Raw genomic sequence first — 288,358 nt, forward strand, 5'->3', positions numbered from 1 at the left:
CATCTCATTGACAAAACCACTGCTTATTACTCAAAAACAAAAGGCAAGATGGGGCTGATAAGCATGAGGTGATGATGATGATGATGATGATTAGGTCAGTTAGAGTTAGTAGGTTACTGTATACTGTAGATCGTGAGGTCCTGCTTTTGTGCGTGCACAGACAAAACCTCTAGAAAAATATCTTGGGGATTATTTTTTTCTTTAGGACTGTATATTGTCTTATTTAGTCAACAAGTATGACGTACCAACCCAGTGACAAGGAATGGTAAGGTTTTGTACATTGTGATGTTTTACAAAATACACCTGTTATCAAGCAATTTTTAGCCTTTCTTAATCAAATTCATTTTGACCTATCTATCTATCTATCTATCTATCTATCTATCTATCTATCTATCTATCTATCTATCTATCTGAGTTAATAGGTTACTGTATACAGCAATGTTATGTACACCATAATACATCTTTTAATCTACCAGTTTAAAAAGATGCATTTTTTTGTATCAAGAGAATTTGTATCTTTCCTAACCTAAACAAATCTTCACTGTCTCTGCCGTGTAATCTCATTCTTCATCTCATTAACAAAACTACTGCCTATAACTCCAAAACAAAAGGCAAGATGGGGCTGATGATGGTTGAGTTGATGATTAGGACAGTTAGAATTAGTAGGCCACTGTATACAGTAGTTGGTGTGGTCTTGATCTTGTGCTTCTACAAACAAACCTCTACAAATATCCTAGGGACTTGTTTTATTCTTTACTACAGTATATTGTCTTATTCAGTCTTATTAACTGATATGTACTAATCTACTGAAGTCCTTCGACTTCAAAGCTACTATTAAAACCCTAAATTCATACACATTAGTATTTCAAAATGGGCACTCGTACCTTTGATTATGCAAAAGGACCAAAACATCATTATAGAATTAAGATACTCTCAATTAAATTCAGTGTAACTACAAATGGCAATCTTATGCACTCTCAGAACAATGTACCCTTCTTTCTTTATTGCTTGCAGGGCCTCATTTTTGTCTACTTTTAAAATGTATCTTTTATCTAGAAATGTATACCTTTGAAAATATTTAGGTTATACAACTATGAAGGACAAGGAAGGGTAATGTTTTGTACACTATGATCCATTTTTAATGCCACTGGTTGGAAAAGATGCAATTTCCTTATATCAAGAGATTTTTCTTTGCCCTTCTTAACCAAACATATTTTGATCATGTAGTAGACCAATGACAGAAGAAAACTAAGCGTATCTTTTCATACCTGGTTAGTGGTTAATTTAAATGTTGTTTACCTAGGCACAATGAATAGGGTTTGTTTAAAAAATTACAACAAATGTATACCCACACACATTGGCTATTTTATCAGCTACAACTCCATAAAGATGCACTTTGTAATTACAGTCTGCAGTGCATTTGTTGCTATGCACAATTTGGCAGTTTTTCTTTTATCCCATGTTACACCATCAGTGGAATTGGATCACCTTTGGGCGACTAAGATAATAATGTCGAACAATCGTAGTTTAGTAGGGATGCCGAACTACTAGAGGCGGACTACACAGACTACTGTGTGTTGTGTTGTGTTGTTATATGAGTGCATAGAACATCAGAAGTGATAGGTGCAAATGTGTTGCTGTGGTTTGCAAACATCTCAGTGTCACTGTTGGGCTAAGAGCAGCCTGCCAACCAGGAAATAGTTTACAGAGAAAAATACCTTTTAGACAGAAACTGTCCTCAGATAAAGGGCAACTCAGAGATAAACCTAAATTTTTTTAATGTACACCTATAAAGCAGTATAAAAAGGTACAGATGTCTAATAAAGAGTCTAGAAGTATAATAAGTGTATACAGCATTTATGTACGGCTGTAGCTGCTGATACACTTGTACAAGCACCACATACTATATTAATCTATCATTATATCCAATTGGTCTATTTGATTAGCATGTTATTGTTAAAGTGTGTGTGTTTAATGGGTGGGGGGTTTGGGCGGGAGGGGTGTTTTCTGACCGTCCAAAGCAACAGATGGGCCACAGTAAGTAATTAAGTACCTACAAAGTTCACCTATACTGTAGGTGTACCTAATAAACTTCCAACTGAGTGCATGTGGCTCTTCAGGTATATGTGGTAGCTGTGATGGTCCCAATAAGATCTCTTTAAGGAATTGTAAATGACCAGATACATTCATAAAATTATGTTGTTATTATATTTTATGTGAATTTTTATTGGCTGTACTGAGGTGTCACTGCCATGCCCATCTGATGATAAATAAAAGTAATTAGCAATATACTTATTGCTACAGTGAATGTCATAAGTATTCGGACAGTCCCACATTGTTTAAAATTTTGTAATGAGTCGCGGCTCCGAAAATTCGGGGGTTCTCATTAGGAACCTAACTAACAGCCAGTTACGGATCATCTTAAAATTCGCAGGAATCCGCAGTGGGACCGAATGTTCAGGAACGTTAGGAATAACAATTTAAACGATGTATTTGGTCAAACACTGTACGCTACTATGTTCATAATGTGACAATGTCTAGATGTATATAGGGGCTGTGAGATGCAAAAATGTACGGATTTTAAGACTATACGTCTTAGAACGTAACCCCTGTGAGTTCGGGGGGACCACTGTATATACCACCAAATTGCATTTGAAATGACAGGTGACTGTAGTGTAGAGACTTTCAGCTAGAACTCAAGGGGTTTAACAAAAATTTAGCATTTATTCGTTCATGAATTACAGCCATTTATATTATATTACCTCAAAAAAAAGTAATTGGACAATTCATTGATAGCTCGGTTATTGACAAAGAGATATAAAGATATAAAAAGGTCAGGGGTTTATTCTAAGTGCTGTATTAGCATTTTGTCCTGTTCATGGGAACTATGACTATGTTGTCCAAATAGGTGTTCATGTCAGTAAAAAATATCATAATTTGGAAGATCAAACAAGATAAATCTATTAGGGAGAAATTTTAGAAGTTGCCAAATCAACTATTTGGTACATTTTTAAAAAGCATGCATTACTAAACACTAAACAGGCCTGAAACATTGTTGAAGCAACTACAGTGGATAATTATTGAACTATTTCAGTAATTAAAAAAAAAAACACTTAATTTGATGATATTCATGGGTTCCAGACTTCATGCAGATTTGCATGGGCTGCAAAGCATTTCGATCCAATTATTAAAAATAATTCATTCCAATTACCTTTGAGCCTTTGAAAATTGAGGGTCTATATAAAACAACTGCCCTATTTTTTCTTAAACCTTTTCACAATTTTTTTTTATTTCTAAGCTTTGTACTTGAATTAATGCCTTAAATTCTACAATTCTAATCTTAATTCCAAATGCATTTTTGTGGTACATAGAGATGAAAATCCATGGCACTGTCCAAATACTTATGGACCTGGCTATATAACATATATTATGAAGTGATTGCTAATAATGACAATCTCGGCTCTATGAAGACATGTTTTAACAGGGCTAGAGTAAAAATACTTAAGTGGACTTCACAGAAGCTCAACCCCACTAAACACCTCGCAGTTAAAATGGTATGACAACTGCATTCCAGGCCCCTTACCTGACACTACTGCCTGACCTTACTACTGCATCTGTGACTGAATAGAAAAAATCCAACAGCCACATTCTATATTATAGTGTATATAGTGTTATTACTAAGTTCTAGTAGTATTATACATGCATCTTTCGGCTTCTCCCGTTAGGGGTCACCACAGCGGATCATCCGCATGTTTGATTTGGCATGTTTTATGCTGGATGCTCTTCCTAACGCAACCCTCCCCATTTATCCAGGCTTGGGACCGGCACTATGAGTGGCTGGGGTTGGTTCCCTGACCTTTTATTTTGAGCCACCTTTTTGGTTTAGTTGAAGTGAACTTTATTGTCATTTATCCAGGCAGCAATGTGCAAAGCAGAACTTTAATTTTAATTAAGTTTAATTTAAATTAATAATTTATCTTCCAAATAAATCTCACAAATTAAAATAAAATTGCAAAATCAAACAAAGCCACTGTGTGTTACACAAGCCAGTGTGCTCTCATTGCCAGTCCTAAACCTGGATAAATAGGAGGGTTGCATCACGAAGGGCATCTGGTATAAAACTCTTTCAAATCAAGTATGTGAACAATATTGATTATTTTCTATGGGGACTCTTGATGGGAGGAACCAAAAGAACATCATAACCAGCTTGAAATGGTCAATTGAGGGCTCAGTTTATTACATACAGTATATCGGGTTGGTGTTGACGGCTTTCCCAAAAGCTTCTATATAAAGTATTGTGCATTTAAGAGAAAAAATAAACCAAGAATCTTTATTGGTGAGAGATATTAGTAAAAAGCCAAAAACTGTTGATTTGTAAAGTTTTATTTCCTAAAATACAAATCAAATTGCTCAACACAACAGCCTTTTTAACATGCCAGAATGAAACAAAGCTGTAAAAAGTAGAAGCATTAGTATTCCATGGAATATTAAAATTAAATGAAATATTTTTAGATAAATTTAAACCAAATATTTACAGCTGAGCTCCGTCTCAAAGAGGTTAAAAATTTATCATTTCACTTTAACAAAAGCCGGTTCTCAAAGTTTCTGGAATTTATTCTAGTTCACTTTGGACTGAAAATGCAGCCAGCAGTGCTAGAAAGTCACCCACAGGCAGGTTCCCAAATAGATAGTTTGTATCTTTCTCACACTCCTAAATGTGCAAACATTATGCACAAGTTTACTAATGAAATAAACACACTTTTTATATACAGTACATAGTTTAAATATCTCTCATCACTCACAAACGAGTTTAATTCCACTTGAGGGGAGGTCAATAGCTAAATGTTAATTTATGTCAATTAATGTCAATGTCAATAATGTCAATAGCTAAATAAAAAATAAAATTAAATAAAACAACCAAACCAAAATAAAGCCAATTATAATGCTTCTATTCGCCACAGCATGTTCTTTTTAACGGTGAACTAGCATCAGCACTAAGTAACTAAATGATAAGTGATATCACTTAATTACATACTTACTTACTTACCAATAAGTTGCTCAACTCAAGCTGCTTTGTGCCGTATACTTCTGATTGTGCTGTGCACCAAAGAATGACTTCCTGACTGGGTTTTCTCGGTTCTCTGTTTTCCTCCCACTACTAAACATATGACAGTAGGTGAATTGGCGAAGCTAAATTGGCACTAGTATATAAGCACTATCAGTGATTATATGTGAATAAATGAAATTTCTTGTGATAACCCAGCCATTAGGTTTGCACAAGCCAGTGCACTCTTAGTGCCGGTCCCAAGCCTGCGTAAATAGGGGGGTTGTGTTAGGAAGGGCATCCAACGTAAAACATGTGCAAAATCAGACATGCGGATTACGAAAGAGAAATTTATACCGGATTGGTCGAGGCCCGGGTAACCAACGGCCGCCACAGGTATCGTTAGCCAACAAGGTACCGGTGGAAATTGGGCTACTGTTGGCCGAAGCAGGAGAAGGAGAGAAGGAAGGATGTGCAGAGATGGCAGTGTAGGAGAGTGGTGGTTTTGTTGGTACTTTAAATGTTGGTCTATGACTGGTAAAGGGAGAGAGGTAGCTGATATGATGGAGAGGAGAAAGGTAGATATGTTGTGTGTTCAGAAGACTAAGTGGAACGGGAGTAAGGCCAGGAATATTGGATGTGGGTTTAAACTGTTCTATCATGGTGTGGATGGAAAGAGAAATGGTGCAGGGGCGATTCTGAAGGAAGAGTACAGTAAGAGTGTTGTGGAGGTGAAGAGAGTTTCTGATAGAGTGATGAACGTGAAGCTGGAAGTTGAAGGGGTGATGATAAATGTCATCAGTGCTTATGCTCCACAAGTGGGTTGTGAGATGGAGGAGAAGGAAAAATTCTGGAGTGAGTTAGATGAAGTGGTAGAAGGGGTACCTAGAAATGAAAGATTGGTGATTGGGGCAGACTTTAATGGGCATGTAGGTGAAGGGAACAGAGGTGATGAGGAGGTGATGGGTAGGTATGGCTTTAAGGAGAGGAATGTGGAAGGGCAGATGGTGGTAGATTTTGCTGAAAGGATGGAAATGGCAGTGGTAAACACTTATTTTAAGAAGAAGGAGGATCATGTATAAGAGTGGAGAAAGGTGCACACAGATGGACTATGTTCTATGTAGGAGATGCAACCTGAAGGAGATTGGAGACTATAAGGTGTTGGCAGGGTATAGTGTATCTAGACAGCATCGGATAGTGGTCTGTAGGATGGTTTTGGAGGTGAAGAAGAAGAGGAGGAGAGTAAAGACTGAAAGAAGAATAAGATGGTGGAAACTGAAGGAGGAAGTCTGTAGTGTGAGATTCAGGGAAGAGGTCAGACAGGGGCTCGGTGGTGGTGATGAGTTGCTGGTACCGATCTTTAAGAATAAGGGAGATGTGCAGACCTGCAGTAACTACAGGGGAATAAAACTGATCAGTCAAACCATAAAGTTATGGGAAAGAGTAGTGAAAGCCAGGCTGAGAGAAGAGGTGACCATCTGTGAGCAACAGTATGGTTTTATGCCAAGGAAGAGCATTATTTGCTTTGAGAATGTTGATGGAGAAGTATAAAGAAGGTCAGAAGGAGTTGCATTGTGTGTTTGTGGATTTAGAGAAAGCGTACGACAGGGTGCCGAGAGAGGAATTGTGGTACTGTATGAGGAAGTCAGGTGTGTCAGAGAAGTATGTGAGGGTGGTGTAGGACATGTATGAGGACAGTGTGACAGCAGTGAGGTGTGCAGTAGGAACGACAGACTGGTTCAAGGTGGAGGTTAGACTACATCAAGGATCGGCTCTGAGCCCTTTTCTGTTTGCAGTGGTGATGGACAGCTTGACAGACGAGGTCAGACAGGGGTCTCCATGGACTATGATGTTTGCGGATGATATTGTTATTTATGGTGAGATGAGGGGCAGGTTGGGAAGAGCCTGGAGAGGTGGAGGTATGCAATGGAGAGAAAGGGAATGAAAGTCAGTAAGAATAAGACAGAGTACATGTGTGTGAATGAGAGGGGGGGGCAGTGGAGTGGTGTGGTTGCAGGAAGAAGAGGTGGAGAAGGTGGAGAAGGTCAGGTACCTGCGGTCAACGGTGCAAAGTAATGAAGAGTGTGTTAGAGAAGTGAAGAAGAGTGTAGGCAGGGTGAAGTGGGTGGAGAAGAGTGGCAGGAGTGATTTGTAATAGAGGGGGTATCTGCAAGAGTGAAAGGGAAAGTTTATAGGACTGTGGTGAGACCTGCGATGTTGTATGGTTTAGAGACAGTGGCATTGAGTAATAGACAGGAAAGGGAGCTGGAGGTAGCAGAGCTAAAGATGTTGAGGTTTTTGTTGTGAGTGACGAGGATAGCAAGATTGAGATGGTTTGGACATGTGCAGAGGAGGGACATGGGGTATATCAGTAGGAGAATGCTGAGGATTGAGCCACCAGGAAGGAGGAAAAGAGGAAGGCCAAGGAGGAGGTTTATGGATTTGGTGAGGGAAGACATGCAGGTAGTTGGGTTGAAAGAGGCAGATGTAGAGGACAGGGGTGTATAGAGACTGATGATCCTCTGTGGCGACCCCTAATGGGAGAAGCTGAAAGAAGAAGAAGATATTAACAATTATTATGCAAGCTGCAAGCTAGCCTGGTCAACAGATAACTCTGTTGAGGTATGAGATAACATATATATGAACACATAGGTACAAGTACAGTAAACACTGGGTGTTAATTAAGCTGGTAATGTATTGTTTGCTCAGTCTCCCTGCTGTAACAACAAAATACTATTTAATTTTGACAGTCAATAAAAATACAGTCACCTCCTCTTGAAGGTTACCAGCTAACTTTCATTTTTAATCGACACAGGATGAAAATGATTTGTGGATTATGCTAACCAAAACCTGTGTAGGATTTGACATTTCAATGCACAACAACCTGTAGCTAAATAAGTGAATTAGACTAGCCTGACAACCATTAATATCTGTAGGTAATGCTTAGGATAGTGTGTAAAGGGCATTTCTGGCAGATATAGTAATGTATAGTTAAAAACATGTATTAACATGAGTTAGCTAGCTAGTTAGCAAACCAAACAAGCTATTGAATGTTAGCTATCCAGCTAATGTTACCTTTCTTTATATACTTTATCGTTGATAATCAAGGTGGTGTTAATTACAGGGTAACTCATTTGATTTAAGATCAGAACAGGATAGAAAGTAGAAAAGAAAAGTTTCAAATGAGTTAAATTGCGTTTTATTTGTATAGAGCTTTTTAACTATTTATATTATTCCAACGCAACTTTAGAGTGATAAATAAGTTATAATATTAGAATTTATTTCTTAGTGTCTATAAGTTTAGTGCCTGTAAGTTTATTCCTAATGAGTGATTCACTGGTAACAGTGACAAGGAAAAAACTCCCTGAGATAGTATGAGGAAGAAACCTTGAGAGGAACCAAACTCAAAAGGAAACCCATCCTCATCTGGGTGGCACCGAATTATAGTTTTATTATTGTTTGGGTGAGCTGTTCGGTTAACTGTTCATGGCAACTATGTTTATGTTAATTACAGTCTTCAGTTCTTCAGTTTCTCTTCATGGATCTTTAGGAGTGATCTTCAAATGAAGAGAGCTCTGAACAGGGGTAGGGCATCAGCATGGATCCAGAAAGAATAGAAAGACAGGATAACTGGTACTTTAGGAGCATGATTAGTTGTGTCAGTATTGCAAAGTAATTTGTAAATCAATTACATGAGTACTATCAAAAATCAATTATGAACTCTTACTTGGGTAATTTCCTGGAATTATTGTTACAGAAGCAGTATTTTTATTCGTCACTCTTATCGCACCTGGATATAAGTAATGGTGGTAAATTAAGGCTGTTAAAAATTGAGAACATAATATCGCTTTTGTGGAGTTCTCAGTAATCCTGAGATGTGCCTGTAGTCCTGGATCTGTACAGTGCATCAAAAAGCCAGAGTTTAGTAGATACTCTGTGTGCTGACTAGGATTGAAGAGTACAGAGACTACTGAAGCAAATGGTTAATGTGGAGCAAAGATGGACTGGATTTGTTTACTTCAGGAGAAAATAAATTCTTAGGAAGGGGAAGGCATAAGAAAATCAGGAAGGATAAGTAAGATTGTGGAGCAGGGACTAAGCTTATGGTGGATTAAAACGTGTAAAGGGAAGGTTTTTTGGGTTGGATAGCAGGAGGATAGCGAACTAAAAGGTCAAAGGATTCAGATATGTGAGCAGGAGGGTGATGGAAATTGAAACAGCCTACCTTTGGAAATCAGGTTTGGGTTTCTTCCTGTTCTTTATGCCTGCTTAGAGATTTTTTAATGCTGACAGAGAAGACGCTTCTAAAAATTTGCCTTTTACACTTATTGTAGCTGTATCGTGTTTCTTCCTCTTCCTATTGTTGTATATCTTCTCATTTATACAAAGCATTTCATGGTTTGCAGGATGTGAAATTTATGTATTCGACTTTAATCATGTCAACTCAGCCTCTAGCAGGATCAGCTGAGATCAGATATTACGTAGGCTTTGTGTACTTTATGTATAATTTGTGTATATTATGTATGGACTTTTTAAAGTCCATACATTTTATGTTTCCGTACACTGTCTTAATTACATTTTATATCCTGTTTAAAATAATTGCTACGTGATTTATTTGTGTTTTTATTTATTCTTTTAGATTTTCCCTAAATATTTAGTGGCTTTACCTTTTAACCTTGCTTGAACTTGAATCACTCTCACAAGCTTCCCATAATATTTTTTTTAGAATGTTTGCTAATTCTTTTGGGTAGAACTGGTGTTAATCAGGTCTTCTTGCTCGGGTACTCGTATTTTTTTTTTTCGTATTTTTTTTTTTTTCCCAGTTCTATGAGAATCAGGTCAGGGCTTTGTGATGGTCACTGCAATGCTTTTTCTCTGTTCTTTTAAAACCATTTTGTTACTAAGTTGGAATTCTTGGGATCATTGTCCTGCTGAAAGACCCAGCTATGATTGAGTTTCTGACATAAGTCTTATAATTAACTCTGTTATGATTAAAGTAGATGCCCTAACTGACCTTTGTAAAAAATATATGGTAACATAAAATGTGTGGAGTCTGAGTATATTATGTCTAGGTGTATGTAAAATATCATACAAACTAGTTCACTGTAAACACAGGAAAATACAGAAGAACACCTGTAGAAATATTAGTACTGTCTCCATTGTAGCAACCAAAATTAAGACTTTCACACATCATGTTAATGACGCTGGTCTTTTAAATCATATCTGAAAACTTGTATTGACTTTGGGACTGCAGTGCTGATGGTTTTAATTCTGGGCTCAAACAGATTCCCCATGAACTGCTCTGATGTTAATATCCATGATCTCCATTATCCATTAATATCCAATATCCTGATCTCTGTTGAATTGATTGAGCCAACCAACATTGTGCACATTTGAAGAGCTTTATGCAGAAGTTTATGAATGATATTTGTTCCCTCTTCATGTGGAGAATCAAGCACCCTGGTTTAATCATAACCTTTTAGAACATGTCAGAAGATTCTTATTTAGAAACCACCATCCATTCAGGTTCTCATTCCTAGTTACAGTACAACTCTTCCCATCCCATTTCCTAACTCACATCTAATGTTTTTAAATGTTCAATGTTTTTGGACCAAGAAAAAAAAGGCTTCTGGAAAAATGAAGAAATGCCTGGGAATTTTTTATAATGTATTTAAGAACATCATAGATTATAACCAGTGTTTTAATGAAAGAATCCCCTGCTAGGACACAGAGAATTCGCCTTGCAACGTAAATCTCTTGTTTTTAAGGAACCTCCATACATTTCCTACAGACGGGTTAAACACATCCTAGACCTTCTTATTCGAAGTGAATTCAGTCGTCTGCATTATTTCTGCATGCCGCTGTTCAAAATGTTGCATATGCAAATGTCTTTTCACAGGCCCTAAAGGACTATTTTTTTCACCCATCACTTCTCATGCATCACTGTTTCTTGTCTCTCCTATAATATGTGCAATCAGCTGTATATTAGAGAAACTAAGAGGAGGAGGATTTTTTCCCCTCATTTCTCTGTCTGTGTTGGTAGTTGCTGTTATGGAAGCAAAGAAGTGAAGTAACTTAGAAAAAAAAAAACAGCACAATCGCACTCTCAGAAATTTGGAAATCTGTGGAATGAATGTCATGTCTTGACAACAACTATTACATCATCAACTATTTCAATATCAGCTGCTTCCACCTCCTACAGCATTAGAAGCACTTTGCTTGCACAGCTGATGAAGGAATTTTGTTCAAAATTCCTAATTAAATTTTCTGTCTGTCTGTCTGTCTGTCTGTCTGTCTGTCTGTCTGTCTGTCTGTCTGTCTGTCTATCTATCTATCTATCTATCTATCTATCTATCTATCAATGATGATTCTTCCTTTTCTTCCTCTTCTTTAGGCTGCTCTTGTTAGGGGTCAAAACAGCAGATCATCTGTCTCCATAACCACTTTTCCTCCTGCCTGGTGGCTCCATCCTCTAACCTTTTCTCTTAAACATCCTACCTACACAGTCCTTCTAATAAACTCATTTCTAATCCTGTCCATCCCAATGAAAATCTCAGCATCTTCAACTCTGCCACCTCCAGCTTCGCTTCCTGTTTTTCAGTCAATGCCACTGTTTCTAAACCCTACAACAGTCCTACAACAGTACACTTTCCCTTTCACTCTTGAGATACCCTCCTTTTACAAATCACTCCTGCCACCCTTCTCCACCCACTCCACCCTGCCTGCACTCTTTTCTTCACTTCTCTTACACACGCTCTATTACTTCACTCAGCTGACCCCAGGTATTTAAACCACCTCAACTCCTTGCAAACACACCACTGCTCTTCCTCTCATTCACACACATGTACTCTGTCTTGCTCCTACTGACTTTCTTCTATTAAGGATGATTATAAATACACATAATTAAGACAGATAACATATTTTAAATGGATTCAAACAGATATGCTGTTTTTTTTATGCAGTCCAGGATCCTGCTGGAATAAACAGGTTGCATAAGCAAGAGGTTTGCTTGGTTATTTAAGTTATTGTAGCCTTTCTGTCAGCTCGAACCAGTCTGCACATTCATTTTTCACTTCTCTCATTAACCAGGTGTTTCAGCCTGCAGAGTTGATGCTTGCTAAAATTTTTTTTTTACAATATTCCGTGTAAACCATAAAACTAGTGTGTGTGAAATTCCCAGAAATCAACAGTTTGTGAAATACTCAAAACCTGTCTGCCTGTCTGGCAGCTGCAGCCATGCTGTGGACAAACCCATTTTCTCTATTTTGTTAGATATTTATATTAGAGTTGTCAAAATTAATAAGGCATTAATGCAAATGAATTTTAATGGCATTAATTATATTAATGCACGATTAATGCAGCTTTACTGATTCGTTTTACTGATGTGCCAAATTTAAATCAAGCAAAACCGCCATGATGCACACATCCAGCAATTAAAATCGTCCGTGTGGAAACATAGCAAAAGTTCTGTTTGGTGTCCTGAAGAGTTACGTCATTTAAAACAATGAATTACTTTCAAATATTTACAAGAACATTTTGTCTTCATGCTTTATGTTGAGTACGGTTTCACCAATAATTAACATACATTTGCATAAAGCGTCCATATTTATCCTTGCCCACGTTGATTATAGTATTGAAAACATTAAAAGTACTTATATAAGGTACATTTAAAAAAGAAAAAAAAAATTACGATTGAGTTAACTCATAAAAATCAACTAAATATTTTAATTAATTTACAACCATAATATATATATATATATATATATATATATATATATATATATATATATATATATATATATTTTTTTTTTTTTTTTTTTTTTTCTTGGTTATACAGGTTTTAGCCTGTAGCCTATATATCTCTATCTATCTATCTATCTATCTATCTATCTATCTATCTATCTATCTATCTATCTATCTATCTGTCTGTCTGTCTGTCTGTCTGTCTGTCTGTCTGTCTGTCTGTCTGTCTGTCTGTCTATCTATCTATCTATCTATCTATCTATAGAGAGAGAGAGAGAGAGAGAGAGAGAGAGAGAGAGAGAGAAAACAAAATTCAAGGTTCGGTACATACCTCAGTCTTTGAGTCACGGTTTGGTTCAATTTAAATAGTGAAAACAAAAAGTTAGATTATTGCTGGCTTTACCACACCAAAAATGTATTGTACATCTATTTTGCACAATTCAAAATCAAATAACAATGCATGAATGGATTCACAACAATATTATTCAGTTATTATTCAATAATGATGTTGTCTCTTTTGAGCTGTAATGATTAACAGCTAACCAGCTACATTATCAGCATGGTCGGGGATTGAATCGTTTCTTATTAATTATGTTATGATCATTAAAAATGCCCTAAACTTAACTAAATTAATCCTACATCTCAAATCCTGTTTTTTTGCTAGAAACTAATTAACACACATATGTTCAAGAAACTTTTTAACATTTGAATACATGCCAGTACCCAGTATTACAGGGGTGTTTAAAAAGAATGAACCGATATCATGACATACTGCTTCAGTTCTCAAGCATCGTCATGGAATGAGTCAGTGACCATTTGAAAGAGGAGTTACCCAAGTTTTGAATGGCTGCCACAGGGGCGATGTAGTCACGTCATTCTTCCGGAAACGTTCATATGTTATATTGCGTATTCAAATCGGTTCATTCTTTTTGAATAACCCTGTATTATAATTTTTTTTGACTGAAACTAGCCAATGTTTTATTACAGAACTCTAATGTCATGAATTCAGGTTTCTTTGAAATACACATTCAGTGGACGCTTTTGGTCCTAGAATTGCAAGATTTGTGTGACAGACATACAAATAAAAAATACATAACCCTTAAATCATATATATATATATATATATATATATATATATATATATATATATATATATATATATATATATATATATAAATTTTTTTTTTTTGTTTAGTTTACAACATTTATTATAATAATACGGGGTAATTGTTTTTACTGCATTGAAACTCTTTGAACAAGGACAGCTCAAGCCTGGATCCAGCTTGGATTAAATGTTTATATCTCTGGCATGTTTACTTTGCTGTAAGGGTCCTTTGTTTGAAAGGATCTTGGTCTGACACCCTCACTTCCATCCTAATTAAATCTTACTGTGAGGACTGTATTGATGGTCACACCTTTGTTAAGCATTATCACACTGGATGTTTGAGATGGTATTTTCTACAACAGGATTTAATATAAAACGTGGAACCTCAGGTTGTCTTCTTTAAATATTAACCAGAACGTTAAAACGTTAAAAATTATGAGCATTTTACAGTATGTGGAAAGTGTGTCTCATACAATGCTGTGTAATCTATATATTGCCGATGTTCTATATGAGGCTTGATTCATAATTTGTTTTACAAACAACACCCAATTTTGTAATGTAGAAGACCTAAAATTGTAATGTGAACGTTCAATCAACTGAGTTGAAAATGTGCCATTTATACAAGGGCAAAAGAAACATGTAGACTTTGGAAAATATGAAGACAGGATACATATTCTAACATGCAATACATTTTTTAATGTATAGATAGATAGATAGATAGATAGATAGATAGATGATAGATAGATAGATAGATAGATAGATAGATAGATACAACTTTATTGGCATTGTACAGGTACACAGCAACGAAATGCAGCTTGGCATCTACCAGAAGTGCAAAATGTAGCAGTCGTGCAAAAGTGCAGATAAATATCTAGCATATTTACAGTGCGGATAACTATCTGGCATATTTACAGCAGTGGTATATATATGAAGTATATACAGTGAATAAATATAAAGGCTATTTCAGTGCAGAGATGTGTGGACATTCAGAAGTACAGTGATAAATATAAAGGTGTACAGTAATTAAGAAAAATGTGCAGAAATGAAAGGTCACAGATCACAAGATTATGGCATTAAGGAGTAGCAAGCTGAATAAACAGTCTACTATATATAAAAAAAAAATATATATATATAAATATATACACATACATTATATACACAGATTAATGTGAAATGTTGGGCAGAATGTACAGTAATTATAAATATACATACAGATATAAAAAGTGTATATTATATGTATATATTATATGTTAATAGCATAGCAAGCAGTGGTGCAAAAGTGGTGGAAATGTTCAAATCTTGAAGCATTTCCCATGGACTGTCTTACTAGTGTGGTTAGTTCTGAATGCAGCTGGGGTTCAAGTAGAACCTTGTCTGTAAACAAAATAAAATAAAAAAAACATGAATTTCCAGAGAACCTGTGAACAAACTGTGATCTTTTTTTTTTCTTTACCCAGAGTGTAGGGTCACAAGTGCAAAAGTCTGCTCTTGCCATCCTCAGATCGGATGAGCAGTTAACTTAAGTGGTCCTTGATCTCTGACTGATTCAAGAAGACCCCATGTGGCGCTTCAACAAATTCATTGGTGAGAGAGAGCTGGTGTATTCTTTACCGAGGTGGATGGTTTTGACGGGTGTGTTGGCACTCTCTAGTGTGGGCTTCAGAAACAGACTTTGATGGCTGCCTCACTCTGCAGCCCCCTCCTGGGTGAATTGGGTAAACGCACCTGCTTCACCCTAGTGGCCATTTTGGGGAATTTCCATTCCAAGCTATGATAGAGAAGGGAAAATTCATTCATTCATTTTGACACGAAATCCACACCAACATGAGGAGAACATCCAGATTTCAGCTTGTTATTCACGTTCCATTCATATTCCTCACACAGGTAAAGAAAAAGGGAGGCAGCGAAAAGAAAGTGATAAAGAAGAAATGCAGGAAAGAGAAGGAGTTGACACAGTTAAAAAGCATTGCAAGAGGTGAATGTATCTGTGTGTCTGTGTGTGATTGGCTGACTGGGGATTTCTAGGTTAGTGCTCTAGGCTCAGAATGCTCAGAGACAGTGAAAGATAGAGAGTGTGAGAGAGGAAGAGGGCAGCACATCATGGCTCTTATAGGCTACAGAGATCTTTAAAACCCACCTCTATTTGCAGTCAACTCACCTAAGTACAGGAATCGGTTTTCCCGAGTGCACTGGGACACCACTGGAAACAAGCCTCTGTCTGCCTGTTAGTTATTATAATTACATGATGATGACTCTGAGTCGGACTCAACGACTCCCTGGTTTCCTTGTTGTGCCAAATCTCTTTGGCGTGTCCCTTAGGCCAAGCAATGGATAGAGCAGGCACACCAGGAGAGCCATGCCTCATTAAGTTAAAAAAAGAAAGGGGATTACATGTTAATTGTCTCAGTGTGGAAAAGAGCAGCCTAATTTAGCAGAGGGGAGAAGGGTCAATTTTCCAGTTTCACCTGATGCCGCGTTTTCTGTTAATGAGTGAAGTGGAGCCTTAGCACGAGAACATCATCAATCACAGCAGGATGCTGCTGGCATTTGGAGTCAGTATTTCATTTCTGGCTCATTCTCTCCCTTCATCTCGTAGCCTGTCTTTCTGTACTCTTCAGTGTCTCCCCTGCACTCATTTATCTCAGCTAATGAGCTGCGAGTCAGGATGTCAGTAGCAGTAGCAGTGACAGTAGCAGCAAACAACACTGTGGTTAAAGCAGACCTTACACAGCATGAGCCAAATACTGACACTTCTTGGCTGTGTACAACATTAAGGGTAATTTATTCGTTCTGATTAATTGTTGCCATTGGAAACACTATGGAAGCTTAGTTTGACAAGGATTCAGCTGCCTAAACACATTGAGCTCGTCAAACTGGTAGGAGTTTTGCTGTTATATAAAAAGTGCTGATAGAGAGGAGACATGTTCTTAATTATTGCTACTAATAAGTCAATCTGCAAGTCTCAAATATTTACTGATTAAATTAGCCATCTATCAAGAAAGCTGCAAAACAACTAACCGAAGGTGGTCTCCCAGTGTGACACGCTTGGCTTGTGTTCTGTCAGCTGAAACGCTAAACATATTACATTAGAACCAGAAGCTTGAAAGGTATTTATCTACTATTTCTTGATGATTATGTAACGCATACAGTATCGCACAAACACGAGGACACCAAAGGCAGTGCAAGATAACAATGGTGCTCACACAAAATACTGACACAATTTTACATTTCTTTTTATACTTACTTTTGTCGCCAGTTATTTTTCCTTTGAGAAGATATACCAAAAGGGTTGCTGAAATGTGAAGGGTGTACTCACTTTTGTGAGATACTGGAAGCCTATTTAATGCATTTTTTTTACCTTCTTATACCATTTCAATAATAGTTTATTTTTTTCTTTTTTAGAAATAAATGTTTTAAATCTAAATCTAATGCATAATATTAGTTGAATTAGTTGCAAAGATCCAGTAGCAGAGAGCATGTTGGTTTAGTGGTTAGCACATTTGCTTCTGGGGTTGAAGTGTAAAATCCTTTCCGTGTGTGTGTTTGTGTGTTCGGTTTGCATGTTCATCCTGCGCTTCAAGGGATTCCTCCAGGTACTCTAGCACACCCTAAAATGTGTGAGTATTTGCCATTGTGCCCTGCAATAAGTTGGTTCCCAAACAAGGTGTCATTTTGTGCCCTGAATTCTCAGGGATAGTCTTCAGGCTCCTCATGACCATATGTATATCATCGTTTTTCTTTTTTTTTTTTTTCTTTCTCGCTTTTCACCCACAATTCCAACTAGATAACTAGGTTTAAGTTGTTGTGTGGAATTTTATGGCTTGCTCACAACGTTTGGCTGTGCAATTGTACTCCAGCCAGGCCAATTTGTCATTTTTAATTGTTTATCAGTGTCTGTTTGGTGACACATGCATGCTCCTTTTGTTTACGTGCAAGAATCTAGGTAAAAGGCAGAAACACACCAAAATTGGACAGGAAATGACTAGAACAAAGTCCTGTGGACAGATGAGTTTATATTTGACATTTCTGCCTCTAAAAGAAGAACTTAGGTAAAATGAAGAGCAGGAGAGATGATGTTAGCAGACTAGCACACCCATAGTCAAACATGGAGGTGTAAGCTTAATGGGTTTGGGTTTGCATGGAAAAAAATACTGAACCAACATGGCTACTATTCGATACTTCAACACTATGCAATTTCATCTAGACTACGGTTGTTTGGAATCAACTTGACCATTCAACAAGATCCGAAGCATACGCCCTATAAACATTATTTAGAGAGCAAACAGTCGGCTGGATTGTTATCTATCATGGAATGACCTGCCCAGTCACCACACCCAAAATCCTATCACCTAACTGCTCTGGGATGTTTCAGAAAGAAATATCCAATTATCAAAAAAAGCCTTTGGCAAAATTTACAACAATAAAATCCCCTAGAGAGGCTTCAAGTCTGTCCAGCTGTTCCTGGAGAATAAATGAATGTTCGTGGCCTACTTCTGCCAAAGCTACATACATCCTCCACTGTGACAACTTTGAAGGGTTCCTCAGAGGAATACAATATTTCCTATTCTATATGCACTTCAACAGACACGAGTGAGTATGTGAATGAATATCCATGATGGTGTGTAGACTTTGACCACTCCTGCGTTCTACCGTAAGAAAGATTACAAATTCACCTCAAACCTGACCTGGACACTCTGCTGCTACTATAGCCAGCGAGTAATGAGAGGAAATACACATTTTATGCCTATAGGGGGAGTGGTAGCTTAGTGGTTAAGGTGCTGGGTTACTGACCAGAAGGTCAGGGGGCTCAAGCCTGGTATGGTCAAGTTGCTACTCTTGTGCTAAAGGGGTGCTGTATCATGGTTGACCCCAGCTTCTGCTGGGATATGTGAAGAAAGATTTTCACTGTGCTGTAGTGTATATATGAGAAATAAAGGCTATTCTATTTAAGATTTTGTCCACAAGGAGGCAGTAGACGCCATGATTTGATTTAGCAAATGCCTTTCAGGCCTAGATAAGGCAAGATTTCATATATATAATGTACACTTTAAGGGAAACACAGTGTAAGATTGAGAACCTGTCACATTTGTTCACTTTCAGGATTTTTCAAGCGAAATGTAGATTTTGGGGAAAACAGGAATGCACGTCATGTGACATTTAGATCAAACGCACTAGCATTCTCTCTCTCTCTCTTTCTGTCTCTCTCATCTTTCTGAGATGGATGTCCCGGCAGGCAGGCTGGAACAGTGAGCGCCCCAGGCCTGATGGAAATGGAGAGATAATATGTTTAGCATCAGATCTTATGGGAAGGAAGAGCTACATCAGGGCGATTCGATTAGACGTTTCCTAAACAATCCCATTGATCAGGGTCATTATCTTAACTCAGATTTATGTTAACCAACAGGAAGCCATTATGTCTATCGGTGGTGTGTGCCGAGCGAGATACGGCGCTGTCTCGTATCCTATTTCTTGATGACAAAGAAGACAGCGTGTGCTATAAGGACATTTTATTCAGCTCAACCCTGTAAGATCTTTTGGCAGCAACCTTTTCTGGAAATGAGCAGAACATGAACATGTAAAATGAAGGAAAGTCCTTCAAACAATGTAATGTGAACCACAATTAGGGCAAAAGTGTAGAATATAACAATTAATAAATGTTTTAATAAAAAAAAAAAAATCTAAATCTAATTTCTAAATTCTGCAGCTTTTCAATACATCTTAACCCAAAAGTAGGATATAATAAAGTAGGGCATGTATCATATTAAAAGTGAGATTCTGTGATCTTTAAGATACAAGAACATTTTTATTTTTAATATAAGATTTGGTATTTCCTTCTCTTCATACTCTAGCTGGCACATAAATTAGTGTTGTTACCTCAGAGCTCCAGGGTGCTCAGTTTACCGTAATTCTGAAGATGGGTGACTGTCTGAGCTGTTGTGAGTTGTTTCTACAGGTTCTTCTTGTGTCAGCAAGGTTTCCGGTTTCCTGACACCTCCTAAAAACACGCCAGTAAACAAGTGTGTGAATGTGTGTGAGCCCCTATGATGGAATGGTGGCCTGTCCAGAGTGAATTCTCCCCCTACTCCCAAGTCTTCCCCTAATAGGATCCAGATCCACCACCACCCTGACCATGATAAAGCTGTTACTGAAATTGAGTGAGTTCTCCGGATGTTCCCGGAAGCTGTCAATAAGATATCTGCTCTTAAAATGATCACCAGCCTTTGTGGCTGCCACGGGCTGTGTAAACAAGAGAAAGACAAATGGTCGGCAACATTCAACGAGTAGACAATGAGGCGTCTATAGTTGCCTGTCAATCAGGTTCCCTGCACTTTACAAATCGCCTCCTCTTGTATTCGGAACTTGTATCCTAGCTTGCTGTTTTGTGACCGTGGCAATAAATGGGGAAAACTGGAAGAATGAGTCAGGAAATTGCAGTTTCATAATGCAGACATAAGACTACATTTTATTGCTTCTGTATCTGTTTTATTTCGTTATGAATAACATAAATGTGTTGCATAGAGAAAAAGTAGGTTTGTTAAAAATCATACCAATGTAACATACATTTTTATTTTAGTGTTTAATTATACAATTTACTGCTAGAAATCTATTTGAATCAACTTATTTTTTTATTTATTTTTTGTGTGTCCTGTTTTTATTTGCCAGCATTATAATTATTGCAGAGTATAATTTCACTTCATTTATCAGTTGGTGGTAATGCTTGTATTTGTAAGGTATCGAAATAAGCAGATGGCAACAGGCCATAGCTGACACAGTACACAGTAGCATTATATATACAGTGGCGATCAAAATTAGAGAACAATTTATAAACAATTGAACAATTCTGAAATAATGTCATCTTCACTGCTCAACAGTTGAAGGATTTTTTGTCCTGTCTATACCATGCTACCAGAACACCTTTTCCACAAAATAACTAAGGCATTTAAAAAAAAAAAATTATTTTGCAGAAAACACACTGATCAAAATTAGAGAACAACAATGACTGTAGCATGGAAAAAGATTACAACAAAATTTTCTGAAGGTTACAACAGTCAGCAATTAGTAGGAAGTGTACAGGCCTCTGCTCTGAATGACTTCAGCACATCTGTGGCCACAGGACAGCACTAGTCTCTCACACTGCTCTGGTGTGATTTTGGTACACTCTTCTTCCAGTCTCCTCCACAGTTTGGTGACTGTAGTGGGTTTCTTGGCCATATCTTTGTCACCAAGGATTTTCCAGAGGTTCTCTATTGGGTTGCGATCAGGACTCTGGGAAGGCCATGTCATTATTTCAATGTTTTAAGGAACTGCTTTACCCGTTTTGCTGTGTGACATGGAGCATTGTCCTGCATGAACACTGCGGGCTGATTGGGTGATGAACGCAGGGAAGGAACCATATGTTGTTGAAGAAGGTTCTGATAAACATTTGCATTCACTCTCTAATGTAGCTGTATAAGAGGCAAAACTCCTGCTGCAGAAAACATGCCCCAAACCATGACACTTCCTCCTCCACTTTTCACTGACTTCTTTACACACTTTGGGTTCAGTCTTTCTCCAGTTTGTCGCCGGAAATAATGTTTCCCATCGGACCCAAATAAATTAAACTTGCTTTTATCACTGAAGTGAACTTTGGACCAGTTCTCCTCTGTCCACACAACATACTCCTCAGCAAAGCTTAGTCTATCTTTTGATTCTTTCTGCTAATGAGAGGTTTGGTCACTGCAGAGTGGGCTTAAACGTCGAGACACTGTATGACGAGACAGATCCTTACCCTGTTCAGCACTGAACTGGTGAGCAATTCCAGCTGCAGTGTGGAAACGATTGTCCAACGATTGGACAAAAACTCCTTCAACTGTTGAGCAGTGAAGATGACATTATCATCTTAAGCAGACATTACATTATTAGAAATAGTGACAGCTTATAAACAATGGCAGGTGAGGCACCAAATACCCTATATGGACATGTGCTTTCTGAACATCCCATTCCACATTTATTCCCCATTTGTTGTTTTAATAACCTCCACTCTTCTGGAAAGATTTTCCACTAGATTTTGGAGTGTGCCTGTGGAGATTTGAGCTCATTCAGCAATGTTGTTATTTTATCACCCTCATTTGCATGTCCATGCATTTTAAATCCTTTTCAAACAACCATTTCCTATTTTGATTGACCACCAACAAAACAAAAGCTACTTGATAGGTATAAACAAATCTTTCACTGATTTTCTTGCCTTTCTAGAAGTTCTGCAATCATGAAGCAGCACATTCACTGCTCTATTTAGCTTTTCTAGTTATTATTGCACCTAGTGGTCAAAATGGATCCTACACCAAACATTAAACATCACCCATGTTCAAGGGAAGAGCAGGAAACAGGATTATTAAAACTAGGCTAGATTAAACGTTTATTGCCAGGATTGTGTTTTATAACAAATATTTGGAAAAAAGACAACATATATGTATACACAATAATTTTTATTGTAAGATATAGAGAAAGGAGAAATATTGAGGGTATAATGTCTATATATAAAGAATGATTGTGTGCCACAGTGATCGTGTTTCCTTCTCAAACCCTATGAAAAAAGAAATAAAATATGTCTTTCTTTTCCAAATGCCTGGACCTTTCAAAGCTACTTTCAGATCCTTTGTGTGGTATTGGGTTGGAAATTTTGCCAAAACCTGCCAGCCCTGGTTAATGATACTAGTTCTCTTGTGTGCTCCTTGTACAGTGTGACGTGTGATGGCAAAAGTACCCTACTGAACCAAAGACTTGAAGTTATGAATGTAGAACCTCTCAAAATGTGCTGCTAAACTGGATGCTGAGCGACATGACTCCCCCCAAAGGGTTTACCACAATACACTAATACTGGTAAAGGTACAGGAACAAGACCCTTTGTTTTTCCACAGCAAGTGGGCAGGCTGAATCATGTTTAACTGCAAAGGAATCCCCTAACACACACACACACAATACTGATGAATATCAGCAGTACTTGAGTCAGATGCAGATGTGGGATCCTACATCCTGTGATCATTGTAGTCTAGGCCCACTTACTCACAAAATACACACACACACACACACACACACACACACACACACACACACACACTGTTGACATGGATAAGAGCAACTCCCAAATACTATAAATGTAAATATACTGCGGTAGTCATTATGTATCAATAAATAATTAACTAGATTAGTAGATCTAGACTAGTAAATTATTTACTATAAACTACAAAAATTGAATCTTATGTTCCCTGCTGTGCAAGAGATTAGCAAGATCATAGCAGCTTTGGTTGCTAGCCTCCAGCTCTCCAGCTAGCACTAGCTAATTTCCTTGCCACAGTCGCCACGGCTTGCTCATCAGGGACAAATGCACACCATTCACCATCACTGTTGATTTGTGTAAAGCTGCTTTGAGACAATGTCTGTTGTGAAAAGCGCTATACAAATAAACTTGACTTGACTTGACTTGACTTGACTAATAATATTACTAATGCTTAGTGGGATAGGGAGTGTCTTACAGCTCCAGAGTCCCTGGTTCAATCCTGAGCTTGGGACACTATATGTCTTTAACAGACAGACTCCCAAACATGTACCAGTAGGTGGATTGGCTTATAACTTCTGCTAGATAAGAATGAGCAAGTAAGTGTCTCTGTGTGTTCACACTACCCTGCGATCATCCATTGGTATTGCTACCCTAATCCCAATGTTTCTAGAATGCCCTATATCCCTGGATAAAGCTCTTACTGATAATGAGTAACTGATCATGTGGAATCTTCTGAACGCTGAACTATTAATACATGCAACAGAAATTAGTCATTTGTCAAGCCAGTAAGGTATTCGGAAGTTGCTTCATGAACTGTTCAGAAACACACGCAAGAAAATTCACCTTGTATTTCAAAATCCGTGTACCAGAAATGCTACGTATCTCAGCCTGCGGTTAGCACAGCTGAGGGTAATAAGGTCATCCCCTTCTGTTCAGTCTGCTCTCCTGACACTCTTATAGATGTCTGATGCTCTAGGCAGCATGCTGTTCTGCCATTTTTCATCAGTGTGTTCTAGACATGAAAAAAGCTTCACGGAGGCATAAAACATTTTAAGATAATGGGGAAAAGAAATACACATCGCCAGACAATGAGACAAAGGAACAAAAGACGGAATTCCAAAACACCAGTTGAACTTTACATCAGAAGTTTTTCAGGCAGATTAATAGTCCATTAAATCTCAAAATTATTACGCACCAATTAATTCCATGCACTAACTGGATTGTGCAGGAATGTGTCAGATATTGTACTGTGTAATGAAATCATTCAACTGCTGAACTGTAACTGGAAGAGAATGTCAGATAAACACAGATTAACATGCTCATTTTGGAGTCATATTCAAGCATCAGATTCAGTCACTGCTATACACTCATGCCCCGTAGATGGCAATATTGTAAAAGCGAGAAATCATACTCACTTACATGCACATAAATATGTATCGCTGTGTCTGAAGATTTTTTTTATCTGCACAAGGATAAATAGATTGGATTTTTATTTCTTTTTTGCTGATTAAACTTTTGTGCTCTTGACTTTTGAAAGGAAAACAATAAGTTGAATGCAGTTTCTTTCTGTGACTGATAGACATTTCTTTTTGGAGAGAAACAGCATGACAAAGACTAAGTGAATAAAAGGGCTGAGTGGGTGAGAGAGAAAGAGTGCAGTGATATCTGATCACAGAAAGACAGTTATCAGGCAAGTCTGGGCCTTCTGTCTTTCATTTCCCTCCCCCATTTTCATATTACCTGCCTCTTCTCCATGTCACAGTCATGCTTTCATCTTTGCATGGGGTCAGGGGTCGTGCTGTAATCCTGATTTGGATGTATGTTCCTGTGGTCTCTGCAGAGTGTGTGTGTGTGTGTGTGTGTGTGTGTGTGTGTGTGTGTGTGTGTGTGAGTATGAACAGTAGATCTCAAGGCAGTATCTGTGGTTTGCTGGCACCCTACATCTCCTTTTTCAGCCTTGCAGCACTTGAGTCTTCGGCCACTCAGCAAAAATGGCTGACTGAAAAATGTCACCTTGTGCAAATTCTGACGAATCACAGTGACTCGGATTCCCAGGGCTATGGGGCAGCCTTGATCAAGACCAGGAAGTACAGGAATACAGAAACGATCTGGTCTGATCTGTTTCCTTCTATATCCCTTCATAATGTCCCAGGCTTTTCCCATGGTTTTTGAGTATAATGAATGTGATATATTCATATCCTGCCCAAGTGCTATTGTTAATGCTGGCCCCATTTATTATTTATTTTGCAGAACTCACAGACATTTTAGATCCCTGTGTAGGAGGCCGATCTGAAACTGACTTTTTAAGGATCAATAAAGTGTAATTGTAACTAAACCTTTATTGTGTCCCTTTAGCTCTAATGTAACAGTCTACTCCTCATCTTTTCTGATGATCATTTACATGAAGGGAGTAGGCCTTTTAGAAATAAACCCTTTTATTACCTTACAGCAGCAATCACAACTGAGTTCATTTAGCTGTTACCCTGTTTATATGGCTATTTCATCTGAATGGGGTTTACGCCAAAACTTGAGAGCATACCATATATTTCTATAAATATTGTCAACTTGTGTCTATATACAGTAGCTATATGTGTTAAATTATATATATATATAATGTTATATATTTATGACATTGATACATATACTATGGACTTTGCTATTAACTATTAACAGTCTACTATCATTTTCTGTATGAGTAAACATTTACATTTTACCAGTATGCACTGCTGCACAGGAAAACTCCCATGACAGATGAGGGTCTGGTGATTTTATTACACACACACACTTGGGCATAAGTCCAGGGTCCCCTGAGATGAAAAAAAGATGAAAACACATGTTGAATATTACTCAACACAACGGATGGCCGGGGTCTCCTACAGTAGCCAAGAGGAAATCCGGCTGAGTGGCACAATGCAGAGCTAACAGGCCAGGAGTGTTTTTAAAAACCCAAGGAAAATGTCTGCCCATCCTATTTCCTGTAGTGAAAAGCTCTATATAACCTCTTTTAATACCGCTGTTTTTTTTCCTTAAAGCTTTGAAAGTGTGGAGCTCATGGCAGTGGACTACCTCAGCTTCTACATTATCTAATTATTCTTATTTTCCAGATGGAAGAAGAGAGCCTAGGGAAATTTTTTAAATGGACCCCTTTTGACATTTGGTCATAACTTCAATAACAGAAGTGAGAAAAGCATGAATGAATCCGACAAGTCAGCTGCTTTGAGACAATGTTCATTGTTAAAAGCGCTATACAAATAAAAAATGAATTGAATTTTCGTAATTTATTTTAATACTGAAACTACATTCACAATTAATTGGATGTGTACAGATAAACGAAGCCTGTTGTACTATGGGCCTGCAATATATTACAGATTACTGTGCAATCTGATTACATTACTGTATTATAAAAAGCTATTGTGGCTTCAGCATAGTGTTTTATGCCAAACTAACTAGAGACATCACTAGAGTTGAGTCGCCAATGAATATGACCAAGAATCGTTGTGAAATGGCATTCTGTTGGCATTGATAAACTTGAGATCAGTGTGTACACTTGTGGCAGTAAATACGATAGGAACAGACCTAAAGTATTTTTTTTCCCTAGACAGTAGACAGCTAGCTGTAGCCCAGAGTATTGATGGGCACCTTCAAAGACAAATTAATCGACAGATGTCAAATAATCTCTACAAAAACCTTTCAGGAAATCCTAAATCTATATGGATGCCATCTTGTTAGCACACTATCATGATTTGCACAGGTTTTTAAATAAATGTGTGTGGTGTCATCCTGAAAAAAGTGTATTACTTGTCAGGGAGTGAAAGAGTATAGGAATAGTGTGTAAAGTCTTAATCATTTAGTGTTCTTGGAAAAATTTCTAATTTTGCCATCACATTTCAAAATTGTCTAGAGTGTGTTTAGTATAGTAAAAGTTCAAGTGCTAGCAAATGTTTAATAGATGACTTTCATAGCCTATTTTAAATAAAACAACAGAACTGCTAGTTGTATTCTTACACTAGATGGTTAGTTAACTTGATAGCAATATCCCAATAAACTACAGAGCAGCAGTATGGATTGCTGAATTAGTTTATTATATTAACCATCAAAATGAATATGAATACAACCTCATTTTAAGATTTCAATGACGTTAATCATAGCATGGTTGTTGGACTGGTTTGAGTATATCAGAAGCTTTTTTCCCCTTAATTCTGTTTGATGTGAACATGAACATGAACATGAATTAAATGCATAGTTTTATGCCTTGTGCTCAAGCTACATGATTGACTGATTGAATATAGGCACGAATGAGCAAATAAATAAATCAATTATTACAATGCAGGAATCAATCATAAAGGAAATGAAAAAATCTGTCTGGGGCCACAAGCGTTTTTATCACTCTATATCTCAAAGTGCCAGAATGAACCTTTTTATTGCAGCAACTATATCTCTGAAACATTCGCATAATTTGTGCCATGGCCACTGGAGACTTGCCACTACCACTTTTTTGTAAAGAAAAAAATCTTATATAAGAGCTTGCAACATAAACTAATGAAAAACCATTTCAAGAAATATTAGTTTTGCCCTATTCATGCTGAGGGTGTTGTGTGTAATAAAACATCTTCTCTGTGATAAAAATCTCACATTCAAACACCTATAAATGAACAGCATGAGCAAATTTCTCTCAGGTTTCTTTGCTTGATTTTTCTTTTCTTGTTTGTGGTTATATGGCAACACGCCACAATCTATTTGCAGAAAGCTACAGTCACAATATTGTAGCAAATGTGAATAAAGCTGTCATTATAATGCCCAATTTAATCAGCCTATGGGCTTGCACTCTTTGCTTTTTTCTTTTGTTTCTTTCTTTTACAAAAATGCTCCCAGTTCAACACACTATGGCTGATGTAAACCATAGCAACACAAGTAAAAAATAATTCCAAAGCATCAACCATCGAGGGAGTGGCAGAGTTATTTAGAAAAAAGCTACGGCTCTTATACAATAGCTAATGCTGTTTTGTACAGATAAGTTAAAAAGGCTTAAAAAAACTTTCAGTACTGAGAGAACTGGTTTTGGATTGATCACATTGATTATATCTATCTATCTATCTATCTATCTATCTATCTATCTATCTATCTATCTATCTATCTATCTATCCATCCATCCATCCATCCATCCATCCATCCATCCATCCATCCAGCCATCCAGCCAGGCTAAACCCAGATTTACATTGTATGATTACAACTGGAGCTAGATGTTTATTAGTTGCCACGCAGTATTTCATGATCCCAATAAAATTTTGCCAGAACTCTACAAGAGACTGTGTGACTATGTGTTTCTGTGTCAGATTATATGATAAAGAGCCTCTAATGATAGACCTCCAATGAAAGAAAATTATTACATTGTGCTTACATCATGAAGAAGCACAGAAAACAGGGCTGCAAAAACATTCTCTGAAGTGAGCTTGAGTTAATAAAGATATTTATTTCCTGCTGTAAAAAAGCATACTGTATTTGTTTAAGTGACACTATTTCTTGTAGCTGTCCCATGAGTTTTGGGTAATTGTAATTATAAGCCATATATTGGCTTATTAGTGGCTTTTAGCATAATAAATTTCAGTTTCTGGTTAAAATGGCATTACCGTATTTTTCGGACTATAAGCCGCTAATTTTTTCCCACGTTTTGAACCCCGCGGCTTAAACAACGAAGCGGCTTATTTATTAATTTTTCCTGGGTTTTTCCCGGTTTCACAAACTTCAGGCCAAAAAAATGACCGACATAACATTAGACCAATGAAATTTCCGAACGGAAACGAAAAAACGCACCTCACCTGTGTTCTGAGCTGCACGTCTTCGGGAGAAAAAACGCACAACGATGCCAAAAGAAAAACTCCCAAGAGAAATAGTTGTAAAAGGAAGGAGGAAGACAGTGAACAATGACTTTCTTGGTCGGCTACTGTTTAGATACAAGCCGTTGTAACGCGTTAAGTCTGGGTCAAGGGAGAGCTCGCTAACTCCAGTTGCAACAAAAATCACATATAAGCACAGACAGGTTTCCAAAACTTGTGCTTTTTTATTTTTCTTGGCAAAAGCGTTGTGGGTTAGTCAAAGACACTTATAAATGAGCAGCAGAAAATAATAAGGACATATTTCTCGGTCTTGCACACATGCAGTAATACCAAAAAAATGCGGCGGCAGGCTATTCCCAAAATGCCACTCTGCTCTTAAAGGAGCCACAACATATTTCACCTGTTACACCGTGTAACAGACACTGTCTTTCGTTAAAGCCTGTGTAAAGTTTATTAGTTTCAGTGTAGGCTTATAGACAGGTGCGGCTTATTTTTGTTAAAAATAAAAATATTTGTCAAATTCAGTGGGTGCGGCTTATACAAGGGTGCTCTTTATAGTCTGGAAATTACGGTAATATTGTCGTGGCCTCTGGCTCTCAGTGACTGAAGGGGTTATGATTAGGATAAGCAGTGTTTAATATTTGATGAGTTCCTGTCATGCTTGTTCGTTATAACTATGTTCTCTTTGTTTTTAATCCTTATTTGTCTTCACCCATGATCTGCCATTAGCCATTTTTTTATTGAGATCACCTGCTTTGTGTCTAGTTCCTGAATCTGTAATGATACTGTATTGAACTCCTGTTATTTTACTGTGTTTGCAAAGTCTTGTTGTCCCCCTGCTGAGCCTTTTTTTTCCTGTGTTGCTAGTTACTTCCAGGTTTTAACCCTTGCCTGTGTTTCATTTCTGAATACGTTTTCTCCTCATCTCCTGCTTTCTACCTGTTTCTGACCCCTGCAATGCGTTTTGACATTTTGGATATCGATGTGACTTTTTGAATATAATGTTTTTTTACTTTCATCCTTCCTAACACGTATGCTTACACAGTTTTTAATTTGTATTTTTATTTATGATGTGTAATTTTTTTTTAAATGTGGGCACAAAATCAGGCTTGAAATTGTACACTGTAAACCTGGCTTAAGTCTCGATTTACTTGAATTTGTTACTATAGATTTACATCTAAACGATGCACATGTTGCTTTTTTGTAAAAGTAATTTACATTTCAAATTAGCCACCAGCTCCGGCCATGACATCCAGCCTTAGCAGCAAACAAAAATGGAGATGAGACAAACCTTTGAAGCTTTGCAAATCACCACACCACTCGCCAACCACAACGCCTACAGTACAGAACCAGTACAGTGTTACATTCTCGAGCATGCTCTCTGTAAATCCCAGATTTTTCAGTTTTGCCATGACTTTTAAGTGCACCATGAAGTTAAAGAAATAAATGACATAAGGACAAATGAATGGAGCCCAAGCCAACGCTTTCCATCAAGCCTCTGAGTAACAAGCCAGGTTTTGAAGTGGTTCTGGGATGTGTTCTGGGCCGTCAAGCAGACATTTTTATACCGCAATCTTCCAGAATTTCTCAGCACTCTAGTTCCATTAGACTAAACCCCACAGAAATCACCAGTGCCAGGATTGCTCACAAGTGGAGCGACCTCACTCCCTTTCCCACTATCCTTATTAATCATCACAAGCTTAGCCAAATGTTACACTCTTTGTGTCTCACAAGTTCCCAGAGTTCATTTAGATGTTTAAAGATCTAAAGAGATTTTAAAGGTAATCAAGTGTAAAGTGTTGAGTTGATTTTGACCTGGGAGCTGAGTTTTCATCATGTTTTGATTGCTGCTAAAGAAATGAGAAGAGATTTGGCTGTGCTTGGAAAGTATGGTGCAGAATGTGTGGTAGAGTGTAGGCGGAGAAACAGAGAGAAGGAAAAAGAGAGAGATTAAGGTGACAGGCATGAAAAAGGAGCTCTCTCTGAACCAAATAACACCCACATCCCACCCATTCTCTGCACTTCACAGAAATACCACAGATGAAACGATATGAAAAAAAGAAAAATTAATATGCATCTAATCTATTCATATTCTAATAAACTGGTTATAATTCCCAGTGAAATGTGAAGCAAAGAGAACAAAGAAATGATCAGTGGTTGTATTGAATAATAGAATGCCTCAGCTTCAAGAAATATGAAGATCTCTGCAAACTTCTAAGATGCTTTAATCTGATTTAATTTTCTTTCATGGCTTTCTCTGATCTGACACCAATTCCATGTTTCTGTCTCAAAAGGGTGCAGGATTTCTCCAGGCTATGGTTCCAACCATCCAAACTTTTCCATGCCACAGACCGCCCCCACTGTCTGACCGCCTTCCTTTTGGCCTTAAGGAACAATGCATCATTCAGCGCGTGCACGCTAGTCTTCCCTGGTCAGGGAAGCACTGTTTTGTCTGGAAAATCTGGAAAGTGCACATAGGAGATTTAGACGTTGGTGGATCTTGGAGGGTTTTTATTCTCCACTGTATCTGTGGCCACTGATATGCACCTGCATATATTCCAAAAGAGGAGAATTTGTTCACCCCAATTTCACAGATACTATTCTTGTAATCGAGTCAAAGTACAAATCCTAAGCTTATATATGACTCCGGCTAAAGTTCATAAATATGTTCTTTTAAATGCACTTTTTGTTTTAAAAGCATAATTATTGGTGTATATTGTAAAATAATAATTTATGCTTATGTTCAATTATCCTGCACATTATAGCTTTTCAATAAAAGACTTTTCTATTGTAAACGCACACAGTAAGCATACGGTTACTCCACAGATACTCTTACAAGAACTGTGTGGTGACAATTGTGGTCTTGTGGCAGGTTATTTATTTATTTTATTATGCAATTTAGGTATATTTACAGAGTAACAAGGAAACTAAATTTTCATTTCGAAATCCAGTAGAGTAAAAAGTACACATAAGGTTAAGTAAAATAAAAAAGCTTCCCGAAAGGAAAATACTAGAGATACATTAACTAGCGAAAAATACTACAATGACTTTATTACATACATGATCTGCCATCCTTTTCTCTGCATGATCCGTATAACAAAACCGCTCAGTGTATTGTGCTCATGCATTTTGGGTGGAAGCCAGACAGTAGCAGAAGCATGATCCAACATGAACCGGTCCTGCCGTTCCAATAATGTTAACAGGCCAATGAAATACAATTACTTTATGCCTGTTTCACTGAAATTTCTTAAATTAATATGCTGGCAATAAAGGAAAATTACATCTTACTTTATAAAACTAGATCGATCTTTCTTTATGTCCTGTTGCGGTAGACCTCTACATTTTATTGGTTGCCATTTTAATATCCCTAGGCTCAGAGTATAGCCAGCTGGCTATAGCTTTGAATCAGAACAGGAAAAAAATGCATTATTGTGTCTGTTTCTTACTATAGCATGGGTATAGCCAATTACATGTGATCAAACAAAAAAGGGAGGCGTCCGTTGTACATCTGGTGCAGTTAAATACAGACAGTGACGAACATAATTATAGCACTGTTATATCATTTGCAGTGCATATGCACACTTTCTTATGTTGACCACCCATGAATAATATGGAACTGGTATAATTATTTTAAGTTTCAGAAACCATGCCAGCTACGGTATGTGTTTAAGTATAGTGCTGTTTATTATTGGAACATTTTCTGCTCTGAAATTAAAGAATTTGCACTTAGTTGTGAACCATATTTTGGACCACTTGAGTCATTTCTTTTTTTTGTTGTCATCAAACTTTTGTGTAAATGCACACATTTCAAACTATGTATAATGTGTACAGTATATGTTTACAAGTACCCTCTTTGTTTACAGGTCTCTTATTTTGCACATTGCACTGTATAACATATACAAAAGGTATGCTGTCTGCGCTATTTTGTGTATCTGTCCTGCGCTGTCCTGCTTTGCATTGTCTGTTGCATTGTCTTTCGTTTTGCACTGTTTGCACACGATACACTTTATGCGGCTAGGACGCTTACTTACAGTCTTCAGTTCTGTGTTCGATTATGTAACTCTATGTTGTTTGATGTAGCTCTACAGGATGTTGTTTATGTTGCACCAGGGTCCTGGAGAAATGTTCTTTCATTTCACTGTGCACTACTGTACGTGAATGACAATAAAAGCTTCTTGACTTGAAATGGTATACATGAGCTTGTGACTAGGAAGTGGTAGCTCAGTAGTTAAAATGTTGGATTTCTGATTGGAAGGTTGTGAGGTCAAAGACCAGCGACACCAAGCTGCCGGTGTGGATTTTTGATCCCTAAATCTGGCCCTTAAACTGCTCAGGTGTATAAATAAGATAACTGTAAGCCACTCTGGATAAAGGTGTCTGCCAAATACTTTAAATGTAAATTTTACACTGTGATAAAGCTGCATCTTTGCCAGTAGAAATATCTTAAATATAGTACAATTTCTCTCTTATTCTAATACACCATTAAAAAATATTCTACTATTAAAACCATTTCTAGCCATTTTGTACTGATTTTACTTTTGACATAATTGTGTGTTATTTGTAGAAACTCATTATAAATATTTATTTCTTGAAATAAACAAAAGTATATGCCAATAGAGTAAGAAAACTACAAGCTTAAAATAAGTAACAATGTCCAGAAATAGATCTTATCTTTATCTTATGTTGGGCTTATTGTAACCTTAAAGTAGGAAATACCTAATAAATTAGTTTACATTAAAGGCTTTTTTTTCTGCAGTGTAGGATGTTTTGCAGTATATCCACTGTATTCATTGACATGTATTTGAGTTAACAGTGCAGGTATTCTGGCTACATATCTCAGATGCATTACAAAACCCCTTATAAACTTCAAGAGATTTCGGTTAGAATGAATCGCCTATGTTTCCATTTTCTTTTAATGATTGCACGTGTAATGAGGAAGTCAAAGTTGACGACTTGTTTTGAAACGGTATGGCCCGTCGTAGAAGTACATATGTTTCTCTGACTGATAACACGTTTAGCATTAGTGCTCCTTTATGTAGCTGAGGTTACGTTAAAAAGTTTTTACCCACAGTTAAAACGGTACATTCAAAGGACGGCGAGAGCGCGAAGTGTAAAATGTAGAACAGAATGAGTTGATGTTATCATACCAGGTCAGCTTCTTTTTTATTTATATTGCCTGTGTAGCAGAGGCTTTTACATTTCTGAGACCACATTTTAGCATTATTCATTCTCATTATGCTGATCTGGGCATCCTTGTATTCTGAACCAGTATTCTGTACTTTACGCCTAAACGCTTTCAGTTACTAGAAGTGACACTCTGAGGGGGGAAAAAAAAGTGCTGCTATTTTGATGACCTTCCTCAGCTAATTGAGAACACATCAAGCCTGAGAGACAGAAACCTTAATAGCTTTGTTTCACTCTTTCATCTCACACACAGCTTTTCTAAATCAACTCTTCTGCATATAGTAGCATTTAACTTAGCAATGCTGATGTAGTGAGGCTGCTCTAGGACTTTCATGTCGCATAGCCATGGCCGTCTTTATTTCAAAGATCGTTCCTCTGGCTGCTTTGTTGAGAACTTCTTTCTACTTAATGAAAGCCAGAACTCACCCCCCTCTCTTTTTTTCAGCTTCACTCAGTTTACATGCCTTTGTAGTTCAACAGAGATTGATCTTTCTTTTTTATTAAAATAGACATGCTAATGCTAATTAACACAGGACTAAATCATTTGAAGTATATGTTCCATCAGGAAAGCCATGTAATGTGTAGTGAAGTTATACGTTCTCAATTTCAGATTGCAGACTGTGTGGTTGTTTGCATGTCAGCTATTGGATATAGGACTCGTGTGACTTGTTGAAATTTAAATGAACAATCACTGGTTTTTTGCTACATTTTGGTTTTCACTACTTTATTTATACAGTTGATTTTGACAGTATCCTATTGGGAAGTAGTAGCTCAGTGGGTTAGATGTTGGATTTTTGATTGGAAGTTTATGGGTTCAATTCCCATAAGCATTACCAAGCTGCCACTCTTGGCACTCTTTGAGCCAGACCCTTAACCCATAACTGCTCAGTTGTATAAAAATTTGATCATTGTAAGAGCCTCTGAAAAAGGGCATAAACCAAATGATATGAATGTAGCTGCAGGAAAAAATTAACAATGTAATATTTCATGACTTCATTGGTGAACCATGAGCAATTAATTATAGTCCAGGCTGGACCCTTAAACCATGTATAATTACTAGCAGAGCAACAATAACCAGTGTTTGCCAATCAGAAATGTATATCTTTCCAACATAAATCTACAAAATCTATTTTCAGTTAATCAGTACTTTCTGAAATTCCTTGTGTCAACACAACACAAATTAAACTCATTTGAAATTGCTGATTTACTTCGAATTTTTATTCTTGTTCTCTCATTTATTTATCTTTAGGTGATGGACCACTACTATGACCTTTTTAAGTGATACAATTTAAAATGAGTTGTTTCTTTAATGATGGAAAACTATATAGACCCTGTGGAATATAAGCAAGCACCACACTAGAATGCTCCCTCCACCATGCTTTACAGCAAAATGGTCATTTCAAGTGCTTTTCAATATTTTCTTTGCAACTGTATTAACCCCAGTGAGGGAGCTGGCTGATCATCTACCTTGTATTAATCAGCACCTGCTATAAAGCTTATATACCTGATATCTAACCAATAAATTACTAATGCATCGTGTCTCTGACAAAACTGACCTGAGAAACTAATCATCCAAATTTTACACACTCATACTGAGGTTTGTTTGACCTTTTAAGAACGTCAATTAATTCTGATTAGTGTTCTAGATGTCTGCCATAATTAAGACCGGATTTGGAGGGTGGGGCCAAGCAAGTGTCAAGTTTCATAACAAAGACAGGGGCCATGTTAGAAAATGCTGGAATAAAGCATGGCTTCCTTTTAAGGCCAACAAAGACAGATCATTACCCTCTCTACACTCCACCCATCCCTCGTCTTCACAAGACACTATTTTCCCTGAAAACCTTCTTCTTGCTTCTGATTTAGAAAGGATTATATATACGAAGCTTATGATGCAAAAGCCTGCAGTTGGCACATCCTGCAAACATCAATACCGTTTCCTCTTGCCTGGAGGAAGGACAGAAGGAAATGGAGGCTAAAGCCTAGTTAAAGTCCTGATTAGTATAAGCCCTGTCTAGAGTTAGTGGTTTATATTGGTCAGACGTTTGTTGGATCTGGAGCCTATTATAGGAACAGCAGGAATGAGGTGGAAATACGGCCTGGATTGAACCCCAGCCCCTCGCAGGGTGCCGTGCACATACAGATTCATACCTAGGAGCAATTTAGCATAGCCAAGCCACCTACTGGTATGTGTTTGGAAGGTGGGAAAAAAAACTGGATGAAACCCATATGGACATGGGGACAAAATGAAAAGAACGCTGACAGTAAGCTGATCGCGGAATCGAATCGGGTATCCTGGAGGTGTGAGACAGCAAGGCTACCCGCTGCACCACTAAATATTGGCATCGTTTCTGCTATTCCTTTTCACAGAATTTTTAAAAGTCATATTTCTTGCTCTGGGTGATTTATATAAGTTTTATACCAGCTATGTTTTTTATATGAGCACTTTCACAAGCTCTGGACAGAATACTGAATCACTGTAGGCATTTTTCAGTAACTTAACACACATTAACGCCCTGTGATGATCAGTGGTAAAGATTTCTGCACTGGCAAACTCTTCTCTGGAGGATAAAGGTGCAGAAAGGAGGGGAGAGACAGAAATGTATGTAATCTGCATGTGTATGTGTGTACTTGCCTCCAAACTAGCTGCACCTCAGATTAAATGTAGTAGAGCTTTTCTTTTCACCTGGATTGTTTCTCATCTTCAGCAGCTTCCTCTTTGACAACTCATAAGCTTTATCAGAGCAACACACACTTTTCCGATCCTTTATATAGCCCTGTTGCCATGGCTGTCGCTCTGGATACGAAGCCGAGGGTGTAAGAATGAGCAACGGCAATATAAGAAAGAGTAGGAGCAAGCATCTGAGAAAAAAAAAATGTCTTTACAGTACATGCACATGCATAATTTGTATTTGAGGGGAAATTTTGTCTTCCCCTTAAATGCAAATTTGATGTTTGTACCATGACTTCTGATCATGGCCTCAGGAAACTCTATTTTCTTTATTCGGTGAATGCAGCAGGGTAGTGGTCAGCCTCCTTTCTTAGGGCCTGTAGGCTGTATATTTGTGTTTGTTTGCTAGGCCTTTGTTTACCCTGCTTTACCCGCACATACATGCCTGCCATAGCGTAGCAGCCTTTCCAACCGCAATGAAAACGAAACACTCTAAGAAGACAAAAGAGAAACATTATAGATCTAAAACGTTTCCTAGTGTAGTGATAGAGGGGGAAAGAGAAGCACATCACTTATAGCACTTAGTGTACAGGATAGATGAAGGTACTGGACACCTTCCAGATGTTTGATAGAATGCTGAATGGTCATAGAGGGAGGAAGTAATCTTCTCTAATCAAACCACTGCTATTTTTTGGGGGCTATGTCTGCCAAAGTCTAATTTACCAAGCAGACACATTTACAGACACATATTGGTTGGGAAGATCCAAATCCCAGCACCACCAAGCTGCCACTCCTGGGCCCTTAACCCTCAACAGCTAAGCTATGTACTATATATAAATGAGACAATTGTAAGCCACTCTGGATAATGGATAAAAAAATACTTTTGAGATTGATAAATTAAATTTTTTTAGCAACACAGTCAAAATTATTGTTGGAAAATCTTGCTAAGTTTTATTGAGTCATAAAATATTACCATGTATCATCTTCCAGTATGCAAATGAGTACATCTTCATTTTACCCCTTTTGCTAGGGGATAGGGGTGGGCATGAATCAGATTCATTAGCACTTTTAAAAATAACTATCATCTAAAAAAAAACATTTTAATGAGGGTAAAAGTGTAGGTGTAAGTGTGCAAGTGTGTCTAAATGTATATCTATATGAATAGCCATGCGAAACAAATGTACTGTTTTACAGTTTATAACAAATTCAATAAATATTATTCTTTTAAAATAGCATGGAATTGGACCATACGTTTAACCATATAGCACGACTATAAATCATCTAGATTTTTTTGAAGCTTTTTTTTTTTTTGGGTAAAGTTTGAGAAACTTGTTTATCTAAATTTCCCCAGAGCTTGTGGTTTTCACCCCCATTACACTGATCCCTATCTGCCTTATCATGTTTTATGTGAGAAAATGTTTTTAAGCCATGTCAGCGAATTATTACTATTATTATTGTTTCATTTAATCGTTTAATATATCTTGTTATAAATATTGCATGCATATACATGCTAATAAAACTCATAAAATGTAATAACCAATTTAAAAAACGTAGCACTTTTGAAAGAAACCTTGACCAAAGCTGAGAATTCCGTCCTCAGCAGTTATATAATTAGCATTAATGCAGTAACTGGTTAACCTTTGCTGAATGCTACGTGATGTATTTAGCTGTCCTTACTGATCTCACAACACATCGTTATATATGCGTCACCTCACTTTTAAAAATACAGATCTCATTTCCATGACGACTGAATGGAAGTAGTGATCATAATGCACTTGTGTTATAAGCCACATGTACTCACACGTGATGGATATGCAAAAAAACATGGGGGCAGCTGACTTTGTTGTCAGTAAGCTGACTTTGCTGAAGCTTAAATTAGTAAACTAAAGTGCAAATGTAATGAGGCAGAACAAGATGCTAAAAAAACCAAGGCATCTGATTTTGAAACCTGTTGGTCCATAACTCACAAAATTCAACTCTGTGTGTGTTTCTGACTGTATTATGAAGTAGTTTGGATAATTAGTTATACTATTAGCAATAGGTCTATCATCTCAAGGTCTAGATTTATGGTCTGTACATTCTGAGAATTTTTCCTTCCCTGTTTTCTTGCCAGATAAACTGTATTATCTCATGTTTTACGAATGAATCACTGGCTAAGTTCAGCCTAACTCTTGGGCAGGTTTATTTACATGCCACTATTTGCTTTTTGGAGTCATTGTTTCTAATTCACACTACATTTACATGCATTGTGTTCGGCAGACGCTCGTGGTGTGAACCAGGTGTGAACTAGGAACACACTTTGGGTGGGATATCAGGCATCATGCGGACATATTCACACATTCATTCACATCTTCTGGCTATTTCTGCAAGGCAACCTTGTACAGAAACTTGTAACTCTGAAGTTTGAAGGTTAAACTGCTACCTACTACACAACCCACTTTATTTAGTAGCCATGAAATATTCAATGACTACAGTAAAATTAATAGATAAGGAGTGAATACTGTTAGCGTGGACCTACTGGCAGATTCTGTATAAAATGTATTAGCAGAAAGAAATATTCAGTAGGACAAGGCAAAGTAATGTCATGCTGCCCGAAAGTTTGGGTGTGTTATCAGGTAGGATGTGTAGATTTAGATTCAACAAGAGGAATTACTTTTTGAAAAGCATGTACTGGTTCCAGCGGATACGGAATGATGTGTTTTAAACTGCTTAAACTGTGCTGAAAGGACATCATTTACTTCGAAAAGCTCTATCTGCATTGTTTGCATACTCAGAACATACTCGGAGTGGTTCCCAAACAGGCAAATAGCCTCAAACTTCCTGTCAGATGTTTTAAAAGCACCATAACACCCCTGTTAAACACTGGCTTAGTCAATTCAGCTAGGCATGACTCATCCCAATGTCAGCAATACTGATTATCATCACATATCAGCACATAGCCACGGCCTCGGTTCTCCACTACCGACGTGGGGACAGGAAAGGCGGTTTGTAAATTGTTACATTTCAACAAGCAGATTACGACTAACCCTGAATGTTTCTAAATAGTCCAGGATGAAAATGCAACATTAATGCATACTTGTCTAAGAGCCGTGAAACTTTGTGGTTTGTCGAGATCAACACATTTACCGCAACTCTTATCCCTCACTCATTTACCGTAACATAGCAGAGTTTACCTTAGATGTCCTGCAGAATGGAAAGCCACACCAAGGAATATTTATCTTTTTATCTGTGTGGTTTTCTCTCTTTCTCTCTCTCTCTCTCTCTCTCTCTCTCTCTCTCTAATACACAATTTTTTTTATAAACCATTGCAACATGCTTGACCTATGCAAGTGAGAAAAGAGAAGGAGCATCACATGCCAGTGTTTAAGACACATAGCTTTTCTGCTGATTAGGTCTTTCGAATAGAAAGTCAGCAGTTCCTAACTATCTCAAATCAGCAGTTCTCTCTGTCCTTTCTGTCATTTTAGAACCCCACTTTTTTCTTCAGGGATTTCCTTCCTTAATCATATTTGCACTTTTGTTAAGCTTTGCAGCACTGCAACTCTCTATGAGGTCCTTGTGTATACAATAGTAAACCCAAAGCAAGCCAAGCCTCACACACTTCAGTGTCATGCTCTTTCTCTCTCCATTCTTCCTCTGATGAAAGCCATGCTCACGAGGCCCCGGAGAGCACGAATCCACTGGTGCCGTTGAGTGTGAGGGCGGTGAGCCAGAGAGGGGGCTAGTTTAATAAGTGTCGCTGTATCAGATGACCCTCCAGTCAAGTCCTATGGGGCTTCGGTTCACTGCCAGAATCGAGAATGTTACGTGCACTTAGGTAAGGCTCACTGTGCTTACTGAGGAGTCAGCTGAAATTGCTCATGAATCGATGACTAACATGTTACTAGCTTTCAAATATTCCAAATTGTTCTTTGTAAAGTCAGAGAGGCTGGAAACAAACCAAATAATCTGCCTACAGCATTTCGAAACAACCCATGACTGTGTTCAACATGGCTCTTGTTTGGATGAATCAGTGAGCTTGTGTCCAGATGCACTGCATAGCAATAAGAGTGTTGCTATATTGGCATTCCGCACACTCACACACGCATGAGAATAACCTCGAATAGACTTTTTTATTATCTGTTTTATTATCTGCAAATGATTGCACACTTTCTCTGCATCTCTTACTGCAATCATCCTGGTAAATGTAATGCTGTGAAAGCCTCAATGGCTCTAATAAAAAGCCATCATTTGATTGTACACGATTTAAAAAATCTTTTACAAAAACATTTTACAACATACATTCCAATCTTTTTTTTTTTTTTAGCCAAGGATTTTTATTTCAAGGATTTTTTTTTTTTATTTAAGGATTTTTTGAACTGAGCAGCGATTGTTATCTTCTTTATTATAACATTAAAAAGAGAATCTCACCGTTCTCACACCATGATGCATTTGACCATGAGTTTTCATTTAGTTTACATGCTCATTCTGCGTTATGCAACTGATCGACTTCTCAACTTCAGGGGTTGATTTCGAAGGGTTCTGGTTAGCATGCAAAGGTTTGGTGTTTGTGTTTGCTCCAAAAGCACTTTTCTGAGTAGGTCAACACTTTTCTAAGTAATAAAACACTGAATCCTTTTTCTGGTTGCCAGTTTACAAAAATGCATCAACTGATCTCTGTGTGTGTGTGTGTGTGTGTGTGTGTGTGTGTGTGTGTGTGTGGAGTTTGCATGTTCTTTTTGTGCTTCGGGGGTTTCATCTAAGTGCTCTGGTTTCCTCTCCCAGTACATACATGTATTGTAGACAGATTGACATTCCAGATTGTTGGCAATGTGTGTGCAGTTGTGTGCCCTGTGATGTCAGAGTGGCCATAAAAAAGAAGTGGTGTAAGAAAATGGATGGCTAGTTAGCTTTAGAAGCCTTTTAGGCTATTTCAAAGCTAACTTAAAAAACAACAAAAAAAACAACAACGAAACAAAACATTTCCACAAAGCCATAAGTAACAACAGGCATGATCTCTACATTCCCAAAGGTGACTTGATTGTTAATGTGAATTTTGGGACACATAAATATAAATAGATAGATTTACAACTGAACAGGGGAGGGTTAAGGGCCTTGAGTGGCAGCGGGATTTGAACCTGTGACCTTCACGATTGAAGTCCAATGCCTTAAACACTGAGCTACCATCCCCACAACTAGGCCAGCAGTGGTGTCCTACCTACGTATAACAATCCACCTCCTACTACCATCATTTTGATGCCACAACTATTGAAACCATTAATATTATACAGAAACACAGTAGAACAGAGGCTTGCATCATGACAGGTCATGACTGCCATTACTAAAGCAAGAAACATAATTAACACAATTCAACCAGTCTCCTTTCACTGCAGCCACAGCTAAACCATCCACATACACCATCTCTAGCAGAAGCAAAAAAAAAAAAAAAAAAAAAAAATATATATATATATATATATATATATATATATATATATATATATATATATATATATATATATATTTTATTTTATTTTTTTCCTGGGGACTTGAAATGAAGCCAAATTATGTGGTTTTTGTGCAGATTCTACAGGAAAGAAAATGCAAAAGTATAACTGGTTTATAAAAAAAACTGTTTTTAACTGTTTTGGCTGACCTTTTCTTATGATGTCCAGCTTTATTTTGAAAAGTCTGTCTTGTAAATGTCCTTGTAAGTGTATCTGCAACCAAATCAATATCTTCTCTTCTGTCAGTCATTGTGGAATGAAAAAACAGCTATTAAATCAATATAAATATACTTAGCTTGAGCAGTTTGCTACAGATGCGGTTTGTGAGCTCTGACTAGCACTTCTGACCATCCAATTAAAGGACTTGAAAAGGCCCCGGTGTCACCAACTTGAAACCAGATTGGTTAGAACAACAGTTCCAAGCAACATGTACTTTATGCTACAGGCACCCACACGGTCTATTCTAAAGACCTCGCTGCAGATTCCTTAGACCCCGGCAACAGGTGAGCATCGCATTCCACATTTTTGAGCATTGCATTCCAGATTTAGTCCCAATTTGCTCGTATAATTCCCTCCACTTGTCTGGGAAAATAGGAAAATGTCATGCTACTGCATCCAACGACACTCTATACAATTGTGTGCCTTCAGCATTGCGATAACAGTTTTGGAAAGAACCACATATGGCTTGGAAAGTCATGCGTCCCAATACTTTTGACTATATAGTGTATGATTGGATAGAAACTCTGACATAATCATACACCACTTAAAGCAGCGCAACAGAGAGAAAAGCTATTAAATGAAGAGAATAGACTATAGGGGAATATATTAATACATATTCATGGAAATATATATAAAAATATATATATATTAAAACCTAAGTATTTTGATAGTGTTTAGGCTAGCAGAGAAGGCCTTGCAGGCCGCGATGGCCCACCATCAGAAGAAACAGATCTGGTGTGTACAGATACAGCGAGGGTGGGATGCTTTAGTGCATCATCACAGTTAATCAATCTCCCCTGTGACACCCAGCATCAATCGTTTCCAGTGGAAAACGATGAACAGATTTTTCTAAAGAATCTCCATATTCATTCACAGCAACCCACAGAGAGCTTCTTTCTCACTAGTTCATTAGTCACTGAAGGAATATTAAGCATACTGTAAATCACGTGACCCTGATTGGTCGGAGAGGCACGCGTATTTGCATAACTCCTCCCATTAAGACGAGCTCCGGTCGTAGCCCCGCCCCTTGCTTGTGTGGAGGGAGGGGAGCGGAACGGGACGCAGCCCGTGCACGGCTTTTAAAGCGTACTGATTTGGGAGCGAGCTCCGTTCCACAGCCTGCATTATCGCGGATAAACCCAGGATATAAACTATTTTCTTTACTTCTATTTGGGAAGGATTTACGGAAAAATGTGGTTTGTGGATACTACGGTGGGATAAATGTGTCCGGGCTGTTGTCGACGGCTTTTTATTTAGTCGCTGGGGAAAAAAATCCGCGATTCAACTCGGGAAGCTGACATTCCCTTCTTGCCCTTGTCCTCTTCTTCCCCCCCGGTCTCACGGTGTCCTCTCCGGCTCTTCCTCTGCTCGTGCCGCAGTAAGTCTGGAGTTCATGGAAGAACCAGAAAAAAAAACGCTCAATGTAACAGGCATAAGTCGTGAACGCGCACTCGGTTTCGCGACCGCGCACGCACGCTCTCACGCACAGATGTTGTTCAGCGTTGTTTTGTTTGTGTGCTTATTTGTTATATAAAGTGCTTTGTATAGAACACTAAAGCGCAAACACAGTAGAAGTTTTATATGCTTAAATAGTAATACTTTCTCGGGTTAAATAGCTAAAAGAAAGCCGAAATGGGGAAAGTTCTTTGTGCGTTTACAGTCAGTCGCGTATGTATATGAAGTATATATTGTAATGTCGGGTTTGTTCAGGATCCGAACCGCTCAAAGAATTTATTTGTGATTTAAAAAAAAGTTTGGCTTAGGAACGCAGTTTATTAAATCCGTAAAGAAAAACTATTTTTTTTAGAATGGCTTGGTACTAAACCGCTACAATACTGTGTTCTGAAATACGTTGTCCACGTTTTAATAGGCGCCTGACTGTGTTAGACATGTTCTTTAATAGTATTAGCGTGTGGTTTCGGATTTGGCCGGTGTCCTGTGTGTGTTATTGCTGAAGCCGAAGCTGCAAGTCACTTCCCTGAACAGCTTTTCCCTGTGTTACAGTGAGGAGGAGGAAATGGCAACCGCACTCGGTGGCCGGAGCGTGGGCGCGCGCGCCCCCAATCCCAGGAAAGGGCGCATTTTGGGGATCATCGACGCCATTCAGGACGCCGTAGGACCCCCGAAACAGGCCGCGGCCGACCGGCGAGCTGTAGAGAAAACATGGAAACTCATGGACAAAGTGGTAAAAAAAAAAACAAACAAAACAAAAAAGGACAAAATTAAAAGTGTTTGGCTTGTGCTTCCGGCTCCAGTCGTGATGACGCAATCGCAGCCCCCCCCAATAAACCCAAAAGTAGTTGACACACTCGGCAGTTTGGATCATGGTTTTGTTCTAGTGAGGGTCAAAAAGCCCAAAGATATAATTTGAAGCAGTACAAATCCTAAAAAAAGATTCTCCATACCGCTTTCCATAAAAATCCCTTCTTTTTTTTTTACTCCATGAATTGTGAAACGATCCAATCTGGCAACCCAGGACCTCTCAGAAGAGGTCTGCGGATGGCGTTTAAAAGTCTATCAATAAACACATGATTTCTTAAAGTCGGATTCTCACGCGCAAGTCTCGAGAGCCTGGACATGTTTTGGAATCTAAAGGCAAAATATATGGCATGTTTTTGAAAAACTATTGATTGAGTTGTTCCTGTAATCTCCAGTAATCTACACAGTGCTCGAAATCTTCATACACAGAAAATATGATTATGATTTTTTTAAAAATATCATCCAGAAATTCTCATATTTAAATATATTTGTTCAGATAGACTTTACTGATAACCTCAACAATGTTGGTACTATATTTTTTGGACATTGTGGTCACCCGGATGAGTCTGTTTCCTTCCTAATGCCATCTCAGGGAGTTTTTCCTTGCCCGTCACCACCGGTTTTGTGTATAGACTAATTTTTCTAAATGTAAAATGTATGTTTGTTTATAGAAAGCTTGTGGACAATGTCTGTTGTTAAATCAACTATAAAATACAATTGGGGAAAAACCAACAACAACAAAAAAATCACACCGTCTCATTGTGCAATAGACTTTGATAGGAACCTCAGCGAGTGAGTCTCCGAACTGCGAGCCGACCCCTGTTTTTATTTCTTAAAGAAATACATTTTGTTTTGCTACATAGTGTTTATTTCCTTAATGCATGGAGAAATTTGGGACATCCTGCAGAATGAGGACAATGATGATTTGACAAGAAATAGAAGCCAGAAAAGAGCTTCAAACCTGAATATCAAGAGTTAAAATAAATCTTGTTGGTTGATGATTGTTTATTAATTTTTAAGAAATAATGACCCCAATGTACGTTGGTTTGGTCTAGTAGTATTTTGGTCATATGCTGTTGTTTTATATTTACCTTTGATTAAAAAATAAGTACCTTATATTATGGTTAAGGTAAAAATGTGTGCATTCTCATTATGTAAACAGTGGCGTTTCTAGAGAGAAGGTGAAGGCTGTTGCGTTCCCATAGATTTTACTTAGCTTTTGTCACTCTGGGATGGACCCACAGTAGACATGGATGGGATGCAAATATACCAAGTCCCATTGTGCTTTCCTTCTAGGTGAGGCTGTGCCAGAATCCCAGGCTCCAGCTGAAGAACAGCCCCCCTTACATCCTCGACATCCTGCCGGACACGTACCAGCACCTGAGGATGATCCTGTGCAAATACGAGGAGAACCAGAAACTCGCTCAGCTCAGCGAGAACGACTACTTTAAAGTCTACATCGACAGCCTGATGAAGAAATCGAAAAGGGCAATCCGTCTCTTTAAAGAGGGCAAGGAGAGGATGTACGAGGAGCAGTCCCAGGACAGGTAGGCCCTCGGCTTCACGGCTTTGCCCCCCCACTGTTGCACATGATGCCATTCCAACCAAGTTTTGTCCTTCAGATATATTTGTTTTAGCAGTGCTGTGAGAAGACAGTGTGTATTAGTGCAGGTTTTGTTGGACTGTTCTGTGCAATTTGCACTTTGTTGTTTTTTTTTGGGGTTTTGATGCTGACAGGTTACCTGGGTGTTAGCATTGTGTTTAGCTAATACCCAACTGATCCTGTTTCTTTTTGATGATGCGTCCAGGAGGGAGGAGCTTGAACTTCTTTTGAACCGAGGCTTATTTTCATTTTGTGCACGAACCACACTCTGGTGTTTAATGCTAGCATGAAGAACTGTTAATTACCTTTAAAATCCAGGTCTGACCGATAAAGCAAAGCCACATACAAAAACAAAAGAAAAGGTAACGGCCATGAACTTGTCAGACTTGACAGGTTTCTCGCTTTTCAGATCTAAACGTGCAAGGTCAAAGGGCAATTTCATCCTGGCTCATGCTTTGCATACTCCTTGCATATTGTCCTTTTTTTTGTTTTGGCGTGAGTGACATACGGCCCAAAGGTGCAGCTGGTATTGTTGAAGGCTTTATCGATCTTTAAGATGCCCTAATTCACGCTATTGGCACGCGGCGAATTATTTTTCCAAGCCAAAGGATTCTCTATTTCATCACGAGATCTTTAACTAGGCAGAACAAAGGCATTTAGACGTTTTTCTCTCCAAAGTCTCTCCTGACCATTTCTGCAGTTTACAAAATGACAAACCGCTACCGTAGCTGAAAAGGACAATCTGGTTTCTTGGTCTGCAAATGTCATTTCCATTATTGGTAACATATCTAGAGATATTCTTCATATTGGCTTTGTCTAAAAACCATCGCAGTTCCTCAGATTGTTGCCAGGAAAAGATTTTTTTGCTCGTTGGTTCATTTCCCAGTATTTTGTCCTTGTTGACGAGAAATGTGGAAAGGAAACGTTGCTCTTGGTAGCGGTGTTTAAATTTGGTTGAATTTATAGCTCCTATCTCTTCCGCTGACCTCACAGTTTTTCTCTCAGCATGTGTGTATGTGTCTGGGGGAGCTGTGATTGAGAAAACAGACTTGCAGGAGAGGAGCTGCCCATGTGATGAAGATATGAAGGAAAAAAAGGAGGCGGTTGGTGAGAGACTGGTTGTGTGTGTGTGTTGGGGTTGAGGAAGAGGAGCATTTGCTAGCCGGAGGTCTCAGGCTGACAGGCTGTCGCGACAAACTGCTGTACTCAGTGTCTGTGACACTCTGCGTGTTCACAGCAAAGGTGAACGCTGAAGGCCTGTCACGTCTGGGGTGTGTGTGTTTGCGAGAGAATCCCCCCACAGTGGGAGATACACTTCACTGCCCTCCAGGCCTCACTGCACAAAGGGAACACCTCCCACTAGAGACAAAAGAGGCAGAAAGGACATGGACATGGTTTTTACTGTCTTTGTGTCTGAGGGCAGTTATAAAAGGTGGCAAGATATGCAAATACGGTGCAGCACTGCCACCTCCATCTTCCACGATCCCTCCTCCATGTTCTTAGCGGTCAGCTTTTTGTATCCACTCGAGTCCATCTGCCTGGTTTATAGTTCTATGTGAAGCGTTTTTTGGAGACGTTCTACTTGAATGAAACGTCCCAGTAAGAGGAAAGATGCAGCTCTGGAACGTATCAGCCTGCTGCAGAGGCCCTCACATGTGCTTTTGTAATTACGCTACACCTCCTGATCCCAACCATGTGTGTTTGTATGTTGTAAATATCATTCCTGCCATGCAGCTTTACACTCGCTTTATTTGGAGAACCAGGGGATCAACAACAGACTGCAGGAACCATTCGTAGTCCTTGCGAGGAAAATAACAGCAGTCTACATAGCTTCTTGGCATTTATGCAAACTTTTATAACATTTATTTTTAAATACTTTTTATTTAAGCACCGAAACCATGGCACCTCAGCAGTATTGTCAAATTTAAAATACAATGCCCTCGTACTTGCAGAATATCTTCTCTCTAATGCTACACTAAAGTATTGGGTTGCCATATGCGATCCTTTCCCAAGCTTTTAGCAAAAAGTTGAAGGCACACAATTGTGTAGGAGGTCATTTTTCCATTCACTTGAACTAGGAGACCCAATGCTGTTCCAGCATGAAGACACCCCTAGGTCCACGAAGATCTGTAGATCATTGGATGGAGTGGAAGATCTTGAATGGTCTGCTATAGAGTTCTGACCTCAACCGTCTTGAACACCTTTGGGATGACCGAGTTTCCCCAAATATAATTTGTTGTATTACTACATTACAACAAATTATACAAACAGAAAGCTGATTGGCTGTTTGTCTCATTTGTAGTCAAACAAATGAGACAAACAGCCAATCAGCTTTCTGTTTTCAGCTGTACCACAAAACAGTGCAAGTGTAGCGATACTTGGATTAAAAAAAAGAAGTTATGGCTCGGTTAAGTCCAGTTGCTAACTACTGATTTGTGCGTTTTGATGTTGTGATATGTCGTGAAAAAAGTCTTAAAGTCTTCAATATGACTGTCTTTAAACCTGTGGAAACCCTGGATGAATATAAACACTGACTCATGGCTGAAGGAGCACAAATCCTCACCAACACACTCAGAAATCTGGTGGAGCAGCTTCTCCAGGTGTGGATGTTATTTTAAAAGCAATAGGGGCATAAATGTGGACTAGGATGTTCCACATACAAATCTTATGATCAGGTGACCACAAACTTTTATCCCTATAATGAAATTAAAGTTTGAATAGTAGCCGAGGTTCTGTTTCCAGGCGAGACGATAAGCTTTAGACTGAAATGAGTTGGACCACTGATTGTGTGTTTTTTAAAATTAACACTTTTTTTTTTCTTGCTCTTTTCAACAAATTTCTAATGTGTGGTGAATATCTAAAGTGTAAAATGCTGATGGTGTCTGATTTAAAGTTGTTAGAGGGTTCCCCCCCTCTTAACTTCTGTCTCAGCATTTGATGCGATCAACCTCACTAAGCTGAAGGTCTGTGTTGTACAGCCTTAATCATTATTGGCTGACCTTCCAAATGTCTGGTGACGGAGATGGTCAATATGCATTAGGAACAATTGGTCTTGAAACCAAAATGCTGAACTCGTAGTTAGAGATCGATGGAAACTGGAGAATTTATTGAATAAACACTAGCTTTGAGGATTACAGGCACAGTTTGTGGGTGGTGGTTTTTTTTTTTTTTTTTTTTTTTCCCCACAAACTTTTGTTTGTCATCTTCATGCTAATCTGGGGACCCTGCAGGAAAAACATATGTCTGCTAAAATCAGGGATCTCACAGTGGCTACAAGACTTGACAGTAAATGTACTAATTAAGTTTACTGCTGCCCACATCGGCTCATTTCAGTTAATTGAATCCGATTTTTACTTTTAATCTAGCTCCACTTCGGCGCACACGGATATCACGTTTGGACTGTCAGTCGATGCTTATTAGGTCTATATTTGAATTCTGATTCTGTAAATATGCAAGTAAAAAAAGCTTGTAGACGGACTATGGGAAACAGGCTGCTTTAGTGTCGGCTTGCTGGAAATCATGCTTCAGAAATGCATAACTGTCGCAGAGGCTTTGAGGTGAGCTCGGCTAAGAGAAGCCAAATCTTCACAGCGAGCCAAAAGTTCACTAACATTTGAACTCACGCAACCAAATGATCGCGTTTGGCTTTTAAGCTAGAAAGAGCAGAACACAGGGTCTGTGTTTTATCTTTTAAAATCAATTTTTTTCAGCTAGCAGGAGACTTCGCTCTAAGATGGAGCATAGATGTACACAGAGGGTAGCTAATGGAAGAGTAGATGTGTCCAGGTTGTCTTTCAGGTCTCTGTCTGCAAGGATAGTGTTGAGAGAGGATGTGATTATCCATTCAACCACCAGGATGCCTAATGTACTCTGCCGGCTGCCATCTGTTTTTGCCAACTTTGCAATAAATTCCACCTTCTTTCAATTAACGCTGATTGGATGTGTTCTCGCTGAGGCTCAGTACATTTTCTTGACTGCTTAGTGAAAAGACTTGTGTTTTTTTTTTTTGTTGTTGTTTTTTTTGACACCATGCTCACATTTCCGTGCCAGCCTTATAGTTTGTACCTGACCACAAGTGTTTATTTAACACGCACCAAGTTTGGAAAGTAAATGATTGAACATTTTTTCAGGTACTTTTTCCAGTCACCTTCATCACAACAGCCTTTAAAGACTTAACATTAAAGCAGTTTGCAGCTGATCACAGCCTTTTTATCGGCTTGTCTGCGCGAGTAGGCGTGTGTTAAGTGAGCTCGAGGCAGACTTCAGCTCTGTCAGCACAGATAAACACAGTGCGGTGGTTGTTTAGAGCTGCCCGCCTTTCAGCCTTCTGCCATCTGCCGTGAGTAAACAGCAAAGGTTGGAGGCTTCGCAAAACCAGAGAACTTCATTGTTCTTAAGATCGTCACCCACCACCTCTCAGTGTAAAGCAACTCGAGCACAATAAGACATCGGAGGAGTTTAATTCTAGTATACGTACCGTTTTTACTGTGAAAGCTGTTGGCGTTTCTTCCCGTTGCAGTCGTGTCTGTAAAAACATATCAGGGATGAGTAATTTTTTTCAAAAGTGCATCAGAGCGAGCTTTTCTCGTAGTATTTCTCGTCTGTACAGTATCTTTTTATATTGTTTTAAAAAGCAAATTATAGTTTTCAAATCTATTGCTATAACCTCTATATTAATTCTCATTCTATAACCTCTTTATTAATGTACATTTTAAAATAGGCACTACATGATGAGTTTAATGCAACCAGAGCATTTTGAAAGTATCTGTCCAGACTAATAGATGCAAAAAAAAAAAAAAAAAATGGAATACATTTCGAAAGTATCTGTCCAGACTGATAGAAAAAATAAATTAATTAATTAAATTAAATAAATACAGACACGTTGCAGTCGTGTCTGTAAAAACATATCAGGGATAAGTAATTTTTTTCAACAGTGCATCAGAGCGAGCTTTTTACGTAGTCTTTCTCGTCTGTACAGTATCTTTTTTTATATTGTGGCGTTTTTCAAAAACGAATGATATTTTTTGATTCTATTGCTATAACATCTATTTTAATTCTCTTTCTATAACCTCTTTATTAATGTAAATTTTAAAATAGGCACTACATGATAAATTTAATGCAACCAGAGCATTTTGAAAGTATCTGTCCAGACTGATAGATAAAAATTTTTATAAAATACAATTGAATAAATAACCTTGTATACAGTAAATGTTTGTGTTTTTTTTGTTTTTTTTTTCTTCAGCAAATTGTGCACCAGAGTTGTATATCAAAATCTGCTCTATTTTAAGTGAAGCTAAATACAAGCAACAATAAAATCAGAGAAGACCTAAAAATGATTCATACTGTGTCTGATTTTATTAGAGCTCTCATTAAATCTTGAAAATGAATAATATAATAAAAAATAAAAATTACGCTTAAAAAAAAAAAAAAAAAACCCCTATTGAGGCACTTGTGGCAATCAAAAAATTTTTTCCCCCATATTTTTAAGAATTTAAGACTCTTGTAATAGTTGAGGTAGATAATTATATTACCCATTATAGCCGTTTACCAAAATTATATTCAATGAACAATTTTAGTTAATGGTCAGAAAATTCATAATAAAAGATCAGCAATAATAAATATAAATAAACGCTCTATTACTATTGGTTCATCCAGGGTTTTTTTTTCTTTATGATTTAGGCATTTTAATTTTTGTACTGTGCTGTTGTGCTAAAATATTAATGAGATCACATTTGCCTTTTGACAGTAATACTGAACCTGGACTTTGAAATGAATGTATTTAGGCAGATTTTTGCACAAACATTCTTAAAGTGACACATAATTAACCGAATTATTCCGCAAAGGCACAATTGGTGCACACCAAACCGTTTGCTTCATTATCCTTCTAAGAATTGGGATTGCACGATTGAAATTGTTTCATGTTGCCGTTATTATAGGCAAAAGCCCCAGATGTGTTTATCTCCGATATACAGAGTGAGTTCAGTACAATGTATTTGAAGCCACCTGACCGTACATGGACGTGTATAGGAATAGTTTCGCTATAATATTATTGTACATTATGACAGGATCAGATATCAATCGAGCGTACCCCACTTTTCTCTATACCGTTTTCCCTCCATGCTGTCACCGAACATCCGTTTAGAATCTTTTATTTTTTTTGCGCCCGGTCCCTTTTCTGTCTGACTCAACGCTGAGAGTGAAACGAAAGTGCAGATAGAACTGGAAAAAAAAACGGTGGATGTGAAACTTCATAAAAAAATTAATGCTACAAATAAGGCAACAATGAATTTGGTATGACTACAAACCCCGTCCCCACCACTACCTCCTGACATCGAGACACAAAGAGCCAAAAGGAGAGTGTAATACATGAACGTCAGAATGTGAGGTTTTACCTTGATTAAAACAATACTGGGGTCTATATTTGATCTGATTTATTCATTTATTAAATGCGAGTCTGTACTCTGATTCTAACCTTTTTTTTTTTTTTTTTTTTTTTTATATAAACATTTTTCCAACATTTTTCCTTTCAAAGTACACATAGATATCTGTCTAAATGTTATGCATCATGATGCTCATTGTAAAATCTTATTAAATCCCATTTTAAATGCACTGTTAAATTTCCTGCTAATTTACTCGTAGTGGTGAAATTGTTTGGGTTTTTTTGCAGGGTCTTAAAGTCTAAAAAAGTAAAAAAAAAAAATAATTTTATATTTGTTGTTCTAGATCTTAAATAATTTTAAATTCGTCTTAATTTTTGTAATTTTCATGTGACTCTACCTCTAGTGCTCGTTGAAATGCACCTGGTTGCCTGGTTTGGAGTGGAAGATCTTGAGTGGCCTGCTATAGAGCTTTAGCCTGAGCCCTACTGAAAACCTTCGGGATAAATTGGAACTGCACCCCAGGTCTCCTCACCCTACATCAGTACCTGACTTTATTGAAGGTGGCTGAATGAGCACAAATCTCCGTGAGCACACATTAAAAAACAATCCTAGAAATGCATTGCACATGGTGTGATGGTCAGGTAGGGAGGAGAGAGAGACTAATGACTAATTATGGAGCTAGCAAATGCACTTTAAGAAACATAAATAAGGTTATTAAGCGCGAGCCGTGTGTGTGTGTGTGTGTGTGTGTGTGTGTGTGTGTGTGTGTGTGTGTGTGTGTGTGTGTGTGTGTGCGCATCCAGTATTTTACAGAGGAAGCATAAACAGTTCTGAATAAAATGTTCCACGACGCCCCTGATTTCTTGACACTAAGTAGGTTACTATTTCTGATATTATCATCAGTATCGAGTCCCCAAAACATGTATTTACACTGGTAATCTAAAAGAAAAAAGTACATACCCACCCTTGAAATTGTTTTCAGGGAGCCAATCTGCTCTGATCGTTGCTTATTTGAGTTATTTACAGCCTTTAAAGTTAATGACCCCAGAAGGGATGAAAGGAAAGTATGTCCTCCCTCATCTAAGAGCCTGTGTCCCAAATGGGCCTTCTTATTCCCTTTTTTCCTTCTCTACATGCTACCCCAACCCCCCCTTACAGCTGCATCTCTCTCACACACACATATACACACACTCACACACCCCCAGCTCAGTGAAGTTCAAACAACACCGGAGCAGGGGCCCGGTGACCAGATGTTCCAGTCTATAAGGGGGCAATACCCTGTGTTATTTTTCTCTTTCTTTATCTCCGAAGGTTTTCAGTCATCCTGATCATGTTTAACGTAGTAGTCTTAGCGGCTGGGGTCGCGTTTCAGACATCAAAGCCGTTTCACCATTCACGCCACTTCTTCATTTGCAGTGAATGGTAGGAAACTCTGTTTAAACACCGTCTGTGATCAACACACAGAGCATCATGAGATGATTTGAAACCAGGGTCTGGGGCTGTGAAATGACATCAAACCTCTGGGGAAAATGTGTCAGGACTTTTTTTTTTTTTATGTGCATCACAAGTGGTGTCTCTGAGACTAGGTGTTTTCTCTATGCATAATGTTTACATGTCCTTAATAAAAAAGGGCCCTTAGTACTTCCTTAAATAGTCGACTTCTTACTGTGTTAAATAATGTTTAATGTACACAATTATCTGGCACATAAAGAATTCCCTTTCTACCCATTACTGCTCTTAGTTGTGTAAAGAAAAAAAAAATCACGCGTTCTGACTCAAGATAGAAAGTTCAAAGAAGTTCACAAAAGTTGCGTTGTGTTGTTTGGCATCTTGGAGCACAGATTCGGCTGCATTCTTGCTGGGTGGGAAGACCGACTTGGTTGTTTCTTCTTCTTGCTACGAGTTTTAAGTCAAAGTTTCCATCTAGCACCTTAATCGTTTCTTTGTTTTTGTTCTTCTACTGAAGCATTTGATGCTTAATATGAACCTGCTTCTAGAGCTCTTTACACTACTTTGGCTTTTAGGAAGGCTGTAAATTTTATGTCGATTTCACGAAGTAATACCGAGGGCCGTGAGCAAACAAGCTCAATCAAGCTGTTCGCAGTGTCGCGAGCAGTCATGCGACAGGCAAAGCGAGGGTCCGCAAAAGTGCGACCGGTCCCAAGTGATTTGATTGCAGTTAAAAACTGAATTGATTCTGAATCAGAAGCAGCCTACAGGAAGTAAAGCAATTCTGATGTGTATTCTGGTCTGCAGCATCACTGCAAATTATGTGCAAATTACAAACACACTATTTTGGAATGAAATCGATGAATCGATAGCAGTTTTCCAAAATCACATTCATATGCTCCATGAATAGAGGAACTTCACCCGCACGTTTTCATTTCGATTGTCCGGGCCTTGTGTAACATCTGTTATTGAACAAAAAGCCTGCAAACGATGAGACATTAGATATGACTGACTGGATGTTGTTTTTACTGTATGAATATCATCACGTTAGACCTCCAGATCAGGCTTGGATCGGCGTGTGAGGTTCGAGGGTTTAGCAGGTGAAAGCGTAGCTGTAGGTCTGAGTCTCTTTAGAATAGTAAAGCAAGTCGCTCCTTGCTCTCGGCCGGAGGTTAAGTGTTCTGGGAACAGAGCGAGTAAACGCAGGGAGGGGGAAAAACCCAGTTACATCCTGTTCATGTGTTTCCTTTTTACTTATACCCTCTTATTATCACCCCACACACACACACACACACACACACGTATCACTGCCTTAAATCTGCTGCGCCAATTCTCTGTCCTCTTAGGGCCACCCGGAAGCGCGCGCACCAACACACAAACACGTGCGTCCGTCTACTTTAAATCGCATATACAAAGATCTACTTGCTACTCTGTCTTTCTGACAGATATCCAAATGAGTAAACTCAGCCATTCGGTCCTGCCTTTTCCCCAAACAGCTGGGGTGTGGGAGTTTTCTCCTCAGCTGATGTCATGTGGAAAAGCTGTGGCATCAACACTCCGAACGCATGCAGTCTCTCAAACGACTCCTATGAATACACTGCGCAGCACTTTCCTAATCACAGAGTGGCTTTTATGTGCCTCTGCATTGAACACCACAACATCTGGTTTCCTTTCTTTGAGGGTCACTTGTGTTTTTAGTGCTCTCGTTTGAAATCTCAGGCGTTCTAGCAGCACGAATATGCAGTTGCAAGTCTGACATCGAAGCGCTACGTCTGTCTCCGTAAGCCTCAGTTTTACTCCAGCGGGAGCAGGTGAGGCATCAAGACCAATGAGACCATTTTGGATTGCTGAGGGGCAAAAATCAATAAGAATCTTGACAGCTAGGGATCCAAAAATAAAATGATATTTAGATATAGAAAATAGGGAAGTGGGAAAGCGGGTGTGTGTGTGTGTGTGTGTGTGTGTGTGTGTGTGTGTGTGTGTGTGTGTGTGTGTGTGTGTGTGTGTGTGTGTGTGTGTGTGTGTGTGTGTGTGTGTGTGTGTGTGTGTGTGTGTGTGTTAAATGAGTCCACCATTTCATGTCTATGCTTGTGATATAGAGTGGCAGTCCCAGTTCCTGCTGGCAGATGTGCATGTCAGAGTGGGCGTGTTTTTCATAAAGCGGGGGGGGCGTGAAGATTGTCTGGAGATGTTTTGTCCATAAGTGATGTGCCTTTGCGTCCCAGGTCCGTTGGGAGTCTGGCTGCCATGGTTGATTCATTTGTGTGTGTGTGTGCCTACTTTTTTGCCTTCAGGCTCATATGGCCCCCTCAATAACCACATGAAGCACACACATCAGTCCCAAGTGTGTAGGCTCAACCACATGCACACACGCACTCATGCACACACACACACACTCGTGAGCCTCATGAGCAAGACTTTAAGACAGGCTGTAGATTAAAAAAAGAAATAAGTCGGAAAAGAATCACGTATTCGCACCTCATCCTCATGCATTGTCCTCATTACGCTTTCGGAAGCACGTTAGCCTGCAAAGTGCACACTCAGTCTGGACTTTATCTTGTTGTGTGCTGTGGGGGAGTCTGGTGCTGATGCTTAGGAAAACCAGGGCTTTTTATTATTATAATTTTTTTGGGATCCTGCTGTAACCAAAATCTGAAATGACCTCACCTGGAAGTGACGCTAAATTCCTCAGTGAGGCTTGATGTTTTGCTTTCGTGCTGTTAACCACATGTGCGCGCACACACACACACACCACACATATTTTACGCTATCGTTTTGAGGACTTTCCATTGGTAGTACATCTTAATTGAACGCTAAAAATTTAGTACACAAATGGAAATTATTTGGCTTTTTTTTATCCTGTAAAAAATGAATTTATTTAATGAATTTTATTTTCCTCATGAAGATTGTAAGTTATTTCTATAGTTATGGGGAAATAAGACAAAAAAACAAAAACCTAACACACATGCACATGGTCCTGACCTCAGACCAAAATGCCCCTGTCTTTATTCAACTTTAAGGCAATTAACAAAAGAGAATGTCCTTGTTTCCTTTAGATTCAAAATAATCCTGTCCGAGTCTCCGAGTTTTGTCCCTAATTAGCCTGATTTTTCTTCTATGTGCCAACTAATCATTTACCTATGCTACAGTGTGGAAAAGCTCTGGTTTTCCCCTCCCTTTTTCTGATGGACAGCAAAAGAGAGAGAGAGAGAGAGAGAGAAAGAGAGAGAGAGCACATATTGATCTGGGAGCGGCACGCCATAAACAGTTTCATTACCGGAACAGAGAGAATGGCGGAAGAGATTCAGAAGGAGAGATCATCTCCATTCATTCTCTGTCCCATCAGGAAGAATCTGAAGAAAGAACGAATGTTGCTTTAGCCCTTACTGTCTGGCTACAAGGCTGGGTCAAAAAAAAACAATCTTTTAGCATATTTACCGTATTATTCTATTCAGTTTTTGGCATTGGTGTGATTTAGTAGAATCGTAGCCAATGCTGACAGTAATATTCAGAAAAGATTGTTGCTGAACCATTAAAAAAAAAATGTAAAAGAAAAATGTAAAAAAAAAAGTAAAAAAGCACCACTATCTGACATTTATATTAAGGGCATTCGGCCCAGAGCAACCTGCAATTATCTTATCTATACAAGCGAACAGTTAAGGGGTTAAGGGCCTTGCTCAAGGCCTCGGCATTGGCAGCTTGCTGGTACTGGGATTTAAACTCGTGACATTCCGATTAAAAGTGCAACAGCTTAACCACTAAGCTACCATTCGCCACTACATCGTGGTCTTTTGCATTTTAGTGTATTCATCTTGAACATTAGCATTTGAAGTTACAAGTAAGGGTAGAGGGAGAGACCATTTTTATCTATTAAAATAAGCTCAGGCATTGCACACAAGAAAACTTGTATAGTCACAACTTTCTGTGCAAAAAGTCGGCAAAAAAAAAAAAAAAACCTAAGGCTGTAATGTAGAAAGTGCATTAATTTTTAGAACTGAAATGTTGCTAAAATATTACCATATAAATATGCTGCAATGAAATTCCCCATTTGATAACTCTTATTTACTGATGGACCCTGTATGCTTTTCAGAGCAATATAATGGCAGTAAAATCAGTTTTATTCACAGCACTCATGGAAGTCAAGGAAACGTGTTCAGGGAAACCCGTGGAATCTCTTGATACCAAGAGCACTTGCTTGAGGGAGTGCTTAAAAAAGACAAAGGCCATCAGTTCGACTACTAATAATATGCAAGCAATGCAGCACTTAGGAGTGATCTAGAGGTGAATTAAAGTTCCTGAGCATTAGAACGTAGGTTAATCATCGGTTTTGACACGAGTCATTGCCCAACGTCACTCCTAATCTATAGGCTGATTTAGATCATAAAAGGTTGTTTGGGGTGAATATTAGTAGTCTGATCTTAATCTTTAAAGAACGATGAGAAACCTGATTTTCCTATTCAATTATCTCGCAAGTCACAATTTTCTACTAGCAGAACATTTGATTCATTTATTTTTATGTTGATTATTTCCCAAACTGTTACAACAGACAGACACACGATTTTTTACATTTTGTCTTTGGCTGTGGAACTGTTCAATTTCCCCCCCACTTGAATTAGGAGACACTAACCTGTTCATGCATGACAACACTCCTGTGCACAACCGAGCTCCTTAAAGATCTGCTTTATATGGGTTGGAACGGAAGATCTTGATTGGCCTGCTATAGATCTGCTATGGAACTCTGACTCCACTCCTCACCCTCCACTATTACTTGACATTATTAATGCTAATGCGAGTAGTTGGTGATTTGTCAGAAGGTGAGCTAATACTATATAAACTTACTATTATATGGAAAGAAACGTATTGGCACTAAACTTGTACACTGTTTCATACAACTCTATAACCGCTTGATCTCCGTAAAGCTGCTCTGAGACAATGTCCATTGTTAAAAGTGCTATTTGAATAATAATAATTTGAATCGAGTACGTTTAATAAAAAAAAAAATATATTGATTTGGTTCAGCAAATGTAATTACATTGGCGAGGGCCAGAATCTTGACAGCAACTCAAAAACCTGGTAATAAAACCGATTTTTACTTTTTATTTTTTTAATAAAAATAACGTAAGAACTGATGTGTGGTAACAGTTACAGTGCTTCTTGTCATCTTATAGTGTTCTCTACATTACATACTGATTTAAAATGAGTTAATGGTTTAACGGCTTAATGTTTTATTGCTCGATCGTTCTTATCTAGCTACAAGAGCCCGAGAATATTTTCGAACAATATATTCCACCTCAGTTTCTTTACCATAACATCCGTGTGTGAGGCCTCATGCATCTCATTGTGGCCGTGCTCCTACACAATCATGAGAAAAGAGCACAGCTGCTGCCGCTGTAACCGACTCCTTTTATTTCTGCTTCCTAAAGCGATCAGTGCACAATCAACCTGCTTTAACAGCATTGTGCCAGGAAACAGGATGCAGCCCTAACAAAGTTATCCGTCCCTTTGTTTACCGCTCACAGTAAATGAACGGCAGGCTCTCACCATATGTTTGCAGTAGGCCTATACGGTTTCTAATACATTGCCTCCGTCTTTATGTTGACCTGTTAAGTACAGTGGATTGACACATCCTGTCATGTGATCACGACAGTTTAGTATGGTATGCAGCGCTTGTTTTTCTTTTGCGGTGCGTTTCTGTCGTCTTGTCGCGTCTTTATAACGTGACCCGTATTAACATTCACGAATTTGGAAATGATGATGCAGTTCAGTATCCTAGCAGTGAAATGTCCACAAAAGATCCAAATATTTCTATATTTGGTCTCCACCAAGATATAAAAACGCGCTTGAGCGTGCACACAATGGTTCTGCTTGTCATGCAGAAAGTAGTTTCCTCCCAGAGTAATCGTACTCGCACTCCATTCTGAGCGCGTGCAGATTTTATCGCATGGACACTGACACTTGTACAGGAAGTAACCATGTCGCAGTGTCCTTCACACAACCATGATGATGTCACTCTGCTTCCTCGACTTCCTGAGCTCCGTCTGAGACCTTAACCTCCCTGCCCGGCCAAGCTGCCTTCTTATTTGCAGTAGGAAAAACTAATGTCTCATTAGCCTTTCTTTTCTTTTCAGTGTGATGACCTTAGTCTTTGGGACTTTATAACCTGAACTGCACAGGTTACCTGCTGCACAATTGGCCATGATCCTAGTAAATGTGTATGGGTGAATCAGTTTCAGGGAAAACCCCTTGTCCTGTCTTTCACACAGGAAGGTGTGTATTGTTGGTCAAATATTGCTAATGTGAGGGGGGTCAGGAAAAGATGATCAGCAGAATGTTAATGTATTGCACAGAATGCAAGATATATTACTGGACATATGATAACGACGGCATTAATTTAAACCGGTGGCGAACAGTAACAAAGTAAATGTAATATCACTACTGTACTTGAGTAGTTTTTCAGTTCTTTTACTGAAGTATTTCTGTTTAGGGAAACTTTTACTTTAACTTCACTGCATTTCACAATCAAATATCTTACTTTTTGCTCAACTGCATTTTATGAAATCAGTCATTCTGTATTTATCTATGAGTGGGTAGAAACTGGTCAATCACGCATCAAACCACCAATCAGGGTGGAGCATGCGCTGTATTTTGAACTCGTTTCGATTGCTGCTTGGTGGTACCTACTCAGCATGAACATTCAGTTCCGCGGCAGTTCAACAGCAAGCGGACAATTTGGAAAGTAATAAATGATGGAAGAAATTCCTGACTTCAACTTGCCACACTCGTGGCCTTTTTTGCGCAATGTATTTATTATTATTATTATTATTTTTTATTATTATTTTTAAGTTGTTGAAAATCATTGTTTTGACCCATTATCATTCTATTAATAGATTGATGTGCTATGAGTCCTTACAGAGTTACATAAACGGAGTTGATTAAGCAAGTTTTTTGACAAAAATGATAGTAGGACATTTTTGCCATAATAAATCATTGTACATTGAATAGTATATTTGATGTTACTTTTGTCCTTTTTTATTTTCATTAAAGTAAAAGGGAGCACTTACTGCATTTAACCTGGTGTCTCTCCATTAACTGAAAATTGTCTGTGTACTTCATCCACCACTGATTTAAAGAGTAGCTTGTCAATGTATGAGCATAAATAAAAAACAGTTAGTGACATGAAAAATACTACTACAAATAATCACTATAACTACTAATCATGATAACTAATAATAGTACTATTTATAGAGTCAGAGTTTGGTTCTCGATATTTGTTGCCACCAAGGTGGTCATGGGCATTATTCTCACAGCAAATTGGGCTAGCTTTGGAATAAGGTTGTGTGTGAAAGAAGAATAGAGTGGGTCTTAATCTCTGGCTAGATTAAAAAAAAAAAAGGGAAAAATATAATATGACGAAGGTACAACAAAAACAATATACACTATATAGAAAAAGATTGGGACTTGATGGATTGCAGAGCATATTGCCACTACAGCAAATCAAAAATGTGTACACACCACGGTGACTGTTTTTTAATTTATATACTGAGGAATAAAAAAAGGTCTGCATCTCTTTCCCAATGCCTGATTTTATTGGGCTACTTTCTAGTCTTTTTAAAACTTTTAGAAAATTTGGTGGTAACCTGGCAACCCTGGTACTTAAACTCCCATCCAATTAAAAAAAAATAAAATAAATGTAAAAAATTGGAAAGTGCTCTTGGATTACAACATATATAGAGTTCAACCGTGAAGGTCTTGTTTGCTTAGGCCAGTCTTTGAAATCAGACAGCAAGATTGAGCTGATAGCATGGTGTCGAATGAAAAGGCCCATACGCCTCTCTGTCAGCTGATTTCCCACGAGCTGCGAGTCTTCTGACAGCGAACAGTTTCACACGCAGAGAGTGTCCGCAACCCGAGACATCTGTTAAGGAAGTGATCGAGTGAGGGGTCATGCAGCACAGTGAGTAAAGCTGTATGAATGGCACAAGAGTTTACACGATGGGAATGAACGAGTAAAAGAGGCACATGGAATGAAGAGTTCAACGAGTGAAGCCCTAGCATTAAAGTGTTACTCAGAGAACAACCATGACGCAGTCGGGGATCACCCAGGAAGCCCTGATTACACATGCACTTCCACAAACACGCAGCTTTCTGACATCGATGACGAATTGAGGCAGCTCCTAACCCACATCCACCCCCACACTCTCTCCCCACCATCCTTCCTAAGTAGTCCTGCTGGGAAGCTTGCTCTGTGGTTTCCCTTCTTCCTCTCTCTTGTTTAGAGCCTACACTCGTTAATGGTTTACACTCCTTTTTTCACGTGCTATGGGCCAGAGCGCCAGACTCCGAAAACTTTTTGGCTGCAGGTGCGCCAGTAGTGCCATACAGGAAATTCAGCTCAGCAGAGCAGTGGTGTTTCCTGTACATCCTCCTGCTCTGAGGCTGTGGCCACCTCTCATTCGTTTGGAAGTCTGGAGTGCATGTGCTAGGCCGCGATGGAACGGAAGCGAGCATTGTTGTTTAGGCAGCAGTTCTAGTGATAATGTATCCTTTGTATGTTCCAAGCAGTGCCAGAGAGTGCATATGCTCTGTGTGGGTGGCGGCGCGTCATCTAGCCTGATTTTTGGAAAGGAAGCAGATTTCTTAGCTAGTGGGGGAACGTCTTCTTTCCTACATTCACCATTATGAAAATGTGTTCTAGCTTACTCGGATACAAAACAGATCTTTAATAGTTAGGATTTGGCAAATTAATAACGAAGTGATTAATTCATCAGCTTTACCATCAGGCAAGTGGAAACCCCTGTGTGCAAACCATACTTAAAGTTCAAAGCTAATGTAAATGGATTTGCTGTTGTCTAATCGTGCCATGAATACAAGGCGTAAATAATACTTCCTTTTCTGCTAAAGTGTTTGATGTAGCAGATAAGTTTTGCGACCTCGCCATAATGTAACCAAGCCGTGACCATTTCGCCATTGAGCTGCTGTAAAAACGTTTAAGTCTGTTGTTTTTTTTTCTTTCTTTCAGGCACTCAGGCCAATAATTTGTTAATCTCTATACTATCGTAATTGTATCACAACTTTTTCCAGCTATATGTGCTTCTTCCCAAAACTGTTACCACCAAAGTGAAGGCACACAATTGTTCAAGATCTCTTTGGCTGCAGTAGCATTAAATTTTCCCCTTAACTTGAGCTAGGAGACCCAAACTTGTTCCAGCATGACTACGCCCCATGCACAGCTCCATGACTGCATGCTTTGCTTAGTACTAAGTACGTTAATCCCCCGCTTTACAGTGGAATTGCATTTGCCACATAACTAATTTGTTTGGCTGATTTTCCCGGTCTCTCATGGATAACACGATAGATTAAAAAACGTATAGGGAATTGTTTTTATGGAATATGGAAATGTTATAATAATTTTATACAAAATTATAAAATGAAGTAAAATGTAAATACAGTACTATATACAAGGGCCAAATTGTGATTGCTAGACAGTTAGATCTCCAAAACCGAAGCCTTTTTGGGGTGTTCCCGCTCTGGAGTGGCCAAGTAAGGAAGTAAGTGGTAAATCACGACAGGGTTATGGGCCGGTGGTTAATGCTCATTGATGCACGTTGGGAGCGAAGGCTGACCAGAGTGGTCCGATCCAACAGAAGAGCTACTCTAGCTCCGATCGCTGGTTCCTACAGAAAGGTGTCTGAATACACGTCGCATTGCAGTTTGCTGCTGCGTAGCCACAGACCAATTCATATTAAGTAGGTGGTTATAACGTTAAGACACTTTATTGCCGCAATTTTTATTTTTATCTTCCCTGAGTTTGCGGTAAAAATAGTCACTGTTGCAGCATGGCATTGGAAGAGCGATACACAAAACAGATGTGGCACTGATGTTTCCAAATATGGCATCTATAGTTATATTTTGACAGTTACATTACTATGGTATACTCTACCGTTACAGGTTGAGAATAGTTTGATCATTAACATGAATGAAGTTAGCACGGTCAAGTATGACAAACCCCCTGAACTTTAGAACTGGGCTGCTTAACTTGAAGCCTGTGTAACTCCAATCATGTTTCCTTCATACTTTCTTTAGTCATTTATAGATGTAACTATAGTAACTGTAAAACTATTACAGGTATACATACCAAGCTCATTTTCTTTTTTTTTCGTACTAGAAAACATGTTTGTTTTCACGTTCTCGGGCGGATTTATGCGAGCTCGGATAAATGCCAGAGCAAATGCTGCTACACAAACATGATCGTGCACATTGTGTCGTGTTGCATTGTGTGTTTTGTTCACGCGAGCTGACGCAGTCCTGGATTTCAGGAGCTGACAGAAGGCTGTGAATATCATTTCCAGCTAATTTCCTGCAGCACTTCCTGTCTCTGCGGGAGGGAGAAAGAATTGCACTGTCTGCTCCCAGTGAATTAAGGATTATACTTGCTTTCTCTCTCTCTCTCTCTCTCTCTCTCTCTCTCTTTCTCTCTCTCTCTCTCCCTCCTCTCTAATGCATATCTGCCTGCTACTATATTATTCCAGTTTGTTGGGGTGGAAAAAGTGCAAATGTGAGAGGCCCTGGCAAAGCTGTCAAGGAAATAATGATAATAGAGCAGCGATGAAGCAATGAGCACCTTTCTATTGAAGCCTGACTTGCTGATTGACACTTTATTATTAGAGCATGTCTCATGTGTGCACTCGGGCACCGATAAGCCCAGGCACTTTGTATACATCACATATGTACGTGTGTGACAGTGCGTGCATTATTTATGCACTGATTCGAAGACATCATTTTCTTTCAATGAAGGATTTATCAGTTTTGCACCTGCCTTGTTAGAAACCCCTTTAAATTTATATGGACAAAAGTATTAGGACTCCTGACCTTTCCTGCCATATGTGGTTCTTCTCAGAACAGTTGCCACAATGCTGGAGGCACACAACTGTATGGAATGTCTTTGTATGTGGTATAGAAAAATCCCTACTTGAACTTGGAAACCCGAACCAGTTTTTAGCATGGCAGTGCCCCTGTGCATAAAGTGAGCTTCTTGAAGATATGGTTTACATGCTTTGGAGAGGAAGATCTTGAGTGGCCTGCAATAGAGCTCTGATCTCATCCTTACTGAACACCTTTGGGATGAATTGGAACGCTGACTGCACCCCAGACCTCCTCACCACACCTACATCAGTACCTGCCTTTCATAACACCCTTGTGGCTGATGAACACAAATACCCATAAGCACACTCCAATATCAAGTGGAACAGCTTTCCAGAAGAATAGACGGAATTATATGAGCAAATTGGGACTTCGATGCTCAAAAAGCATAAGGCAATATAGTGTGCCTGGATGATGATGATGATGGTGTAATCGCTACTTAAAAATACAGACAGAACCACTTCATACAATGATATAAGCATCCTCCCAAAAAATCTGGGTGTAAATCCTTAAAGGATTATAAGTTTAGTTCATTTTTCCCCAGCCCCATTAGACCGACAATTTTAGTTAAGCATGTGGAAGTCAGAAATGCAATTCATTTGCTTAATATTTATTTGCTGCAGAAAACTTCCAAAGAAAATCTATTCATCTATTTATATACATTCAAGTGTAGACCTTCCAAGCCTTTTACCTGTTCCAAATAAGCCCCCTCTGACCTTCTTTAAGATCTCATTCAAACTCTCACTCATGAGCTACACAAACTAGCAGGTGTTTTTTTTTTTTTTTTTCTTCAATTAATTTGTCTTTTCTGACCTCCCTTTTTACCTGCCCCAGGATGGAGGATAGGGGTAGCTGTATTCCGCTGTGTTCATAACAGTGTCGCTCGTGTTGAACATGATGGTATGTTGCAAAACATAAATATCAGCACATCTCTGAAGTAGACAGACGGTCTCTCACTGGAGTGTTAAGCGGAGTTGGCTGAGAGAGAAGCAGATTGTATCTGTGTGCTTTGCAGTCCTGCACCTACCACCAAAAGGGGCCAGACCACGTACCCCTCAACCCACTCGCACAAAACTGGCAACAAACAAACGCACTGCCATCTACCACCAACCAATACCGACCGCATTAATATAAAGCTCAAGTAGTGCAGAGCGAACGCTTCCCGCTTCTAGCGTTCGTTTGCTTTCCGCACGTTGAGATTTGATTTAATGAATAATTCAGCGTTGTTTGTGCATTCGGTTTAACGGTGTCATCCGTCTATATGAAGTCTAATGACAGTAATTGGAAAACGTATGCTCCCCCTGGAACAATGCTATATGAGAAAATATGAGTAATGCAGCGGTAATGGAATTGCAACGCATGTTGAAATCGAAGTCAATAGTTTTGTCTTAATTTTATATGAACGGTTTACAATAAATTCGAATGAAATTGCAACCGACACCATCATCACAAAACAGGAAATGGCCCCATAAAGCTGGAAGAAATGTAGCATTTAGTGTGTTTGAGTGGCATGAAGGTATGAAGTGTGTGTGCGTGTGTGCGCAAGTGCAATGTAAGGAAAAGTCGATTGTGGAATAAAAGATTGTGGCAGTTTTATAAGCATGCCATAACAAAAAGGGGGTGAAAGTCTATACAAACACTATTACTATTACATGATTTAAATGAAATAAGAATGCAAATTTGAAATGCCACCAACCTCTCACACGTTAGGAATTTTGCTGGTAAACATGGTCAACCAGCGTAGGCATTTCTCCACCTCAGAAGAGCTTACATTTTTTCCCTTGGTTATTAAAAGAACTACTGTAGTGACCATTTGTATTTTGACCAGTCTGAATATAAATATTTCATATCCATCCATTCGTGTGTGTGTGTGTGATATATATATATATATATATATATATATAAAAACACACAAAAAAGGCAAATGTCCTCATAAGGTAAAAACTGTCAGCTATTTCGGTGCTTGTGAGGAGGTCAGTTCCAGCTAAGCGATAAAAACAAACACCCACTAAAATCCAAATGGAATGTTAGAAATGTGCATCAGATATTGTGTGCACACTTTACTTGTGCAATAACAAGGTAGCAATGTAGCAGTAATATCATGGTCCACGTTATTTGATTTGTAGTCGAAAACCAAAATGTGAGTTATGATGCTTTTTTTATTTATTTATTTATTTATTTATTTATTTATTTTATTTATTTATTTATTATTTTTTTTCTTTCTTTTTTGGTTTATTATTATTGTTTTTGAGCGAGAAAGATTTAATTTCCTCGATTTGTTTACTCGCACAGTGTTGTAATCCGAATCCGAAACATGCGCACACACTCCTATCAATCAGTGCAGTCTAAAGATTGTCTGATGAACTAATTAGCACAGGCGTTATTACAGTGCAGAACATGGGCATTTATTACAGATTGAAAGTGGCAGCCCCTCTCTTTCTCTCTCAACATAAATATTTATTCAGTCGTTCTGATGACAAGCCCTGATAAACAGTCTGCTGAGCTGATTAGAGCTTGTCAAATGATATTCAGAGCAGAGCAAATTAGAATCAATAAATCCATGCAGTGCGAACGAAGAGATTGATTTTATACAGAGCGTCTCCACTGCATCTTTCTGTCTTTCCCTTTTTGCCGGTGTGTGTGTGTGTGCGCATGCACCCGTGCGTGAGGAAACTGTGTGTGGAGTTAATGTGGCTCTGTAGCTGCCAGGCCATGGCACTGAAGTGAAGTGGGGCTGGTGGGGGGTGCACACAAACCATTTGACACTGTGAACAGTTGCGTAATGAGAGCGAGGAGGCAGGCGAGCGGGGCGGGGGTGGGGGCGAAGCGGAGAGACAGCCAATTTATCAAATTAGACAGGGATGGAGGGACTCGTGTGTCCTCACACCTCCCCCAACTGGCCCTTTCTCCCCCCAGCTCGGGCTCCTTTGGGACGGATCTTAATCATGCTGGAAGACGGAGCGGCAGAAGTGTCCACAGTCTGCTGGAACAGGATGAGCCACATTTTAACACACACACACACACACACACACACACACACACACACACACACACACACACACACACACACACACACAAAAGGGTGGTACTTAAAATATTTATAGTGGATAATAGTTCTAATTAGAGGACATTTTTTCCCTTTAAAATCTGTTCTAGTGGAACATAGTTGTATGAGGAAAATGAGTATATGGTTATATATATATATATATATATATATATATATATATATATATATATATATATATATATATATATATATATATATAAAAATATATAAAAATATAAAATGTGTGCATTAAAATTCTTGTTGAAAGGAATCTACATTTCCTTTTCCTTTAGGTCTCTCGTTCAAAATTTTGAAAGTGCCCAATAATTTACACTGTATTGATGTTATCGCCTCTGATCTAAACTATAATATACAGTACACACAGTGCCTGTCAAAGTTTGGAGAGGCCTAGTCCTGGATGGATGGATGGATGGATGGATCTAAATCTGTGAATTTTGGACGCAGCCCCTATGGTACCATAGCGAATTAATCTAGACATTGTCACTTTAGTACAATGTGTTTTAAATATTTTTATGAAATTTGTTTGTGAAAACAGTTTAAAATGTTATTCCCAACGTTCCTAAACATTCGGTCCCGCTGCGGATTCAAGCGCATTTTAAGATAATCCGCAACTTGCTGTTAGTTAGGTTCCAAATGAGAACCCGCAAATTTTCCAAGCCGCGGTTCCGAGCCGCGAATTATCGGGGGTTGACTGTATGTATTTTTAATGACAACGACACATGCAGACTCCTTTTTGTTTATATGCACCAAACTAGGTATAAGTCAGTAACACACAAGAATTGGACAGTGTAAGGCTGTAAGTTCAGTGGACAGATGAATCCAAATTTGACATCTTTGGCTCTAACAGAAGAGCATATGTAAGGTGGAGAAGAGGAGAGCAGATGTTAGCAGACTGCCTCATACCCTCAGTGAAACATGGAGGGTGGAAGCTTAATGGTTTGGGTGAAGGGAATACTGAACCAACATGGCTACGATTCAGTACTTTAACTCCATACATTTCGGTCTGGACAGAAAATTGGAACCGACTTCACTATATAACGAGTTAATAAATTGACATTTCAGGAGTGTTTTGGTTTATTTTGAAGGTACAATTTGAAATTCCATCAATTAAGCAATACTGCATTTTTTTTTAACAATCTATCAGCCAAACAGCAAACCTGAATGTTTCACAGTTGGCTTCACTGGCATCAGATTTATGTATTTATTTATTCAGCAGACAGAAAGTCTCTCAGATAACCACTCTGTACATCTGTGATGAGCAGAAAAGCATCTCAGAAAACAGCACACGTCGTGAAGGAAGACCGCAAGGAAGGCTGAGGCTCTAAACTGGACATTTAGTAACTTGTGGGGTGGTGTTTTTTCCATGTTCGTCATATCTTTAAACTCTGGAAAACTTCCCTGGTTTTCATGGGGTTGACTGCTTTCTAAAATCTGCAGCTTTCATTTGACATAGAAAAACGAATTTAAGACTAAAGAAATGAATGAAAACAAAGCAAAAGTCTTTACATTAATAGTAAGACAAAAAGTTGGCATGTGTGTTTGTTTGTGCTCACATGGGTTAAATATACCCGCTGGTATCGTTGTCTTAATTGCTGTGATTGCTGGGCAACTTGGATTCGCACCTTTCACATCGCGAGCGCTGCAGTGAATCCGGCGAGATCTCTCCACAGACCTGTTACTGCCACGTTACAGGCCTGAGATTCTCCGTCTCCTGCTCATGTTTACAAGTTTGATGGTAATTACCAGCCAATGTTATTGTTATCTCGGTTATTCAGCTGCTTTCTCTCTATCTACAAATAGCATTTAAAGCTTAATCGGCAGACCTATTTTTTTGTAAAAATACAACAATGAGTAAATCAACCATCGGGCAGCAACTGGTTGCTCTGAAGGGATTTGCACGATAAGTTCTTTGCTGTGGATTTAAAAAAATCATTTGAATGAATTCATTTCCATACGTCGTCCAATCTGCGAATGTGTTTACGCTCTGTCACTTTTGTTGGTTCGACTTTCCGATCTAATGACACTCATTCGAGCATGTAGGGGTATCTTTGATCAGAGACTCTGTGTCAAAGAACCTCTTTGCCGCAGACCAACATAAGGAAGTGCTAGCGCAGATAAAATGGATAGAGACAGATAAGGTTGTATGTGACATCTTCTGTCTTCAAAGCCACCAGTCTGTATTTTTTTCCTCACCTTTGTTTTCTTTCCCTTTTATAAGCTCTTTATAAAAGTTGACGCCTTTTAGTTTGTAATGAGGAAAAGGCACTGTTTGGCCAAAAGCATTGGAACCTAACCATATGTGGTTCTTCCTCAAACTGTTACCACAAAGTTGGATATGTGGTAGCATTCAATTTTTCCTTTAACTACATTTCGAGACCCAAACCCGTATAGCATGACGACGCCCCTGTGCACAAATCCAGCTCCGTGAAGACACGTTGGTTGGAGTGGAAGATCCCAAACGGTCTGCTACAGAGCTCTGACCTCAACCCCAGTCAACACCTTTGGTATAAATTGGAACTCTCAGTCAGAATCCAGTGAAACATCTTCCCAGGTGTAAGCACATAGTATCTTATGGTCAGGTGACCACAAACCTTTTTATGTTGTCTGTATGATTTATTAATTAATGATCAAAAATGCTTTCTATGTTGCCTACACAATACAGTTAAATAAGTCAACATCTTTCTCTACAGAATACTGTTGCCTAATTTAGCTGTGGTTCAAGTTCCTGCTTCTTAACTTAAAACCAACAAAACCCCAAACAGGAAAAGTCATTCATTTTGTAAAGACTGACACAAGTCCAGGGTGTGCTGTTTTTCTTTATATATATATATATATATATATATATATATATATATATATATATATATATATATATATATATATATATATATATATAGCTGAAAGACTTTCTTAGATGAAAGAGCATTGTGCTGCTTTTTAAACAACCAGCTTGTTTGTAAAAACTGCGTACAATTCGCGTTGTCGTACACAGTCATGTTCATTCGTCACGCAGGTTTATTGTGTATGCAACAGTTGTTTGTCAGAATGGACCATCGGACACGCAGGAATCTGACAGTGTGATTAATTTGTCAGCGTGTTTGTCAAAATTAGGCCAGAATTAAATCTCGCTAGAGAACAATACATCTTGTTCAAGTCAGGCCTAATAATATGCTGTTGTGTGTCTGTGATAGAGATATAGACAAAGTGTTTCATCCTCCTTGCTTGGTCTTTGTTAAATGAGTGCATCAAGGTTTAGCTGGCACGGGAGGTGTGTGTGTTTGTGTGTATACGCATGCATGCATACGTTTGTGTGTGTGCGCCATGTGTCCTCCCACCACTGTAATGGAAAAGCTATTCAATTTATCTCCTCTGATCATATTCAGTGGTTTTATATTGTGTGTGTGTGTGTGTGTGTGTGTGTGTGTGTGTGTGTGAGAGTGAGAGAGTGAGAGAGAGAGAGTGAGAGAGAGAGAGAGTGTGAGAGAGAGAGAGAGAGAGAGAGAGAGAGTGAGAGAGAGAGTGAGAGAGAGAGGTGTGAGAGAGAGTGAGAGAGAGAGAGAGAGAGAGAGAGAGAGTGAGAGAGAGTGAGAGAGAGTGAGAGAGAGAGTGAGAGAGAGAGTGAGAGAGAGAGAGACTACTGCCTGTAGGGGGTACTTAGTAAACCTCATTTGTGTTGTGGCCCTGACGTGTGCTACAGCCAGTAATCAGTCTTTTTTTAGTGTGTGTGTGTTTCAGTACATCAACTGGCTCACTATGAGGTGGAACAGTCTGGCTGACACCCTTACTGGCGGCGCACACACACACAGACACACAGACAGCCAGCTTGGCTAACAGAGTGTTGGCGTCTGCCAGGTGTTTTACTGAGGAGTCCCGCCCCTGCCCTGGTGGGCCACTTCCCCCTGGGAGCATGCTAATGAAGGAGGAAACTGCACAACAGCACAGCAAACACTAATGACCTCATGTTACCTTGGAGTGATGCATATCTGTTTTTCAATTAACCTAAAAAAAAACCTACAAATGCGTATCCTGTATACTTTATAGTTATAGAGGTTAACATACTTCAGCACATTTTCCTTTTAAATGTATAGCAACTGCTCGCTAAGTTTAACAGCCTGTTAGCACTTCCAAAACATATAAGAAAGAGTCCGGACATGTTAAGACTTCTCTCTTTACCTGCTTCTGTTAGAATTTTAATTGCACACATTCCTTGAGTTGTACATCTGTTGGCTGATACTGAATAATCCCTTGTGTGACAATTCAGAGGCATGATACTGCCATGTTTTTTTAAGGTCGGTTCTGTCCTGTGGTTTTGAACACCCTCAGATATCAATGCAACACGAGCCTGTTTACTGCTTCAAACAACCTCTTGAATAACTTTGTTGCCCTCAGTGATCCTGGAATTAAAGTACTTTTAAGTTATACAATGTAAAACATCTACAATAACTATTTTTGTACCAAGACAATAGCCTCTGATGCTTGCATGGCATTAAATCTATACTACTACTACCACCATTTTTACTACTACCATGGATCCTCTGTGACCCTGACAACGTTAAACCAGTTACGGGCGACAAATGAAGGAAAAACTCATCAAGCTCATCATGTGGTAGCTCAGTGGTTATGGATTTATAAATGAAAGATTCTGAGTTCAAACCCCTGCACCACCAAGCTGCCTCCTGCCCCCCTAAACCAGGCCCCTAACCCCTCAACTGCTCAGTTGTTTAAAATAGAAGTCTTTTTGGATAACAGTGTTGGCATCCAAATAAATGTAAATATCAGTCTTTATACACGAAAAGCAATCAGCAATCTGGGATTTTGTGATGGATTTGAGGAGTGTACAAAAAAAAAAAAAGCATTGTCTAGACAAGAAATATTTCAACGGATTGGATTAGTCCTACTCGCATTTTAGGGAAGTTCTGAAACTCTGGGGGGGCTCTCATTTCAACATGCTGTGCACAAGAGAACGTTCGTAACAATCGTTTGATGGAACAATTGACTTTTCAACAATTCATTAAACAAAAGAAAATCCGCTTTATAAAGCATGAGACATAATTAGGTGTGAGGACATACACTTTGTTCCACTTTCACTTCTCATACTTCAGGTTCTGCAGGCTCAATAAAACGTGTTTTTTTTTTTTTTTTTTTTTTTTTTGAGTTGAAGTTCTGATCTAGTAATCTATTGAACTACCTGCTACTGTGTAGTGAATTTTTGGACTGAATCTGTAATACATAACCCTGTGCGAAACTGTACACACCGTCATCTCATTAGCATTTTAGAACCTAATGTCCCTGCAGATAATTTTGGATAGAAACCAAACGAAGAGGACGTCGGCGAAGCCATCTGTTCTATTAGCAAAATATGGAAATGAGTTCAGTCTTTTGCAAATCGACGGTGTGTAAGGGAATAATTTGAATTATTATGCGACCGTATGATTACTTTGGTCTGTTCCAAATGAAAAAGGAGAACAGATGAATTGGAAAATTTCCATTTCGTTCAAGTCCACTATCTGCTTGTTTTATAGGCAATTTGTGAGTAGCGGAATTTAATTTAAGGGATAAATCCGTCCGTTATTATTTTTTTCAGCAGATATACCTTGTGCTTGTTTCCTGCCACATCATCTACAGCAGTGCTGTACTTTCTCTGGCACGCAGCCACTATAATACTAGTGTTGAGATAATCTTTATGATGGCGTATGTGTACATTATTGGTGTGTCTGTGTGTGTTTTAGGCGAATGTAAGTTACATTCGGAGAGAATTGGCAGAATGATCGAGCACAGGTGTACAGGAAACAATGCGCACAGTCCGTTAGACTCTGTAAACAGGTGGCACACACACAATTTTGAGAATTGTGGGTAAAAGGATCTGTGCGCGCCCCCCCCCTGATAGTTTTGTTATTGAAAGCTGTTTTTAACACAAAATGTGATAAATGCATATAAATAGCACATACCATAGGATTGTTATAAGATCTCTGCCGTTTTTAAAGTTATTCAGAGAAAACTTGGCGTTTATATTAGCATTAATGCGTGTTAGCAGGGCCGCATATGGTTTTGTCGTTGGCTTTTTCTTTTTGTCTTTTGTACCAAATTCCACACGAAGAAACAAAATCCAATAAGAAAAACAGGTTTGGAGAGACTTTATGCTGCCAGATGTCACATGCAGCGGTGTATATGTATCATAATGGTGGGCTATGTGTCTGGATAAGAGACTATTTCTCTCTCGTTCACTCTCCCTCTGTCTCTCTCTAGGTCTTTGTGGCTAAATGGTCCAGCTATTAATCAAATCAATGGTTGCTCTCTGCTGGGACATGCAGCATATACTGCAGCGAGACTGAAACCAGAGTATCGCGCTGAATTCAGTCCAGCAGCCACACGCTTGCACAATCCAGCATCCACTCTTTTTTTTTCGTGGCTCGGAAAGTCGCCATCAGCCAGGCGGCCGCTCCTGGCTCTGCAACGGGGAGATAGAATTACGACGCATGGAAATGATTTGATTGTAATAATGACAATGTTTTACAACACATTTGAGAATGTGAGGATTTGAGCATTTTGGTGCGTAAAAGGTGTGTGTGTGTGTGTGTGTGTGTGTGTGTGTGAGAGGAATTTCAAAATCGTAGCGTTATCTTATCAAATGTGCTATTCCAGGGGTCTCCAAATGGTGGTGCACAATTTAGACATGTTCCCAGAAAAGTATACACAAAAGTTTGCGGACACCAGACCATTCGATTTTTTTTTTTTTTTTTTTAAAAACATCCCATTCCATATTTAGTCTCCATTTGCTGCTGTAATAACCTCCACTCTTCTGGGAAAATGTTCCACTAGATTTTTAGAGTGCACTTGAATGAACACAGATTTGGGCTCCTTCAGCCAGTAGTACAGTCATGTACTGATGTAGGTGAGGTGAGGAAACCTGGGGTGCAGTCAGCGTTCCAATTCATCCCAACAGTGTTCAATAGGGTTGAGGTCAGAGCTCTATAGCAGGCCACTCAAGATCTTTCACTCCAGCCCATGTAAACCTTAACTTCCTGTGCTAGTTTGTGCTTCAAACATTGTGGTAACAGTTTGAGGGAAGAACCAGGTATGGGTGGAAAATCTTGTCTCTGAGGATGCGTAGCCGAACTACAACATATGGCAGAAAAACGGGCTTTAGTTCAGCGACTCTAGTCATCGCAGCTTTTTGTACCTGAGCCAATCATGTTGCTTCTATGTTTCTCTTATTTACCCACACAAACACCACAACAGACCTGTGATGAACTTCATAAGCATCATAGTTACTCCTTTAATGGTAACTTCTGGCATAAGCAAGCGTTTTTTATATATATATGGTTGCGATGTAAATGTAATTGAATCTCCCTAGTATTAGACCATAATAAATATTCTAGTGAGTTTTTGCTATAATGATTTAGATTTTTTTTCCAGCCAAATTTTGGAAACTTTCATTTTAACAAGTGTGTTCTGTAATGTTTCACTCATCACTCAGACCTCCTTCATTCACGAGGAAACTGGTGCCAATTCCGATTTCACAGCGAGAGATTCTTTTTTTTTTTTTTTGCGCTGGCACAGTGATACTCTGCCACATGCCACACTGGCGTTTTATTCGAGGTGCACACAGATGTCATTTTGGCTTGGAGCTAACTTGTGGTTTATCTGATTAACAGCTACATACATTCATGCTTTATTGGTGTTTATACAGGGACATACTTGATGTGTCATTTGTGGATCATGTGTTGCAGGGTTGTTACTCTTCTGTAGTTTAATATTGGCAGCGTGAGCTGGAATAATTGACGTGTGTGTGTGTGTGTGTGTGTGTGTGTGTGTGTGTGTGTATAGGGGTATGTGTTTGTATGCAAACCTAGAGGCCGCTACGCGTAATTTGCCAAGAGCACACAGGAGCCACGTGGCAGCGACTAAAGACGAACCACGTCCCAGCTCTCTAACATGTCTATATATGTTTGTGTGAGAGAGAGAGAGAGAGAGAGAGCGTACTTCTGCGTTATAGAGATGAATTGATATTGGATGTTGGAGGCGAATAAAACCACGTAATTGATGGTGGGAAAATCCAGGCAGTGCAGCGTAATTTCATGAAGTCTCCATTTCCTCTGGAGATGAGAAGAGAGGACACCTTAACCCTGTACTTTGCTCTGATCAGCCATTACAGCAAAATTACCCATGTTTCAGCACAACACTCTCGTACTCCTGCCTTGACTGATGATGATAATAACAATGAATGATGGCTATTTTTGGCCGTTCCGCTGGCCGGCGCATAACAAGCAGCGAGACTCTCCGACGTCTGGCCCCTCCCCCCGAGAGCACAATTTGCCGTTTGTCATGTTTTATACAGAGTTCAAGTAGATTTCCATTATCGTGATATGCTAACGAGGACGACGATAAAACCCGATGCTACGCAAACTAGATTCATCTACTAGACCTCCCGAATCTGACTTTAATAATGGCCACAAACCTCCACAAGAACACTCCAAAATCTTCATCCCAGAAGAATGGAGGTTATTATAAAAGCAAATGGGGATAAAGGTGGAATGGGATTTTCAAAAAGCACACAAAATCTTCTCCAGGTGCGAATGGGCGTGTGCTTTGCATTTTACCTTGCGCCTATACTTCATACCTGCGTTCCTTTCTAGAATCTACCATGACCCTAAACAGAGTTTAACGAGGAGGAACAAATGGACGGTCACATGATCGCACCGGAGCAGAAGTGAGTGGTCACCTGTTGCTGAATGAGCACTGAGTCACATCCATCCCTTCACATTTCTTCCGACCACCCAGCATGCACGGTACAGATCACGAACACACACACACACACATGCAGTCTAGGCCTGCTGAGTCATGTTATACTGTGTGAGTGGTGCATCTGTTTAGGCACATGGCACAGTCTTGACCTGGGGGGGGAAGTAATTCAGAAGATTAAGATGATTTAAAGCACTGAATTGTGCTGAAATTGAATGTGTATTGACCTCCACGTAGCACTCGTGATTACCACCAACAAGAATGCCGACGGGTTTCCATGAACCGAACAAAAAAAAAAAGGGAAAGAAAATCCTGTTTGCTCAACGTTCACGCCAGACGAAATGCATGCATAATATCATTCGGAAGAAATGCGGGAGCTCCAACTAATGTTCACTTCAAATTAGGGGAAAATGTGATCCAAGTGACTTTAATCATGGAATGGGTTGCTGGTGCCAGATAGGCTAGTTTGAGTTTTTCAGAAACTGTTGCTCTCCTGGATTTTTGTTTTACTCTCAGAAGTCTAGAGTTTAAACACAGAACACATCCAATGAGATGCAGAAGATTATGGAAGGCAGAGGAGAATGGGGCGGAGAATTTAAGTCAAGCTGACAAGACTGGAGTAACTCAAATAGTTACTGCTGACAACTGTGGTGAGCAGAAAAGCATGCCAGACCAAACAGTGCAAATCCAGAATGACACGTCATTCATCAGCCAGGCATATTTTTAGGCCACCGATCAGGCATAACATTATGACCACCTGACTAATATTGTGTTGGTCCCCTCCTTTTGCTGCCAAAACTCTTAAAGCATTAACACCATTAACTTCTTCAGCAATTTGAGCTCCTTACGCTCGCCAAAATTTCCTGCTTTTTACACCAATATCTCACCCACTAAGAGGTGCCATGATGAAGAGATAATCATTGTTCTTCACTTCACCAACCATAAAGTTATATTGTTATGCCTGATCGGTGTATGTCAGTGATAATTGATGAATGAAAGGGAATATTTTTTTCTGTTATTTTGCATTAGTAATATTATTAACCCCTGATCAGTGCAATGAAATAAGGGCTAAAACGAATCCTTGAGTAATTCAAAAAGAAATTCATTCAGACCATTATACTACAGATGGAGCATTGTGTTTCCCCACGGACCATTATTACTGACGCACCGCCCAGTGCTCTGGACAGGTAAACAGAAGATGCTGCAGAACGGGGGGAGAAAAACAACGGTTTTTGATATGGCAGTTAAATGCACTGAATGGGTTTAGTTTTCAGTATGCTATTTCAGCAATAAAATGTACTTTTTCTAAAAAAAGGAAAGAAACTACTTGTTCATTTTAAGAGACCTGCCTTATTTGCTCGTCTACTTTTTATTGCGCTTTAATAAACAAAAACGACTTCTTATTCGATTAATCGACGGAATAATCGAAAGAATGTTCGACTACTAAATGAAATCCATGTATTTTTCTACTTTTCTTGTGTGGTATTTACACATGATCAAGCAGGAACTGAAGTACTTCCTTGTTTACTTTTATCTGTGTTTATTTGAGTTGGCAGTGCGTAGGTACAAGTTCCTCTGAAACAGTTCCATCTCTGACGGAATGAATTATTCACGTTAGAACTTGCGTTCATGCAGACCCTGGACTGTTGACGTGTTCAGAATTTAATGACGTCCAATACAACTGCTTCTTTTGAGATCAAATTGCAAAAGCAATGGAATTCTTCATCAGAGTGATGATTGTGTGTGTGTGTGTGTGTGTGTGTGTGTGTGTGTGTGTGTGTGTGTGTGTGTGTGTGTGTGAGTGAGAGAGCAGGAGCGTGTCTGTGTGGCAGGCAGAATATAGGGTATATGGTTGTGTACTGCATTTATTGTTTTGGTTTTGATGCAACTTCTCCTTTAGGCTTAGCAGGATTAGTGTGTGTGTGTGTGTGTGTGTGTGTGTGTGTGTTGTGTATATAATATATTATATATACACACACACCATGTCTTTTGAAGCAACCTTTGCATATTATCAGTCTATGTCAGGTTTATAGGATTATATAGTATAATATTGTGTGTGTGTGTGTGTGTGTGTGTGTGTGTGTGTGTGTGTGAGAAATGATAAAGGTTAGAGTGCTGTCATAAAAGCACTGATTCAAAAGTAATGAAATTCACGCATTAGCTTCCCTGGCGCCCCAATTTGCGTGACCGTATATTAAATAATGTGGGTTTTGTTGGATCATGCCTGTTTCCATCAGAGCTCATGCTATCTCTCCTGTACAGACCGGACAGAGGGAGGGTGAGTAAGTGTGATCGTGACTACACGATGGCCGTCATCATCGAATTTTCTTTAAGTAGATGCCTATTTGGGTTTTTTTTGTTTTTTGCGCAAAGCTAAAAGGTCTTCTTGAACCTCGTCCATCGCTTGCTTGCGTATTTTAGCAGGCTGTTCACATAAAAGCCCAAGCTGCTCAAACCTCAGAGTTTGTCTATAGACAGTTCCTCAATCTGTCTTCGAATGCTTGGCCGGATGTCCAAAGTGTTGATTCAGTGTTTGTGGGAAGCTGCATCTGGAGTACAGGATGCAAAGCTGATTGTCCTGTTTGTTAGATCAGAGTCTAAAGAGGTTTGATCTCTACACCATGTTGAGAAATGAGCATTAAGTTTAAACCGGACTAGGGGGAAAGATAGAGAGAAATGCCGTGGCGTTTAGGGCGGCGGTCCCAAACCTTTTTTGCGCCACGGACTGGATTAATGTCAGGCAATATTTTCACGGACTGGCCTTTAAGGTGTGGCGGATAAATACAACAAAATAAAATGAAACGAGCGGCATATAAACTGGTCTTTTTTTTTAAATATAATGATAAACGTGAATCCACTGTGTTGTTTTTTGTTCATTTTGCTAGCTTGGGGGGTTCAATTTGTGTTACAGGTCTGAGCAGCCCCTTTTAAGGAGGTAGCGGATGAAGGTAAGACATGTGACCGAGGCATCCTGACATGCATCATGAGTGAGTCATAGACAGATGTGACAGAGAGAATCTGGTAATTTTCCAAAATAAAACATCAGAATCAAATAATAAATAAAACAGAAATAATGTAAGTTATGTATTTTCTCTGTGCGGCCCGGTACCAATTGAGTTGCGGGTTGGGGACCACTGGTTTAGGGAACGACTGACATGATGTGTAAGGAGGGAATGTGCTCTTTTTGGTTCAGAAATAGATAAGAAGATACGAAGGCTGATATGATGCACTATACAGCTATTTACACACGATGCCTCATATGACGCTCAAAGCTAACGCACCTTTTTTTTTATTATCAGGAGAAAATATGCATCTTGTCAGAATCCAATGTCCAATAAACACATTTTGTTGGACTGTAATACTCCCTTTGAAAATGTTTTATTCTGTTGATACTTTTAAAAAGCCATAGAAACTGGTTAAGACATTAAGAAACAAATGGAAAGTCTCCATTTGCTCTTATAATAATCTCTACACTTCTGGGAAGATTTTTCCCGTTCCTTTTCAATGAAGCGTTTCCTTCTCTTTACACCTTGTTCCCAGTGAGACAAAATCCACACTGTATTCAGTGCTGTTCTTCTGATATACTGGTGTACAGTGTAGTGATGTTTTCAGGATCTTTTTGGCTTTGTTTGGATAAGTAAACAGTACATTTACATTTATGGCATTTGGCATCCACAGCGACGCCCTTATCCACAGCGACTTACAACTGAGCAGGGGAGGGTTGATTAAGGGCCCAGCAGTGGCAGCTTGGTGGTGGTGGATTTGAACTTGTGACCTTCCAATCCAAAGTCCAATGCCTTAACCACTGAGTTACCACCTCCCTCAACAGTGATACAGAGGCCAGCTGCTGTGACTCCACCACCACAAAGCAAAACAAAAATGTACAACTGAAAATATAAGGACTGTCTTTCTTAGAAATACTAATAATAAAGAAAAAAGGGTGGCTTTTTTTCTTTTCTTTTTCTTCGATTAAAGGTGAAAAAATGTCTACAGTGTTTTAGTGCCATTTGTAAATACAAAAAAAAAAGCATAGATTACGAGACTAAAGTCGTAGCACTATGAGATTGAGAAAAATCGGTTTGTGCGAAACTGTTTATGCTGTTTTGCATAAAACGGATGTGGAAGATTTGGTTAAATTCTACTTCAGGTTCCGATTGAAGTCCGCATCAACACGGAGTAATAATTAGCAAACGGACAAGGCAGCGGTTATGTAGGAAACTTAAATTAATCTGAAAAAAAAAAAATCAGACGGACTTCAAAGAAAGCCTCTTTTCTGATGTCTGAATGATGGTAACCTCCGTGTGCTATTCCACTAGGAGATATTGTTTCTCAAGAGACTATGAGAATGATGATTAAAGAAACCGACGCTGAAGGAGTTAAACACCGGCACGCTCAGCGCTTTATTCCCGTAAACTAGGATTTTTTTTTTACAGTGCCATGAAATTTGCTGCTGGAAAAAAATGAAAAATGAAAGACTTCAGATGGTTCAGATAAAGGCTTTTTATTAATACACAAGTTCATGCAACTAATCCAGAAATTCAAAAACGTGTGTATGAGGGGAAATAGAGGGAAAGTGAATGGGATAGTAGGGAGAAATTGGGATGCTCCTGGGATGCTCAGGTGCCTTTGAATTAAGGTTGTTCCACAAATTGACTTTGAATGTGTGTGTGTGCGCAAAGTATCCAACCCTCTGAGGGGCTAGTTATCTGCCATGTGCAGTGCAGCTCCTAGCAGCTTTGCGCCCCAAGCATTATAACTCTACCTAATTGAGCGTTACCTGGGTGGGTGTGGGGGGTGGGGGTGGAATAGAGGAGGGATTAAGGGGAAAGACAGAAGCGCAGACGTGCACATAGAAAGATCTAAAGAGAGAAAAACAGACGGACAATCGGAAAAGACAGCCACACAGAAACCGAGAGGAACACAGCGAGAAATATTAGGGGTTGCTGCTGAGCTGATGGTGTCATTATGAGCTATAAATGCCACAGGGACCAAAGCACTCCTAAAGTTGAGGGCTGTGGTGTTAGTGATGTAATAAATACTTTTTATATTGCCTATAACTGCCGGAGTGTGTGTGTGTGTGTGTGTGTGTGTGTGTGTGTGTGTGTGTGTGTGTGTGTGTGTGTGTGTGTGTGTGTGTGTGTGTGTGTGTGTGTGTGTGTGTGTGTGTGTGTGTGTGTGTGTGTGTGTGTGTGTGTGTGTGTCAGTCACACCCTGTTGTTATGCTTTCTTTTTCTCCTCATAGTGCTATTAAGCGAGTGTGTGAATAAGAGAGAAACATCTGCAGCTTAAGTGTGTATTGGAGCAGCTTGTGGGGAAGAGGATAGTGTTGGTTTATCGTAGATCTGGTCCCTGTGTGGGTTTTTATTATTATTATTATTGTTGTATTCTATTTTATTGGGTCCGTCACCATAAGGAACTGAAGCTGTTTTTTTCTGCTTATCACTTAATGGGCCGAAGGTTGCAGATGTACGTTTTGGAACAACAGGAACTGATTGTACTTGAGGGCGTGGCTGGAAACGCTGTTCTGTTTTAACTGGTTCCATTGGCCATACAAATTATAGTAAAGAAAATAGAATAGGCTGCAGTTTTAAACTGGATAAATAATTTATTTCTGTCCAAAAAATTTTTTTTTTTGCAGAACGGAACTAAAACCGCATGACATATTTCACATGCTGTTTATTTTTGTCGTTGCAGGATATCGTGATATCGCCGTAATCGTTTTTCTTTTATTGCGCCATAATCGTTCGAGAGAAATAAAACACTTTATGGCACCAATGCATCAAGCTAGAACAGGCATCTGTAATAGCATTAAAGTGTTTATTTTGTGAGGTTTTCATGACGATGCATTTCTCAATATCGTTGACAGAATGTAGATACTCTACATCCATCAGACACGTAAGAGAAAAACATCAGTGCCACATGATTACTAATTAGTGATGCTCCATACACTCTCTCCTTCCTTTCATTTGTGCCTGAGCTCATGACTGGGATGGGATGAAGGGGGAGTTGTTGTTTATATTGTCACTATTGAAACGCCTGACACACTAGTTTAGCTTATTAGCGCATTATTTCCACTCCTGTTTAAAGGGCATGCGTTGGCTTCGCATGACAGGTTCAAGGACAAGCTGTTCCATTCCTCATTTTGCATCCCCATCTGTGTCTCTCTTTGTGTGTGTGTGTGTGTGTGTGTGTGTGTGTGTGTGTGTGTGTGTGTGTGTGTGTGTGTGTGTGTGTGTGTGTGTGTGTGTGTGTGTGGAATACTGAACGTTGCTAACAAATTACTTTTTTTTTTTTTTTTTTTTTTAACGTCTAGACGGAACCTCACCAAGCTGTCACTCATCTTCAGTCACATGCTGGCAGAGATTAAGGCCATCTTCCCTGAAGGCCAGTTTCAGGGTGACACCTTCGCATCACCAAGGCCGACGCTGCAGAGTTTTGGAGGAGGTTTTTCAGTGAAAAGTAAGATTTAATTCCTCACTAATGTAAAATCTTTTATTTATATATATATATATATATATATATATATATATATATATATATATATATATATACATTTTTTTTATTATTTGTTTTGCATGTTGTAACCGCTTTATTTGAGCAGATCCCCATATATTTTATTCAGAAACTAAATTAGAGGCAAACACTTGTCTTGTCTTCGGATGCTGTAGCATTACATTTTCTCTTCACTTGAACCAGAAGACCCATTCCAGCATGATAATGTACCTGTACACAAAACCAGCTACATGGGTCCCCTAGTGGTCTAGTGGTTAGGATGCATCGCTCTCACCGCTGCGGCCCGGGTTCGATCCCCGGTCGGGGAACCAACCCCAGCCACTCTTAATGCCGGTCCCAAATCCGGATAAACGGGGAGGGTTGCGCTAGGAAGGGCATCCAGCGTAAAAACACGTGCCAAATCAAACATGCGGATGATCCGCTGTGGCGACCCCTAATGGGAGAAGCCGAAAGAATGTTTACGTTTTATGAAGATATTCTTTACATTGGTTTGAGTGGAAGATCTTACGTGGCCTGCTATAGAGCTCTGATCTCAAACCTATTGAACATCGATGGAATAAATTGGAATGCTGATGGATATTATGACTGCAAATGAGGATTAAATGTTTAAAGGGATGTTCAAAAATCATGGAATCTAATGGTCAGGGATTCATGACCTTTTTCCATATAGTAACATTTACGCCAGGGGTGCCGGAATCGTCGTTCGCAAAGGTAGTGTTGGTAGATCTTATGACATTGAAGAAATACATTTATTTTTGCTTTTTTGTAGTAGGTAGATCATTTTGACTTGCTCATTTTATGTGGCTCGCATGCTGAAAAAGTGTGCGCACTCCTGACTTTCAGCAACATTATGACTTGTGAAGCGAATAACACCGATTATCTCTTCATCATGGCACCTGCTAGTGGGTGGGATATTATTAGGTGGCAATTGAACATTTTGACCCTCAATGTTGATGTTTGAAGCAGGAAAAATGGGCAAGCGTAGGGATTTGAGCGAGTTTGCTGTTAATGCTGGACGGGTCAGGACTGCAGCAAAATGGGGTGGACATAGTGTTATGCCTGATTGGTGCACATTTCCAGTCATTTGTTGCCCTATCTTTTGAGATGTGACGCAAAACTGATTTGAGTATTGAGCCAATAACTGCTGTGTCTGCTCGGACATAGGGTTCCGACAACATCAAATTCAAAACTTTTTTTTTTTTTTTCACAATAGTACATTTCCTCAAGTTAAACATTTTCTATGTTATTCTGTGAATAAAATCCAGGTTTGAGATTTGCACATCATTGCATTTAGTTTTTATTTACATTTTACACGTTTTTGTTCCTAGTGTATTTATATTCCTTATATCCCTGCATTATTTTTTAGTCATCATATGCATTATAGCAGCTATACGCAGCCCTTCATATTGTAACATGCTGCGTGTCTAAAAGATTCACAGCTTGTTACTGAAAAATCCTTTGTTAAAGACTTATTTGACTTATTTGATGAAACAGCTTTAGCATTTGAGTGCAGTGAAGACTAATTTCCTAAATCTGGTCTCCACAGGAAGATTGACCATATCATGGAAAAACAAAATCTGTTAAATTTGACTTAATTTTCTCAATCATATTCGAGAATTCGCCGCACAACCAATCCAAAGCTCTCCAATTGTCCTTCACGTTGGTTGTGTTGCTGTGTTACCAAAATGTCAGATGCACCACATAGATCGGGTAACTTCTGTTATTTTATACACCGCTTCCCGCAGTGCGATGAGAAATCAAACATTCATCACCCAGCAAGAGATATTTGGAACTGTTTAGTTCCTTTACAGATCGTGGAAACTTTAGCAGAAACACGTGTTTAAAAAAAATGCGAGCACACAGTCACGCGATTAGGGCCCGACACTGTCAGGCAAGAACACTATAAACCTTACAGAGGGACACAAGATTTCCATGTAATTATGCTCAGTCAAGCAGAACGTCTGCATATGATGAAACTGAAATGTCTGAAATCTGTAGACTGGGTCTTCATTCTCCCCCCTCTGTGAGCACTGGGAGACTGAATGAGTTGAGGTTAGGAGGCCGGTCAGGCATACAGGAGTGAAGATTTTGATTCAGTGCCTGGATTTTGCATACAGCTGCAGAGATAATTGTCTGGATCAACCTGACTGTGTGTGTGTGTGTGTTGTTTTGTCTATTTGACCGTGTTTGTCTTTTATGATCTATATCAGTGTCAGCTGTTCTTCTCTTTTAAGTATGCCAAAAATGATACACATGGGCAAATGTTTGTGAACACCTGGCGATACGATTCCCATGTGCCCTTTGAATAACCCTTTTTCACATTTAATCCAAATTTTTCTCTCATAACAGACTCCATTCTTCTGGGAAGGTGTTCCACTAGATTTTAGTGTGTTTATATAGATTTGTGCTCATTCAGTGTTAGTACATTTAGGTTCTGATGTAGGGTGAGGAGGCCTGGGGTTCAGTCAGCAGTCCAATTCATCCTGAAGGTATAAAACAGGGTTAAGGTAAGAGCTCTTTAGCAGGCCACTCAAGATTTTCCACTCCAACCCATAAAAAGCAGATCTTCACAGATCGCACGCTTTGTGCACAGGGGCATTGTTATGCCGGAACAGGTTTGGGTCTCTAGTTCAAGTGAAGGGAAAATTTTAACCTGCTGCCTGTGAGGTAGATCTGAGAGCATAGAAGATGAGTCAGGCGTGTGTCTGTAGAGTGTATTCAAACTCTTTCATACACACACACACACTTTCTGCAAACTGAGTGAGTAACAGTGTGTCTTAATCAATTATGAAAAGGCAAATCTGCCAGAGGATTTTCTTTCCGTAGTTGTTTGTCATTCTGGCCTTCTTGTTTTCTTTGTCATTCTTGACTTTATTGTTCTCCTTCTTGCTTTCTTTCCCTATTTCTTTCTTTGTCTGGCTTCTGTTTTTCATATCGTCTTTCTTGCTTCATATTCCTTTGCTTGCTTTGTATATTTTCTTTGCCACTAGTGGAATTTGTTTATTTTTTTTTTAAACATTTTGGAGATTTACACAAGAGTTACAGTACAGCCCTAGTGGCGTATCAAAATAATGCACCGATTTACTTTTGCTGTATAGTAATAACGATAATGTTACTACAGAATATACACCAATCGGGTATAAATCTTTGACAACCTGCCTACTATTGTGTTGGTCCCCTTTTGCTGCCAGTTGCGAGCATTACCTTCTTCAGCTCGTTTGTTGGATCAGACCACGCGGACCAGCCTTCGCTTCCCAAATGCATCATTAAGCCTCGGCCACCCAGGACACAATCGCCGGTTCACCACTGTTCCGTCCTTTGACTACTCTTGACAGATACTGACCACTGCAGAAAGGGAAGAGCTACAGTTTTTGAAATGCACTGATCCAGTCTTCTAGCCATCACAATTTAACCATCCTCAAACTCGCTCCTTACGCTTGCCCATTTTTCCTGCTTTGAACACATCAAGTTGGAGGACAGAATGTTCACTTGATCCCACCCACTATTAGCTGCCATGATAAAGAAATGATCAGTGTTTCTCACTTTACTGGTCATAATGTTATGCCTGATCGTGTATATAAGTACATGCTGAAACTACATCTCTTCAGTGACCCCTTCCTTGCATCCTCAGATGTATCTAATAAACCCTATTAAATATCTGCTTATTTAAACCTGGTACGTTGGCACTAGTGAAAAGCGTTCAAATTCTGCTTTAGTCACCACACCACAATTTTGAGGGTTTTGATAGAGGTTTCGATTGAGTTGTCACTGAGGCTGCAACAACTAATCGATAATGAAATTCGATGTAAACGAATGCCATAATCGATTAGTTGGGCTGCTCAAGTTACAGGTTAGCATGACGGTAAGATAACAGCCACTTGCGAAATGAAGAGTACGGGTTAGTCGGCAGCAGGTATAAAAACACACTGGTGTCATGAATGAAGGCAAAACATCAGCACAGTAAGCAGAACTGTATAATCCTCATCATGTAAAAATGGTATAGTTAAATGAATGCTATTTAATGAATGCTATTTTGTAAACTATTTGTTCGTAACTTCAGGACAGTCGCACCGGATGTGTTCTGCCGTGAATCAGCTCGCTCGATTCTAAATCTAAAAGCAGCAAATACCAGCAGCAGTAAACGATCACATTTTTATCAAGTCTGTTACTTTGCTGTGTTTTTTTTATAGCATTTGCCTGCTGCAACAGTTAGTTTTCAAACGTGATTTACTGCGGCTTTACTACGTTCAAATGGTTGTTTACTATGTTTGTATATTTAATTTATTCATATATATATATATATATATATATATATATATATATATATATATATATATATATATATAAATATATAATTTAATTATACAGAATTAAATGAATTCTATTTTAGATGCTTTTACAATTTAAACTTTAATTTTTATATATACATTTTTTATTTAATTTTATACACAAAGAAACAATTCTGCATGAGTGCATCTGTTCAAATGAGAAATCCCACATGCACTCCTCAACAAGCAGCTACTATAAGCTGTAAAATGTCTAAATTAAAGAGAGTTCATCTGGATAATTATTTTTTTTTTTTTTTACTTTTATACATAAATGCCCTGAATTAGGGTTCTATATAGTTATAATAAGCAAAACCGCTTAATAAAAATAAAAAAAACAATCTGATTAACCGGGAGAAAAAAAATAGTGCGAATAATTGATTAGCAAAGTAATTGTTGGATGCCGCCCTAGTTGTCACTATAACCAGGTATTGACGTGGATCCCCCCGCCCCCTCTGTTTACCTTACCAAGAAATGTATTTTTTTCTATATTAGGCTTTCTAACTGCAGATTAAATACTGAGCAAAAAATCATTACATAATGCAGAAAAGCACCTCATACTGTGTGTACTGAATAGATGCGATTTTTCATTATCACACTTTTAAAATGGAAAACAAGGTTTTTTGTTTTATAATTTAATACATTTTAGTTTCAGCTGCGTCCGAGTCAAGCAACATTGCACATTATTAGTCACTAGAGAATAGAAACGCACGTGTGTTTGTAAAAGAGGCTGGCGAGTTTTTCCTTCTCCTTTTTTTTTTTTTTTTTTGGACTGTGTATTATACTACAATAGACCCACTGTAATCCCACTATTCTCTCATTTCAGCTTTGTTTCGTTTGCTGTGTGTCCTTTGTGTCGACTGGCTCAGCCTCCACCTGTTATATAATAACTTCAGTGATGGTTAGTTGTTAAACAGCCCTCTCGTAGTGAAGGAGTCTGTTTGGAGCGATTTGACAGTGATTGTCTTATCGCCCGCTCCGTTTTAGAATCTCCTTCATTCTTTATCTCATTGTCAGCATTTGACGGCTCACTGATTTTGTCCTTCAGCTCATGGCTCATGACTCGACTTTGAACTGGCACGAGAATGTGTTTTTGAACGGGACGACAAAGCAGTTCCATATAAGGGTGTCTGCTAAATCGCCAAAATATAAATAGTCGCCGCGTTTGCACCAGACAAGTTCAGATCCTCACAGAGTTTCCACACAACACACTAATGTTAACCCTAACAACAGAACAGCAACGAGGAAGTCATGAGTAAACGCTAGATCTATTTCTTATTCACGGTTCGCACCAACCAGGCCTACTTCTTGCATTTTTAGCTGTGCTTGGAAAATGTGACTGTTATTAGACCCTGTTGTGGAAAGATTGCTGTTCTGTCTGATTTAGTAGAGAAGGAGCTTTCATCAAATCTAGATGTTTGTTATGCAGTACCCTGGTGAGAGATTCTTAAACAGTAGAATAAGGTAGAAAACTTCTCAAAGTGGGGTTTGTGAATCATAGGCAGGGCGTCTGCAATTTTCTTACATAAGCAACAGTGGTGGAACTGTTATTTGTTTTAACCAAGTTTCAATCCTAACCAAGCTGCACTGTGAATAACTTCAAGCGGGTTCGGGTTCAGTAAGGATAAATATTCGTTTTCATTAAGTTAACATGTGCTGTACGGATTTTATTTTACAGTCAAGCACATCCCAGGATACAACACATCCGAGACGCCCTGTTCTGATCTCTTTTCTCACCTTCCTCCCCCTCACTCTCCACCTTTGCTCTGGGTCTAATCCATTCGCAGAACTGCGTGCGCGTCTGCGGGAAATTGCGATCTTCACATACACAGCACTTTCAGATCCTTCCACTATTTCTGCCCGTACTGCTGACTGTGGCCTATTCCGCTTCTGTCTCGCAGAGGAAATGATTTCTGCTGGGAGAGAAGCAGAGAGAGATCTGCTCGGCTTCTTTTGCTGAACACGGGCTTTTCCGTGCTTGTAATAAGGTCAGGTGTCCAGTGCCAATAGGAGACTGACTGAGTGAGTTTAAACCTCTGAGCGATGTGTTCAGAGAGGGTTTTGGGTATTCAATGGCTACTAGTCAGATTTAATAGTAAATATGTGAAGGCAATAAACAAGGGTATATTCAACTCTATACAGCATTCTAATTTCCTCAACAACAACAAAAAATATCTGAGTGCATGACTTGTGGATCATGTGGAGACATTTGACTCAACCCCAGCTAGAAATGGGAACAAAGAAAGGAACCAAAAATAGGAACCGAGTTACAGAGGTTAAGATCGTGGTTAGGTGTAGGGAGTTGTGTTATTAACCTTCTCTACTACTGAAATCAATTTGTCCCAATTGATGGAGGTAACCCATTTATTTTTATTTTTTTTGTAAATTCAATCTTATTTGGCAAAAAATGGTCCAGTTATTAATATGAAAGTTTACAAATATATGAGAGAGATTTTATACCCCAGTAGTCACATGATCCAGGCTGCTGGTTATGCCAGATGATCATAATAATATTGGTGATTCATAACTAGCGTAATAAACATTTTATTTTTTATTTATTTTTTGTATTAACTTTTCATATGCATATACATAATATTTCATGTTTTAAACAATATTTATTTTTACGGATTAAAAGCACATCGGGATTAGCATCTATCTATCTATGGTCGTATATGTGTGTGTGTGTGTGTGTGTGTGTGTGTGTGTGTGTGTGTGTGTGTGTGTGTATGTGTATATATATATATATATATATATATATATATATATATATATATATATATATATATATATATATATATATATATATATATATATATATATATATACACACACACACATAAACACACATACCATGCATGGGTGGGTGTGTGTGGGCATCCTGAGGATTTCAATACATATTGTACTCGAAGGCATTCTTTGTCTGCATTCTTGCTGCATTACCCAAAAATAGCCGTTCATGCTGAAAGTTATCTTGGCCGCTATGCCTGCAGCATTACTTTGTATGGACGGTCACGTCCTCTCTGTCAACATCAGATAATGTTGCTTTGACCTTTATTTGTTCTCTGTGATCGCTATGGGTTGGTGTATGTGTCATAGCAGAGTCTCACACGTTGCCTGTTTTGGTGTGCGCGTGTGTTCGTTTGCATAAATGTATTAAGATACTATGCCTCCCTTTGTGCACACGGCATCTGCGGTAAAGCTTCAGTGTGTGGGAGAGATGCTTGTGAGGGGGCGATGACTTTCTCACTTTTATGGTCATTCTTTTTCTTTCTTTAGATCATTTTCTTGATACATGTCTGCAAAAATGTCAGACCATCATGCACTCTTTTAGAGCTCCAGCATCAGGTGTATGCCAAATTTAAAAATGCACTACTTCTTTAGAACAGTAGGACCTTTTGCTGGAAAAAAATGTAAAGCAATGCTGCCTAGTTTGTCTGTGAAACATCCAGTAGTTTCTGAAAAAACGTTTGTGTGTGTGTGTTGCACAGGACAATCGTGCCATGGAAAGTGTTTCGTCAGTGCCTTCACGAGATGCATCCCATCAGCTCAGGCCTGGAGGCCATGGCCCTAAAATCCACCATCGACCTCACCTGCAACGACTACATCTCGGTGTTCGAGTTTGACATTTTCACCCGTCTGTTCCAGGTACTCTTCTTAACCAATACTTTTTGACACCCAAACAAAGTCTCTTTTGTAGCAGGGACTAGAACAAATCCGGATCATATTTTCATATCAAAGAGCAGATCATTTCTTGGTAATATTTAAATGTCAGTTGAAATGTCAGGGGGACTCAGGGCAAAATCGCAGTCATAGTGAAAGTGAAACTAAGGGATCTCCTCCCCTTTTTTGTCATTCTCTTTCCCCTTTTTAATCTCCTCACCGGGGTGGTTTAAAAAAAAACAAACAAAAAAAAGGCCCTCTTTTCTTTGTGAAACGCTTCTGAACATTTCCAAATCCATCAAAACACGTAACCCAGTGGTATTTCGCTGTATGAGTCGGTGACCACAGAGCTGCTTCAGACACGGGTGATGGAAAATGGAGCGCCAAAAGTGGGGAGCACCTTCCGATGTTCTCCCTCGCCCCCTCTTCTCACTCGCTTTCTCCTATGGGGGTGGTGTTCTGAGGAATCCCTGAGTTACACATACGGTGATCATCTTTACAGTAAAAACAATTTGCGCGGGTTACCTGTGAACCCGTAACACGTGATGGGACATGCTGTCGTAGGAAACTGGTAAATGATGAATGATGTTACATCACCCTAAACTAGATTATTTTCCAATAACAGCACATCATGGAGGAATTTTTTTTATATTTTATATTTATTAGAGAATCTTTACATTTTTAATGGGTTATGCTCCATGTTTTGAGCCAGTTTTCTGCGATTATGTACATTATTTCAGCTATAAACAGATCTTCACTAGCCTCTTACCCCCTTTCTTTTGAAAGAAATAAAAAAATGCACAAAAACCTGTGAAATCACCTCTGTTACAGTGCCTGTGAAAAGTCTGAAAACACCTGGTTTTTGAGAGACACATGCTTGTTCCTTTAGTTTATATGCAAAAAACTAGGTCATTTTTGAACATATGAAAGATTTACTTCGACCAAATAAAAATACAAATGTACAGATGATAAGCTGGTATTCATGCTAAGGGAGGATTTTTTTTTTTTTTACCAACAATTAATCACACTTGGCATCCACTTTTAAAACTTGATCATTAGTTAGAAATTTCTGTCCGATTTTGTGATCCAGTTCATCCCAGAGCACTTCAATAGAAATTGGGTGCGCTGACTGGGCAGGCTGTTCCATCATAGAGAACACTCCAGCTGACTCTCAAGTCATTATTTTGTTTTTATCCACAATTAGCCACCATCCATATAAAATTGCATGCCTTTGAAATATGCTGGTTCAGAATTCCTTTCACCCGGAAGTCTCCAACCATCCCTGCTCCAAAACAATACTTAATTTATTACTCTTAAAATGTTCTGCTTGCTATAAACCGATGCTGAACTGTGTGTTGGTGCTGAGTAGTGCAAAACTAGTTCAAAACAGGCTTTTTGTTTGCTTCAAGTTCAAATCAAGTTCAAATTCACATAAATATAGAGAACGACATGCAGTGAAATGCTTTATATGACTGTCCAAAATTTAAGCGTGAGGAACGGAATAGAATATAAGGATAACAAAATAAAGTAGATAAATAAAAAAGGATAAATTATAGAAAAATATGTATATACCTGAATGAGTATTGACAGAGTACAAATTAAAGTGATTTAGTGTGTGACTGTCCTTAAAGTGTCTATGTGCAGTGTGTTGTGGTATAAAGTGACTGTGCTGTGCAAGTTTAGAGTTGAAGTGCAGTCCAGAGTTAAGTTGTCATATAATAGTGCAAAAAAGTTGTGCAGAAATAGTGAAGACTGAGAGAGAGGTCCAGTACTAGATCCTGGGTGTTTCCAGGTTTAAACTCTGGCATGCGGGAAGAAGCTCCTCCTCATTATCCCTGTGTTTGCTTTCGAGGAGCGGAATCGCTTCCCTGAACGTAAGAGAGAAAAGAGTCCATTGTTGGGATGGATGAGGTCCTTCACAATCTTCCTGGCCCTGGTCCTGCACTGCGTGCATGTCCTGCAGGTCAGGGATCTCGGTGCGGATAGTACGTTCAGCTGACCGCACCACCCTCTGGAGTGTTCGCCTGTCCTGCATGGTGCTGTTCCCAAACCAGGAAGTGATGCTACCAGTCAGGACGCTCTCAATGGTGCAAGTGTAAAAGGTCCTTAGCAACTGAGAGGGTAGTTTAAAGTCCCTTAAGCGTCTCAGATGGTACAGACACTGCCGGGGCTTCTTTACTAGGGTGTTGATGTGACTGGACCAAGACAGGTCCTGTGTGATGTGAACATATAGATACTGTAAACTGTCCACACTCCTTACTTGGGTCCCGTTAATGTTTAGCGGTTAGTGGACTTCAGCATGAAGCAGGAGCGGTTATACCATTAACTCCTCAGTCTACAGACGTTCAGGAGAAGATTGTTCTCCTGGCACCATCTCTCTAGGTTTTTATTCTTCTGTAGGTAGGCTGTCTCGTCATTGTTGGCGATCAGGCCCACCACAACAGTGTAGTCAGGAAACTTGATGATGGTGTTGGAGTTGGAAGTGGCCACACAGTCATGTGTGTACAGTGAGTACAGCAGGGGGCTCAGAACACAACCCTGGGGCGCTCCAGTGCTAAGGGTGAGGGTAGATGAGGTGTCTTTTCCCACCCGTATGGCTTTGTGGTCTGTCGCAGCAGGCTGAGTCCCAGGACCTCCAACTTAGAGATGAGCATGGAGGGAATTATGGTGGTGAAAGCTGAACTGTAGTCCACAAACAGCATTTTTGCATAATTCCCCTTTATTCAGTCATACATAAAAAGGAACCACTGATTTTGCAAAATGTAGCAAAAAGTAAGATATTTGACTTGTATGAAATGTATGAAGTCGAAGTAAAAGTCTCACCAAATGGAAATACTTCTTCAGTAAAGTACAGATGCGCGTAAAAGCTACTTAATTACAGTAAGGAATTACGTTGCTGTCCACCGCAATTCTTCTGTTAGAGCCAAAAATGTCAAATGTGGCTACAGAACATATAAACAAAAGGAACATGCGTGTGTCTCAAACACTAATATATAAAAAAAAAAAAAGTGTTTCCAAACTTGTACAAAAAACACTGACACTGGAGACTCCTTCCCAAAAATGCTAAATATGGTTATTAATATTAAACCACACTGTACGTTGTTGCTATAGAAGATTTATATAAAAATGAGAGCATTAATATAAACAAAGTGATTTGCATCACAGCAGTCAGTTCTGCTGTCAAGGCATCGAAGCCATTTGACCAGTCAGATTTGAGAATTCACCAGCCATGGTGTGGCAAAATGACCTGATAATGAAGTGCACTCATTCCCCTTTTACACTTTATTCAGCCCAGAAAGCAGCAGTTTGTCTCCCTGGCAGGGCTTTTGGCTCTTTTTTTTGTGGTAATGACGATGCATACGTTGTGGTCAGAGTTCAGATCCTTTGACTGAGGGTTCCTGTAAATTGAATCTGCGACACGGTATTGATTTCCGTTGTGTTAGAAATCTCGCATCATGCTTTCACAGAGGTTGATCTTAACATAACCCACATTGGGCTCCTAGCTGTTTCTGCGTCCTCACATGACCTCGACTGTGCCGAACAGCTGACGCCGCAGCTCAAGCGAACAAATATCATCTTAATATTGCAATAATTTACAGATCCAATACAGTCTTCTGAGAATATTGCTGGTACTTTAAACACTATTAAACTCTTGTTACTCAAAGATAAAAATATACCGTTCCATTATTATTATTATTTTTTTGCCATTTGTTTTTATGGACAATAAATGTTCGTGTAGTCAGACCTGATCATATTCTGCACAATTCAGTCTGAATTAATCGATAACTGTTTTGTGATATTTGCGTGCCACTCACCGTAACAATATATCAGCAGATCACGTTTCACACGTGCATCAATCACCACAGTAAAAAACTTGCTTTTTCTTTACTTTAAAATGGCATCAAACGCCACTTGCATGCTTCTGTAGCTTCATATAAACAGTAGAATTGAGTAGGTTTTTGGCTTCTTGGCTTTTATCTCAGTTCCACTATGGTTTAAGGTCAAATGGAAATTATAGCCTGGAGTAGAAAGATAGTCTGGTTTGAGGACCTTAAAATGAACAGTGGCAGATTTTATTTTTATTTTTAAATAAATGATTCATGGTTCCTTATTGATCGGCAAGCAGCAGGATACTGAAAAGTGTGGAAATGATGAGTCAGCACTGTTGGAGATCTGTGGCAGAGAACAGCGATCATTATGCGAGTTCTGTTCGAGGAGCCTGTGGTGCTGACTGATCATTACTGCCTCCCTCTTCAATGATAAATGGTTCAGATATTCTGAATAAATATGGCTTTCTCATTCCAATTTTGCCCTGCTTACGTGACCTTGAGGGACTCGGACGTCACTCGGCATCAGATTCCAGCACCAAAACGGCAGCCAGGCGCCCATCGTCTCTCTCTCTCTCTCTCTCTCTCTCTCTCTCTCTCTCTCTCTCTCTCTCTCTCTGCTTACGTTTTTTTCTCTTCCTCTCTCTGTCTAGCCCTGGGGATCAATTCTGAGGAACTGGAACTTCTTGGCAGTGACTCACCCAGGTTACATGGCCTTCCTGACGTATGACGAGGTGAAGGCACGACTGCATAAGTACATCAACAAGCCGGGCAGGTACGGCCAGCTTTCTGATTTTCGTCACATTTAAACATTTCATACATCTCAATACTTCAGGCCAAACAGGGTGGATCTATCAGCACTGTGATGAGGATTTGCTCACTCAGGTGTGTGAGAGCAGTGGAAAACTAAAAGAACACTCCTAGTATGTACTCGGTAGGGTTCAGTGGGGGGATCTATGGGGAAATAACTGTGTGTGTGTTCAACTTGGAAGCTGTAATCGATGTGCCATCTGCTGTGTAACATGCTGCTCAAGCAGCTGTTTTTTCCATTTTCTCCAGCAGACGGCTGCTGAGCGAGAGGGCTGGGCCGAGCCGTTAGCTAATTACAGGGGGTGAAGAGATGAACAGAAACAGATACTCTCCTCCTCTCTTCTAATCTGCTCCGCTCTGCTTTCCTCTTCTCTACTTTTTCCTCTCCTAGCGTGAGGTCAGTGCTGCATATAAACAGTAGCAGCATCGGCGGTATTAAAGGAACACTCAAGCGTTTTCAGCCTACTCCATTTTTCTCCCACATCTGTAGTGTACTGTTCTGAATGAAAAGCATGTTTACTCGAACCTCAGTTACAATGCAAGTGAAATTTCCAATTAACGTTTTAAGACTCCTTAAAGACATTTTAGATCCTACAATGAAACTGGCATGAGGAATGGAATCCACTTGGAAGATCTTTCAAATCTGCCTTTATATATATTTTTTTTCTTCATTCTTTTCCAACATACTGGATCATTAAAACAATTGCTTAAGATTTTCTACAGGGTTTTCCCCCCATCTATTTGTGTACCATCAAGCAGAAATTGAACCATATTTGTATTTAAAAAATGGTAAATTATATTTTATCAAAGTGCTCAGACCACCCCCAACTGTTATTCTTCACTGTACTCATACCAGAATTGAGAATTTCTCACACACACATTTTACTGTGGATGTAAATGAGGTTGAACTACTACTGTATTTTAATGGTCTCATGTACAGAAGCTCTCTTTGTCCGTGTTGCGTGTGAACACTGGAGTTGAGCTGGTTTCCAGAGGTGGAAAGTAACAGTAGTTTCTGGGGTGTGATTTAATTTAATTTAATTTAAGTAAAAAGATTTTTGCATTATTTACATTTATTTATTTATTGTACTCGATCGAAATCGAATGTTGTTTAATGCACGCGCTCGCTGTCTGAATTCTGAATGTGCATTTGCGATTTCTCACATTATCATAAATGACATCATAACATATTTATTTATTTTGGTTATCGCACTTTCATTTGTAAAGTAGTCCCTTTAATTAAAAACATCCAGTTTAACTTTTAGATGCCCTTGTCCTTTCGGAACTACATTAGAATTCCCCAACCCCGCTATTAAAAAAAAGAAACTGAATTTTAAATGAACGACTTCTAACTTTTAGTCGAGTAGATTTTTAAACCGGCTACTTGTACTTGAGTAGAATTTTATTGAAGTAACAGTACTGTTGTTTGAGTAGAATATTTTATTACTCTTAGCACCTCTGCTGGTTCCTGACAGAGCACTAAAAAGAAAAAGACTGTGGTCATGCAGGAGGCAACTGCTGTGTGATTTGCAGTAGGAAGCTTGAAGTGCGTGTGTGCACTTAGTTGAGAAAAACAAACAGAAGAAAATGGAAGAAAGCAGGTGGTCATGCTGAACTGTTTTTGATTTGCTACATGCATATACTGAACTACTGAAGAGAAACAGCAGCTGTGTGTGTGTGTGTGTGTGTGTGTGTGTGTGTGTGTGTGTGTGTGTGTGTGTGTGTGTGTGTGTGTGTGTGTGTGTGTGTGTGTGTGTGTGTGTGTGTGTGTGTGTGTGTGTGTGTCTCTGTGTGTGTGTCTGCCTCTGTCTGTGTTTTTGTGTGCTTGCGTCTGTGGGTCTGTTTTTGTCTGTATTTCTTGTGTCTGTCTGCCATCAAATATGGTCCCAACCAAGATCTAAACACACACACACACACACACACACACACACACACACACACACGTTTTGTGAACACTGTACACTATGTTGAAATCCAGAGTGTGTATCTGAGCGCCTGAGAGCAGTTATTAAAGGTCGGGTCAAAAGAGTGCAAGAAAAATGACAGGAAGGCCGACACTTATATTAAAGGAGATAAAAGGAGTGCATGAGTGCGGTTCCATCAGAATGAAAGAGACTCTGAAAGATTTTCGGTTTTTCTGTAACGTTTCTCATGTGGATGATGGATAACAGCAAATTGTTGCTGTACAGTGGGAAATGTAGTTAAAATGACACTTTGATGAGGTTTGAAGGGCCGTTCCTGGGGAAAAAAATAGCCTGTGCCACTGCTCCTGGCAGAGGACAGAGAAACTGGTGTAACAAAGGGTGTTAAATTAAAGGAACTAAAGGAAGTGAGGGTGCGGTAAAAGAGTATTTGAACTTTTAGGATGGCAGACTGTCGGCTACTATCACTTGGTGAGACACCAGTAGAGGGTTGCTGCTAGAGAGGCCTCTGTGCTGTAGAGTTTAATAGCTGCATTAACTGTCAGGTAAATATTTACTTTTCAAATCTCAAGTTTTCTATGGGACTGAAGTCTGCTCAAGTGTCCCGATGGGGAACTACACTATATGGACAAAAGTATTGGAGCGCCAGCCATATGCGATTCTCTTCTAAACTGTTACCACCAAGTTGGGTCTTGTCCACGCTAATACATTTCCGTTTAATCGTGAAACGTCACGGCAACGGCTAAAAAATGCTACATTGTTTTTCGAAAGCGTCCATTTTCAAAGAGAGTAAATAAAGGCCAGGTGGAAACGACTCGGGTCGAAGGGTCTTATGTTTTGCTCATGTGCAGTACAGGGACTAAAGCGTTGTCAGTGTGGATGAGCAACTTTTGGTAACGTTCGAAAACGTAAGTGTGGACACAGAGCGTTTTTTTTTTTTTTGTTTGTTTTTGACCAAACGGTCGTTTTCGAATTTTTTTGCGGATTATTGTAGACGTAGCCTTGGAGACGCACAATTGTATAACATCGCTGGATGCTGTAGCATTACATTTTCCTTTCACTTGAACTAGGAGACACAACCCTGTTCCTACATGACCATGTAGAGTCTAAACAAAAGCCAGCTTTAGGGTGATGTGGGTAACATATAGAGCATTAATCCTGTAGAACACATTCGGGGTGAATTGGAACGCTGCACCCCAGGTCTTGTAGGTATTAAAAAAAAGTAATAACTCATTTGGCTGTGCAAATCTGACTTTTAAGCAAGGTTTTAGATGTATTTAGGGACTTTGAATGTTTCTGCCACATTTGTGAGGAAGACGGGGCAAACTGGATTCGAAGTTATATTAATTAATAAAATGAATTAATTAAAATTAAATAATACTATGATTTCTTAAAGTTGTTGCGTCAAAGTGTTATATTTGGAAACCATGATTTTTTATTTATTTATTTATTTTTATTGATTGAAACAGCTACAGCAACTTTTTTAAAGATTTTTAATTTTGATAATCATCTGCTTTTAGAACATTACTGAGATGATGCAATCCTACACCCTATCATCAGTGTTTGCTCAAAACGATTCGAACAGACAGTGAATTGAGCCCTCCAACCCATTTCTGCTTGCTGTTTGCTTCCCCACTAACTTGGTTGATAGACAGTCTGCAAACAGCAGTCTCCTACTGTACACTCCAGTCTTCCAGAAATTAATTTCTGCTTGTACTCAGAAGCGTGTCTGACAAGGCTTTAGGGAACGAGCTCATTAAGCTGCTTCGTTGCTCCCAGCTCTTAGATCTTATTCCTACCTCCTTCTGCTTTCCTGCTGTCCACAGCTCTCCTGCTGTTCCTCTCAGCCCTTTTAATTAAGCCGAAATCATCTGGCCTGCACGGTATATAAAGAGAACTGTATTTGTCTGTTTTTGTCTTTTTGTCTGTCTCTTGGTACAAAGACACTTGCAGCGCTCCATAAAACAATGCATGTCGAGGAAACCAAATTGGTTTCTCAACACCAAAGCGCAAACATGCTCATGTACGCATTTGACGTTCTGTTTCTATTCATATTTATCGCTTATCGAGAAGAAAGAAGACACAGCCCTGCTAAATGGACCGTTTCTGTACGTCTTTGTTTGCATGGAGATGAAGATAAATAAACCAATGGTATATAAGGGGCAGCGTGTGGTGCAGATGAGATGCTATTAACTCCGAGCCTTCTTTACACCGAGATAGAACAGAGGCTCGCTCAGCGAGAAGAGCGAGAACTCTCTGTAGAAGAGTCTACAGAGAGTGAAAATAAAATCTACTGTATTGTCAGACTGAAAGTTGAGAAGACGCTACACCTCTTACCAAACCTGTCGTTTACAATTCCACTGCAGTAGTCACAGTAAATCTTAAGATCGCTACATGTTTACGGATGCAGCGTTCTCCAATGATCTCCTGTGTAAACAGGATTAGACAGATGTATACACTGAACAAACCGGATTTAAATGGTACAGAGAGCCCGATGGAGATGGTATAAAACTAATGTGCTATTGAATGGGCTAAATTTGAAAAAAGAAAATCGAATGGAGAAATAAACTTCCATTGTGTTCATCAACACAATAAAGTTCTCCATAGACTGTACAGCTACTGTGGCTTAGGCTGGTAGAGACTACTTATAAACTGTACAGGGCAATTCAAATAAAATTGGTTCATGGTCTGTGCATTAGACCGGTTTATTTTGTTTCAGCCATATAATAGTGAATATAACTATTCTTTATCTAAGTGCATTTTATTTTATTTCAATAGCCCACAGACTACATGTGTTCCACTTTCCATTCAGCACATAACCAGGAACCAATTTACTGATTTGGTTACTTAATCCACCTTATATATATATATATATATATATATATATATATATATATATATATATATATATATATATATAAATTTATGTGTGTGTGTGTGTTTGTTTTAAGGGCAACATATTATACTTCACAGATTGTGGCAGCTCTATCCTCTGACTCATTCTACTGCTCGTATGTCTATTTAACAGCTTGCATCTTTGACAATTTGTCTCACCATCCAAAATACACAATATGACTGGTTCATTAGCTATAGTTAGTTTAAATAAGGGCCAAGTTATGTTTTTACTGTACTATGCTTTTCTTTTTTCTTTTTGTCTGTTTTGGTCTATGCCTAAGCATGATTCATGTGCTCTCTCTCTCTCCTGCCGAAACAAATCTAAACAAGGGCTATGATTTAAGTAAGCTGCTTTCACTTAAGCTATCAACAATGCAGTACAGTGAAAAAAGATAAGTGCCCAAGTGCTGCTCAGAAGTTACAAAATAATGCATAGGGAATCATTAAAGGAGCCCAGTGGTGGACGAAGTACACAAACCATGTAGTTGATTTACAGCAGGGACACACTCCTGTAAAATTATGACTAAAGTAAAAGTGCTCCCTTTAAACTTAAGTAAAAATAGAAAAGTATTTGCTTTTAAATGTACTTGAGTATCCAAAGTACTATGATTTATTATGGCTATAATGTTCCTATTATCATTTTTGTCTCAAGACTCTTTTCTTAATCAACTTCGTTTATGTGAAGACTCCAAAGTTACTCTTAACACACCAATCTATTAATAGAATGATGATAATGTTTCACTGATTGGTATCTATTAAAATGATCACGATCCCAAAACTTTCTTTTCATCTTCAAATAAGGCCACGAAAGTTGTGTCAAGTTGGAGTCAGGAGCGTCTTCCATTATTCATTACTCTTAATGTTCTGCTTGCTGTTAAACTGATGCTGAACTGTATGTTCATGCATTATCAAACAGATACCACCGGCAAGCAAAACAAGATCAAAACCCTGATTGGTGACCTGGTGAAGTTGGAGTAAAAATCCACCAAAGTGGAAATCTACAGTAAAGTACAGATACGGGAAAAAGCTACTCAAGCACAGTAACTAATTACATTTACTTTGTTACTGTCCACCACTTCTGAAGACACCTCCCAGATTTATTTTTGCCCGGTCATAAAATGCTTACCAACAGGGTAAAGGCTTTCTCAAAAACCCATAAAGCCCACCAAACTCCTCATCAATGATGGGCAATCATGATTGGCTACTGTCTTTGTGATTGCCTGGGGGCGTATAACTGTATGTCAGACCTTCCACCCTGTGTTACAAGAATCAGCTCCTAGCCATGAATGGTTGTAGCATCTTCAGGATTTAAAGGTTATGACTAGAATACACTGAACACTTTTCATTCAGGAGACCCAAAATATTCATACTCCGAAGACCGCTAGCCTCATTTAGCAAGTTAGCATTTTCAAGTATGTGTTTAATGAGCTGTCTCTCAGTTTTCTCTTTTGCCAGCCATTGTTGGAGACAGCTGTTTATTATACTGACATGGCAGACAGACTGTGTGGATAAACAAAGGATTAGTTAATTTTGTTTGTTAAACGAAAGAAAACCATATTGAGGTCATTGTCATGTGGAAAGTTTATTCAGGCAACAAGAGAAAGCTCCCGCTTTGAACAAGAGTTGGTCCTTTTGTTTTGGCTGACTACAGACACATCATCCGCCAGTGTTGTTTTTCTGAAAGCGCCAAATCGATGTTTTTGACGTCTCTAGCTTTGTTGAACGGTCGATATACAGATTTAAACACTATTGAATTAGTCAGCGTAGATTTTACTGCTGAAACAGTGTAAGACTTTTGTGATCTAACTAGTTAAACTCCTCATATATGATGAAGAAATCAGAATGCTTTAGGTTTAATGTTGGACAAAAGGGTCTCTGGTTGAATCTAGTGGTTCTACACTTTAAACTTTGCACAGAACAAAAAAAAAATTATTATAAAGCGCATATAAAAAGCAAATGTTAAAAAAAGTATTCTTGATCTAAGTATAAGTATTGGGGAAAACAAGTGCATCACTTTGTCTTTAAATGTCAAATGTTGTTCACGAGTTACGAGTTTGTGACAGAAATAAAAAGCTGTTGTAGAACATTCTCCATCTGTTTTTTGAGATGCTTTGTGCCACGCCACAATTGCAAAGAGTAGTTATTTGAGTTACCGTGGACTTCCTGTAATGAGCCAGGCCAATCTCCTTTGACCTCTCTCACCAAATCGGCATTCCTGCCTGCAGAACTTCTGTTTTGTTGGATGCTGTTTTTGTGTTTTTACACCGTTTGATGCGTAAATCACAGATCAGAAGTTTCTGAAATACGTAATCCAGCTTGTCTGGTCCCAGCAATCATGTCACGATCAAAGTCGCAAAGATTTTTTCCCATGTTCTAAAGTATGTGAAAATGAACTGAAGCTGCTGATTTGTCTTTGCATAATTGTACTCATTGCTGTGCTGCCACGTGATTGGATAAACACCTGAATGTGTGTGTGTGTGTGTGTGTGTGTGTGTGTGTGTGTGTGTGTAATTGATCTGAATTCTGAAAGTGTAAAAAATCTCTTGTTTGAACATGCACTGTAAATACCACTGTTTACATGTAGCACTTTAAACCCGCATGCACTATTACTTCACCTTCGTTTATTTTTGGATTTAGTCATGTGACATACCTGCTGTTGGAAACAGGCCTTGATATGTCTTGCTTTTCTTGTTCCTCGTTCCGAGCCTGTTCTTTGGAATAGAAAGGTTCTCTGTCATCAGCATAGTGTTGCATTCCTCCGCCATGCCACGACGGGCCTTCGCATGCCCCTGTGTTTCAGCATAGTGAAATCTGGAGTGTTTGTTGCTAGGTGATTGAGAGGAGTCTTTAAATAGCTGAGTGCGAAGAAGCACATCATACATTTTTCAATTTGCAGTTTCGCACAACGTAATACGACAAATTGATAGCAGGGCTTAATTGAAAAGCGCTATACTAGTCAATTTAACTGATTAGCCTATTTAGTTTAGCTTTATATATACACACATCCTTTACTCAAGTAGAAGTACAAATACTCATGTTTTAAGAAATTCTGGTAAAAGTTGATGTACTGACTACACTTTATTTACTCAAGTTAAAGGGTGGACCTCAAACCTATTAATATAAAAGAAAAAAAAATGTTATCTGACAAATGTTTCCAGGCTGAACAACCATCATATAGAACACAAGCAGAGCAGAGATGATGATGATCAGGTGATGAGGAATGTCTCTGTTCTCAGTCATGTTTACTTCACTGACTCCCTCTGTCTCAGTCACGTTAACCCCAGACGTCTTGTTGCCTTGTTGTGGTGGGTTAAAGAAAAGCGACGCAATGACGAGAAAAAGGTTGAAAAAACGCAATGGGAAGAAAAAATATTGGTCGTCATCCAATCGATTAAAACTAAAGTAACGAAAATGTAAGAAGAAGAAAGTACAGATATGAGTGAAAGTAAACAGTTGTCAAAAAAATAGTGATGTAAATTACTGATACCAGAAAAATCTACTTGAATACAGTAACGAAGTACTTCATTACTTATAACTTTTTAAGTCTCTTAAACACTTAAACTCGTATTTTGCACAGGAGGGATTTTTATTTTTTATATATATTTTTTGTTAAGCATACTTTTGAAAAACATTGTCTTGCATTTGAATTGAGTTTTGCCTGCAGTTAGGGCTTTTACTCATTGTTAGAGATGTTAAGGCTCTTAAAGTGATTTCCTAACATGACACAAGGGAAAATATTCGGTTGTTAAGTACTTAGGTTGTATATACCCACTTACAATGCACTTAGAGGTGAATTGGTATTGAGCAAAACTGATAAATGAAGCTTTACAACAAACACTGTACACTGAACCATAAAGTGGACAAATCCTTAAATCGGATTGGGGACCGAATTAATTTTCTTGTAAAGCACAGAGGTCTGTTCAGTTAAAATATGGAATATAAGATCTGTATGGGCTTTTTGAACATCCCTTCCACATTTAGTTCTCTCTGGAAAGATGCTCCACTTGAGTTTGGAGTGTGCTTGTAGAAAATAAGCACAAGGTTGGTACTCAAGTCAGATACTGATGTAGGGCAAGGAGGCCTGGGGTGCAGTCAGTGTTCCAGTTCATCCTAAAGGTCAGATTTTTATAGAAAGCCAATAATGAACTTTTTGTAAGTATCAGAACTCTGCCTCTGATTCACAATGCCATATCTTTTGAGGATTCAAATATAGCATCAGTCTGTCACATTTTCTTTTTTGCTTTTTAGTTGACATTGTGCTCGTTGTCTAAATACTAGATTAGTTCATATAATATTTGAATGTTGGTTAAAAGTAAAAAAAATCTCTCTTTCTCCAGCTACATCTTTCGACTAAGCTGCACGCGCCTCGGCCAGTGGGCCATCGGCTATGTCACTGGTGATGGGAACATCCTGCAGACCATCCCCCACAACAAACCGCTCTTCCAGGCACTCATCGATGGCTGCCGGGAAGGCTTGTAAGTGCTGCATCGCACACAACACTCTAGAGAGGATATTATAAAACCCAAGTATAAAAGAAAAAAACGGTGTTATAAATAAGTTCTGATTTGCATGTGCAAATAAAGTTTGCATGCGATTTGTGTAGTGAGCAGTATTGAAGATTTGTATGTAGAAGTAGATCAGGAAATGATACGTCAGAGTGTTTTTTTTTTTTTTTCTTTTTGCATATGCTTATTTGCGCTCTGGGCCGCTTTAGATCGAAAGGGGACTTTTGGAAGGCCAACAAAGTGTAGTACAGAAACAAAAATGGGTTTGCATAAAAAATCTAGTACTTTTCTCTTCATTGTATTTGCATGCGGTCGCAGTTGCTGAAGCGATATCCCGGTGCTGTTAATCTCCTCACGTGTCTCTGTGTACCTGCTGTACCTGTATTTAAAAAGTGCATAGTCATTCTTTCAGCTGTAGTAAGCGGTTCTTCTAGTCAAAATAGTGTTGGTTCCAGAGGCCACCCTGGAAACAGTGTGAGGCGAGGATACACTTTGAAAGGGGTGCCAGTCTGTTAGCCAGCATGCACACAAATTCACACACTCATGCACACCTACAGCACTATAGCGTTGCCAGTCCACCCTTGGGCATGTTTTTAAGAGGAAACTGGAGAACTAAAAGGAAACCCATACAGACGTGTCTCTGGACAACACACTTTTCCTGATTTAAAACATATAAATCAGCTGCTTTCGAGCCTGCTCTCAAACTCGTATGCTTTGACAGCCACAATTCGATCGGTTGTTTCTGAAAAACGCTCTGGAATTTCTCTGATTTCCGACAGGTGTTCCTATTGATATCAGTTAAAAGCAACGCTGTCAGGTTTCTCACTGCTTAACTGTCAGACCTGTCTGTCTGAACACCTCTTTGTTCCTGACTGCGTTCTGACACCGAGATCACAACACGTCTTACATCATTCAGGTCTCTATGATCACTCGGATATGATGAGCCAGTCATAGCATGCTTCACAGGTTTTTTGTCTCAGTTTAGCAATAGAATTTTTGGTTTTGTCCCGAATTTTTGTTCGCTATTGATAACAACACAGCAGCAGCTCATGGCTCTGGATTTGAATTGAGCAGAACATGCATGATATTGCTATAGGATACTAGCCGGGGAATATTTTTGAGTAATCACACAGATCAATCTGGGTTTGGGGTAATATCATTGCACGTCTTAATACATGCATTTCAGCTGTACAGTCATTATCCACACATTATCCTTATTTTAGAGATTTTAGAGACTGCTGGATATTTGTAAACTAATCCAATTGTAACCATGGCAACCCTCTGATTACCTCTCCTCTATTTTGCTCCTCCCCCAAGCATGGGGCAGCTAAATGCCTGCCCCAATTTGTCATTTAGTCTTTGCAATGAGTACAACGAGTAATAACTAGAATGATAATGAAATCAATGAAACATTCGCATGAAACATTTCAACGGAATTTGAAATCCATGTCATGAATTAATTGTTTTTTAATGCTAATTTTAAATTATAATATAAATACATGGTTTCCTTATTAATAACTACATATCAGGAAAAAAACATTCAAGGTATGAAATGATCAGCCATACGAGTGCTTTCGAAGGTGGATGTTGACATTGGTAAAACAGACACGTCCGCGTCCTCCTCCTTGTCTGATTTTCAAGCCTGCCCTGTCTGATTGGGTGTATAACTGTGGCTAATGCAGCGTGACTGCTCCTCTCTCATTCCATGGACCGAATCTGGCCTCTGTGATCAGATAGAGAGGTAAAGCGAGAGATCACGGTAATGTGGATTGTCAGTAAAAAAGATCCTATCTTCACACAGGATTTGGCGGGCGTGTTTTGTTCAGTTTTGCTGTATGCACTGACCTCATGCTGTCTGTTCCTCTGCAGTTATCTGTTTCCTGATGGTCGCAGTTATAACCCAGACCTGACTGGCCTGTGTGAACCCACCCCACATGACCACATTAAAGTCACTCAGGTGAGGAGGGGTTTTAATTAAATAATTAATGATTTATTCATTATTGTGCACTTGCTATTATACACTTATGAATATCAAAATGCAAATATTTGTGTATGGGATCGGTGACCTTTGTGCCACTTTTTCTCCACAGGAGCAGTACGAGTTGTACTGTGAGATGGGCTCTACATTTCAGCTGTGCAAAATTTGTGCAGAGAACGATAAAGATGTGAAGATCGAACCATGCGGGCACCTGATGTGCACTTCCTGTCTCACAGCCTGGCAGGTACATGCACACAAGATGTGTATATCAATCAAGCGAGGGTGGTGAGAGCTCTTGAGCTTCATCTGAGTCCTAGTTGTTTTCTGATTTTACTTAATTGGTGTTCATAGTGAATTCTATCAGCAGGACAGCGTGTATTCCAAAGTCAGGCGTCACCGACCGGCAAACGCAGAATTGAAAGACGTTTGGGGGATGTGCGACACATTGCTAGATTTATTTTTCATGCAGAAAGACACGGCTAATACAATATCTGAGAGGAAGGGAATTTGAAGCAAACAAGAATTTCGACACATTTCCCTGCACTGTAAGGAAAATTTGCCTACTGAAAACTTGCAAATTGGCTTTGCAAATTGGACGGTATAAAATGTAAAGTACGGTTCAGTTTTATTTGTTTAAACGAACACATTTAAAAAACAGACACAAAGATAAAATATGGAAATAATTCTACAGATTTCCCTCATATACCACCGTGAAGTATTCTGGTAATTGATTTGTGTTCTAACTTTAGAATATTTTTCCTTTGCTGAAATATCGCTAGATCGTAACAGCTTGGGAAAGGGGGACAGTATGTCTCTGCTGTCCTTTTGCTGACCTTCTTCTTGTATGATAAAACAGCAGGGAAGGAATGACCCCCCAAATTTAAGGCAAAGTATGTCCCAGATTGCATACATGTGTGTTAGATTTTCTGTGTGCACGCGCATGTGTGTTGGTTTAACGTCTACAATTATTTAAAGGTGGATCAGAGATATTGCTTTATGTTGTGTATTTCTGCATCAAATTCTCACTAAAGCATCTGTGCTGCTTAACAAGGAATAGTTTAGTAGCATCTAGTCTTTCGGATGCAGGCTATATAGGCAGTTAGTAGTGGTGTATAGGAACCTATGCATAGATGGCACATATTATGGTGTCAATTGCATCTCCAGAAATGACTGTTTCTGAGTCCATGGTGTTGCAACATCAACTCTTCTTCTGTGCCGTCAGAACGGTGTGTGGGTTCATTGGTTTACCATTAATCTTTTTTTAATCTGGTGGGTTCGTTTTGACCAGTGACCTCTTAACTGTAAAAATAACACTCACGTTCATTTAATGAAACAAATCCAACCGTTTAAACATTTTACACATTGTGTAAATACAATTCAAATGGACAAAATTATTGGGACACCTGACTTTTCCGAAACCATATGTGGTTCTTTCCTAAACAGATACAGCAAAGCTGAAGGCACAGCTTGAAATTCAGTAGCATGAGATTCTACTGCATAAAGTTTAACTAGGAAACCCAAACCTGTTCTAGCAATGCTATGCCCCTGTGCATAAAGCAAACTCCATGAAGATATGCCTTGCATGGTTTGAAGTGGAACAGCTCCTGCTACAGAGCTCTGACCTCAACCCTATTGAACAACAGGCCTCCTCACCTCACCTACATCAGCACCTGACACTTGGGTCTGAATGAGCACAAATCTCCAAACCACATTCCAAAATCTAGAGGAACATCTTCCCAGAAGAATGGAGGGAAATATAGGAGCAAATTGGGACGAAATGTGGAATGCACTAGTTAAAAAGCACATACCATACTTTTGCCATTATAGTGTGTAAAAATACAGCACAATAGTTGATGAAAGAGCTTGTCCTTCATGTCTGAATACAGTAGGTTTAAGTTGAGATTATTTATTTTATTATCGTGAATATCAGTTTTCAGGTTGAGATGAATCCCATTCAAGTCAGGCTAATAACTATAACTCTGTTCTAACAGGAGTTATTAATGTTAATAATGATAGGTTGTGATTTTCCAAATAAAATACTCAATATTTTAAAATTATAAATATTAAAAAATTATCATCCGCCAGCCTCCGGATCTCCCCGAACTACACTTTAAAACGTTTCCTCCGCTCAATCTAAACAGCTTAAATAGCGCTTGATAACAGCAAGCTCTCATTTTCTCTTCCCGCAAGTGTAATTAGTATTAGCTTTCAGCCAGTGCTTTGATGTGTCACGCGAGTCCCTGTCCAGATGGCCTCCATAATCATCTTTTGTTCTTGTAAATATTGACACTCTTTGATTCTGCAAGTTTAAGTTGAGGAAATGAAAGATGAATGTTCTGCTTTTCCTGCCATGTGCGATCCGTCACCAGGCATGGAACCCCCTAGAGAGTGCAAATTCCTTTTTTTTTTTTTTTTTTTTTTTTTTTTTTTCTTTTTTTTTTCTTTTTTGTTTTTATTGGGTGAATGTCTAATCCATCCTGCAAGGGTTTTTTTTCTTTCAAAGAGTAGTAGGGTATTGAATCAGTTTGGAATCTGTGGTGTGAAATGCCGAGGTGCCGGACTTTCGAGATCAGGGCATTACGAGAGCATGTGTTCTGCAGCTGGTGGTGATTGCCGCTCTTGTCGCCTCCGATTCGGCAAGCAAAGCACTTCCTCATGTAGTCGAAGTGTTTCCACAGCAGGACCCTGTTTACAGCTTCAGACAAATAAGCAAGCCTGAGCTGCTGGGACTGGCTTCACCAAAGGCTCTTGAGCTTGTGTGCGATTTTGTCCATGCGTCAGTGCATGCCTGCGTCTGTTTCTGCTAAGAGTGGCCGACTATTTAAGGCACTTTGATTTGTGTGTTGGAATTGTGTATGAGTGCGTGTGTTGCTCTTTCGAGTTAATGTGTAACATCCCCCACTTTCCACAGGAGTCAGATGGTCAGGGCTGTCCATTCTGTCGCTGTGAGATCAAGGGCACCGAGCCAATTATCGTGGACCCGTTTGACCCCCGAAACGAAGGCGCCAAATGCTTCTTTCTGGAGCATTTTAACTCGCCCATGCTGGACCTGGACGACGAGGATGATCGAGAAGATTCTTTAGTGATGAACGGCCTGACCATCAGGAAGGTAAATGTGTAAAAGTATCAAACTCCAAAATGTTCTTTTACACCACAGCAAATTTTCATCAATAAGAATGTGCAAAATGTATGAATGAATTTACTTCAATTCAAGGATAAATGTTGATCATTATAGCGAATAACTTCTATTGGCACCCAGAGAAACACACACATCAGTGGTGGACAGTAATGAAAGACATGTAAATGTAGCTTTTTCTCGTTTCTGTACTTTACTGAAACATTTCCACTTGGGGAGACGTCAATACAACTTCACTGCATTTCAAAAAAATTTTTTTACTTTTTACTCAACTACATTTTGCGAAATCACTCGTTTTTTATATATATATATTTGAGTGGATAAAAACGTAACGTTTTGTTTTTTATTTGGTCCCTGGTAATTTTTATAGAAATCAGTGTGTTTGACTCATTAATACAATATTTATAGATTGGTGTGTTAAGAGTAACAGTCTTGAAGAGTCTTGTGACAAAAATAATAATAGGAACATTATAGCTAAGTACATTTGAAGGCTTTTGGATTTTTACTCAAATACTGGAGTCATAATTTTACCGAGCATGTATACTTTCACTCAAGCACATGGTTTTTGTACTCCGTCCACCACTTCAGATGCTGAAGTGCTGACATTGAAGACTCCTTGTACAAATGCTAAACGAATGTGTTCCTACTGAAAGTTACACATAAATGAAAGAACAACATGTTTGTGCAGAGAAAGCATGATACTGCTGGCTTCTTCCATAAATGTTCATAAACCTCTGTAAGCTTCAGCATGTCAACAATAATGCATTTTTCTTTGCATAACATTATAAATTGCTTATAAGCCTACAGGTCTAACTGAACAAACATTTACAGTAGAAATAATTCATTAGAATAAGCAAAAAAACCCTAACTAAAATAAACAACTTCAAAGCTACTGTCCTAGCTTTTCTGCTCGAGGAAATTACTGAATCCTCCTATATGATTGGTCAGAAAGTGTAGTGATAAAATATATCTAGTTTCTGACTTGTAGTACAGAATCACAGGTTTACTTGGTACAAGTCTAAGCTTAGTCTGTATAGATTTAAATCCAGACTTGCAAAGGTCTCAGTGTTAAAGGCCATGATTAGTTATCCTCTCATCATCCCATCTTTCATACCTCTTACTACTTTTTTGTTTGTACTAGCACTGGTAGCAGGCAACATGCTTTATCCACTGTGATCATTACACAATCCAGTCCTTTTTGTCCTCTGTTGTGCTCCCATGTTTCACTTCAAACAACTTTTCCACTCAGCTCTGGTCTCGATCTCGCATATATGCTTTACAGCAGACACCTTTTAAAGGGGACATTTCTGTCCGATTTTCTTTTCACTTGTATAAATATCAACCACTTTCAAAAGAGAAAGAATTCTGCCTTGGTTTTCTTGCAGATTGACTGAACCCGGTCTGCATTATTGACTTTATTCTTAATTCTGTTTGCAGTTTAAAGAGCATGCTGAACTATTATTCATGTAGCTCAGTATACTAAATGACACTTTTATTAGGTACAGGATGATGGAATGTAAAAAATATTTTATAATGATTCTAAACGTAATAAAAAGATTGTGTACTTCAAACCTAGTGGTTTGACTACTCTGATCATAAGTATCGTCCCCCCCGTAGTGTTCAGAGCTCCAGAACTCCCCTATTATGTCTCCCACTTCCTCTCCTGTGAGCCAACGCCGGAAACCCGTCGCTGATCATGCGGGAGTTCAGCATCTGAGTCTGCCTCCAGTACCACCCCGCCTCGACCTCATCCACAAGGGCGTGATCCGTTCGCCTGCTGCCAGCCCCACCGGCTCACCTAAGGTGTGTTTAGAGTATCTGTAGTGTTATTACTTTAAGTTACACACTGTCACATCTCTATTTAGTGATATTAACGGGATATTTCTTAGTCAGATTCCAAATCGGATTTTGTTTTGTGCTGTTTTAAGTATTTTTTGACAATCTTTAACTTTGGGTCCATATGCTTTTCTGCTCGAGTTCTTTAGGTCAGGGGTGTCCAAACTTCCCCACAAAGGGCTCGTGTGGGTACAGATTTTCATTCCAATCAACAACAAATTTTACCTGTTTAAATATCAAGATCTGTAAATTTTCAATGATTTTAGGGTGTGGTTCTTGATTGGTTCGAATGAAAAACTGAACCCACACCAGATTGGAGACCCCTGCTTTAGGTGTTTCCACCACCTAGAAACATGCCAGTATGCTAAATTGCTTACATTTGAATTTCCCTTGTTGTGAGCGAGTGAATGTATGTGCACATTACTTTGTGATGGACTGGGGTCCCATCCAGGAGTCTATCCCTGCCCCATGCCCACTGAACCTAACCAGGATCAAATTGTTACTAAAGATAAACAAACAGATGAATGTATATTACAACAAGAGTGTAAATACACTCTCCTCTTCCTTCAGGGCTCGCCAGGTGCATCCAGGAAGCAGGACAAGCCTCTGCCTCCTCCACCTCCTCAGAGAGACCCTCCTCCTCCACCTCCTCCTGAACGCCCTCCTCCAATCCCCCCTGATTTCAGAGCCACCTGGCTGGCAGTGCCGCCCTCCTCCTCTTCCTCATCCTCCTCCTCCTCCTCCTCAGGACTTCCTCGAGACATATCTCTGCCCTCAGAGGCCTGGAGCCCAAAAGACACAAGTCACATGGCAGAGAGCAGAGCAGGAATGGAGCGCTCACCCAAACTTGCACACGTTGCGCCTGTTCACCTCAATGGCAGACCCCTAAGCTGCAGCGCCATCGGCTATAGACCAGATGCACACACGGACTGTAGTAAGGTGAGACACAGTCATAAAGAGAATTACTTCCAAACAGCAATTGGATATTTTTTGTAGACGGAAGCAACTGAATACTCCTGAGTAAAAAATGGGACCTTGACATCATTTATGTCCCAGTATTAAATGGACCATTATCAAAAGCATAGTGTGATTCCTTTAACAAGAGAATGTCATTTGCATCATCATAAGATCTCCTGAATGATTTAATCCTTCTGTACAACAGCAGAAGGATCAGGTTTTATTTCAATTATGCATCTCTTAGTAGTTCATAGTTATACACCGATCAGGCATAACGTTGTGTTGGTTCCCCTTTTGCTGCCAAATCAGCCCCGACCTGTCGAGCATCAACAGAATTATTGTATCCAATTGAGCTACAGTTGTTTGTCTGTTGGACAGGGCCGGCCGCCCATGACCCTGTCGCTGGTTCACCACTGTTCCTTCCTTGGACCACGATACTGAGCACTGCAGAACAACCCCACATGAGCTGCAGTTTTGGAGATGTTCTGACCCAGTCGTCTAGCCATTACAATTTGGCGCTTGTCAAACTCGCTCAAATTCTTACGCTTGCCCATTTTTCCTGATTTTAACACATCAACTTTGAGGAGAAAATGTCCACTTGCTGCCTAATTTATCCCACCCACTAACAGGTGCCATGATGAAGAGATAATGTTATTCACTCACTGTTCTTAATGTTATAATGTCATAATGTTATGCCTGGTCAGTGTATATAGTTTATTATTACTTAGTTAATTCCTGTTGTCAACAGAAAGTCTGATGCAGATTTATATATTGTTGCTGTTTGCCAAAATTTGGTATGCTGTTTTTCATGCACAAATTCTAAACCTGGGAAATATTTAGTTTGCTATTGTGAACTGAAATTTTATTGTTAGCACTTAGATAGTAGGGTCTGTCCACCCACTGTGTGAAGTGTGCAAACCCCCCCCCTTTAGATCTTTACCTGCAGTGATTCAGCACGTAAAAGGTCAGGACCATGTTGTACCTTTCGGTTGGTAGTTCTCTTGCACTTCTATTTTGGGCAGACAATGGTCAGGGTTGCCTAAATCTGTTACTAAGCAACAGGCGAAATATTCACTCCTTCAGGCTATTTGGGCCATGTGTGGTGTGTAGAAGAGCAGAACCTGGCACTGGAGCAGGAGATGTCCGTTTCTTTCGCAGAACTATCAAAAACCATCAGGGTGCAGTTGTCGGATGGCAGATTTAGCGTCAGTGTACCAGCGCCTGCTGTTTTGTGAGTCCTTGAGTTAACTAGACTGAAACAGACACACAGAAACAGAACACATTTAGATTTGGGGATTATGTATTAAATAGTGCCCATAATACTGAGAGAGGGAAGTGTGTGTGGGTGAGGGGGCAACAGAAAGGATGAGAGGAAAAGGCAGAGATGGCCACGTGTGATCTCTTGAGTGGTGCCTTCTTCCTGCCAGGGTGACATTTGAAGGCAGAGCTTTATTGGGGGACTCATTAAATATCACCACAGGACCACAATCATGTTGGTTTCAGCATTGCGGAAGTGTGTCAGAGAGAAGAAGAACTAGAGCCTGCCTGCAGCGAGGTGACACGAAAAATAATGCCTGCAAAAAACTGTAATACGTATTTAAACGAAATGTTAATTTTAGTTTAAACCAGAATCAGATGATTTTTTTCTCCTGTGGGACTGAGCTACAGAAATGTAGGCTATATGAAGAAGAGCAGTGCGCTCTCTCTCTCTCTCTCTCTCTCTCTCTCTCTCTCTCTCTCTCTCTCTCTCTCTCTCTCTCTCTCTCTGTCTGATTCTCACTTACACTCACTCACTTTAGCCTGTAGGAGGTGCTGTGCCACTGCAGCTTTCTCACAGCAGGGTGTATGTGTTTGTGTGTGTGGGTGTTTGTGTGGGTGTTGACCTCTTTGCAGCTCACTAACGGTCTGCTCACCTCTGAGAGGTATGATGTCCCCCCTCAACGCCATTCCCCTCCTCCACCCTCCCTCACCAGCATCAACAACCAGAGGTGAGTATCAAACACACACACTCACTTGCACTGACTTTTTTAAAAGACTGGCTGTGCAGCCTAATCTCATAGCATTCTGCACTGATTCTCAGAGAGAAAAATCAATTTAGTTCCAGATATGTGAAAAATGAGGGGGGCAGAAAGCCCCAACACAGCCACCATCATAACTACACAGCCTTGCAAGCACTGTTACAATACATATGGTTATATATGATATGATTGAGTTAAATAAGATAAAATATTGCTCGATGAATTTTTCACCCAGCTTTGCTAATCATTTGGAAAGTTCTTTTAAAAACCTGTCAGTGTTCTCCTAACTAGAGGTTGACTAATAGTGATAAACCGATTAAAAATTAATAAAAAAAATCAAACATAGTAATCCATGTAGAATAGAACAAAACTTTATTACAAAAAAAACCAGTAGTGAGTCATGGAAATGTGATAAATAAAATAAATATGAATAATTAATACATATGATTAGATTATTGATAAATACAAAATGATAAATAATAAAAAAATAAGCATTCTCATGGTGTTAGTGATTTACCTTTTCAGCTGCTCCAACAAAGAACTACTGGAAAAAACCATCGGTATGGATTTTTGCATATAGCCGATAGTTCCAGCAAGACCGAAGAACTGATCAACCTCAACTACTAACATACACCAAACAGATGTTTTCCTATACTCACAGTTCTGGGCTCTTTAATTAATTTGCACTGTATTGTCCCTTCTTTATTATATTCTTATGTGTGCATCACATTGTGTTTTTCTTCCTTTCTGAACACAAAGCCAGCTCCATGAAGATATAGTTTACACGTGTTGGAGCGGCAGATCTTGAGTGGCCTGCTATAGTGCTTTGAGCACCTGTTAAAATCTAGTACATCTTTCCAAAAGAGTGAAGGTTCTTATAACAGCAAATGGGGACTAAATGTGCAATTAGATGTTCAAAAAGCACATGGGTATCTGCTCAGTTGTCCACAAATTTTTGTCATTGTAGTGTATGCGTCAATGTGTGCCGGCACGTTTAGCCGTAATGTGCGAGCGCGTCGGGTCTGGGTGTCTGTTAGTGCCAGTCGTGCCATTGTTTGGACACGTGCTGCAGTTATGCAAAAAAACAACAGACTCTGTTGTTTGTGTTCATTGTACACACACTTGGGCACACACAGTTGAGTACAGAAGGCTTAGAAAGGTCTTTCAGTGTATAGATTTAGTCATAAGTGTGGTCACTTGAGCTTCCTGTATTGTTAAAATGGCAATGGCATTTAGTGCTTGCAGGTGTGTGTGTGTGTGTGTGTGTGTGTGTGTGTGTGTGTGTGTGTGTGTGTGTGTGTGTGTGTGTGTGTGTGTGTGTGCGCGCGTGTTTGACAGAGCTGTATGTGTTGAATGTTTAGAGTTCTGCCTGGATTTGTGTGTAATTGTGACTAGAGTACGGGATGACCCTGAGTTTCTGAATCCTGTGAGGCTGGTGTGTGTATGTGCCTGTGTGTGTGCCTGTGTGTGCTTTGTTCAGTAGCTAGAGCCTAAAGAACAGCTGTGCACACTGATCTGCTGGCTTAGGGCATAGTAGATTCTTTGTAATGAACAGCTCACATACTCAAGAGTGTTGATGTAATTTTCCACCTTAGGGAAAACACACACACACACACACACACACACACACACACACACACAGAGTCACTGTTTTAACAGTGCTCTGGCTCAATGATGCTGAAGAGGTGGAAAATATAATTCTATAAACGCCTTAGTGTTGCTGAGAAATGAACCATGCCCACTCTGTTCTGATTCACAGCTGGTGTGTAACAGTCTCCTTTATTAAACTAATGTTTCATTTGCCCTCTAGTGGTCATGGATGTTAAAGCAGTGCTTGTGTGTGTGTGTGTGCGCGATTCAACCAGGAAACTGCAAGAGCCCTCTTATCCGATTGTTGACCTACGTTTCGATGTCCCTATTGTGCATATCTGCCTGTTTTTCATCTCAGATCGTTGAATGATTTTTGACTAGGTGATTTTATGCTAAACCTCCAAGGCCTAGGTTTAATGTTAATCTTTCATGTAGTAGGAAAGCTCCAGCCAAAGTGCTGTAAAAGCTGTGGGTGTGAGAGAGAGAGAGAGAGACCAGGGGTGATTGAGTGTCTTCTGATTAATGCGTTGCTCAGACCTTTTTGTTGCCGGTGAATGATTAGGTTCGAACACCCACAGACACTGATTTATCATCACGTTCCTTTTTTCTGCCGTTTCTACCATATTTTCTGTGTATCATGCGATGGTGATGTATTATAGTTGTCAGATTGTTTTCCAAACTGCATGCAGGTTTTAATTACGAGAAAGATTTAGTCTTGTAGCACATTAAAATATGCAAAATTCTTCCCACTTTGTTCTGATACAGACTGAAGGTGTATGTTCGTGTCTTTTACTTGAGTCTCATCGTTTTCTCATGAACCAATAATCACCGTCTAATTTGTCTTTGTTGATGGAGTCACAATGTTGTTGATGTATGAACCGGTTTGTTGGATCGCTTTGTAAGATCATCAAACATTTTTACTTACTGTGTGTCCTCACTACAAAAGGCTGTAACATATGTTCACTGGTTAATTTTCAGCAATTGTTTTATCTTTGGGTTGGCAGGAAAAGGAAATGGTCTATACATGGAACATCTGTCTATCGCATTCACATTCACACACTCATTCATTGCATGGAGGTGAGAGGAACTGGAGAGGCGATCACATGGACAATATGTGAAACTCCACACAGACAGTAACCCGAGCTCAGGATTAAAGACTGTAACAGTATAATCTACGTAGTGCTCTATATGCTTAATGTCTTTTCAGATGTAGCTACAGACAAGGTGACTCCAATAAGTGCTTTATTTCATGATGCGTTTATGAAACAGGATTTCGGATACAGTTCAACCGTACATCCAAAATATTTAAATGTGGGTTTTTAATCCTTTTGGGAAAAAAATATTGTGCGAGTTTGAGTTAAGCTTCTTTGAGGTAAATTCAATGTTTCACACAGCACTAAAACAGGCTACATTTAGATCAGTGCGTGAGAGGAAGAGGATGCAGCAAATTCAACACTGCTCTGTTTGTTCAGGCCTGATAGCACTGTGTACTGACAATTCTAGAAAGTAATGATGAGGCGTGCTAATGGTAGTGTTTCCATGGTATTGTGTTTGGTAACGCTGATGTGTTTTGTTTTTTTGTGTGCGCGCGCACGGCAGGTTTTCGAACCCATTCAGCAGCATGTGCTTGGAACGGTCGATAACAGACAGGCCCGAGGACGAGTATCAGATCCCCTCTTCTCACCCAGTGTGCATCACACAGCCTCCTGTGTGCATCTCGGTTCGCATCCCTACCAGGTACACACACACACACACACATACACACACACACACAGAAGCACGCACTTCCTCCCACACACTAAAACAGCAACATTCTTCTCAGATTTAAAGCAAAGCACAATGCCCACAGCAGTTGGTGCCTACAACTCGCAGTACAATATGGCTGGTAATTAACTCGCAACTTGCTACTGACACACAATGGGGATCTCATCCTCCTGCTGTGTTCACTAGCTCGCTCAGCTTTATGAAAAATACAACTAAAGCATGCTACTTGGATAAGCTACTTAAGTATAAGCATAATCGAATAACAAAATTGGAATTTTTAAACATGTTACACTTCGATATTTATTTTCTCGTTTAATGCCAATCGAGGCAAATCACAATACACATCTCATTACTGCTTTAAACTACAACACACCAAGCTACATTTTTACTGAACATGCTCCCTGCTATTGTTAATCAAATGAGAGATGTTTGGGTTTAAATAAGAATAAGGCAAAGTCGGGTAAAGATTTATCCTTCTGAGATCTAGCGCTAGTGTTATTTGTTTGTTGCTTGAACATTTTTGAAACATCTGACTAGCTGACTACAGACTGACTCCTGGTTACCTGCACCACATCCTCTATAACCAGCAGTTATGTGCACACGCGTATGTGTGCGCCTGTGGTTTCGACAAAAAACTTAATAAGTGGTTGGGGCATTTGTTTGGTGTACAATTAACTATTATTAGAGAGGAAGAAATGAGCTCATTTATTATTTAAAATTAAAATAGTAATTAATAAAAAACTAGTTGGACTGAATATATATTGCACAAGGTAAGAAAATGAAATGCAGCATCTATTCATTCCTTTACTATTCATTTAATAGTCGAAGCATCTTCTTTATAGTTGTAGTTGGAAGTAATGATTGTTCTGCTTGTATAAAGATTTGCATACTGTATGGAGATGAAAAAAAAAGAAGACCATGTGAGCGAGTATAAATGAATAATGAGAGTGAGAGATATTGTGAGGGTATTAAACTTTGTCTTGGATTTAAAGAGACATTTCATTACAAATGCCATTTTGAACATTTTGATTTTAACCTTTCGCTCCCAAAAAATCTGATATAATGTAAATTTAATGATGAAACGTGAAGTAAATGGGATTTTTTAAATGCAACTTTTGTTGTCTTTTTTTTTTTTTTTTTGCTAAAGATAATGAACATGGTTCTATGTAAATCAAAATGTATAAACAAACATGGCCTGTCTTTTGTCTTTTTTTCTGCAGGCTTTCAGAAAACTCATCTGATCTGAGCTCAGAAAGGAAGAAGCTGAAAGCTCCAGAGCATGGTAAACACTAGCTGTATTTCTGCTAGAATTTAGTGAGCTTTTAACTTTCATATCCATCGTGTGTGTGTTTGTGTGTGTTTGTGTGTGTTTGTGTTTGCATGTTACTCCGTGCAAGGCTAAAAAAGCAGGTGTTGGGTGTGTGTTATAAACGGGCGGTCGATGTGTCTATTTAATGAAGCAATAGCTGAATCTAACTCGTATTTCTTGTAGGTGGGTTTGACTTGGGCGTTTCAGTTTCAGGTGGGCTTCCTGCTTCACAATGTCCCCTCCACAACAACCGGACTCCAGCAGACTACGACATCCTTTTGCCACCACAAGGTAACCAATGATTTTGCGCCTCTTACAGGAATGCTGGCTAATGGGCTGTTTTTATTTTGGTTCATTAGCATGTTTCGACAAACTGTTCGATTCTCAGCTGTTCTATATGCTGATAAGGTTAACATTACTGTTCATTTTTACTAGCGATTGTTTGAGTAGTAGGATATCAGTAGGAATCCACAAATCAATTATGTCAAATGTGCCTTTATTAATAGATGATAGTTAGATGAGATTTCTGACAGGATATTTGACTTGGTTTAGGATTGAATAAATGTAATCAATTCTAACGTGACCTCAGCTGTAATTTTTTCATTTTTTGCCAGTTGTATGTTAGTTCAAATAATATTAGTTGAGCTGTAATATTGCCATCTAGTGGTGGAATTGCAGACGTGCAGGCGATCAACTTAATGTTTTTTTTCACGTACTTGTCTTGTCTCAGCCTTGCCAGCAGAAGATCCGTTTAACACAGCACCCCCATCACAGCCTCCACCTCCACCCCCTGTTAGACACAGCTTTCCAGACGCATCGTCCTCCTCCTCCTCCTCCTCATCTCCATCCTGCCAGAGAGCTGCTCGGCCAGCATCTGGACACTTCCTTCTTAGCTCAGGTAACTTCTCTGCATAATATACCTCAACCTATTGCAACAAAATAGTATTCTGTCCTGTTCTGTATTCTATTTTTTTTCTATTGGTTAGTACTGTTTTTGCTTCCCGGTTGAAATTCGACACCAGTGGGATATTAGGGACAGAGCCAATGACTTATTTTGTAGCTCACTGTTGCTCATAGTGTTCAAAACCAGACACGAACACAGAATTGGCACCGTTTTATTTCACAGTCTACACAAATCTTTAAAGTTTGATAGTATAACTTGATCAGGTCTGAACGGCATGCAGCAGTTTTTATGTAGGGAATAAAACATGAATTGGCTGATGATATGGGGGAAACAATTCAACTATGCTGGAAGTTTATCATTTTCCTATAACACCCAAAGTGTTTTATTCACCTCATTCCACAGCAAATTCTCACCTTTTTTTAATATTTAATAACAACACATGCATTTATTATTGTGAAACCCCTGAAAATACCCTTATAGAATAGAAATATAGAAATGGAGAGTGTCATGAGTGCAGATTTCTGTATACTGTAAAAACATATAAGAAAACCTACAGTTACAGATTCAGCTGCTGTTAAAAATGAATAAACAGCTTCTCATCAGACAGTAAAACGCTCATTGCACTTGTTACCCTTTGTTTATTTATTATTATTATTTTTTTATTATTACAAATTGGCGTTTGAGTCATTAATAGAGTTTCCTAAACCTTTCGTAAGAGAGCTGTTTATCTGTCCTTTTTTTGCCTTATAAGCTGGTTACAACAAATTTGTGTATTTGAACTAAAATCCCAAGTTCCTTTTCGTCCATTTGGGACAGTTCTTGCTGTGTATCGCCATACAATGACTTTCAAGAACAAGATATTTACAATGGTACATCGATTTTAATAGTACTGTAGTGGTGGTTATTTAATGTCGTGCTCTAAACATGATTCATTTTGTGTGTGTTTATATTTAGATACTTTCCTGGATGTTCTGAACAATTCAGCTCCTCTACCACCTGTTCGAAGACAGACCGGGGAAAGTGCAGTCCGAAACTCGCTAGAGTACGATCAGCTCCCTCCGGCAACAAGTATGACTAAGTCATTGACATGATTTCACATTAAATATTTGTATGTTGTTTTTACACTCTGACTACTTAAGGTCTCTACTAATATCTCTTATTTATAGGTGATGTTTCAGAAAATCTTTATTGCTGAAACATCTTTAGAATAGACAGGTCTGTTTGCCAACACTTCAGAACATGCACTATATGGACAAAATTATTGGGACACACTTAACTTTAAATTTTTTTCTTTACTTGAATTAGGAGACCCAAACCTGTTCCAGCATGACAATGCACCTGTGCTCAAAGCCAGCTCAATAAAGTGGAAGATCTTGAGTGGTCTGCTATAGGGATTTTCAGTGTAGTAGTATAGTATAGAAGTATACTGCACTTTTGTCATTCCGATTGAAAGATTCTTTGGGCTGTTTACATGAGACGTTATCTAATCCGATATGATGTTTACATGTGCCCGCGCTTTCAATCGGAATGATTTTGTGACATACGCACGTTAGCCCTCAGTCTTGTTTGTTGCCATTTTCTCTTACGAGCGCTATTTTTATGCAAAGTGTTGCTCTTAATAAAGCAACAGCGCAAATTTGTGTTAAGACTACTGCTGCTGGAAGGTCTGAGGAAAAGACGGGCATGGGAGTGTTTCTGGTGGCGGTGCGTCTCATCACCCCTCGTAAATGTGGAGTAGGATGTTCAAAAAGCACATATGGATCCTATAATCTGGTGTCTACAAACATTTGTCCATATAGTGTGTATGATGTACATAGTCCCAATGAAGTGCTGTCAGGGGTCCTGTAATGTTTGTATGATATTGTGTAAGGATGTTTGTTCAGCTCATTAGTGAGAGATAAGTGCAGTCTCACTGAATTATTCAGCATGACTCTGCATTGCTCTTAGTGTCTCGAGTTTAGGACGAGTCTGAGCTGCATGGTCTCATCAATTCTTTATGACCTGTTTAATGGAACACTGCTTCATTTCCGTCCACAAGTGGCCGGAGATTGTCTGCAGGCACCCGCGAGACCGCCTAAGCCCTTTCCTCGCAAGACCCCTCCAGAGATCCTGCATCGGAGACCACCAGAGTACTCGCATGAGAGCGTGGATGCCAAAATCGCCAAGCTGATGGGTGAGGGCTACTCATTTGACGATGTCAAGAGGGCGCTGATGATCGCTCAGAATAAAGTGGACGTAGCACGCAACATTTTACGCGAGTTTGCCCTGGTGGCACCAAGACTGAACCTGTAGGCAAATGCCCCCTCTCCTCGGTCTGACTCAGCATGGGTGCCAGACGGGCAGCATGCAGGGTGACTACCCTACAGACCTGGCTCTGATTACAGGCATCCAGCAGAGACTGGGACTTTGGAGAGTGTGTGAGAGAGAGACATGGGCATGATGCCCAGCTGGGCTTGAGGAGGAAAGTAAAGGATTCAAAACGTGGAACCTGTGAAAAAGCCTTGTGTTTACAGTGCTGTGCCGCGTGGTGGCTTAACGCTGCTGCTGCTGCTGCCGCTGCCGCCGCCGCTGCTGCTCTCTGCTCAGTGCCACTCTGTTTCGCTCCAAGTAGGACTGGAATTGACTGAATTCATATTGATATTAAATTGAACTCTGTCTTGACTGTTGATGTTGCCAGTTTGTTGCAGGCTGCTGTTGCCTCTCCTGCCAGCTGTGCTATTGCTGCTGCAAGCCTTAGTCTAATACACACACACACAAACACACATTACACCCCTTTGTAGTTTTACGGTCCTGTATAAACGTTTTTTTGTTTTCATGGTGATCAGTTGAATCTCAAATTGCACCCCATGGGTGGTGTGTGCTTTGTTTTGCGACTGCTTCCTCCCTCTGAGTGAAGAACTGTGAGAAATACAAACTCTACCACTAAGAACAGTAGAGTGCATCTTTTTACAGTGAATCATTTTCTCCCATTTTACAACTTAATGAAGTCAATTTTATTGTGAGAGAGAGAAAGAGAGGAGGGGGGTGTTGGGGGTTGAGATGATTGCAATGGATTAAAGCTGATTCACCACGACCACATATATAGAGAGATTTTTTTTATTATTATTTACCATTAACTGAACTCAAGCTGGTTTATCATCATTTGTTTTTTGTTTGTTTATTAAAAGACTCAGCATACCTTGCCTCCAAGCCTTCCTCCTCTTCAGGATAGTTCTTTTTAACCATTAGCAACTGCTATGACATGAGGTTTCCTCTCTCAAACATATAAGGATTTTTTTACAGGTCAATGTTGCAGGATTGAGCTTAAAACCATGCCATAAATCTGCTTTCCTCTAACAGTAGCAACAATAAGCTGCTAAAATTGAACCCGTTTGGAAAGGATTGGCAAATTGTGGCCACACCCATGCACCGCTACATTTCCTAAACTACAGCACGGTTATGCCTTAAAGGTGTCCTAGTTATTGGAGTACCATACTGAGTGCGATTGCATCCATTCTTTAGCAAGGCTTGAATTTCATTGTAACATACTGCACATCGGCGCACGCGTTTTGTTTTGCTTTAATGTGCCACTTTTTAAACAAAAGATTTTCTCTTTAGCTGCCAAATGAAAGGCCTCTGAATGTATTTTTCTGTTGAGCTTCATTTCCAGAGGAAACGCATTTAAATAAATGATTGCAGTCTCATAGCCATGCATCCTGTGTGTACAGCCCTGAGGTCATAACTAGGACTGATCACCTATCAGCTGCTCTCTTTCTTTAAAAATAAAGATTATCATTAAAGCAGCATTTCCTTCACGGTTGAACAGTTGGATTGTGAAGGCTATCAGGTTGCAGCCATCGGCTCTCATCGTCTGGCCCTGAGAAGAACCCATTTCCTCTGGTTTTAACTTTCCAGACATTCGGAAACATCCTGATGTTTATCAGTTGAAAAAAAAAAGGGAAGTGTGTTGTATTCTTGGAAAGCTTGTAGAAGTCCGAGTTGGAGGAACTGACGCAACACTTCATCTAATGATTTAAACTATCGATTGATGTTTAACCAAATTAGAGCAGTGAATTTTATTTGGTCACTCATCAGATCAGATTTGTTTCATACACTTTTTCAATTAGATTTGTTTTTGCACTGGTCTCTCTTTCTCCCCCACTTTAGCTCTCCTCAGACGAAGCACACCCCCTCTTTCCAACCCACGCAAACAAAGTGGCCTTTGATAGGATTGCAGAGGGTGGGACAGTTTTTATTTTTTTTCTTTTCTTCTTTTTTTTTTTTTTTTTTTTTTTTTTTTTTAAATGATGGCTTTTTTAATGATTTTTCCCTCTGTGAATAATCCTTTGTGGATCAAGTAACGCGTGCAATTTATTTATACTTTGTTAAACAAAAAATTCCTGAGATTATTTTCATTGTTGAGTAATGATGTTAACTTGCGATCTGTTCTTGTGAAAATGTTTTATAAAAGCCAGTATTAACATTAAAGTGTGGTGTTGGTGTGTAGTGATCTCATACAGAGTTGAAAGAACAAATCTGGGAACTGGTCACATTTTGATTGACACAATAAATGCTTTTATAATTATTTTTTTAATTTTTTAATTGTATTGGATTATTTAGCTGTAGAATATTTCTAAGCAACAGCTTCTAGATGACTTATTATTATTATTATTATTATTATTATTATTATTATTATTATTATTTTAGCTTCCACCATTAGGGGTCGCCACAGTGGATCATTCGTCTCCATACCTGTCCTCTACATCTGCCTCTTATAAACCAACTACCTGCATGTCTTCCTTCACCACATCCACAAACCTCCTCCTTCCTGGTGGCTCCATCCTCAGCATTCTCCTACTGATATACCCCATGTCCCTCATCTGTACATGTCCAAACCATCTCAATCACTCCTCCCTCACCTTGTCTCCAAAACATGTGCTGTCCTTCTAAACTCGTTTCTAATCCTGTCCATCCTCGTCACTCCCAATGAAAATCTCAACATCTTCAGCTCTGCTACCTCCAGCTCCACCTCCTGTCTTTTACTCAATGCCACTGTCTCTAAACCATACAAAATCGTAGGTCTCACCACAGTCCTATAAACTTTCCCTTTCACTCTTGCATATACCCTTCTATCACAAATCACTCCTGCCGCTCTTCTTCACCCACTCCACCCTGCCTGCACTCTTTTCTTCACTTCTCTAACACACTCTCCATTATTTTGCACTGTTGACTCCAGGTACCTGAACTCATCCACCTTCTCCACCTCTTCTCCCTGCAACTGCACCACTCCACTGCCCTTCCTCTCATTCACACACATGTACTCTGTCTTACTCCTACTGACTTTCATTCCCCCTGCTCTCCAGCGCATACCTCCACCTCTCCAGGCTCTTCCCAACCTACGTCCTACTCTCAACACAAATAACAATATCATCTGCAAACATTGTAGTCCACGGAGATTCTTGTTTGATCTCGTTTGTCAACCTGTCCATCACCGCTGCAAACAGGAAAGGTCTCAGAGCCGATCCTTGATGCAGTCCGACCTCCACCTTGAACCAGTCTGTCGTTCCTACTGCACACTTCACTGCTGTCACACTGTCCTCATACATGTCCTGCACCACCCTCACATACTTCTCTGATACACCTGACTTCCTCATACAATACCACAACTCCTCTCTCGGCACTCTGTTGTACGTGTTCTCTAAATCCACAGACACACAATGCAACTCTTTCTGACCTTCTCTATACTTCTCTATCAACATTCTTAAAGCAAATAATGTGTCTGTGGTGCTCTTCCTCAGCATAAAACCATACTGTTGCTCACAGAAGGTCACCTCTTATCCATCTCTTATCCTGGCTTTCACTACTTTTTCTAATAACTTTGTGTGACTGATCAACTTTATTCCCTTATGCTTAAAGATCAGTACCAGCAAACTCCTCCATTCCTCCATCATCTCATCTTCCAAAATCTAATTCAACAATCTTGTTAAAAACTCCACTGCCATCTCTCCTAAACATCTCCATGCTTCTACCGGTATGTCATCTGGTCCAACCGACTTTCCACTCTTCATCCTCTTAATCGCTGCTCTTACTTCCTCCTTACTAATCCTATCCACTTCCTGCTTCACCATCTCCACATCAACTACCCTTCTCTCTTTTATTTTCCTCATTCATCACAGTGTCTAGACTAATGAGACTGATATGTTCCAGTCACTGCAACAAAGCAGACCTTGATAACCAAACTTAAATTCTTCAGACAGGGTCATCAAACTATTTATTTAACAAGCAATTTTACCCCCCAAAATAGGTTAAATAGACCAGTAATGCATTCATTACATTTAAAATTCATTCATTTATCTACATTTATGTGACTGCTTGCTGTAAAACCCCCATTTTAGCAAGAACACGTTTACAGAATCACATATACACTATATAAGCAAAAGTATTGGGGCACCTGATGTTTCCAACCATATGTGCTTGTTCCTCAAAATCACTCAATTGTATTGAAAGCCATTGTATGTGGGAGCATCGAATTTTCCACTCACTTGAACTAGCAAAGCAAAACTTGTTGCAGCATGACAATGTTCCTGTGCACAAAGGCAGCTCCATGAAGGTATGGTTTACATGGGATGGAGTGGAAGATCCTGAGAGATCGACAGCACACTCTAAAATCTAGTAAAAATCGTCAATAGTGTGGATTTATAAAAGCAAACGGGTACTTAATGTGGAGTGGGATGTTCAAAGTACTTAAGGATCTGGTGTCCACAAACTTTTGTCTGTGAAGTTTTTATCATCAGCACATTTTATCACTAGCTGGATTTAAGGCTGTTTTTTTAAACGTGAGCAATAACAGAGACTAACATATTATCTATTCATATCTTTCACAACTTGAGTCTGTTTTGCTATGACATGCACTTTCAAACCCATAAGTGTTTAGTCGCCAACTCGGTTTTCATCATTTTGCCTGCGTACACAAATGAATTAGCTTTAAAATGCAGCAATCGAGATGTGATCTAAGTGAAGACGTTTAGCCATAATTCAAAGTTTTACAAATATTTGGCTCGGAAGTAATCGGCCACTTAAATGACAGCCAGTTTAATGGCCAGGTGTGGCCATAATGTCTCCATCATTTTATGGCAGATTAAAGATAGAATCAACCCCTGATCTTGTAGGTGTTTAATTAGCATTTGGTAGATATTTATAGGAATTCTCACTCTGCATTCCAACGATGTGTTAAGGAGGCCACCATTAGCCTGATAATAAGACAAACCTACTGGGAAATAGCTAAAGATTTACAAGTGGCCAAATTAAATATTAGGGACAGTCTTTAAGAGGGGAAAAAAGGGAATGCACTGGCAACACTAAAAGCAAATTTTTAAGGAGGTTAAGACTTCATTTGCTAATTCCCACTAAAGGTGGCTGCAGAAAAACCTGGCAATGGCAAATGAGGGAATTTATCCCACAAGTTTTAAACACAACCTATACACAGATCAGGCATACATTATAACCACCTGCCTAATGTTGTGTCTGTCCCCCTTTTGCTGCCAATAAACAGTCCTGATCCTTCCAGCATTAACAGCATTCTTTAGACTATAGCAATTTGAGCTACAGGAGCTCGTCTGTTAGACCGGACCACACGGGCCAGGCTTCGCTCAATGAGCCTTGGCCCACCCATGACCCTGTTGCTGGTTCACCACTATTCCTTCCTTGGATCACTTTTCCTGGATACTGACCACTGCAGACCTGGAACATCCCACAAGAACTGCAGTTTTTAAGATGCTCTGACCCAGTCGAATCCTTACGCTTGCTTATTTTTCTTGCTTCTAACGCATCGACTTTGAAAACAAAATGTTCACTTGCTGCCTAATAAATCCCACCCATTAACAGGTGCCATGATGGAGATAATCAGTGTTGTTAACGCACCGGTTATGATGTTATAATGTCATGCCTGATCAGTGTAAATTGTTCATTTATACAATTATTTTTATGCCTGTGAAAAGAGGGATTCAGTGAACTGGCTATAGTTCCTAAATGCTTAGTGCAGCATTTTTGTGAACGCGCTTGAATTAAAGACAAAAGTATGCCACTACAGTCACATCTCGATTGTTTCATTCCCAATCCAATGTGTTTGGTGTACAAAAAGTGTCACTGTAGAAATACTTGTAAACCAGACTGTATCTACAGAACAACCTGAAGGTCTGATATTGGGTGGATGAGAAAGGCACAGTGATCTAGCAAGGTTTTAAACATGTTTTAACAAACTAAACACCTCCATCGTCTTTTGCTGCAGTTATCAACTTGTGCTGCTAATATCATGAACAGCAGCTACGCTAATTTCTCTCCACTGCTTCTCTTTCTCTCCCCATCCTGAGGCATCCTGAGGTTTGGCCAGCTCCAGTCACGTCCCACCTCATGAAGATTATGGACCTTTGAAGAAGTAGATGCCGAACTCGCAAACATCCTAAACCATCTAGCGACGTATCAGTGCCAATTGGATCCCACTACATGTGTGGAGTTTGACATTGGACCTCTTTGAGTGTTTAAAGGCTCTGGCATGGAGAAGCTGGTGCTGGATCTGTGATGATCATAAATGTCCTCTCCTAGTTTTATAACCATAAAGACTGTATAAGACTGTAGAAAGATCATTACTTATAATCTTATACTTCAGTGCTCATGTTAGTTCTCACTCTCCAGTGTTCTGTATTGTTTTAAGATTTATAATCACACTCTTGATGTCACCCAAATGAGGATGAGTTCCCCTTTTGAGTCTGGTTCCTCTCAAGGTTTCTTCCTCATAACATCTAAGGGAGTTTTTCCTTGCCACAGTCACCATGGCTGCTCATCAGGGATAAATACACACCGTGCACCTTAACTGTTGATTTCTGTAAAGCTGCTTTGAGACAATGTCTGTTGTGAAAAGCGCTATAGAAATAAACTTAAGTTGACTTGACTTGAGTAGATCTGCTGATTATAGTGAGAGCTGGTCAGTCTTCTGCAGTCAATCCACAACATTTCCTTTATAGACATCTGAGGACCAAAGATATCACACTTGGGATGGCAATTTTCTTGTTCTTTGTGTGAAATAAAACTAAACCCGGAGTTTCTGGATAAGTCGTCTAAGTGTCGGAGTTCTTGATTAAAGGAAAGTGGTTAATCGAAAAAAGAATCCAAAGCCCATACACAACCTTCAAAATGTACACTTTATTTTCAACAAAAGTACAAAACCAAAAGCTGGTATTTACAAACACTTTTATGGCCTTCTTCTCATTTACCCTCTTTGGTTTCACTGCTGCCCTGATGACATGAGATTTTTTTTTCCCCCCATGTATGTATCCAGAGAGACAAAACTAAACTAAATCTCAACCTGTCTCCATGCATCTCTTCTAAACATCCTGCAGTGGTGGGAACTGAACATAAATAAGTGGATATGGATGAGTGGGGAGGGACTTTTTCTTTTTTTTTATAGCTAACTAATGCCCAGGCAGAAGTGCAGCTAACCTCTCACAACATAAATAGCCAAACATGATCTAAGACACAAAGACATATTTACAACCTCTTTCAACCAGTTAACGGAATAATGCCTCAGACTATCACAAGCTATCAAACTACAGTGTAAGACTCTAAATCAGTGATATTATAGACTAATAATATGGTAAAAAATAAAAAAATATAGTTCAAATTAAAATAAAAACAGTGTACAGAGTAATCAAGTGTTGAGGTGTATAAAGAAAACGCACACTATACCTTCTAGACTACCTACATAAGCTAAGAGAAATCGAGGAAGAAGAATCTTCTCTATGAAGAAACTAAACTTCATTTCTTCTTTGTATCATTATTTTTTGAAAAATAAATAGTCAAATAAAAGTAGGCATTAAGGCTTTTGTGCAAGGCTGCAGAATATGGTGTCATTTCCGGCTGGATTTTTTATGCTACTCTGCTGCTTGAGCTGAAGTCAAGTATCTGTGACTGATCCATGATAACATTAAAACATGAGTTACAGTTTTGTACTTAGTGTCTATCCCATATAATCACCCTGTTTAGTGTGTTTTAGTTAGTAGACTGGGCATGCTTCTATAGGATTCTCAGTAACTTATTATAAGGCCAACAAATGGACATTTAGGACACGCCCCTTTTTGAATAAAAACATTTAAATAATACTTAGCAAACTGAAACCGGAAGATTGAACCCCCTACTATTAACATTCCTATTACACAATATGTCCTAAACCATTCCAAAAAAATCAACTTCTGGAATCGAGTAAGCGGAAAACCTAAAAAAGGATGGGGGGTTGGGGGGATGCACAAGAAATCGAAAAAGACAACGAGACTGTAACAGCAGTGAAGTCTTCATCTCTCCGTAGTCCTGCATTACTTAAACCTGAATTAATACAGCAATCTCAGCACTGACCAAAGAGAATGTGCTCTCCAGTGACATATTTACAAAGGCCTGAAAAGTGTACAGTAATTCTTTTTTTTCTACTAAAAAGAGGGAGGGGGAAAAGAGGGATCGCTGAACCCATCACACCAGCAATGCGCATGAATAAAAAATTTAATTAAATAAAAATAGAAAGCATTCACAGAGAACACACACACGAAAAAAATAAAATCAAGTAAAACAGAACTAAAAAGACAGTTTTCAGTGCAGACTAATTCTTTTTTTTTCTTTTTAACAACACAGGTGTTTTTAACTCTTGCATGGTGCTCGGGTTTCGCTTGGAGGAACTGTTTGTCAGGGTGAATTAGGCGGCAGGCTAGAAATATTCCAGGCGATTCTGTGATGTGCACGTTTGCAGCCTGACAGCCTATCAGGAGTCTCAGATCAGATGATGGATATGTTGTGTTGTACAGCACATTCAGTGTGACAAGGCCTCTCTTGAAAGAAAGAAAGAAAGAATTTACATTTACTGCATCTGCTTGAAAAAATAATCTGATGCTCAATAATAATAATAATAATAAAAATAAAAATCTCGTAGTTATGATTGAACATCTACATCACGCTGGCAGTCATTACAAGCTCAGCGAATTACTCGATTATTATTCTAATATTATGATTCCTTCTAGTCGGGGTTTCATCATCACGCGGTGCTTTAATCCTTTTGATTATTTCCCTTACATTTTCATTGGATTTGCGGAACCGCAAAAAAAAAAGCATTTCGGTGACTGATTATTTTAGCTTACCGTCTCTGTGTCCCGGTCCTGTGTGTCACTCTAAGGCTCTTGTCTATGATTGTTCTCCTCCAGCTTCTTGCTCTCCTCTGAGGTGCCCGTCTCCTTCTCGTTCGTCTTCCAGCTGCCTTGTCTGAGGAATACATCGTGTGTGTTAAACACGTGCTTGGCTGATTTAACTTTTGGCACTGATGTACACGAATCACTACGGATCCTTATAAACTGATCATTAGAGAAGATTGGACTAATGGGCTTTTCCTGATATTTTTAACAATGTGTTTTGAATAATTTTTTAAAAGGAGCTCGTCATAGAATAGTGTAAGAGCTGTGCAATAAGCAGCATTTGATTAAGCGGAGTGTGATTGCTAAATTTTATCTATACGGAACGACTGCATCTACTGTACCCCATGCACAATTTTTTTTTTTCAGCACTGTGCTACTTGTGGGTTTCGGAGGGTTGGGGGCGGGGGCAGAAACGAGAACTCCATTCGTCTTCCAATTGAAAATGACACAGAAATTAGTTTTTTTACTGGTCATTACACAAGCCATGAGAGTGGGGAATCGAGCTGCTGTGAAATCTTTCTTTTTGTGCAATCCTGAGTGACTGAGTGTTGTACTCATATTGTCCTATTGAAGGATAGAGGGCTTATATAGAAGGCATGTGGTCTATTAACAGGCTTATAGAGGGCTTATATAGAAGGTGTGCAGTCATTGAAAGATATTTGGCATATATAGAAGGCACGTGGTCTTATAGAAGAAAAGAGGGCTTATATAGAAGGCATGTGTTCTTATAGAAGAATAGAGGGCTTATATAGAAGGCATGTGGTCTAATAGAAGGCTTATGAGGCGAGTGTACAAACTACTGTAATATGTGTGCCTTATTTTTTAGATGGCATGCATATCAGTCTTCATTCTAAAAACCCATCAAGATCCTCTGTAAGCCATGTTTGTGTCTTTCTAACACTAGGAACTAATCAAGACTTGAATCAGAAACAGAATCTTGACATAGAAAAAAAAAAAAACGTGAAAACATGCATCGTATGTGCGACTGGACCCATCAACTTTGTTCTCGATTTGTTCACTTTCTGACCCGACAGACCGAATGCTATGAGTCAGTGCTTCAATAAAAATAATAAGTATTTAAAAGCTCACATAGTATAATGATTTCACTCGCACTTTAAAACAGAGCCTCAAAGTTGGTGCGTAATAAGGCATCGAACTAAACTGGTAGTCTTCCGAATTCTTTTGAAGGACCAACCTCTTTACTACAGAATATCCTTTGCACTGCTAACTGAGACTTACAGAAGACGACAAAAGTAGCTCTAGAGTTATTTTAGCACGATAGCAGAGAAAGAAAAAGCGCATCACTCTTCTACACCTGTACGCTGTAATGATTTCTAAATCACACTATCAGTGACACCCAGGTGCACATACACTGGCTGGAAAAAAGTATTGGAACACCTCACTTTTCCAGCCATATTCTTAAACTGTGTTAAACTGTTACCACAAAGTTGGAGGCACACAATTGTGTAAAATGTATTTGGATGTGGTAGCACTGAATTTCCTCTTTACTTGAACTAGGAGACCCAAACCTGTCCAGCATGACAATGCCCCAATGAACAAAGTCAGCTCTATGAAGATTTGCTTTAAATGGGTTGGAGAAGAAGATCTAGAGCTCTGACCGCAACCCTATTGAACACCTCTGGAATTAATAGTAATGCTGATGGCACCCCAGGCCTCCTCACTCTACACCAGTACCTGACTAATGCACTTACAGTACGGCTGAGAGTCCAAAAATCACAATCACATGCCCAAATCTAGTGGAACATCTTCCCAGAAAAATGGAGGTTATTATAACAGGAAATGGGCACTAAATGTGGAATGTGATGTTTAAAAAACACATGGTGTCCACCAGTTCCCATTTCTTTCTCATTTCGACAGTGTCTATTGTTAAAAGCACTAATGAACTAAATACCTGTTCTTCATGTACAGCCAGTAGATGATGCCAACCAGTGCGGCTGCCACGATGAGAGCCACCACCACGCCCACAATCACCTTGGCTTTGTCGTCATCATCATCTGTGGAGATGACCAGCAGCACGAGAAAGCAGTCAATGACTGTTTACTGTTGCATCAAAGTGCCCAAATGACATTTTAAATAAATTAACGGATGAGTGGATAAAAAATGTATAGAACAAAAAATGGGTCTTGATGCTGGGATGCTTGACACCCCATCCAGATCCCCTGAGCTTCAGCATATTCACAGAAACTTAAAGAAGGGCCTTTTTTAGGACACGTCATGTAAGAAAATCTATTCTATTGAAAGACCAACAGAACAAATCAATCGCTTACCTTTTCGGGAATCTGGTTTCTCTTCATTTACTGAAATCAGATATGAAATCAAATTAACTTTAAAGGCAACAGTAAAAACCAGAGAGGTTGTGATCGAGCCCACCACCAAACTGTGGTCTTTAGAAAAATAAGCAAAAGAATTACAATTCATAATTAAACGCCATGTCTTCTAGTATGGAAGCTCTTAATTTCAGCTTTTAGTAGTAATGAAGAGGCTACTAGCATGCTGTGATTGCCTGAGAGGCGAAAGATCAGAAAACCAGATCAGAAGGAAGAGTCAAGCACCCCAGCCCCGGCGAAGGCATCCAGAGAACCAGAGCCGAGAAAGATTGTGTGAGGGGGAAACAACAAGAACAGAGAAGAAGAGGAAAAAACTGCATGCTGTATAAGAGAGCTACTTGGTATAGAAAGAGAGAAGGCGTCAGCACAAAAACACACACACATACACATACACACACCTTTAACCTTTCTTTAATACTTTGCAACGTTGGACTATTTCGGGTACACACAGTGCATTTGTGTGTGTGTGTGTGTGTGTGTGTGTGTGTGTGTGTATGTGTAAAAGACTTTGTAGGTGTCAATCAAAATATAATGGAAACCACTGATTTCTATAGACACATCCTGCTATTGGGTGTAAACATGAAAAACAGTCAGAAATGCATCACATGTGCGAACTTATCAACCTCACAGATGGAATGCTACGAGTTTTCCAAATTGTATGGAGCCTTCTTGTGGATTTTACCAATACCGATAGCTAGGTTGGGCAGTACTTGCCAATAACTGATTAATCAACCGATTTAAAATGGATACTGGATAAAAAACAAACCTCACCTAAAATAGTACTAAAATTTATTACAAGCATAATAAATAAAAAAACTGTACTAAATCATGAAAATGTGTTGAATGAAATAAATGTACTTATTAATAAATTCTAAATAATATAAGCTCTCCATGCATTGGCGCCTTCTGTGCAGCGCGCGGTCTCACGTGTAAAAACAAACAATGAATGCGTGGTGTCAGTGATTTGACTATTGGTGCCGATTAATCGTTGACCTCTATTCTCAGCTACAGAAAGGCTCTTGGTGCAGATCAGTTTCAATCTCCACACTACTTCTCAGGTACACATGAGAGACTCGTGGGCGCAGACTAAACACAGCTTGCTGCCTCGTCTCATTTAGTCTACACAAACAATGTAATAAAATACAAATAATAATAATAATAACTGTCTGTAGTACACCACGACTCAACATTTTTCACAGCCTAGCATTTACACCAGATCTCCAGCTTTGTGACTGCTCTCAATGCGTAAATGGAATCATGAGGATTTGAGTAAAAAGCATTAGATAATGTTTGTATCTGAATGAAGGCAAAATGAAATGGCAGCCTCTTTCTCCGTGGCGTGTTTGACAGTGCCGGACAGGCTGGTCTGGGCAGTGCAGAAACTGCTGATCTAGGATTTTCATATATAATACTCTCTAGAGTTTAAACATAGTGTTGTGAAAGAGCAAAAACATCCATGAAGCAGCAGTTCATCAGGGCGGAAACACCTCACTGAAGAGAGAGGTCAAAGCAGAGCAGTACAAACTAGCTAACAAGAAAAGCCTATGTTGTGCTTGAATAACCACTCAGTACACCTGTGCTAAGCAGAAAAGCATTTCAGTTTGCCCAGCCATGAGGTGGATGGGCTTCACCAGCAGAAGATCTCGTAGCGTTCCACTTCTATCAGACAAGAACAGGAGTCTACAATGGACTCATTTACCATTTTACAGATTAGAGAAAAGATATCAAGCACACCTAAGAGTACACTTGAATAGCTTCTGTTAGACCTTCTGTTTTTTTTTTTTTTTTAAGCATCACTCTCTTCTCCTTTCATATCCTAGTTTTTCGTGTAAGATTAAACAATATATGAACAGGCTTATTTTATTGCCTTTCACAGACTGACAAAATTGCTGATGTGGCTCTGGAGGAATTAGAGCTTGACACTCCTGAACTAAAACTCTCATCAGATATAATGCAGTACAATGTAGTTTCTAAACTGCTGTCAACTGTGTGTATGCGTGTGTGTGTGTGTGTGTGTGTGTGTGTGTGTGTGTGTGTGTGTGTGTGTGTGTGGGCACTGACAGAAAGTGATTAAATAAATCAACAAAGGACCTAGTATGTTAGTATATACCTAATATCAGGCATTAAGAGCTTTTAGTACTTACAGGATAGCACCTCGATGTCCTTGCTGGCTGTGCCTAGACTGTTAGAGACTCGGCAGGTGACAGTCAGGTTCGCACTGGGCATCACGGTCAGCTTGTAAGTCACTACTCCGTTGCTGTATTGGCTCTGGCTCTGTGAGGGAACACAAATACACACACACAGAGTTCATTTCCAAGTACTTTGCACTTCATCATGTAAGGATAAATAGTCTGTGGAAGTAAATATCTATATATCCTCATATTTATCATTGATACATATCAGATCAATATATATATATATATATATATATATATATATATATATATATATATATATATATATATATATATTAACGTGTTAACGCAAATTCATAAATGCAGCGCGTTTCCCTTTGACCATTTTTATTACTAAACGAAATAAATTCATATAAAAGAAAAGCCATTAAAACCTTCAAAGCAACACAAATTTATTCATAAAATCCTTTTTTTACACAGATATAAAAATAAATAAAAAATCACTAATTAATACTCACTTTTTAATCACTAAACATTTGTGTTACCGATGCAGCAAGTCTCAAATCATGTACAAAAATCCGCTATGATGCACACATACGGCAATTAAAACCGTCCGTGTGGAAACGTGTTCTGATGATTTACTTTGTTTAAAACACCATAATTACAGTGCATCCAGAAAGTATTCACAGCACTTCGCTTTTTCCACATTTTATGTTGCAGGCTTATTCCAAAATGGATCAAATTAATTAATTTCCTCAAAATTCAACAAACAATACACCATAATGGCAACGTAAAAGAAGTTTGTTTGAAATCTTTGCATGCATATATATATATATATATATATATATATATATATATATATATATATATATATATATATATATATATATATATATATATATAAATCAAATGTACATAAGTATTTACAATCTTTGCTCAATACTTTGCTTGTAGCACCTTTGGCACCAATTACACCCTCAAGTCTTTTTGAGGATGATGCTTCAAGCTTGGCACACCTATTTTTGGGCAGTTTCTCCCATTCTTCTCTGCAGAACCTCTCAAGCTCCATCAGGTTGTATGGGGAGCTTTAGCCATTTTTAGATCTCTACAGAGATATTTAATTGGATTTAAGTCAGTCTGTAGCCACTCCTTTGTTATCTTGTCTGTGTGCTTCTGGTTGTTGTGCTGTTGGAAGATAAACTGTCGCCCCAGTCTGAGGTCCAAAGCACTCTGGAGCAGGTTTTAATCAAGGAGGTCTTTGTACATTACTGCATTCAACTATATCTTGACTTTGACTTCACTTTCAATTCCTGCCGCTGAAAAAACATCATGCTATGTCACAGCATGACACTTCCACCACCATGCTTCACTGTAGGGACGGTATTGGCCAAGTGATGAGTGGTGCCTGGTTTCCTCCAGACATGACACTTGGCATTTAAGCCAAAGAGTTCCATCTTTGTTTCATAAGACCAGAGAATTTTGTTTCTCATGGTCTGAGAGTGCTTCAGGACCATTTTGGTAAACTCCAGACGTGCTGTCATGTGCCTTTTACTAAAGAGTGTCTTCTGTCTCTACCATACAGGCCTGATTGTTGAAATGCTGCAGAGATTGTTCTTATGGAAGGTTCTACTCTCTCCACAGAGAAATGCTGGAGCTCTTTCAGAGTGATCATTAAGTTCCTGGTCACCTTCCAAACTAAGGCCCTTCTCCCCCCCTAGTGGTTCAAACTTCTTCCATTTATGGATGATGAAGGCCAATGTGCTCATGGGGACCTTTAAAGCTGCAGAGGTTTTTCTGTACCCTTTTCCAGATCTGTTGCTCGATACAATCCTGTCTCTGAGGTCTACAGACAATTCCTTGGACTTCATGGCTTGATTTATGCTGTGACATGCACTGTTAACTGTGTGAACTTATATAGACAGATGTGTGCCTTTCCAAATCATGTTCAATCAACTGAATTTACCACAGGTGAACTTTAATCACATTGTAGAAACATCTCAAGGATGATTAGTGGAAACAGGATGCAACTGAGCTCAATTTTGAGTGTCTGTGAATACTTTTATCTAAATAAATAAATAAATTGAGGTGTGTCACCCTTGCTACCTGCTCTGAATACAATAAATCTCTCAATAAATGATTACTTCCCTTCTTTTCACAGATTGCTCCAGTTTGGTAAAGTTTTCAAACTAAAGTGTAACTACACAGCTTTTCCAAATATTAAAAAAAAAACTGCATAGTATTGAATTTCTTATATAATGCACATCCACATATTTGAAACATTTATTGATTGTCAGCTAGAAGCCATTTGTTCAGAGTAGGCTTTTTGTCTGTGATCGTTCTCGGTGTGGAGAAAGACTACAGATGCGATGGATAGAAATTACATTAAAAAGAAATTAATGCTGGAGTATTAATTGAAATGATGACCACTAGAGGGCCATATAACATTACTGTTATCCACTAGACTGAATACACTGCACAGTCAGAGAAGAAAATCAAATACACCACACACACACACACACACACACACACACACACACACACACACACACACACACACAAGGACAGAGCGGCACCAACACAGTGTGACTGAACTTCTAAGAGCCGATAATCAGCCTGCAATTAAACTGCACGCAGCACCGTGCTCTCCAATTACCAACCCCCTCCAGCATCAGAGTCATTACAGACATTTAGAAAAAAACACCCCTTACAGATCACAGTCTCTTGCTGCTCTCGCGCCATCACTAACTGCTTTGTAGAAACCATGCATACTCCCAGTTCTGCTTTTTTGGCATTAAAATCCATACCTCACTATGACACAGGCGTCTACTTACTCATAACTGTAGCTTTCAGCAATACACTATATGGACTAAAATAGTGTTACGTGACACCTGACATTTCCAGCCATATGTGGCTCTTTCCCCAAATTGTTACCTCGAAGTTGGAGGCACACAATTGTATAGAATGACTTCAGATGATGCAGCATTGAGTTTTCCCTATACATGAACTAAGAGACTCAAACATGTTTCAGCATGATGATGAAGCCAGCTCCATGAAGATATGCTTTACATAGGTTGGGGTGAAAGATCTTGGTTGGCCTGCAATAAAGCTCTGACCTCAACCCTAGTGAAGACTTTTGGAATGAAATGAAATGCTAACTGTCCACAAGCATGCTCCAAAATCTAGTGGAACATCTTCACAGAAGAATGGAGTTTATTATCAGGGCAAACGAGAACTAAATGTGGAATGGGATGATCAAAAAAAGCTTTTGTCCATGTAGTGTATATCTGTATTAGCTTTCTGTCCATTGTTAAAATACAAACAAAACCTGTGTTGTACCTGCGATCAACAAGATTGGTGTGAGGTATATGTGATATCTGAGCAGGGTAAAAAAAAAAAAAAAAGTGCCAAAGTGCTACTTTCAGTGCATGCCAGTTGGATATAAATGGCCTCTTTGAGTTACTGTGCTTCGCTCTAAACATCTGTGTCCGTGTGTGTGAGTGAAAAAAGACAGCGAGAGAATGTTAAGCAGCAGCGGCTTGGCTTTGACTTTGTGTTGAATGTGATAATGAGTGACAGGATGACAGGTTAGCTGATGTTGAGCACTGCTCGACGCTTTCACGCATACGTACACACACACACACACACACACACACACACACACACAATGCTCTCTAGCACATTATGCAGCTCAGGTTTCCTTCATACACACACACACTACACAAACACATTGAAGTCTGAATGGCTCCTCTCCAACCCAACATCAACAGCCATTTGGAATTTCACGGCTCATTATACAGTTGTGGAATCATAATGAGGCTGAGCAGGAGCAGGAGCTCACTACTGCACATACCAAGAGCCCTGGTCAAGAGATGTGGAAGATGTAAAGACAGTGACGAAGCCTGAACTCGATCCTGTTGGGTTTAAATAAACGGGAAGCGAAATCTTTTGACATTTGATCAGGTTCAAATACAGCCTTTCGAGTCCTACACTACACATCTACAGTGTGTATAATTAGTCGCCAGGTCTACAATTCACTAGATTTTCTCTAGTAGCACATCTCTATATTGTTTGAAAAACACATCTGATCGAATCGTCTGTTTTCATTTCCATTTAACGCAGCAGGACTTCATATTCTTTTGCCATACACCTTTTGTGGCTAAAATACCTGCATGTCATAGCTAATTATAACCCTTCCACAAACAACTGCCACATAGAAGGAGATACAGAAATATCTAGAATATCTTTGCATGCTGTAGCAAGAATCTTGTGTCTGAATTTGCATAGGCATGTTCCAAAATCTAGAGGAAACCCCCCCCAGGTGGAAAGTCACCCAGATGAAACTACTGTGATGCGTTACTGTCTGGATGTTCTAGTAAGTGCATAAATAAGCTACAGTTAGTACAGAATGCAGCAGCACGAGTCCTTACTAGATCTAGAAATTATGACCACATCACCCCGTTTTAATTAGTCTACACTGCTCCCCATCAAATCTCGCATTAATTATAAAATACTACTACTGACATATAAAGCACTTAACCGCAGTATCTGAGTGAACTTCTGTACCAATATGATCCCCACGCCAACTTAGATCAAAAGGTGCAGGCTTTTTGTTGGTACCTCAAACAAAGAAGACTACAGCAAGGGGCAGATCTTTCTCTTATAAAGCCCCACAGTTATGGAACAGCCTTCTAATCAGTGTTCGGGATTCAGACACAGTCTCAGTGTTCAAGTCAAGGCTGAAAACATATTAATTTAGTCAAGCTTTTTTATCAGGAGGTTTTTCTTAGGTAAAAGAGCAGATCATCCCTGATGGTCTCAAGTGAACTGAAATATTTGTATGGTGTCGTCCCCTCACACTCACACGTTCACTCGACGGGTCGTCTCTTATCCCAGCGATCTCTGAGGTCTGTGCTACTTTCTGGCTCTCCCTTTTAGTTATGCTGCCATAAAAAGTCTTGCCGGAGTCCCAAACTACACAATGTCTTTACCTTTCATAACAACAATAATAATCCATATCTTTCTCTCCCTGCCACCCCTCTGCTTGCTCTCTCTCTCTCTCTCTCTCTCTCAGTTAAGTTAAACATGCTCCTGAGGTATCAGTGACCACTGTTCCCGCCCCTCTCCCCTCCTCTCCTCGTATCTGCCTGCTTCGTCCCGGCCTGCCTCTGGATAATGTTCTCTTCGATTGGAGGCCACTCTTTGGGGACGGCCTGGAGATCCATGAAATGACAGAGTAACACAGGAGCTTTAAAGGATGGATTTTGACTGTACTTAATGTCAACAGTCTGCTACACTGACTCAGGACTACAGTTTGCATCTGATCACCATCACTCCACACCTCAACATCGTTAAGCTGTAATAAATAGACATTCGGTGCAACCCAGATGAGGATGGGTTCCCTCTTGAGTCTGGTTAAGCGCAAGGTTTCTTCCTTATGCCATCTCAAGGAGTTTTTCCCTGCCACCGTTGCCACCGGCTCGCTCATTAGGGACAAACTAACTTATGAAGAACATCTTATTCATCCTTTCTTACATTATACATTATCTGTGAAAAGCTGCTTTGAGACAATGTCCATTGTTAAAAGCGCTAAACAAATCGAAATGAATTAAACTGAATTTAACATTATTTAGTACTTAAAATTTGGTTCTCATTTTCATGAACTACTATAAATGATTTAATAAAACTATAATTGTCTTGAATCTGTAGTGTCATGCAAATCCACAGTGAGAAAATTCTCCATTCCCTGCAAACATCCTAAATTTCTGAAATCATTTGCATGATGAATTAAACACTGCTACAGTTCTTCTCTAACTACAAAGTGCACATAGTAGATAAAAATAAACATTTATTTGGATTCTTTACTACTTAACTGTTGCTCAGTAGAATATTAGGTCACACTTCGACAGTTCCTCTTCCAGTCAACCCAGCAAAATTTTACTTCTGTATTCTATTTCTGTCTTGTTTCTCTTTTTCATACTTTGAACTCACTTAGTTCTTAAAATCTCATCATTTATGTTTTGTATTCTCTCTATTTTCTCTATTCTTTCTATTTTGTATAGTTTTCTTCGCCATTATGGTGCTATTTTAGTATAAAACTATATGTACATGTATGATATCATTCACACATTGGGAGTTATTTATCAAGCTGGATATGAATCTCTCTGTAGCACATTATTTTTTTAATAAACTTTCATATATGAAATGCACTGTTGCTAATATATCAACATTTAGCAGAGCCACTTACCCAGAGCGGTTTACAGAATTGCTCTGAACCACTGTGACTCTCTGCCCCTACAGACATTTTTTTTTTTTTTTTAAAGGCAGTTTTCCAGTGTAATTTAATGTACTTGGTGACCCACAATCAAATGGTGCAGTTCCTTTTTTTTCTCTCCCCTCCCTTTTGTCCCCTTTCACATCTAATTCTCATTTTCTGGAATTATTTCTAAATATATATAACTCTGTTTTATCTTAGTAATAATATACATATTGGAATAGATGTGAAATCTTAAAGGCTTTGGCTTCTACTAATAACAAAGTCTTCATTTTTTTGCCATTTACTTGCCATTTTAGTTCAGAGAGCTTTCCTTTATGGGAAGATTAATGGACTTCACTGAATGCAAATCAGCTGATCCCTGCACACACACACTCTTGGTAATATACAGGTTGGCATTCAGCATAGAAAAACAGCATCTCAGAAACTACCCAATTCCTACCCAACAAAACATTTCATAAATAAGATCCTTTGTGAGTACAGTTTATGTTATTGGTTGAACAGGAAAAAAAAAGTCCTTTCTGCACTCCAGAGAAATGAAAATATTACATTAGTGGGACATTTCAGTCAAAACCACAGAGCTTTCCCTGTGTGCTTTGGCAGCGAAACCAGTGCTTCCTAAATATAGCAGGAACGATGAAAGTACTTATTCTGTCATTTAGGCTTGCGACATGAACAGATGCAAATTAGGGTTAGTTGCTGTAATACGAGGATCGGGTTATAATCACTATTGATTATGATTTCATGAAATGTATGCATGATTTTGACTGACAGGAAAATGTCTGCACTGAGAAGTCACTATTAGGCGTAAACAGGATGTTCTGTTTTTGTACATAAGTCATATTCACTCTTCATTTACATTTATTCTGATTGGTCAGAAGGCATTGGTTTATTTTCTAGAACAGCATGAATATGACTTCATTTGTCAGAATGTCTGCAATACAAATCTGTTTAACGCTCAGTAAAGATGTAGCTTCATGTTTTCTGGCATGGAAATGTCTGCCTCTTGAGACTGAGGGATAATAAGGGATAATAGGGATAACTGATTTGCTTTTACAAGTGTTCCACAACATTAAATGCAACTATAATATATACGTTTAAAATCGTTGTAAGGTTTAAAAAAAAAATTAATAAAAGAAAGAAAGAAGTGTCACATTCATTGACATAAGCACTGACATTGTGCTACAAAAGAAGAAGTACAACATCATTGCACATGATGTTATATAACCAGCCAGCTATCACTTTTCCCCGTTGATTAATTTCCTCCAAAAGCACAGCCTATCATGTTGTATAACTTACTTAGATCTCTGGTTTTGCAATTATCTGTTTCTGTGTATAATTACTTTAGTCACTCTGGCACTGAGGGGTGTGGTGGTTTGTGAATGAGTCGGAGGAAACGAGTGGTAAGGAGCACACACCTGGTGGTGGTTTTGACTAATGAGTGTTCTTTGTCGCAGTGAGCAGAGAGAAGAGAAAACAGAGAGATGAATTTCCTTCCATTCTGATTCCCCACTCTTATTATTTGTCAGAGTTAAAACGCTCTCTACAGTTACACTAATGTGTGTGTGTGTGCGAGAGAGAGAGAAATCAAGAAAAGATAGAAAAGAATGTCTGAGACTCACATGGGTTCCATTGACACTCCAGGTCACTTCAGGTTCAGGCGCTCCCTCAGCCACACAGATCAGCACCTTTGCTTTGCCATCTGTGCTCCTCTCTTTCTTCAGACTCTTAATCACAGGCATGCCTGTAGGACAGAGACCAAAAAAAAGGGACAAAGAAAGGGGATGAACAAAGACATAATTATGAAATTATCGCCATTGTATAATCTTAAAATGGGTGTCCGTTTGAGCACAAATACATGGCTTACATTTACAGCCTTTTTTTTAGACCGGCATCTATTTAAATTTTTGTGAAGTAATTACTAGTCGCTTTTATCCTACGTGTGAGATGATGCCTCTGGTGTGACCGTGTGCGGCTGAAGTGTGATCATTTCTTACCTTCCACAACCAGTTTGAAGCTGGCGTTGCGTTTGATTCCGGCTACAGACGCCTCACACACATAGAAACCGGCATGATTATATGTTAGAGAGCTGAAGTCAGGCAGTTTGTCCAGCTTGCCATTGTCCTGCAGGAGGAAGATTTTTTTTTTAGCTCTTTAGTACTTAGGAAGTGCTGCAATGTGGGACATGATTGAACCAATTACACACACAGACCCAAATGTTGCACCAAAGTGATCATGTGACTCAGCTCATATACCCGCATGTTCATTCTAAACAGCTGTAGTTTATAAAGAAAATAAAGGGTAATAAAGATAATATTAGCTCTGTTTAATGTTCCTCATTGAGCACTACAAGCTTATAAACCCCAGATTTGAGTGACAGGAGCAGAAGGAGCATCTTGTGAACTGGAGCCTGTACCTTAGACCAGATCACTGAGGGTTCACTTGAAGAATTCTTGTCAATCTTCACCTCCAAAGACTCCCCAACCTTTTTCAGGATGTTTCCTGAGGGAATGACGTTCAGGTCCAGATCTATAAGATTTATTAGAGAATTGTAATTAAACATTACAAACTGTAGCTTTAAGGTTTTTTTTTTTGGTGTTTTTTTTTTTTTTACACCCTTTGTTCAATTGTGAATTTAATTATTTTTATAGTCACCTACACACATATTCGATGCCAGGCTTTGGCAATGTGAATGCATCATTACTTGCTGTAGCAATAAAGCACACAGAGTGTGAAAACAGAGAGAGACGGAGAACAGATGCCTCACACTGTATCTTCTCACTGCAGGTGTGACTCTCATGCTTATCAGTCCAGTAAATCGCAAAATCCCACTCTTTCTCCACACACACACACACACACACACACACACACACACACACACACACACACACACACACAGTACACCTTTGCAATTCTTTCTATCATCTTGGGGATTTTTTTTCACGGACTTGTGTTACTGTAGCTAAATAATGCTATCCCTGCACTTACACTGAACCTAACCTTGACCTCAATAACAAAAAGTAAATCCTCTGGCACATTTAGTTTTCAAAAAAAAAGAAAGAAAGAAAAAAAAGCTGACTAGCCAAATGCAGCACAAGGTCAAAACTTTTCTTTTTTTCCACCCAATTTGGCCTTGGCCATTTCACACCCATGCACTCCCCTGTCATTTAACAGTTAAAAACCAGAGAGAGCAAAGGCTAACTCATGCTCCCTCTAAAATAGGTGAAGTTAGCATCTTTTACATTTACATTGACGGCATTTAGCATATGCCCTTATCCATAGCGGCATAAAACATTTTTTGAGTCTCTATCAATGAATAAATCAACATTGGTTCACTAGGTTGCAAATTTTGGATATCATCAGCCTAAACTCTGTTGAGAGGAATTATAGCACACTTATTTTCTGCTTTTAAACATAAAGACATAAAACAAACAGGTAAAATAAGCGCTAGTTCAAGTGTTTCAGAAAAGAGGTGGGTCTTCACCCGTTGTTTGCAGATATGACTCAGCTGTTAAGTCATCTAAGGGAAGTTTAATCCACCACCTCGGTACCAGAACAGAAAAGAGTTAATGTAATCCTACCTCATTCCCTGAGAGAAGCTGAGACTAGTGGAGCAGTGCTTGAAAAAACTTACAACTGCTTCTTATTCAGTTTCAGTGGGCCATATCCTATAGCACAGTTGGCAGAAAGAGCTATCTACCCTCTTCCACATACATAAGCCCACACAACTGGCTAGTATTGCAGTAATTGATAGTAGAGCCATAGTATGTGATTTGCTCAACCAGAAATCACGGCCGATTTCACTCTCTTTGGCTTCCAGCTCTGGCTATCTGTGGCATCGTTGTGATTAAAACTTGTAACTAACCCTAGACCGCTTTTCTGTTTTCTGTCACTTTTCTGTAAAGCTTCAATTGTTCAATACTACGTTTAGACATGAACAGCACAGTGGAGCATAACATGCACACAGGTTGCTTCAGCAATGTCACATTTAATAGCAAACACACGGACACTTCTTAGAGAGTAATTAAGAGTGCGTCGCATATAAAAACGCAGACTCGGAGCGAGACCTCGGCTCAACCACAGTCACAACCTCTAATTAGTCCAACTGCCCACTGTGTCCCAGACTTGCGATCAAATTTGATTAGTATGTTTCTTGCAAGCTAATTTATGTCTGTAAAAGATAAAAAAAAAAAAAGGAAAATCTTTGAAAACTCTTCATTGCTTCAGTGAAATTTTCCTGAAAGACCAATTGGAGATTATGATGGAGGCACAGTGAGCAAAATGAAAAAGCAGGCCAACAGTGAAAGTAGAAAGGCAAGAATTGGGAAACAGAAGAAATCTGGGTGCTTACAGGTGACAGTGATGTTCACTGAAGACTGCATGTTTTCGTTGTCGATCAGAGAGCACTTGTATTCACCAAAGTCAGCTCGGTTGATGCCAGACAGAGTGTAGACGTCTGAGTCGGTTACCAGGACCTTCTTTCCCTGCACGCAGAACAATTTTTACAGTACTTTTAAATAAAGTGCAAAAAAATCAGGCTGTTGGAGGTACAAAGAAAAAAAAATGAAAGCCTTTCCTTTTTATAGAGGTCAACCAATAGAACAGTTGGCTGTTTTTGCATTTTTTAACTAAACCGCTGATTGTGGTGGAAATTAGGCAGATTATTAGGCTGGCGCATCTGACACACCAAAACATGAGAGAACATAAGTCTCTCATACCAGCGGGTGGCAGTATTTTGTATTCAGCATCCAAACAGGGAAACTGGAAGAGCTAGAACTGTGAATGTATAAAGTAAGCAGCGTATACACCAGTCACGATCATTACTAATGGATTTGTGTAGCTTTTGTTCAGTCATGTCCTCCGAATTGCAAAGACGAGTGCAAGAATGACTAGTGTCTGTGTGTTCCCTTTTTACTCCGTCACTAAGCTGAATAGCCAATCGGAGTTCTCTTTCTCGCCGAAGAGCTCCATAGCCAATTAGACATGCAGAATCACCAGAAAAACAGCTGACCCCGTCTGACTAGAGCCAACGGTGCGGAACACACCGGAAAAACTAAAGCCACCCGAGGCAAACGCCGGCTTGGTGTGTCCCGGGCTTTAGTTTTTATCCTTCGTTCTTAATCTAGCTTTATATAGTTCATTGGTTAAATATGATGCTACTTTTCGAGAGAGAATGAGAATAACATTTGGAGAGAATGCGGGTAAGTTTTTGAAACTATTTATCCTTAGAGAGCCTCCAAGCTGTAGTTTAGGCCACAGGTAGGCACGGGGACCAAAACCTGCTAACACGTGCACTGATTGAAGAGGATTGGTTGTTCAATAAATGTTTAACATAAGCAATTTTCTGTATCACGTCTTATTAATTAACCTTTAGATTTTATGAGATGAGGGTGGGGCTGCTGCCAAACATATCGGCCAAAAAAAAAATCAGCATCACATATCGGCCTTCGGCTGCCCTGATTTGTAAATATCGGCATCGGCCAGAGAAAAACCCATATTGGTCGAACTCTACTCTTTTATGTCAGTAAAAAAAATTTATTTAGGCGCATCAAGTCTTTCAGATGCACATTTTCTTACATTTCCAAGTAAAAGATTTGAAAAAAAAATAAAAATCCCCACGGTAGTAGAACTGGAGTCTGACCTCTCCATGCACTTATATATATGAAGTGGATAGTAGGACCCAGAGGTGCATTTCTCTGCGGGAAAGACATTTTCACCTTAATGTGGAAGTTGAAGCTGGTGGGTGGAGGGTTTCCGTCGGCCTGGCATTTCAGTATCACGTTATCACCTTCCTTAATGGAGCCCAGAGGCAGAACCTGCAGGTTCACCTTCTCAGTGGGGTCTGAAAGGAGGATAAAGACAGAGAAAGAGACAAAAGATGAAGGTGAGAGCAAAAAAACATGTAAGAGCGACATCAACTTGACTCATTCAGCCACCGGAACCTTTTTCTGACGTTTTTGTGGCCCCGGTGGCCGTGTTTTTTGTGTAGACGTCACAATTTGGCCCTTGCTTAAATCCTTGCGCTTGCCCATTTTTCCTGCTTCTAACACATCAACTTCGAGAGCAAAATGTTCACTTGCTGCCTAATAATATCTCATTCTCTAACAGTTGCCATGATGAAGAGATAATTAGTTTTGTTCACTTCACCAATCGTAATGCTTAAAGTAAATTTTATGTCTGGTTGGTGTATCATTTACACATATTTTCTGCTAAAAGAAATTTATGTTCTGTTTCTTCTTCAAAAACTTTTTTTGAGGGAAAAAAAGGATGTTTGACTAAATAATCAAACACTCTGTGTAATCCCCTGTCCTGACCGTTACTCATCCATAAACATGATACAGTCTGCAACGTGCAGAAAATATGAAAACTCTATCAACACTTCTTATAAAGGTGACACACTTGAGCTGGGGGTGAAGGGAGGTTGCTTCATGTCATGAATGCAGGGCTGCACTTACAGTGGATACTGAAGGTTTCAGGTGCAGACATTTGGTCAGGTCCGGTCACGTGCTTCACGACGCAAGCGAACTTTGAGGTCGCATCCTGTTTCCCTGCTGTGTACTGCAACTTTGAGGTTGTGGTGGACAAACCAGTGGCTGGGTCCTTCGTTATGGAGGCACTGATAATGATCACTGTTCACACACATACACAGAGCATATCAGTCTTACATTTAGTGCAAACAAACATACCTGCTGTTACAAACTATTATATGAGTGTTTCCTCATTCACCTTATTCCTTTTACTGAGAATGACGGAATATATAACACTCACGTTTGTTGTCTGCCTCTAGTGTCTTGTTATTCTTCACCCAGATGATTTCTGCTGGGGGGTTTGCGCTGGCAGCTACACACTCTCCCAGCTAAAGCACACACACACACACACACACAAGCACAAATACACACAGGATATTTATCTTCAAAGAATAACCAGATCACCGAACCGAAACTTTCTCCTGCTTAAACATTCTCTAATATGTAAACCAGGAAGTGCTTTTATTTCCACCATTTTCTTTGTACCATCCAGTCTGTATGTCAAAGATACTATATTTGGAGTTTCAGTTACACAACCTGTAACCTGACATTTAAATGATTTCAGTTGCCTTTCTTGCCAGGTGAAACTTTGGGAATTTCCACAGCTCTGCCATATAAATGCAGTGACTCTAGGTGATTTTGGTGCTACTAGTCATTGCGATGAGGTCACTAAGATTGTGTAATTTCCGGACATGTGACTAATGTGACTGGGTAAGCGAATATAGGCGTGTGCTCATTGTTTTTTCCTCATCAGTTTCAGTTTGTCGTGCTGGGCGTAACCCTGCGCTAGCAAACCCTGACTGCAGGTCATTAAAATGATAAAAGAACAAACAGAAGCGGTAAAAGATAGAGCATGCTCTTTAAAAAGAAAACGCATATATAGAAACACCATTACAGGAGGAACAGCAGCGTCATTTACTTAAAGCAAAAGATAAGAAAGCTCCTTAGCTATTACTATTCATTTCCCCATATAACAAAAAGAAAAAATTTAATAAATGCTTGTTAGGAATAGTCGTCTAAAAGGTACCCTGCCTTAGTTCTTGATTGTAAATGAACATTAGAATGGTACATATCTAGATTTTGAGAACCTTGTGGGAAAAAATGCACACTCTTGGGCAACTGGGCTAGCTTTCATCAGCTCTATCCACAATCTATATTTTATCAGCGAAACATAAGACCCATTTAAGTCATTTGCAGTTTTATAATTACAAAACTGTAGGGTGTCTGCTGTTATGCACAATTTGTCAGCTCCCCTTTAATCCATTTATCAGTGCAATTGGATCAGCATTAAAAATATTTAATTAGTAAATCATTCCCAGCACGTCATATACACTGAATCAGAAATTTGAGGGGTTTACATTATAGAACTTTGGAAGCACTTCACAGCCAAATATCCTATACCCTGTAAATATCCTAAAAGGGGCCTTCACGTCAAAACCAGGACCTTTCAGTTTATAAAATAAAAAACAAATAAAAATTCCAAGCAATGGAAACTGTATAAACTTTTTCAACATACTCTCCTGCTTTATTTATACACATATCCCATAATTTCATAAAAATGCCTGGAAAACTTTGGCATATAAAGATTTGTTAGTACGCTTGAACCATCCTAGGACAGCCGGCTTCACTTCTTCTTTAGTGCTAAAATGCTGACCTCTGAGGAACTCTTTTAAGGGTTTCACAGGAACGACTGCTGTGGACTGGAAACCACCACAACCGGGATCATCGCTGACGGAATACGACCATCTTTAAAACGTTTACACCACTCAAATATCTTACTGCAGGTGAGCGTCTCATCACCGTACTGTGCTGGAAATCTTCTGTAGATTCTGTAGAGCCTCTCGTATTTTGCAATTTCTGAACAAAGAGGACTCCTTCCTGACAATTTAATCACAAGCGTGCAGTAGAACAAGGCTCACGCTGAACACACACACATACACACACTCTAAGATCAGAGCATCGCATGATCCAACTCAGAGTCCTTCTCGCTTTATACTTCTTCCTCCTTTCTTCTCTGCTTCTCGGTCCTGAGCTAAGCCTCAGCATCAGACAGGCAAAATGTTTTTAACATGAAATGTCACAGGGTTGAGCTCTTGCCTTTTTTCACTATCTTTGTACACAAAGTAGCAGTGCTTTAAACATGACAGACCTCAGCAGGTGGCTAGAAAGAAAAAGTCCTTCTTTGCCCTCTACCATCCACTCATAAAGAATGCCTACGTTCCTCTGAACTTCCAGCTTGCCAGAGCGCATTCGCTATAACAGCCTCCCAACTGAACCCAGCCCAGATAAAGTGTAGCTGAGCCTGTATAGGTTGCTAATTCCCTTTTTTACTACCATCGTAAAAGTAATGTCATATTTTCTCTCTGTTGTTTGGCTCCTAAAGCTGCTGTTCTGTGCTGCTGCTATGGCTTTTTGCTTCTTCTGTGGGGGAACATCACTACATATAAGAGATTCTTGTATTAAGAGGCTCTATGTGTTATGTGTCTATGTGTTATGTATGCATGTGTGCGAGTTTGTATACTAAATTTGCCCTGAGCTACCAGGCAGCAAGATACAATGCAAGTGTGTTTTGTGTTAAAACTGTTTAAAGGAAAAAAAGAATGTAAAAAAAAAAAACCCAATATATTCGATGTCAGATTTAATGCAATTCAAATCCTAAAGGACACCGTTTTAAAGCACTCACCGGTGTAAGTTTGCCGTCGTCCAGCCGACTCGCTTTGTTCCTGAATTCGGGTGCTGACGGTCTCTCTGCGGATTATTAAACACGGAACATTTACTGACAATCGGCATCACAATGTGCACAATATGAGCGTGTTCGGTTGCCAAATATTATAGTGCAAAGGGGCTACCTTTCACCACATCTATCTACAATGGACATTTTATCATGGAAACCTAGGACCCATTAAGGTCACTTTGCAGCTATAAAATTACAAAACTGTTTATCTGCTGCTATGAACAATTTGTCAGCTCCCGTAAACCCAACTATCAATGCAGTTGGACCACTACTGAAAACTTGTTATTTAGTGGGTGAATCATTCTCAGCTCAGAATATAGTTCTTTGCCTGTATTGGCATGATTTTGGCCCCAATACAGGGGTTATGATACGATATTATGCGATACATTGCGATACTGTAATCGAGGTAATGTATTGGATAATTCTTATTTTAAGAATAGGATATAATTTTAGGAAAGCTGTCATTAAGGACACACCACCAAATGCAAACCTTAGCAAAAATAAAAAATGAACCAGAACACAGTGGGATCTGCATTAATTACATCTTAAAAATAACCCTAACCTCGTAAATCTACCCATACCATGAAACCTGGGACACAGCTCAGTGGCATCACGTGTATTGCAATACATGAACACAATTAGTATCATTGTACCCAATTTTTTGTAATAACTTTTTTAAACATATGCACATAGTCGTTAAAGACGCCTAATATGGGACTGATGATGATGATGATGATTGTTGTATTATGTTACCAGTATTGCCATTACTATTAGGCTAGTAGAAGAAGCAAAAATATAAAGGTAAAGGTAGAGAATGCAGTCAGGCAAGGCAAGACAGGGATGTCCTGCACTCTGGCAAGTGTAATCCGGTCTAACTTTAGGTTTGTGTATATAGCACTGTTCATTAAACCACAAACGAAGCTTCGTCTGGTAAAAAAATGTGTGGCAGCTCAGGACATAAACTCAAAATAACACTGTCATGATCTTGTATAACTCTTTTTTTAAATACCGATATTTTTTAATATCGATGCAGTATCGCCGAATGAAATATCGCGATACTTATCTGTATCTATATCTACTTACACCCCTAGTGTACTGTAAATATCCCATATAGAAATTTCTGAGAAAAAAATATTGCTTCTGGCAGTGGCAGGATTGTTGGAAAAGCTGTACTCACTGTGCACTTCAACCTCAACAGGGTATTCGTTGACATTATTGGAGGAGACCACCATGCAAGTGAAGAATCTCTGGTCATCCAGGATTGCACCTGTGATGATTAGGCTGGAGTCTGAATCGATGCTAGTACGGTCCTTATAGCTGTCCGTGGCTATGATCTTCGCCTTTTCCTTCTGTACCTGCTTCACCAAAATATCTCCTGCAGTGCCATTCTCCTTTGACTAAGGACAATAAGACAAAAGCACTATTACTAATCTGTCATACACCTGAACTGACTTATAATATTCAGTCAGCAAAACCGAGAATGTAAAAAAGCTACACTTTTTTTTTTCCGCTTTTTTCGTGTGTCACAGTAAAGCTAGCGAATCTGTGCAAACCACTTATTCATCTCTTCACACTTCAACAATGTGCCTGGTTTTCCTGACATGTGACAGCAGGACACCAGTGATCCAGAGCTGACAAAATCAGACAAGACGAGCGGCAGTCTTACATGTTTCCATTTCGTGAACATCAGATCTTCTGGTCTGTTGTCGCCATCGTTGCAAGGCACCTTGATGGTATCGCCGTACAACCCGATGACCTTCTTGGTGCCGCTTGCTGAAATGTGAACACAGACACAAAAAAGATGGAAATTGTTAAAAACTACTTTATCTGCATTCGGTACATAAAGGACTTAGTCAACATTAGAACAAAGACATCTCTTCCGCACTGTATCTAATTAGAAACCATTCACAGGGTGTTGAGTCGGTCGCTCTGCTCCTTGCTCCTCTACGATATCGTGATCAGAATGGCTCTAATGCCACCATCAAGTATGCCAATGCCACAGTCATAATAGGCCTAATCTTCAGCTATAATGAGACTTAAAGCCAGAAGTTTAGAGCGGTGTCAGGACAATCATTTGCCTCTCGATTTGGCTCTCAGCATGAGTCAAGAGCCGGTCACTGATTTCATGTACCAGGAAGCAGATTGTGATTCATTCACACATCAGATAGGATGCTGAGGTGAGGTTCAGCTGCTTCACAGAGCTGTGAGTCACCATCGGCAATGATCTCGAGTGGAAACGTTTCTCAGCAAATTTTAAAAATGTCCCATGCCTTATCAGACAATGATTTCAAAAGTCTTACATTTACACTAGAATCTTTCGCATAAAGTCGATTACAAGCTGCACCACATCCTCACATTATACATTATGCTCAAAACACAGAAGAGGAGCACAAAAAACATTACAGAGAATCAGTACAACATCCCAAAGTACAGGACAATTAAAAAACAAATGTTGAGCCAGCAAAAAGCAGCATTGCATTCTGCACACATACTTCTCTCTCGTCTCGTCTTTGGCAGAAACTGTTATTTCTATGAGAATATTGTATGAGGATATATGGAGAGTCATTAAGTTGCTCAACAAACAGTAGTTCACATGTACATGCTACACTGTTATTATAAACTATAATCACTAAATTTACACCTCAATAACACTTACTTTTCACTTCAATGTGTTAAATTCTTTTACGTTTTAGCTGCTGCTCTAGAAGACTATTGGCTAATTTAAAGTTTTTTAAGCTTTATATTGAATTTTCTTTTATTAAGTTTGTAAGAAAATGACACATCTCTATGTACTGTGCTAAAGTCTTATGCTATAATTAGACTTGTTGTTTCAGCACTAGTATAATGGCCATATATAATTCTCTCTTTAGTAAAATACAACCAGAAAATACTTTTACAGCTTCTATTGGCTAAAGTGGCAAGTATTTAGTGTGACTGAGCAATAACAGGAAACTAGCTCTCATCAACCTAAATGGAATTAAACCCTAAGTAATATCAGTGCTAACACCTGCATTTGTTTTAATAAATCATGTCAAAATGACTGCTGCAAAAAGGTCTATTGCAAAAGGTTTGTGCAACACATGTTTGAGCATGACAAATGCATGTTGTATGATTTTCATTCATTAGAACTTGTTCATAAGACCAATTTTCAATCACAACATTCTTTTAAAATGCCAAAGATCACAGAATTTGACAGACATAAAATCAAACTTTTGCATCAGCAAAGCCGCTCTCAGAGGGCTCAAGCTGTGATGTTCAAGCTGTTCTGAAGAAATATGAAGGATCAGGTGAGGTAAAGGACAAAAAATAAAGAGCCAAGAAACTATTCAAAATCTGTTGAGGAGTTTCTCAGAGTTTCTTCTTTGAGAGCGTGGAAGGACAAGAGTCCTTGCTCAACATCTGGCATCTTTATCGGGATGCTAAGTTGACCCATCAGGAATGTCTTTGTGGAAGTTTTGCAGCCAAGAATCCACTTTTTTTTTAAAGGGGAACAGGCTGAATTGAGGGTGAAATGGAGTGACTAATCAATTTTCACATCCAGTCAACTACAATATGGGTGAAGAAAAGTTGGAGAGAGATGGACAAATGATGGCCCTTTAGTAAAACTTGATGGAGAGTCTGTCCTGGTTTGATGCTGCATTTCAGCCTATGATGTTGGAGATTTAATGCAAATTGATGGGATTAGGAATGCTAAAAAGGTTTTTGTCCATGATTCCATTCCTTCTGGAAAGCTCCTGATTGGGAATGATTACATTTTTAAGCATGCTGGTTATCCCAATCACAATGCTAATGAGGTGGAATCAGATTTGGAGGGAAAAACAGCTGATAAATCACTAACAGTCATGAACTGGCCTCCACAGGGTCCAGAGCTGAACATGATATAGCCAGTATGTGAGCTTCTGGACATATAAGAAATATAAGAAAACCAACAAAAGAACTATGGGAAATGCTGAGAGATGCCTGGTATATTATGACAGAAGATTACTCCAGAAAACATCCAGATAGGTCATCAGGCCTCCCTAAAGGGTGTGTGTATATATATATATATATATATATATATATATATATATATATATATATATATATATATATATTTTTTTTTTTTTTTTGGGCTGTCATAATTAACGCTTTAACGCAAATGTAGTTTAACGGAACTAAAGTCGCAATTAATGCAGCGTGCATTTCTGCTTGACCATTTTTATTAAAAATATAAATAAATAAAAAAAAAGATGCTAAATTAAATCCTTTAACGCGATACACATTTATTTATGATGACTTTTCTTCACTCATGTTATTCATTAGTCATGAGTTAACTCATAACGATCATGCGATTTAATAATTGAATCGAAATAGCTTTAGTTTTTTCAGTTTACAATTTTCCAGCCTAGAAATTAACTCAAGCACCAGACACAGAGCTGCCAACACTACTAACAATAAAGCAGGTCCTAGCAAGCAGAGAAAGGAAGCAAAAAAAAAAGAAAGAATTTTACCACCAAAACCCTAATGAATAGAAAGGAATGGAGTGAATATTTCTTCAGATGTGCACTAAGCAATGGGTAAACAGGAAAGTAAAAATAAGCATTTCTTTCCCCATGAAAACCAAAGACACCACAATGTGCTCTCTCTCTGTTGGCTCAGATGGCCGAATATCGCACATTCTTAAGATCATGGAAAAATAAAATCTTTGACAAGAGAAAGTTACTGCACCAGAAAATATGTCTTATGTCCCACATCCTTCCGCCTTCAGAAAACAGGCTTTTCTGTTGGCTAAATTGAATTTATATTTCACTAAAAATGAAAAAATGACAGCTAAATAGTAAATGCTGGCATTTCTGCTCAGCTCTGCCCCTTTTCCTGAAAAGACAACTTGTGTATCTTCAACAGAGGACATTGGTTCATTGGTTCTTAAGTTGAGAGTGGCTTAAAAATGATAATTTTAAATAATAAACTGCTGCTTTCAAATGAGTCACAAAGACCCTGAACGTAATCAGAAGACTGTTTAGGAACTGGCCATCGGAGCCTCGTCAAAACCATTTAATTTCATTTGAGATGTATGAAAATTGGTAGCGGTGTCTAACAGAAACTCCTCGTTCTCCCTGAAAGCGCAATGTTCCGAGGTTGTCATGGTGATGCGGCACTCCGTTGAGCTGTGTGGTCATTTTCGAGAGATGAATAAAAATTTTTTGGAGGGTTATACATGCTTTGTGCCTTGGCCACTTCCGCTCTATGCTTCTCGGAATAAGCCGCACAGTGAACGCGACCAAAACGGGGTTCAGATTGTGGCCGTAGCAGAATACCTTAGCATGCACAAACACACAAACCAGTCTTCTGAAGTGTTCTTCACAAAGACTGTCATCATGACGATGATTTTAATATTATTAGACAAGGCTGCATTTAAAACTGACAATCCTGAAAGAACAGGAAAAAATTAAACATCACAACACACAAATGATGCTCTCCCTCAGAGGTCAAGATAGATAAGATCGATTCATACCTAAAAGAACCTTGATAGAATTATTAAATCGAATGGGGCATTGAATTAGAGTGCACGCTCGCCCTTTTCCTGACACGGTCAACCTGCCGATTTGTGTGCAGTTAAATTATGAATTGAAGGAGCATGAGGCCTGTTCAGACAGACGCTTCGCTGAGATAAAATTAAAGCGTGGGAATAAAGCATAAGGTTTAATAATATAGTCGACTAGCAGAATGGAGGACGAGGCAGACATGGAGACAGGTGCAGACGGCGCTGTGTACACTCCGGGTCCACCTGTGTCTACAGAACAGTGTTTGAACAACAGACCACCTCTACAGGTATCTGTAATCTCCCTCCTGCCAGCTCTTTTCTAAAATATAGTGTTAGCGTGAGTGTGTGTGTGCAGACATTACGAAGACTTGGACACATTACGAACGCGAGCTCTCCGAGGAAGTATTAGATGAAGGCACCTTTGTTTTTCCATTTCAGGCCCTGAACGCAAACACGCTCCTCCGGTGCTGATGTTTGGAGAGTGTGTTGGGGCGTGAAGAGCAAAATGCGCCACTCATCACTCCCTTTGTCGTCTGCCCGGAACTGCAGCAGGCAAAGTTGCCATGGGCTAATGGGATGCAGCCTGTATTTTGGACACAAATGTCCAAAACACAGCCAATGTTTGTTCTACTGATCCGCGTGCTAAGTGACGGCTTTTGGTTGTTAAACCGTAAATCTATTTTGAAAAAAGTTAGAATTTTAGGCTTGCTAATGGAGAGCAGCACACACCAGAGTCTGGTATCTGAAAATCTAGGAGTTCAATTATGCTTCGAGTTAACACATAAAATATATTATGTCCAATTAGATTCGTTCAGGAAGCAACTTTACGGTGTATATTTTTTTATCTTGTCAATTACGCTGCTTCAGCAATTTGCTATTGCTCATTTTTCATGTACAGTAGTACCTCTTTTAAGTCAATTATATGCTTATTATTGTTCTGTATCATAAATGAATATGTAATAAATGTAGCTGAACATCCAATTAAATTGCCATATGTGCATATCAGGTCCTAAGACCTTTTGCTAAAATATTTGAACAAAAACATTCAACTGTTTTTAACATCTTACTTTCAACATTAAAAAAATAATAAATTCACACAAAAGGCACATAAAAATTACATCATTAGCAGGGTATGGATACAGTTAGCCTTAATGGAAGTGTGCATTTGAACACTACTGAGATGAAAGACCCCTTAACTGTGAAAAGAGAAAGAGTGTGTGTGGGGACTGTTCACACACCCACGGCGTGACTGATTGCAATCTCCTTTCAATTTAGGAGCCGGGTGCTGACCTTTTTAAAAACGTTTTCTCACGAGCACCTCAGTTCTGTCGCCGGGTGGGTGTGTGTGTGTTAGTTTGTGGGAATGTGTGTGGGTAGGTGTGTGTTTGCTCACACAGTGTAGGAGAAAGACTGGCTTATCACTCTTGCGACACACCTGAGCACACAGGGCACAATGACCTGACGGGGAATGCTTTTCCGTTCTCAGGTTCATTCCTTCACAGCTGAAAGATTAAACCTTAACACCCTGGACCATCACCGATTCCTCTCAACCAAACACTGATAACCGAAAAAAAAAAAAAGTGTAACTCCATAGATTAAAAATGGTCTTTATTTTAGAAGCTAGATTGCGAGTAGACTAATGAATCCTGCAGACTGTGATGCTCAATGTAGTGTTTGTTATTTCTTCAATAAAGAAAAGGCAGAAAGAGCTCAGACTTGGCAGTCCTGCAGCGTTTTTATATGGAGCAGTGGGAGAGCTTTAGGCAGCGCTATTCGCTCTCTCACAATACGCCTCCAATAACGCTAATGTTCTCCCATTAGCGCTGTCCCTGGGTCGCGTTGCACTCACAAAACTCTAAAATATGTGCAGCCTACAGACTGCACACCAAAAATCGACAAAAAGGAAAAACTAGGAGGGCTAAATTATGATTGCATTCGAGTTGATGCACCGTGTGTCGGCTTATAGCTACAAGATTCATTAAGAAACGCTGGCAGACTTGAATTTCGTTGAACGTCTTTCTTTCTGAAGGGGATGTCTGGTGTCATGGAGGAAGAACGATGCTACTCTTTAAATGAAGTTACGAGAGCAACAACACAAAACAAATGAGACTGCTGGTATGGAGAGAAAATAGAAACACTATAGGCCTAATACATTCCGAAAAACAGTGCAGCAAGATGCTACAAGAAAAAAAAATTATATATCTGAGAGAAAGCGAGAGGTGTTAGCACTTGGGAAATCAACGCTGCTCCCAAGCCTGTGACTTGTCAAGCGGAGGCTGGCATGGCTGTTGTCAAATCCTGAATTAATAGCTGAAGATAAAATAGAGGATTGATGGAGTCATAGCCTGATGAACCTGTGAGTTTTTTTTATTTTTTTTTTATTTCAATCACTACCAGAGCACTACTTTATGCTATCTGTAGTTAGAATCAGCAAGATTCTTTTTTATCCATTCATCCATGGCATGTTTTTGGTAGTCGGGAGGAAACCTGAAAACAAAAACTGGTCTAGGGAGAGCATACCAAGAAAATAGGTAGGTAATATATTTTGAAATAAACTACACGCTGAAAAGATTAGTATCTTTTATATTGAAGAACCCTGAACTTCCACGAAGCTCACTGCTCATCCTTGGTCTCAAAAAGTGTGCTTTATTTAATTTTTGTGAATATGATTTTCTTGCAGTTTTACCACTACTTGGTATCAGTTTTATGTGAAAAGATAAGCGCACTTTGTATTAAAAGAGTACTATTGTTCATTTAAGTACTTATGTTTTTGTAAGGCGAAACCTCAGCACATCTGTAGAGGCAGCTTTTTTTTGTAGAGGCAGCAGGATCTAATCTGTGTAAGACCTACAGAAAGGACTTTAAAGGAAGTTTAATGTGTATGTGTATGTATGTGTGTGTGTCTGTGTGTGTCTGTGTGTGTGTGTGTGTCTGTGTGGGGGGGCTGCATGTGGGGAGGTATGTGCTTTGCTGCTGGTTTGGGAGCTTTAAAGGGATCTTAATAAGTTACAGCCTAAATCGATTAGAGAGAATGAAACACAGCCGGACAGAAGGCTGGATAGAATTATCGAAGCTCTCACTGAAGGTGGCAGAAAGCTGAAATCTGATTAGGTAAGCATGTACTTGAATATGTTCTCCCCCATGCAGAGATGCAAAGAATGTTCCAGCTTTTTCCCATTTCATCACAGGCATGTGTGCCACGGTCTTGTATGGGGGTATGATGTAAAGTGTAGGGCGCAATATTTTCTGTTTCTAGTATTGTGTCCGTGTGTGTGTGTGTGTGTGTGTATGTATGTGTGTTTATGTATGTGTCTGTCCCTGATACTGGCTTCGCTTCAAAAATTAAGCAGGGAGCCGTACAAACAAAGCACATAAATAAAGTACTGCAGGAAAAAAAGATAAGACACACAGACACAACACACAGACACACAAAGCCACAAAAAACCCTTGCTGGGTTAAATCAGATTGAGATTGAGATTAAGAGAGCATTTACTGCACTATAAACTCTTTCTGTTTATGCTTAATCCAAACATCAGTAATACTAGACATTATGACCTTTTATTTTTATCATAGCTCCCAAGTGTTTTAACACTCACACTCTGATAATTCTATAGAACTTAATAAAAAAAATAACTGAAGTCAATATATATATATATATATATATATATATATATATATATATATATATATATATATGTGTGTGTGTGTGTGTGTGTGTGTGTGTGTGTGTGTGTGTGTGTCCTATGAGTTTTAGCATGTGTCTGTAAATAAGCAGATGGTAAAAAGGAGTCAACATTTTCATGCCCACGAAAAACATTAATGGCTTAAAAAAAAAAAAAAAAAAAAAAAAAAAAGTAAGAAAGAAAAAAAAAAGTGTTTTAATTACCATCACTGTACCTGGATTTTATTAGGTATTCAGGATGCAGAGTTTATTTGGATTTTGCATTATATGTATTGTTAGGCATATTTGATCTAACAAGCAGTAGCAAAAACACCAAAAAACTGATCATTTACCATTAAATTATGTAGTTTATGTGTAAAAAGCTCTCTCTCTCTCTCTCTCTCTCTCTCTCTCACACACACACACACACACACACACACACACACAAATAACAAGCCTGGAATGTTAACATCTACAAAAAAACATTGCATGCATGAAAGCTAGCCATAGCTAAATAAATAAAAGAATGAACTTTATCTAAATCCGTGTTATGTTTTTACAAACTGTGGCAATGTAAACAATACAAAACTGTCAGAAACATTGACTTTCCATCAGCTGTGTTAACAAATCAGTAACGTGTAAATCATGCTGAATATTAGCTAAGAAAGCTAACAAGCTACAGCAGTTAACAGGCCTAATAAATGAATAATCAGAGAAATATATGAGGAGGCTTTGAGATAGTAAGATACAATACAGCTCTCTGTTTAAAAGGTTAAAAATGTGAGAAGAGTTGGCGCTAGGCCACTGGGAAAATAGACACCAAGCATGGAAGCTAGCTAATGAACAAACCTAATTAAGCTAGCTAACACAGTGAGAGTCTTTTTTTACAGATAATAATGATAGTGACAGTGGAAACAAGACAACACTGCCAGGAATGTGAATATTTGTAAAATTGTAAGGACACATTCACTAGGATTAAAATGGCATTGCAGCTACACCATTAGCGCATGAGCACAAACACAATTTCCATTAGATCGTATGTAATGAGAGACACTGGGTCACAATGTGTTCCCAAAATTTGGTGCTTTTTTCAACAGAATATTAACATAAACAGAACAAACACAAGCTCATTTTAAAAAAAAAAGCACAGCCGTGTTTAGTGCTGAGAAATAATGTGGAGGTTGGGTTGAGTATAGTGGCTATTTCTGAGAATTGTATGGTTGTATTGCATATCGCTTTCGGTTTATTTGATATGGGTATTTAGGTTGGAGTGGCTGGATGTTGGAGAGGATTTGTGATATGGTCATTGGCCAGATGTCAAGCAAAAATGGTGCTAGAGGGTTAATGAAATGAAAGCAGACACGATGTTTATGGTACTCAGCTTCGAATCTGTAGACATCCTAGCAGCTTAAAGGCTTGTGGGAAGCTTTATGACAATGGATAAAGGTTAAATTGGTAATAGCTTGAAGCCTGGAGTGTACAAAGAAATATAATTGGTTAAATTAGTCTTTTTCGATGGCTCATAGAGGCATGATCATCATAATTTCGTTTCGCTCTAGTCTGAGCGTTCCAATTTAAAACGTTGAAGCATTCCGCTATTAAAATCGACTTTGAAGGTTGCAAAAACCACAAGTTGTCAAGTGAAGATAATCAGCATCAGCGTGATCCGCAGAATCCTGTGTGAGCAAAACCACATTACAGTACCAAAGGAAAAGAAGAAAAGAGGGGGCTGGAAATTCGCTAGTGTGTGTCAGCAGCAGTAATGAACACACAGTTATTGTTCATCCCTCATCAACTCTAATACCAGAATGCCCTCCTCATCTTCTAGCATATTGAGTCTAGTGGAGCATCAGGAATCAAAGCTATAAGCCACACACTGAGCGAGTTCTGGCCGCACACTGTGCGAGTTCTGCTTCATAACGGCACACATCCCTGTTCATTTTACACGTATCAGTCAGCCCTGTGGAACAGCACACTGCAGGAAAGGAACAAGGATCCTTGGGTATAAAAAGCCACCATCATGACCAGCATATGAATCGTGAGGGGTTTATACGTGGGCATGGTGTTCGGGTAAAAAGCAGTGTAACAACTTAGCTTTGTGATTTGATCCTTTCGACTCAACCTAATCCTTTATTTTCGTTCTTGAATTTTTAAGCAGGATCTTGGCAGGCGGGACCTGTCCTCTGAGAGGCAAGGTTAAGAGTTCCAGGCGCTCTGAACAAAATCACTTTGCTCTCTCTCCAGAGGGAGATGTATCCAGTATTGACTCTTTCAGAGGAGCAGTCGTACCATCTGTGGCATTCAGCACTCCCTCTTAAATAGGATACTCGACAAACTCCCAACAGAGGTACTCAGGTCATCTGTATTGAGCCCAGGCAAGTTAATGGATTCTGTCACTGGTTAAAATGCCAAAACAATCACTGCATGTGCATCAGTATCAAAGATCAGCATATTTTATGCCTCCATCTGTCTGGACAGTAAGTGGTAGTTTGTAAAGCTTAATTAAGGCTTGTAACCGGAAGCTGCATCGTGCCTCGGCTGGCTTCAACAACACATTTGTCCTACCACTAACCTTCCTTGTATGGCTGGCCACTTATTTTAGCCAGTAAAAATACAAAAACTGCAACAAAAAACGCATTGCCACCGGTTACTGGATCGTTTAATGGGAGCGGCTGTTGGAGCTGTCTGTGCACTTGAACTCATAATCATCTCCGTGATGACGGGCAAGTGCAATCTCCGGGCAAAGCAAGCGTGCTGTAAAAGGAGGCTTTGTTTAACCCCACCTCAATCTTTCGCTTGCCTCATTTATCTCTCCTTCTCCTGTACTTTATGTGCGAGTCAAAATAAATGATGACAGAATTTGACATGTTTTGAATGAGAAGAACTAAACCTAATCCTACAAACATCCCCAGAGCAATGGGACATTAAAAAACGAACAGAAATAGATATTACAACATTGCTGCCAGGACACCAATGAGCTGATCAATAAATGGGAATGACATACTCTCTTCCTGGTGCTGTTTAACTTTCCAAGCTCTGAGAGAATTTATGACATTTACTCTTTCTCCCTTTCTGGCTGAAAAGAAAATGAGCAAATATTTGTGCAATATAACTGGACTTGGTATGACAGCAGACATTGTTTGATTTAGCTCCAATAAATGCATGAGTCTGTGAGTGCTGAAATGACTGCCATTTCGACACGTCCTGTTTTTCGTTTTTTTTTTTATTTCCTGAACACGTGAATCCTATTTCTGGAAGCCCAATCAAGCACAACACAAGTTCACGTTCAACATAGTCCAAGCTATAAGCCTATCTAGGGTTTGTGTAACTCTGTTTCATTAATATATAGCCATCCTGAATTCAGTGCCACCATTCTTCTTTCTGACAGGCAATAAATAATAATAATAGCTGCCACCAGGGCTGCAGTCTAGCTAGGTGGCTTCTTGAAAACGTGGCTTCTTGATACATCCTTGGTGATAAATCATGCAAAAGAAAAGAAAAGAAAAAAAAACCTCTTTAATTCAGTCAGCTGCAATAACAATTAACTACTACTATAGATACTGTGACACTAAACAATTTATATTTATTTTGAAGTTTTTTTTATCTGAAACGTGCCTTTTTGAAAACTGGTGAATAATCTAAATACTCGAAGGCCACTAAAGTTACAAACTTAAAAAGCTTTTCTTCACTTTGTGGCTGTGTATGAAAAGCCATTTGGAGAGCACGTGAAACATCCTTTGACGATTCAGCTGTCAATAAATTCAGCCTAACTCAGCTTGCGGCGTAACTAAACCACGTTTGGAGATGTGCCTGTCTGATGGAATCGCATGATCCAGATATAGCTTTTCAATGCTAATGTGGTCCCTAAGTCACTTTGGTCCGCTTCACAAGAGAGTGCTAAAGTGTAGCTAAATAGCAAAGGGATTCTCAATGATTTATAACTGGACCGAAGTGCTTTTCCAAGACTTCAGAGTCGCAGAGCTTCTGGTGGTCCGAAGGAAAAACAGTAAAAAAGAAAAAATGCTTGTTTAAGCTAGTCTGATGTTTAATTATGGGTGGAGGTGTGTGATTAGAAGTGTGCAGATAAACAGAAAACGCATTTTGGCTGGCAAAACAAGACCTCATTTTTAAAATGCAAATAAACAGGATCGATACTATACATCTACACCTTAGCACTAATAAAAAGTAGCAGGTAATAGACGGGAACATAACACACACGGACGGAGCACAAAAGCACAAACAAACCCATACACACACACACACACACACACACACACACACACACACACACACACCTTGCAGGAACATAAGCAGTGTCAGAGTTAGTTAAGGTCATTCCTTTGTTACCGAGGTCTTCATTAAACCTCAGGAAAGAGAGGAAAATTCACATCTTTTTTTTGCGTGACCCCCTCAAGCACAGCTCAGTCGGAGCATGCAGGCTAATTGACCTGTCTATGCAGCATGCTGGAGGACCTGCAGTGCTGAAATAATTGACTTGATGAAATGAGGAGTAGCCGCTCTCAGAGGATGGCCAGGCCGTCCACATCGCCTCTGGCTGCCAGGTCTCAATCTCAACCGCTGTCAATATTTCTCACTTTTCCCCTATTTTTCCTTCCTTCATTTCCATTCCTCTCTCCATTTCCCTCACTGGTCTAACCTGCTAAACAATTCATAGCGATGGCCTGCAAAATGAATTAGCTCTTACTGCAGATTCAGATTTCCCAACTAGTTGTTTTGTTGATTTTCCTAAACTGTATTCTGAGAAAGTTGAATCTGAAGTAACAAATGCCAAGGTCAGGTAACTAAGCAAACTGTGGAAAAATTCATGCTCACACCACATCACATTAGTTTTTTTCCAGGAACTAGACCTAACTGTTTAGTCAATAATTCTGCCAGTCCTACTGTGCGGTTCTATGCTACATGAGTTAGTACACATGCACACACCAGCAGTAATGTGGGAAAGGTGATAAGCCCTGTAACAACACGTTTCTTTACTATGTAGGTTTTAAATCGGATGGAGGTTCAGTCGTTCTCTGCATTCCAGTCACAGACGATCCGACATTAAAAAGCAAGCCACGACGGGCACTGAATCGTGATATGTTGACAGAGAGAAAATGAGAGAGAGAGGGAGAGAAATAGTGAGAGATTCTCTCCATCTGTTAGGAGACTAAAAGGAGCATTAGCTGCCACAGACAGCAGCAGGCCCAGGCTCTGTGGCAATGCAACATGGGAACAGAATGGCACAGACCAATTGTTATTGCCCTAACCATATTTAAAACTGCTCTGCTGTTCTAACTTTGCCAGAAGCATGCTCCCAAAGATCCTTTTGATGCAAATCTGCATTTTCCCATGCAACAAACTCAAAACGAATGAAATACATTTCAAGAGGAACCGAAATATTTGCCCCAGCTAAAAAAACAACAACACAAAAACATCAAAACACTTAAAAAAACGCTTCAATTCCTGTGTGATTCAGAATGATTTCCACAGTTCCACAGCAGAGTTCACACATAGTCCAGTTTCGTCTAGATTACCATAATATTTTCTTTTATTCATTTTCCAGAAATGTTCATTGAAAAATGACTTATTACAGAAGTAAGATTACAACTCAATCAGCTGAGGGTTAAAAGTTCTTCCTCAATGGCAGAACAGTGGGATTTGATCATCTGCTGACTGTTTCTGTTCTGCAAATAGGTTGCTCATTAGACATATTAAAATGACAGAAGTCTATTGGGTCACCATTAAACTACAGCTTATTACCACAAGGTCACCAGTAAGCATTACAAGCGCCCTATAATACACATTTTAATCACATTAGAGAACCATAAAATGTGTTCCGACTCCATCCCAGGTCATCTGTTAAACCATGAGACTCTGTTTAGCGAATAATAAAACAGGACGGGGCATCAGGCTGCAACACACCACAGCGATTTGCCTACAACTGCTATTTTAAATACACAAATAAACTGTAAAAAAAAAGTTACATTTAATGTAGTGGATTGTCCACTTGACACATTCATATTAAAAAGTCCTGTGTACTGAGGATGGGAATACATATGATGAGAAATATGGATTAAATGTTTGCTTAAGAAGAAGGTTTAGACCCAATATTTCTTGATAAAACAACACATTTTTTATTAGTTTATTATTACATACATTACACATTTTGGGCGTAGTTTTTTTTAAACATCTGTTATACAAGTACCTTACTTTAGGAATGACAGCGTATCGGATTTGTGCATTAATATAAACCTGTTATTTGAATTAAAGCCAGCATTGAAGTGAGAAACAACAGATCTGCTGTCACCCCTCAACACCTTCTGACCAATATGAATTAAGAACAACAGTGCATTGTATAAACTGTTGCTATATATATATATATATATATATATATATATATATAAAATTAAATAAACCCAATAAATAAAAAAGCTAATAGAAGCCTGAAATAGCTTCCTTTTATTTTGTATTTTTTGCAGCAAAGTGGAGGGCAGTCAACATTTATGTGCACAGATGATCTTCAGAGTAAAGCCTAAACAGTGTGTAATTTCCAATCTCATTGGAATATATTTGGCTGCAGTAAACAGATCCACTTCCATGCTAAGACAAGGCTAATACTATACAAACAGTCTCCAGTCACTCTAATTGGCACTGCCGCTAAAGAGATGGACTGAGTCCCTGCTAAAGTCCCCACATGAGACCTATTATGCAAGTTGAGTGCGTCTAAGAGCGTCTAAGAGCAGGTAATAGTTGCCTCACATCTTCCTGTCTCTCTACCCACTTGTCATCTTTCCTCCTCCCTGTCGAAGGGGTTACGTATTTTAGATTTACGCCATACGGCCGAGTATAGTGAGAGATTTCTCTTGGAGGTAGAGCTCTGGACATGAGCTGAGGTATGGCCCTGCATTACAAACTGAAAGTCTCTCTCAAGGGGACTATTCATTCCCCCCGTCTGGGTGAGCCAAATTCAATCCTTTTCCCCTTGGCCAGACAAAGTCTTCAATTTGCACTTACTGTTCCTTTTCCGCTAAAGTCAAGCACCTCTAAGATCAAGGACAATGTGGAAATATTCTCCCCCAACTGACCCAATGTGGAAATGTTGTACAGGCCTATAGGGAATACAAAATTTATCTTATAAGTCTTTATAATACTTTTAAGGGATTATGCTCATGGCATGGCACCTTGAGCAAGAGTTATGTGTTGTATTCTAAAGAGACTGATCCAGCTGTGAATGGACAACAAATGTTACACTCATGAATGATGCTCAGAGCGCTAGCTGGCATCTTATGTCTTTCTGCTCTTCTTTCCCTGTGCTACTGACCTATGTTATTTGGGCTTTACTGTCTCTCGGGCTGGAGTCTTAGTTATCCGATAACATCCATAAGAAATGCTTAGTCATTATGAAAGAAACTATTTGTTGTCAAGCCCTCATTGCTAAGCTACAAGAAAACCCAATTAGCAGGCAAACAGCATGACTCAAAATGATTTCCAGTGAAAAGTGTGCAAATAAAATTTTTTATAAGTGGGGTATATCTGCCAGGAAAACCCCACCCCCTTAACCCCCCATTTTTTGGTGTTTAATATTAGAATTGCAGGTGTACAGTATCTCATTAGCATCTCTCAACCTTTCTCCTAAAAAGATCCACACATTTTCGAATAAATCCATATTTCCAATACCCGGTCTGCTGATGGACGCAAAGCCAAACTAAGGGATAGAACAGGAACATAAAAGCATCATGTCACACATTTTCTCTGTCTATGGGTCAATCCCATTTTACAAAAAGAAGGACTTCCACTTTGCCCGAGGTTAATATTCTGCAGATAACAGCCAGGAGAGCACTGTGATCCGAGAAAAAAATTCAAAAGCCAGAACAGTGCTCTCAACATGAAACAAAATGGCCATTATGCTGCATCTTTTCCTTTTATCAGTCTTCCCTACTCTGCCAAATATGACTGTCAGGGACATACAGGAAGTGAAGAAGAAATGAGGAAACCCAAAGAAAGCGGCGAGAGAGACGGAGAGAAAAAGGCAAAAAGCAAATGCACAACAAAGCAGGGGAAAACTATGGTCCCTATAAAATTCCTCTCTATACGTCAGTCATGTTGGTCAGGTAAGTGCACTTTGCAATCATGGTCCCGTAATGCCCTACATTATGAATGCTGAGTGCTGCCTTGATGGTGGCCTGTCTAAGAAAAAAGGGCTTTCTGGAAGACTCCATAGTCATCCAACCAGGAAATGCTTTGCCAAAGTCTTTCCTATAGTGTTTGCCCTTTGTCCTTAAGCTCTTATGAAGCAATTACTAAACCTAATGCCTGAACATTAAACAACAACAGAATTAAAAATGGACTCGCCGTCGGAAAAACGCTTCTGCCTTGTGCCACGGTGATCTAATAATGTCCGCCACAGCCTTCATTTCCTGCATCTGCTCTGCCTATTTGAGAGATTAGATCTCATCTGTAATCTGATATTGGACATTAAAACAGAACAGCACACCAGCATTTCCAGCTGATTTCCCATCAAGAACATCTCCAGCTGTCAATGCCTGGGCAGCAAACGACTGATCCAAGGTTGTTTGGCTCGTTATAGAGAAAGAAATACTGAACTCTTGGGGTTAAGCCTCTGTGTGTATACTAATGAAGCAAAAAATTGACGAAGAGTGAAATATAAGATGTCTGTACTTGTTCAAAGACCTAGATGCTGTCATTCTACTGTACATTTCGTAATTGCAGGTCCAGAAAATTATAGCTAAAATATCCCCCAGGTTCAAAGCACAACAAACACCGCTTTCATGCAAGGTTTTGATTTGATTCCATGCGTTTTTTTGATTCCATTGCTTATGTTTTATCTCCATCCATGTCCAATCACTGGTCTGTTGGTGGTCTAAGGCCATGCCTTGATTAGTTTGGCATCGTATACCTGTATGTTCTTCTATCTGAATTTAATTATTTACCTGCCTTCCTGTGCAATGGTTTCTAGTATTATTTTCCCGTATCCGTGTTTATTCGTGTTTATACCCGGCTGATGTGTTTTGACCCTCACCACAGTCTCTGCCAATGATAATTGGATTTGCCCTTTTAAACAACATGCTGCGTTTATGCACTTGCGTCATGCCTCTCACTCACGGATGATATACAACGATAATAAGGAGCTCCATTTGAAAGCAGGGGACTTTTGGGGGAAGAGAAAAAAAAAAAACCCAGTTCAGGGTAATTGCAAACAAGGGAACAATAAAAACAAAAAGGCCGCTACCATAGGTTTCTGTGGTGCTTTATAGCAACTACTATTCTACTATACGCCTGTTTATTACATACTACCTAATGAATGTTGTGTGTTTTTATTTTTAACTGCTATGTTAACAGGTGCATATCCTAGAAGAAATAGAAATATATTAGCAATCCATGTAACCTATGGTTAGCGTAGGTCTGGAATTTCGGAATACAAATAGTTGCACGCTTTTGCTGTTGCACACGTTGCTGTGGATACATCCGGACAGCATGGCTCAGTCAGAGATTACTAAGAGATTATATCCTTTTTTGGAGGAGAAATGGTTGTGTAGCACTCAGAGGCAGAGGTATGAGCGAAGGCAGAATGCTAAAACCAGTGTTGTTCACTGGGGCCTGAACTATTATCAGCCAATAAGTGCATTCCCCTATCTTTCTTTTTCTCTCTCTTTCGCACACACACACACACACACACACACACACACACACACACACACACACACACACAATCAATTACCATGAAACACACACAAAATTTCCACAATGCACACCTACACTCATACACTTTTCTATATGGGTAGACTAATAGATGTGTTCTCTGCTGCCAAATGGTTTTAAAAATTGTTTTACAATTTGAATTACTGTAAAAATGGACTATTCAAATAAGCCTAAATTGCCTTTAATTATTAAGCCACAGACAATAACGACCAGAGCTACACTCACTGTTCACTGTATTCGCGGGTTTTTACATGGAACATGGAACATTGTGGGATTTTGCAGTATATAGGTAGTATTGTTGAGTTATATGAACTATTTTTGCGGTAAAATAAGCATTTTCTAGCTAAAAAATGAAGCTTTCACAAGAGCTGTAATGCTTTTCTGGGGTATGCAGTACATTCATTTCATCGACATCACCTTCATCATCATTAGTACTGCACACTTAATTCATTATCGTCATCATTCAAGTTGTACCTTCACTGGTAAGTACCCATATAGAATGTTTTATGTAAAAATTTCATAGAAGAGTGTTTAAGAGCAGAAGAAAGGTTTATAAGAGTGTCAGGATGGTTTATACAGCCTTCTGATATACAGGCATTCTATATACTTTACTGTATACAAATTAGGTTGCCAGGGATTACTATATACATATACACACACACACACACACACTATATGCACTATATGGCCATGGAACCTCATTAAATGGTCAGCCATACAGAAAAAGAGACTCCAACCAGAGCAGGTTACTTGAGTGTAATATGTTGTTGTGTTTCTGGAATTAGAAAATTGCTCCATAATTAAAATGCAGAAATAAAGTGTCCTGCAAATGACCTCCATTTGTTCTGACCTGTTTTTATTTGAGGGCCAATGATGCACTTTAGTTTTTGCTTTGCTTTTTTTTTTTGGGTGACCTGCATTAGTTGAGCACAAGTAAACCATCTTTAATATAATAATAGAATATTCCACAAAGAGAGTACATTTTGTTTTGCTAGTGCTCACACATTAAGACAAGCACGTTCACACAAACACACACACACACACACACACACACACACACACACACACACACATATTCTCGCTGCACCTGTATGGTACAGACAACAACTTTACACTCTACTTCTAACCAACACAATGAAAATGACAGATTTCTTCCAGTGCACCTGCATTGTCTGTATGCTTTTATTCTTTTTTGTACACACATGCGAATGTGTGTGTGAGAGAGAATTGTACAGTATGTGTCAGTATGCTCTTGCTTGGTTTGAAGTTCCAAGGTCTCGCCACTGGCTATTTGTCCGTTCTCCTCTGTTTTCTCCCACACTCTGGAATAGACACATTCCCTCAGTGACACATGTACTGTAAAGATTTTCCCATGAGAAATGAAGCAGGCACAGACATGTGCACACACACCAAAATCAAAATGCAGAGTTCAGTCTTGTAGCTGCTTATTAACATCAGCCACACTGTGCTTCTGAAGTGACTCAAATATCCAATAAATATTTAAAGTGCTGCTCTTTCCAAAAGAACTCTATTTACCATCGTATTGTGGGATTTGCCATTTAAAGGAACTGAGTGAAGCGAAAAGCCTTGAATTTTTTCCAAAGACTACACTAAAACACACATTTATGCACAAACTCCGTTAACCTCTCTCTCTCACACACACACACACACACACACACACACCTGCTCTTTGGCCACATCTGGATGTGGGAGGAGTTGATGTGAGAGTCTAATGCACAAACAAGTTGAGGTGTAGGATTTTAACAGTTCTCATTAGCCCATTGGCACCTGCCACTTTCGGAATGTGTGCATGTTTTTTCCTCACTGCTCCAACAATGAGATATGCACTATTAGCACTATTATATCGTTCGTTCCCATTTCTCCAGCGGCTACAAAGCCAGCAAACAGAGAGCCAAAAGTTTTAAGTTGCAACTGCATCTCACACACTCTGAGCTCAACAGCACGGCTGCGGTCCTGATTGTGTCTGGCAAAAAACCCAAACAACTCATACTTCCCCATGAAATCACACATTTCCAGTGTACTAATGCAAAGTTACACACACACACACACACACACACACACACACACACACACACACACACACACACACCCCAAGCAATTTACCCAAAACAAACACAGACACACCAGGGAATTCAGCAAACAGCACTTCAAATCCCTCGATGAGCCGAACTGAACTTTTTTTTTCGTGCACATTTCAAGGAACATTTAGCAGTTAAGCATGCGAGGTGGATGCCTTTCGAGAATGTGCAAGCTTTACAAAGAGCCACCTGGCAACTTGAGCTTGACTCCAATCCACCCATGAAACAAAAAAGTGCAAAAATGCAAATGAAAAGATGTAATCTCATTCCGAAACGCAGAAAAAGCACTCTCGGAGGCCTAGGGCCAATTAAGCCTGCGCATTCTGCACGGCTAGACAGATGGTCGTGTTCCTGCCCGAAATCCACCTGGCTACCTCTTCCTCCGAGAACGCCACTGCCGCACAGCTTTAATTACAGCCTAGTACAAATCCCCTACGCAAACACTGAATGCCAGCTGGGAGTCAAACGGCACGTCAAAGTCAGGCTTAGGAAAAATTATACCTGGAAGAGGTAGAAATTTCAAGTCCAATAAAGACCTAATGCATTAGTAATGCATTTGCTGGCCTAGACCGTAAGCCTAGGTCAATTGTTGAAGCTGCTGTTCTAATTGAGGCCAGGCGATGTGTGTGAACTGCAGGGCTGGCAGAGTAACTGGCTGCGAGAAGGAAGGATTGAGTCTTGGAGATGGATGATAGAGCCAAGGACCAGCTGGGGAGATGGAGGATCATCAATCACCCTTTGTGGAGTTCATTCTTAACGCAGACGCTCGGACTAGGCGAGAACTTCCGATCCTGCAGTGATCCAAATAAAAAAAACGAAGAAAGCTATTGATCTACGAATTTTCAAAACCTTGAGAGACAGACTGATGGGCTGAGTTTTTCTGTTCACACTTACGCACGTGTCATGGCAGGGAGACTTCGCTGATTTCACTGCTGCAGGGCCAAATCTGTGTTCTCAATGCAGCCACATGAATACACCACGGATTTATGTAGTGTCTGCACTTTGGAATTTAATTGCAGTTCCATGATGGCTTTATTGCCCATACTGTATGTCCTTATCCTGTAGCGCATACATTTGTCAACCAATAGAAATTGAAAAATTGCATTTGAAGCATGGCAGTGATCACCTTCAGCCAACACCTAAAATAAGCACAGCAGTTACGATTCTCCAAAACACACAAAATGAAGATAATGATATGGTTGCGAAAAAGGGTTTTTCAGCAATCGTTTTTGATGGACCACACTGTAGCACTCTGTGTAATCGTTAAATAATAATCCATGTATGTGTAATTTGTGTAATAGTTACAAATAAAACCTGAAGCGGCATTTCAACCGCCACCCCCTAAGCACACACTCACACACAAACACACACACACACACACACACACACACACACACACACACACTTATTTTGAAAAATCCACCCCTTTGCTGGGCTCATTCCACTTCCTGTGGTAGGATTAACTAGTAGATCTTACTGAGTATTCACGTCTTTAAACGATATTTGTTCAATTGCTTATATTTTAGGTTTCATTGTTGTGTGCTCTAGTGACATGGAGGAATTAATGAATGTTGCATTTAAATATTGTCACATTATTACCCAACATTTTACCAATATAAATATTATATATATATCACATCACCCAGGGATCTTTAAGAGGGATAAAAGCTAGTGAAGAATTACCCGCAAAATGCTTTCTGTTAACCTTATGGTCACACAAGCACCAAAAAGGTGTACAAGGAGCCAAATTAAAGCTAAAGGCGGCTAATTCTGGCCTTGACCCTCAGCTCTACTGCTGCAAAACAGAGGCATGGGATTTGTAGGGTTGAAAAAAAATTCTCAGATTCAGATTCTCTCATTCCAGTAGTATGGACAAAGACTCCATCCTCATTCTATGCAAAAATAAAAATAAAAAAATACAGCAACACTACCCTATTTTGGAGAAAACAACAACAGCATGCTGTTCAGCCTCCACTCTTAAGCCTGGAACATTCCTCGCCATACATCTCCCCTCTTATCTTCTCCTGGTGGCATACTTTAGATGTCTGCTTTGACGCTTTTGTCCCTGCTCTGGAGAGGTCATGACAAAAAACAGGGCTGGGTTTTTTTTTTTGTGAACAAAATGTGGGTTCGGACATATTTTAAAGCCATATATTTTAGGATTGACAAATATGAATTTATGTTCCCCATTTCACAAACAATTTCTCAATACGTGCTGTAAAGATAAAGATGAACAATGAGCAACGCTCCACTTTCCGCTGAAGAGCTGGAAAGAGAGAAATCTGGCATTTGTCCTGCTTCGCCTGCAGTTTAAAGGTCATGGGATTAGGTACACGACTCCCAGCATGGTTGATGGTCTTGTTCTTCTCACTGGCAGGGTCATTTCAGGTGTCTCATCAAGGCAGCTGCTTCAGTCATCACCGCTCTGCCTTGACAGCTCTCTTCTTAAAAACGGGATTAGAGGACTTCTTGCTGCCTGCACTGTGCCCACAATGCTCCCTGTGCCTGCAGTCTGTGGAGCAAGTGAGGAACACATCTGACCCTTCCACCAGTTTCACCAGCCCATCAGCTATTTTTACTCCAACTGACAAAGAACAGGAGTTTGTCTTATGTATTTTTAGTACAAATATTTTTTAGAAAGGTCTTATAGCAACAGTTCAGGGCAAGATAACTAGTTTTTTGTAGAAATAATTTGAAAACAGCCACAGATCTGGGTCATCAGGTCAGAAAAAAACCAACAACCCAGAACTTTTGCACAAAACAATGCTTGAAGATTTACAACATTGACTGTAACTTTTTTGGGTTTCTTTGGTTCTGGTTTTCTTCAAATGACTCCACAGTTTCCTCTTTACAGTTTCCTGTTTTGTGCCTGTAATAAAAGTGTGTCTATGTTACTTTGGAAGGGAAATCATCCATCCAGTAATAACTTAAAAAAAAGTAATTGTGTAGCATCATGCATTGTGTTTATGCACAGATGCAACATGGAAATATTTGTGAAAATATGGCAATGGGCTTTCTTTCTTTCTTTCCCTGGGTTTTGGATTAAATGAGACAATATTGCTGACCTCAGTATCAGCAAACTTACTGAACTATGGTTCAAATCTACAAAACTAGTAGCCCTTACATTTACAACCCAGTGTGTTCTTGTGGCATGTTTAGATCGGGAAAAAATGCATTCTTGCTCTTTGAAACTTTGGGGCATTTACAGTCAGATAACAAACTGCACACTGGTAACACCTTTTTTTAACACACTTTTTATTCAAGAAATTCTTTAATTCTTTTTTTTTTTAAACAGCAGATCCTGTAGTGCCTTGAGCAATGTTGCAAGTCTGCACAGTCTGCTGCAATCAAATAATATATGTAATTTATTCATGAACAGGCCTATCTGTTTTAATGTAAGGGATCTGTTTTGCATCCGGACACACTTCAAAAACACGTCAAACAGGTATCTGGTGGACAAAACCCTGGACAGTCTAATTATTTAGAGTTAGACAGGGCTTCCTTGTGACTGATTGGTAAACTAATCATTTATCAACCCACTAAGTATTCTATTACAAAACACAGACTTCTGCACATTCCTTACAACTACTCCCTGATTGTGTATGATCTTTCGCAAGATAGAATGTGAATCGGATTAAACCTGTTATTCATTTGCGCTTTAGAAATAAAGCAATCCCGAAAGGACGATGTAGCAGACCATTCAAACCATGTGATGATCTCCGCCAACACTTTGTTTCCAAGGGTATCAATTTGCGCCCCAGTTACAGTGTTGCCATATAAAGCTAAAAAACTATGGAGCATAGAAATATACAATCCATCTCTATATTACAACAGCATCTGGTGGGAGACGATTTATTGTTTCCTTAATCACTTTACAATTTTTTTTCCTCCTTAGTGTGTGTGAACAGCTTGTACTCAGAGTAGTAACAATTGGAGAACGGAAAACAAAGTACAAAGTGCGCCAATTCCCGTGTAGGTATGCTGTTAGCATGACTAACAACCATAAAACTTTGTATTTCACAACATGCTGTCACACACATACCAATGCATTCATTTACACTCCATTTTAAACCCAGTGAACAAGGATTAAAATGAGGATTTCTGACGTGCGCTCGATTTCCTCGCACATATACCGTGGTATTCTCCTGATAAAAGAAGCATGTGAAACATGCACACTTAATGCGTGAAATTGTTAACTGTGAAGGGCTTAATTGAGAAAGCTGGCACAATGATAAAGCAAGCTCTCTTAAATATTTAGGCACCGCAGTGTCTGGCCTTTGAATCTGGTTGTAGCGAAGGACTCAGCAAACATAAATCTGAGGAGCCTCCTGTCCTCTTTAATTACAACCGAGACAGAGGAGGCCTCTAATTCTTTTAGTGCGTTTGAAAATGACTGCAGTAATGGGCAATGTTCTTGTAAATATGTAAGAACTTCTTATTTGATCCTATACATTTGAACTTTTCTTCCTGGGAGGCAACTGGATCCTTGCCAGAACGTATTAAGCAAATGCAGATGTTACAGTACTGGGCTGGTATCTGACTGTATCTTTAGAATCTACTTCTAATATATACAGGATCTCTAAAAGGAAACATGGGAGTGCCTGGATTTTGATTTCCCTGGTTTATCTTTTCACGGCGTATGGTAAATTCCTAATTCTTTAGCTTGGCTATTTATATAATGACACTGTGAGTGCATATATATTAAGTTTCAGAATAATAGTCATTTTCATTTTCGTAATGGATTTCATATGACTGGTCTATGATCGTTTTTGCTGTCACATGCTAAGAGCAATGCCTTTTGAAGTCTGTAATCTTGCCCGCTTTCATTATGCCGCCTCAGAGATTCCGTGGCTATGTGGGCATGGAAAAAAAAAATCAATCTCTATGGTCACTCCTAATTATCTGTAAAGTACTATCTGTCTTTCCCTTGTCACTCAACAGCAGGAGATGACCATTTACCTACTCTCAGTGGGGGCCCCCAGAGGGACATTCTGGGAAAAGGAGATTCTTTTTCTATGTCTCCATTTGTCTAAAAGGTTAATGGGCCGTGCATGTGGAGTGAAGCTATGCAACAGTATGCAAGTTGAGAAACCATTTCCTCCATGATATCATTGTGCTGTTTGTTGACAACAGACCAACATTTTGTGTGTGTGTAAAACAATGTGTTTAAACAGTTGTGTTCAAGCCCCGTAAGCAAGCCGAGACTCAAGCTCAAGCTCAGCAGTCCTTATACTGGTCATTAAAAGCAGATCTGCAGGTACTGTTCGGTTCTTACAGCCTGAAGCAAAGCCCTGCTTCTCTTCTGAAAAATCATCTCACTCGACCCAAACCAGATAACAAACCCACAAGGAAAAGCAAGTGGGCACAGATCCTCATTAGTCTTCTCCAACTCTCTGAATATAGAAGGTCACCCTGTGAATGCAATGCCTCACACTGCTAGGTAGAACACAGACAAACTTGCTGAAATCTGGTGTTTGCCAATGAAAGTTTCCGTAATATTCACTCATCTCTCGCTGGATTATATTCATAACAACGTCCGCAGGAAGTCCGCCAATATTGCTGGTAAGAGGTGAGACCAGGTTTCCATGGTTAACTATTCAACAGCCTTGAATAGCTGGCCAACAGTAAAGGTCATCACAACAGACTTCTCATTGTTAAACATGCAAGTCACTTCAGCGCCATCACAACCATCGATTTAATCGGCTAAGCCAGGTAAGATAGGCGAGAACGTGGCACACCATGCTGAGACAAATCCTCGCCATGTCAATGAACTATGCAGCACAGCACAGCTTTCAAGCTTTATGAGGATCTTCATTTGATCAATGCCCAAAGAAAATTGGGCAATTAGGCAAGTCTGTGGCACCTCCAGTACCATCAAGGGGGCAGAAGGTTGAGTGATGAGGGCAATAGTGAAAGGTTAAAAATCCAGGTTACAGTCTTACAGAGGGCCTTTTGAGGGCTGTGAAAGCCTCATTGAGCCTAAGAGGAGTGTTTAGGTGAGCAAGGGGAGGGCTACATCCCTGAGTTGACTGGCAGGAGTAGGGAGATGAGTGGAACGAGGTCATGTTGATAGCAGCTTGGCAACATGCCGGTGCAGAGATGAGCAGTGGTGAGGGAGATATGGAGGTAAGAATGGGGCAGGTGTGAGTGATGATGGCCACAGAGGACATTGAGATTCCTATTAGGGAGATGTGGGGGAAGTGTGGAAGGAAGGTAACTCTTTCCTTCAGGGTGTTAGATAAAACCCATTGGGAGGAGATCTAGGCTCCAGTCCAAGCCCTCAGATGCCTTATCATAGTATAGAAGTCTGCTCAAATTGCACTAATGTCTAATTGCTGATCTGCTCACACAGGCCCTGATAAACTCTGTGAAACTGTAGGAAATAATGTCGGCGAAAAGGCACCAGGTAGCGTCAACGTTAGAAACAGTACTGATAATTTCCCGGACGGCGTAATGATCGGAAAATGTAGCCTCCCGATTTAACTCGCAGAAGATAAAGAAAAGGCAAACAAATCCCTCAGACTGTCCAGGCTGCCACTTTATTGTGATGATAAGAAAAAAGAATATCTGTAAAACCGTTTACAGTTTAGCCTCATCAATATACTAGCCAAGATCTGGAATAAGAAAACTCTCAAATAAGATGAATCATAATAATGCATATTACATGTAACTGTATTGTTTTGTATATAAAACAATCATTCACTACATACATATCAAGATGTTTGCATTATTGTTTGGAAGTGTTTCGCTAATTTAGCCACTAGCCGCTCTTGACTCAAGCGCTACCAAAGGTAACACAGAGAGCATGCAGTTTAAAGAAAATCTGTACATCTTTAGATAACTTGCCTTTATACGGAGAAAAACCAATTGCCACCATGTGTCTGAGGAAAACAGTGTAAACAGCTCATCCTAAGACAAGGAAGTGTATCTCCTTAGGTCTGTGGTTGCACTCTGGGACTGCACAGAGGTGAATCACGATATAATTAATATATGCTAATGTGATTTATACATCTGTGTTAAACAAGCTTCAGCCAATTAAAAAAGTGAATGTTCTCATCAACAGCCAACCCACTCTGATAACTCGCATGCTAAGTGCCTTAGGTCTGGTAAAATAAATTAACCAGCTTATTCTGTCCCTTGTTGCATTTAAGGACACTTTATTTCTCACTCATTCTGGGCTTAAAGACAGAACAGAATAGAGTAAATGGTTAAACTTCATATAACTTGCATCATTTTGTATTTTGAGTGTATCATAAACACTCTTGCATCAATTTCCACGAGCTATTACTCATTCAATGAAAGTCATTGTTGAAAGGACGGAGCAAAAAAAACCATAAAACTAGAGAAAATCTTTTTTTTTCCTATGACGCAATAAATGTCTTAGTACAAACCTGAGACCTAATCATGACTGAGAGTGTATACTATTAGATAATGAATTACTTAGTGAATTCGCTTCAACTTATGTCAACACATACATTTATACTGAATGCATTACTCCTTGTGTGGTTCAAAATGCAACAGTATGAAAATGATGCATTAATGACAATATTTTTCATGTCCATGATTTTTTTGCCGGAGCTTACTGGGATGCTAAGGCTCTATAGCACGTCTTAAACCTTGTATGCTCTCTCCATTGGCTGTCCCATAAATAAAAACATCTAAAGTACTCAGAATGAGTAATGATGTGAGAAGTGGTAAGGAAGCAGAAGGAGAAATTGGTCAGCCAACACATAAAACACTTTTCCAAATTCGTCCGGCACTACAGGGTGACTGATAAGAGTAGGGCGGTATTTCATCATGCATACTTTGAAGCCTTTCACCCCCTAACCCTCTAAAGTAGCGCTATCTTTGTGCCTTTGACTTTAAGTGGAAAGGTGGTCGATGTCCGTCTGAGGTCGGCCAGAAGATAGAGGTGCAGCAACAACACTAATTCTCTGCGTTCTATGATGATAAGAAGTTTTTTCCTGCATCTTTTTAATGTGGCTTGGTCAGCCATCAAATGTGAAGGTTGTATTTTACCTTCAAAGGTAAGTAAATACAGTGTTACACTTAAAGCAATGCACTGAAGAGGACTCATTGATTCATTTATTAAAATGAGGTACACATGAGCTCAAGTATAGAGCTCGCTGATCAGGCATAACATTATGACCACCTGCCCAAAACAGTCCTGACCCAGTCAGCATTAACAGCATTAACTTCTTCAGCAATTTGAGCTACAGGAGCTTGTCTGTTTTATCGGACTACACAGCCCAGACTTCGCTTCCCACGTGCATCAATGAGCCTCAGCCGCCCATGACCCTGTTGCCAGTTCACCGCTGTGTTTCTTTCTTGGACCACTTTTGATAGATACTGACCACTGCAGACCAGGAACAACCCACAAGAGCTACAGTTTTAGAAGTGCTCTGACCCAGTCACAATTTGGCCATCGTCAAACTCGCTCAAATCCTTACGCTTGTCAATTTTTTCTGCTTCTACCACATCAACTTTGAAGAAAAAATTTTCACTTGCTGCCTAATAATATCTCACTCGCTAACAGGTACCATGATGAAGAGATAGTCAGTGTTTTATTCACTTCACCGGTCATAAAGTTACAATCTCATAATGTTATGTCTGATCTATATATATATATATAGTAAAGCTGTATAGCTGTATTTATGCAATTCTCTAATCAGAGAATCAAATCACCAATCTCCAATCACATGGCAGCAATGCAAGTGTAGCTCGAACCAATCTAAGCATTTTTCCCGTGACCTCTCTCATGAAATAAAATGTTTTTACCCTCAAATCCACCACTTACCGTATGTTTATTTCTTTTATTTTTTGTTTTTGAACATATTTCTGTAAACTCTGAAGACCGCTAGACATGAAAATCCCAGGAGATCAGCAATTTTAGAAAAATGCTCAAATCAACCAATTTGACAGCAACAACCACAAGGTCACTGAAATCCCATGCCCCTCTCAATTTGGTTTGATATAAACCTGAGGTGCTTCATCTGCATCTGCATAATTTTGTGCATTGCACTGATGTCATATTGATTTTCTGACTGGATTACTGTATGAACAAACCAGGTGTCGATGTGTTCCTAATAACGTGACTAGCGAATGTAAAGACCTAACTGCATATATGCTAGCTAGAAATAGTATTCTTAGTTTGTAGTGTTACTGCAGCTATTTAAAGATGGCAATACACAAAAACAAGAGCAAAATGATTGGACTTTCCAGAAAATACCATAAAAACACACACACACACACACACACACACACACACACAAACTCCTGTTTTTGTATCTGACTCCCCTTGTCAAGTCTTAAAAGCTTGAACAATGCAGCTAATTAATGCTATGCCTTTCCCAAAATCTAACCCTAACCTTCAACTTATTACCCAATAAAATTCATTTCAATGATTTCATCTAAGTTTTTGTTCCCACGAAGTCTCAACTGTCCGCTACTCATATCCTTGTGGAGGCGATTGATTCCCACGAAGACATAAAACCCATGCGTGCCCCACACGCACTTACATTCAAACAAAATAAGACCCAAACAATGATAAATCACCACTGCCATATCTCATGACAGTGCCCTTAAACGTAGAGCCTTCTACTTTACTCTTCAGTCTTCAGACACGTCAGGAAATATTTACAACACATTCATGCTCACAGAAAGTCATATTTCAGTAGTGTCTGCTGTTCCTGGTAAGCTCTGGATCCTATACCACTAATCAGGACTGCATATGTCTGCTTGTAGGAGTCATGTTTCAAAGAACCCAAGTATATTTAGGGTTTTGACAGATTTACTGTTAATTAGAGTGCATGATGTCACCAAGGTGCAACATTCAATCAAACAAACTGGATGGAACTTCTTGATGTAGTGTCTGCAGAAAGAGAAAGTGACACACACATACACAGAAACTCATTAGGAGCATGATTTAACGATTTCACTTTAATATATTTGTAAAAAAAAAAAACTGTAAAAAAAAAACGAAAAAAACAAAAAAACAGGTGGAGTTCCATATTTGCTGGTAGGCTGGAAATTGAGTTTGTTTCTGACCATGCAACTCATAGGCTCTTCTTGGTAAAATACCTGAACCCTGTCAAGCATCTTCATTTAAAAACACCAGACTAGATGCATATCAGTGTGATTAATGCACCACCAATCATTTTACGAATTCTAGCTACGATCGAACATGTTATTTGTTGCACCAGTAACCACAAACAAAACAGAATCCCTTCTTCACACTTGCACTTGTTTTTGCAGCTTTTGTGAAATGTTGCATCCAGTCCCACCCAGTATCCTTGACTGACAGGCATTCTTGACGGCAATGAATATGCAATCGCAGATAGGATTGCTAAAGCATTTCAACTCGAGCCGGGCTGAAGCGTGACAGTGGGGAAGTGCAATCACAAATGGAGGCATTGCTATTACGTTTTTCAATATGGCACAACCGTACCTGTAAAAAGACACTGAAAATATATTGTCAGAAAGATTTTGCTGCTCCGTTTTAAACCGAATAGCCATTGTATCTTGATGTACACCTAAAAAACAGAAAATACGCGTGCGATGCGACTGAATGCGATTGTACCTCGACTTATGTGCGTTCGCATGGAAAAAAAACGCAATTGCAAACACGCGAATGAATTAGCATTTTCTAATTAGCAACAGGATTTGAATAAAGTCGGGATTATGCCGGCGTAAAAGCAAATGACAAGGATTCAATGAATAAGACACGTAGTTTATTATTGATATGTTCGTCACCGCCTGTGGCAACTGGGGAGCCAAAATCCACATGATTTCTTAATGGCTTTTGACACATCCATTATTCAATATGAAATACTCTGCAAGTTTATTTTACTCGCCGCACCTTCTCATATTGCGCTGCCATTTTAGATACTGCCAAATTTATTCAATACTGTTGTGTGAGAGAGAAATGTTCCTATCAATTTATCATGTGGCCGGCTGTAGGCTTGAGTAATGGCGGGCGGGGATTCTGGGAGGAAGCCACGCACACATCCGTGCATGAATACAGACATATCCGGGTGCTGGGAAATATGACTTGGTATAAAGGATTTCTATGATGAGCAGGCAACAGATAACAGACAATGCCCCTGCTAATGAACAACGTGATTTAGAGATATGTGGGAAGCTCTTTGATTTTTCACCTGGCCTTGGTTCTCTTACAATCGATACGCTCTTGTGTTTAGTCCTGAGATGTGGGTGCTTAAAATAGCGAAAGATCAAGATCGTGAAACGCGCATGACACAATTTCCGAGTTACTCCTAAAAATGCTTGAGGGGTGAAAACATATGCACGGTAACAAATTACTAGAAGGGTTGGGTGGAAATGGGCCGGTAAGTCGTGACTGAATGATGGAATGTGAACATTCAGGTCAGTCTTAGTCTGTAGCGTGTCAGACAAAATGAGTCAGCAACCTGAGACGGCTGAGTAGACAGACAGGCTTTCGAAATGAACATAGGGGAAGGACAAACTTAGGCTTGGAAAGAATGTGATGAGAGACGCCGCCGCCAATCTCCGTTCAACCTGTTCGACATCCTCTGGCGTCGCATTCGCCGGAGCATAATCTAAGCAACGGGTGAATATGGATTCAGCTAGAGTGTGTGCAGATGAGCTTCAGACTGCGATTTAAGACTACGCTGATTACCGTGGCCTCACCACTTCTTTGTTTTGGAAGCCACGGTTAAAGATTTAAACGTTATCATTCCCGGATGGTATCGGTTGTGTACAACTTTGTGTCAACTGTCAAAGGAGTCTAGCAGGCCAAACAATGGGTCTCTACAGAGCAAATTAGAGTGCGGATTCTTACTGCAGGACATCGGAATTGTTTGACCAGCGGTGCTGCCATTTCACATGCAGCAGGTTATGGGGGGTAGAGTCGCTACATAATTCATGCCACCTGTGTTGCCTGTCTGATGGTGTTAGAATCACAGATCCTTGAGTATTTCATTTTAATAACTTCACAGAAATGTGGAATACATTAACACGCAGCTCTGCTTCCAAGAATCCCGCAGCAGGTTTTCGGAATTTGTTCGTGCTTCTTCCTGTCATACCTCTGTGTTGTTTTATCTCAGCCATGACAGAAAGTAAATGGGTTCCCTGTGGTGGATCAGATGGTTTAACACCACTGTGTCTGACGAAGGTTTGGAGTCAACATAAGCGTGAATGAAAGAAATGTGTTCTGATTCCATTCTACATACTCTACATGAAGAAAAAAAACTTATTGGGACACCTGACTTCTTCAGCCATATGTGCTACTTCCCCAAACTGCTAGCACACAGTTGAAGGCACACACTAGTGTAGGACATGGGTCACCAACTGGAGGACTCCGAACCATAAAGCTTTTTCACATAATGAATTAAATATATGCTGATATTCTAATAAAATAACATTTATATAAGGCACATCAAGGTCTACTCAATAGTCACTATGCTCACTGTTACTACGATCAGATGTGCAGTTGTGCAGTTGTGCGTGCAGTGAATGCAGCAGTGAGCGATGTGCAAACAGATGAAACGTTCAGTGAGTAAAAAACAAAGGCATTCTCAGGATCTCAAGGAAAGTTGATGCTAAAAAAACAAACGTATTTTTTGAGGTTATTTACATTTTTATGGACTGTACAAATGAACAGATAAAGGGTTTCCTACACTTTTTTGAATTTTTCAACACAAACACTTTGTTTACCAATGCAACTTTCAGTATAGAAGAGAGCAAATTTAAACAATGATATATATTTAGTTAGGTAGAGAAAATGTGTAAAGTTAAAATGTGATACGAGATTTCTGGTTGTTGTTTTTTTTAACCAGTGATGTATGCGTTCATTACTTATGATCTGTAATCTCGGTTCAGCAGAAACAAAAGCACTTTCGCTTTTTCTATTTTCTATCTTTCATTTTTCCTTTTATTTTTTTATTTTATAATGTGTCCAATAAAAATGTTGTCTACACTCATTTCTTTAGTCTGGTAAAAAGCATCAATTCATGTTTTTAGGTATATAATTGTCCGGACCTCAGCTGGCGGGTTGGAGGGGGGTTCATTTACTGGACCTTAAGCAATTTTAGTTAAAGACCCCTGGTATAGGATGTCTATGGTTGATGGAGCATTACATTGTCCCTTCATTAGAACTAGGAGACCCAAACCTGTTCCAGCATGACGATACCCAGGTGCACAAAGCCACCATAAAGATATGCTTTACATGGGTTGGAGTGGAAGATCTTGAGTGCCAAGTTCTGACCTTAAACCTACTGAACACCTTCGGTATGAATTTGAACGCCGACTACCTTTACTAGAGCACTTGTGGTTGAATGAACACAAATCTCCACAACCCTAAGACTGGTCCTAAAGCCTGGAGGTTATTCTAACATCAAATGGGGAATGTGATGTAAATGTAAAATTAAAAAAAGCCCATACAAATTTTACGATCACATGTCCACAAACTTCCATGGAGAGCACATACTTGAGAGTGAGAAATTCAGGAATTTCCATCTCTCATTATTATTGTAGTTTAGAATTTAAAGCGGTGTGCTCCCATGAGAAATAGTTGTGAGGCAAGGGTTAATTCCAGGTTTGGCATGCAAAGCGATTTGTATCGCTCTGTTTCAGATGGGGCCTTTTTGTAGCGCTGCAGTTATCTGAAAGCCTCTATTGCAGTTCCAGCAATTGACCTGGCAGTTGAAGCTATTCCTGAAATAGGACATTTAACACAGTCTCGGGATATATGGCTCAGAAAGGCCACTGGAGAACAGAAAACAGGCAGGAAACAGATAAATCTCTGTAGTACTATGAGCCTTCTTTATCATTTTCTCTACACGAGTGCTACGAATGTCATTTCATAAAAGTATACCACCCAGATATAGGTGCGCAGGATCTCTCTCGTTCCTATTCCATATACGAACAACAAACAAACGATAACTAATACATTCGCCCACCATTGATATATCCAGTGAAAATCCAGAGGCCACCCAGCTCTAATAATGATCTCCCTTTTCAAAACATGCTTTGATTTAAGACACGCTTTCTTCAAAGGAACACAAAAGCAGGGGCTCAGATTGGGATCTGACACAGAACCCGCTTCTTCATAACTGTAGATCCTTTTTGATTCCCCCTACGTCTCCGACTGCTTGACAGGTGGCCCTGTTCATCTGCACCTCCAGCAAAAAAAGAAACACAGTTCATTGGGCGAAAACCTCCGAAATGAAAATACGATCTTCACTTAATATCACGTTACAAACACAGAGTTGTGTCACGGGTGCTTCTCGCTGTTTCCCTACTGCTTTATTTTTCTCCATTATCTCGCTGAGAGCTGATGTGCCATCGTGCATCTGTTTGTAGTTAAGAGCCGCTGGAGGGAAAATAAGCAACCTTTATAAGTGCCATATGTTTTAACTCTGTTACTTATAAAAGCATTCACCTGAGTGAAACTCCACAGTGCACTGAGATGAGATGACTCAAACATCTGACACCGTGCATGTGTAAATAATAATGAAGTGCGTTTATGTGCGAGATTTTTCCCAGCGCATCTTCACTGTCCACGAGAAGTCCAACAGGAATTCTGTCCCGCAGTTCAGTTCATAACAAGGACTTTCTCTACAGCAGTGGTATTCAACTAAAGTCTATCTACAGTAACATTCATCCTTAAAAATTCTGACAGTTTTAAATGCTAACTATTCATATTAATTGTTTATTTTATAATTGAGACATTTAAAGTGAATTGTTTCGTAGCAGTGCCTCACGTTATCAGTTATTACAGTCATTTTGAATGTAATATGCACATGAAACATATATGAAATAAAAAAAAATTGATCAAATTCAGACAAGAGAAGCTTTAAAAGATATCTAGCTCTGAGCTAGTCTATAGTCCATGGAGCTCCGCTAGACTATTTAAATTGTATTTATTAATATTTCATTAGATATCAGAAAATCTGTTAGAGAAACTAGTTCGTGTTTAGAGTCGATCTTTCGTACGTGTTATTTCGCTCTGCTTTTTTACATTTTGTTATAGAAATTCTATACAAAGCATTTTAAGAAATACATTTCTAGGTGAGCATCCAAACACTGGCTCACCAGATGACCAGAGAGAGCCCTGTTTTATTCTATAAAATATACATGGACATGAATGTACACTCATTCCTTTGACATGGCCTTGCTTTCCTTTGCGGAGGATGGCTTTTATTTTTGTCTTGTTATCACATGCTTTGCAGTTGTCAGCCCTGATTATCCAAATGGCAAAAAAGTGTTTTGACAAACTGTCAGAGGGATATCAAAAGCGGATCAAAGCACACCAGGTCTAAAATCTAATTCCTAGAATAAGCACCGGGATCTGCCCCGGTGCCTGCAAAAATGGTGAAAGCAACAACAACAACAACAACAACAACAACAAACTGTGGACAATGTTCAAACAGCCACCAAACATTTTACCCCTTGTGCTTTCATGCCCAAGACACCTTTTCAGGCAAGTTGAGAAGCACAGTGTGGAAAAAAAGTAAAAAAAAAAAAAAAAAACATACCAGCCGATGCAAACTGCCTACAGGCTGCAATACCTGCTGTTTCAAGAGCATTTGAAATTTCATTTGAAAGGAGAGAAGCCAAGCTGAAGAATCTTCTGAACCGTAAGAGGAGATAAATCCGGCTTTGCTTTGTTGTTTTAATCATGTGAGTCGAAGCAGTGCAGACGCTGGCATGAGAAAGAGCAAGAAAGAGAAACAAAAAGGGAAAAAGGGAGCGAGAAAGAAAAACAATACCCCTTACCCCCAAACGGAAAGGCACCCTGGACTGGATTACAACAAAAAGCATACGCTTAAAATACGAGTTGTTGGTTTTTTTTTTTTAAACACACACTCCTGTTTCAAGTCCAGGAACACAAAGCAGGACCACATGTTTTAATAAAGCCAAACACCTGAAGGACATTTAGTACAAAGCCGACATCACATTCAATAAGATTCATAAAGAGCCCTCTGATTAAGGCATTCATTTCTATGTAAGCACAACATAATATATATATATATATAGGGGTGTTATGCGCTCAAAGTGGAGGTGGAGACTAAACAAACTTGCGGTCCGGCACTGAATACGTTCCTGAGGGAACTATGTTCCGCACGTAAAAAGGATTGCATTTAGTACTGCAAGCCCTGTACTAAAACATTTCGGTATGAATATACAGTATGTACCGTTACGCCCATAATATATATTGATATGGAAGGAGCTCTTCTGTCAGAGTGGAAACTTTCTTTTACAGCAGCAGCCAGAGTCCGGGGAATTACTCACAGCTGACTGGTTAACACACACACAACATTCAGCAGGTCTCAATGGGACAGTGTCACCCAGATGTCACTTCAGAGACATAGCCTCCAAGAGTCACAGTGCTTGTTTCAGCTGTTGGGCGATACATGCGGAGAATGGAACAATGCTGCCACTTCCCCGAAAGACAGCTGTTCTCTGTGAAGCGGCACAATTTGATGGCGTGAAGGAAAAAAAAAAAAAACTCGGCCACTAAGGTCAGCCTGAAGAAGATGAATATAAAAAAAGGTGTCTGAGGTTTACAGCCAATCCAGAGAGGAAAATCAAAAATAAGAGTCTGACAGGAGAGAATGAAGTCTTGTGTCCCAAGAGGCAAAATGGTGAACAGGAGCAGAAACAAAGACAGAGATGAGGGTTAAAGCACTATGTCTTCGATAGTTCTATCAAAAGTTCCATGATGACATCTGGACCTTAACGCCAACTCGCTGCAGAATGACGCGGAATGGTGTTGAATCTTAAGTAAGCAACTACTGTATAGTTCAGGAAAGAAGGAAAAGGATGATGCTAGTTTTACAACACCGAGTTCTGCAGGAAGTCAGAGCTTGACGTCGTTCTTGGCTGAGACACCAACGACAATAAAATGCCAACATGACTAACACAGAAATCCCAGCAGGCAGGGGGTGGGGGTGTACTGTGTACTGTAGTACTGTATACAAAACCCGCTAGCATACGTAGGTGCAGAGATTCCATTTTTTCAGATGTGAAATGAGCAACAGTAAACAGTAAAAAGACAGAGCAAACGTATATTTTGGCTTGATAATAAGCAGTCCGTAATTTTTATTGACCAAAGAGAACAGTCACATCTTTTTTGTATTGGATCAATGTTCTAAGATAGTATAAACATAGCTGATGCAAAGCACAATGTACTTGAACATTCTGATTTGACTTCTGGTGGCTTTTATACATGCTCAGTCTGACCATTGTTAAAAAAGTAGAAATGCATTTCAGGTGTCGCCAAGACAATGGAAAAATGATATGACTAAACCACAAATCCTGGCACTAGCACCCTGTGCTATGTTAAAAATAAACTCTTAATTATTTGGATGTTTAGATCGTGAAGTCTTTCAAATCTTCTATATAACAGAGCTTTTATTTACAGGCCCAATTTCATTACTTTGCTAACAAACTGTAGTCATGAGACCAGTGTTCTTTCCCCAAATCACATGCATATTTGCTGCTTTTGTCTCCTGGACGGAATGTGGGAATGATTAATGCGGCACTCTGAGGTAAAAAAAAAAAAAAAACACACACACACAACGCTTCTTATCTTTCCAAAACACACTGCGAAATCTTCTGGACATCAGCAAAAAAAAAAAAAAGTGAATTTAGAGAAAGGAGAGCCTGAGATCAGGTGAGAGAAAAAACTCTTAAGCTCCCCACCTGCAAATACAGCCTCTAAGCACATAAGACACTGCTGCACCGCAGGAACGGGCTTTGAGTTAAACTCCTAAAATATGGGATACAGAGAAGAGCTCGGAGACTTCTCACGAGCTGTTCTTATCGAGTTTGACTGCACCTCCTTTTAAGGTCAAAAGCTAGCAGCTGGAAGATGTGCCCCACCCTTTGGAGCTTTATATTAGTCAGTGGAGAGTGTGCCATCGGAAAACATTTGGCACACAAGTTCATTTTCGTTTGCCAAAGGAGGCGTGAGGATGTGAGAAAACCCTAACATAAATCTTGTACACATGCTGGAAAGGTTGCTGTAAGCAATAAGAAGTGTTATTAACTTCACAAATGGGTCTTAGGTAGATTATTTGACTTGGATCAGCTGAATGAAATCAAGGAGCAGTGTCTGCTTTGTCCTGGTCTATGATGCTGGCAGGAGATATGCATACTGTATAAAGCTCTCTGTTTACTGGTCAGTATGCGTTGCTATGTTCTCAGCTATGGTCATAAACTCTGTGTAGTAACCAAAATAATATGATTGCAAGTACAGAAGGCTACTCCTCCAAACTCTACCAGAAGAGATTTTGGCAAAATTTTGACCAAATCTTATAGTTAGCTGGGGATTATCTGAAGAGCCAACAAAAATAGCTTGAATCTGTGACTAGATGAAGTGTGTGCTGATCTCAACACTCTCTGTTGGCATTACAACTTTCACCAGGAAAAGCGGAAAAGGAAAATGAGCGAGCAAACAGTTCAATTTTATTTCATTTGCATAGCGCTTTTAAAAATGGGCATTGTCCCAAAGCAGCTTTTTCAGAAGTAAAGAGTTTTTAGATATACATTTTTTTATTTACATTTTAAACCAGCCCCTATAAGCAGACAAACAAACTAAGTTCAACTTATGCCAGCTTTGATTTTCCAGAGTAATCTGTCCAGAACCTTGAACAGGAACATGCTAGAGGGAGCGTCTGTGGTCTTCTATTGTCAGAAAAGCTTTACTCACCTATAACCCTATTCACAGTGCTAAGGAAATGGTTTTAAATGGCGTGACATTAAGGGATATTTTAAATTGCATTGCCATGGACCAGCAATAGGCAATAGGTGCAATACTGCAATAGGCCTAGCAGTAATATTGAGGTTTTTATTGTTCTTTTATTGTTCATTTCTTCTATATAACCAATTCACCTGTTTGGGTTTGCTGTTCAGTCTCCATTTTAGAGAATGCTGTTACACCAAAAGGAATACTTTTTGCCGGATTCTAAAGGAAAAGAACCACCCAATGGCAGAACAGATAGGTCTAAATTCAAACCAGATTATACCTAAGCTTAGCTTTTGAAGTAAAAGTACAGAGAAGACTCAGTAAAGTCTGCCACTTCATCCCTTCTCTTAGATGTTCTCAAATGTTCTCTTCAGAATTTAAAATTCATAGACATCAAATTTTGCCACGTGTGGTTCTCTGGGAAAACAAACCCAACTCTGCGAAGTATACTGCTAAGAGACAAATAGACAGTCAGTTGCAAGGGGCAGAATTCCAAAAGCTCATGAAAGACAGCCTAAGGCTACAAGCCTGCATCTGCTGGAACATGCCATACTGGAGAGAGAGAGAGAGAGAGAGAGAGAGAGAGAGAGAGAGAGAGAGAGAGAGAGAGAGAGAGAGAGAGAGAGAGAAAGAACCCCAACAGTATCTATAGTGTAAATTTCTACAGACCCCTATTAGGCATCTTGAATGCATTTCATTTAATTCATATAAGAACATTTCAGCTTAAAATGCTCTAGCTCATTAGAATTCCTGCAACCGTTTGTGTGATCCTGGGCCAATGAACCACACGTGCCTTACTCTTAACTTTCTCTACTCTTCAACTTTCTCCAGCACAACAGTGCTTGAATGGTACGCAGGGGCTGCAACTAATTTATCGCATGAAAGGATGCATCTCTCTCTCGGCCTTGTGGGAGTCGAGCTCAGCGGCTGGCTGCCATAATCATTCACTCTGTGACTACAGAATGCATTAGTGGTAAAAACCGGCAATGGCACATTACCGCATGCGAGCTATCATGCGACGTTCTTCATTTTAGCCAAAAAAAAAAAAAGGAAGGCAGCATATAGCCTTAATGTACAAAAGAATTTATGTGCGATCTTTAATTAAAGCCCATTTCGTGTAATTGAGGAAGAATGTTAACTACAGAAAGTGTAATAACTCCTTCCTGCAGCTTTTTTTTTTTATTGGGCTTGCCCTTGCAATTCGAACCTTAATTAAGTCTGGTAACACAGGCTCCTTAACATTCTATAAAACCCATAGTTGAACTCATCCTCCCTCTCCCACTCAGGAATAAAGCTGTCAAATTTGCTAATCTTGGTAAATCTGGGTTTTTTTTATCCTACTAATCAACTCTTAAATCATGGCAATGGTCGTATTCAGTACACAGAGAAGACAACAGTTCAACTTTCAAAAGCCTCATTTAGAAAGTGGTAATAAAACACAAGTACAAAGTCGGGGGCGGACGGCTCTGAGCGGCCGGGGGATACCGTTTGACCCTGTTTCATTAGTGTTATGTAGCGCGATAAGCCACACGGGAGAGATAAATGGCATCGACCCGGCCTTCCACACAGGACAGACATAATAGACTAGGCTTCCAGACACAATCCAATTTGGTCCAGGACTAGACTTCTTCTGTCAATAGCATTACTATGTAATACTCAGGCGAACATCCCTTTTTTTAATGGCTGTTTCTCAGCAAACCTGAACAAATAAATTAATCGCATATGACTATTACATTTTTTGTGTAGATTAGTGGGTAGTGGATACATTTCACTGAATGAAAATGCCAGACAATTCACAAGAATCTTATGAATAATAATTAGGATGAAGCCTGGACAGGGAGTTTTTTTTTTTTTACTCAGCCCACACAGCTACATCTACGTAGGGAAGACGTCAGGGCTGTACCATTACAGGAAATATATGCATAGGACTCTTTAGCATGTGGCTTTTACTTTAAACAGAGGAACTAGTGTATCTGTTCCTCAATCGAAGGCTAAAAGGCAAACGCACTGATCTGAATTTGGAAAGAACACAGAGTGGAGGCACAATTGAAGTAAACAGTTTCATCATATGACTTTACTGTGTTATTCTCATCTGCCCACATTGTCTGGTCTCGTGATTAGAAACACTGACTAAAAACTCACAACAGCAGTCTCAATATAGTGACGAGTTGATTTAATAGTTTTTTCTTATTTAATATTTACAATTCAATAAACGATTTAAAATAGTATAGTGGAAATGACCATACTAGCTCCGTTTTTATGGTAGGGAAAACCAGAGCATTGATGGAAAGAACAATTTTTAAGGTTCTTTCCATCAATTCTTTCCATCAATTCCATCCCTGTACCTGCTCATACAAGCATTTACATACTCTCTACTTAGACACATGAAGCACAAATCTAAGCGCAGAAAGAAAAAAAAAAAGGTTTGAGGTGGCTGCCGGGTGAGAAAAGAAAAAGAGGGTGGTGGGAACTTAATCATGCCATTTTGAGTTCAAAGTGTCACTTAAGGAAAAGAGAGTGGCAGGTAAAGCATGGAGAAATGCAATATGCGCATCACAGACACCATCAAAGCAAAAGCCTGCAAAAGCCAGTCATCCAGTTATCTTGCATCTCCATGGCTGCCTAAAAAGGTTGGCCTACTTTGAATGTCAAACTGAATTGATATACTCAAATCTTCAGCTGGATATTTGACAGGATTTGATTTTAAGAGGCAGGAGGAGGGGGAGGGGGAAAAAAATCTCCTACTGTGATATGTGACCTTTTCTGGAAAAGATATAAATACCAAGACATACATTAAACATTAATAACTAAATAGCCACAGAACGGATAGAACAAGTTATAAATCAGCGTAGGTTACATCAGCACTGAGATCCAAGGCCCTGTGTGGTACAACACTGAAAACGATGTGCGCAATTAGCAGCATTATCTTCCAGACAATCAATGAAGCCGCTCCAGACATGGCTTGATTTATAACCCAGTCTCAGTCAACAAGCATATAAATGAGACTCTACCAACCACATAATAGCTGCTTAAAGTCAGCTAAGACCAAACGGCCCCACACATTGAAGCAGTACGCCAATAAGATACAGCCGAAGAGTGCAGATACATGTTCGTGAGCTTAATTGTACAATCAATGCTTATCCCCTGACCTGCCCATCGACTTCAACATCAATATGTGTATATTAACAACCAGTAAACGTACAAACGCAGTCGAAGGCAGCCAAGTTACAGCTCCTTAAACACTGCTCCTCCAGGCGCAAAGTGAAATGACTTTTTATTAAAGACAGAAAGTGGAAAATTCGGCTGCCCGAAAGTGATTACAGGCACATAGCGCCTGCTGACAGATTTTTACAACATTTTTGGTATATATTCTTCTCAGTTAATTATATCACACAGACTCAAACGTATCCAATTAAGTCCTCACATTTTCAAAAAGGTGCACACTGACGGTGGCTGATGACTGGCACGTGTGAGCGTGAAAATCACTATGTTGCACTATGTTCCTACAAGCTCAATTTTTTTTTTTACTCTTTAACTAGCTACAGTGTGGAAGTCTTGGTAAGTGAAGATTTGTCCTGATGGCTATCGATTGTTTTTAACTGTGTCCTGACATCCAGCAAAGGGGCAGCCCTGAGGAGCTTTGGTGACATTTGGAATTATGTCAGATTGCTGTCTTCTGTATAAGCTACTGTTTTCAGAGTACAGTGGTACGGGCGAAATGGCAAATTTCCAAGCTGACCTGAATGTGACGATGGGAATTTCCTCTTCATCAGCAAGTCCAGAAATTCTGCCTCACATCATTACCCAGCACACATGAATAAACATATAAAGACAAAGCAATATACTGCATCTGCTGACTGCCAAAGGGAAAATTTTTTCCCCCATTCAAAAGCAAACACAGTCACGGTCATTTATCAGACTGCACTCTGACAATAAAGTTGTCTTCACTGTGTGGCACGCATATATATATATATATATATATATATATATATATATATATATATATATATATATATATATATATTTGCCATTTGTATTGTGATGCATCGTTTTGAACATATTTGCATCAATAAAAAACGATTTATTAACATCCGATTATTAAAAGATGTGCTATACTTTTATTATCTAGAAAGTAACCAATAATTTGTGACCAATATTTAATATGTAGATGGATTTCTCCTCGCTAAATTGTTTCCCGCACGCGTTCTCTCAGCACCACTGCTGTTATAAGAACATGTATCACAACACTACGGAGACTTAGCTGCGTCCTGAGAGTCACATAGAATATAGATTAACATGGCAGAGGTAGAGCTGCATCGGAGACAGAACGGAAAAAGAACATCTGTTTTTATTTAAAAACTTTTTACAAAAGGTCTGTATGCCTGTTTTTTCCCCATTGCATCGTATTACATTGAATCGCATTGTGTTAAAACGAACTGAAATGAAATCGGATCGCACTGTAACGTATCGCATTGGTAGCTGCTTTATATGTATTTCTAAAGTGTGATGTTGACTATGTCAGTTATGGATTTTATATATGTATATATACAGAGAGAGAGAGAGAGAGAGAGAGAGAGAGAGAGAGAGAGAGAGAGAGAGAGAGAGAGAGAGAACTGTGGCATTACAGGCATGGTAAAAGCATTTTGGAGAGTGGCATTAAACTGGTACTGTATGGATGAAGAAAAAGAAAGAGGGGAAGCACTAGAATGGATAAGTTCAGATAGGTTGTGCTTAAGGAAAGTACAGGCAGCAGGTTCTTCATTTCCAGGGCTTTAATTAATCCATTAGCAGACGACAGAAGAACAAACTCACTGGACAGGCAGCAACACCTTGTGTGTGTGTGTGTGTGTGTGTGTGTGTGTGTGTGTGTGTGTGTGTGTGTGTGTGTGTGTGTGTGTGTGAAAGTGAGTGAGGAGCTCTGGAAAAAAAAGCAGATGCCTCATTTATCCAATGGACAGAAGAAATTACTGTAAAAGCCAGCTCTGACGCCGTGGCATTAAGGGTGCTGAGGTCTGCCTGCTGACGCATGAATAAGTAATGCAATAATGGATGCCTGACTTTAAGGAAATGTGGATGGATGGCTTAAGTGCATGAAGCCCAAACAATACACAGCGAAAAATCTGACTGAGTGATGTCCACACATATTCGGTCTCATGAAACCGTTCGCTTTTATACAATCATCATCGTTATTCGGAAAAGCACAAGGAACAGACAGCACAAAGCTGCGAGGCTTTTCCTCCATCATGCCCACACCCACTCCCACTGGCTGGTAACACTTTAGCTACAGAAATGAATATGCAAATGTTAAAGAATTTCTAACCGCATAATTTTTGTTCTGTATGGCTTCTCGCTGGATCTGAAGCAGTTCATAACTGTCATATCTGTCTAAGCATGAAGGAATTAAAATTTTCAAATTTATTCCCCTAGTACATTTCTCTCTCTCTCTCTCTCTCTCTCTCTCTCTCTCTCTCTCCCTTACTTTCCTTTCTCCTCTAGTTCTCCGTCTATCCCCTGCTGTCTCTGTCTGTCTCTATTTTCCTTTCTTTTGCTCCATATTTCTCCATCTGTCTCTCTCCTCTCTTAAACTTGGGTACTTTCAACGCTTCATTTGAATTATTATTCCGATGCTCACCACTTGCATCCCATTCAAAATGACATAAGCAGAGTGAAACCGCATAATTAAGAAGCGGAAAAGACACCGAAACATTCTGAGACCCTTTTCAATAACCAAAACATCCCCCCACCGCCACAAAAGATTTCTTCTTGACTCAAAGCCATTTTCATACAATACACCAAGTTTGGCACTGAATCACGTATCTTTTCTCACGTCGACGAACAGCAAATTTGGCCTCGAAGTGTAATCGCAATTGTCCTGACTAAGTGCCATCTCGATGTAAAAGCAGTGCACAAACAGCGGCCCGTTTAACATGCAGATTAGTTATGCTGTTTACAATCGAGCAAATTAAAGAGTGCCCCAAAGACGAGTGAAACCTGGCAGCTTTTTCATTCCAACAGTAGTACGGAGGGAGGGCTTGGCTCATGTGTGAAAGAAATTAATTGAATGCTCAAGCTTCGGAGTTCCAAGGGTGGCAGCGCACCTTTAATCCTGCTACGCTGGAACCAAAAATAATGTCTCCCTCCATAAAGGCAAGATTGATCTGCTCCCTCTGACAGCACTTCAGAAACAATGGCCTTTAAACAAATAGAGTCGAGTCAAGGGAAGGGCACAGCCAAGAAACCTAAGGCCAGTGGGTGATGCAAGCTGTTTTCAAAGTGTCTGCTTGACCCAGTCAAGTAACTTTTCTTTCAATCGTGGAAAAAAAAAAAAAACTGATCGTATTTTTCATCACTCAAGAAAAGCTTGAAAGCATGTTATGGAAAATAGAACGCCCGCCTAACCAGTCCTTAAATAACAAACATAAAAACTAAAGCAAATTAAAAGCGACCACGCCCATTCATTTGCCTGCGAAGGGCCTAAAGACATATCGCCCTTTGCTCTCTACTCATCAAGAAAGCAAACGTATATTAAAACCTGGTTCTTTTCTGAAAGCATTTTTTTTTTTAAAACAGACGCTGACATTTTATCGCACCATAACAAGGAGTCTAACAGGATTTCACGAGGAGCTCGTTTTCCTGCCACGTGACGTTGCGCTGCACAATTTCCTCATAAACTATAAAAATATGGTGCTTTTGTAAGTGACAGAATGTGAAAAAAAATAATTCAGTCATAAGGCACACTTACATAAAAGCCAATTCAGTACCTGCACTAGAAGAAAAGGTATATGAGAATAGGAAGAAAGGATTTTCTGAACCCCTTTGGGTTTTCCTGTATAGTTTGTCATATAGCAGTACCCTGAAAAGGTTCATCTCTGCCAACATATGATAAATGGTTCTGTGTGTATGTTACACCAAAGCTGGAAATCAAGGGACTTTTGGCTCACGGTTGCCTCTGTCAGTTCTGGGCTTTCCGTGCACAGTCACATCTAATAATGACGGAATTGAAGACTTTTTTTAACTTTCCACCTCTAAATACACTTCTCACACACTCTGTTTATATTCAGTTCCTGTTTTTTCTAGCAATGTATTCAGAAATCAAATGTCAATGTCAATGACATCACCTGGGTGAAACTCTTGCGTAAAAGAAAAAAAGGAAACACTTTTTTGTTTTTAATAAATGATTTATCACAAGTCACAAACATGCCCTCTGTGCGTGTGACGAGCAACTGCCAACGTCGAACGTGTTACCCAAATCCATGCGTCAAGATCATCATATCCTGTTATTGATGATGAGATACATTGTGTACATTGATCACCTTTATTTCAAAAGCAGATCAACAAAAAGGTGGGAAGAGGAAGACAAATAAAGGAGATCAAAGAGCCTTTGTTCTTCACAATCTCATCCTTTATCATAAGATAAGATTCAATAACGTGATGCAGCCACCACCTACCACCACCGTTCTCCCCAACCCGCTCACTCCTGGAGTGTAATACTGAAATGTTGTGCAAACACACACACACAAACACTCACACACAAACACACACAGATAAGGGATATGAAGTTTAGGAATGGGTGACTCATGTGAGGTCAGATGATAAACTAATGGTTGGTTACTGTAAGACAGTAAAACACACCTTCACTAATCACACACACACACGTATGATCGCATTGAATGATCATGTGCGCACTCTCCTTCTCGCTCTTTCGCTCTCACACACGCGCACACACGCGCACACACACACACACTCTAACCCTCTGCGCGCGCGGTGGTGCGGACGCGGAACAGCTAAAAGTGAAACTAATGCAGAATGTCGGACATCTATTAATAAACAACCAGTCTCTCATAACACATTCCACACTGGCAAAACAGATCAACAAGAATAATTTCCTTAATCATTCACTGCATCCTGTGTACACTGTGTTTCACCTGATTCGGATTTCCCCTAAATCCCCCCAGTATACTGATCCTGTCCACACTACACTGCCACATGGTCTATTCTGCGTTATTGTGCCATATTTCCTGTAGTTCTTCTCAATAATAAAGCGCAGAATCTTTCTATTTACCAGGATTGTTTATTTCTGTCAAATCTCCCCAAGTGTCAAGTCAGAAAAAAGCGTGTTCATGAGTCTACCTGTTGACGTTTCACGTGTTATTACGTAGGTAAGTGTACATCAAGATAGAAAAACAAATGATCACCGCTGCTTACCTGGAGGAAACATCACAACAGCCAAGAAGGCACCGAGACAGAAAACGGAACGCATCCTGGCAAAAGCTCCGGGGGCTCCTGAGTCCACAAACACCAGCAGGTCGATCAGATCTTTGAGTTTGGTGAGCAGTTTTTTTTTCTTTCTCAAAGCAAAGCTGCGGGAAGAAAGACGAGCTTCTGTAACCCCCAGACAAGACAATGAAGTTTGAGGAGCGAAGAGCGCGTGTGTACACTGAGCGCCGAACTGAGAGCCGACTGATGAAGGAGCGCCGACTGGGGACCGGACTTTGAGTTGGCGTTCCGGCGCCCCGCCCACAGCCCCGCCCACACCGGCGTAGTCATGGATACATACGGGCGTACGGGCGGAGACTTCAAAAATCGGAAAGTCCTATAAAGAAGCCATTGAAAAAAAGAAGCCACATCGCGCACGTACACACACACACACACACACACACACAGAGATACATTTTGGGATATATATATATATATATATATATATATATATATATATATATATATATATATATATATATATATATATATATATATATATAGTTTATTTAAAACCACACAACTGTTTCTCTCTCTCTCTCTCTCTCTCTCTCTCTATTTATATATATATATATATATATATATATATATATATATATATATATATATATATATATATATATATATATATATATATACACACACACACACACACATACACACATACACACAATAGATTTTGTATAAAGATTTACTTTAATACAATAAATGTAAAACTTTTATTTTCATTGGAAAAGTCTCCCTTAGTATGAATACCGTCTTTACACACTTAACATCGCCACTGTTCCTTTCTTGAAATATTCAACTAAAATACTTTGCCATGTCTCTTGTAAAACGTGCAAAAAGTGTTCTTGGTTAGTTGGGGATTTCTTTCTGACCTTGTGATCTCAGAGCAGTTCAATAGGATTTAAGTGTGGTGCTTGGCAGGCCCTTCCATGACAGATAACACTCCAGCCGACTGTTTACTTTCTAAATAACTCAAAAAGCTTGGACATAGACTTCATTGTCTTGTTGAATGGTGAAGTTGGTTTCAATTAACCTCACTCCAGATGGAATTGCATGGTGTTGATCTATGGAATGGTAGCTAAGTTGGTTTAGTATTCCTTTCACCCAGAATAAATCTCCAACCTTTCCTGCTGCAAACTTTCTTCTAGTCATTCACTGCCCAATTCCTTTGTGATTTTATCATTTATTGGTCACTCTTAAAATTATATTACAGTGATACTTATTAGATTTTATGCCGCTCATCTAATATCACCACCATATGCCACAAACTTCTTCTGAGGCCACCATGATTTATTTTCAAATGTTGTTTTTTTTTTTACAAGTCAGAAGCTGGTAATTACTTTTATATTTCATTATCAAATGGTTCTTCACTTTCCCCCCCCAGGAAAACCCTTAAAGGTTTCATGTAGAATCCAACAAAAGAGTGCATTTTTTTTCAGAGTTTTCCAACAAATTATTTTATGAATGAAGCTAAAACACAATATTATAACAACAAATGAAACATCCAACCAACCATAAAACCAATGACACATTCATTCAGGCATTTACTTACTCATTCATTCTTTAATCTGATCACCTTTTTCAGTGGATTATAATCTATTTCAGAAATATGGTTGTGAGGCAGGTGTATACCTGTATGTAGGTCTGAATGAGTCACAAATCCATCACAGACCAACAAACCAAAACAAATTGAAAATTCTACAATACATTTTTATTATCTCATTGTGTAAGAGATCATTTAATTAGCTGATACATTGGTTTAAAACCAGTAAACAATAAATTCAGCATACACCCTCTGAAAAACAAAACAAAAAACCTTGAATTTTGGAAATGTACATATTTGTTCACTGCCTTCATACAAATCGAGCAGTTGAGAGTTAGGGGCCATGCTCCAGGGCCCAACAGTAATTGTCTGACAGTCATTAGCTCAGGATTCGAAACCTTAGTGCACTACTAAGACAAGAAGCAAATAATAAGTCATTACTATGACATTAGGTGACATTTTTTATCTCTTTTTAAGGAAACTGACTGCATGTTACCAGTCATTAAGAATATTTCTCATGAATGCATATGCACAAATTCTGAAACATTGCCACACAGCATTTTCTACAGCATATCACTTTACTACAAACTGGCACTGCTTACTAAAGCAGGTTGGCTTAGGGGTGTGAACTCCTCAGATATTCATACTGACTTCTGCAGAAAACATGACTAATCCTACCCACTTCTGCAGAAAACACGAATAATCCCACCCAGTCCTGCAGAAAACAATCAACAGCGTACACTCGAGCAAAATACATTTATAGAAATACATACAACTCCCAGTCCTACATGAAACATGACAAACTTTTGCAGAAAGACCAATTCAGCACATTGAAGCCAACCGTCTAACCAATCCCTAGACAGTATGACCAATCCCTCCCACATCTACAGACAGTTTGATCATTTCCATAATTTAATCCATAATACTCAATTCCACGAACAGTTTGATCAATTCCGCCCATTTCGCACAAAGTTTCACAGACCATTTGACAAATCCCTCCCACAGAAATTTTAAACCAATAGCACAAGTTTGACAAGGGCCAAATTGTGATAGCAAGACGACTGTGACAGCTAATTTTTATGAAACATTTTAAATGTTTTTTTTTTTATTTAATCTTTGATGGATTTTTTAGCTTCAGATCCAACAGACAGGCTTAGACAAGACAAGTTAAGAAGGTGGATATTGAAGTCATGCCTGGTCAGTGTACTGTACATATAAAAAAAGGGTAAACCCCTTTTTAAATTGTGTGAAAAATACCTGAATTACAATTGAATTGAATTAGTCATTGAGCCACAATGAAGATAACCAGAATAAAGCAGGTACTAAGAATGAATGACTAAACATTGTAAACACTTCATACCACACCATGGGAGCCCACAGCATGCACTCATATTAATGAACGTAGGTCCCTAAGCATTGTATCTGACTGCTCTTTCCATCCTGCATGAGAGTAAAATCCTCCCTCCTGCTTTTTCTTTGGGTCAGACACATTTCTATTTCTGGGTTCATCTGTGTGCAAAAGTTTGCTATGTCTCTCTCAGTGTATCAGTACAGACTCTTTCATACAGTTACAGTTTGCTTCAGGATTAGTAATAATGTCTTTCCGTAGCATTTCATGGTAGCACACCCCTCATTTCCTTGTCTAGCTGTGAATGGCATTAGTGTTAATTAATTCCATCATTAGGCACACACTATTAGGCATCGAGACACATCAAGTCACAGTGTGCATGTCAGCCAAATAAATCACTGTAATAAGACGTGATTTTTTTGTGACCTTTTCCAAGTCGAAAAATTGTTTATTCACCGGGTTGTTTAAATAACTCTGTAAGCAGTAGGCCTGACTGTAAAATACAGCTGAGGTTTACTTTTGTTCGCACATATTTGTGTGAAATTTTAGGAAATGTACCTGACTGTGTCCTTGACGGTTTACTATCAAGATTTATTACAAGTATGGTTTAGTTGATTCTCCTGACACAAAATATCTTCATTTTCATAAGATATACATGGTAATCAAGTAAAAGGGTTGCTCTAATGGTGGTATTTTATCTTCTACTTTTTTCTGTCCATTATATGCTTACAGTACAAGGTGGAGAGAATAAAGAAGTCACATGGGAATGTTTTTTCAAGAATGATGATACTATGAGTGAGAAGCTGGGCATTTAGAAAAAAAAATGATGCATTACTTAAGAATGCTTGTGAATCATTTTAGACATATGCATTTCTATGAATCATCGGTTGTCTTTCGTTTTAAGACTATTCAATTAATACTGAAATGCCAGAGTCACATGCACAAAAGTAGAAATGATTGCAGCGAAGGTGATTTGTAAAAATGGCTAATTAAATGGCTAAATGACAGATACAGAAACAAAATCTGTTACAGATTTAAGTGTTGGGTGAAGTATGTCTCTTTGTTTCAATATGCATTCAGTCATTCTTCCTTTTTGATTTATTACAAGTCACACTTCCTGGGTATGCGGTATGTCAATGGTTAGACTTCTGATCAGAAGGTCACGGGTTGAAATTCCCACACCATCAAGCTGCTACTGTTGGGCCCTTGTGCAAGGCCCTTAAACCCTCAGTTGTATAAATAAAAAACCTGTAAGTTGCTTTGGGTAAAGACCTGTATCAATTGCAATGAATGCTGTAATATGATAAAGAAAGCAAGACAAATGTGTTATGCATAAACTGTATCTAGAACAGTTTTTTGTAATATGATTATTATGATACATAGTAGGACGCACTGGTTGAGTGGTATTCTTTAAATCCAGGTGTGTAATTATGACTTTTGAGATAAATGTGTGTTTATTTCTACCTATTGAGCTGCAAGATGGATGGCTGGGATGCACTTTTTACTTCAGCATACACTATTATTTCCCTTTTGTTGTTTTAGGGTATTGCTTTGGAATTCAGAACCATTCTGAGTGCACTGATGCAATATTAATTTACACGTGTACCTTTTCCCTTTTGCTTGTATTAATGGTGCAGTTTGCAGATTGAGGCTTTCATCACAGCAGGAGCGAAAGAGTTGAACTAACTGATCCCAGTGTTTTTGGGGTAATATAAAGGCCTTTATTTAACTGCTGCAATGAATGAAAAAATTTCAGTCATTGTTTTGAGGTAAAACATTTTCCAGAGGTTACACTTTTAATAGGAATAGCTTTAGGTGTGTGTCTTATATAGAGAAAGGAGAAATGTTTTCAATATGAAAAAAAAACCTGTTATGAGGTATTGCAAGTCACACTTCCTGGGCATGTGTTTGTCACTGTGGAGACTTCTGATCAGAAGGTCACAAGTTGGATTTCCCACACAACTAAGTTACAACTGCTGGGCCCTTTAACCCTCAACTGCTCAGTTGTAGAAATGAGAATGTTGCTCTGGTAAAGGACATGTGTCAAATGCCATATATGTAAATGAAGATTCACTATTACAGTTATTACAAAAAAAAAACCCTGTCATTGTGTGCAGTAAAAGTCTAACGTATTACTGAGGTTACACAAGAGGAATAGCTTTAGGTGCATTTTTGGATGGTCTTAAAGGGAGAATTTACAAGAAGAATTATTTTGCATATTGAAAAAAAACAAAAAAAAATGTGATTACAAGTCACACGTCCTGGGTATGCGACATGTCGGTGCTATGACTTCTGATCAGAAGGTCACGAGTTGAATTTCCTAAACCACCAATACTGCTGGGCTCAAATATAGAAATGAGAAAACTATAAGTTGCTCTGAATAAGGAAGTGTGCCAGTTGCCATAAATGTATATGTAGGGACACTTTTACAGTTATCAATAAACTCAGTCATTGTGTGCAGTAAAAGTCTAACATTTTACAGAGAGGTTACACTTTTAATGGGAATAGCTTTGGGTGTGTTTCTGAATGGTCTTAAAGGGAGAATTCACAAGGAGAATTATTAATTAGAAAATCTATGCAGCTCTGACCCCCGATTCAGATATCCATGTTTTTACAAATGCACGCACATTAGAGCTTGTTTACATGCAAGACTACACTAACGATAGAGCGTAACAGACAGATGAGCATATTTTTGTACAGAATTACAGAATATTAATAGCTTGATAATAATGCTTGGCACATGCTGGTGCTGCAAGCCTTGAATCAGTAAAGCAGATGATCTGAGAGCTGGTATTAAACCGGGACTCTGCATTCAAAATTTAAAATGAAAAAAAAAAAAGCAGGAATTGTGTATAACGGTGTGTGAAAATACAGTCTTACATTCTGTGTCGAAAAACCAATCTGCTCAGAAACACAGAGATACGCTTAAGCACACATAAAAACATGAAAGAATGTTCATTGTATGTTAATGATGTTTGTCAAGATTTTATCTGTTGATGCTATGTGCTTTTCTCTTCAGTAATCTAGATTCAGTGCGTGTTGTTAATATACTAAGAGACTAAACTTACCTTTTGAAGTAAAGCGTCGGTGGAACGAAACCAAGATAACCGACAGTCTAATTTATCCATTTACTCTAAAAGGATTATATCATGATGGACTTGACGTCTTTTAAAGATTTTTAACCATCATTTAAAGTTTCTTAATTGTTCATGTTACTTGAGTGTGAATGAGTGTGAAAATGTGTATTCAAGGTGCCTTATAACAAACTTTTATTGCATTCCAGCTTCACAGAATACACAAAATGACTGACTGAATTTTTATTATAATAGTATTTAATGTAAATCAAAATGAAAATTAGTAATTCTGTTTTTCTCGTTGCTGTTATTAATGCACGTTAAACTTAAAAAAAAAGTGAATGTTTGGGCTCTTTACACTGAAATGCATTTAAAACTGTCCTAGTCTCACAAATGTGGCATTTACAACAAAACAAATTCACACCTGTCACAATTTTACAAATGCAGCATTTACCGGAAAGCACAAATTCACATTTTTCCCGATTGAAGAAATTTTTGGAAAAAGATCAGGAGGCTTTCAGCAAGTCCATATATAATTCCACAGTTGCGGTGACACGTGTTCCCTAATTATGCTCATTTCAGGCTTGTGTTTTGATCAATTTGTGAAATTGTTGCGCTTCATTTCCATGAAAGGTGTATTACACCTTTTGTCATCATTCCACATTTCAACTGTTGTTATTTTTGACACACTCAAGCTGACATTCATCTTAAGTAAACGCATAATCATATTTTAAATAGCAGTGGGATTGGAGATGTGAGTCTATATAGACTTTTTTTAATTATTTGATAAAAAAAATATTTTCACAGCCACTGTAAAAGTCAAGTACTGGAGGTCCAGTTTTAACTGCGACTTACATGCTCAGACAGAAGAAGTGTTATTTAGTGTGATTTGAATGTACAACCAACTTTTCTTTTTAACTGTCGCTCTAATGTGTCATGCAATCCATTTGACTGCTTTACATTTTTCAGCTGCTGTGCAAGTAGATTTTGAAAACATAGACCAGAGAAGTCCACTGCTGATGAGAAGGGTGAATTCAATTCAATTCCATTTAATTTATATAGCGTTTTTTTAACATTGGACATTGCCACGAACCAGCTTTACCGATATAAAGTGTTCTACAGAATTCATGTACATCATATTAAATCTCGCATCAGATTCAGAGTGCAGCTTTTGCATTACAGAACATACTGTAGATTTTGCTCTTGAGCTGTTTAATAATCTGAGTGTAACATACTTACCCATACGCATACACTATACACTCATTGCTGGACTGTTTAATAATCTGAGTGTAACATACTTACCCATACGCATACACTATACACTCATTGATGGACTGTTTGACAATCTGAGTGTTAACATACTTACCCATACGCATACACTATACACTCATTGATGGACTGTTTGACAATCTGAGTGTTAACATACTTACCCATACGCATACACTATACACTCATTGATGGACTGTTTGACAATCTGAGTGTTAACATACTTACCCATACGCATACACTATACACTCATTGATGGACTGTTTGACAATCTGAGTGTTAACATACTTACCCATACGCATACACTATACACTCATTGATGGACTGTTTAACAATCTGAGTGTTAACATACTTACCCATACGCATACACTATACACTCATTGATGGACTGTTTAACAATCTGAGTGTTAACATACTTACCCATACGCATACACTATACACTCATTGATGGACTGTTTGACAATCTGAGTGTTAACATACTTACCCATACGCATACACTATACACTCATTGATGGACTGTTTAACAATCTGAGTGTTAACATACTTACCCATACGCATACACTATACACTCATTGATGGACTGTTTAACAATCTGAGTGTTAACATACTTACCCATACGCATACACTATACACTCATTGATGGACTGTTTGACAATCTGAGTGTTAACATACTTACCCATACGCATACACTATACACTCATTGATGGACTGTTTAACAATCTGAGTGTTAACATACTTACCCATACGCATACACTATACACTCATTGATGGACTGTTTAACAATCTGAGTGTTAACATACTTACCCATACGCATACACTATACACTCATTGATGGACTGTTTGACAATCTGAGTGTTAACATACTTACCCATACGCATACACTATACACTCATTGATGGACTGTTTGACAATCTGAGTGTTAACATACTTACCCATACGCATACACTATACACTCATTGATGGACTGTTTAACAATCTGAGTGTTAACATACTTACCCATACGCATACACTATACACTCATTGATGGACTGTTTAACAATCTGAGTGTTAACATACTTACCCATACGCATACACTATACACTCATTGCTGGACTGTTTAATAATCTGAGTGTAACATACTTACCCATACGCATACACTATACACTCATTGATGGACTGTTTAACAATCTGAGTGTTAACATACTTACCCATACGCATACACTATACACTCATTGCTGGACTGTTTAATAATCTGAGTGTAACATACTTACCCATACGCATACACTATACACTCATTGCTGGACTGTTTAATAATCTGAGTGTAACATACTTACCCATACGCATACACTATACACTCATTGCTGGACTGTTTAATAATCTGAGTGTAACATACTTACCCATACGCATACACTATACACTCATTGATGGACTGTTTGACAATCTGAGTGTTAACATACTTACCCATACGCATACACTATACACTCATTGATGGACTGTTTAACAATCTGAGTGTTAACATACTTACCCATACGCATACACTATACACTCATTGCTGGACTGTTTAATAATCTGAGTGTAACATACTTACCCATACGCATACACTATACACTCATTGCTGGACTGTTTAATAATCTGAGTGTAACATACTTACCCATACGCATACACTATACACTCATTGCTGGACTGTTTAATAATCTGAGTGTAACATACTTACCCATACGCATACACTATACACTCATTGCTGGACTGTTTAATAATCTGAGTGTAACATACTTACCCATACGCATACACTATACACTCATTGCTGGACTGTTTAATAATCTGAGTGTAACATACTTACCCATACGCATACACTATACACTCATTGCTGGACTGTTTAATAATCTGAGTGTAACATACTTACCCATACGCATACACTATACACTCATTGATGGACTGTTTAACAATCTGAGTGTTAACATACTTACCCATACGCATACACTATACACTCATTGCTGGACTGTTTAATAATCTGAGTGTAACATACTTACCCATACGCATACACTATACACTCATTGCTGGACTGTTTAATAATCTGAGTGTAACATACTTACCCATACGCATACACTATACACTCATTGATGGACTGTTTAACAATCTGAGTGTTAACATACTTACCCATACGCATACACTATACACTCATTGCTGGACTGTTTAATAATCTGAGTGTAACATACTTACCCATACGCATACACTATACACTCATTGATGGACTGTTTAACAATCTGAGTGTTAACATACTTACCCATACGCATACACTATACACTCATTGATGGACTGTTTAACAATCTGAGTGTTAACATACTTACCCATACGCATACACTATACACTCATTGCTGGACTGTTTAATAATCTGAGTGTAACATACTTACCCATACGCATACACTATACACTCATTGCTGGACTGTTTAATAATCTGAGTGTAACATACTTACCCATACGCATACACTATACACTCATTGATGGACTGTTTGACAATCTGAGTGTTAACATACTTACCCATACGCATACACTATACACTCATTGCTGGACTGTTTAATAATCTGAGTGTAACATACTTACCCATGTGAGCATAAACTGAGGGACAAGCTGAGAGCTAACGTGTGCACTATAAACACTATCCTGGACCTTTGAATAACCTGAGTGCTCGTATAAGAACTGTTACAAAGGTAATCAGGTAATATCATATGTACTGTTTAATTGCCTTCATCATTACCCATCTTTTAGTTGGGATGTCGAGGACGACATCTGTGTTGAAGGGGAGTATGTAAGGATGTAAAAAAAATGATGTAACACTGATACAATGAACGGTTTGATATGTCAAAAGATGATCTGTGTTTAAAATACTATTTTATTTACATTACAATATGCAGTGTTTGCTTGTTTGCATTTCACTTTCTTTTGCTGTAAGCTTAATGATCTCTCTGTGATCGATTGCTAATGCCTCGTTCAGCCTGTGTGCGGGCGTGCAGCTCACGTTCGTCCATTACAACATTGGACGTGACTGAAGCTACATCGTGTCCGTGTTTTATTTTCATATTTCCTCTTATACAGTGATCGATTGCTAATGCCTCGTTCAGCCTGTGTGCGGCGCGTGCAGCTCACGTTCGTCCATTTACAACATTGGACGTGACTGAAGCTACATCGTGTCCGTGTTTTATTTTCATATTTCCTCTTATACAGAGGCGTAACACACACACACACACACACATACACACATACACACAATAGATTTTGTATAAAGATTTACTTTAATACAATAAATGTAAAACTTTTATTTTCATTGGAAAAGTCTCCCTTAGTATGAATACCGTCTTTACACACTTAACATCGCCACTGTTCCTTTCTTGAAATATTCAACTAAAATACTTTGCCATGTCTCTTGTAAAACGTGCGAAAAGTGTTCTTGGTTAGTTGGGGATTTCTTTCTGACCTTGTGATCTCAGAGCAGTTCAATAGGATTTAAGTGTGGTGCTTGGCAGGCCCTTCCATGACAGATAACACTCCAGCCGACTGTTTACTTTCTAAATAACTCAAAAAGCTTGGACATAGACTTCATTGTCTTGTTGAATGGTGAAGTTGGTTTCAATTAACCTCACTCCAGATGGAATTGCATGGTGTTGATCTATGGAATGGTAGCTAAGTTGGTTTAGTATTCCTTTCACCCAGAATAAATCTCCAACCTTTCCTGCTGCAAACTTTCTTCTAGTCATTCACTGCCCAATTCCTTTGTGATTTTATCATTTATTGGTCACTCTTAAAATTATATTACAGTGATACTTATTAGATTTTATGCCGCTCATCTAATATCACCACCATATGCCACAAACTTCTTCTGAGGCCACCATGATTTATTTTCAAATGTTGTTTTTTTTTTTACAAGTCAGAAGCTGGTAATTACTTTTATATTTCATTATCAAATGGTTCTTCACTTTCCCCAGGAAAACCCTTAAAGGTTTCATGTAGAATCCAACAAAAGAGTGCATTTTTTTTCAGAGTTTTCCAACAAATTATTTTATGAATGAAGCTAAAACACAATATTATAACAACAAATGAAACATCCAACCAACCATAAAACCAATGACACATTCATTCAGGCATTTACTTACTCATTCATTCTTTAATCTGATCACCTTTTTCAGTGGATTATAATCTATTTCAGAAATATGGTTGTGAGGCAGGTGTATACCTGTATGTAGGTCTGAATGAGTCACAAATCCATCACAGACCAACAAACCAAAACAAATTGAAAATTCTACAATACATTTTTATTATCTCATTGTGTAAGAGATCATTTAATTAGCTGATACATTGGTTTAAAACCAGTAAACAATAAATTCAGCATACACCTCTGAAAAACAAAACAAAAACCTTGAATTTTGAAATGTACATATTTGTTCACTGCCTTCATACAAATCGAGCAGTTGAGAGTTAGGGGCCATGCTCCAGGGCCCAACAGTAATTGTCTGACAGTCATTAGCTCAGGATTCGAAACCTTAGTGCACTACTAAGACAAGAAGCAAATAATAAGTCATTACTATGACATTAGGTGACATTTTTTATCTCTTTTTAAGGAAACTGACTGCATGTTACCAGTCATTAAGAATATTTCTCATGAATGCATATGCACAAATTCTGAAACATTGCCACACAGCATTTTCTACAGCATATCACTTTACTACAAACTGGCACTGCTTACTAAAGCAGGTTGGCTTAGGGGTGTGAACTCCTCAGATATTCATACTGACTTCTGCAGAAAACATGACTAATCCTACCCACTTCTGCAGAAAACACGAATAATCCCACCCAGTCCTGCAGAAAACAATCAACAGCGTACACTCGAGCAAAATACATTTATAGAAATACATACAACTCCCAGTCCTACATGAAACATGACAAACTTTTGCAGAAAGACCAATTCAGCACATTGAAGCCAACCGTCTAACCAATCCCTAGACAGTATGACCAATCCCACCCACATCTACAGACAGTTTGATCATTTCCACTTAATTTAATCCATAATACTCAATTCCACAAACAGTTTGATCAATTCCGCCCATTTCGCACAAAGTTTCACAGACCATTTGACAAATCCCTCCCACAGAAATTTTAAACCAATAGCACAAGTTTGACAAGGGCCAAATTGTGATAGCAAGACGACTGTGACAGCTAATTTTTTATGAAACATTTTTAAATGTTTTTTTTTTTTTATTTAATCTTTGATGGATTTTTTAGCTTCAGATCCAACAGACAGGCTTAGACAAGACAAGTTAAGAAGGTGGATATTGAAGTCATGCCTGGTCAGTGTACTGTACATATAAAAAAAGGGTAAACCCTTTTTAAATTGTGTGAAAAATACCTGAATTACAATTGAATTGAATTAGTCATTGAGCCACAATGAAGATAACCAGAATAAAGCAGGTACTAAGAATGAATGACTAAACATTGTAAACACTTCATACCACACCATGGGAGCCCACAGCATGCACTCATATTAATGAACGTAGGTCCCTAAGCATTGTATCTGACTGCTCTTTCCATCCTGCATGAGAGTAAAATCCTCCCACTCCTGCTTTTTCTTTGGGTCAGACACATTTCTATTTCTGGGTTCATCTGTGTGCAAAAGTTTGCTATGTCTCTCTCAGTGTATCAGTACAGACTCTTTCATACAGTTACAGTTTGCTTCAGGATTAGTAATAATGTCTTTCCGTAGCATTTCATGGTAGCACACCCCTCATTTCCTTGTCTAGCTGTGAATGGCATTAGTGTTAATTAATTCCATCATTAGGCACACACTATTAGGCATCGAGACACATCAAGTCACAGTGTGCATGTCAGCCAAATAAATCACTGTAATAAGACGTGATTTTTTTGTGACCTTTTCCAAGTCGAAAAATTGTTTATTCACCGGGTTGTTTAAATAACTCTGTAAGCAGTAGGCCTGACTGTAAAATACAGCTGAGGTTTACTTTTGTTCGCATATTTGTGTGAAATTTTAGGAAATGTACCTGACTGTGTCCTTGACGGTTTACTATCAAGATTTATTACAAGTATGGTTTAGTTGATTCTCCTGACACAAAATATCTTCATTTTCATAAGATATACATGGTAATCAAGTAAAAGGGTTGCTCTAATGGTGGTATTTTATCTTCTACTTTTTTCTGTCCATTATATGCTTACAGTACAAGGTGGAGAGAATAAAGAAGTCACATGGGAATGTTTTTTCAAGAATGATGATACTATGAGTGAGAAGCTGGGCATTTAGAAAAAAAAATGATGCATTACTTAAGAATGCTTGTGAATCATTTTAGACATATGCATTTCTATGAATCATCGGTTGTCTTCGTTTAAGACTATTCAATTAATACTGAAATGCCAGAGTCACATGCACAAAAGTAGAAATGATTGCAGCGAAGGTGATTTGTAAAAATGGCTAATTAAATGGCTAAATGACAGATACAGAAACAAAATCTGTTACAGATTTAAGTGTTGGGTGAAGTATGTCTCTTTGTTTCAATATGCATTCAGTCATTCTTCCTTTTTGATTTATTACAAGTCACACTTCCTGGGTATGCGGTATGTCAATGGTTAGACTTCTGATCAGAAGGTCACGGGTTGAAATTCCCACACCATCAAGCTGCTACTGTTGGGCCCTTGTGCAAGGCCCTTAAACCCTCAGTTGTATAAATAAAAAACCTGTAAGTTGCTTTGGGTAAAGACCTGTATCAATTGCAATGAATGCTGTAATATGATAAAGAAAGCAAGACAAATGTGTTATGCATAAACTGTATCTAGAACAGTTTTTTGTAATATGATTATTATGATACATAGTAGGACGCACTGGTTGAGTGGTATTCTTTAAATCCAGGTGTGTAATTATGACTTTTGAGATAAATGTGTGTTTATTTCTACCTATTGAGCTGCAAGATGGATGGCTGGGATGCACTTTTTACTTCAGCATACACTATTATTTCCCTTTTGTTGTTTTTAGGGTATTGCTTTGGAATTCAGAACCATTCTGAGTGCACTGATGCAATATTAATTTACACGTGTACCTTTTCCCTTTTGCTTGTATTAATGGTGCAGTTTGCAGATTGAGGCTTTCATCACAGCAGGAGCGAAAGAGTTGAACTAACTGATCCCAGTGTTTTTGGGGTAATATAAAGGCCTTTATTTAACTGCTGCAATGAATGAAAAAAATTCAGTCATTGTTTGAGGTAAAACATTTTCCAGAGGTTACACTTTTAATAGGAATAGCTTTAGGTGTGTGTCTTATATAGAGAAAGGAGAAATGTTTTCAATATGAAAAAAAAAAAACCTGTTATGAGGTATTGCAAGTCACACTTCCTGGGCATGTGTTTGTCACTGTGGAGACTTCTGATCAGAAGGTCAAGTTGGATTTCCCACACAACTAAGTTACAACTGCTGGGCCCTTTAACCTCAACTGCTCAGTTGTAGAAATGAGAATGTTGCTCTGGTAAAGGACATGTGTCAAATGCCATATATGTAAATGAAGATTCACTATTACAGTTATTACAAAAAAAAAACCCTGTCATTGTGTGCAGTAAAAGTCTAACGTATTACTGAGGTTACACAAGAGGAATAGCTTTAGGTGCATTTTTGGATGGTCTTAAAGGGAGAATTTACAAGAAGAATTATTTTGCATATTGAAAAAAAAAAAAAAAAAAATGTGATTACAAGTCACACGTCTTGGGTATGCGACATGTCGGTGCTGTGACTTCTGATCAGAAGGTCACGAGTTGAATTTCCTAAACCACCAATACTGCTGGGCTCAAATATAGAAATGAGAAAACTATAAGTTGCTCTGAATAAGGAAGTGTGCCAGTTGCCATAAATGTATATGTAGGGACACTTTTACAGTTATCAATAAACTCAGTCATTGTGTGCAGTAAAAGTCTAACATTTTACAGAGAGGTTACACTTTTAATGGGAATAGCTTTGGGTGTGTTTCTGAATGGTCTTAAAGGGAGAATTCACAAGGAGAATTATTAATTAGAAAATCTATGCAGCTCTGACCCCCGATTCAGATATCCATGTTTTTACAAATGCACGCACATTAGAGCTTGTTTACATGCAAGACTACACTAACGATAGAGCGTAACAGACAGATGAGCATATTTTTGTACAGAATTACAGAATATTAATAGCTTGATAATAATGCTTGGCACATGCTGGTGCTGCAAGCCTTGAATCAGTAAAGCAGATGATCTGAGAGCTGGTATTAAACCGGGACTCTGCATTCAAAATTTAAAATGAAAAAAAAGCAGGAATTGTGTATAACGGTGTGTGAAAATACAGTCTTACATTCTGTGTCGAAAACCAATCTGCTCAGAAACACAGAGATACGCTTAAGCACACATAAAAACATGAAAGAATGTTCATTGTATGTTAATGATGTTTGTCAAGATTTTATCTGTTGATGCTATGTGCTTTTCTCTTCAGTAATCTAGATTCAGTGCGTGTTGTTAATATACTAAGAGACTAAACTTACCTTTTGAAGTAAAGCGTCGGTGGAACGAAACCAAGATAACCGACAGTCTAATTTATCCATTTACTCTAAAAGGATTATATCATGATGGACTTGACGTCTTTTAAAGATTTTTAACCATCATTTAAAGTTTCTTAATTGTTCATGTTACTTGAGTGTGAATGAGTGTGAAAATGTGTATTCAAGGTGCCTTATAACAAACTTTTATTGCATTCCAGCTTCACAGAATACACAAAATGACTGACTGAATTTTTATTATAATAGTATTTAATGTAAATCAAAATGAAAATTAGTAATTCTGTTTTTCTCGTTGCTGTTATTAATGCACGTTAAACTTAAAAAAAAAGTGAATGTTTGGGCTCTTTACACTGAAATGCATTTAAAACTGTCCTAGTCTCACAAATGTGGCATTTACAACAAAACAAATTCACACCTGTCACAATTTTACAAATGCAGCATTTACCGGAAAGCACAAATTCACATTTTTCCCGATTGAAGAAATTTTTGGAAAAAGATCAGGAGGCTTTCAGCAAGTCCATATATAATTCCACAGTTGCGGTGACACGTGTTCCCTAATTATGCTCATTTCAGGCTTGTGTTTTGATCAATTTGTGAAATTGTTGCGCTTCATTTCCATGAAAGGTGTATTACACCTTTTGTCATCATTCCACATTTCAACTGTTGTTATTTTTGACACACTCAAGCTGACATTCATCTTAAGTAAACGCATAATCATATTTTAAATAGCAGTGGGATTGGAGATGTGAGTCTATATAGACTTTTTTTAATTATTTGATAAAAAAAATATTTTCACAGCCACTGTAAAAGTCAAGTACTGGAGGTCCAGTTTTAACTGCGACTTACATGCTCAGACAGAAGAAGTGTTATTTAGTGTGATTTGAATGTACAACCAACTTTTCTTTTTAACTGTCGCTCTAATGTGTCATGCAATCCATTTGACTGCTTTACATTTTTCAGCTGCTGTGCAAGTAGATTTTGAAAACATAGACCAGAGAAGTCCACTGCTGATGAGAAGGGTGAATTCAATTCAATTCCATTTAATTTATATAGCGTTTTTTTAACATTGGACATTGCCACGAACCAGCTTTACCGATATAAAGTGTTCTACAGAATTCATGTACATCATATTAAATCTCGCATCAGATTCAGAGTGCAGCTTTTGCATTACAGAACATACTGTAGATTTTGCTCTTGAGCTGTTTGATATCTATAAAACTTAATAGAACACTAAAATTTATTTGACCATACTTTCTATAGCAGTGAGAGGTTTGTGAGTTTTATTGAGGTTTTATATAGTATATTATATATTTTTTGTGTTATGAGCCAATTTGTTATTGAGGTGTTATATATTATAATATATCATTTTTGTGTTATGAGCCTGTTAGATTGTTCACGGGTTTAATCCAAACCTCAATCATTTAAAAATATTAACAATATCATAAATGTGAATGATGCCATCAACCTGAAGCTACAATAATAATGACAATAGCAATGATGATTTTGATCAGAACAAATGCATACTGTGAGTGAAACATTCAAAGAAACATTAAATAATACGCCTAATAGCATGTACAAAGTGATGGGTCTTTAAGGGGAAGCCATCCTAATTTGCGTGACATCAAGACTGTGATTATAAATCCATAACTAAAATTACAACTGCAATCAGAGATTCATTCCCTCAGGTTGCTACAGAGCTTTAGTGGCCACAATGAAAACAATTATATGTTTGAGAACATATAATCTACTCTACTCTACTCTACTGTACTCTACTCTATTATACTATACTATGCTCTACTCTACTCTACTCTATTATACTATACTATGCTCTACTCTACTCTTTTTATACTCTACTCTACTCTACTCTACTCTACTCTATTATACTATACTATGCTCTACTCTACTCTATTATACTCTACTTTACTTTACTCTACTCTACTCTACTCTACTCTACTCTATTATACTCTACTCTACTCTACTCTATTATACTATACTATGCTCTACTCTACTCTATTATACTCTACTTTACTCTACTCTACTCCACTCTACTCTACTCTACTCTATTATACTCTACTCTACTCTACTCTACTCATTATACTATACCATGCTCTACTCTACTTTATTATACTCACTCTACTCTACTCTATTATACTCTACTCTACTCTACTCCATTATACTATACTATGCTCTACTCTACTTTATTATACTCACTCACTCTACTCATTATACTATACTATGCTCTACTCTACTCTATTATACTCTACTCTACTCTACTCCACTCTACTCTACTCTACTCTATTATACTCTACTCTGCTCTATTATACCATACCATGCTCACTCTACCCATTATACTCTACTCTACTCACTCTACTCTACTCTACTCATTATACTATACTATGCTCACTCTACTCTATTATACTCTACTCACTCTACTCTACTCTATTATACTATGCTATGCTCTACTCTACTCTGTTATACTCTACTCTACTCTACTCTAATCTACTCATTATACTATACCATGCTCTACTTTACTCTGCTCTGCTCTATTATACTCTACTCACTCTACTCTACTCTACTCTACTCACTCTATTCTACTATACCATGCTCTACTTTAATCTATTATACTCTACTCACTGTACTCTATTACACTATACTATGCTCTACTCTACTCTACTCTACTCTATTATACCTACTCTACTCTACTCTACTCTATTCTACTATACTATGCTCTACTTTAATCTATTATACTCACTCTACTGTACTCTATTACACTATACCATGCTCTACTCTACTCTACTCACTCTATTATACCTCTACTCTACTCTACTCTACTCATTATACTATACTATGCTCTACTCTACTCTATTATACTCTATTCTACTCCACTCTACTCTATTATACCATACTATGCTCTACTCACTTTATTATACTCTACTCTACTCACTCTATTATACTATACCATGCTCTACTCTACTCCATTATACTCTACTCACTCATTATACCATACCATGCTCTACTCTACTCTACTCTACTCTACTCTACTCTATTATACTCTACTCTACTCTACTATGCTTTACTCCTCTCTATTATACTCTACTCTACTCTACTCTACTCTACTCTATTATACTATACTATGCTCTACTCTACTCTATTATACTCTACTTTACTCTACTCTATTATACTATACTATGCTCTACTCTTCCCTATTATAATCTACTCTATTATACTATACTATGCTCTACTCTACTCTACTCTACTATACTATAGTGTTCTACCATTTAAAAAGTATAGTATATTATATGTTCCTGAAATAAATCTGTACACAGTCAGTGCAATTTATTTTACAGCTAAAAGGATCCCAGCTGCAAAACCGCTGAAACCCCTGTTCAACAGTGACTTTTTCAGAGGGATCTAATGGCAGCTTTCATTTGCATCATGGCAACACAGTGTGTATCCCAGAATGGGAGCAGGCTGTTTGAGTGTGCAACCAATGATGCATGTGTGCTGTGTTTATAAATGTTTTTCAGTTCATCTGCTGTGTCATTATCTATCACAACATGGACTCTACAGCCACAGTCCTGACTCTTAACTTTGTGTGTGTGTATGTGTGTGATTTTTAAACCATGAAGCTGAGTTTAATCTTTGGCAAGACAATGAAGCTCCTTATCTGTCCTCTAAGCATAATGAATGTAAGACTAATTTTTTTTAGCCTGGCCTTTAGATAGTGAGCCTCATTTTCAAGCTGGTACAAGGATGATACATAATTCAAATTCGGCATATTTCATGGTAAGTAGGTTTTGTTCTGTTCTCTGTATGCTTTAGTTGTACTTTCTCAAAATTATAATAGCCGATAAAGATAAATAAAAAAAAAGGCATTGAACAATAAGTACAGCACTGTCCAGTTGTCGAGGAGCTTTGTGTTTGGTGAATTATAATGCTGTGCATTGCAATGCAAATATTTGTGCACTGCAAGTCTTCCATTCGACAGCTGCAGTTGCCATGTACAGTATGCCATTTATATAACCTTATAGACCATGCCTATCAGGTAAGCCGTATACATTTATGTATGGGGTTGTTTTTTGATAAAATTGCCAATATTTATCTAATCTTTGTATGAATTATACACTTCTGCAGATGCAACCGGAATAAGTCTTATTGACTGATGGTGTTTCCTGCATGTAGGTGATTACTGCCTTCAGGCAAGGACGAGTCCTGCATAGGCCTCCGAGAAACACCCCCCCCCCCAGGTAACTGAAGACAGAGGCGTGAAGTCCTCCCATCCTGTCTTAAAATGAATGCTGGTTAAAAGGCAATATGATTGTGGCTGCTAATCCAGGGAGAGCACACAAGTGCCACAGCAGGCTAAGTGATTATATTCAAATGGTCTGTGTAATTCACAGCATGTGGCAATGATAAAGACAGATACTATACCTGAGCAGTTTGTATTTGTTGATTAATCTGCATGATTAATCTTCTTTTGTCAGGCCGAGATTGAATGTCATCCAGGTGTGTGTGTGTGTGTGTGTGTGTCTTTGTATGTGTGCAGGAGCCTGTATTTGTAGCTTGTAGCTTGTAACACTTTTGAACTTGTGGAAGAAACTAGTCCTCACAAGGAAATTATTTGTTGACCAGAAATTGTTTGTTGACCAATCGAGAAAGGTTTTAAGTTACTGAGGTTGAAGATAGGGATAGATTTTGATCAGCTGCAATAATACTCAATAGAAGGTCTTTATAAGGATAGGAAGACAGTGAGTGTATGTGTGTGTGTGTGTGTGTGTGTGTGTGTGTGTGTGTGTGTGTGTGTGCGTGTGTGTGTGTGTGTGTGTGTGTATAGGTGGGTATGTGTACTTCCTCCTACACTTTTTAATTCTAAAATCAATATAAGTGCAAGACCAACTACTGTTTTAGAACAATGTGAAAATAAAATAGTAGCTTTTTATCTAATGTAATGGATTAAACAGTCATTTAGCGTTAGTCAAACGGAGTTTAGCTTTTTTTTTCTAAAAAATGGCATGTCAATTTATAAACTAGCCTTGTATATAAAGGTCCATGTGGCATCTTGATATTATTTTGGAGTAAATGCTCATTAATTAATACTCTTTTGTTGTGTTAGATTTGTAATGCCATTCTCTAGCACCCTAATGGATGTTAATTTATTAATTTGTAAGCGACAAAAAAACATTTAACATGCCCTTCCCTGCCAATAAACTCATCAGCTTTAATGACCCACTGCAGTCAAATGAAAGCAGCGTCAAAATAGAAGCAAGCCTGAAAAACACAAATATGAATGGAGACGAACAAATAAAGCACATGTGTGGTGAAGAGTAGTGGTCATGCATTTTGCATGTGATTTCACAGCAGATCATGAAGAGATTTTGTTTTGTGCTTCCTGCAAGTGACCCTTTCCTACAGCAGACATCTCATCATCTGAACGTTGTGAAGTCCCATTCCCTGTTGCATGCTTGTGTACTAGAACTGAAGACTTAGGGTCAAGGTTTGCATTTGGATAGTCTATAATAAAGCTTCTAGATCAATATAATTGAACTAAAAAAAGCTTGTTTCATGGCCATAGTCTGTTGCTTAGAAATATATTTTTTCAAGCTAATAATTTTTTACAATCTATTACAATAGTCATCCTCGAATGTAAGGTCTAAATGTAAAAAAACCTAATAAATCCTAATAGAATAATAAAGTGTATTAGAATTTGTTTTGTCACTGGTGAATTACCTATAGTCATTAAAGGCCACAGTATTTTTATATATATATATATATATATATATATATATATATATATATATATATATATATATATATATATGTGTGTGTGTGTGTGTGTGTGTGTGTGTGTGTGTGTGTGTGTGTGTGTGTGTGTGTGTGTGTGTGTGTATAAATCCGGTGTTTTTTAAGGGTGTTATTTCAAGCCTGAATGCTTCCAATTGTCAGACACATGTCTCACATTTCCAGATATAAATTACCACGCTTTCATAATTAAAAACATGGCTATTGAGCAACTTGTATGATAAATGTGGAGTTATCAAATATGAAAGATCGCTCCCTTTTCTACACAGGATTTAAACAGTCACAAACACACTTTCCCACAAAAAAAAAAGGCTGGTTTTATTGAAGTAAAATAAACGAAATCAGAATACATAAAATAACATACAATATTGTTCCACCTTTATTGTTATATAGCAACCAATACAATTAAATATAAAATGCTTTAGGCAAAAATAACTTAAAAAAAGTTACAACTTGTAAAAGTTACATTGACCTGGCTCCATAAGTGTGCACACTCTTTTATAGTAGGACATGTGATTGTGCTCAGAATAAACCAATTATATTCCAAAGTAGTCTATCCTATAACTTTTATCACTGAAGTGATTCTGTGACCTCAAATAAATACCCCAATCTCTGTGTAGGATTTTCTTGACATCATCTTGGCTTCATCTGACTGCTGCAGTCCTGGTCTACAAAAATCATACATATGAACAATGTATGGCAGGGATCTTCAACCTTTTGTACACCACGGACTAGTTTTTATTGTGTGTTTTAAGGTTTATGTATAAATATGTTGGGTGCATAGTTTCTGGAGGCCAAAGACATTTTCAAGGCTTCGTTTTCTCATTAGCCAATGTTAATTATTAGCTGAACCTTGTGGCATATGTGGAAATTTTGTTTTCTGAAATGTTAATTTTAAATGGTGGTTCATAAAGGGCAAAATGCAGCAATAATTAACATAGTGTCAGATCTAAAATTTTTTTCCCCCAGCACCTTCCTGTAAACTAGTGGAAAATCTTCCAGAGATTGGAACTTTGTCATGACTCAGTGCTTAAGACCTCTGATGTATGGGATTTCCTTTTCAAGTGTCAATCAGGAAAGTGGTAAACACAAGAATTTCCAAAGCATTAGTTGTACTATGGAACATCATGAAGAACTTCATTGAAAAGTAGAGAAAATGCAGCTGTAAAGTGACTACCAATAATAACACATTTCTCCAAAATTGGCAAAAGGATAAATGAAGGAAAATTGAGAAGTTAAACCTGTGTATCAGTGAATCAACCATAGCAGATGAAAAAGTCACCAAAAACAGGATATTTGACCAACAGAATGTTGACCTTTCATGTAGGGGTTGGAACTCTTTATAAGATAAATGATAAAATCTGAAGCTACCTGCTATGGGTATTGATGACTAAATCAGCAATGGATTCAGACAACACAATAACAAAATCTAATCCATTCATGTTCAAACATTGCATCCTACATTTACATTTACATTTACATTTTATGCATTTGGCAGATATCATTATGCAGAGAAACTACTCTGTTGTTATCAACAAAAAATAAGCATCTTCAAAGAAGTTCAGTAAGTCAGTGTCAATCTCAGTCTAAAACCTATTTTGGGGTCACAGCATACTATGAAAAAAACCCTTTTGTAACCATTTTTTATTACACTTTTTTTCTTACAAATTTATGTAGCAATGGTAATTAACCTTGTAACCGAAAAAGAGCCAATAATAAAAGCTAGAATTAAGGCACCAGATAATTGAAGAGCTTTAATCCATGCCTTCATTGTATGCTAAGAGATGGTGGGTCTAACCGAGCAGTGCTACAGGTTCAGCCGGAGTCTGGTGCAGTGTATGTTGTGAGAAATGATTCAAGTTAAATGGGTGCTGGTCCATTTTAGGCTTTGAGGTCAATCATTAATATTCTGATGGAAGCCAGTGGCAGGAGTAAACCAGTGGGGTGGTAAGGGAGTACTAGTTTCTGTCGAGGTTAAAAACAAGTCATGCAACTGTATTCTGGATCAGTTACAGCCGTAAAATGGCATGCAGAGGCAGACCTTCCAGGAGTAAATGAGCTGACTGAAAAAGTGACTAAACATTCACCTGACTGGCCTCTGTGGATAAAAATCCTTCTGATATTGCGAACGATTGTGTCATTTTAGCAGAAGGACAGTTGATCTGGTCAGGTTTGTGAGCAGTGACAGATAATAACATCTGAGAGTAATTCAGGGAAATCATTACCTCCTTACAAGAGGATCCGTCTCCTGGTATAAACACTCATTTAGTTTTGCTAGGATTATATTTCTCCTAATGAGCTGCCATACATGATGAGATGTCTGTCAGACATGCTGAGACCTGAGTAGAAACATGAGTAGCTGAAAGAGGAAAAGCTGAATGCCATCCGCATGGGGCCAAAAACCCATTTCAGGGTGTAGACAGAAAAGCAGAAAAGGACCAAGCACTGAGACTTGTGGGACATCATTGCAGATTCTACATGAAGCGTATAAGGAATCCCACATGCCACAGGATATGACTTTTCCTTCAGGAAGGAAGCAAACCATTCTGGCTGCAACAATTTCCTATGACTCATGTGACTGTATCAAATACTCCCTTCTGTGGCGTGTGTTCCCTTTTATGTTGTTTTGCATGAATTGTAATGTATTATAGTGTTTGCACGAGCACACATGCACTTTACTGTGTGTAGGTCTGTTAGTCTTAGTTAGTTCTTTGTTGTCTCATGCAATTTGATGTATCACCTTGGTTGTGGAGGAATGCTGCTTCATTTTTCTGTGTACTGTACCAACTGTATATGGTTGAAAATACAATAAAGCCTCTTGACTTGCTATTGAAAGGTCTATAAGGATGCGAACTGATAACAGCTTGGCTGAGCTGTATAGCTCAGAAATTCTCAGTAATGTCCACAAGAGCAGATCATTTTGAAGGTGCCACTTTGAAGCCAGACTAGTTAGGATGTTAGAGGTTGTTCTGTGTGAGATAGACAGTGGATTAAAGACTGCACATTCAAGTACTTCGGAAAGAAAATAGAGAGGTGATGCTGGCCGGTAGTTACTGTCTGAAGGACACAGAGTGGTTGTTTAGAGTGGGAACAACCCTCTTTCTCTTGAATGCATTTGGTGTAAGATTGAGAGGAAGTTGTTGATTCGAAGAGAAGTATTGCTAGCTAATGTTACAGTACACACCCTGTTCACATTACATGTATTAAATGGGTAAATGTATAAACTGATAAAGAGAACATGTATGCAAATAATTGATTATAATTAGTGGTAAATAGAATTATTCACAGTGCTGAATAGCTGCCTCACACCAACCTGTTGCTGATTATTTTTTAATCACAGCATACCCCTTAGTGCTTAGGAATGAAAGTACTATGCTTAGCATTAGTTTCACCTGGAATGCGAAGCTGAGATTTTACAGAAGCAATGTTGACCCTAAATAGAGATTACCGATTACTGGTAATATTTAAAGTAATTACACTCCCTCACCGTGTATCTTGCCCAACACTGAATGGGGGTCCCTATTCAAAACGCCATGCTTTAATTACAGTATTATTCTCATGTTCTTATCCTATTCTAATCTGGCCACACATATGAAGAGCTGTTCCAAGTATCACAGTGGCTTAATACAGCAAACCCACTCACTGCTTTTAAATGGAATACACTTACTGTCATAAGCACTTTTTTGCCAGATAACGTTTTCTTTGTGAATCAAGTCAAGAGGATAATTACCGAAATGTCACGAGTCACTTGCTGCAGTGCTTACATTTTTCCTGCCCTGGCTTTAAAAAACAAATGGGCATGGGGAGAGAGAGAGCCTGAGGCTTTTAGTAGCACCTGTTTTCGGCTTGACTCCAGGTGCGCAGGTTACTGTGGCAAACACCTGGCAAAAAAAGAAATACACATGAATACACTTTTTTCAAAGACTACTAGGCAAAAAATTTGTGAAGTGAAAAAACAAACATAAAAGGACAAAAAAAAAAAAAAAAAAAATATATATATATATATATATATATATATATATATATATATATATATATATATATATATATATATATATATATATATATATATATATATATATATATATATATATATATATATATATATATATATATATATATAAAATGCTAATCATTATTGTAAATATAATAATTATAATTTTGCTCATTGTTAAAATGTTTTACAAAAAATAGGATTTTTTTATTTTATTTGACTATTTCTATTTTTTAATTTGAGACCAAATCAACATCATCCATTTTTAGGATTCCTTATTGATTAATGTTGCATCATGTTGACAGTCATTAATTTTCATTTATTTGTGTTAAGGATCACTGGATGCGCACCATAAATGGAACACAAATCCATCATTACTACATGGTGAAAACCCGTAGAAAAGCATGTGGACGAAACCGCGAAAGAATCCACATCCTGGACTCGACTCTTTCAAGTTGTACTACTAGGAACCCCACTGTTAAACTCTATTTCCTCCTGCTACTCTGTTTAATCCATTAGTTATTGGCTGTACGCTATAATCCGATTCATTTTCTGTGCCTCACTGAATTGTCTAATGAATAAAAACAGCCAATGCATGTACTATATACTTTATTAAGTATTTCATAGTCATGAAAAGTTCAAACTCGTGGACAGTTTGCTTTGAGAAGTCAAGTTAAGAGTCAGTGGAATCAAAAGAGCTTTCCAAAAACCTTCACAGAGCTGGAGATAAGGATAATTTTTTTGTTTTTAATTTATAAAGAACCATTACTAGCAATGAAAAATGTAATATGTTTTATGAAAGAAGCACAGAATCAAAGAAAGAAATAGTTCAAAAACATCATAAAAAAAAAACAATTTTTTGCAAATATCCAAAACAACACGAGTCCTGATAAAAGTCAAGGAATAAAACTCACCATTCTCATCATAAACAATCCTACTGTTATAAAACTATATCTCAAAACCCACTGTTCTTCTTTTCCTTTGTAAACATATTTTTAGCCCATTTTGTTACTTCCAATAATGCAGACACATTCTCTTTCGACTGTTGGTTTTGTTTTGTTGTTTTCAGCTATGGCTATGCAAACTTAGACAAATTAGACATTCCCAGTTTATTCCCTAGAGACTCACTCAGTCCACATTTTTCTCTGCTTAAATTTCCTAACATACAAACCGGTTCATCAACATTCTACAGTCTATATATATTTTTTTTACCTGACTCAGGTGAATTTTTGTTCTGAAGACAGAACAAAAAAAAAAAGATGAGGACTAGCTCTGGGTCCCAGCGGGCTGTATTAAGAACTTCCGAACGCAAACACAACAATCCTTTACTCATACAGAGGTGCTGTGCACAAAACCACTTCTGTTATTAGGATGTATGTTGTCATTCACAAAACGGTCAAGTTTAAATAAAGGACACATTCTTCAGGCAACAAAGATGCTTTCTGCCTTTGTATACGAAAAGACTCCAGAGAACACACTCCTGAGCAGCTGAACTTCCTGAAATCCATCTCCTTATAGATTCTGTGTTTGATCTTGTTGGTATTATGCATAGAGGGCTTGCAGGCTGGATGCAGACACCTTTTGAGGAGCATGTAGGCGTAGATTGGCAGTAATAAGGACTGTTTGTCACCTCTGGGAACTCCCACTTTCAAAAATATTTCATTTTCCCCATCTTCAAAAGAAATCTTGTGATGACTCCATTTAGCTGTGTTTTCTATTTTGTTTGTTTGTTGGGTGTTTTTTTTTTTGGCTTTCTCAAAAAAAACCTGTTGGGTAATGAAGCTATGGTCCACATAACATAGAACACACTAAATTTAAGAATCATAACTCATAAGTCTGAAAACTGATTCGTCTTGTTGATCCGTTTTATGGATCCAGGCCATTGCCTGTAGCTGGAGAAGCAAACCGACTCCCATTTTCTCCCACACGCCGGCTTTGTTTGTGCACTGTTTATGAACCGTGAGCTGTAAACAGAAAGATCTCATCGCCTGCTCAGGTGTTTATTATGAGTTTCAGTTGCTTGGAGGACGCCTCTGAATCTCCTTCGTTCCCTTGTGATTTCAAAGTTATTACTATACTCTGCCTGAATTTTCCTTTTGTGTTACACAATGTAATGAGCTCTACAGTGAACGATTTTTCCACTTGTGTGTTTTTTAGATTTCAATATAGGAAGTAATGAATGCACAAGTCTACTCATATCTTGTGTCTGGCATCTGTGCTTTTTGTTGCGATCCATGGCATTAACAGCGTTTTTGCACATTAAAAAGTGGATCCAGCTGGGTGGCCAGAACAACACACACAGACACACACAAACATACACATAAACACACACTGCCTTAAAAATGGGTAATGCAGAGAAACTGGCCTGATGAGTCATTGTAATTGCAGTGCTTCTGCTGTCACTGTCTGATCCCTTCAATAAGCTGCACATTTCCATGTTCACCTTCATTTGTTCTTTCCAACCTACCAAAAACAATCTGGTACTGAAGGTGAACTGCCTATACTACATTGTTCCTGTAGGTGTTAATGTACGTGTGTGTTGCCCTGCAGTTGACCATCATCCCATTCAGTGTGTATTTGAGCTTTGCATTCATTCTTCATGGGATTGTGTGTGAGTGTGTGTAAAGTAGTAGTGCGCAGCTCTTTTGAGAAAAAAAAAAAAAAAGCAGACAAAATGTTCTTATAATTATTATGTAGTATCACACTCGATTTTTTAAAAACAAAAATGGCAGTTTTTATTAAAAAATAAACAGGTTGCTAATTACCGAGATGAAGCCGAGAGTAAGGTACAGACAAAAGGTTCATTAATATGTTACAGTAATAATTATGTCAATTATGTGTACACAATGATAGAAAATCAGCTTTTTTTTTGTGAGGTGTGTGTGTGTATGTGTGTGATGTTCCTTTAAGGAGTTTCAAACAATAGCAAAAAAAACACCACATCCTTATTCCTAATTCAGAAAGAAAGCATCTTTCAGCAGCTGCTCCTTTGTCAAAAGCATGCCTCTATTCAGCCTCCAGACTTTTGACAGAAACGCTCGTGTGAAGTTCCTGGCTGAAGAACTAAAAAAAATAAAAAATACGGGTTCCTCCTGACTTCCTGTCAGCAAGCACATCCATTTCCAACTTATTGTTTTGGTGTTTAGAAAAGGTTTGTGGAACAGAAAGTGTACAGCATAATTCTAGTTTAATTCCTGTCAAAAGAACCTAAAGGACCTTCAGACAACAGCCAATTCATTTGATTGGTCGAGCTGCATTACACGACTGCTTATATTTCCTATAACTGCTCTGGGACTCTTCACTCTGCTCATCAGTTTTCAGTACAACAATTCCACTTCCTAGCTCGTAACGGTTACTACAGTAGTCAGCAGAAATGGCCAACAATACTTTTCAATAATGTATAAATATATGATATAATATATGAACATTTGGTCACATTGTGTCTGTCAGGTATGTAATATTTATTAAGTGAAATAGTAATATCCAGAAATTAGATTTTTTTTTAAATTGTCTGCACATCTATGAGTATACATACAGTTTGTGCAATCATAGAGAATAATTGTATTCATGAGCAACTCTTAATGGATGTGACAATAACAACTGGGCAATGAATGATTCACAAGATGGCTTCCACAAGGTGTTGTGATCATTCCTTTGAGATTCTGGTCTATGTTGATGAGATTGCATCACGTGCTTGCTATGGATTTGTCAGCTGCGGTATGATTCATTCTGTGAAACTCTTTCGACCTCAACACAAACGTGACTGAGAAGGCCATGAAAATACACGGGACTCATTTTCATATTCACAAAACCAGTTTGAGATGACTTGTGCTTTATGACGTGGCACATTATCATTCCAGAAACAGCCATGGGTAAATGAATGCCATAAAGTGATGCATATGGTAAAGAACATTACTCAGAATTTGGATCTCCTCTTTATTTATCTGCCTTCTTTTTTTCTTGGCTTATTTTTATCCCCATCCTATTCCCTCATGCCGGACCTTCGTAAAATAGCATTTCACTGCATGTCGTACTCTGTATGTATGTGTATGTGACAAATAAAGATTTGATTTGATTTGATTTGATTTAAAATGGTAACAATACAACAAGAAAACATTCCCTACACCATTAGTGCCCCTCCCCCTCCCCTTCCAAAAAGAGTGGTAAATGCAAGAATAAATTCACTACATGAAATGGTGACCCCCCCATGTGAGATGTCCCTATACACTGCATAAACATCTTATCAATTTTTTTGTGTCTCTGCATAAAAAATGCCAATATCACCCTTACCACCATCACCCTTACCCTCTGAACTATTGACAGGTTGTGCTCCTAAATTCATGCTGCTTTTTTCCAAAATTTTAACCATCTTCTTTATATGCTGCAGATAAAATCAATATTCAAGACACAGTATTCAGCTGTCAAGTTTAAGTGAACCTGTGCCAAGTGTAGCCTCAGATTCCAGCTTTGGGCTGGATTGTGTTGTGTTTTCTGACCCTTTTGGCTCTAGCTACAAGAAAGTATTTTATTTCTTTATGTTTACACACTATCACCTTAAAAATAGTCCCCTGCACAGCAATACAGCGCTCTCAGCATTCCTGACACTTTTAGAACACATCCTGGAAGTCTTCTTTTCGAGGCGTCTCAAGCACCTTCTACGATTCGTGCCGAATCTCTGCAATGGTGTCAAAACAGCAACCTTTAAGCCAGATCTTTATCTTTGGGAAATCTGGTGAGTAGGGTGGGTGCGGAAGTGAGATATTGTGGATTGTTCTATGATGATCATCATACACAAGTTGCTGAATGGTTTTGGCATTTTCAGGGGTTGAGCACGTTAAAGGTCTTCCTGATCTCGTCATCTTCGAGTGATGTTCTTCTGCTCTTGAACACCTCGAAGGATTTATTGCAGCATCCCATGTGTCAAATGTCTGTCATGTCAAAGGTCTCCATGGCAGATTCGCTCTGTTACATTCAGTATTTCATGTTTGCGCTTTGCTCTTAGTTGCTGTCCATGATGAAATCGCAGATGTGGTAATGTGGTCAGAATAGCACCAGTTAGTACCATTAGTCTCAAAAATCTTTGATACCACCTTGTAAAAGTATATACATTTGAATACATCTAATCAACATTTTTGGAGACACACTCGAAGCAGGAACGAGCTACACCATAAAAGACCCAGACAGTTTATATATATATATATTAAACATTTTTTGTTTTAATATGTTCTTTCATAGACTTGAGGCATGTCTAAACATGTCTAAACTATACTAGTTGTAACTGTAAGGCTGAAAGAACAAGAAGAAGAGTAATGACTAAATGGGGATACAGTCAAAAGCATAACATACCAAGCTTACAGTTAGTTCTAAAAGTGCTACTTTTGTTATGACTGTTTCTGTTCTGAATCACTTGTATGAACAGAGCCGTTGTAATCAGAGAAGACCATTTCTATTCAAATGGGTTGTGCTTTATTAAAGAGCATGTTCTATTTGTATGGCTCATTTCTTTGATCTTTTTTTTTATATGGGGATACCATCATATTTCTACATTTGATTTCAGGATTACTACATTTTCAGCAATGACTAAATCATATGAGCTAATGCACCCAGGATTCACTGACATTTCATTGCTGTACTTGTCACTGGTGGGTCTGATGATGAAGCTAATTGGGGGAAATTGGAGCAAAAAGAAAATGGCCCTGCATAAATGGAGATGAAGCACTATTTTTGTCTTACAGCACTGCCTGTAGAGCTGTTTCAAATCTCTGTGCCAAAGCAGGTGGTATTCCTTGAAATATGTTCATTTTGGCCAATATAGCGTCCATCCGATTTCTGTGCACGCGGTCCCTGGAGTGTGTCCTTCTTAAAGAAATCTGTTCCACGTTTCTATTCTGTTCCAGGCATTCATTATATAAGTAGCAATTATTTAGACATTGTAAAGCAAGATGTCATGTAAAATAGTGCATAAAAATATAGTGCCACAAAAAGACGTGATTATAGAGAGGGTGAAAATTTTTGAATTATTTTAGGGTAATAATTTATTTCACAGATCCTTCTAAATCGCTTATGTATCAACTGAGCCTGGATGAAAGCCTAGTGATTACATAATAAATATACAATACACAGCTTCGTGGCTTATTTAATAATACAGTTAAGCTTGTCATTGCAGCTCTCGGTCATTCATCAATGTAGCATCTGATGTTTGAAATATTTGGGACATTTCTACATTGAAATAATTTGACATGAATTTTTTGCAGCCTGAATTCTCAGGACGTATCAGGCATAGTGAAACTGAATTTCTATACAAAACAAAAGCGAAAAATGCAAGTTGTGAGCTGATGGCATGTAACGAATACTGAACAGATGCAAATGCAGGTTAAGCAAGATATTTTAAAGACAGCAAGGCACACAAATTCAAAGGAGGCTGTCCAAAACATGGAAAAAAAACAACAGGTTTACAGGGGCGGTGTTTGATGCTAGTTCATGCAATCTGAGTTATTTACAATGTTAAAGAGTGGATTCTCCTGCAAAACATAGCCTGAGTAAAAAAACAATTTGGACATATGACTGAAAAATTTACTCCTTCCAGGTTCAAATAAGTTTCAAAACATTTTGTTTTTTCGAGTATGGCCATTCATGACGTCATAAAGCGCAGAATTCCATGTATGGGCACTTCTCCTGGGAGAGAGTACACACACAGCAACCAAAACAAGGGCGAGAGCACACCCATCACCGTGCTTCATTCAGCTATGGAATTTGGACACAGGACTTGCCTCCAAAGAAGTGTGTTTTTGGTTGTGAGGGAAGGAGAACCTTGTTCAATACTTACCATAAAGACACGTCCTGCTTTAGTTGCTGTTGCTGCTGTTGATGTTCAGTTACAGACTTGGGATCCGATTCTGGATCAAATATGTTTAGCTGCATCTGATAGTTCGCCATAGTTAATTTAAGACTATAAAGTTTTCGCTCCTGTTTTATTAACACCTGTGTCACAGCTTGCAGACGATCGCTACACAAAAGCTGCGTGCTCGCTTCTTTAGCTCCGCCCACACCAAGCCTGGAGGAGCTCGGCTCACTTCGGAGATATGAAGGATGCAATACTATTCTATAGGTGCTTAAGATTAACATTAAACTGTGTGTGTTATGTCTCCAAAATCAAAACCAGGTGGAGAATCAGTTCAGCAATAAAGTATTAAACAAAGTAATAGTCAAGAACGAGAGTTACATTGAACATAGTACTTCACATTGTTTTCCTGAATGAAGGTCCTTTAAATGGTGTGTGTGTGTGTGTGTGTGTGTGTGTGTGTGTGTGTTTGTGTGTGCGGGTAATTGGGTACCCAGTGCTTAATCATTAAAAGGGAGAGTCAGAGCAAGAAAATGTGTGTGTTCTGGGAGCTGGAGTTCACTGTGGCCAAGTTCGAAGGCTGTGGGTTTGGTTGTAATTAGAATTCAAGTCCAACAGAGAGGCCCTTAGCTACAAAGACTATGCTAATAATTACAAAGAAGTTCAACAGTGCTGTTAAAGAACCAAAATGTTTTATACAAAATTCATGCATTGTTCATGTATTCATCCATTTTTAACTTGCTTGATTTTTGACATTAGGAACTGGCTGTAGCACACAGTAAAGAGTAAACAACACTTGCTATAATGAGACAAATATGGCCGCTCAGGACTCAACTCCCCAGCACAGTGCCTGCTCACCTGGCTGCTCATCATCATGCCTGTTTACAATCGCACATGCGCACACACATACACGCACATATATACAAGGTGCAATTAAAACGTTTCGAGACTGCTAAGTGGTGCTATTCTGACCACGTGTGTTACCATGTCTGCGATTTTATCATGGACAGCAAGTTAGAACATAAAGAAATTGTGAAATTTTGTGTGAAACTATGAGATGTTAAACATGATATACATTTGACATGCAGCGACGTTGCAATGAGTTGTTCAAAGTGCTCAGCAGCAGAAAAACATCACTGGAAGATGATGAGAGATCAGGAAGACATTTAACGTGTGAAACCATTCACCAACTTGTGCATGATGATCGTCAGAGAACAATCCACATGATTTTACTTCCGCACCCACCCTACTCACCAGATTTGGCTTCTGTGGACCTGAAGATCTGGCTCAAAGGTCCCTGTTTGGACACCACTGCGGAGACCCATCGTGAATCGCAGAAGGTGCTTGACATGCTTTGAAAAGAAAACATACAGGACATATTGCAGAAGTGGCAGGAATGCTGTAAATGCTATATTTCAGTGCAAGGGGAATATTTTGAAGGGGATAGTGTGGAAATATAGATAATAAAGTAATTTCTTGTAAAAAGAGCTAGTTCCAAAGATTTTTGATACCACCACGTAGACTCTAAAACACCACAATGTGATCTATGTGCCTTCAACCTGACATATCAAACCTTACTATTGCTATTGTAATTTTGGTTTTGGACTCTTTCTGGGTTTTTTTTGTGATTTTTTATCTTTAATAGTTTGCTCTGTTTGCTGATGCCTTGACTTTTTGCTTATTTTTCTCACTCTGCCTTTACTCTGCTGAATTCATATAATGCACTAGTTTGCAACTGCATCTGCTTCTACTGCCTTACACCTAGTAAAGATAAAGCGAATGATAACCAGCAATACTTATGTGTTAAGAATTTAATAGCTAACCATGATTGGCTATATGGACCAAACATAATTTCTACAAACTACAGGATGGCTACATTGTAGGAAGCAAAAAAAAACGAAAAATACAGAACCAAAACAGTGACAGGACAGACCACCCGAATTTCCCCCAAACTGGGTCAGGTCCCACAGGATCCCATATTACTTACAGTATATCTGTATTACATTTTTTCAAAAGTTTTATTATAAATACCCTATTGAGCCCTAAATGGTTATCTAGGTTCAACCAATTAAATAGGAAAAAAAATACACCTGCCTGTTCTTATTATTATTCTGTCAAAAATTAGACAACTTTAGCTCTTGTCTGTTTAAATTTATTTGATGTCACATTATTTTTACAAAGTACTGACAAAGGCTAACAATCTTGATCTTCAGGTAAGTTTGGCTTAATAGCAAGCTACCTGTTTGCCAACTGAACTGCTGCATTCTGCATTCTCAGTAAAGTTTGTGTAGAAGACTGCAGATGCAGATTTTTCATTAACAAATGCAAACAGTTTAGATATTTTGAAAAACATTTTAGTGTGATTTAAAAATGAATTTCAGTGGAGAAATATAGACAGCTAGTTGAGTTGCATGCATAACAAAGTAGCTAATGTGGTGTTTCTCTCACTTTTACCCGTCTGCAAAATCAGCTTCACTGCTCATCTCGGAAGCTGTATCACAGAATTTCTGCTCATTCCAATTTTCTCACCTTTTTCATTGGCCAGACTTGCTGACTCAAATATAGACATTACAAAATCCAAATTTTATTATAATTGGCCAAGACAAATTTGTTGAAGAGCGGAAAAGGATATGAATGTTGAAATTTACTTTCATGAATATATTACATCTTCAAGCTGTGAAGAACCAGTATCACCTTGAAGAACCATTAACCTTTTTTTTACCCCTATAGTTCTGGACCTTTTTATCTCAACTTTATTTCCTTTGCTATACAATGCTTATACCATCGATCCATCCATCCAATTCATCCATCCAATTCATCCATCCAATTCATCCATCAATCCATCCATCCATCCATCCATCCATCCATCCATCCATCCATCCATCCATCCATCCAATTCATCCATCCATCCATCCATCCATCCATCCATCCATCCATCCATCCATCCATCAAATTAATTTATTCATTCATTCATTGTCATACACCATATCCTGATCTGGAAAGGGCAGGAAAACATCCTTGTTGTGGTCAATCACAAGGGACTATGCACACACATTTACACCTAGGGTAATCAATCCACCTTCGATACGACTCTCCACACATGCAGTAACCTGAGCAAAGGATCGTATGCTGCAGCTGTGAAGCAACAACACCACTTGCTGTGCCACCATGCTGGCCAACAATGATATCAATAAGACATTGTTTAGTTTTTTCATTATTTTATTAAATATCATTTTTCAGTAATGTACTTTCTAATATAAAAGTGAAGAAAATGACTATGTATCCACTGTGCTGACCCCTGATGAGAGCAGGAAAGGGAAAACAACAACAAAGAACCAATATTAGATGCACCCGATGATGGACAATATTAAAATCGCCAAGGAAGATGTATAAATTCAAAATATTTTGTAGTGTGCAATTTGGCGACTTGTTGTGAACGAAATGAAACCTGTGGTAGGTGCCTTGTATGCACGGCACACAAGCGAAACTTTTTAATCTTCAAGTGATTTGCAAGTCTTTACAAAAAAAAAAAACTCAGTTTTTCAGTAGTGACCAGACACTTGCTGAACAGGCAGCAGCACTTTCTCATAGTTTACTAACGTAGAACATGCCATCATTATGCTGTTGTTGTCCTTGTACTATTTTTTTTTCTTTCAAGGTCTTTATTGATGTAGCAAACTACATCATTAGTGGTTGTTGAATTGGATTTCTAAAGGTCATGATCCAGTTCAGCAGCACGTTCTAACCTATCCCACTCCTTCAGCTGCAGATTGAAACCTAGTTTTCACACCAAAGAGGATTAATCCTTATAAGATCCCGAATGCTGATTCTCTGATGACATTATATTTCTTGACTTTAATACAGCTAGGACATGAATCATGTTTTCGGACTATGCTGTCCTTGATACTTTGCAGACTTTGATCAATTTTTCTCTTTCCTAAAAGTTTTAATGCCATCCGCACACTGTATATCGTTGGTGCCTCGTTGTTCTGCAACCGGAGGTCTCTTAGCAGTTAGCCAATCAATAATTAATTAAAGGCTAGTGGACTGAAGAGGAGGCCAAGATTGTAAGTGAAGCTACTCTGAATTTCTTTATGCTGTGGTGGCCTTTGCTTGCAGGGAGTGCACTATTGAGGATTCTCTTTTAGTTGTACCACACACTGTACTCTCTCTCTGGCTCAGAGTGTCAGCAAGCTCGGCGTTTTCTTTCAAGCCATCAGAAACAGACTTATGATCAGTTTTGACTTTTATGTCTCAGTAAATAGGGCACTGTAAAATTGATTTTTGTCGGTCATTTCTAGCACTTCTTCTCAACGCATATGAAACACTGAAACTGCACGAGAAGAAGAGTAAAATCAGCACTATTGCCAAATATTTAGTTCTGTTATAAAATAGGAATGCTAGCTATGCTGTCTGTGCCCTAGCATGATTTTATAGGATTAGCATTGATCTTGGACCCAGTGGTGTAAATTCATAAAAATATAACATGGTACAAAGGGATACATCACTTTTTCTTTTATATAAATGCTGCTTAAACCATTTTACAGCTGCAGGCAGCAGCTCACCATGTTGGGAATCATTTTAAGCCAGCGCATTTGACATCACGGTTAATCACCAATGGCTGTAATCGGTTAATGTGGAGCTAAACACACTTACTGTGCTGCATTTCCTATATAATTGCGAAGTGTTTCTGTTCTTGACCATGAACACATGGTGTTCTATTGTTGTTTGTTTGCAAGTTTTTTTAGTCATACACCACTGTTTTAATAGCATGTTTCTGCGTATTGGTTAGTTGGTGTGCTCAATTGAATTTTAGATGCAGCATTCAATTTCAGATACAACAGTCGATCTTTTTTGAGATCGCAGGCAAAAGCATTCAGTGACGTTCCATATGAAACCATTTAATTTTGTGCAGTGGAGTGTTTTGTTATGTTTAGTGCATTTTTAATGTACACACACACACGCACATACGCACACACACACACACACACACACACACACACACACACACACACACACACACACACACTGATATTTCACTCTATCAACTCTTCTAGTTTTTATTGAATCTTGCTATTGTGCTCAGGCCTTCATTTTTCATTGGAATCCAAACATTTTTAACAAAGCAGGTTTATCTGTTTGCCTTCAGCACTGACAGAGGTAAGCAAAGCTATTTTAACATTATATAAACTTTTAAAACGTTTTAGCTCTAGGAGTGGTGACCCAAATCGTTCCACCATTTTTCGTTTGGTCTCTCAAGAAAAACACATTCAGAAATGACATGTTTTTTTCACTGAGTAGTGCATTTCTCTTATTCTCATGCATGCACACCAGGGGATGTAACCAAATTAAAAGACTTACTTTTATTTGTAAAGATAATGTTTGCTGATTCTGATGTTTGGCAAGATTTAATCTGGCCCTAATCCTGTATCACACAAGAAAGATCTATGTGTCTGCTGGCCGTAAATTCAGTGCGACTGCATGTTTGTTGTTGTTGATAATTAACAGGAAAATCTACACTATTTGGTTCTGCTGATACGAGTCTCAGGACTGTGCTGGAATGTGCCTGTGCTGGTTTTGTGTTTGACATTTTCTTTTTAAAAGTGCCAGAGCCACCCCTCAATATAATCTACGTACTGTAGACCACATAGTGTGCAAAGGATAGCATTTCTCTAAAAGGGGCTTCAAAAAGGTCATGAAATTATGAATTTCATTTTGTTTAATTATGAATACAAATATGTAAAGAATTCGATAGATATGGATATTAGAACTTACATATTAGATATGGATATTACATGGATATATATATATATATATATATATATATATATATATATATATATATATATATAATATTCACAGATTCACATTGTTGCATCAGCATAAAAGTGAAGGATATGATGTATTAATTTAAAAAGTGTGTATCAGAAGCTGCGATTTGTAAAGCATTGCATCATTTTTAACATATTCGCATTGGTAAAAAACAATATTTTTATATGTAATTACAAACCCAATTCCAAAAAAGTTGGGACACTGTACATACGCAGCTATGATGTTGTAATTGATGCAGTATGTGGTCTGGCATTGTCATGTTGGAAACGCAAGGTTTTCCCTGAAAGAGACGACGTCTGGATGGGAGCATATGTTGTTCTAGAACTTGGATATACCTTTCAGCATTGATGGTGCCTTTCCAGGTGGGTAAGCTGCCCATGCCACACACACTCAGGCGACCCCATACCATCAGAACTGAGCGCTGATAACAACTTGGGTTGTCCTGATCCTCTTTAGTCAAGATGACATGGCGTCTCAGTTTTCCGAAAAGAACTTAAAAGTTTGATTCGTCTGACCACAGAACAGTTTTGCACTTTGCCACAGTGGAAAAATGAGCCTCGGTCCAGAGAAAACACCTGCGCTTCTAGATCATGTTTAGATATGGCTTCTTTTTTGACCTATAGAGTTTTAGCCGGCAACGGCGAATGGCACGGTGGATTGTGTTCACCGACAACATTTTCTGGAAGTATTCCTGAGCCCATGTTGTGATTTCCATTAGAGTAGCATTCCTGTATGTGATGCAGTGCCGTCTAAGGGCCTGAAGATCACGGGTATCCAGTATGGTTTTCCGGCCTTGACCCTTAGGCACAGAGATTGTTCCAGATTCTCTGGAATCTCTGGATGATATTATGCACTGTAGATGATGATAACTTCAATCTCTTTGCAATTTTTCTCAGCAGCTTTGGGGGAATTGATAAACCTCTGCCCATCTTGAATTCTGAGAGACACTGCCACTCTGAGAAGCCCTTTTTATACCCACTCATGTTGCCAATTGACCTAATAAGTTGCAAATTGGTCCTCCAGCTGTTCCTTATATGTACATTTGACTTTTCCGGCCTCTAACCTGTCCCAACTTTTTTGGAATGTGTAGCTCTCATGAAATCCAAAATTAGCCGATATTTGGCATGACATTTCAAAATGTCTCGCTTTCAACATTTAATATGTTATCTATATTTTATTGTGAATAAAATTTAAGTTTATGAGATTTGTAAATTTTTGCATTCCTTTTTTTTTCACAATTTGTACAGTGTCCCAACTATTATGGAATCGGGTTTGTATTCGTAGATGCCCTATACTATTATTATTTAGAAAGTGACCAATAAGTTGTGATTAATATTTTATATGTAGATTGATTTCTCCTCGTTAAACTGTTTCTCAAGCGTGTTCTCTCAGCACCACTGCTGCTACATAAATATAACGTATCACAACACTACAGAGACCGAGGCATGTCCTGAGAGTCACATAGAATATAGATAAACATGGCAGAGGTAGAGCTGCATCTTCCTGGGGACAGAACAGTAGAAGAATGTCGTTAAATTTAAATATTTGGCTATGTAAATTTATGTAATATATGTATGTATGTATGTATGTATGTATGTATGTATACCGCTTGTGTGTGTGTGTGTGTGTGTGTGTGTGTGTGTGTGTGTGTGTGTGTGTGTGTGTGTGTGTGCTTCCCAATCTTTGGTGTTTTAAGAACCACCATGGCAGCACAAAAAGGGTGTTATGTTACCCCTGTCTGCTGCAACATATTGTCTTACCACCTTCCACCATTTAGAAAAAAAAAATCAATCCCACACACCCTGGTGTGTGTGCTGATAACTCAATAAGACTAAACAAACTAAGACAAAAAAAAAGAGTTCCAAGAGCACGTTTCTTGTTTCTCCCCCCTTCAGTGAGTCAGCTAGATCAGGCAGATAGGTAGGTGGAAACCTGACCTGAAATCAAAGACAAATAACCGGTCCAGCTGTTGTGCCTGACTTAGGTTGCTCAGACACGGGTGAATTCACAGAGTGCACATTTAGGTGCTGAAAGGTGCTGTCTCTAGGCGTAAAACAAACAAACAGTGACCTTACCTGAAATGGATGAGAGACGCCCCAAATTCCATATGCAAATTCAGATCTCTGGCTCATGTTGAGCCTCTAATAGAAAACTACAAAAAATTTGTATTTGGTGTTTAATATATGCTGTTTACTATTTTAATGTCTGTTAGAGAAGATCGATCTGGCTATTCTAGAATTTTCTACTGATATGTTTTTGTCCATATACTGTAAAGTTTCTCAAAGTGGGATCTGGTGAGTTCAGTTTTCAGTGAAACACAACCAGGAGGACCATGCTTATTTTTTTCCTGTAGTAGATATGGCAACTTGCCAATAAATCTAATGACTGGTTTAAAAACTGTGTGTGGGATGTTCTGAAATGGAAAAAAAAAACCTCAGCTGCTCCAATAAATATTACGATACACATAAATAATATATCATATATTTAAAGTGTTGGATACCATCTCAGAATTACAATTTTTATTGAATAAGTTTGTGGATTTTACTTTGAAGCATCCAAGACTCATCCTTGTTTTTGTGTTTTACATCTGACTTGTTTTGACCAAAGTTCACTGTGTGTTTTAGAGGCTGTGGCGTGACAGATGTGTTTTTGTTTTCTCCACTAGAGTTATTTCTACCGCAAATAACTGCATATGTAGAGGTGCCATACAGGTCATGTTACATGTGCTGCAGTAGTAAGGCACATGGCCCTGCATTAATAATCCAAAATTTAACAAAGTCTACTTTGCTTGACTTACTCTTGCTGAAAATGCAGTATGTAAGAAACATTTTTCTTCCTTTTTTAATAAATGAGGTTCAGCGTTTTCTTTTAAATCATCTATAGCTTCAGGTCAAGCTTAGAGTTAATAACAAAAAAAAACCATAGCTCACAAATTGCCAAAATAATGTGGTTCACACATAAAAAATGTCCAAGCACTTAATGCCCTAGACATAATTTCCCCCATATACCCTGTGGTGTATTGTAATATTTGAGAGCACGGGCTCGTTTATGCCGCAATAATTATAAAAGGAGAGGCAGGTTTTTGGCAGCTGTGCTTCTCTAAATACACTGGGAAAGTTGAACACTGCTGAGTGTTTAAGTCATGCTTACCATGTTTGTAGTGCATGTCTCCTTGTAGACACTAAACGTAATTGAGTGTGATAAAAAGCAGACAGCGTCAGCAGCTCATGGCCCGCTCATTTGACTTAGGACTGGGCTAAGATGCCAAACTAGAACATTCTTTATTCCTATTTGAAAAGAAGGGACTGCTTGTTGATGCTTTTCCCATTTTCCCTTGCTCCTCAGCAGAGTTGCTTTTCACAGCACATGTCACTGTCTCATCCTCCACAGGGCTAAGGCCTTGAATTATTCAAACAGCAGTTGTTTTTCTTCCTGTTAACATAATTTAGCAATCCACTGACTGACCCTACATTCTATTCAATGCATTTTTAATCTCCCTCTATTTCTTATTACATGCCTCTGTTGCCAGCATTTCTTGCTTTCTGATATTAAATTCCTCTTTTGTTTCAGGGGGGGGTGTGGATGTGGATGTTTAACATTTGGTGCACTAATGCATTCTAACTCGCATTCCAGATTTTCTACAAAGCCTGGAAATAAGATGCACAGTGAAAAACGTGAGAGTGTGATGCCTGTCAAGCAAACAAAGAAATGGCTGAACGGTCGCGGTGCATTTTCGGTGGGATGAGGCAGTGGTGCACAAGCTGCCAGCTTCAACTTTCAGAGAAAAGCAATTAAATCAAGTTTGATCCTAGAAAGGCTCTGGATGCTTGCCCTAAGCCCTGCATTACACTAATCCCACCCAGGAAACTCAATACTGAGTGAAGAAACCCATATGACACTCAGCAAACTTCTCTCTTTCTCTGTCATTCTCTCTTACTCTCTATCTCTTGTACTCACTCCTTTATTATCAATCACACAGGAAGAATAAATGGGTATAGATTTGAGACTTTCTTTCAGAGGATTGCATCTTGTTTGGAGGGAGGTCTGTGTCTATTCATGTGTGTATTTCTCAATTTTTTATGTTTTTTTTTAAGCATCTAGTGGTTCTCAGAGAGTTTGGATGACAATTCTCTAATCACTGCTTTTGGTATGCAGATGAAACACACAAATCAATAATTCTCCTCAGAAATCAGGAACACATTTGCTCAAGGTCAAACCTGAAATCCAAAGCCTAAATTATGAAAGATTGTGATTCTTGTTCTTCCAACACTGTGTAGCAGGTGCATTTCGATCTATAACTTATCCAGACTCTCAAACTGTTCATGAAATAAGACTATCGTGGATAGAAGACTCAAACTGTTGTGGTAATGATAAAAGCTCACCTACTGTCAGCATTTAATCCCTGTCTCTTGTCTGTTAAGGAAAAGCAAGCATATTGAATTTGTCTCAGCTTTTGTGAAAGAAATAATAATATATTTCTTTTTGTATAAAAACTATACTAACTACATCAAATACCAGGCAAGCTTTGGCTTATTCAATAGAGTCATTTTGCACATTATATTTGTTAGCATGTATAATTTCAGTATCACAGTTGGGGCTCGACCATATGTGACGAAGGCCTTATAAAGTAATGAATTACTCATTTTGAAGCATTTTGCATTGTATCAAAGGCTTTAGACTTGGTGTGTTTGGGCTGGTAATAATGTCATGCTGATTTAGCGCTATAAATAACAACATGGCATTTAGGTATTCTTTCTTTCTGTTTCTCTTTGCTACGCAGCCACTGCGCTCGAATGACAGTTATTTCATACCATGGCTCTCAACCTCCTTATATGTGAAGAATCTACATAAAAATAAATAAAGTGTGATATGATCTCAATATGAATAGAAGAACCAAGCAAATGTTAGAGAACATATTAAAATAATCAGCATTGTGTGGAGTAATAATCTTTCAGAAGAATCAGTGGAAGGAAGTTATAAAATAGAAAGAGTTGAGGTTTGGTCAAAACTATGCAAATTCAACCAAGAAGCTCAACATGAGCCTTATTGTAGGGATGTTGTTTCAGGCTGATTAGCAGTATGGGGGTTCTGGTGAAACCTAGAACTTTGGGCTTTCAGATCAAAGCAAATGTGTATTCAACAACAAATCTTTTCCCCTCTCGTCTAAACAGTCCTTTAACTGAGATTACATATGGTTTCACCATTCTTTAAAAATTTCAAGCTCTGCATGCAGGCCATGGTTGTCCTGTGAACATCCTCTTTCATTCTTCCAACTAAGCTCTGGATTTCTCCTTCTTCTTCACAGTTTTCTTTTATCTCTTGGTTACTTCTCTGACTAATGCCCTTTTATTCAGTCACTCACTCTTGTTAAGAAGTCTAGTCAGCCTACCTTTTTTATATTTTATATAATGGATTTAATGTAGCACTGCATAATATAAAAATTTTGGTATTCATTTCTCATAACCAAGCACCGATTAATACTTTTCTAGAATTTTGCCCCAGATGTGTTTTCACAGCCCCTTGGACTTCATTATGCTATGTGCTTAAGTATATTCTCTGGAGCTTTCACAAAACAGGTGTTTTTCTAATGTTAAAATCGGTCCTTCCAAGAAAGCAAGCACATTGTATAATAAACCCCTTTGCCTGTGCCTTCTATGTGTAATGCATGATGGACATGTTGCTAAAAGCCTCTGCAATGTATCAACATGTGGGTTTTTTTTTTTTCACACTTGCCAATTTAATGCATTCATTGAACTCAGGCTGATGCACGTAAATGCTTCAGAATGAATAATGAATAATGTAGGGAAAGCTTCATTATATTTAGTTTAAATGCATCACCTTTATAAACAACATCATGATATGATAAAATAATGCTCAGGTATAAGATATGGTGTTCTGCATAAGTGACAATGTTTTATTCAGTAACACACCCTATATGATCATAAACCATGTTAAAGGTAATGTTTGAGTGGAATCTTGTTGACATGCAGTGAAAGTTACGAAGAAAATTCAGCTAAGAGTCAAAAGAAAGTAAATTTTCTTTAAGGCGATGACAAAAAAATATTTGTTGGTTACTGTCAAAAAAATAAATCAATCTTTGTCATTCATATTCTTTGTTGTGAAAAACCTTTAGATTGCATGTTACTATCAGCAACATAGTTTATCCTAGATTTGCAACTATTACATTTTTAGATTTTTTCCTGCTTTCAATGGATTTTTTTTTGTCCTATTTACATTACATTTACCTTCATGGCATTTGGCATGAGCGACTTCTGTTTGGCACACTATGTGATTTTTAATAGTCCTTTGCAGTTGGTGCTTTCTCAGACTGTATAAACATGTTTCCCGCTGTAGGATCTCAGTCGTCATAATGTCAGGCTGCACGACTGTCAAAAACTGACGCACACAAGAAAAGACTTTTACGTCATCAGTCCGTGACTCGTTCAGACCCGCGTTCTCTCGCTAATGATAGTTGGCAGCAAACAGAAACAATCTGTAGTGTTAATTTTGTTCATGAAATGCCTTGATAATAAAAACATCTTACAAACACTCATTTTCCCTCCATAATTCAATACGTTTATCTTCTTGCTTTACCATCTGACTCGTCCATCTGACTCGTTTTAACATTTTCTGAAAACTTCTGACACTGCCAAAATTTCAAAAATGATAGCAATGGCCATTAATCGGCTGTCGGTAAACATGTCAAACCTGCGATCAAAGACTTATTTTAGTGTAGTATTACAGAAATCTTTTTGGATTTTGAAAATTTGTCTCAGATGATCAAATTGTGGCCAAAAATCACACAGTGTGCACCTGGCTTTACATTTATCTTATTTATTCAACTGAGCCCCTATCAGTTAACCTAAGTTAAGAGCCTTGCTAAGAGGCCCAGGAGTGGTAGCTTGGTATGGCTGGAAATTGAACTCACAACCTTAAGATCAAAAGTCTATTGCCTTAACCACTAAGCTACCCCCTTTCAGCCCTGTTTCCATGGCTTTTAAAAAAAGAGGCTTAAAGATCAAAGCTAATACTAAATGAATGTAGGAGGAAAATCACATACTGCCTATATACTGTACATAGATCAGGCATAGCATTAGGACCACTGACAGGAGAAGTGAATAACACTGATTATCTCTTCACATTGGCACCTGTTATAGATTGGGATATATTAGGCTGCAAGTGAAAATTTTGTTTTAAAAAAATGGGCAAGTGTAAGGATTTGAGCGAGTTTGACAAGGGCCAAATTGTGACAGATAGAGGACTGGTTCAGAGCATCTCCAAAACTGCAGCTGTTGTGGGGTGTTCCAGGCCCGCAAAGTGGTCCAAGGAAGGAACAGTTGCGAACCGGCGACAGGGTCATGGGCAACCAAGGCTCATTGATGCACGTGGGAAGCGAAGGCTGGCCAATGTGGTCTGATTCAACAGATGAGCTCCTGTCATAATGTTATGCCTAATTGTGTATTACATTATTACTTGCTTGCATTCTCTGCAAAAAAAATCTGGCAGTGTATTGCAAAAAATTTATTCTCAGTCTGGTTCAACCAACTCACCTTACTTGCAAAATTTTAGAATAAGAGTGAACCCAGCTAGCTCTTAACTTTAGATCACAAAACAGCTAAATGATCTTGACTCGAAACCATATAATTTTCTGTTTCTCTGATCAGGTGTGATCTTTCAAAGTCTGTAGTATAGACATTGCTTTTGAAAAGGATAAAATGAAGTAATTGCTCTAGTACTTAAATTCACACCAGTTTCTTGCCTCAATGTTGGGATATATTTTGAGAGGATGGTATGGAGTATATATGATGACATTAGGGGTATGGGAGCATCTGGATTTAGTGGTAGCGCACCTGGGGGCCTAGTTGTGTGGTTGTTTGCTTCATGTGGAGATGAGTTTTAGGACCCAAATTTAGATGGTTTATATGATGCTCTATAATATTGTGGTTATTATAATAATTAATTGTTAATAATAATGACTAGATCAGTAATATCACAAGTATCTTTTGAGTTATTATTATTATAGTATAACCCTGTTGTACGAGCATAATTTGTTGGTTCATTTGCTCGTACATTCCAACTGATTTTCCCCATAAGAATTAATGTAAAATCGATTGAATTCGTTCCGAGACCTCATTCGATCGCTTATTTCTGCATTTAAAAAAGTATTTGTAGCCTATTTTAACAAACAAATACACCGCAAATTACCGTAATGTAAACATAATTTAACACTTACTCATGTGGTAGTGGTTGATTGCGAGTGTGAGACGCGCAACACGCTCGTAACCTCCTCGGTTTTTATGGTAATTCTATTTACTTTTGTTTTCACAGCACCATCACTGATTTTCTTTGGAGACATTTTTCAAGATTTCAAGTAAAATAAAAATATAAAACTAAAAAAAGTTAAGTTTTTGCTGCACTGAAAAACAAGAGAGGCCGAGTGATCCTCGTCATTAACTAAGTGACTGGGTGGGTTTGCTCGTGCCCTCGAAATTTGCTCGTGAAAAGTTTTGCGAGCGAGGTCGCTCGTATCTCTGTTTGCTTGTACTATAGGTTGCTCGTACAACGGGGTTTTACTATATTAGATTAATTTAAACTTGAATTCAGTTTGAATTTAATGATAAAAGCCACACTGTACATGTGGTTTGATGCAATTTCATAGGAGATTTTGTGGAGTTGGCACAACGAGTGCAGGTAGAGAGACGCATTAGAGTGCGCTAGTGTGTGTCAGGGTCACAGCGTGTCATTCCAGCAAGGCTATAGTATTAACATAAAGTAAAAGCCATACCTATTGTGTATTTACATTTATTTAGCAGACATATACAACTGAGAAGGTAAGGTTTAAGGGTCTTGCTCAGGGGCTCGGAAGCTTGGTGGTGGGTTTCAAACAATGATTTAACCACTGTGCAACCACTTGCCTGTATTTTTTATTTTTAAGAGAGTAATGCAGGATGCACCTGAGCAGGTATAGGTTGTGTCAAGGACTTAACATTAGCTCTCTGGTATTTTTGGCAACTCATTTGGCAAATTTTTCTAAACAACACAAACCCGCAACACTTCTTTTTAAAGCATATCATTCAGTAAGGTCAATTCAAGTGTAGTCAAGTCAAGTGGCTTTTATTCTAATTTTATATACACAGTGTGAAACACAGTGAAACAAAAGAACGTTCCTCCAGGACCAAGGTGCTACATGAAACAATGTAAATAAACACTAGATGACACAAAACTAATAGGAAAATACAAATCTTCAGGACTACAATAAGTGCATCTGTATAAATGTGTGCAAACAACATAACACAGTGTGACAATAAGCAGTTATAGTGCAGCATTAAACCAGTAAACTAAATGTGTGTTAGTACATTCTCTATATAATAATAAATACTGTGAATGTAAACATGTGGTGGTTTAACAGCAGTTATTTGTGCAGAAATATTCAATTAATAACTTTCCAAACTAGGAAGTGATGCAGCTGCTCAAGATGCTCTCGATAGTCCCTGAAAACCAAGGAGCCGTTACTGCTCAGCAGCAAATGGCCGCTCTGTGTTCTTCTGAAGCCAACGATCAGTCCATTAGTTTCTGTACTTGTTCTCCTTATGCTGACTCATCATTCTTGCTAATGAGACCCACCACTGTAGTGTTGGTATGGGGTGTTGCCTGGTATGCACCGGGAGTGTTTGAGTCAACAAAATCCAATGTGTTTGCCCATGTTGTTTCAAAATTCACATACTGATGGAATTGAGGGAACACTGACTAGAGATCTGCATGGGTAAAATTTCTGGATACAAAAACAGTCCATCTGGGGGTGTGTTCTACAGTCCGCTAATTGCTTCATGAAGTTTGCATTCATTGAAATGAAACAAAAGAAAAAGCAGGAAAGGTGCTTTACAGCACAGTAACATTCTTTCTTTGCATATGCCAGTGATGTTAGGAAGCTGGGGTCAGAGCGTAGGGTCACTCATGTTACAGCATCCCCGGAGCACAGGGGGTTAAGGGCCTTGCTCAAGGGCCCCAAGTGTGGCAGCTTGGCCCGATCAGTAACCCAGAGCCTTAACCACTAAACTACCACCTCCCCAAAATAACATAATATAAAATAAATACAATTAAAAAGAATATTACAGTAGCAGCAGTTGTAGTCTTAGTATGTTATAGTAGTATTAGTTGATGAAATGTCTCATTAAATGTTCTTGTTTTTTTCACTGGCAGAAGTGGAACCCGATGTGATCTTGTGCTGTTGTAGCTCATCCACCTCAAGGCTTGATATTTTTTACATGCTGATATGCTTCTCTGCTCACCACGGCTGTGTGAGCGTGATTATTTAAGTGACTATATCATTCCTTGCAGCCCAAACCTATCTGGTCTTTTTTCTCTGACCTCTCTTGTACACAAGCCAATTGAATTGTTGCTTACTCCAGGTGTTTTGCACCATTTGTTCCAGAAACTGCTGTGTGTTAAGTTTATAGGAGATCAACAGTTTCTACAATACGCAGACAAGCCCAACTGGTACCGACCTCCATACCACAACATAGCATCAAAGTCACTGAAATCGCATCGTGCCTTCATTCTATTATTTGATGTGACCATTACTTGAAGCTCTTTACCTGTATATGCATGATTTGTTTGCATTATTCTGATGTTAAATTATCACCTGATTAGATATGTGCAGGTGAACAAATGTTCCTTGTGGATGGTGAATGTATATAGTTATGAGAGGGTTGGATGTAAGGCTAGATTTTAACAGGCTAACTACAATTTCCCTCCAAAAAAAATATCACTGTGCTACTATATTTGCATATGTATATTTGACATTCAATAAGGATCCACTGTAACAGATTTTAGATGTGCAATAACCATTACATAGTTGCCTGACAAAATGAAATCTATACCCTTCAATTTCATGGTGTGTTCATGTGGAAGTGTTTGATAATTATGTGGGTTTTAACATAAGAAGCAGATTTGGAGAATTAACAATGTATTAATAATTATTTCATCCCAGTGGATTTGAAGTGTTGTTTTACATTTACCCATGTTTGACTTCATTGTCTTCTTTTAAAATGTATTTTTGCATATTTTTACAGTAGACATGTAAAACAATGCTATTAGCTGTATTTAGGGTGCCAGGCATTGGATGTGCATAGACACCATATTGTTTTCTTACTCTTTTTCTTTTACATCCACATGGCATTCTACTGAAACCCATAGTACACTGGGCGTGCTTGTGATAAAGGTTATAGAGGATAGTAAAAACTACTTTCACACCAATTTTCATTGGAATTTTTTCACTTCTTCTCATACAAATCTTGTTTAATCATCACAAAACCAGGCTCACATTATTGAGAGAAAAACCTGGACAAAAAATTGTTTCTCATTTTTGATGTCCTGGATAGAAGAATTGAATGAATTTATGTAGCAGCAATGGTGTGATGTATTTCAACCAAGCACTTTAGATAGTCGAAGAACCTCATTCTAAGGGTCATTTATCCACCTAAGAGATGTTTTGTGTCCTCTAGGTGTCTTACACAAAATTGCTTTTAACATCTTAACATCCCATCAAGATTCTTGTTTGTCTTGATTCCCATGAATGTGTCCAGTGTTCATTTTTCTTAAACAGGAAATTGGAAATTGGAAATTTAAATCAAAACCTTTTTCTGCTTTTGGTCTGATTTTTTCTTATAACCATGCAATTTGGATGTTTGCATTGAAAGACCCATCTGAACAAAACTTCTTTCTCAGGTATAAACATGATGGATAGTCTGTCAGTTACACACAAATTAATACGATGGCAAAGCTGTTAAACAGAAAGTGAAGATATTTTGTACGTCACTCTGGATAAGAGTGCCTGCTACATGCCGTAAATGTAAATGGGGTCATGCTGTATGTCAGTAACTACTGAAGTATAGATTTTAACCAGACTGTGATTTAAAAAAGAAATATTTTACAAATTAGTAAAACTATTCATAACTTTTGAACGAGTTAGCATGAAATCATCATTTGTAATCGTACAAAATTAAGCAAATGTAATAATAATGAACAAATATTAAAACATTATAAACAGTTAAACTGAGTGTACATTTGTATAGATACCTTCCTCACCCTCCATTGTTAAGTCAAGCATCAATAGTTTGTTTTATGCATTTTGGTACTTACAGTAAATAATAATAAACACACAAAAAATATGAATATGGTCCTCATGGAAATGGTCCACAACAAAAAAATTAAAATAAAATGAAATATAAAAAACTTTCCAACTTTCTTGACAAAATTAAATATCAAATCTACACACCTCTATTTCTTGGTGTGTTAAAGTAGGTTATATAAGCTGTGAACTTTTAGAAGTTTGCTGTTTATCAGTGTGAGTGTGTGAGCGGTCATGCATATAGGTCTGATCAGCTTCTCAGATGCCTAATGATGTGTTGGAAAGGAGATGCATTCATCAGCCCTCTTGCCCTCCATTCTCAAACAGAATGACAATCAGGTATGATAATTAATGTTGCTTTTCCATGACTGCGGATGGTTATCAGCTTCAAGCACATCATTTTTCAGGTGAATGATTTCATGATTTCATCTATTCTTTTTCCATCCTTGTTTGGTGCTGTGTTAATGGCAGCCTTCAAGCAACATGAGGCAAGCAGGCAACCATTCAAGAGGAGGATGAGCTGGCCATACTATGCTGAAAGAATAGATAATAGATCAAAGCGTGCTTAGATGCCCTCTACAGTGACCTCTGTCCTCCTTACAGGGATGGAGTAACTTACTGTAGGTCTGTAACTTATTGACAATAGTAATTTTGCCGTATTTCTGTTTTCTGGATTCTCTAGAAAAAGAGCTAATTCTCAGGTCTGCTTTGTTGATTTTTTTAATTGGGATTCACTCAAAGGCCTTTTCTATAAATTGCTTAAAGTTTTAGCTCATACTTTAAGAGCTCCCAGAGAAGCAGTGCTAATCATAGACTAAATGATCTGTTTACAATCATTCTAAATAATATCAACAAGGGAAGCCATTCAGCAAGGATTTTTACTGTAGTGCCGCCATGAACGACTCCTGTTTAAATATTCCAGGCAAACATATAGTTTATTTCAGGGAGAGGATAATTTACAAAATCTGCCATGCTTTAAATTATTTTTGCTGTCAAATCTTGTACATGCTCACTGGCCGCTTTAATGGGAACACCTGTACACATGGTTATTCAAGCAATCATCTAATCAGCCAATCATGTTGCAGCAGCACAATGCATAAAATCATGCAGGTAATGGCTTAGAGCTTTAGTTGTAACAAACATCAGGAAACGTAAAAAAATAACAAAAAAGTGATCTCAGTGGCTTGGACTAAGTGGCATGGTTGTTGGTGCAGGTGCGATAATTTGCGTATTTTAAAAACTACGAATTGTATAGTGGATTCTCAAAACAGTTCATAGTTTACACAGAAAAAAAACCATAAACATCCAAAGTGTGACAGTTTACATTGGAAAATGCAAGTAATCAGAGAAGAGTGACTGACTCAAAAGTGGTTGGAGTTTTGATGAAGGCTAAAGAAAATGAAGTAACCACTTGTTACACACATTTAAAACAATAAGACAGAAGATCACATTGAGATCCTAGCCAAGACTTTCAAACAATGGAAAAAGACCAGGAGATATTTTTATCAGATTCTGCTGTTTAATGTGATCTGCATGCGTTTATGTAATTTGTTGATAACACATGATGATCAGGAGTACAGGTCGTTCTATTAATGTGTCAGTTAGTGTATATCATATAAGGAATTACAGGATACAACATGATTACTTATAGTCAGATCATTTTAGAAAGCATTTTGCCCTGATGGAGATAGATTTAAGGTAAATACAGTGAATTTTTGAGTGAAAAGTTCAGCGTGTTTGACTGATCTATTAATCACAATGAAAAAATTAATTATTCAGTATTGAGCCTACAGAAATGTTAACACCTTCAAGGGCAAGCAGATATTCTGATGCATGATGCAACTCGAGAAAAATCTTTGTCATTAGTATGTGATGAGGCTGCATGCATAAAGGCTGGACGGAAAAGAGCTACCAGTTCCGTCTTTCATCTGTCATTTGATAAAAAGGCTTATTGCTTGCTAAATGTTTTATTTTATAGAGAAAGTGATTCTGTCCTGTTTTTACTATAGCATGATGCCAGATATGAGACATTCAGTGTAATTATACTGCTGGACTTCACAGTGTATTTTTTTTTCATTTTACATGTTCATGAGGTCTTGCCAAAACAATTTTTATATCCTTGGCAGGCTCTGAGGATGCCTCAGTAGAAGTGTCACGGTATTTAGAAGAGGAACTTTATCTAACCTGTGCAACCTTGAAAAAAACAAGACACATACACCAATTAATCATAACAGTTACTGACAGGAAACATAACTACAATTATTATCTTATTAAAATGGCACTTATGAAGAGGTGGAATATGCTACGCAGCAAATGAACAGTCAGTTCTTGAAGCTGATGTGTTAAAAGCAAAAAAACAAGGTCAGGCTAAAGGATCTGAGTGACTGTGACAAAGACCAAGGAAAGGTCTTGTGGGTTGTTCCATAAAAAAAGGACAACTGGTGAATTGGCAACCGGATCATGGGCAACCCAAAGAACTGATCAGAATCTCAAAGAATTGTTTTTTCTTTGGACATTTCAGCAATGTAGGAAGCTGGGGTCAGCCATGTTACAGCACCCCTGGAGCGTGGAGAGTTAAGAGATTAGTTTAAGGGCTCAATGGGCAGCTTGGCATTACCATGGCCTAGAACATCCAACCTTCTGATCATTAACTCACAGCCTTAACCACTGAGCTACAAGGTGGACATGTACACAGCTGGGTGCATGTGAATCATTAACCTGATGGCACCAGCATGCACTATGTAAAGAAAGCAAGTCAGCAGAAGCAATGTGATGCTCTGGGCAATGTTCTACTGGGAAACATTGGGTCCTTGCATTCATGTAGATGTTACTTCCGACAATTACCACCAGACTACCTTCTTATGGTAACAGTATTCTTTAATGACAGCCCTGCCACATTGCAAAATTTGTTCTGGACTGGTTTCCGGAACATGACAGAATGTTCAAGGTGCATTGTCCTCCAAATTCCTCAGATCTCTATCTGATTGAGTATCTGTGGGATCTGCTGGACAAACAAGTTCAATTCAGGACTTAAATGATCTGCTGCTAAACACTTGGTGCCAGACAGCATATGGCATCTTCAGAGCTCTTGTGGGGTCAATGCTTTGAGTTAGTTTGAGTGGTTTAAATATTATGGCTGATTGGTATACATTTACACATTAATTTTTCCTGCAGCGTGTTTGTTCAATCAGTGCATTTTTAGCTGTTCAATGCTGAAGGTAGTCACACTGCATAACCTCTGCATGAAAATAATTATTTCAGTCATCATTAGTGTGCAGTATGCCACAGTGTTTCATTTTTCTGTGTTTTTTTTTCTCTTCTCCCTTTTTTATTTTCTCTGAATAACACTTCCTCTGAACAGCTAATTGACTATAGAGTATTTTTAAACTTATTGAACTTTAATTGCACCAAAAGTGAATGCATCTCAGAGGGGATGCCACAAAAGGTTTTAACAGAAGAACTCATTTGTTACTGAGTACAAAAGCAGCAACGGGTGCGAACTTTATAACAAGCCAAGTTTGAGTGATATGCCCAGGGCTTAGTGAAAGCTCTTTCTTTCCTTCGAGAGTATGAACTCTGTAGATCCACAGAATAAACTAATTTATATTGTGCATATGGTTTTGTGAGAGTTTAAATAATTGTGTATTATTTGTCTTTTAACTGCCTACATCCCTTTATATCACAGTGCTTTTGAATTCTGATTTTAAAATTTAATTTGTAAAAGTTCCTACACCTTTTTTATTTTATTTTATTTTTTTATAACTGCACGATTTGGACAGTACCACTAGCTCTAATTTAAATCACATATTAATATGCTATCCTTTGGTACTTATGTTTATTTAATATTCCTGTAAGGAATTAGTGGGTTCCAGTGCTTTGTATCAGTCAGTAATGTTTTCCCCAACGAGTCAATCTTAATTTTTTGTGTTAGCATGACAAGTTTTAAGAGCGAGTGAAAAAGAGATGCCGGTGAAGAATTGACTATTTATAGCTGCCGTGGCATCAGTGTTGACAGCTGTTTTGTGAGGAATAAAACATTTTGGGCCGTACTGTTATAGGAAAATATGTAAATGAAGGCCAGTAACAGTAACTGCAGTTTATATTGCACTGCATAACACCACCTGACCTTGAATTATTTGTTTTATTCCTTATTTATATGAATTCAACTCAAAGCATCTCATTCAGTATTTACAATTTTCCTTAAGCAGTAGGTAAAATATTTACTAACTACTGTGAATCTCATAGTTGTGTAGATTTATCTGATTGAGGACTCGACACATCTAGGGGTTCTACATGTTTTAGGGCTTAACCTGGGCATCTCAGGGTTTTTTTGGGTTTTTTTTTTTTTGCAGATTCTTTTCTTGCTTCCTGGGGTAGGTTTCATGTAAAAACATTCAGCACTGGCAGAGTCTGATGATGGAGAATTATACTAATTCTGACAAGTTGCTGTAGCTATTTGTAGCCATATCAAAGGATAACGTTGAACAGACTTCAAAGAACATCAAAACAGGGCTGCTACACATACTAGTCTGTGCCTGTCTATCTAAACATCTGCCTGTCTACCTGCCTGTCTATCTACCTATCAGCTTGTGACTGTATCCCTGCCTTTCTGCCTGTATTTCATTGGCTTCATCTTGAGCACTAGAGGAGTACTTGCCCCTACTCCCCTATCTGACTCTATATCTATCTGTGATTTGGTTTGCCCTCAAGACTGGGGGAAGACTCGCTTTTACCTCTCTATCTGCCTGTCTGCCTGCCTTTCATTCCGTTTCTCTTTAATACTAAGGTAGTATTGGATCTTATCTTCTGGTCTGACTCTCTACTTGTCTGACTTTCGATTTGTCCACAGGACTAAGAAAGGAGGTGGTCTTAGTGGGATATGACTTGCTCTTACCTGTCTTTCTGCATGTCTTCCTGCCTTTCATTCAGTTTCTTTTAAATTCTAAAGGAGTACTGGCCCTTATCTCCTCATCTGACTCTTTATTTGTCTGCCTTTTGGTTTGTCCTCAGGACTAAGGGAGGATGTGGTCTCACTCATACCTGTCTGTCTGCCTGTCTTTCTGCCATTCATTTAGTTTCTATTTAATACTAAGGGAGTTCTAGATCTTACCTGTCTGACTCTGGACCTGTCTGCCATTTTGTTTCTCCTCAGGACTAGAAGCTTGAATCTACATCCTTCTGCTTGTTTGCATGCATATTTCTATGGCTTGACATGGTCACATCTGTCTGACTCTCAGCCTGTTTGATTGTTTGTTTTCAGAACTAAAGGACAAGGAAGCACCTACTTTTAACTAGTTGACTGGCTGCTTTTAGCTGTTTGTCCAAATCTCTACCTATTTGCCATTCAGTTTTGTCTCTAGTGGAGAAAATGCTGTTACCTATCTCTCTAAATGTCTGCTTGTCTTTTTTCCTCTCTTACATTCAGGTTATCTTCTAGAATAACAGCGGATTTGTTCTTACTTGTCTATCTTACCGCATACATCTTTCTGTCACCGCATACATCTTTCTGTATTTTATCATGGACTGGGAATCAGATGATTGACGTCATTGATGCCGGCTGTGTGTATATTTAGTGTGCGTGTGTGTGTGTGTGTGTGTGGGTGCGTGTGTGCATCAGGAAAGCATCTGCCGATCTATCTGAGCTAATCATTCATCCCTTTGAATCACGTCCTGTTCTTCACCAGAGACGTACAAATACTCAGTCCATCTATTTCAGTCTCTTTGTCTTCCTCTCCCACACGTAAACACACAACTGTCTATCTTGCTCACTGATTCGTTGTTTGATAAGACTTTATCTCGTAAATATTATTTTACACCACAACCTTTGTCTGTTTAGTGTTTGAGCTATGACAACATCTTATTTTTTTAATGACAACAGCAGCAGAAACAATGACAAGCAAAATCATAACAGGAAAAATGGAGGCTGTAGAACATGACAACAAAGTAAAAAAGGAAACACTTAAAAAAAAAAAAAAAGGCAAGTTCAAGCTTACATTCTTTGTGCATGTTGATACACAACTTTTCTATTAGTGCTCCTGGACATACTTAGAAATTCATAGATGAATAATTCATTACAATTAGACCTACACTTGGACTTTAAGGGGTTAATGTAATGAGTGGCTGATGGGTTATAGGGGCAGAGTTTATGGAAAAAGGAATAAGTATGTCAATATGATGGATGTATACACAGGATATATAGGGGATGTTATGACTCAAAGGTGGCTGCAAAGGTGGGCACTGAACCCACTGAATGCTGGGATGTCTATTAAAATATGCATGAATATACACACACACACACACACACACACACACACACACACACACACACACACACACACACACACACACACAAATACTTATTCTTACTCTATAAAGCGCTATGATTATTATTAATAAAATACTACATTTTTAGTTATTATTTTACAATAAAACTCTGCAACATTTCAAGAAAATCATTTATTCAATATCAATGATTCTGAACAACATAGAGGCAACAATAGTGGAATTTTTTTTAAATCTTTATTACTGTGTTAAAAAAAAGTGTTATTTCTTCCAACTGCAATGCACTCAGAAAAAAATATATTTGAGTGCTTTTGTAAACATTTTAATCACATCATTAAGGCAAAGTGAGAGGGATCATGGAATAGGGCAACCAGAGAAAATAGTGTGGAAAGATAAGAAACTTTGTACATGCTACAGTACTTACTTTGGACAGTAAACAGTAGCAGTGCATTGTGGGAATTCATTGACCGACTGAATACAAAAAGACAAAATTTCCCAAAGTAAGACACCGTGTTGCTATTGTGTAGTGATTTCGCCTATTGATATTTGACAATGCTGTGTGTTTGCCAGGTTGACACACACACACACACACACACACACACACACACACACACACACACACAAAATAATTGCAGACTAACTTACCTGCTTTCTAGGACTAGTAAATCAAAATGCCCACTTAATACCCAATTAACATATTAGAATTGGGATTGCCTGTGAAGACTAGTTCCATGCTGCCTTCCAAATTACAATCAATTTACCAATTAGATCTTATTTGTGAAAACAGCATACTTGCCGATATTTCAAAGTCTATGATCTTGACCTTCTTTTGCCGAGTAATACAAGATTCAGATGGTGCTTTTTCTCTAAAAGAGAAAGGAGGAGACTATAGTTTAGTGTAGAGTGATAACATGTTCAAAGATCAATAAGGAAAGTGTCATGAATCAATATAATGCTGGTCCAGTAGGTTTGGAGGGGACTGTGCATTCTGAATGAAGACATGAAATTCAGTGAGGGTAAATATTTAAGGATATGCTCTACATTTGATCTATTTTTACCTGATGAGCTACATACCTAAATCAGTCAAATGTTTGAAGTTCCTAGAAATGGTTTTCAGACCTACAGTCTCCAACTTACTAGTATGCACACAAAAAAGTACATTTCTTGTCACTTGCATGTTACCCTCATCTCCTGTACCTTTTATATGAATATTTTACAATGTAGATATAATGTGCTTAAAAAAAACATTTAAACAATATATTTGATTCATGATTATCTTACCTCACATGCATTATATAGGTTATATATACAGTCCCTTGCAAAGATTTTAGGCAAAGGTAAGAATGCTTTAATAAATATCAAAAATATCAAGTAAGCAAACAGATTTTTTTTTTTTTAATTGAATCAATATTTGGTGTGCTTTCGGTGTGGCTTAAAACCAGGACCGATTCTTACACTTGCACACCATGCACAAAGTCACGGATTTTATAGGAGACAGGCATATGATTAACTAATTATACCAAGCAGGTGCTAATGATCATTAATTTCATATGTAGGTTGAAACACAGTCATTAGCAGAAACAGAAACAGCTGTGTAGGAGGGGTAAATCTGGGTGAGGAACAGCTATTAAGGTGAGGTTGTGGAACCTTCATGTCACAGGACATACACCATTGCAAGCCTAAGCTCAGCAACAAGACACAAGGTAGTTATACTGCCAGTTATACACCAGCAAGGTCTCTCCCAGGCAAAGATTTCAAAGCAGACTGGGATTTCAAGATGTGCTTTTTGAGCTATTTTGAAAAATTGCAAAGAAACAGGCAATGTTGAGGCAATGTGATCTGCCAAGGAAACTAAATGTAGCAAAGAAAAGACACATTCTGCTTACATGTGTTCGACATAGGAAGATGCAGTTCCATCAGTAAAGAAAGGGCAGAAATTAGTGGGACCCATATACACTCATTCACTACCCAGAGACGTCTGGCCTCGAAGTGGTTTTCATGCAAGAATTGTGTGCAAAATGTCATACCTCCAACATGGAAACAAGGTTCAGTAAGTCAACTAAGCACAGAAACCTAGAAACTGTGGTGCAGAATGGCAGCAGGTGCTCTGTGGTCAAAATATTGAAATATTTGGATGTAGCAGGAAGAAAAAATGAATTGTCTGCACTCAACATTGGATCATGTTAGAGGCCCCTTGCAAAGTTTTGCATTTCTGCAAATGGAGTTGGAGATTTGGTCAGTATAAAGGGTTGATTTGATTAAGATTTTGTGCACAAGATAATGTCTTGTGTTTGCTGACTTTGTATTTTGTAGATAAAAAAACCTATTGAAATATATATTTTTGAAAGCATTCATACATAATATTTTACATTCAGATAACAAGGTTGGACATCCTAATGATACCCCCCTCCATGAGGCACATTGAGCAGCAAGGGTCTGATGGCTTTCTTGCTGTTTCTGTAGATTTTTTTATGAGGTCAAGTTGCTAGCTTATCGCAACCAGGCTTGGGACAGTGCCCAGCCTGGTATGACCGGGACTCAAACCCACAACCCCCAAATCCAAAGGCCAATGCCTTAACCACTAGGCAACCACTTCCTCATTACATTATACAAAGAAAAAACACTATTGCATATTATATAAACGAATTATTTTGATTACAAATGAACTTGTTACTGTCTCTATCAGCACATTATACATACATTATAGATAACAGCTTTCTTTCTGGCATCAAACAACTCTCTTCTTTGTGTTCTTCAGTCTTAAGACCCCCACTTGACATCTGAGCAATACTGGCTCATTAGCAGCGATTAGACTGAAATGTGGAAATGCAAATAACTAAAGAGCTGTCAAACTTTTGGCTCCAGTGAAATCTTTCACCACACAGAACATGTGTAAATAAGTGGATAGAGTGTAAAGAAAATACATGAATGCAAACATTGATTGATGCTGTAGTATATAGATTCTTTACAAACCTCATTACTGTGTGTACCCAGCTTCTGTGAAGTGTGCCTGGAGATTTGAAGATTAGTTTGTAGCAGTGGAAGTGATAATAGAAACCCTGTTCTCAGAGCTTTAAAGGTATCCTGAGATCAGGCTAGTCGGAGAATTGTGTTGTGCTCCTGTCAGATAGGACTCAGGTGAGAGACATGTGGGAGTTCAGCGGAGGGAGATATGTGCTTGGAAATGGTGTGATATTTTGCATTTGCAAAAAGAAGAACACAAGAGGTGCTCTTTCTTACTAAGGCTGCTCCTGATGCCCATGTTAGTAATTTCATCTCATCTATGTACAACCACAGTTCCATAAAGGTTGTGACACTGTATAAGATGTGAATAAAAACATAATGCAGTGATTTACAAATGTCATAAACCCATATTTTATTGACAAGATGGGACAGGACTAATTGTAGGTTGGACAGGGCCATGTTTGCCACTGTGTAGCCTCTACTTTTCCCCAGCAATTTTAGCATAAAAAAACTTGTTGGGTTGACATATTTGTAAGTTTGTTTGGGTTAATGGCTAGTTAACAAATTGCATTATGCAGTGAATGTATTTTACATTGAGATCTTTTAGAGGTTCATCTTAATAGCTATTCAAACTTATATAGAGCCAGGTCATCAGTAAGCGGGCTACAGTACATGGAGGTGGTAACTCAGTGGTTAAGGCTCTGGGGTTCAAACCCTGGTATTGCCAAGCAGCCACTCTTGGGGCCCTAAAGCATGGCGCTAAAACCACTGTATAGATTGGCTGACCTTGTGCTTCTAAAACTGTTGGTATATGCAAAGCAATAATTTCAGTGTGCTGTAAAAGTGTGTGACCAGAAAAAGCTTTATAGACAGAAATTCATATAAACACTCCTCACAACAGTGGGGAACAGAAAAGCATCTCAAAATATGCAACATATCAAACTTTGATGCAGATGGGCTACACCAGCTGTAGACCACACCAAGTTGCAGTCCTGTCAGCAAAGAATTGGAATTTAAAGTGGCAGTGGGCACAGGCTCATCGAAACTAGTTCAGTGAAAAACAAGATGTGATGCAGTGACTTGATGTATGCAGTCAAGTATATTAAGGGGTAGATGGTGGTGTTGGTAATGGTGGTGGTGGTGGTGGTGGTGGTGTGTGTGTGTGTGTGTGTTTGTGTGTGTGTGTGTGTGTGTAGGCGGGTGGTGTGGTGGGGGGTCAATTATCAGGATAAATGGAAAATAGTTTTCTAGATGATGCTTAGAAACAGCAGGCATAATTACCCATTATGATTATGGTATTGGATTACAGCTGGTTTCAGAACAAAATTTTCTTTTCTAAGATTTACCTTTGGTTAGGATATTGCAAACACTGTACAGTTTACAATACAAAAAATGCAGATAAGCTGGTATGGGTCCATATGAATTGGCTTATATCAGTGAGCTAAGCAAATGATCTGACACTGGAAAAAAAGCCAGAATTTCTGTTACTCGTCTCCACTTGCTATCTATTTAGTGGGATTCATCTATTTCCTTTTAGCTGCCAAATCCAATATTGCTCCTTGTATTTCTAAGGGCACTTGACATGGCATCACTGAAATATCAGAAAACATATTTAAAACATATTTAAACATATTTTAAAGTAGCCTTTGGAGAGAGGAGTTTGAAGGCTTTTAGATGAAGCTATTCTACTGTAGGAAGCTGATAGCAGGTAGGCTGTTATGGGTGAGTAAGGTGCTGGTGATGGTAAGGTAACATCAGATATAGGGCAGTTTTGCCCAAGGAATGCTTGGAGGAACGTGAAGTCTTAATTCTGCTGTCGGTGTAACCTTATCTCAATATTACAGAGCATGCCTGTGGAAAAATAGAGCCAGGTCCTGTAGCAATTTCCTCTTTCTTATAAAATAAACTGTTCATAGCCATCAGCATCCGTGTTGTCTGTGGGAAGTCTATTGGGCTTTATTCAAATAGACGCTTCCTGAGCTGCTAGTTAAATTGCCTGTGCTCACCTTCATTGACTTTAGCAACTGCACCCACTATTTTCATTCCAGAGTCACTATAAATTGGGCAATTTTATTACGTTAAAGAAAAACTTGTTTCCAGGTCACTTGCTGTGTCCAAATTTGTTGAAGAGGCTTTTTATTTAAAAAAAGTATGAGTTTGACTATATTCCCATTTTAAATGGTAGCCCAGGGAGCTTAGTGTTGACTTAGCTAAAGCTACTGAAACACAGTGTCCTCAGTTGAATTGCTGAACCTATCGTTCCACTTGCATTATTTTATTCTGTGAAACAGATACTGTATTTTTACTACAAACAGTCTACCAGAGCTCTTTCAATTCCACATGATACATACTAGGACGATTTTACAATCAGTGTGGCACATTTAAAATATGTGTTTAATATATGTAATATGCTAAAAGTATAAAAGATTGTAAAAGAAGTCTTTTGGGCATATTCTTGGGCATATTTTAGAAAACAACTCAAAAACATTCATAAATAATAAACTACAGGAGGGTTTCCCCTGAGCCACGGGCCTTTGAGGATTAAGCCATGGACTGCTGTGAAGAAAAAAGAAAATTGCAAAATGTAAATGATAAAACATGCTGATAAAATGATCCTGTGAAAAACAAAAAGAATAAAGCAAATTACAGTAATGCAACCTTATCGCGTTTTATATCCAATAAAAGATAATGTTGTGCATCCAATTAAATTCGGTCAGTTATGTTTGTAACTCATCTGTTCAGCAACATTTGATGCTAACGTTAATAAACAGAATTAAATTCTCTCTCAAATGAAATAAAAATAAAGCTGGATTATATAAAATACAACCCTGACCCTGATATAAATGTCAGAAAAACATCTTTTTCATAATAGAAAACATACCAAGTATATTTAAATACCAAGTGACCAGACTTAATGTACCATTTTAAGAAAAGTATATGGTAATTTTGAACTGTAACATGTCTCAAAAAGGTTGTGACAGGGCCATGTTTACCACTGTGTAGCAGTGCAGTGGTGCCTGAGGGCCCAAAGATAAAGGGCAGTGAATATTGATTTTTGTCCTTGTACATGGTGTACAGAGATTTTTAAAATCTTTTGATTATATTACATACTGTAGATGATGAGATATTCAAAGTCTTTTCAATTTTATTGAATTTGTGGACTTTCCCAGACAAGTGACTCTGCCCATATTTACTTCTAAAAGACTCTGCTTCTCTAAGATACACTTTTTATACCCAGTCATTTTACTGACCTGTTGCCAACCAACCTAATTAGTTGCAAAATATTCCTCCAGCTTATATATATTCTACACACAATTCCAACTGTTTTTTTTTTATTTAGGTTGCTTGACTTTTTCTTCAATAGAAGACAAAAGTGGTTTGTGTCAATCACAGTGTGTTTTCTGTGTCGAGTTAATATCTGCGGAAAGCATGAAATTCAAAAACCATTTAGAAACAAAACACTCAAGTCAGCACAAGCATGTTTCTATTTTCCAAAGAAAACAACGTGATCTGGACACCTTTCAAATAATGAAAAAAAAAAAATGTGTGCACTGTTCAGGAGCAAACACTTTCCATTGTTTAGTGTTCATTGTACAAACTCACTCATTGCATTGCAAAATATAAAAAAGGCCCTTACAGTTACAGAGGAGATTCTTTTTACCCGCTGCAGTCAACATGACCAGAGATCCTCTGCGCCAATTCTGCCGCCAAACAACTACATATGGAGGAAAATACAAGATATGTCTGTAGAGGTTATGCAGCATACTGTAACAGGCACATTAAGCCAAGACACTATTATGCACTTCAGCTAGATGATTCAACAGATGCATTTGATATACCGGATTTTAAGACACTTATCAAATCAAAACCCCCAGATTCCCCATTGATTTGTCCAGGCTATGATTTCAGCTCTGTTAAATATCATATGTTTTTTTGCATTTGTTACATTGTACATTTTGAGTGTTCACAAATTATCATTCAACATTTGGGTCAGTGTTTGGTTTATTTGTTAGAATAGCCAAATTGCACTTATTCAGAATGATAGTATTTTTGCAATTAATATAAATTAATGTTATGTGAATCATTTAATTTGTGCGTGATTAAGCAGATGCACATTATAATCACAACCGTAGTACCTCAATATGTACGTTAATTTATTTCCTGTTATCTTAGATAGTAAACTCCTTCCCTTTATACTCTGAGCACCAGAACATGCAGACACAAGTGTAGCTTTTAACCACAAGCAATATCCCTCCTCAACAGTTAACTACCAACAAAAACCCTCCTAGTGCAATTCTTTTCCTCCATCATAAGTAGACTTTTTTGTGAAATTCACATGTAAATGCACTCCTATTTATTCTGTTTTTTGTATAAAACCATCTCTTCTTTCCATTATGTTACACCTTGTATTTCTTTCTGTCTTGCTGTCATATTAGAGTATGCAGTGAATGCTCTTGTAACACTTCCCAGTAAAAACACTCAGATTCAGATTCTGATTATTATTTAACTTTATTGGATCTTTGCAATGGATAATTGTTGGTAATATTAATAACATTCATATTGACATTTAATATGCTTTTCTTTGATTATTTAACCAACAACAAATTGGAGTCCTGAAGCAAAACCAATAAAACCCATTGACCTTTAGCAAATATTTTCCGCATATTTATATTCCGATATATATTTTTTATTTTAGTATTTCAGATGCCTCATTATTTTGCATTCATGTGTCCGTTTTATCATCTCGTGCTTAAAACATCTGTCTCCAATAGCCATTCATTATAGATCGTGAAAAATATCGTACATGGGGCACATCATTCCTTAACCCTTTTTAAAATTTTCCTTAAAAAGTCCTAGTGTCTGAATCTTTGAAATATCATTAAAAAAAATAATAATTTTAATTTGAAAGTACAGCTTATCATTCCATCAAATTACCTAGTTTAAAGTCCTTAATGTCCACAGTCCAATAGAAGGGATGCTAATTAACCATATCTGTACATTTGCAAAATCCATGCTATTACCAAATATTTACTTTCAAACTAATTCTCGAGATATAACCAACACTGAAGCACTGTAAACAAGCATTGTACAAAAAAAGGCAGAACGAGAGAGAGAGAGAGAGAGAGAGAGAGAGAGAGAGAGAGAGAGAGAGAGAATGTGATTGATGAGAAAGAAAAGATTCAATGTTGAAAACTGCTTAATTATAAAGCGCTTCTAGGTTTAAATGGCAGCACACACATGAAACCACCCAAGAAAATAAAATGGGAGTGCATTTTGATGTCCGCTTTGATTTGAAAGCGATACCTCTTCTTGATGAATTCATGCACTGTGGATTGAATTTGCAAATATGAAATTTATCATGACAATCGGGCACGGTTAGTCAGGATTAGTAGGATTAATGAATCTTTGTTAATAAGTTTCAGTAGGCTGTGTAATTACCTTTGGCAGGGGGAAAAAAAGTAGTTTGGCTTGGAAAGCAATTAGAAGTGTAAGATTGGAGTATTTATGAAATTTAGGCAGCAACATGGAAGTGAAAGTTTTGCCTTATTTCAGGCGTTCCCAGAGTCAACATGAGTAGGCAGGCAAGGTTAAAACAGAAAAAGATTCATAATTATAAAAGAGTTCAGAACTAGAACTAAAGCAGCAGTCTATAAACTAGAATGATTAAGCACAGAGTACTTTAAGTGTGAGTGAGAGAGAGAGAGAGAGAGAGAGAGAGAGAGAAACCCACTGAAATAAATATAAGTAAGAATTACACCCAGGTGCTCACAAATGAATAGACCAGTTCCAGGGACAACGTTGGAGGAGATGCTGTGGAACCGCCTAGCCTGAAGAGCCTATTTCATACCTGGCCTCCTTTTACTCACTACCTCTTTTCACTGCAGCTGTATCTTCAAATAACATCCACCCTCTGAAAGCGAATACCACCTGCAGCTAAAAAGTGAATATCTGGTAATTCATCTTTTCTCTTTTTTTATTGGATCAGAGATCACATAGTTCGCTTCTTCCAGACCCTGCAGGAGTTCTAACTTTGTGACATTTGAGAGCTGGCTGTAATCCAGTGCTTTGAAGCTCAGAGCAAATATCCTTGTGAAGCTGTCATCTCCGAGACATATAAGTTAGGTGATGTGGCTATCTGTGATGGACAAGTTCATATAAATGAAGGTGCCAGGACAGCGGCTAAACTTTCAGGTCGTTATCCAGAAGACTGCTATTTTGAGGGCCTGGGCGGGCTGATAGGATTTGAGTGAGCAGCTGAGGGGACGTAAAGGTCCCAGTCCTGTTCACGCTACTTCTATTATGCTGACTGGGACTTTAGCCTTTTTGTATTTATGCCTTATCACTTTTGGGGTGAGTAGAGTCTCAGGTAATAAATTTCCATTTTCAAGAACTGCTATTCTTTAAAAAAAACTGACTTTAAACTCTGTGTCACTGGGGTCTTGCAATCCAAATTGTTTTTAAGGGTGCACTGCAAAGAATGTATGAAAGGTTAAGTCCTAACTTTTATTTCATCATTTGAAAAATCACCACATTTATTGTACATTCATGGCTGCAGCCTTGAAACTGAAATTGAGATGAAAATGGCTCTTATTTGATTTGATTTATGCTGGTGTCTTACTCAATGTCAGCAGAAAGAAAATGAGAAAATTCATTTCTGTCATCTGGCTTAGTTCTCAGCAGGCAAAGGCTAACGCCAATGAGGGATGTTTTGCTGCGTTTAGAGATTTGGCAGAAGCTGAGTAGGTAGAAAATGCGCCGCAATTTACCTGTGTTAGCCTCGTCTACTTGAGTTAGAGAAATTTTGCATTTCATTACATGTATAAGGCTGAGCTAGAATTGAATCGACCTGAAATCACCTTGTGCAGAAGAACTGTTCAAATCTTTGGGAACGCCTCTCAAAACTTCAATATCAGTGTTCTCATAGATATAAAATTCAGCAAATTCTTTCGTAGAAGGTGATTTTGTTTACAACTAAGGGTGGACAAACGACTGAGATGACTCAATACTTCTAAAGTATAGATTATGTGTCAAATAAAAAGGGTGTACCTGGCTAAAAATGTACTCAAGTATAGGAAATATGTTGATACATTAAAATGTACTCAAGTATTAAAAATGCCAATAACTAATCTATGCACATGCCTGGTGAATTAATCAGAAATATAATTTTGTGTAAAACCAATAACTATTGTACCTTAGAATCTGACTTGCTGCTTAGCATAATAACTGGTGGAATCGATGCTTGTCTTGGCTTTAGCAAAGAAAGCAGGCTAATTTATTAAATATATTGTAGCCTAGTGAACATTACAAATTTAGCTTAAATATGTTTACATTAAGATGGTACTCGAAGTGTCTACAAAAAGAATGAAGATATATGCAGTATGCTGAATGTTTTACTGAAGTAGTGTCAGTGGTGCTCACACTGTTCCACACTGCAAATTAGTGGCATACATTGACATTTACATTTACGGCATTTGGCAGATGCTCTTATCCAGAACCATTTATAACTGAGCAGTTGAGGGTTAAGGGACTTGCTCAAGGGCCCAGCAGTGGCAGCTTGGATGTAAGAACTGATGAAGAGAGGTTTTTCATGTTCTTTTGATTTTTGGAGATTTTAAAGTACCAAAAAATATATATATTTTTTATTACTATTTTATTATAAACAAGTTGCAGATTTTGCAAGACATATGTAAAGTATGCTTTTAACTACATTCGAAATGATAAATAGAAATTGCTTGAATCAACAGATATAGTGATGGTATGAGGTTTCATTGTTATTGTGACAGCTGTAAAAGATTAGATGTGTTTCTCATGAAGATCACATCTTGACAACATGATTCTGAAAAAAAGTGATATCATGAATACAAACATGATTTTAGCAAAATGTACTGTTTAGGGAGTGGCAAATGTATTAGAAAAGATATTTGAAATATATATATTTGTTCATCTTCAGTAACTGCTGCTCCTAACGCAGGACAGAAAGGGTTTTTACTGTAATTGTTTAGCTGCCCACAACGAGGGTGTTCTTTTGAGGAAAACAATATACATATTATAAATTCAGAAAAAAATTAACAACAGTTGAGGCTTAAGGGCCTTGTTCAAGAGCCCAGCAGTGTCAGCTTGGTGGTGCTGGGATTTTAAATTGTGACCTTCTGATCCAGCATCCAATGCCATCCTTATCTATTTTCAAATGCACATGGATAGATCTGTGTTGCATGAGAATGTCCCCTTAGATAATGAACTGACATCAATAACATTTATACTAACATAAGCACTTTGAAGGTCCAAAAAAAAGATGCAGGAAATGCAAATATTTATTTAAAGTGATTTAAAGAAAACACTTAATGGGACTTAACATTTCATCCATTTAATACGGCTACGATATACCGTAGGTGCAAATTTTATAGTTGGTCTCTTTGGCCTCTTGTTAGACACAATTTGCCATATGCACTCCCATCCAATCCATCATATAAAAGGGACCAACATAGGACTACTACTGACCAGCTGTTGTTTTGGTTGTGTTTTGGTCATGTTTTTCACAGCAGCTGTGTCACAGACACCATGGCATTTTAGTGTTCTGTTCTCATAAGTTGCTGCAACTACATTTGGGATTTGAACACCTACTTATCACTGTAGAGTGTCAGAAGAGTTCATTAATGAAAAATATCCAACTCACAGTCGTGTTGTGGTTTAAACATACCGACAAAGCTGGAGGCATCTTTACTGCACATAAGAAAAAATAACGATGTGCATGAATGCGGTGAATAAATATCGTGGGATTTCATATGAGGTGCACCATGAAGGTAGGTGTGCCTGATTACATGGCCATTAAGTATAAAGAATGTCTAAAAGCTGCTCAATCATAACAATTCTGCCTTGTTGGAACATCCCTGCTATTTAAACGCAATGTGTGATTCACGCTTATGACTTTATGAGATTGACATGAGACCTTGACCTGAAAGTGTGAATTGGTGTGAAAGTGACAGGATAAACATGTCAGGAAGGCATTGCCTCTAGGAGATACATAGTGCACACCTTCTACCTTTCTACAGAAATGGAGTCCTCTTTCAAGTTTGTTTGCTTTATTTACAATGTGTATATTGTTTTCATCAAATGAACATCCTTCTTGTGGTCTTCTTTCTCTTTCTGTCCTGTTTTAAGTTCAGTAATTACTGAAGATGAACAACTAAACACATATACTTGAGATATATTTTCGAATACATTTGACATTTATTCACTACTTTTTCTAAGATAAACTTTTACTCTCTTACTCACTGTTTTCCAACACTATTTTCCTAAATGTTTTTTTGAATCATACAGTGTCAAGGAGTGATCTTAATGAGTAACAAATCTTTTACAGTTGTCACAATAACAATGAAACCTCATACCATCTGTTGATGGAAACAATTTCTATCTATTGGTAAAAATGTAGATGGACGTACGTCATGAAAAACCTGCCACTTGTTATTAATAGAATAATAATTAAAAACTAATAATAAAATTTTCTATATAGGTTTTTATTTGGTACTTTTACAATCCTAATTCCAAAATGTTGGGACACTGTGTGAAATGTAAATAAAAGGAGAAAAACAATAAAATAAATACAGCAACATAACCAATATTTTATTCACAGTAGAACATAGAAACATATCAAATGTTTAAAATGAGGAAACGTAATATTTTAATGAAAATATCAGGTTATATTAAACTTTAAATTGAAATGGCTGCAACAAGTCTCAAAAAAGTTGGGACAGGGACATGTTTAACACTGTGTAGCATCACATCATGCTGTATATGTCTGGAAATTTTCACATGGTGAATGGTCTGAACTGCAGGCAGGCCAGTTCAGCATTTGGATTCTTCTACTGTGAAGCAATGCTGTTGTAATAGATGCAGTACACAGTTTAGCATTGTCTTGGATAGAAGCATTTGTCACTTTTGATGGTGCCTTTCTGCCCATTCTAGATGTACAAGCTGCCCATTACATAGGCACTCATGATCCCCCATACCATTTGCTGTCTTTTGAACTGAGCACTGACAATAAGCTGGATGGTACTTTTCCTTTTTATTTCGGCGGACGCAGTGTCTATGTTCTCCAAAATTAATTAGAAATGTCTATTTATCTGACCACAGAACAGTTTTTCACTTTCCGTCATTCCATGTTAAATGAGTATTGGCCCAGAGAAGACATTGCATTTCTGGATCATATTCACATATGGCTTCTTCTTTGCACAAAAGAGCTATCAGTATCGATTTTTGCCCTAGTCCCTTGCACACAGAGTTTTCTCCAGATTCTCACAATCCTTTGATGAAATTTTTCGACTGTAGATGTTGAGATATTTTTTAGTGTTTGCAATTATATATTGAGAAACATCATTTTGAAATTGCTCTACAATTTGTAGATGCAAATTTTACAGATTAGTGAACCTCTGTCCTCATCTTAACTTCTGATAGATTCTGCCTCTCTTAAATACTATTTTACATGTCTGAGATGAGTAACAGCCATCAAATATAATTCAAAATTCAAAATATTAAAATGACCTTATTTTTTCTTGGATCATTGGATTCTGATTTATTTACATTTCATGCAGGGTCCAAATATATTTGGAACTGGGGATGTTTTTAGAATAAGTGATTTCACATATCGGTATTTAAAATTTAGTTCACAATACATAATAATAACTGAATTTACAGAAATATATTTTTTTTAATAAAAAGAACTCGAGCTGCGCCAACAACGCTTTTGGACTGCTTCTGCACTGAATGACGTGTAATCCTTCCAATTGAAAGCGCAGCAACACCAGCGGGGTAGCGTCATGACCAGGAAGCTGTTAAAGCACATGGAGTAAAGTCGGCGCTAGCTTCTGTTTGTTCATGAAGTGCTCTATGTATATATAATATAACTCTTTGAGGAGGGTAGTTGCTGAACCTGAGCAGCGTGCTAGTTGCTGGGGTTTGCAGATTGACCTAGCAGAGGGTTTTGAGACGTGCTTGTTCCTTTCTCCTTCCTCTCCTGCTTGATCTGGCACCCTAAAGACCCTGACACTGCCCACCAGGCCCCTTCGAAGCATGTCGGCACTAGTGGGTAAGGCATACGCCTCAGTAGGTCAAGCCACTGTGTGCTTGCACACAATGGTGGTGTTACAGGCGTATCAGTCTTACCTGCTTCCTGCTACCTGCTTAAGGTGCTCTCGGTCGTCCCGTGACCTGTAATGCTCCAGGCATTCTTTCCGCCTTCTTTTCAGGCCCCAGACAAGGAAAAGCTAACCCAGCTGTGTCCGGTGTGAGCACCGGACATAAACGTCCACAGACCAAGTCTGTGGAGGAAGTTGGAACAACTTTTGACTTTTATGTCCCTCAGAGAAGATGCCTCCCTGCGAACAAGCAGCAGATATTAGATTGTGGATGCTATTGCATCCTTCTATGAGGCCTCTGATCGCCCCGCTCATTGCTGGGTCAGAGGGCACTAAACCCAAAATGTGGCAGCCTCTAAGGCTTTTTCCTCTGGAGTCTCCCGCCATGAAATCTGCAATGCTTTAGACTGGTCTAACCCACTGACCTTTGTCAGGTTTTATAACCTTGACCTCAGTGCCACTCCTAGCCCCTTTGTCCTTCGACCTAGCTGTGCTCTTACACAGTAGGCAGGGACTGGTCAGTCTGGCGGTATTGGACTCTTGTTCCCAAAGCATTGTTGACACAGCTCGAGTTCCTGAAAGGGAATGTCTCCAGGTTACGTATGTAACCATGGTTTCCTGAGTTAACGAGATGCTGCATCCCCAGGCCACACTGCGGGCATCCCTGCAGCGCTTCCTTCCCTTTTCAGAAGGTAGCTCTAGCTTCACTCTATATACTTTTATAGTCTCCTTGCTCCTATCCATTAGAAAGATTACAACTAAGGGACGTATACACAAATATTCAAACACATTCATTGAATGAGTCCAGAGAATTTCCAGAGGGAAATTCACAATCTTTATTATGATTGTAATTTCTCATTATTTTGTTTTCTTTTGTTAAAAAATCTGATTATTTTCATTTAAAATGTTTTAAAAGATATTTACATGTTTAACAGAAGATAAAACAATAACAATTTACAATCATTGATTCCCTCAATTGTCAAGTGTGGCTGTATCTCTAAATCTATATCTACTACTGCAAATAGGACAATTATGTAGAATTCACTGCAAACAAAAAAACAAATAAGGTTTCATAACAAGACTGAGAAGATAAGCTGTCCCAGAAAAACAAGGGACTCAAAAAACAAAAACATTATCAAAAAACATAAAAACCGTTCCCAATTATCCAAATAACAGCACACAGTATTAAGAATCAAGTGTATATAAATGTTTAAAAAAATTTCATTATATTGTAAGTTTTGTGAACTGTTAGCATCTGCTATGAGAAATAGCTTATTCACAGAAGCACTTTATTAAAAATGTGATTTTATGAATGTGCTCTTATTTATTTATTTTTAATTATTAACTTTCTGCAGATTCTGCAATCTTCTCACATCAACCATATTTGCATTTACCTAATTTATATCAGTTATTATCAAGCTACCTCACATTTGAGAAATTATAAAGCCGTTATTGAGTAGTTTGAGCTAATATTTTCTCACTAGGGCACGAATTCATTATCAGGAATAAAAATAAGTGTGTAACTAGATGCAGACATAGTTTTTGTGAATTACTTTCTTTTACTCTTTATTATTTTAAATTAGGGTATTAATTTAAGTGATTTAGAGTAATTGCACTCTTACCTGTGTAAAGACAGTTAGTACATTTTGTGACTTTATGTAATGCTAATAATATATTTTTTTTTCTTTTCATCTGTTTCTGCAAATTTCACTGTGCTCTGGGCATAATATACTGCTCTACTTGTGTTTTTGTGTCTGGTCTTTTGTATAAAGTTTCCAACTTTAATGTGTCTTATGGTTTAGGAAACCATTTCTAGCTTTAATGTAATGCAATCTAATGCAAAAAATGAGATGAGCCTTAAAGGAGATTTGCTGTGTGCTGTTTCGGAAAACCCATCTAATCCCTTAGATCATGTAAAAATAATGTAACTTGACACTATATGATGGATCATTAATTTATATACATAATTAACTGGCCTTCAAATAGGTCATGGTGAGAGATTATAATACAGAATCAGCTTTAAGGATAAAAGGACTGTCAACCCTGAAGAGGAAGAAGCTTTAATCCTGTGTTGTGATTGAGCAAAAATCCACTAAATAGTACAAACATATTGCATGTCTACATGTACATTGTAGAAATTTCCTGCTTGGTAAGCATTTCCTTTGAAATCATTGGTTAATGCATCTGAACTAACAACAAATCATTATTATTACTATGGATTTAATTGTAAATTATGTTCTGACACATTGTTATGGACCTATTCAATCCAGTAGGTCTAAATGTTCAGATAAAAGCCAAAAGATTTTGGTGGCCTCAATTTTTTATACAGTACATTCCTAATAAATATCACATGCACTACACTTACTGTTCACTTCATTGCAGATGTACACCTGCTCATTTATGCACTTATCCAAGCAGTCAAAGGTGCAACAGTGACACAATGCACAAAATCAGTCACATTCAGATTAAGAGCTTCAGTTTACATTCTGATCAAACCTCAAAATGAGCAAATGTCTGATCTCTAAGATGCTTTTCTGCTCACCACAAATGATGAGATGTTTATTTGAGTTACTATGCACTTCTTAGATTGGTCTGGACATTTTCCTTGAACCCCAACCCTCAACACCCATTTCTTTTCTCCCCATTTTGTGAAAAACTCTACAAAATATCTGAAAATCCCAAGAGATCCCAGGAAGTACCAGCTAATCTGCTACCAACATCCATGCCACGATTAAAGTCACAGAAATGACAATTTCTGCTCATTCTTATGGTTGATATGAACATTGTAAATTGATGTAAACTGAAATTCTAGATCTGGTTTTATGCATCTGGTTAAATGCATAAATATGCAGATGCAAAGGTGTTCCTAAAAATGGATGGTTTAATTGGAGAAAGATTGTCCGTTGTGCCAACCCCTAACAGTAGCAGCCAAAAGAAAAAGTAAGATGCATCTTATCTAATATGCACTACATCAAATGTATATTAAAATATTTCATTTAAAATGTATGAACATTATTCACACCTCCAGGGATCTTAATCTTGGATTGCATGTTCCCATGCAATGTTTCCACAGATTCTCTGTTTTTTTATTTTACCTCTCCAAAAATCCATCAATGCTGGTGTATTGGTGCTGGGGTCGCATCCATGGTGAATTCATTTCTGAATTTCTGAAAATGCATTTGGATCCACCTCAACCTTTACCAGGATCCAGCCACTACTGAAGATGAATGAATTAATGAATAAATGAACATTTCCCATTTGCCTTGACATAAAGCAAGCAGTGCATCTTTGAAGTGGGAAAATCGATTCGAGATGAGAGCACCAGTTAAAAGATTACTAATGTGTATTTATCATTCTTTGCTTTTAAACTGTGCATCTTCTACACAAAATGGTGAGGGTTGGCAGCACTGAAATGATACCACAAAGTACCATCCTGCTAATTATCAAAACTAATTATACTGCTCATTGCAAAGAAAGCAGCAGCCCCTCAGCTTATCCTCTTATAAGGAGTCTGCATTTGATTCTTAACACACGGCCAATCAATGATTAAAAAAGAATTTCTGATTTTTTTTATAGGAAGTTGTGAAAAGCATTTTACAAAGATGAAAGCTGAGCTACGCTGTGGCATTTAGAGAGCAGGAAGGTTAACAAACTGGATGCAAATGTCTTGCTAATTAATGCAGTTTGTGTTTTCTATATGCAAGTCCAGAAAAACATTTTAGAGGTCCTTTTTTTTTGTGCCGGTATGATGAAATGATTGCTTTTTCTGCTTAAGGCATGGCTGATGTATTTGATAAATATATATATATTTTTCCAGTTTTCTGCTCTGAAGAACCTAAATTGAGTTTTTCATTAAATGAGCTGTGATTACTGAGAGAATAGAGGAGAGAAATAGGAGATACAGCAGACTGGGAGACCATTAGAGGCAAGCCAGATGAGGAGGTGTTGGTTCTGCTCGTTCTGAATAGCAGAGAGTCAAGGCCATCATCGATCGCCAAGATCAGAAAGTTCACAGACTCAAAAGGGAGAGAAAAAGAGTAAGAGAGCTACCCAACTCTCTTTTTTTTCCAACTACAAAAACTTAAATGAACTCCCTATCTGCTCTTTCTAAAACAACCGAAGTATTTCGGACCCTATAGCATGATCTAGGCTCTAATTAATTATATAGAACAGCTGTAGCTATAAAAAAGAGATTCCAATGTTATTGAATGCCTTCTGCCCACTTTTATTTTGATTAAACCAAGAAAGCACGACAAAGCAGTAAAGCAAATTTTATTTTCAAGGCATTTCTCCTTATCTGGCTTGCATATCAGTTTAGCAGTAAACTGCAAGGAGTGTATTAAAACCCTCAATTAGCATATATCCTCTTTAGATACTTGTCTAGTAGCAAAGGGAGAATCATTTTAATATTATTTCATGACAGAACCTTGAAACACATTCTAGTTCATGGAGTATATCCTTAAATAGTCTTGACCATTAAAACTGTACCAGTGCCACCTATTAAAATGAGAATAGCAATGAAATAGTTTTTCTTTGTTGTCTAAGTTAACACTTCATCAACAATTCATTTATTTTTTTCTCAATTGTGCACAGTATAGAGCAGTTACAGCACAGTACTAGAGGGTAGTGCAGTTTGCTAACATCAAAAGGTCTCAATACACCTGTGTGTATATGTAATCGCTGAACATTAATTTGTCATTCATTCATATATTCATTCACTCATTCATTTATTCATTCATTCATCAGCAAAACTCTTAAACACTCATAACTTTTTACTCAACCATTTACATCTGTGGGCAAAAAAGTTCAGCCAAACTACTTACTAGCAGGTTTTTGGAAGAAACCAAAGAGTTTTGTGATGGAAATGTAATGGAGCTCAGGACTAAACCCAGGGGACTTCTAATAATAAGTTGGTGTGTGCCCATAGTATGTAAACTGTACACAAAATGGTACCAATTGCCTCACTTACAAGGCAGAAGGAATAAAAGAAATGCCTATGCAGCAAATGGAACAAAACAAAATGCAACGCCATGCTCTGTCATTGTGTTTGACAGGATCGAAGAAGCTGCATTATCTTCTGCATAGGGTGCCATGAGCAGGTTAGCAAGTAGCTGCATAGGCACAATTTATGACAGTGTTCACATAATACTTGTTTATATGCTACACCAACCATAGAAGCCAGGCTGCATGCTACTAATCACTATTCACAAGGGTAATAAATGTTCTTACACAACTTTTGTAATTAAAACAAGCTCGACGCTACTACGCAGCAGAGACAAATCTCCTTTCCAATCTTGTTCTTTCTGACAGCAACAGCAAGTGATCGATGTGCATTACTTTACAACATGAAGTACACAATATGACTTCCATAATTGGACGGTTACAATTGGCCAGTTTCACATAATGCGTACAAGAGAATTCTCACTGGATATTGCTATGCAAAAGATTAGCCCAGCTCAAGGGTTCATTACTCGAGGAAATATAATTTTATTCAAAAAAGTCTCAATAGATCAAAACCAGACTTCAGCATTGATGAGATGCTAGCTATCATTAACAACATTGCACCAGAACACTAGTGATCGTAGTACTTTCAAGTTTGAGCTTGTAATAGCTAGTTACTGCTTTTATCCACTTCCATGTAATCACAAACTGCCTCAGTTGGCTAAAACCAAGATACAGATGACACTCTGATAGCATTCTATGTTGTTCCATCAAAACAAATGATAAAAATTTTTGTAAATATGACCTCTTAAATGTTTATCGAATTTTCCATTACTGTTTTTATTACATTGCAGCTACAAGAAAAAGCATAAAACAGGTCAATACGCTCAGCTTTCCAGAATATTCTATATTCTGTATTTGTTCTTCACTATATGCACCACCATACGTGAGCATTTCTGTCCACCACTCTTTCAAAGTTTGATATCGGAAACAAACTTTTGAGTTGTAACATTGAGCTTCACAGTACAAGATCCAGTCACTGGATTCGATTCAGCATGTGTGACTTTTCTTTTTGCTGTAACACCATTTTCACAATTGCCCCTTAATACACATCAAACAAAACAACAGTCTATGATTGTTAATTTTCATGTTTTAGTGACATTTTCAACGACCTCTTCTCATAAAATCGTTCAGGAAGGATACTTCAGACCCTGGTTCAAAACATATTGAATGGCCCTAACTGTGGTGAATGAGGTGGTTTTGTTGAAATAAATGCAGTTTTAAAAAGCTTTTCAGTTTAAATGCAGGTAACATTACATGCTTTTGCCATTTTTGGAAAAGCTTTGCAATGTTTCCTTTTCATTTAATCTTGAACAAAAACTGCTTGTCTATTGTATAGACTTGAAAAATGCCCAAATAAATGGATAAACGTTGGAACATTTCACCTGCCATTATTAAATTTTCCCAAGTCTCCCTTTCACATAAGGAATGCATTCGGAGCTAGAAAAAGCAGAAAAGCAGGAACTGATCGTTAACTGACAAATTCAGCCATGAAACAATGAAACTGTAAATTATGTCTGATTGTTGGATTGCATGGGTATAGCACAATGCCACTATCTATAGCTGTAGCTCCTTTGGATAGGTCATTTTTAATGGACCCTATTACAATAGGAAACAATAAAGCACCCAAGCCTAAGAAAGAAATGGTTCATAGTCTCAAATACATCACACTTTTTTCCCTAAATTTGGTTTGACCAATTAAAACTTAGCAGTCTATCAAATTACATCTACAAACCAGGGAGGATGAGAGCGAACACAAGCACCCTCAGAGACACATGAAGCCAGCCAACCATATCGTTTTTAACTACAACTCATGCTGCATCACAGGGTAGTGTAATACACATGGAGGAAAGCGCTATCCTCCCTCTTCCACTTAAATGATCGCACCGATGATTGACTAGTGTGCCCATGACTGACAGCTGAGAGAATACTATTCCTTGCAGCATAACAGCATGGCTTCCCAATATGGACACACACCACTAGTCCCAATCAGACACAGTATAGATTATGAAGAAGACTGTGCAGATCCTATCTCTATTTGTACCATTTTTGAAATAAAGATAATGTGTCCAATTAACGTATATTCAATTATATATAATGTTAATTCCTCATTAACCTTCTTAAAAATAAACTCTCCAAAAAGGTTCTTTTAGGTGATAAAATTAGTGAAAATTAAAAACATTTTTAATAGAGCTAGCCAAAAATAAAATCCCAGCATTAAAGATTCTATTATCTCAAAGAATATTACAAAATTCATAAAAAAAAATTTGATATTCCGAAAGTCTTTCTGTGACATTGGTTTTCTGCCACAATATACCAGAAGTGTAAGAGTCTTTCTGATGCATGGCACTTAGACGGCTTTAAAACACTGCTGTGAAGATCAATCCCCTGGGGATGTCGGGTCATGCCACGCCTCTCCACTTCCCAGCATGCCTATTACTAAGTTCATCTGATGACCCCGGACTCCTGCCACCTTGGCCATTGTCTGAGAGATGAAGACGTAGGCGGGAACGAGAGAAGAGCCTGGATAAATAGGGCGGACTTTAGACACAGTGGCCTCCTGAACCCCAGGGCTTTTATTAATACTAAAGCAGATGCCATATGAGGGAAACACATTCTTCAGATGGAAAGAAAAAGAAAGATAAGACATCTCCTTTTCAATTATGTTTCAGTTTATTTCCCCTTCTGCCTAAATGAGCCGCTCATGATTTTCCACTGCTGTCGCCTGAGTCAGAGCACGTCCCTGTATCGATTCCACAAACATTTCCTATTTCTGGACCCACAGTTCTTCACAGCTATCGACTCCTTTTATAGAGAGGATGTAATCATCCAATTATCTAGTGCAGTGTTTATCAAAGCTACAGCACCACCAGCACTGAAATGAGAGTGTGTTGAACAAAAGACTGCATTATTCTACAGCTCCTACTGTCTCCTCAACACCCCTCTGCTTTTCTCTCTGGCTATAAAGATGAGGTCTCTCCAATCATCATCCCCTGGTGTCAGTCATATGCATTAACCTGATGCATCCCAACTGCTTGAGTTGAATGAAAATCCACCAAAAACTGATTTTCATACCAGTCTCAGTAGTGGTGTCAAACAGGCTCTCAAGCCCACTGAAACAGCTGGAAGTGATTTGATTTCCACAGGTGTGCACAGCGGAAATTGTCAGTTACTGAAAGTGCCAGTCTGGTTTTATTTCCCTTTCCTTTACCGGAGCTGATTTTTGATTGAACATGAACATGCTCTGGATGTGGTGTGTATCTACTTTGAGATTTGTTGTGAGAATTCGTAAACACGAACATAGCTCCCACAGTGGCAAGCATACCAAACTTCTCTCTCTCCTTCTTTCTCTTTTAAGAATCTAAAAGCCAAGGGCTTATAAAGCTGTCTTTGTAAAACCTTGTAAACCTTTCTCCTCATTTGCTGATTCACTGTGTGATGAATTACCAGACTCAAGTTTGGCTCATTCTGCATGTGAGTGCTTCAGATCTTTAAGGGGGAAAAGGATAGAGCCTGCTTCAGTAGTTGTTTCTATTAAAATGTAATCAAAGAGCAAATTCTTTGCCATGAACTAGTTTCAGATTCATTGCACTAATTATAAGTAATGCATTTTTTGTCTTTGAACTTTGGTGAACTGAAACATACCCTAGATATTCATATCGGTTCATAATCATTTTTCTACAGCAAAATATTTTATTCATCATTTTGATTCTTGCCTGTTGTCTGATTTATTATCTATTTGACCTAAATACTTGTCATCATACTGGGCCAAGGTAAGCTTGCATCAGGTCAGGGTAACCATAGAATATAAAATATAAGCAAGGAAGTGTGCTTGCATATACACACACACACACACACATATATATATATATATATATATATATATATATATATATATATATATATATATATATATATATATATATATATATATTCTTCTTTCAGCTGCTCCCATTAGGGGTCGCCACAGCGGATCATCCGTCTCCATACTACTCTGTCCTTTACATCTGCCTCTTTCAAACCAACTACCTGAATGTCTTCCCTCACCACATCCATTAACCTCCTTCCTCTTTTCCTCTTTCCTGGTGCCTTCATCCTAAGTATTCTCCTACCGATATACCCCATGTCCCTCATCTGCACATGTCCAAACCATCTCAATAACCCACCTTGTCTCCAAAACGTCCTACATGTGCTGTCCATCTAATAAACTCTTTTCTAATTTTGTCCATCCTCGTCACTCCCAATAAAAATCTCAACTTCATCTTCAGCTCTGCTACCTCCAGCTCCACCTCCTGTCTTTTACTCACTGCCACTATCTCTAAACGATACAACATCGCAGGTCTCACCACAGTCCTATAAACTTTCCCTTTCACTCTTGCAGATACCCTTCTATCACAAATCACTCCTGTCACTCTTCTACACCCACTCCACCCTGCCTGCACTCTTTTCCTTACTTCTCTAACACACTCTCCATTACTTTGCACTGTTGACCCTCCCTCTCATTTACACACATGTACTCTGTCATACTCCTACTGACTTTCATTTCTCTTCTCTCCAGCATGTACCTCCACCTCTCCAGGCTCTTCTCAACCTGCTTCCTACTCTTACCACTACTCTTGTCGTTCCTACTGCACACTTTACTGCTGTTACACTGTCCTCATACATGTCCTGCACCACCCTTACATACTTTTCTGCCAGACCAGAATTCCTCATACAATACCACAATTCCTCTCTTGGCACTCTGTCGTTTTCTCTAAATCCACAAACACACAATGCAACTCCTTCTGACCTTCTCTATACTTCTCCATCAACATTCTCAAAGCAAATAATGTGTCTGTGGTGCTTTTCCTTGGCATGAAACATACTGTTGCTCACAGATGGTCACCTCTTCTCTCAGCCTGGCTTCCACTACTCTTTCGCAGAACTTCATGGTTTGACTGATCAACTTTATTCCCCTGTAGTTACTGCAGGTCTGCACATCACCCTTATTCTTAAATATCGGTACCAGCACACTCCTTCTCCATTCCTCAGGCATCCTCTCACCTTCCAAAATTTACTGAACAATCTTATTAAAAACTCCACTGCCATCTCTCCTAAACATGTTCATGCTTCTACTGGTATGTCATCTGGTCCAACCGACTTTCCACTCTTCATCCTCTTAATCGCTGCTCACTTCCTCCTTACTAATCCTATCAACCTCATGCTTCACCATCTCCACATCAACCACCTTTCTCTCTCTTTCATTTTCTTCATTCATCAGTGTATATGTATTACATAAGTATTTTATATATATATATATATATATATATATATATATATATATATATATATATAAAATCTCTGTAACTGAGGCAGATGCAATTTGCATCTCGATGCATAGCCAGCGATACAATACATTAAAGATACATATGATGCAATATAAAGCAGCTACCGATGCAATGCAATAAGATTCACTCCTATTATGATGTAGTGGGATCTGATTTCGATTTGATTCTAAACAATGCAATTCAACACAATACGCAGTAATGGAAAAATATGATGTTATGCTATTCAATATTGTACAGATTGTACATACTAAAACATGGCCCTTTCACAAACAGGCCCGCAAAAAAAAAAGAAAAACCAAAGAAGAAAAAAAAATCCAAACATTCATTTCCTGTTCTGTCTCCATGAAGATGTAGCTCTACCTCTACCTTTACCAGGTTAGTATATACTCTATGTGACTCTCAGGACATGCATCATCCCCATAATGTTGTGATACGTAGAGAACGTGCTTGAGAAAAAGTTTAGCAAGGAGGAATCAATCTAGATATAAATTATTAGTCACAAATTATTGGTCACTTTTTAAATAATAAAAGTATTGCTCATAATTATATATAAATAAATAGTTTTTTACTGAAATATGTTAAAACCAATGCACTTTTTTAATCTCTCTCTCTCTCTCTCTCTCTCTCTCTCTCTATATATATATATATATATATATACACATACATAAAATGAATAGAGTGTGCTGATAGTGTAGCTAATTCCACACAATGGTACTTTTTTTTCTCTCACTTAGAGATGCAGTTAAATTTCGAGCCCTGCGTGTTGGAGAGCTCTAGATAAATAGACATTTCCAGTGCCAGGATATTGGCTAATAGTGGACAATGAGAAATGTGGTCATTAGCTGAAATGGAAGAAAACTTTGCCCAATTAGCTGGAAGGAGCGCATGAAAATGAGAGAGATGAACAGATGGAGCGTGAGGGAGATACAAAAAGCCATAAAGACAGTTATAGACTGTTATAGTGAGTCCAAAAAGAGTGGGAGAGAGAGAGAAAAGGGGGGGAATCTCCAGCTTGAACGTGTTTTTTAGATGTTGCTCTGCATCTGGCTTTTCTAAATCTCATCCACCCCCAATTCCTGCTCCATGCTCACTGCTGCGACCGCTTTTTAAAAGTCATGTCACCGTGTGTCACCGAGGTGCCTTTTCTTCTCTCCTCTTTTTGTCCAACTCTAGCCCTTAATTTCCATAATGAATGAGGTCATGAGGATCCGTCTTTGGTAAGAGCATCTCGTGATCCACGTGCCCTGAACCCGCAGAATTATTCATAATCTGGAGTGAGCTAGGAAGCGCTGATAGGTACTATGCTAATGAGGCGCACGCAGACTGGCTGTTCCTGTTTAGCTCAGTGACAATAAGGTACGACAAAAGCTGCCATGTTGATTGATGGAGAAGCGCAGCCGCATCCATTGTCCTTTTTTTCATTTATGCTAATGCTGCCCGTCAAGAGTCGAGGTGACAAGAACTCATCTCTCTCTCTCTCTCTCTCTCTCTCTCTCTCTCTCTCTCTCTCTCTCTCTGTCTAACAATCTCTCGCTCTGTCTCTGTTCTCTGTCCCCGATGTTCCTGTTTTCTCTCTCGCACTGCTTATTCAAATGTTTGTTTTGTTGCTCATGGTGGGGAGTGAGATTTAGCAGCAGGAGATTTCCAGCACTGTGTGTGCTGCACTAAAATTATAGACATGCCTTTCCAGAATGCTTGCTCTCTCCTTGTGTGTGTGAGCATGTGTGTGTGTGTGAGCATGTGTGTGTGTGTGTGTGTGTGTGTGTGTGTGTGTGTGTGTGTGTGTGTGTGTGTGTGTGTGTGTGTGTCTCCTAGTAAAAGCTGGTATAGAAACTCCTTATCATTTCCCTATATATATAAAATACAAGTGGTTTTATTATCAAGTGTTTCATTTAAAGCAAATGTGCTAACATTCTCGTCATATAATTATTTCGAACATAGAATTCTTTCAAAAATTAAAATCGCGGTTATTTATAATTTATCGTTTTTTGTAGGAAACATTGTAAACATATTCAATTCCAATGTCCTTGCATTGTGTATCTAAAACCGCGATAAAAACATTTACAAGCAAATCACTTATTTCACTACGCCTCAGCAGGAAAGTGTATTAGTTGATATTAAAAGACGCCACCTGCTCTCTCTGCCACCTCTTTGCGTAATATATGCGGCTGTATTAATTGAGCTAAACTCTGTGAAACTAATCTCTTTTTGGTTCCCCTGCATTAGATAGCTAATTAAAAACGGAGTACCGAAGCTGCGCCACTGTAATTGTCGTCACAGGTTTAAAAGCGTAAAAGATATAAAGAAATTAAAGAAAAGGTGGAAACAATAAGACACGTTGAGCAGGAATGAGGGAGTGAGAGAAGAAAAATGAAGGCATGCAGGAGGGAAGAAAGAAGAGAGAGTGAGAGGAGCTAGTTGATGGATTGTTGTGTCGCTCCTCCTCTCTCCCCTTCAGTGATCATAAAGATGCCCTGATTATCCAGTTGACAATAGCCACAAATATTTTGGCCTCGTTCTCCTGATAGGTAGCGAGGAATAAAAACAGAAATGGAAGGAGAGAGAGAGAGAGAGAGAGAGAGAGAGAGAGAGAGAGAGAGGGTGATTGGCTGGCTCAGCATCTCCTGGTTTTGTTTCATCTTTGTTAGGGGAAAAATCTGGGCAGCCATAGCTGTGCATTTTATCGGTGACACACTTTTACTGGCAGTGTCTACACACAGACACACAGACACAGACACACACACAGACACACACACACACACACACACACACACACACACACACACACACACACACACACACACACAGAGCCACCTTTGCCTTGGGTTGGAATATGCTTGGAGAGACTTTACCTGTTCTCTGAATTCATTACATTCAGAGGCAGAAGAGGCATGCTGTAATGTCAGGATGGTTTCTTTTCCCAGTCCCAACCCATAATGACCTTGCATTATAACGTGTCTATCTAAGAAGGTGTGTGTCTGCCTGACATGTGTCTTAAACATGGTGGGTTAGAAAGCCGTCAAATAATATCTGCGTAATTGCGTTTGTTATACGAGGAGCACTCGTACCACCCTGTAGCATTGCGTCCTTCTGCAATTATGGAACGTTCTGTCTTAGGAGCTTCTGGACTTTCCATAAATTTTAAACTCTGCAATATTCTGCTGCTATTTTACAGAAATCAAACAACTAGTTTTAAAACACTCTTCCATGCAATCCGTTTGAAAGCAAAAGCTGATGTGACTTCATCTAGGTAGCTTGTATTTTCTGTCAGGTTACTTGCTAACTGAAACAGTTTCTTTTCAAATTCAGTGACAGGATGGTAATTGTGGTAAAGAATAGGCACATGTGCCATACCTAGCCTTAGAAAGTCTTAAAAGTTTTAAAGGACAGGCTAAGTTCAAGGCTGGAATTGGAATATTTTGTCATACGGTGTTACCTGCAATGTTCATTTTTTATTAAAGGCTGCAGTTTGTCTTCAATGTCATCTATAATATATATCAATTATAGGCTAAGCATGAAGAGTTGTACATGGTGGTACAAAGGGTAGCTGGGAAAGCTCTTACAGCTTCAGGGTATTGGGTTGATTCATGTCTGGGTGTAGTTTTGCAGGTTGTTTCCCATGTTCACATGAGTTTGCTCTTAGTCCTGTGTCATGTAGGAAGATGGATGCATGTAGATTGTCTGTGCTAAAATGCCCTGAAATTGACTGAAGCCCTGAGATGACTGGCACCCCATCAAAGATGAGTTCTTGTCATTTGCACCGATTAACATTTACATTTGCAGCATTTAGCAGACACCCATGTACAGAGCGATGCACAAAAGTGCTTTGAGTATCCAGCAATAAATAAATCTACACTGGTACGCAAGATTACAACTTAAGATAAATCAGCCAATAACTATGTTGAGGTTTTTTTTAACAAAGCAAACTTGGAAAGTGTTAGTTTAAGTGTATTAGGAAGAGAAAGGCCAGGGACTCCGCCGTTCGGGCATCTAGGGGAAATTAATTCCACCACCTGGGTGCGAGAACAGGGAAGAGCCTTGAAGTAAGGTGGTACCAGTCGAGCAGTGCTGGATGATCTCAGGCAGCGTGCAGCGGTGCAGTGCGAGGTGTGATGAGGTCTCTGAGGTAAGATGGTGCTGGTCCATTTTTGGCCTTGTAGGCGAGCATCAGTGTTTTGAATCTGATATGTGCAGTTACTGGAAGCCAGTGGAGGGAGTGCAGCAGTGGGGTGGTGTGGGAGAACTTGGGCAGGTTAAACTCAAATCGTGCAGCTGCGTTTTGGATTATTTGCAGTGGACAAATACCGTTCAGAGGAAGACCTGCCAGGACAAATTTGCAGTAGTCCAGTCTCGAAATGACTGAACAAGCACCTGGGCAGCTTGTGTGGACAGAAATGGTCAAATCCTTCGGATGTTGTACAGAAGAAATCAACAAGAACAAGTCACATTAGCAACATGTGAGGAGAAGGACAGTTGATTGTCCATTATCACCCCAAGGTTGCGAGTAGTGGCTGAACGGGAGAGCAGAGAGTTATTCGGAGAGCTTGACCTGGAGATGCCCATATCTATGAAGATATGTCTGCAAAGCATGCTGAGATTTGAACGGAAGTTTAATGGGATTGATGCATAATTGCTGAAAATTAAATGCTGAAATAAAATTAATCTTTATTCGTTTTGTCAGTGCTTTTCTGTACATTTTTACTGTAACGTCACTTGTAACACCATTAGTAAAGCCTTTGAGGATAGAAAGGGAAAACTAAGTAGTTCAAATACATCACGACTTGGTATTTATGCACATGCAGAGAAGCACACGCAATACAATTACTCATTTAACTGTTGGTGTAATAAAGAATTGTGTAAGACTTTATGGGTTGTTGCATAGCAGATGCTGCAGTGCAAAAGAAAGACTGACAATGAAAAGCAGCCACATATTTCTGAGATCTGATGGTTCAAAGCCCATAGTGTTTATATCCTTTTTGCGTGTTTTGATGTTTTTTCTTCCTTTCATTTTTGGAAACATAGTTAAACAATACTAGCCATAATAATCATGATAAATGTGGAAATGGTTTCTATCATTGGAACACAACTGCAGTTTTCATAACCAAATTTCTTTTTGAGTGCAGAAATTAATTAAGTCTTTTCAGTCTCAGTGCTTCCCACCATTCATTACACTGTAATGCCTCTATAGATGCTGTACAAACCTAGCAGGTGCAGTGCTATGCTCTGAAAGCTATACTAGCCATTAATGCACTGAAAAGAGCACACATTTTATACTAAACACATTTCAGTTTTATACCACATAAGAAAAAAAACAAGAACGTAAAACTGTAAGATTTTTTTTTACAATTTTACTTGTTTTCTCCCCCGCTCAAATACCCTCTCTGCAGCAAGGATAATCAGATTTTTAACAAACATGAAGAATTGACATAGACATGGATGTCAAGACATCATACTCATTCAATTAATGTAACTATTTTCCATTTTTTCTTTGTTCACCAAATCTTTCTATATGCTCTCAATACATTTGTGCATTACATTTGCTATTGTAGGTTGTATGCTTGTTCTAATAACTGTTTTATTATAGCTAGCTGCCGTGTGTAAGTTTATTACTGATTTCTTTGTAAAGGTTGTGAGTTTAAACCCTAGCACCATTACAGTTTAATAGTTATTGAGCAAGAGTCTTAATCCTGTACAGTAGTATAAATGAAATAAGTGTAAGTCGCTCTGTCATAAATCTAAATGTAATGTACCATCAAAATATGAAAGAAACATGGTTTGGTGGAGGTATAATTTCTGGCTTATTAGTTGACTTAAAATTCATAGTGATCGACATTGTAAATTTAATTGATATTCCCATTTGGTATTATATATGTCACTGTCTATCACTTCCAAAAGAAATGAAGCTATTTCTATTCACAGAACTCACACAGAAAACATCCGTTCCACAAGATGACAAGTCTTTTTCCAATAGTTTGAAAAGGGGTTTATTACAAGATGTAGAATTATATAATGCTCAGTTTACCTGATTGAAAGAACACTTTAGAAATAGAAGCTCAAAATCCTACAATATTTTATTATAAGGCTCTGTATTCAAGGAATGCGATTTAATTTTCCACTCCCTGGAACGTATTTAGATCATGAAGCCTTACCCTTCATCATCAATTATATGACTAATATGTACACTACGTGCGAGCCATGGCTGCCAAAAACAGACCAGCAGATAAGTGTTACTCTGGGGACAAATGCAGTGGGTTTTCTCTATGTGATAAACTGACATGAAATCAATGCTGAAAGCACAGCGTGACACAACTGTACATCACAAGCATTTGTATTTCAAGTGGATAATTAGTAACAATCATTTCCGAACATGTCAAGCAAATAAGGAGTATTTGTTTGTGCCATGCTGCGTGGGTGTTACTTGGGCCCTGTGGGAAGCCAGGCACTGAGCATTTGATGGACATATTCTTATACAAGGACACTGCCCAGAGACTGAGACTAAAGAAATTTAGGGCTGGGATGCTTTTATATAGAGTCACATCTTTTACTAACTCATGCTTTTACTTATTGTTTACTCAAGTCCCAAGAAAATGTAGGAGGAATTTACTCTGACAGGAGGAATGCATAGGTGCATACTGAGCAACACCTACTCATAGTAGTGCTTCAGAAGGAGGGAAAACGATCATGTTTTTTGCATAAGTCTTTCTCTCTGTTTTTCTATAAATGCTTTTTGACTCCGAATTGTATGCATAACTATAGGCCAGGGGAAATTATAATGCTAGCAACAATTAATCTAAAAGTATTATTAAGTAAAGTAAAATTGACTGTTCAATATTCTAATATCAATTTGTAATAATAATAATAATAATAATAATAATAAAACAAGCTGCACTGACATCCTTATCTGTCTTGATCTGTCTGTCTCTTCAGATCTTCAAAAAAGTTTACCTTATGAAAGTTGAACACCAACTAATAGTCAAGGCTCCTAGCTAGTTAAAGATAGCTAGGAGCCTTGCCTTGTATTTGCTAAATTCCTGGCATGATTCTCATCTTTCTAACAGTGGTGCTTGAAGTACCACGTGTGTAATCAGTCCAAACGGAAAAGCGTGACGACACCGGCGGGGTGACATCACGATCAGTATAAAAGCACATGCATGGAGATGGTGCTAGCTTCTGTTTCTTCAGAAAGTGCTTTGTGTGTCTGTTTCAACAGGACAGGTAAGTGCCGGTAAGCGGTTAAAATAAATAAAAAATATATATGGAAAGCAAGCAGACTCTCGCTCCTTACATGATGAAACTGGCAGAGGGATTGGAGATGAGCTTGTTCCCTTCTCCTTCCTCACCTGTCGGATCATGAGACGATGCCCTGGGTTAAAGAGACG

At 38.5% G+C, this 288,358-nt stretch overlaps 2 protein-coding genes across 3 annotated transcripts; one reads left to right on the top strand and one right to left on the bottom strand.

The window, feature by feature from the left end:
- Window positions 1–43,359: 43,359 nt before the first annotated feature.
- On the top strand, window positions 43,360–125,259 carry cblb (Cbl proto-oncogene B, E3 ubiquitin protein ligase). The gene is given in 20 exon segments (XM_046860735.1): window positions 43,360–43,695; window positions 44,322–44,502; window positions 45,873–46,123; window positions 83,051–83,136; window positions 83,139–83,196; window positions 91,064–91,220; window positions 95,716–95,837; window positions 105,027–105,164; window positions 107,064–107,151; window positions 107,285–107,416; window positions 110,084–110,281; window positions 111,926–112,111; window positions 112,715–113,083; window positions 114,995–115,089; window positions 118,309–118,446; window positions 119,694–119,755; window positions 119,966–120,073; window positions 120,513–120,680; window positions 121,641–121,754; window positions 122,725–125,259. Coding segments are annotated over 19 exon segments (2,892 nt in total). The 5' UTR covers window positions 43,360–43,695; window positions 44,322–44,334; the 3' UTR covers window positions 122,979–125,259.
- Window positions 125,260–129,848: 4,589 nt separating this feature from the next.
- On the bottom strand, window positions 129,849–200,148 carry alcama (activated leukocyte cell adhesion molecule a). 2 transcript variants are annotated; one of them, XM_046860990.1, is made up of 16 exons: window positions 199,845–200,148; window positions 153,572–153,678; window positions 153,083–153,302; window positions 151,855–151,919; window positions 149,413–149,500; window positions 149,100–149,273; window positions 148,362–148,486; window positions 146,996–147,128; window positions 145,061–145,173; window positions 144,642–144,768; window positions 144,267–144,388; window positions 136,383–136,512; window positions 134,179–134,208; window positions 133,803–133,905; window positions 131,840–131,960; window positions 129,849–131,533 (listed from the first exon to the last, which is right to left on the bottom strand). In XM_046860990.1, exons 1-15 carry the CDS (start codon window positions 199,897–199,899, stop codon window positions 131,870–131,872), a joined length of 1,683 nt encoding a protein of 560 aa, XP_046716946.1. In that variant the 5' UTR covers window positions 199,900–200,148; the 3' UTR covers window positions 129,849–131,533; window positions 131,840–131,869. The 2 variants fall into 2 exon arrangements, with proteins under 2 accessions (XP_046716946.1, XP_046716947.1); XM_046860991.1 differs by lacking the exon at window positions 134,179–134,208.
- Between the last annotated feature and the right edge of the window lie 88,210 nt (window positions 200,149–288,358).

Source organism: Silurus meridionalis, chromosome 11, assembly GCF_014805685.1.
Source record: "Silurus meridionalis isolate SWU-2019-XX chromosome 11, ASM1480568v1, whole genome shotgun sequence".
Taxonomy (NCBI): Eukaryota; Metazoa; Chordata; class Actinopteri; order Siluriformes; family Siluridae; genus Silurus; species Silurus meridionalis.

Excerpts from the sequence above, each read along its gene's own strand:
- alcama (XM_046860990.1), bottom strand. The coding sequence starts at position 199,899 with ATGCGTTCCGTTTTCTGTCTCGGTGCCTTCTTGGCTGTTGTGATGTTT. Across the intron at positions 153,303-153,571 it reads TGTTCACGAAATGGAAACAT|TCAAAGGAGAATGGCACTGC; the intron begins GTAAGACTGCCG and ends TATTGTCCTTAG. Across the intron at positions 149,274-149,412 it reads ACTAGAGGCAGACAACAAAC|TGATCATTATCAGTGCCTCC; the intron begins GTGAGTGTTATA and ends GTGTGTGAACAG.